General features: G+C 46.0%; 3 protein-coding genes across 4 annotated transcripts; 2 read left to right on the top strand and 1 right to left on the bottom strand.

The window, feature by feature from the left end:
* The first annotated feature begins 68,849 nt into the window (after nt 1-68,849).
* Nucleotides 68,850-121,691, top strand: LOC119940909 (prolyl endopeptidase). Its single transcript, XM_038761301.1, has 15 exons — nt 68,850-68,907; nt 75,382-75,456; nt 78,848-78,981; nt 79,405-79,535; nt 81,494-81,703; nt 82,470-82,591; nt 88,951-89,056; nt 90,145-90,336; nt 92,137-92,334; nt 92,954-93,057; nt 109,546-109,682; nt 112,096-112,190; nt 113,311-113,442; nt 115,876-116,032; nt 120,988-121,691. Exons 1-15 carry the CDS (start codon nt 68,872-68,874, stop codon nt 121,280-121,282), a joined length of 2,124 nt encoding a protein of 707 aa, XP_038617229.1. The 5' UTR covers nt 68,850-68,871; the 3' UTR covers nt 121,283-121,691.
* Nucleotides 121,692-136,663: 14,972 nt separating this feature from the next.
* On the top strand, nt 136,664-182,953 carry BVES (blood vessel epicardial substance). Its single transcript, XM_038760893.1, has 19 exons — nt 136,664-136,702; nt 146,099-146,848; nt 148,323-148,431; nt 150,385-150,653; nt 151,408-151,480; nt 152,253-152,324; nt 155,511-155,649; nt 157,080-157,382; nt 157,476-157,611; nt 158,470-158,634; nt 160,136-160,228; nt 164,854-164,996; nt 173,194-173,415; nt 174,857-174,981; nt 176,715-176,902; nt 177,608-177,716; nt 178,558-178,725; nt 180,639-180,780; nt 182,479-182,953. The coding sequence occupies exons 2-19, from the start codon at nt 146,328-146,330 to the stop codon at nt 182,595-182,597; spliced, it is 3,096 nt and encodes a 1,031-aa protein (XP_038616821.1). The 5' UTR covers nt 136,664-136,702; nt 146,099-146,327; the 3' UTR covers nt 182,598-182,953.
* A 13,364-nt stretch (nt 182,954-196,317) lies between these two features.
* On the bottom strand, nt 196,318-268,146 carry LIN28B (lin-28 homolog B). 2 transcript variants are annotated; one of them, XM_038761318.1, is made up of 5 exons: nt 267,979-268,146; nt 260,097-260,145; nt 249,198-249,430; nt 214,159-214,343; nt 196,318-196,924 (listed from the first exon to the last, which is right to left on the bottom strand). In XM_038761318.1, the coding sequence occupies exons 2-5, from the start codon at nt 260,131-260,133 to the stop codon at nt 196,540-196,542; spliced, it is 840 nt and encodes a 279-aa protein (XP_038617246.1). In that variant the 5' UTR covers nt 260,134-260,145; nt 267,979-268,146; the 3' UTR covers nt 196,318-196,539. The 2 variants fall into 2 exon arrangements, with proteins under 2 accessions (XP_038617246.1, XP_038617247.1); XM_038761319.1 differs by lacking the exon at nt 267,979-268,146 and adding an exon at nt 267,552-267,684.
* Nucleotides 268,147-288,358: the final 20,212 nt, after the last annotated feature.

Genomic DNA, 288,358 nt, shown 5'->3' with positions numbered 1-288,358 from the left:
GGGGGAAGCACGACTTCACACGGCAGTCACAGAGAACCAAACCTGCAAAGAACCACACACTGACCCCGATGTGTGCACAGAGGGGAGAACCAGTGATCCACTACGCTTCCACCTGGGACCAGCAGCAGAGATCACTCATCACAGTTTTCCTTGGAGAATCACTGCTCCTTTGTGCTTCTCCAGTCAGGGACATTTCAAAGGCAGGACTCTTGGTTTTCCTGGTACCTGATAAGCCTGTGGGAAGGGACACTCACATGGTGGTAGTAGGAATAGTTGTAATAGCAGCAGCAGTAGCGGCAGCTAAATTCAATTCAATCGTATTTATTGAGCACTTACTGTGTGCAAAGCACTATATAAGCACTTAGGAGAGTACAGTACAAAAACAAACAAGACTGCCCACAAAGAGCTCACAGTCTAGAGGGGGAGGCAGACATTAATATACATGAATAAATAAATACAGAAATAAATTGCAGATATATACGTATGTGCTGTGGGGCTGGGAGGGAGGATGAATGAAGGAAGCAAGTCAAGGGTGACACAGACAGGTGTGGGAGAAGAGGAAAGGAGGGCTTAGTCAGGAAAGACTTCTTGGAGGAGATTCGCCTTCAATAAGTCTTTGAAGTGGGGGAAAGCAATTATCTGTTATGAGGAGAGAGGGTGTTCCAAGCCAGAGGCAGGATGTGGGTGAGAGGTCAGCGGGGAGATAGAGGAGATCGAGGTTAAGTGAGAAGGTTAGCATTGGAGGAACAAAGAGAGTGGGCTGTGTTGTAATAGGAGGTAGCGAGGTGAGGTAGAAGAGAGCAAAGTGATTGAGTACTTTAAAACAGTAGTAAAAGCAGCAGTAGTATAGGAGTAGAGTGGCTTAGTGGCTAGAGCACAGGCCTGGGAGTCAGAAGGACCTGGGTTCTAATCCCGACTCTGCCATGTGTCTGCTGTGTGACCTTGGGCAAGTCACTTCACTTCCTCTGTGTCTCAGTTAACGCATCTGTAAAATGGGGATTAATAATAATGATGATGGCATTTATTAAGCGCTTACTATGTGCAAAGCACTGTTCTAAGCGCTGGGGAGGTTACAAAGTGATCAGGTTGTCCCATGGGGGGCTCACAGTCTTAATCCCCATTTTGTAGATGAAGTAACTGAGGCCCAGAGAAGTTAAGTGACTTGCCAAAAGTCACACAGCTGACACTTGGTGGAGCTGGGATTTGAACCCATGACCTCTGACTTCAAAGCCTGCGCTCTTTCCACTGAGCCACGCTGCTTCTCTTAAGAGTATGGGACAGGGACTGTGTCCAACCAGATTAACTTGTATCTACCCCAGCGCTTAGAACAGTGTTTGGCATATAATAAGCACACTTAACAAGAACCATAATAATAATAGTAATAATAATCAGTCAAACAGTGGCATTTTATTGGGCACTTACTATGTGCAGAGCACTGTACTAGGCACTAGGAAGAGTACTACACAACAGAATTAGGGAATATGTACCCCGCCCATAATGACATTACAGTCTAGAGGTTAGTAATCATAATCAATCAATCACTTTACTGAGAACACTGTGCTAAGTGCTTGGGAGAGTGCACTAGAAGTAGACATGATCCCTGCTCTCAAGGAGCTTACATGAAAGTAAAGAGAAAGATACTTAAGTAAGCTATAGTTAGAGGAAGCAGTACAGTAACAAGAGAAGCAGCGTGGCTCAGTGGAAAGAGCCCGGGTTTTGGAGTCAGAGGTCATGGGTTCAAATCCCAGCTCCACCAAGTGTCAGCTGTGTGACTTTGGGCAAGTCACTTAACTTCTCTGGGCCTCAGTTACCTCATCTGGAAAATGGGGATAAAGACTGAGCCCCCGTGGGACAACCTGATCACCTTGTAACCTCCCCAGTGCTTAGAACAGTGCTGTGCACATAGTAAGCACTTAATAAGTACCATTATTATTATTATAATAGCTGGTGCCCAAGTGCTGAAGGTGTAGTGGCTGATATAGTAGTCAAACCGGGAGATGACAAATAGCTAGACCAATGTGGAGGCCATTTGGCTGAAGAGGAAGGGATTCTGGAAATATTGTGGGGAAAAGAACTGACATATGAGAGATTTAGTATGGGGGATGAAAGGGAGAAATCAAAGATAATTCTGAGCCAGTGGTCTTGAGAGCTGGGGAGGCTAGTGGTGTTGTCCACTGTGATGGGCAAGCTAGGTCGAGGAGAGGATTTGGGATGTCTGGGTTGAGATGTCCTGGAGGGAGGAAGAAATGCAAGACTGCATGCTCTGCCTCTTGCCTGCTGTGTGACCTTGAACCAGTCTCTTAATATCTCTGGGTCTCAATTTCCTCCTCTGTCAAAGGGTATCTCTGTGAGCCTCATGTTGGACAGGGGCAGTGTCCTTTCTTATTATCCTATGTTTATACAGAGTAGATAGTTAATAAATGCCAACATCACCATCATCATCAGCAGCAGCAGTAGCATTATTACTATATTCAGAGACCTCCAAATTGTGTTCTAGACTCTGTCTCTAATAAGCCTGAAGGCCCTCTTCCCATCCAACCAATTGGAAGTCTGGTCAGATGAGGTGGTGCCCCAGAAAGCATAGAAGCACGTTTGTCTAACAAGAGAGGGCTTCTCTGGTCATTGGTGCAAAATGGACCTGGCATCTCTACCCAGCTTTGGTCTGAAGAAAACCAGTGGAATTCCCAACTGGGAATCTGCCCCCTTGAAGTCTACAAAACTCCTGATGCCCCCATTAGTTCAGCTCTGCAGCACAGGACACAAATCTGCTTCATGAACAATTTAGTAAAGTGCCTGTTATATGTGGTTTCCCTTTAATTGGCCACGATAAGTTGTCCGTGTTCCCAGAAAAATGAATGAAGGGTTAAACAAGCCTATAATGACACGTTGGGCCAGCTTCCCCCCTAGCCCCCATAGCCCTTCCAATTTTCACCATCCTGTCTTCAAGGAAGAAAATCCAGGGAGGTGATGCTTCTTTCCAGGAAAAGTTTTAGATTACTTAGCACTTGGATCAGACCTCCCCAACCGCCAGCTGTGAACGGCTCTCGGGATGCAGGCGAGTATGGAGTCAGTGCCTCTGCCATGCACAGATCAGAGCCTGACAGAGGAGATGAGCCTGCCCCTTGTGATCTAAAAGGTAGGAGGGATTCAACTCTTTCCTGTCGACTCATCACCCCACAGCAATGGTCTGGTTTTGTGAGCCTCGTGACTCCAGTGGCCGGTTCTGTCCTGCTGATCCCGCCAGGGCTGGGCTGACCCGTGGCCGTTTGTAGGAGCCTGGGGTGGGGGAAGACAGGTTTGGCTCTCCCTCCCTGGCCACAGCTTACTATTCCAGATGTGGCATCATGGCCTTTCTCTGGAATCTCTCCAACTCATCATCACTGTAGCATCTACTGAGGACCACTGTGTGCCAAGCTCTGTGCTGAGAGCTGGAGTGAATTTAGATAATCAGATCAGACAGGGCTTCCGTCCCATATGGGGCTAGTGGATTAAGGCAGCTGGAGAGCGAGCAGGCCAGGGCTTTTGGGGGGGATTTGGGTGTCTTTTTCTTCCCAGATGACCTCATTGCCTGCTCATCACCTCAGAACAGTCCCTGGGGAATTTATGAATGGCCAGTTCAGACTAAACAACGTAGTTTTCACACACAAAAAAAGATGCCCTGAAACTGGAAAAACACATAAGAGCAGCAAATAAATGCACCTTTGATCTTTGGAATTAAGACAGGATTTCCAGCTGGCTGCTTTTCCTCCCTGAAACCATTCTGGTTACCATCTTGATTCCAGAGAGGTGTTTCAGCGCACCGATAAAACAGTTCTTTGAAGAGGAAAGAAAAGATGAATTGAGCGGAGCTAGGAAGCAGGGGGGAGGTGAAGAGAAACTATTTATGTTCCAATGCTGTTTTCACTGTTGCTTTCCTAAGAATGTTCAGATTATTGCTCTGAAAAATAAATAGGTTGGAGCAGAGATGAGGCCTTGCCAGACTAAGCAATCCTGCCAGGAAGCCTTCCAGTATTAATTCCCAACACCCCATGGGCCCAAATATTACCCTTAGCACTTGTATATTTACTCCCAAGCCCATCAGCCTTTGTGTATTTGTGGGTATATTCATTGGTACACGCAATGATTCCAGCTATTATTCCATCCTGATATGCTCATACTACTCTACTTGTTTTATACTTGTTCCTCCTCCTTCACCTTCTGTTTGGAAGGAATTTATGTCTGCCTGTTATCTCCAATAGGCTATAGGCTCCTGGAGGGCAGGGATCATCTGTTTCTCTTCTGGTGCTCTCTCCCAAGTGCTTAGTCAAGTGCTCATTACCCAGTGAGGGCACAGTAACTTTCATGAGTGAGTGAAGTATTGAAAACATAAATTCAACCAGTCTCATTACAAAAATGTCATGGATGAACATTAACAAGTGACTCGAGCCAAAGGTAGGGACATCCCACAGCTAATAGCCATAGGCATTCACTCACCCAGCTCAAAGCTCATTTTTGGGGATCCATCTACTGTCCTTAATCTACCAGGAAATCTACTCCCTATGGGGCATTTGCCATCCTGTAAGTAGTAGTAGTAGGAAGAGTATTTATTAAGGACTGACTGTGTGCACAGCACTATAATAAGCACTGGGAAAGAATTAGCAAGTGTGAATTAGTCATGATCCCTATCGCTCAGGGGATACATAATCTGAGAATATAAACGGGAAGAGGGGACTGGTGACAGATATAAAAGGAACAATGAAACAATAAAACACTGAAACAACATCAAAGACAAGGACAAATACCCCAAATGAAAACAAAAATCAGTGCAGGGGGAGCAGGATTTGACTGCACCTTTTAACCGAAGATAATGCTGTCTGCTCTTCTGATTACATTTCCCTCCAAGGACTATGTTCTATCCTCTCCTCAGTCCCATCCCCCACAGCTGTTCCTCTTATTGGAGATACTTTGTCAAAGGTTCTCAGATAGTGAGCAGCATGGCGTAGTGAGAAGAACATGGGCTTGGGAGTCAGAGTTCTCTGGGTTCTAATTTGCATTTCACCACTTTCCCACTCAGTATGACCCCAGGCAAGTCACTTAACGTCTTGGTCTCTCAGTTTCCTCATCTGTAAATTGAGGATTCAAACCTGTTCTCCTTCCCTCTTAGACTGTGAGCTTGAGGTGGGCTAGGGACTGTGTCCCCCCTGATTACCTTGCATCCACCCCAAGCTTAGTACAGTGCTTGGCACACAGTAAGCATTTAATGAATATCATAGTTATTATAGCAACACACTCAGTGCTAGTCTTGGACCGAATCAGGGCGAACACAATGGCTGGGGTGATTATATCCCCATTTTCCCAGCTTTTAGAAGTGGATCAACTTGTTGTTGTGGCATTTTCAAAGGTGAGAAAACAGGAAGAAAAGGGACAGGAGTCATGACAAGAGTCCCAAAAAGCCCACATTCAAGATAGACTGAGCTGCAGGAAGATGAGCTGACTGTGGTCCAATTAGAACATGAGTCACTTGCAGAGCAGGAACGGGAATTAGATAGTGGGGTCTTCCTCCCCGACTCAGTTCTTTTGTCCACATGGCCTCACCGAGATGCCAAGAGTCGGGGGGCAGAGGCACCCCAGACCTCACCAGCCATCCAACTGGAGAAACCAAGAACAAGCCTGTTGGCAGTCTGGCCATTACTGGCTTCCTGAGGGGCCACTTAAATTGGGGACTGAAGCAGTGTTTACCAGTGAGGAAGTGAATAACGTTTTTTTTTCTCCTGTAACTCTCTTTTCATCTTCCCTGCAGAACAGTCATTTGCAAGGAAAGCCCGGCTGGCTTTTAATTGAATTAGAAGTAACCCTAGCCCTCTCTAGGTAAATGATCATGAAAATAAAGATTTTTTGCAATACTTTCTGTTCCGTGAATTTTCAGCCTCTCACCTCTAGGTACTCCCAACAACAATATGTTCTGGCTTTTTCTTCATCTCCACAGCCAGAATTTCCTTGAAAATGAATCAGAAATATGTCGAGGAGGAGGGGCTCATCCCCTTCGAAACAGAAATGATCTCGTGAATGCTCTCACGGGTTAATGGCTAGAGACAGGAAGACAAGAGTGGAGCGAGCTCATTTTAAATATTTTTCAAATCCCCAATACCTTCAAGCATTCTCAAATGACTGAACAGCTTTTCAACTTTTCCTCTTGCTGGAGAAGAAATTTTTCTTGGGAGATTTGTTCATAACTTTTTGATTTTAGCAACAAGCTGCATCACCCTTAGAGATTGCCCACATCTCAGAGGTTGCCCTTTACAACCTCAAGCAAACATCAAAGAGCATCAAACAAAAACTCCTCACCATTGGCTTTACAGCACTCCACCACCTTACCCCCCTCCTACCTCAGCTCGCTTCTCTCCTTCTACACCCAGCCCGCACACTTCGTTTGCTCCTCTAGTGCTAACCTTCTCACTTTGCCTTGATCTCGCCTGCCTTGCCGCCGACTCCTCGCCCACTTCCTGCCTCTGGCCTGGAACGCCCTCCCTCCTCAAATCCGACAGACAATAACTCTCTCTCACTTCAAGGCCTTGTTGAAGATACATCTCCTCCAAGTGGTCTTCCCAGACTATGCCCCACTTTTCCTCATCTCCCGCTCCCTTCTGCATTGCCCTGACTTGTTCCCTTTGCTGTTCCTTCCTCCCAGCCCCAAAGCTCTTATATACATATCTGTAATTTTATTTATTTGTATTGATGTCTGTCTCCCCTGCTCTAGACTGTAAACTCACTGTGGGCAGAGAATGTGACTGTTTATTGTTGCATTGTACTCTCCCAAGCGCTTAGTACAGTGCTCTGCACACAGTAAGCACTCCATAAATACGATTGAATAAATGAATGATCTTAGGTCATGTAATAATGTCCCCCAGGGGGAGGGAAAAGCCTTCCTGTCCCTTGATTTCTGCCTTGGGGACTTGGGCACAAAAGTAGAACTACTGTTTGGATGTCCTACCTTCTGACCCTTTCCTTGGGAGGCAGTGGCCAGGTGGGAAGAGCACAGCACTGGGTGCTTGTGTCCCAGCTCAGCCCACTGACCTGCCTGCTGTGTGACCATGGATGAGCCCCTTAGCCTTTCTGAGCTCCAGTTTCTTCATCTATAAATTGGGGATAAGATAGATTGCAAACCCCACGTGGGCGTGGGGCTGGGGCTGGGACCCATCTGATGATCTCCTACCCACCCCAGCACCTAGCACATAGCGAACATACAATAAATGCCATATTTAGTCCATCTTCCCGCAGACTTTCCTTTCCGTTATTGGTGGCGCTTTCCTTTCTGTTTTTGAGAAGACGTCTCCACTCCGTCCGTAGGATCGAATCCCAGTGGGTTTATTCGTTCAGGATGCCATGTGACAGGACGTGAGTGTTCCCGGCTGACAGAGCGTGTGGATCAAAGCCAGCAGGCCTACGAAAACGCTTCATAAACAGAGCGAGCTGTAAATAACATCTGGGCTGCACAAATATGGGAGAACCCAGTCATTTCTCCTCTTTGTTGTTATTTTGCTCTTTGGTGGACATTTCTCTGCAGAACCAAACAAGTCTTGCAGGCAACCATTATGGCCCCCGGGGATTTTGGGCTCATTCTAGTCACTCAGCAAGTAGGGTGCGTCCCGGACGAGAAAGTCGGACAGCATGGAGTGACAGGGAGTTGGGGAATCCCAGAACCGAAGAAGGAAACCAAAGATTCTACGCAATGGCGAGGAGGAGGGGGAAGTATAGCTTCGGGTATTTTTTGGCTCGGGGAGGACACAGTGAGATGGAGATCGGTCTGTTCTTGCAGACCCCACTCTGTCTAAAGACTTCGATCCACTCATGTGTGCCCTGTCCCCTCGACCTCTCGTAATTGGGGGCATCTTCCTGTTAGAGACTCAAGAAGTCATCTCTCTGCATGGCATTCACTTTTCGTGATCTCATATGAGAATATCCTGCAAATAGCAGAAGCCACTTAGGATGAAAAATGAAGGAGACCATCAGTACTCACGAGTTAAAATGAAAATGTTTTGAGTGGAGAAAGTTTGAAAATCAGAAGATGGGTGTGAGCATCCTTGGGAAGGCATCGAAGGAGGGGCAATTTAGCAGCAGTCTGAAGGACAGAAGGTTCATGGATTAGGGTGGGAAATGGAAGGGGAGAAGGGAAGGCAGCGGGAAGGGGCTATCCACTGGGAAATGGACTGAGAAGGAAGGGATGAGCGTGTAGGAGGGACACACACCCCGGCCCCTCCCCTTGCCTCCACAGGCCCTGCAAGCAGTATCTGCTAAGAGTGACTGATGGGGAGTGAAGGACAGACTTATGGCTCAACTTGCTTCAGGGCCAAAAATTCTCTGAAAGACTCCTCCGGAATGTATCCATCCATCAATCAATAGTATTGAGTGCTTACTCTGAGCAGAGCACTGCACTGACTGCTTGTGAAAGTACAATAGGCCTGTCCTCGAGGAGTTTACAATCTAGCAGGGGGAGGCAGACACAACATAAATTTCAGGGAGGAAGTAACAGAGTGTGAAGACGTGTTCAAAACCACTCTGGGCAGGGGGGAAGGGGTGCTGGGGGGAGGGTATCCCAGTGATCTGGTGACACAGAAGAGATGGGAGCCTAGGGATTCCATGCTGCTCAGGGAGCCCTAGTCCAACCACTAGGACTCTCTGAATCCCGATAATCCCAAATCCCATTCCACAGACCAGTCTGTTCCACAGATGTGAAGTAATTCAAAACTCCACTCATTCATTCAATTGTATTTATTGAGTGCTTACTGTGTGCAGAGCACTGTACTAAGCGCTTGGGAAGTACAAGTTGGCAACATATAGAGATGGTCCCTACCCAACAGTGGGCTCACAGTCTAGAAGGGGAAGACAGAGAACAAAACAAAACATATTAACAAAATAAAATAAATAGAATATGTACAAGTAAAATAAATTAATAGAGTAATAAATACGTACAAACATACATATATACATATATACAGGTGCTGTGGGGAAGGGAAGGAGGTAAGGCGGAGGGGATGGGGAGGGGGAGGAGGGGGAGAGGAAGGAGGGGGCTCAGTCTGGGAAGGTCTCCTGGAGGAGGTGAGCTCTCAGTAGGGCCTTGAAGGGAGGAAGAGAGCTAGCTTGGCGGATGTGCGGAGGGAGGGCATTCCAGGCCAGGGGGATGACGTGGGCTGGGGGTTGATGGCGGGACAGGCGAGAACGAGGCACGTTGAGGAGATTAGCGGCAGAGGAGCGGAGGGTGCGGGGTGGGCTGTAGAAGGAGAGAAGGGAGGTGAGGTAGGAGGGGGCGAGGTGATGGAGATTCTTGAAGCCGAGCAGGGAGCTCCACTCGTGAGCAGGAAGCCCACCTGAGGTTTTGTGAGGTCTATGAGAGCTGACCAATCTTTGCTGGGAATGGGCTGTTTGTGAAAGATGGAGCACATAAACCCCAAATTGTTTTGCCAGTCTGTGGCCCAAATCCTCACTCCCCTTGGCTTTCTTGGGGACAAACCAGGGCAGTCAGGAGCCCTCTGGGGGTCCGATAAATTCTTTAGCAGAGAAGAGGGTGAAAAAGAATTTAGTCCCACTTCAACATCACCCAAGTCTGACTCTTGAAAAGATATTTACCTGCCTTTGTTTTAACCTTTTTCAGATCTTGGGTAGGCAAATATTCCAATTCACAAAAGTCCACTTTTAGAGAAATTCATCTGTAACTGTTTCCTGAACTCTGAGGATTTTACAGTAAGTCATGAAGCCAGATTAATCTGACTTCACATCACGTACCTAAAATAACCAAAATAGCCCAAATGAGGGGTTTTCCCAAGTCCCCTACAAAAAGGAAGCACAAGCAGGACACCAGAAGCACCTGCTGTTTCACTGTGGGAAGATGACAGCGCTACTGGTGTCCTGTTTTCTCTTCCATCTATGCTACCATGTCATCCCAACCCCTCTCTCCCAGCTCCCCCTCTACTAAACTGTTCTGCAAGGCCAGCTTCCCCACTCCACCCCGAACAACAACTCCACTCTCTGCCCTGAATCAATCAATTAATAATATTTGTTGAACACCTGCTATGGGCAGACCATTGGGCTGAATAGCAGTAGTAGTAGAAATAGTATTTATTGAGCATCCATTTGGTGTGGTGAACTAAGCTATACACTTGGGAAGTTTAGAATAATAAAGTGACACCTTCTCTGCCCACAAGGAGCTTATACTCTAATTGGGGATGCAAACATAAAAATATTTACAACGGTTGCATGGGAAAGTACAGTAATGCTAGTAGGCCTAGTACCTGCCCTAGAGGAGTTTAGAGGTTAGCAGAGAAGGCACAGTAAAACAATGGAAGGGAGAGGGAAAGAGGAATGCGTACATGACCTAGTGGTTAGGTAATGGGTAGGGTCAGATGTGTACAGAAAAGTGCTCAGTCGGTAGGGAGGGGGTGGTAGGAGGAAGGGGTTGAGTACACAGATGCCCAGGTGGTGGTGAAGTGCTGAAGTGGCAGTTAGGGGGTGTCATTTGGGGAGAGGAGAAATTAATCGGGGATCTGTCAACCCTGTTTCAGGGGTCCTAAGAACAGATAATAAAAACGTCCCTTTTCAGCTTTCCCCCACCCTCCACCTAGGCCCAGTCTCCATTTGGGGGGAGGTCCATTTCCTCTTCTCCCCTGTGCTAGAATTCCTGACCCCTGACCCTGGATTTTATCCTGCACATGTTTGCATCTGATACCCAGAGAGTGAGCACTCTTTGGGGAGGGTCTTTATGGTTTTCCTGCTCGGACGATGGCCCAAAATGTGTGCTTTTTCAGTTAGATTCCCTGTTGAGGCAGGAGACCACAGGAAACCACATCCCCTAATGCAGATTTCCTGTATTCCTGTAGAATCTCACAGGGCTTCCCTGCAGGGATTTCACTTTTTAATGGTCTGCAGTCTATTTGTGTCCGTCTGTCTGTCCGACAAGTAAGCTGTTATGTCTGCGAGAAGGCTGAGTCATCCCGGCAGCACATGGCACTCATCATTCCCCCGAACCGACTCCTCGTGGAGCTTCCCAGGGCCGGAGCCGCCAACAGAGCTCTCTGGGCCCCCGCCCCTCAAACGAGCAATGGGGAAGGAGTCAACGACCCTGGCCCGTTCCCTCGGAGGATAGCTGAGGCTGGTGTCCAGAGGGCTGGAAACCATCCCAGATCCTTTGGGCATTTGGTATTTACCCCACAGCATTTACATACATATCCATAATTTATTTATTAATGTATGTCTGCCCCTCTAGACTATAAGCTTGTTGTGGGTGGAAAATGTGTCTACCAACTCTGTTGTTCTGTTCTCTCCCAAGTGCTTAGTACAGTGCTCTGCACTCAGGGAGCACTCAATAAATTCCGTTGATGGATTGATTGATCAGCTCTCTCAGGCTCACCTAGCTGCACTGTACTCCAAGCAGTGATCAGGTGTGATTTCACAAAGCCAGGCCTTGTTGAAATGTCCCAGAGTCAAACTCTGCTTCCCGGGTCGAATTTATTTCTCCCTTTTTTCCCTGATTTTCCAGAAGCTTTTGGAACCGCATCTCCTGTTACCAGGTCTGTCGCTCTGCCTGGGCCCCTGGAGGTGGACAAGGGCAGGACCAGGGGTGGCTAGGCAGAGAATGGGAAATTCTCCCCTTGGGGCTTGCTGGCTGGTTGGTCAGCAATTTTATGAGGCAAAGCCTTTCTGTAGTTTTGGGAATTCTGTTTCTCTTGGGAGAAAAGTTGGGGGACCAATAGCAGCCTGGGGACAAAGTCTCCCTTGGATGGATGGACCTGTGCTCAACTCAAGGACCACAGAGGAGAGCGTTTCTAGTAAGCATCATCTTCAGGCCCATTTTTTTCTTCTCTCTTTCCACAGTGGATGAGTTTCATCATCCTGGGCCAGAAAACTCGGAGAACTGCCCAGGGGAGGTTGACAGGAGGCTGGGGTACTCACTTGGTATCAGACCCCATGCCAAGCTGCTGTCTCCCGTGGTTCCTTCAGATATCACCCAAGAAAGGATTAATCTTCCATCTGCTTCTCAGTGGCATTTTTGCCGCCCTGACAGGAAGAATGTAAGGTTAAATCCTCTAATGGCTGCAGGATCCCTCCTTAAGCTGTGAGCCCTCTATGGGGCAGGGACCAACTCAGACCTGATTAACTTGTATCTCTCCCAGAGCTTGGAGCAGTGTTTGACACATAGTAAGCATTTAACAATTATTATTGTTGTTGTTGTTGTTGTTATCATTTCAGTGTCCTCTGATGCAGCTGTCCCTGCTCTGTTTGCTTCCAGGATCTGGAGTTCAGATCAATCAATCAATCAATCAATCAATCAGATGCCACTGCCCCTCTCTGAAGGCCAGGGTCACAGGAAGTCTGAGCCCGTGGGGATGGCTGTGGAGACCAGGCTCTGCTTCGGCCATTGGAGAGTCAGGGTGATTGTGGTGTACCTTTGGCCTGGGTCCCCAGCCCCCATTCTGCCTCCCAGAGCGCTCCAAGGCTTTTTCATGCCATGCAGCAAAGAACCCTCTCAGCTGCACATGCTAGACACAGCCTGTCCCCCTGTTACCTGCCAGCGCCTCGAGATTGATTTACGCCAGAGAAGTCCTGGGTCGAAGAACTCCCGAAAAGAGTGAGGATCAAAGCCATCTAGATTAAAGGGCTGATTTAGGATAAATGTTAAAAGGCATAATGTGAACGCCACAGTTATTACAAACAAGAAATCCCGGTCTTACCTTCTGTTCTATCTCGGACCAGTGATTTCACTTCCTTTAAAAACAACAACAAAAGGAGCAAACGTAATTGCGAGAAGTAAATTGTTACTTTGGCAATTAACATAAAAGTACTATTATTTAGCTACCTTTAATTTACATTGAAAATCCAGCTGAATGGTAACTTGGACATAGACCACCCAGGGGGAAGAGTTCTCCGTGTGTGTGTGTGTGTGTGTGTGTGTGTGTGTACATGTACTTGTGTGTCTGTGCTAATGTGTGGGTTCAGTATGACTTCCTAAACTCCACTGGCTTGGCTATAGTACTTTGAGATGACAATAGTGAGCCTGAGACTCTCCCTCCCTTCCCTCCTCCCTGCCATAGGGGTGAGCAATGGGCTACCCAGTCCATCTCTGGCCTGACCCAGGAGATGAGAGTAGAAACATGCTACAGGGGAGGAAGAATCCCTGGGGGATGGGGGGGAGGGTGGGGAGCGAGGAGGAGCTGGGCACAGAAGGGGTTGGGACTTTGGGGGGGCTATGCATATAACAGAGGTCTTCTGCTATCTGATAGGGTGGCAGGATACAGGTGGTGGGGGCTGGGCTGCTGCTGTACTCCCTTCCCCTCCAAGTGCAGCTCTCTTCATTAGGCCTGAGAAGTAATAATAATAATAATGGCATTTGTTAAGCGCTTACTATGTGCAAAGCACTGTTCTAAGCGCTGGGGGGGGATACAAGGTGATCAGGTTGTCCCACGTGGGGCTCGCAGTTTTTTAATCCCCATTTTACAGATGAGATAACTGAGGCTCAGAGAAGTTAAGTGACTTGCCCAATGTCACACAGCTGACAATTGGCAGAGCCGGGATTTGAACCCATGACCTCTGACTCCAAAGCCCGGGCTCTTTCCACTGAGCCACGCTGCTAGCATGGCCTAGTGGATAGAGCATGAGCCTGGAAGTCAGAAGAACCTGATTCTAGTCCTGGCTCCACCACCTGTTTGCTGTGTGATCTTGGACAAGTCACTTCACTTCTCTCAACCCCAGTTACCTCATTTGTAAAATGGGGGTTAAGACTCTGAGCGCCATGAGGGACAGGGACTCTTGCCAACCTGATGACCTTGTGTCTACCCCAGCACTTAGAACAGTGCCTGGCTCATAGAAAGCTCTTAACAAATACCATAAAAAACAGAGGCCTGGCCCAGTTCAGGGGGCACAGACAAGGCAAGAATCCAGGAAAGGGGAGCCCCTATCTTCAGACTCCTCTGTTCATTCCCTTCTTAGCTTAAATTGTGTCCAGCCAGGTGGCCGGTCCCAGCGTGGTCCCTTCTTTGAGGGCCTGACCACCACCCCCCGGGCCCTGATTAGTCAGCCAGGCACTGATCAAATACCACACTGGACACTCACATCAGTGAGGGGCCATAAGCATGGTGTCAGAAAGGAAATGGCTGGGCTCAAGGAGAGTTGTCTGAGAAGGTGTCATTCTGGGCCCTGAAACCAAGGAGGAGCCTGTGCTGCTGTTGAGGGATTTTGACAATGCATTCAAATGCATTCGTCAAATGCATTTGTTGTGCTGGACCTTCCCACTTCTGAAAGAAGTGGGCTATGCACCCTGGGCTGAGCCAGGCTGGAGAGCAGATTATCTGAGTTCGGAGGCATGCAGGTACACGATGGCCAGGCAACACCCCAGGATTGTCTCCAGAACGTCTCAGACTGGAGAGTGGATTGTCCGAGTCTGAATGCGAATGGGTACCAGTGCTGGACCCTGCAGATGAGGGGTAGGTTCCACACGTGGCTTAGTTTCCATCCATGTTTCAAAGAGGATTGTTTCCGGAGCCAAGTAGCCAAATCTAAACACCATGTTCAGAGGAACCACATTCCAGCCACCACAGACAGCCTTTGCTTTGAACTTTCAGGAAGTGGTTCACGAAAGGACCCAAGTTTTGGCCCGCGCTCCCGATTCCGCTGACAAAGACTCTCCGAAGAGGCGAGGCCCCTAGAACCGGCCCCAGGCAGATCTGGACTCCTCACAACACTCCCTGCGTTTTGCACTAGGCCGTCTTAACGAAGCCGAAATCTGAGAAGAATCCTGTCCCTGTATTTGTCAGGCAGGTAGGCAGCCCCAGCTCAGAGGCTGTTGGGGGCCCCAGGAGAGCAGAAAAGGCCCAGACAAAGCTTTGACTTTGAGTCCTGCCTCAGGCCGGTCACTGCTCACTCAGTGTGGCCATTTACCTGTTTGTGAATGCAGGTTTGGCAACATTCTTGGTCAACACTTTATAAGTGGGCTGACAACCGGATCAGTCAATCAATCAGTAGCATTAGAGTAGTACAGGACACCTAAGCACTTATTATTATTGTATTTGTTAAGCACTTACCATGTGCCAGGCACTGTACTAAGCTCCGGGGTGGACACAGGCAAATCGTGATGGACAAAGTCCCTGCCCCACATGGGACTCATAGTCTTAATCCCCATTTTACAGATGAGGGAACTGAAGCACAGAGAATTGAAGTGACTTGCCCAAGGTCACACAGCAGACAAGTGGTGGAGTCAGGATTAGAACCCAGGTCCTTCTGACTCCCAGGCCCATGCTCTACCCACTAGGCCACTTGGAAGAGTACCATACAGTAGAGTTGGTAGACATGATCCCTACCCTCAAGGAGCTAACATTCTAGCAGAGGATACGGACACTAAAATAAATTGCAGGTAGGAAGAAGAACGAAAAGAGGATATGTACATGGATTAGCACTTAAGCAAGAGGGTGCACATGATATGTACAGAATAATGATAACAATAATAACAACAATAATTGTGGTATTTGTTAAGCACTTACTTTTTGCCAAGCAGTGTTCTAAGCTCTGGGGTAGTTACAGGATAATTAGATAGGACATAGTCCCTGTCCCACGTGGGGCTCCCAGACTAAGGGGGAGGGATAATCCCCATTTTTATGGATTAGAAAAATGAAGCCCTGAGAGGTTAAGTGACCTGGCCATAGTAACACAGCAGGCAGGTGGCAGAGCTGGGTTTAGAACTCAGGTCCTCTGACTTCCACAGCCTGTGTTTTTTCTGCTAAGATTTAAAAGGTTTTAAACACTTACTCTATTTCTGTTGTTCCAGAATGAGATACATAGAGTGTGACCAGATTTGGAAAAATGGACAACAGAGGACTTAATAGTTTTTGTAATTACCACATGCTTACCACATGCCTCTATTGTTCTTCTCCAAGTGCTTAATAATGTATTCTGCTCATATTAGGAGCTCAGGCTGCCCTATTGATCGATTAATTTCTTCTTGCCAGACAAAAATTAAAGCCATTAAATTCCCCCCAAAAATATGTCAAATCCTCCACTTGGGCAACATTTGAGCAGTTACTAAAATGAGACCGTAACTAATTAGCACATCAGTTACTAAGTTATTAGCAAAACATAGCAAACGTAGTGATGCAGTTGAACTACTGAAATATCAAGATGAAACAGAGCTCGAGGAAGCGTGGCCTAGTGGAGAGCACACAGACCTGGGAGTCAGAAGAAACTGGGTTCCTAATCCCAGATCCTTCACTTGTCTGCTGTGTGACCTTGAGCAAGTCCCTTAACTTCTCTGTGCCGTAGTTACCTCATCTGTATAATGGAGATTAAGTCTTTGAGCCCTATTTGGTACAGGGACTGTGTCCAACCTGATTAACTCATATTCATTCATTCACTCATTCATTCAACCATATTTACTGAGCGCTTACTGTGTGCAGAGCACTGTACTAAGAGTTTGGGAGGATACAATGCAACAATACACAGATACATTCCCTGCCTACAATGAGCTCGTATCTATCTCAGTGCTTAGTTCAGTGCCTGGACATAGCAAGTGCTTAACAAGTGCCATTTTTTAAAAAAAGTTTGTGAGGGCTTCATACTGGGGATAGAGAAAAGGGAGAGAAGGAGAGAGAAGGGGCAGAGGTTCCAAGGGTCTGTTCAGGGGTGCTATCTTTGATGTCTGATGAATTGCTAACTTTCTGTGGGTGCCTTTCCCCCATGACTGTGAGCCCCATGTTGGGCAGGGACTGTGTCTGACCTGATTAACTTGTATTTATTCCAATGCTTAGGTTGGTGCTTGACACATAGTAATAGCTTAACAAGTACAATAATAATGATAATGATTCCCTTCTGCCTCCTTAGTGAGCTCCCAAGCAACTAATACGGGGCTCTGATAGAGTAAATGCTCAGTCAGCGAAAGGAATGAAGAAAAAATTGATATTTGCAGTGTCCCAAAGTTAAAACACCTACCCCAACAGCTAGTGGGAGTGATTTGTCCCTCTAGATCTTAAACTTGTGGGCAGGGAGACAACATGGCTCAGTGGAAACAGCACGGACTTTGGAGTCAGAGGCCATGGGTTCAAATCCCGGCTCTGCCAACTGTCAGCTGTGTGGCTTTGGGCAAGTCACTTCACTTTTAGACTGTGAGCCCACTCTTTTAGATTGTGAGCCCACTGTTAGGTAGGGACTGTCTCTATATGTTGCCAACTTGTACTTCCCAAGTGCTTAGTACAGTGCTCTGCACACAGTAAGCACTCAATAAATACAATTGATTGACTTATTGATTCACTTCTCTGGGCCTCAGTTACCTCATCTGTAAAATGGGGATTAAAACTGTGAACCCCCCCATGGGACAACCTGATCACTTTGTAACCTCCCCAGCGCTTAGAACAGTGCTTTGCACATAGTAAATGCTTAACAACTACCATCATTATTATTATTATTATGTCTACCAACTCTGTTCTATTGTACTCTCCCAAGTGCTTAGTACAGTACTTTGCACACAGTAAGCACTTTATAAATACCATTGATTGATTGATTTGTCCAAAGTAAACTAGCTTGGCCAAAGATGGATTTGGAAGCTGGAACATTCAGCAATTTTGTCCAGACTGGAATGAGAACTATTTAATTAATTAATTCATTCATTCAATTGTATTTATTGAGCGCATAATGTGTGCAGAGCACTGTACTAAGTGCTTGGGAAGTACAAGTTGGCAACATATAGAGACGGTCCCTACCCAACAGTGGGCTCACAGTCTAGAAGGGGGAGACAGAGAACAAAGCAAAACATATTAACAAAATAAAATAAATAGAATAAATTTGTACAAATAAAATAGAGTAATAAATACGTACAAACATATATACATATATACAGGTGCTGTGGGGAGGGGAAGGAGGTAAGGTGGGGGGAGGGGGATGGGAGGAGGGAGAGAGGAAGGAGGGGGCTCAGTCTGGGAAGGCTTCCTGGAGGAGGTGAGCTCTCAGTAGGGCCTTGAAGGGAGGAAGAGAGCTAGCTTGGCGGATGGGAAGAGGGAGGGCATTCCAGGCCAGGGGGATGACGTGAGCCGGGGGTCGATGGCGGGACAGGCGAGAACGAGGTACGGTGAGGAGATTAGCGGCGGAGGAGCGGAGGGTGTGGGCTGGGCTGGGCTGGAGAAGGAGAGAAGGGAGGTGAGGTAGGAGGGGGCGAGGTGATGGAGAGCTTTAATAAAATCGGATGTGGCATAAAGCATTTGGTAAAAATTCTACAAACTGGATAGAAATGTCTCCCAGACTTCCAGGCAACTCACTGTTGCTGAAACAATGGTCTCAGCTCGGTTTTGAAGAAAGAACTATTTTACCAGAGTTAGAACTTCCTGGCTGCTTCAGGATATTCCTGTTATCGCCCGAGGTGAAGTGCCTGGGTTAGCACCCACCACATCTCTTCAGAGTTTAGCTTCCTTTAGCTACAGCTATGCTACACCACTCTTCTCCCTCTGCTTCCCATAAATTATACCTTTTCTGCCTGCCTGCCTCCCCAGACGGAGTGTTAGCTCCCTGAGGGCAGGGACTGGGTCTCTTTCTCAGTTGGACTCTTCCAAGAGCTTAGTAGAGTATTCTGCGCAAAGTAAGTGCTCAGTACAGTGCTCTGTACATAGTGAGTGCTCAGTACAGCTCTCTGCATACACTAAGGTACTCAGCAAAGTGTTGTACATGTAGCAAGTGCACAGCACAGGGCTCTATTTACAGTAGGCTTTCAGTAGTGTTCTGCACACAGCTGGTTCCCTATAAAGTTCTGCCCACAGTAGGTGTTCATTACTTGCCAAACATTTTCCATGTATTTGCCAGCCTTTGTACAAATTTGTATTTGTACCTGCCAGCCGTCACCAAAACCTGCCGGTCTCAGCTCCGCAACATTGCCAAGATCCGCCCTTTCCTCTCCATCCAAACCGCTACCCTGCTAATTCAAGCTCTCATCCTATCCCGTCTGGACTACTGCACTAGCCTTCTCTCTGATCTCCCATCCTCGTGTCTCTCTCCACTTCAATCCATACTTCATGCTGCTGCCCGGATTATCTTTGTCCAGAAACGCTCTGGACATATTACTCCCCTCCTCAAAAACCTCCAATGGCTACCGATCAATCTGCGCATCAAGCAGAAACTCCTCACCCTGGGCTTCAAGGCTCTCCATCACCTCACCCCCTCCTACCTCACCTCCCTTCTCTCCTTCTACTGCCCAGCCCGCACCCTCTGCTCCTCCACCACTAATCTCCTCACTGTACCTCGCTCTCGCCTGTCCCGCCATCGACCCCCGGCCCACGTCATCCCCCGGGCCTGGAATGCCCTCCCTCTGCCCATCCGCCAAGCTAGCTCTCTTCCTCCCTTCAAGGCCCTGCTGAGAGCTCACCTCCTCCAGGAGGCCTTCCCAGACTGAGCCCCTTCTTTCCTCTCCCCCTCGTCCCCCTCTCCATCCCCCCGTCTTACCTCCTTCCCTTCCCCACAGCACCTGTATATATGTATATATGGTTGTACATATTTATTACTCTATTTATTTATTTATTTATTTATTTTACTTGTACATTTCTATCCTACTTATTTTATTTTGTTGGTATGTTTGGTTCTGTTCTCTGTCTCCCCCTTTTAGACTGTGAGCCCACTGTTGGGTAGGGACTGTCTCTATGTGATGCCAATTTGTACTTCCCAAGCGCTTAGTACAGTGCTCTGCACATAGTAAGCGCTCAATAAATACGATTGATTGATTGATTGATTGATTTGCCACAATATGAGGTGTCTCCCATCGCCTCTCCCTTTTAATAATAATAATAATAATAATGGCATTTATTAAGCCCTTACTATGTGCAAAGCATAAGTGCTGGGGAGGCTATAAGGTGATCAGGTTGTCCCACGGGGGGCTCACAGTCTTCATCCCCATTTTACAGATGAGGTAACTGAGGCCCAGAGAAGTTGAGTGACTTGCCCAAAATCACACAGCTGACAAGTGGTGGAGCCGGTATTTGAACCCATGACCTCTGACTCCAAAGCCTGTGCTCTTTCCACTGTGCCACGCTGCTTCTTTTGTCCTGAATGGGACATCACATCACCAACCCCTACGCCAGAGTGCCAACTAGAATGTTTATGGTGTTTATTGAGCATCTGCTCTGTGTCAAGCACTGTGCTAAGCACTGGGATAGATAATATTGATGATATTTATTGTGTTGTGCCCTTGGGGGAATACGAAATAATCAGATCAGACAAAGTCTCTGCCCCAACAGGGGGCTTAAAGCCTAAGAGACAGGGTAGATATTTTGACTCCATTTTACAGAGGAGGAATTGGAAGCCCAGAAGGGGTAAGTGACTTGTCCAAGATCACACAGCAGGCAAGTGGCAGAGCAGGGATTAGAATTTGGGTCTCCCGACACCCAGACCTGGGCTCTTTCCACTAGGGTACACTGCTCAGTCCCCAAGAGTGCAGTACGCTTTCAGCCTTGGAAACTCCCAAGCTTCTGGGAGGTGAGGTCCTGGGGGCCCATTCTGGAATGCCCACTGTGCCCTTGCCAAGAGCCAACCTGATTCTGAGCAGCTAAGCACAGACACAAACACAGAACTCACGTTTCCTTGTCAAAGTGTTGACTAGAGCACAGGCCTGGGAGTTAGAAGAACCTGGGTTTTAATCCCGGCTCCACCATGTGTCTACTGTGGGCAAGTCACTTAACTTCTCGGTGCCTGAGTTACCTCGGGACAGCGACTCTATCCAATCTGATTTACTTGTATCCACCCCAGGGTTTAGTACAGTGGCTGTCACATAGTAAGTACTTAACAAATACCATGCAGAAGGAAGTGGGAGAAGAGGAAAGGAAGGTTTAGTCAGGGAAGGCCTCCTGGAGGAGACGTGCCTTCAATAAGGCTCTGAAGGTGGGGAGAATTATCATGATGATGATGGCGGCATTTGTTAAGCGCTTACTATGTGCAAAGCACTGTTCTAAGCGCTGGAGTCTGTCTGATATGAGGAGGGAGGGCATCCCAGGCCAGAGGCAGGATGTGGGTGATAGATTGGCAGCAAAACAGATGAGATTGAAGTACAGCTAGAAGGTTAGCATTGGACTCCTGATATCTCCCTCCCTCTCAGGCCCCAGGGCTCCCCAAGAAAGCGGGCTCGTGTTCTCCAGCTGTGAATGGGTGCAGTTCACCAGGCCCAGCAGGTAGAAGGAGCACGGAGGGGGCCAAAGATCAGCCCCTCAGCACAATCGAGGCAGCCGGAGAGCAGCCTCATAAACAGAGGAAGAAACCCAGTCATCGGCAGGGAAGAAGACCTGAACATCTGCACTTTTTCTCATTTATCACCAGGTCATGAAAACAGGGGAAACAGGGCCCAGGACCCCAACTGGGATTTCCTTTATGTCCCAATTCTGCCTGTGGATTTCCACCAGGAAGAAATTGACCATTTTGATTGTGTTCCGTAGGCATGTAATATACAATTCATTATTGTGTCACGCATCCTATGATTGTGAGTTGCTTTTTATTACTCATTGTTAGGCTAGGGTATGCTTCTTCCCTGCACACATCTGGATTTATGCACTCAGCCGCAGAGGAAAAGGCAGAACACATCTGATCCCTCATCACTTCTGGGCTGTATGGATTCTTGAAAAAAGCCATGCAGGCCCTTTATTAGATGCTCTTCCTGTTTCTCGGCATGACAGTGTTGAGTCAATCGTCCTTCTGCGTTGTGATGATGCCAGTGGGAACAACGGTACCCAAGCCAAATTAGCTCATCAATAACAGCGCCATAGAATCAATCAAGCGATTAGTCATCACGCTTACATATCCACATAGCCTGCTTCCCTTAAAGGGGATTCACATCTGCTTTTCTTGGCAATGCTCATCTGTCTCCAAATTCTCCCCAGTACCACATGCTTGTCTCACTCTTGTCCACCACAACAGTTTCTGTCATTGGGAGCCGAATTAATTGATGCCTTTATCTTTTCATGGGAGGTGCCAGCTCAGATAAGAAGTGACAGAGCGCATGACAGAGCCTGGGCTTTGGGCAAGCAGAGAAGACCGATCTCCTAGAAAAGTGACATATCTCTGGTGCTGCACCCCTAGCCCCTTGGTGGGAGCAAGGAGAGGGACAGTAGAGAGGTAGCTGGGGGCTGGACCCTGGGGCTTCACGACCAGAAAACCTGGCCATCCTCCCTGGGGGAGAACCAGACTCCAGGCAGTCATGAAACTCAGGCCGAGTTACTACTTGAGCACTAACTCATATATCTCATTATTTTCATTTCTTACTTTTTCACCCATTGATTATTTCAGTGTCTGGTTCCCCCACTAGGCTGTAAGCTCCTCAAGGGGAGGGATCATGTCTACTAACTATATGGTCCTCTCCAAAGTGCTTGGTACAATGCTTTGCGCACAATAGACTGAAAGCTCCTTGAGGGAAGGGATCATGTCCACTTACTCTATGGTACTCTCCTAAGTGCTTAGTGCTTGGGAAGTAGCATGGCCCAGTGGATAGAGTAGCATGGGCCTGGGAGTTAAAGGACCTAGGTTCTAATCCCGATTCTGCCACATGTCTGCTGTGTGACATTGAGCAAGTCACTTAACTTCTCCGTGCCTCAGTTACCACATTTGTAAAATGGGGAATAAGAGTGTGAGGCCCATGTGGGACTGTGTCCAACCTGATTACCTTGTATCTAACCCCAGCACTTAGAATAGTGTGTGGCACATGGTAAACTCTTAAAAAATACCATTCTTCTTCTTATTATTATTTCATTATTCTACGTTCTGTGAATGCTATTGATTGATCGACTGATTGATTGATTGATGAGAGACTGTCAAACCCCAGGCATAGCAGCACTTCAAATTTGGGCAGCTTCCATCCTCCAATCAGCAAGATTAGAGAAGAGCATTGAGGAGAAGCATCAGAAAAGCAGCATGACCTAGTGGATAGGGAACAGGCCTAAGAGTCAGAAGGACCTGGGTTCTAATACTGGCTCCACCAATTGTCTGCTGTGTTATCTTGGGCAAGTCACTTAACTTCTCTGTGCCTCAGTTACCACATCTGTAAAATGGGAATTAAGATAGGGAGTTCCATATGGGATATGGATTATGTCCAACCTGATTAGTTTGCATCTACCCTAGCACTTAATACAGTGCCTGGCACATAGTAAGTAGTTAACAAATGCCATTTTTAAAAAAGGAGAGTGAATAGCTGTCTGGGTGGGGAAGGGGGTGTTGGAGATTGGGTATTCTCCAGATGGGAGGGTGAGTTCAGTCCATCGGGGGTGGGGGGGTTGATTGAGCATCCTCTGAATGCAATGCACTCTGTGATAAGTGCTTGGGAAAGCACATCAGAAATAAAACACATATTCCCTGCCCTTAAGGAGTTTCCACTGTACCACCCAGATCTCCATGATCTGTCCCTGACCCTAGCAGAAAGCCAAGAACAATCCTATCTAAAAGAGACTTTCAAGCGAGGATCCTCACGCCCTCTGGGGACAACCAGCCTGGGCTTCAACCCCAAGTAGAAACATGGCTGAGCAAATAACCTATCTCCCCTGAGGTCTGAATGTGAATTCCGCCAGGGCCCTGAGACATCAGAATGCTGAATAAATACCATCAGAGCTATCTAAGATGTGATGGTTATGGTGATGGTGATTATGATGAGGTCGCTATCATCGTGATGTTTTTTAAGTGCTTCCTCTGTGCCAAGCATTATGCGAAGTGCTGGTATATAATGGTTAATCAGTTTATACACTGTCCCTGTGTTCCTTGGGACTCAGAGTCTGAGGGAAGGAGGGAGGGGATCTCATCCCCATTTTACAGGGAGTTATTGTCAGGAATCCTCAGAGCAGACTTTGTTTATGTTAACGAGAAAACCGTTCCTATGAATTCTGTTCCCTTCAAAAGAAAATGTTCCCTTAATGGCTTCCTTTTGTCTATTTTCTTTCCTCTCTTTATTCCTTCTCTCCAGTGCCCTGATTCTGAAGACAGTGTTGATGGTATTTCCCCTTACTCAGGGACAGTTACCCTTAACATCCTAACAGATTGGATTTTGACCCTTCTTTTGCTTTCACAGTATTGGTCAGGGTTAATCTCTTGGCTATGGATTCACTTTCTCTCCTGGGGCCAGAGCATCTGTACCTGGAACCTCGGGGAGCCACTCAGGGAGTCACTCACCCCAGAGCTACTGCCACAGTGAAACCATAGGCCCTGCCCTCCTGGACCACAAGGACCACCTGGGTACTGGAGACATAGAGCAATGCTGCAGTGATTGGACATCCAGCATTACGTGGGAGGGTCAGGTGTTTGGAAACCTCAGAGCCCCCCTTTCACCATTCATTCAGTCAGTCAGTCAGTCATATTCATCGAGTGCTTACTGTATGCAAAGCACTGTACTAAGCGCTGTACTAAGTACTAAGCACTTGGGAGAGCATAACATAATAATAGGCACATTCCCTGGCCACAACAAGAATTCAGACTCTAGACTGTAAGCTTGTTGTGGGCAGGGAACATCTCTGCCAACTCCATTGCCTTGTATTCTTTCATTCATTCAATCGTATTTATTGAGCGCTTACTGTGTGCAGAGCACTGGACTAAGCGCTTGGGAAGTACAAGTTGGCAACATATAGAGACGGTCCCTACCCAACAACGGGCTCACAGTCTAGAAGGGGGAGACAGGCAATAAAACAAAACATGTGGACAGGTGTCGTCATCACAATAAATAGAAATAAAGCTATATTCACATCATTAATAAATAGACTAGTAAAGCTCTTAGTACTACAATCTGCACATAATAGGCACCTAATAAATACCATTGATGGATTGATTGATTGATTCAGGTGGCTCCATCAGGGTAGTGGAGGCTGGACACCAGGGAGACAGGCTTCACAGACAGAACTGGCCAAAAAGCCACCGTTTTGGATCCTTTCAACCCTGAACAGAAACTCTCTGGCCCACCTTGCAGTATGCCCTAGGTGGTTCTTGGGCCAGAAATCTTCCTGGTTGAGGGCCCAGCCCTGGCAGGCATCCCCAATCCTGCCTGTTTTACCACCTGCCCCCACCATTGTGAGCTGTAGGTCTGACACTAGGGTTGGGGAGGGGGACGAGAACCTATTGAAGCAAATGATATATTTTTATATTATATTTGTAAAGTGCTACTGTATATTAAGCACCATGTTAAGCAATGGGGTAGATATAAATTAATCAAGTTGAGTACAGTTCCTGTCCCATATGGAGCTCACAATATCAGTAGAACCAAATCCTGTCAGTTCGACCTTCACAACATAGCTAAAACTGATCCTTTCCTCTTCATCCAAACTGTTACAATGCTAAACCAAGCACTTATCCTATCCCACCTTGATTACAGGATCACCCTCCCTGCCTCCTGTCTCTCCCCATTCCAGTCTATACTTCACTCTGCTGTCCAGATCATTTTTCTACAAAACATTCAGTCTATGTTTCTCCACTCCTCAAAAACCTCTAGTGGTTTCCCATCCACATCCACATCAAACAGATACTTCTTACCATAAGCTCTAAAGCACTCAATCACCTTGCCCCCTCTTACTTTGCCTCACTGCTTTCCCACTACAACCCAGTCCACACCTTTCCCTTCTCAAATGCCAACATATTCACTGTTTCTTGATCTCATCTATCTTGCCACTGACCTCTCGTCCATGTCCTGCTTCTTTCCTGGAACAACCTCTCTCTTCATATCCAACACTCTCCCCACCTACAGAACCTCAGTAAAAGAATATCTCCTCCTAGAGGTCTTCGCTGACTAAGCCCTCTCATTTCCTCTTCTCCCACTCCTTTCTGTATTGCCTGGAGAGCCGGGCCAGGCTGGTCCAGTTTAGGCAGCCCAGGGCTTGGCACAGAGTGTCAGTAAATCCCATAACCGATCTGTTACTATCAAGAAGCAGTGTGGCCTTGTGGAAAGAGCACAGGCTTGGGAGTCAGAGGACCTGGGTTCTAATCCCAGCTCTGCCAAGTGCTTGCTTTGTAACCTTTGGCAAGTCACTTCACTTCTCTGGGCCTCAGTTCTCCTGTCCTCCGACTTGCTTAGACTGTGAGTCCCATGAGGGACAGGGGCTATGACCAGTCTAAATCACTTGTATCTACCCCAGTGCTAGAGCAGTGTTCGACACATAGTAAGCACTTAATACCATTAGAAAATAAAATTAAACCTGAAAGCAAAGTAGGAAGAATGGCCTGAGGAACCTTACAGGCCTCTAAGGCTGATGGCGTAAGAAGAAAGTGTTAGCTGTGACACAGGGCCAGCCCAGGTACTGATCAATCAGTGGTATATACTGAGCACTTACTGTGTGCAGAACACTGTATGAAGTGCGTGGAACAGTTTAGGGAGAGTTGGTAGGCTCACTCCCAGCCCTGGAGGGGCTTACAGTCTAGATGGGGGTGTAGGTGAGGACTCTGCATTCTCTGCAGAAGTGTGCAGTTAGCCTATCACTTGCCACACTTGTCCAAGATAAGCCCAAACTGCTTCAGTCAGTGAAACCTCTCCAGCAATCTCCTCTTCATCAGTCTTTCCCCAGCCAATGGGGATTTGAGGCAGCCTATCTCAGGGTCATGTGAGATCCCAAAGTGCACAGCATAGGAAGAGAGATAGTGGGAATCAAGAGCTGAAACAGAGAAACTCAGGGATTTCGCCACTGTTTTACTTCAGGACAGACTTGCTCTGGCCAGCCTCATTTTCCCCCTTCTAACACCCTTGAGATTGTAAGCCTCCCTCCTAGAATGTAAATTCTTTGAGGGCAGAGATCTTGTCTACTATCTCTAGGGCACTTTCCCAAGGGGTTAATAAAATGGTCTGCACAGTGTAAGCACTCAATAAATACCTTTGATTGATCAACTGATTGATTGGTATTGGAAGAACACATTTGTGTTTGTCAGTAATTCTGAGACCCAGAGATGAAAGGTGTCATTATCAAATCCAAGGAAAGTATTGGCACTAAGGCAAATATAAGTCTTGGGTGCACTTTCATGACATAGTAGAAGTTTGAGGAGTACTCACTCAAGCGCACTTAGATATAGAACTATTTCCTTGATTCATACATTTTTAAAAATGAGACATCCTCTTTTATGGGCCTTGATTGGTGTCAACACCTTGTGAAAACTTAATCTCTTTTAACAGAGAAATCAATCCAACCTTAAAATACATTTTCTTGTCTTCTCCTTAAGGGCTCCTATGGCAGGGCCTGCATCTCACTGTAATCCATAAATCTCCCATTTGTATAGTCGTCCTACTGTTCAAAAATGATGCTGATGGTGAGAGTGTATCCTTAGTGTGCAACACACACACACATTCTTGCACTCTTGCACACTGCATACACAAGAACAGTTGTACACCTTGCCTAGGTTCTGGCCTTTACAGTCAGCAGTGCTCAGACACTGCTGGTGAAGGGGGGAAAGGCATGTCCTATGATCAACAGTGCCTATGCTGGAGATGTGTTGGCAGCAGGAGGGATGGTTTGCACTGAGCCATCCACACTCTCTGGCCTGGCCCCCATGTCCAGTGGCATGCCCTGAGAGGTGGCTGGCACAGGTGCACAGTTGACACAACAAGAAGACCACAGTGACGCTGTGGTAGAGGAAGAGGAGGGACACCACTTCCTGTTGGACCCCCATGTCACCACCCTGGGTCAAGCCAGCCCAAGCATGGCTGTGGGAGAGAAGGGGGAAGTGAGGTGTTCTCCGGCCAGATGTGCCTGCAGCACAACTGCAGCCCTTCTGGAGCGGATGCAGCTTAGGTGATTGGAATGCTCCTTCAGAGCAGAGATTTTTGAGGAATGCGAGGGCTTTTGAGAAATAATTGCATGAAACGTATCAGTGACATTGCCAACTTATGCTTCTTTGAATTCAAATGTTACAGACTTCTCATCACTGCCTCCCTTACGTTTTTCACCATATAGATGCTCTCCAGATTTCTACTTCACACCAGGCATTTGGATTTTCCTCCCCAACCCCATCCCGGTTGTAGTATGTTTGTCCCATCTGTCGGCTGCTCCAACCCCCCTTCCCTGGGATTTTGTTTTTTCACACTACTTTCCCATTTCCTTCACTGCCCAGACTCCCTACAGGGGAAGAAGGGGTTGCTGAGGCAGGGACAGTCGTCAGAACTATCTCCTCTTACTTGGACTCACTTCACTCCTCGTCAAGCACAGCCATCCCCTGTTAAACCACCTTCTTTTTTCCAGAATCTGAAGGAATGACCTGTGCTCATGATACGCTGAAGTCACGACCTCTGTGTGAGCTTGGATATCTTGCAGTGGAGCGGTGGAGTTTGAGTGTGGTGGAGGTAGACAGTAAAATCCTTGAGGGTGGGGGGGTCACATCTACTGATTCTATTACAGTCTCCCAAATGCTCAGTATGTGCATGGCATGCTGAAGGTAATTGATCACTACTATTGATTCAGGTGTGAATGCACAGACACGTGGACCCATCGTGTTTCCCACGTGAGCAAGGGTATCTTGAGTGAGTAGGCGGGCAGGGAGGGGGCAACACATGACATCATGCACCCCAAAGCTTTTACATCTAGGACCCATTGTCGGCTGAAATGACCACAGCCCAGGACCAACACTGCGCCATACTGTCAAGACCTGGCAGGAGATTGTTTCAGTCGCTTGCTACCACCTCAGAAGTCCACATCCTGCCTATTTTTCAGGATTCGCACTAAGCTTGTCCACCTCCCGGAACACCCTTGGCAGTTCTTTCATCAGAAACCTTCCCTATGGCAGCAAGCACTCCCAATTTACAAAGCTGGGCTCTGGGAATGAGAAGACCCTGGTTCTAGTCCCGTTTTTGCAAAGAGAACCCACAAGAAGTCTGTGGGTGAAGTTCTCTGCAGGCAGAGCCTGCAAGCTGACAGTTCCAGCAACATTTGTTAACCACAGACCTCTGACTTTCCACGCTCCATTGTTCCCTAAACAGGGATGGGGGACAGGCCCCAGATGGTCCTTCTGACCGGTGTTCCAAAGCAGATAATAAACAATGCTCAGAGTTTCCCTAACTGCACCCCCACTGCAGCAATTTCAGGAACCGAGGTTGGGGAAAGTGAAATCTGAAGAGCTGGGGGTGGGGAGAGGGGGGAAAGGAGAATGGAGAGAAACCCCCAAACATAAACACTGAAGCTTTCACATCCTGTAGCTTTATTTTGGCTTGGATGACTGGTCCATTTTCTTTTTAAATGATATTTATCAAGTGCTTACTATGTGTCAAATACTGTTCTAAGTACTGGGGTAGGTACAAGCTAATTCAGTTGGACACAGTCCCTCTTCCGCATGGGGTTCAGAGTCTAAACAGGAGGGAGAATAGGAGAACTGAGGCACAGGGAAGTTAAGTGACTTGCCCAAGGTCACACAGCAGCCAATCAGCAAAGTCCTCTGACTTCCAATAGACCATGCTGCTCCTCTGGTCTGCGGGATTTAGAAGATCTGGGCTCATTCTGATTTCTTTCTTGAGCATGGATACCTTGGGAGAATCACAGCTTCTCTTAGAAATGACCCCAGCCTCTGGGAGGAAGGTAGGGAAGGAGGGAGCAGGGAGGGAAAGAGGCAGGGAGGGATGGAGGGAAGGAGACAGGAAGGGATTGGAGTGGCTGGAAAAAGCCAGGATATCATGGTGCATTGAAGCAAAGCCCTGTCACGGTAGTGTTATTATTGAACAGTCTTATCACACATTGACATCTTTCATTCCCTTTCGGGGGCTTCAAGAGACAAAAGAGCCCAGCTGAAGCTTAAACAAAGGAGAATGCAGGGAGAGGGAGAAAATGAGCTAGGTAAGAATAGCTTGGAAAGAACCAAAAGTGGAAGAGGAAGTCTAATTCTGTCCTACTCCGGGGTAAAAAAAAAAAAGTTTTTTGGAGAAATGTAAACAAATCAGGAAATCCTGGCACTTAACTCCAGTTCCGACCAGGGAAAACACGCTGGCTCTGGCAGCCGCTGTTTGTGAATGAAGCCCGGATTCGCTGATCGTCCCTTGTCAGCCCCGGCCAGCTCACTGCGGGCCCACGGCCTCCAGGTTTCCTCTTGCCCGTGGCGCAGGGCTGCAACCTTAAAATAATAATCATAAAAAAACATGTGCATGTTATTAACTCTCCATATTCAAATGGAAATACAATGCTATCATAAATCTCTCTTTTCTAATGTAAATTCCTTTCCTCGGCCTGAAGCTGCAGGAAAGTCATTGTATCAGAGTAATCTAAACTTGAAAGGGAATTTTGGTTAAACCAGTTATGATAGGGGAAACATGTTTTTCACTGAGTCGAAAGATTAAAGTTGGTCGTAAAAAGGGGTGGAGGGTTGGGGAAGGGTTATTGGTTGCTCAACTAATGATTAGATACAGGGCTTCAAGGACAAATTAAGGGGTTCAGAAAAGAAAGAGTCTCTCAGATAAGTGAAAACAGTTCCAATAGAATTAAATAAAAAAAATGCATTGTTTATCTTGGGTTGCAATCTCCCCTCCCCAACCCTCCCCCTCTCACCAGCCCAAATCTCCCACCACTTGTCCTGGGCAGCCCCTCTGACTTGGTGAAAAGGAAGCCTCCGAGCATGCTATGCTCCATCTTGTCTCTGGCTCCCTCCCTTACTCGCTTTCTCTCTGGATAACTTATGTCCTGCTTGGTCTCTGGTCCAAAAGAGATTCCTTCTAACACCTGGGAACTTGTCAGTGGTGCTTCTCCTTCTACTGAAATGGCTCCTCCCCAGCCCGGTGTGTTTTTTTTCCCTCCAGTCTATTATTTTATGGCTTGCTCTTTGGAGCACAGACCTGACTTGGGTACCCAAGTAGCTCTGATGAAATCACTCAGGTAATTCTGACATTCAGGAGATAAGGCCTTCCAGGTATTCTAGCATTCCAAGGATAAAACCTTGATTTCTTGATTTTTTTTCAATAGGCCCTTTATTTCCAAAGTGCTTCCACATGTCTATCTCATTTTTACTCTCCCAACATCCCAGTGAGGTAGGGGGAGAGACAGGAACTATCATCCCCATTTTACAGGTGAAGATACAGGAGATCAGAGGGGTTAAGTGATCACACATAGCAGGCTGAGGCAGAGCCAGTATTAGAACCTAAATCCCTCCATAGTATATCCTTTTGTGATTTGTTATAAAGTTTGCTGCATCTTGTAAGTACTTTTATAAAGCTGTGGGTCAACCATGGCCACCCCTATTTATCAGATTGTTGCTAATTCATCAAATGTGACTAGACTAGTGGAATAATAATAATAATAATAATGGTATTTGTTAAGCACTTACTATGTGCGAAGCAGTGTTCTAAGCACAAGACGATGAGGTTGTCCCACATGGGGCTCACAGTTTTAATCCCCATTTTACAGATGAGGTAACTGGGACACAGAGAAGTTAAGTGGTTTGCCCAAGGTCACACAGCTGACAAGTGGCAGAGCTGGGATTCGAACCCATGGCCTCTGACTCCCAAGCCCGGGCTCTTTCCACTGATCCAAGCTGCTTCTCTAGCTTGCTGCTGATACCCTTGGGTGCAAATACGTTTGTCAGTTTTCTCTAAGAGGGTGTCAGGCTCTTATGGGCAGGGAGAACATCACTATTCATTCTGAACTTCCCAAAGTGTCTAGTACAGAGCACCGCCCCAAGTGGACCACTCCTGCCACTTGGAAGCGCTGCTTTTTTCCCCCCGGGGGCCTCTTCATGCTATCGAGACACGGCTTGCTTCCTACTCAGACAGGCAGACAGGCATGGCTTGGAGGGGGTTTAAAGGTGAGCCTCGGAGGAGGCTCTTACTGAAGCCACATCTCCTCCAAGAGGCCTTCCCTGACTAAGGCCTCATTTACTCTTCATCATCATCATCATCAATCGTATTTATTGAGCGCTTACTGTGTGTAGAGCACTGTACTAAGCGCTTGGGAAGTACAAGTTACTTGAGAAGTTACTTGAGAAGTACTCTTCTCAAACCACCGTCTGTGCTACCCTTGCACTTGGATTTTCACCCTTCATTCATTCCTCCCTAGCCTCACACAGCACTTATGTACGTATCTGCAATTTATTTTTATTAATGTCTGTCTTCCCCTCTAGAATGTAAGCTTCTTGTGGGCAAGGAACATGTCTACCAACTCTGTTGTATTGTAATAATAATAATTATTATTATGGTATTTGTTAAGTGCTTACTATTGTCAGGCAATGTGCTAAGCGCCGGGGTGGTTACAAGCAAATCAGGTTATACTCTCCCAAGTGCTTACTACAGTACAGGGCACTCAGTAAGTGCTCAATGAACACGATTGATTGATGGACTGAATGAGGATGAAGGGACAGACACCCTGGAAGATGGATGGAGGCCTGGCGATGTATTGAGAGAATCCATCTGGTTGGTGGGAGCACCCCCGTTTCAAACCCTTCTGACTTCGGGCTCAAAAAGAGAACTCAGCCCTGCCTGCCGCCTCCAACCCACGGCGTTGGACTCAAAAGACCCTTGGCTTCCATGGGACTGGGAAAGCACAATAACTTCAGTTGGCTTTTAATTGGTGTGGATAAATTGGTCCAACGACAGGCGGATTTAGTTCGCTTTCCTTTGTGTGCAGCCCCAACTAGTGGGAGAATGGGGAATTGCAGCTCCCAGGAGAACCAGGGGACAAACAAAACCAGCTCTGGCCAGGTCTTTTTTTAGTAGTAGTAATAATAATAATAATTGGCATTTGTTAAGCGCTTACTATGTACAAACACTGTTTTAAGCGCTGGGGAGGATACAGGGTAATCAGGTTGTCCCACGTGGGGCGCTCAGTCTTAATCCCCATTTTACAGATGAGGTAACTGAGGCCCAGAGAAGTTAAGTGACTTGCCCAAGATCACACAGCAGACACGTGGCGGAGGCGGGATTCGAACCCATGACCTCTGACTCCAAAGCCCGTCCTCTTTCCACTGAGCCACGCTGCTTCTCTAAGTAGTAGTAATATTAATTTATTGTTTTATCTTATTGTTGATTATATGTGACATAGTGTTAATTATAAAGTATATTAATCTATGCAATACATCAATTATCGGTTATCTGTTATTAAATATCATGATATATTTTATAATAATGGTGATGATGACCATGATAATAATATTTGTTAAGTAATTGTCATGGGCCAAGCACTTTGCTAATCCCAGGGATGGGCCTACCAAATCTATTACACTGTACTCTCCCAAGTGGTTAGTACAATGCTCTGCACACAATAAGCACACAATAAATACAGTTGATTGCCTGACTGATAATCAGACTAAACCCAGTCTCTATCCCACATGGGTCTTATAGTCTAAGAAGGAAAGACAACAGAAATCCCCATTTTATAGATGAGGAAATTGAGGCACAGAGAAGTTGTGACTTGCCGAACGTCAGAGAACAGGCTAGTGGTGGAGCCACGATTAGAACCCAGGCCTCCTGACTCCCTGTCCTGTGCTCTTTCCACTAGGCCACCCTGCTTCTGAGGCCTTGGCTCAGACAGGATTAGAAACGCTCACTCAGAAGAGAAGATAGGTGGGGAGCTGTTCTGTGCGGAGGCTGGTGCACGGGCAAGCACTGAGACCACACGAGCAGGAAGTCGGTATAACCACCGACGGAATGCTACCCAATGGCTTTTAGCTGCTGATTATTCTGAAGAAAAAGACTTTGCAAGCAGAGAGACAAAAAAGCTTGAGTTCCAAGCCATTGCCACTTTTATAAAGATGGAATTTCAGAGGGAGAGGAAGAATTCCCATGATGTGGCCCACCCTGTACCAGAGTGGGGAAGGATCAGTAGCTTTGCGCCATGGTGGGGAGGTGAGGCAGGGAGGTGGCAGTTACAGGAAACATGATGGAGATTGAAAGCTCCTTGAGGTCGGGGATTGTGTATTGTATTGTACTCTACTGTACTTTTATTGCATTGCTCTCTATTTTTAATGGAATTTTTAAAGTGCTAACTATGTGCCAGGCACTGTACTAACTGCTAGGGTAGATACAAGATAGATTGGGTACAGCCAGGTACCTCATGAGGCTCACACTTTTAATCCCCATTTTACAGATGAGGTAACAGGCACAGAGAAGGGAAGTAGTATGCCATAGTCACACAGCAGGCAAGTGGCAAAGCTGGGATTAGGACCCGGGTATTTCTGAGTCCCAGTTGTGTACTTTTTTCACTAGGCCACAGTGCCTCCCATATTGAGGCACATATTGAGCACATACTGGGGGCAAAACCCTGTACTAAATACATGGGAGGGTACAGCAAAATTCACAATCCCTGCCCAAAAGGAGCTTCCAATCTACTGTCATGCATTCTGTAGGACTGGATTGATAGGCTTCACTGCAAGGTGTCCACATGGAGATAAGTTACTTTCACTCTTTGGGTTTTTGTTTCTGTGCTGGAGTCCAGAAGGGTTTATGCTCCAGAGATCTGTGCAGCTGTAGGACAATTTTCCATGAGTTTTTTGGTAGGGGAAATCTTCAAAAATTCTGCAAGAGAAGAACATTTGTCTAGAGGATAGAACACAGGCCTGGGAGTCAGAAGGACCTGGGTTCTAATCCTGACTCTGCCACTTGTCTGCTATATGACCTTGGGTAAGTCACTTAACTTTTCTGTGCCTCAGCAACCTCATCTGTAAAATAGGGATTAAGACTGTGAGCACCATATGGGACATGGTCTGCGTCCAACCTGATTAGATTGTATCTACCCCAGTGCTTAGTACAGTATCTGGCACACAGTAAGTGCTTAACAAATATCACAAAAAATGCAAAATAAACTTTGGAACCTGGAGGATTTACTTAATCCTCCTTAGTGGCTGAAAATGCCAGAAAGCACAGCTTCTCATGACGACCACCTAAAGTTTCCCGGTAATTATTAAATAGGCTGACAGGAGGTGGGCTGGCTGAAAAGCGGCTTGTTTACATACTGTGTATTTGAAGATCATCAAGCCTCTAAGGTTCAAGGATGTCAGGGAGATAATGCCATTGGAATGATATCCCAGCTGTTTTATGACATCGATTCTACCTTGTGTTAGAAATCAACTGGTTCAGGAGAAAGGCTGTCAGAGTCCTCTCTGTCCTGTCCTTCACCTCAGACCAAGACAGTTAAGCTCCAGAAGAAAGCACGTGGAAAGGCCTGGACCTATACAGCATCCGGAAGACACCCCCACCCCCACTGTCGAAATTTTTTCAGAGCAAGATGTCTTGTTGCTGGAAAACAGGAATCACCGACACATAACTTATTTTTTGTTATGCCTCAAAATTGATTCTACCTTTTCTAACCACGGCGATAATACTTGCCTGACAACCTCTGCCCGTCTAATACAAACCTGCCCCCTCCCAGGTTCTTGCAATCCTTTGACTGAGGAATTGTATTGGAGGAAGCCCAACTAGTTTGGCAAGGAGCAGTACCTAATTGTAGGAGGTATTATTCTGAAAAGCCTTGAGAAACCAAGGCTGACATTTTCCATCTTCTTTTTTTCTGTTTTAAAAACAGTATTTTAATGTTTGCTTTAATTATTACAGCCACAGACCGTGAGGAAAATGAAAGTAGGCATTTTGAGGCTTTTGTTTTCACTCGAACTGAAGGGGAGCTCATGACTTCAGCTATTGAATGATTGCTCAGTGTCCAAAGGCACCCTTCTGAAATTAACCTCCTGGTTAGACGAGAAACTCCACAAGGGCAGGGGAGCTCCACAAGGACAGGGATCATTCATTGATTCATTCATTCAATCGTATTTATTGAGCATTTACTGTGTGCAGAGCACTGTACTAAGCACTTGGGAAGTACAAGTCGGCAACATATTGAGATGGTTCCTACCCAACAATGGGCTCACGGTCTAGAAGGGGGAGACAGACAATAAAACAAAACATGTATGTCTATCAACTCTGTCGAGCTCCCTCAAGCACTTATTACAGTGCTCTGTATACAGTAAAATGTGAAGTCCTTGAGAGCAGGAATCATGTGCATTAACTATTGTACTTTCCCAAGTGCTTTGTGCAATGCTTTTTTTTATGGAATTTGTTAAGCACTTACCATGTGCCAGGCACTGTACTAAGTGGTGGGGTAGATGGAAGTTAATCAGGCTTGGATACAGTCCATTTCCCACATGGTACTCACAGTCTTAATTCCCATTTTACAAATGAGGTAACTGAGGCACAGAGAGGTGAAGTGACATGACCTAGGTCACATAGAAGTTAAGTGAAAGAGCCAGGATTAGAACCCAGGTCTTTCTGACTTCCAGTCCTCTGCTCTATCCACTAGGCAATGCTGCTTTGCACACAGTAGACTGTCAACTCCTTAAGGGCAGGGATCAAGTCTACCTACTCTACTGTATTGCACTTACTGTACTGTACTGTATTGTTGTTATAGAGAAGCAGCGTGGCTCAGTGGAAAGAACATGGGCTTGGGAGTCAGAGGTCATGTGTTCTAATCCCAGCTCTGCCACATGTCTGCTGCGTGACCTTGGGCAAGTCACTTAACTTCTCTGAGTCTCAGTTACCTCGTCTGTAAAATGAGGATTAAGACTGTGAGCCCCATGTGGGACAACCTGATCACCTTGTGTCTCCCCAAGGGCTTAGAACAGTGATTTTCACATAGTAAGTGCTTAACAAATGCCATCATTCTTATTATTATTACTCTCCCAAGCACTTAATGTAGTGCTCTGCTCACAGTAGGTGCTAAGTAAATCCCACTGATTGATTGACACGGAAAAGAAAAATGGCACCCGTTATGATTTCAACCTGTATGTCCCATTATCTCTGACAAACACTTTTTGGGATCCAGCCATCTTTTCTCTTTGGGATCTAAATTTACCTTCCGGCTTTCATGGTTATTCAGTTAAAACTTGCTTTGTACCTGGTCCGACAGCTTCTCTGCACCTCGTTGTTCAGAATGGAGGGAATGGTTGAAAACTGACTGTGCAATTGTCCCTGGCTAGTGGGAGCTCAATAAAAGCTATTTACTACCAACACTGCAACTCAGCAAATGGGCCAAGCTTTATAGCTGGAATCAGACACACTTACCCAGGGAGAAAAGCGGGAGAGTTTCCAGATAGACACAAATCAAAGCACAAGTGAATGAAAATGTCTGTCAAAGATTCAGTTGGAAGTCTGTCCAAAAAGACACCTCAGGTAAAAAGCAAGGTGAAAATGGCCAAGTTAAAGAAGACTGAGGAGACTTTAAGATGGGAAAGCTAGTGAAATGTTTGTCCTTCTTCCAAAAGACAACCGTCCCTTAACAAAGAGGATTCTACAAACCTTACTTGCCCTAACAAGTCGGAACTTTGCCAGAAGTGCAAGTATAAGAATAATAAGATGCACATGGGCCTGAGGATCAGAGAACCTGGGTTCTAAACCCAGCTCTACCACTTGTCTGCTGGGTAACCTTGGGCAACTCATTTCACTTCTCTGTGCCTCAGTTACCTCATCTATAAAATGGGTATTAAGACTGTGATACCAATTTGGGCATGGGCTATGTTCAACTGGATTTTCTTGTACCTATCCAGTGCTTAGTACAGTGTCCAGCACATAGCAAGCACTTAACAAATACCATTAAGAAAATACAGTATACCCATTATTACTAATGGAGGTAATAGTGCACCAAAGCACCACAATGGCATTCTTATTTTTATCTGTTGATTCTAATAAACTCCTCCCTCCCCTCTTTTGGGGGTCAGTTAATTTTCTTAGCTGAGATGGAGAAGTCTTAAACTACTTGGTAAAATTCTACCCCAGTAAGTAGCGCTTACTGTGGGCAGAGCACTATACTAAGTGTTAGGGAGAGTACAGTCAATCAATCAGTTGTATTCATTTAGTGCTTACGGAAAAAAAAATATAAAGGGAAACCCCCTGAATTGTGTCCCAGTAGCTGCACCCTGAGAAGGTCTGACTGCCACTGCTGTCTCTGGCAGTCTTCGTCTGGCCATACTGATTGAGAGAGGCTTAGAAAAGCTTAGGAAGCAACATGGCCTAATGGATAGAGTATGGGACTGAGAGCTATAGGATCTGGGTTCTAATCCTGACTCCACCACTTTCCGCTGTGTGTGACCTTGGGCAAGTCGCTTAAGATCTCTGTGCCTCAGTTTCCTCAACTTCAAAATGGGACGGGGGTGTGTCCAACCTGATTCACTTGTATATACCCCAGTGCTTAGAACAGTGCTTGATTCATAGTAAGTGCTTAACAAATGCCGTAAAAAAATGCTTGGCTATGGTATGAGAAAGAAAGCTTAGCTATGGTATCAACTAAATGCTTACTCTGTGCCAGGCATGGGAGTAAATGCAAGAGAATCAGATCGGATACAGATCCGGTCCCTCCTGGGATTCACAGATTAAGAGAGAGCAGGTACCTTATGCTCAATTTACAGATGAGAAAACTGAGGTTCAGAGGGGTTAAGTGACTTGGCCCAGGCCCCACAGCAAGCCAGTGGCAGAGCTGGGATTAGAACCCAGGCCTCCTGACTCTCGGCCCCCACCTGATAACACACTGGGGCCCCTTCTGACCTCACAGCCACATCTTGTTGTACCTGAGGAGGTTGCCTCAGTCACACCTCGTCTGAAGCCAGCCCTCGTCCGAAGCCAGCCATGGTCCCAAACCACATCGTTTTTCAATTTAAGCTTTGAGGGTAGGGAAAGATTCCCAGAATGACAAGCAACATGGCCTAGTGGGTAAAGCACAGCCTGGGAGTCAGAAGGGTCTGGGTTCTAATTCTGGCTCTGCTGTTTGTCTGATCTGTTACCTTAGGCAAGTCACTTCACTTCTCTGTGTTTCAATTACCCTGCAAAATGAAGATTAAGACTGTGGGTCCCATGTGGAACATGAACTGTGTCCAACCTAATTAGCATGAGTCTACCCCAGTGCTGAGTACAAGTACCTGGCACATAGTAAAGCACTCAACAAAAAAAATTTAAAAAATACCAATATTTGCATTTGTCCTTAAGGTTGTAGACATGCTTTCTGGAGAAGAGGGTTAGAAGAGTGGGGAGAGAAGGCTTTCCTGGTCTAAAGCTAAAGGTCCCTAGCCAGTGATTTAGAGCATTGCAGCAGGGAGAGAAAAAGGGAAAGGAGGAAAACACATGTGGAGCCAATCCAACTTATCTCAGAAGACCTGACCAGTGCTCTAGTAAAGCATTCACGCTGTCAGTAACTCAGAATCAGCCCAGAGAGGGTCCAGGCTCCAGCTCCTTATCTGGGGAGCAGATGTGGATTATTTGATGAAAATGAAGTTCATTTGCCATTTCTAAAGTTCCTAATGAACGTTTTCCTTTACTCTCACTTAAACATGTAATGACTGATATGTTTCCTAAAATATAAAAGCAGGATGTTTATACTTGGTCTTCTCTGCAGAGCATTCAAAAGAGATGAGTTGTTTTGGTTATTGAAAAGAGCATTTTGAGGTAAATCATGACTGCTAAATAAAGAACTTGGCTTACTATTTTGAGCCTTACTGAATCATTTCCTTTTTTGACATTTCCTTTTTAAGAAATATGGACACATACTTTATATGAAAAAATTCTACAAGAAGAACTTAAGGTAGAGATAGTAAAAAATATCTCTCCATTCATTAGAAGCTGGCCAATGTATGATTTCCCAATCCATAAAACAGACCAGAGAGAGCATAGAGGAGGAACATATTTGTATATAAAGATAAAAAAGGCTTTGGCAATTTAATATTTAGGAGAAAGTACTAAGAAGAGCAGTAAGAGTGGACAAGACAAGGTCTTTTCTATACAGAGGAAGTTTTATCCAAAAATACTAATTCACACAACAGTACCTCTTGTCTTCACAGACAAAACAAGGTAAGTATTCATCCTTCATTCAAAAGATTTATTAAGCACTTACAGTGTGCAGAGCTCTTTGAAGAGAGTAACACAAAGGTAAGTCCTGGTTTCTGCCTTTGCGGAGTTTACAATCTAGTGGATGCATACAGGCAAGTTCAAATTCTACTCAGGCAGTGAGAGCAGAAAGAAAACAGATACAATTGGGATTGTTTTAATATTATTCATTTACTTAATCATTTTATTTTAATATTAATTTTATTTCAATATCTAGATTGTAAGCTCCTCAAGGCAAGGATATCTACCAACTTTTTTGAATTTTCTCAAGTGAGCAAGTACTCTTCACACAGTACGTACTCACAAATAGCATTAATTAACTGGTTAATTGGGGACCGCCAACTGTGAATGAAAAAAAAGAAGTGAATATAGAAATGATTTAATCAGCTAGTGGCTACCTAAATGCCAAGGATGGATGTTGGGATGGTGGGCCCTGGGGAGGTGGGCATTAGGTGAGGAGGGCATCCTGGGGAAAGTGGGTTTTCAAGAGGCTTTGAAGACGGAGAGGACTGAGGGCTGATGGATTTAAAGAGGAAGGAAGTTTCTGGCAGGTGATTTTCACTATCTGTGGCTTCTTTGAGTACGAAGGACAGCTACATGCAAATATATTGGGTAAGTACATTTCCTGTCCAATTAGTTCCAGGTAGACAACCCAATTTCTTAAATAAAATCCACTGTGCAGTCAGTCTAGCCAGACATACTGTCTGGCCAGAACAAAGCAAGGCAAGGAGCTTCTTGGTTGCTATTGCCTGGTGAATGTTCTACCCTAAATCTGCCCTAATTTGTATTGATTTTAATTTAGGAAAATACTAAGAAGTCCCATGCAGGCTTCCCATAACAAATGAAATCAGCTGAAACATGGAATACTATGATCCTCTGGACTTCTGCGATCTACGTGGGGCCTCTCTGGCTACCCTATGTGAATCAGGCTGAGAAGACTGATATAAGACCTAAGGCAAGTGGCTTTCTAGAAGTCACCCAGCAGGCCCAGGCAGTGTTGGGACTCCAGTGGCTTTTCTCCACTACGTCCTGCTGCCTCCCACCTCAGGATAGATTGTCTGCTTTTGCACAGTCTGGTTACATGCAGCGCTGGGTGCTTGCCATCCAACAACCTGTCAGTGACCTCCGTGTGACTTCATCTCCTAAAGAGAACTTCTAGAGAGACAATGTGGCCTAATGGAAAGAACAGGGGCCTGGGAGTTAGAAGATCCAGGTTCTAGTCTCTGCCACTTGTCTGCTGGGTGACCTTGGGCAAATCACTGACCCACTCTGACTCTCAGTTTCCTCATCTGTCAAATGGGGATAAGATCCCTGCTCTCCCATTGATTACATTGCCAAGATTGCACCTGTTCTGATTATCTATCCCAGCACTCAATAAATTGCACCATCACTGTCCTTATTATTTCTGTGGTTTTCCCTCCATCCCCCCTAACTCGTCTAAATTCTCCAATTGCCTTCCTGGTCCTTCTCCTCCCAGTTGGCCAGCTTCCCTCCCACACTTGCTCCACCCCTTCTCATCCCACTCTCCTGGCAGGCTTTCGTGAGAGCCCAGGGTGAGATGTGTTTACCCTTGGAATTGGGCTCTTTCCACAATTAAGAGCTTTTGGCAGTCCCAGGGCTCAACCCTAAAGTGTCCCGGAGGTATTTTTCTGAAGTAGTTTGAGGAGTGAGTCTGAGTGAGGCCCTGAAAAGGAGAGGAAATCCTCTCGTACAAACAGCCTGAGGTGAAGAAACAACATTTTTTGTTGATGGGTGTGTGTGTGTGTGTGTGTGTGTGTGTGTGTGTGTGTGGCAGTGGGGTGCTGGGGGGAAGGGCGGGGACCCAGGACTGAAGGTTTCCCTCTCCTCCCTCCCTTCCAACTTTGAAGGGAGGCCTGGGTTGCTGTTTAGACACATTATCATCCTTTCATGACAAAATGCACTCCCAGCTTCCTTTCTCCTGGCTTGTTTACCTTTAGGAAAAGGAGGGAGAGCCCCTTCCTCTGGGGCCTTGAGTTGAGATATGAATTGCTGAAAGAGAGAGAGGGAGAGAGGGAGCGACAGAGAAAGAGGGAGACAGATCTTAAGCTCTGTAAGGAGAGGGATCATGCCTACTAACTCTATGGTACAGTTCTTACTACAGTGATGTGTACCCAGCTGACTGTAAGTTCCTTGAGGGCAGGGATCATGTCTATCAAATCTATTGTACTCTCCCAAGTGCTCAATGCAGTGTTCTTCACACAGTAATCACTCAATCAATGGTATTTACTGAGTGCTTACTGTGTGCAGAGCACTGTACCAAGTGCTTGGGAGAGTACAATATAACAAAGTTCTTAGGCATGTTCCCCCTTCCCACGAAGATGCACTTTAAGTGTAGCTTACAGTAGGTGCTGGGTAAGCAGTACTAATTGATTGGTTGACTGGATGGTTCATTCTCTGGGCCTCCATCTGGGAAATAGACAAGGATGTTGAAGTGATCCTGGAATGAATGACTGCATACAGAGTGCTGAGCTCCTTAAATACCACCATATTGGCAGGACAAGAGGCCAAAATGGCATCTAGAGGGCTAAGAAGCAAGACTTCCATAGTAGGCTATGGGATAAGAACAAGAACCAGGGAGGAAGCTTTATTCTCCCACCTCACTCCCCAGGCCCCAGGCACTGCAGGGGAGCTGAGAAGGGCAGCTAGTCACCGAAACGAGCCCAAGACCTACTCCCTACCTCACCCAGTCTCCTATCAGTGACTTTGAGAGCTTCCTTAGAGTGAAAATTCCGTCGCTGACCCAGCCACCAGTTAACACAAATTCCAGGGGAGACCCAACACATCCTTGGAGAAGACACGAGCTTAGTTAAGGGCTGAGGCTGAAGGGTGGAATTCTCCTTCATCCTCTGTGTAGGGTTTGCTATCTGTAGAAAGGTGGCACGTCCTACTGCAGTCCAACAAATCTACATTGTCTTCTCTGGGACTCTGTGGTACCACTCCACCGGTGACCCACTGGACTGCAAGCCTTTGGTTTCACTGATCAAGGACCCAGTCCTATCTTCACTTCATCTGCTCGTTTCATTCTACCGTAATAACACCTTGAAATGGCACATTTGATTTTCCTGATGTCTCCTTTTCTTCCTCACAACGCCCCAGTGAGGTAGGGAGGGGCAGGGATCAACATACCCATTTTACAGAAGAGGAAATGAGGCTCAGAGGAGTCAAGTGACTTGCCTGAGGTCACACAGCAGACCAGAGGCACAGCTGGGCTCAAACCATGTTCTATCCATTAGACCACACTACCTTTCTCTAGTTGAACATTGTAATGACTAAAATTCCTATATTCTAATGGGAAGTTGCCTACCCAGTTTCTTCCAGGACTCTGGTAAACATATATTCCACATTGTGGTTATAGCAGAGGATAACCCAGACAAAACTTTGGTCTTTTTCAATTATTTAAGAATCAGGTGTCCTAGCTTTTCAAGAGCAGGTGGAAAGTAACTGCTTCAGGAAGAAGCCCTCTATCAGATTTTTTTTCCCATTGATGCATGATTTGATAAAAAGTAGATGTTGAGGGGGAAGCTGATGGGAGTATTACAAATCAGCTATGTGTCCATACAAGCCAGGTTTAATCTCAAAGGTGGGCACTTCTTCCTCGCTTCTCAGTTTTCAGTTTCATTCTGTTATCTCACTTCCTAGAAGTGATTCAAGTGATTTACTGTAAACAAAGTTACTTCGTGTGGTGCCCATCCCCCCAAGCCCACCTAAGATACACATATTACACACATACTCACACACACACACACAAACAGACATATACCCACCCACCCACAGACACGTACCCAGACACACACAAAAAAACACACGGAGAGTATTCCTGGGAGAAACTCAATTTCACTTTCATTGCTTGAAGAACTCTAATGATATCTCTTTGAAGAGGAATGTTAAGAGAATGTTCCGTCAACATTAGAAATTTTCTTATTTTTTTCTCGAGGACTGTCTTGTCCCCAAGCTCTCATCCTGATATTTCTTAGCTGCCTTTGTTTGAATTCCCCTGGATTCATCCTCTTCCAACTCATTCTTCCTCCTTATACACTGTGAGACAAGAACAAGAGCCCTGGAGGAAACTTTGGCCTTCAAACTCCACTCCCCAGGCTCCAGATCCTGCAGAGGAGCCAGGCAGGACAGTGAGACACTGAAACAAACTTGAAAGTCTGGGACTCCCCTCCTGGATGACAGAGTGTGCCCACTGAAAGCGCTTAATGAAAGCTAATACTCCAGGGGCCAAGGGGCCAAACGGATGGATTTCATGTCAATCAATCAATTGTATTTATTGAGTGCTTACTGTGTGCAGGGCACTGTACTAAGCACTTGGGAGAGTACAACACAGCAATATAACATAAACATTCCCGGCTCACAACGAGCTTACAGTCTAGAGGGGGAGACAAAAAAAAAATAAATTACAGATATGTACATAAGTGCTGAGGGGCTGGGGGTGTAGGTGGTGAATAAAGGGAGCAAGTCAGAGTGACTCAGAAAGGAGTGGGAAAAAGAAATGAGGGCTTAGCCAGGGAAGGCCTTTGGAGGAGATGGGCCTTCAATAAGACTTTAAAGATGGGGAGAGTAATTGTTGGTGGGTTATGAAAAGGGAACGCATTCCAGACCAGAGGCAGGACTTGGGCATGAGGTTGGAGGCGAGATAGATGAAATTGAGGTACAGTGAGTAGGTTGGCATTAGAGGAGCAAAGTGTGCGGGCTGGGTTGTAATAGGAGAGCAGTGAGATGAGGTAGGAGCGGGCAAGATGATAGAGTGCTTTAAAGCTGATGGTAAGGAGTTTCTGTTTGATGCAGAGGTGGATGGGCAGCCATTGGAGGTTCTTGAGAAATGGTGAAACATGGCCTGAATGATTTTTGTAGAAAAATATTCAGGCAGCAGAGTGAAGTATGAATTGCAGAGGGGAGAGACAGGAGGTAGGGAGGTCAGCAATGAGGCTGATAAAGTAATCAAGGCGGAATAGGATAGGTGCTTGGATTGACCTAGTAGTAGTTTGAGTGAAGAAGAAAGGATGAATTTTAGCAATATTGTGAAGGTTGAACTGACAGTATTTAGTAATCGATTGAATATGTGGGTTGAATGAGAGAGAGGAGTCAAGAATAAGGCTAAGGTTACAGACTTGTGAGACAGAACGGATGGTGGTACTATCTACAGTGATGGGAAAGTAAGGGAAAGGACAGGATTTGGGTGGGGAGACAAGATGGTCTGGTTTGGATATGTTGAATTCACTGATTTATTCACTCAATCAATTGTATTTATTGAGTAATTACTGTGTGCAGAGCACTGTACCAAGTGAGTACAGTACAACAATAAAGAGACACATTCCCTGCCCACAATAAGCTTACAGTCTAGAAGGGGGAAGACAGACATCAATACAAATAAATAAAATTACAGATATGTACATAAGTGCTGTTGGACTTGGAGGCGTGACCGTGGGACATAAAAGTAGAGATGTCTTGAAGGCAGGAGGAGATGTGAGACTGCTGAGAGGTGGGGGGGGGGGTCAGTGATTGATTATGATTACTATCCTCAAGACTGTAAACTCCCGCTAGACTGTAATCTCATTTTGGGTAGGGTACATATTCCCTAATTCTGTTCTGTTTTACTCTCCCTAGCACTTAGTACAGTGCTCTGCACATAGTAAGCACTTAATGCCACTGCTTGATTGATTGATTGTTATTCTTATTATGGTTCTTTTTAAGCACTTACTGCATGCCGAGCATTGTTCTAAGCACTGGGGCAGCTACAAGATAATCAGGTTGGACATAGTCCCTGCCCCACATGGGTCTCACAGTCTTAATCCCGATTTTACAGTTGAGGTAACTGAGGCACAGAGAAGTTTAATGATTTGTCCAAAGTCACACAACAGACATGTGGAGGAGACAGGATTAAAACCCACGTCTTCTGTCTTCCAGGCCGGTGCTCTTTCCATGAGGCCACACTGCTTCTAACCCAACCAAGATTCAGTCAAAAGCCCAAGGGGCAGCAAAGCTGCAGCCACCTCAGGGTCCGAGCGTCCTGGCCACACAGGCCAACCTCACCCCCAACGCAGATGCAGAACAGGTCAAGGGGTTCAGGAGAGGGTGACAGGGTACCAATGGGGCACGTGGGCGGGCAGACCACGGGACTAAAATAAACTATGTTCCAATAACTTTTTATAATTATAAAGGCATGCACACCCATAAAAAGGTTTAAAGAGTGTTTAATAAAAAAGCAGCAATTAGCAATGAGAAAGAATGAACTTGGCAACATACTAGAAATGTCTGAGTCAGGAGATTCAGAGTGGTTGAAAGATGCATTCCATGGGCTTTCCATAAGGCAATTTAACAGGACTTTAGTCACTTTTATGTGTAACTGATGGCAAGTTCACACCTCTCCTCTGAAAGTGAATTCTGCCCAAGGAGCCCGGCCCAGGCAGCTTCCTGGCACCCTAAGAATGGATACCCAGATGAAAAGAAACCAGATTATTACAGGCGGCAAAGGAGGAGGGAAGGGATGCAGTATTTGTGAAAACCTGTGCTGTTAATAGTTTTTGTTAAGTGCTTACTATGCCTGAGGCATTATACTAAGCATTGGGGTGGATACAAGCTAATCGGGTTGGACACATTCCATGTCCCACAGTGGGCTCACAGTCTTAATCCCCATTTTACAGGCGAGGTGACTGAGGCTTAGAGAAGTGAGGTGGTTTGCCTAAAGTCACACAGCAGACAAGTGGCAGAGCTGGGATTAGAACCCAGGTCCTTTCTGGCTTCCAGGCCCATGGTCTATCCACTAGGCCACACAGTGTCAAGTGTGAAGGGCATCGAATGATTTCCAGGTCTGTTTTTTACCTTTTAGAGAAGCAGTGTGGCTCAGTGGAAAGAGCACGGGCTTGGGAGCCAGAGGTCATGGGTTCAAATGTCGGCTCCACTACTTGTCAACTGTGTGACTTTGGGCAAGTCGCTTAACTTCTCTGTGCCTCAGTTACCTCTTCTGTAAAATGGGGATTAAGACTGTGAGCCCCCCGTGGGACAACCTGATCACCTTGTAACCTCCCCAGCGCTTAGAACAGTGCTTTGCACAGAGTAAGCACTTAATAAATTCCATTATTATTATTATTATTATTATTATTATTACCTTGGCACTGCTCTGGGTCAAACAGAAAGATCATTACTCTGGGAGACCTGAGTTCTAGTCCTGGCTCTGCCTGGAGCTGGCTAATATGGCCCAAGACCACTTTGACACGCTGCCCTCCTGCCTGCCTACTTGTCCGCTGCCCTCCATGCCCTAGAGGGACCACGACAGGCAGAGACGAGGAAGTACGAGACAAACTGTGTCAGCTGCTAGAACTAAAATCAACGTTCTGCACAGCCCCTCTGTCAGGGTGGGAGATCCAATCCAGCCATTGAAAGAAGCATCATCATTTTAAAATAATCCTGCAGCATCCTTGAGAAGCCAGTGGCTTCTGGGAAGATAACTCTCCATCACCAACAGATAGAAGGGAATTTAGGGGTGGGCACAAGGTTTCCCAGCTAATCAGTGGCTAAACCACGAACCTGACGCTACCAATGAATAGCGAAAATCTGGCCAACCAGTTGCAGCTTTACAGCTATCCTCAGAGAGATGGATAGGAAGCAGCCTTTTTCTCTCCATCCCAACTGCCGGTTACCTTAGAGAGGGCTGTTTCTGTGGAGTGAGGGGTGTGGAAGCCAGATTGGAGGGGACTGAGAAGAGAATTGGAGGATAGGAAGTAGAGAAAGCATGTGTAAACAACTCTCTCAAGAGGTTTGGAGAAGAATGGTAGGAGGGAGATAGGGCAATAATTGGAGGGAACCGTGGGGTCAAGGGAGAGTAAGGTTCTCTCTCTCTGCTGCATTGTACTTTCCCAGTGCCTAGCACAGTGCCCTATACACAGTAAATGCTCAATAAATGCCACTAATTGATTCATTGAAAACAGTGCAGTCCTAGGTAATTAATCAGTCAATCAATCAATCAAAACATGTATTAAGTGCTTATGAAGTGCAGGTTGCTAGGTTTTCAGGTTCTGCCTAACCCATCTAGGATGCTTGGAGGAACAATGTGATTGGTGGTTGTCTCCTTGGCAACCATCCTCATGTGATTTGGGCTGTGCCTTCTATCATCCCTGTCCTTCCCTCGAGCAATTCATCAAGGACCTAACATGCATCAATGAATCGAAGTCCTTTCTGAGCTCTGTAGACATACTAACTCTGCCCTGTATTAACCCTGTGCACTGAATCATCCAAGCTCCTCCTCGGACTCACGCTATTTTCTGCCTGCAGTGTCAACTATAAACGTATCCCCTGCTGCGTTAAATGGGTTTTTCTTTTTGTTTGTTTGCTCTTCTCTGGCCACTTCAAGCATGGGGCCCTTTTCCTGGAGCTGGGAGACTTGGTGATCACCCAATTCTGTTTTTGCTGTGTCAGCACCTTTCACAATTTTGAAAACCTCCATCCTGCTCTCTTCCCAACTGCCCTCCTTTCAGATGGAAAAGAACCTAACTTTTTTCCAACTATCTTCTTAGGGAAGCTGATCCATCCTCTTATCTTCTCCAGTTCTATTGTGTCCTGATTGAGATGTGGCTTTTGGTTTTTTTTTTTAAAAAAAAAAACAAAGCTTTGATATAGAACCTTGTCAAAGACCTTCTTAAAAAAAAGCCTTCAAGGATGATGTCCACTTCTTCCCTCTACCCACGTGCTTACTGACCCCTTCATAGAACTCCAATGGATTAGTGACATTGATTTCCTCTTTCACAAATCATGTTGTCTTTCCCCCAACAGATTGTATTTTCCTAAGGACTCATTGATGAGAGACTTAATTATAGATCGTCTGAGTCTATAATCTCTAAGGTCATCTCTGGAACCCATCTTGTTGATGGGAGTTGCACTGGCAATGCATAGTGGCCATTTGTGCATTTAGCTGAGCTCTGTTCTCAGATATAATACCCACATAACTTTCCAAATAACTTTCACCAATAGACAGATAAAATTTTAGAAGGGTGTAATCAGGGGATAAAGGGAAGCAGGACAAATTTACCAAGGAACATTTTCCAAAAGGCAAAATGCCCACATTTCCCAGCATCCTCTGGGAATGAGAACTAATCAAGATGTGGGGTGGGCAGGGGGGGCAGATATCTTTAGAATCCTCTCCCCAGATCCCCACTCTTGCTTCATCCTCTAGATAATTTGCTGTGGAACTGAACTGATAGTCTGGTGGAAGATCCTGCTTTATGCTGTTTATAGGTACATCCTTTTAGAAAACAGTCTGACTATTTAAGAAGCTAAATTTGTAAGGGTTTATGTGTTTAGAGAAGCTTGGATATTTAGGAGTGGGTTATATTATGAATTTGGTTTAATTTTCTGTCTTTTTCTCCCTGTTCTTTGAAGTGAAACATCTTTCTGTGCCTCAGGCCTGTGTCTAGGGGAATGCCTAGTGGGTCTGTAGATTTCTCTCAGTCGCTTGTCTGGTAACTCTGGCATGGAGCTCAATCTCTGCAGGCTGAATTGGCACTCATTGAAGATCTATGGCTAGGAATCACAATCTGAGATCCTTAAAATGCAGGGAATTAAGACTAGAGCACTTAGGTGCTTTCTGCATGCCAAAGCACTGTGCTAAGCACTGGGTAAAATAATCAGATCAGACACAGCTCCTTGTCCAGGAGCTCATGGTTTAAAAGGAGTAGGAAGCAGGTGTCTTTTCCCTATTTTATAGGTGGGAACCTCAGGCTCAGAGAGGTTATGCAACTTGCCCCAGGTGACCCAGAAGGAAGATCTTGGATTAGAACCCAGGTCTCTTGACCCCCAGCTCCAGGCTCTTTCCACTAGGCTGTGAGACAGTAAGAAAGAAATAGGGATTAGGGCCTATAATCTCCATCCTTATACAACTATAGCATGCCTGCAAAGCACTTTGAAGATTGACATGTGATCAGGCTAATTGAACTGATTGAATTAAAAATTAGGTGTACAATTGAATTTACCCACATGTGGAAAGATGGTCAGAAATCCATAGGTGTGAAGTGTTGATTTGATATGACTGGGGGTATAGGAATTAAGCAAGGAAGCAAGGCAGGCAAGGGCTGCAGGGAAAAAGGAGTCCAGGACAGGTGCAAAGAACCTGAAGAAACCTCTGTGTGATCTGACTCAGGTTCAGAGGTGACAGATGAATGGAGCAGGTCCTCGTTAGTGAGGAGAATTTGCCAGGCCAAGCTTGGTCACTGCAGCTGGAAATATCCCCAAGAGCAAACACTTCTCTTGCCTGGAAACAGGCAAGAGAAGTACTAAACCATTCAGGAAAAACATTTTCTTTAAGGAAGAGCCTCCAATCAGCCATCATCAAAGACGCAGCATGGCTTTATGACTAGAGCACAGGCCTGGGAGTCAGAAGGACCTGTGTTCTAATCCTGACTCCACTACTTGTCTGCTATGTGACCTTGAACAAGTCACTTGGCTTCTCTGTGCCTCAGTTACCTCATCTGTAAAATGGGGATTAAGACTGTAAGCTTCATGTGGAACATGGATTGTGTACAACCTGGTTAACTTGTACCTACCTCAGAGCTCAGAAAAGTGTCTGGCACGTAGTAAGTGCTTAACAATTCCATTAAAAAAAAGTCAAAGCAGATGTGGTGGGACTGCAAGACAAATCACTATTGGCTTATTACTGATTTATCACTACTGGCTCATCATCATTGGTTTATTACTACAGATTTATCACTACTGGCTTATTTCTACTGATTCATCACTGCTGGTTTATCACTACTGAATTATCATGACTGGTTTAGCACTATTGATTTATCACCACTGAATTCTCACCACAGATTTATTGCTACTATCTTATTACTACTGCTTTCTCACCATTAGTTTATCATAACTGCCATGCCACTGGTTAGTGCTCTGAATCAATTCTAACACAACAGTCTTCAACAAAGTGGTGCTAATTGATGTCTTGTTTCAATCCATCAATCAGTCAACCAATCAATGTTATTGATTACTTTCTGTATGCAGAACACTGTAATAGGCACAATAGAGTTTGTAGACCCGATGCCTGCCCTCAGTGAGCTTACAGCTTAGTTGGGGAGACAGATACTAAAATAAGTTACAGTGTATGGTCCTCCTCTACACTACAAGCTCCTAGTGGGCAGAGAATGTACATACCAGCGCTGTTGTATTTTACTCTTGCAAGTGTCTAGTACAATGTTCTGCACACAGTAAGTGCTCAATTAGATACCTTTGATTGATTAATAGGAGATGCAGCAGAGTATAATAAGGGTATGTACATAAGTGCTGTGGGGGCTGGGCTAGTATCCAAGTGCTTAAGGGGAACAGACTTATGAGTGCATAGGTGTTGCAGAAAGGAGTGAAAATGAGGTGGGGAGATGAGAGGTTAGTTAGGGAAGGCTTTCTGGAGGAGATACAATTTTAAGTGGTCTTTGAAAATAGGGAGAGTGGTGGTCAATCAGATGTAAGGGGGGGAGGGACATTTTCAGCCAGAAAGGAGGATGTGAGCAATGGTCGATTGAGAGAGAAATGAGAATGAGACATACAAAGTAGGTGGGTGTTTCGAGTGAAGTGTGTGGGCTGGTTGGAGAGGTGTGAGATTAGGTAGGAGGGGGGAGAACTGATTGAGTGCCTTAAAGCCAACAGAGGGGAGTTTCTGTTGGATGGACAACCACTGGAGGTATTTATTGAGTGCTTACTGTGTGCAGAGCACTGTACCAAGTGCTTGGGAGAGTACAACAAAACAATATAATTGACACATTCCCTACCCACGACTAGCTTACATGCCCCCTACCCCATCTCTTCCTGACCCATCCCATCCTGCTCCCCACCCAATGTGTGCAGAATCATATTTTAGAAAAATATTCTGGGAACCAGAGTGAAATATGGACTGGGGAAGGGAGAGGTTGGAGTTAGAGTCAGGGAGGTCAATCAGGAGACTGGTGCGGTAGTCGTGGCAGGCTATGACAAGCGCTTGAACCAGGATGGTGGCAGCTTGGATGGAGAGAAAGGAGAGGATCTGGTGACTGACTGAATGTGGGGGTTGAATGAGAGAATTGAGTCTAGGTGAGAAAATGAAGAGTTCTGCTTTGGATACGTTAAGTTTGAGGCATTGGTGGGACATCCAAGTAGAGATGTTCTGTTGGAAGGAGGAAATGCAAGATTGTAGAGAAGGAGAGAGGTCTGGATGGAGAGTTTGAAATTGTCCATGTAGACAAGGTAGTTGGTAATTTCCCATATACTGTAATGTAAAGTGCATTAATGCATTCCCAAGATCTAACCAAGAGATAGAAATATAGTAAGAATGGTGATGAAAAAACACAAACAAAAACAAATAATGAAAGGTGGTGGGTTAGGATGATTTTGTGCACATATGTAAATGAAGTAATTATATTTCAAAGTATTATCTTTCACATCCTTTTCAGCAAAAATGTACCCTGTGCTAACGAATTTACCATTATCTATGATAAACAGACATCACAACAGACGTTCCATGACTGATGCTAAATAGATATCATTGTCTATTGTTGATTTTAATGGGCTTTAATCTTCCCATTCAACTCAGTCAAAATGTTTCACTGGAAGAGGAAGGGAGGTGCTTAAGCCATGGTGAGCTTTTCAGTCACCTCAAAGTGCAAGTGTACTTTAAGTAAATCAGGCATTAACATACAATCGTAAAAAAGACCCCTAAAGTGGAGAATGACTGCAGTCCCCGACTCTCTGCTGATGGACCATGGCAGTGGAGCTGAAGTAGGCTTTATCTTTCTGAGAGGGTGGGGGAAGTGAAATAGGGAAAGGGATGGGGGAGGTGACGGATGGGGAGGACTATGGGACAGGGGTTGGGAAGGTGATAGGGAGGTGGGGGAAGTGGATGAGGAGGCAGATGGGAAGGGGGGTATTCAGGTGTGGGGATAAGGGAAAGTACACCAAAATCATCTCTCCCCCAGGCTAAGGCTCTTGAGGAAAACACTTTTTACCTTTCAGGAAAGAGAAGAAAAAGAAATCATGGGACTGTCAGCTTATTGTAGGCAGGGCACATTTCTACCAACTGTTATATTGTACTCTCCCAAGTGCTTAGTACAGTGCATTGCACACAGTAAGTGCTTTATATATACAATTGATTTATTCATTAACTGGGAGTAGGGAAACCTATGTTTCTGTCGGCTCTGACACTGGCCTTCTAGGACAGTCATTTCACCTCTCAGGGCCTCAGTTTCCTTATCTGTGAAATGGGGATAAAATAACTGCTCTTCCCCCTTTTAGATTCCATCCCAGTGTTTAGTACAGTGCTGTAGAATATGGCAAGTGCATAATTAGTACTGGCTCTCGCTAACTGAAGGAGGGGTTCATTTCCTTAGGGGGTCAGGATTTCTTTCAGGCTGTCAGTGACCACCTCAAACAAGTTCTGGAGGCCGAGATCATTGGAACATAAACCAATCCTGCAGGAGAGCTTGGTATGGAGCCGGCTCTCTGGCTGCTAAAACCTCTTTTCACTCACAGGGCTCTTGGTTGGCAACAAAGGAAGTTTGTTCCCGAGTCTGAAGCTTTTCTTTTAGGTGCCTGAATCCAACCTGCTCTTTTCTTTTCAAAGGGTCATTCTAAAATGATGTTTTTTCCCCCGAAGACACCAATGGCCTTTGACTGGCGGGTGACCGAGGCATGTTTGGGACAGGACATTGAGGGCTTTGTGATCACAGGAAGAACCCAGGACAGAGAGAGAAGCCCGCTGAAGGATACTTGCCAGAGAGCCAGGGGAGGGGGCGGGGAGCGGGAGGCAGAATGAAGAAGATGAAGGAGCCGGGGAAATGACTGTTATTCCAAGAGATGTCCAGATAAGCCCAGCCTGGAGCAGAGAGCGGGGCCAGTGACCTTTCTGGAGACTCACGTTACAGCCTCTGTCAGTCTCTGGACGCCCCTGCTGGGGTCCTCTGAAACTCGTCTGCTCCTACAGGGCTATCCGGCCCCCTCTGTGGCCCCTGGATGGAGGGATTTACTGGGGCACAGATGTTCTCTCCTGCTTTGACATGGTGCCAGCTACTGGGCTAGGCCAGCGGGCAGTAACTACAAGGGCACTTAGAAGGCCACAGACTACAAAGTTGTGGTCAGGGAATGTGTCTGTTTATTGCTATACTGTACTCTCCCAAGTGGTTAGTACAGTGCTCTGCGCACAGTAGGGTTTCAATAAATACAAACTGAATGAATAGAAAAGGAGTCCTGCTGGGCAGGGCAGGGCTCTGTGAGGTCTCTCCTGACCGAAAAAGCTTTCTCTTTCCGTCAGCATAGTTTGCATCAGTCCATCAAGCACTGGGCTAAAAGCTGGAGTAGATGCAATATAATCAGTTTGGACACAAGTCTAAGGAGGACCCGCAGTCTAAGGAGGAGGGAGAACAGGTATTTTCATCCCCATTTTACGGAGGAGGAAACTGCGGTCCATAGAAGCCAAGGGACTTGCTCAACGTCACACAGCAAGAAAGGATCGGAGCTGCCTTAATGTGGGTATGTTTGTATTCATCTGTGCCATGAGCTTCCATGAACAAGAGAACGAGAAGCAGAGGGCCAGGGGGTCAGGTCGATGGTTTTTGTTGTTGTTGTTGCTGTTTTATGGTATTTGTTAGGTGTTTATAATGTGTCACACACTGTTCTAAACACTGGGGTAGATACAAGTTAATCAGACTGGACATGGTCCCTGTCCCAAAGGGGCTCAGGTTCTAAGTAGGATGGAGAACAGATATTCATTCATTCATTCAACTGTATTTATCAATCAATCAATCAATCGTATTTATTGAGCGCTTACTATGTGCAGAGCACTGTACTAAGCGCTTGGGAAGTACAAATTGGCATCACATAGAGACAGTCCCTGCCCAACAGTGGGCTCACAGTCTAAAAGGGGGAGACAGAGAATAGAACCAAACATACCAACAAAATAAAATAAGTAGTAAATATAAATAAGTACAAGTAATAAAATAAATAAAATATTTATTTATTGAGCTCTTACTGTGTGCAGAGCACTGTCAATCAATTAATGGTATTCATTGAGTACTTACTGTGTGCTAAGTACTGGGGAGAGAAATAATAAGCTCTTACTGTGTGCAAGACACTGTGCTAAGCACTGGGTGGATACAAGCAAATCGGGTTGGACACAGCTCCTGTCCCATGTGGCACTCACAGTCGTAATCCCCATTTTACCGATCGGGTAACTGAGGCCCAGAGAAATGAAGTGATTTGCCCAAGATTGCACAGCAAACAAGCAGTGGAGCTGGGATTAGAACCCAGGACCTTCTGACTCCCAGGCCCATGCTCTATCCACTAGACCACGCTGCTTCAGAGTTGGGAGACAGTATCCCTGCCCACAACAAGTGTACAGTCTAGAGGAAAGCCCTGTTTTACAATTGAGGAAACGCAGCCACAGAGACGTTAAGTGACTCGCCCAAGGTAACACAGCAAGAGCTCTAACTCCCTGGCATGTTCTCTTTCCACTAGGCCATGCTGCTTCTCTAAACCAAAAAGAGTTGGAATCAATTTCAAATGTATTATCCCACTCAACTTTACTTTGCCTCCAACCTACATTTCACCTCCGGAGCTATGGACAGTTGGGCAATCAATCAATCGGTTGTATTTACTGAGCACTTACTCTTTGCAGGGCACTGTCTTGAGCCCTCGAGAGAGTACAATAGAATTAGAAGACACGACCTCTGCCCTCAAGGAGTTTGCAGGGCAGCCCAGGAAATGGCTCTGGGCAGGTCAACCAGATGCCCATCGCTATCCTGGACTGCTCTGTTCACGTCTCATTTCCAAAGGAAGGAAGCGGCCCATGGTACAGAAGAAGAATTGTTTTGTAATTAAGAAAATTCCAGTCACCTCTATGCTTTGAGGAAACCAGTCTGTGTTCAACAGAACAGAGGCCATGAAATAGTTTGTGGGAGACTCATAATCCTCCTTCCTCCTCCAAACTACCCCATTCCTGCCTCCGACTCCCTTTTGATGTGGGTGCGCTGCTCTGCCTGACCTGGCCTATAATTATAATAACATCTTGGATCTGCAGAGCACCTTTGATTTCCAAAGCTCTCTTGACTGATCACATTTTTTACTCCCAATGGTCATGAATGGAGAGCCAGGTATTAGTATCCCCATTTTACAGATGAGGAAAAGGAACCCCAGAGAGGTTCAGTGACTTGCCCAAGGTCCTACAGCAGGCTAAAAGCAGGGCCAGGATTAGAATCGGGGTCTCCTGGGATGGTGATGCTTCAATTGATTTACTGATTTCACTGGAGAGATCATCCAGATCTTCCAATCTGCAGTATTTGTAATTTTTTATGGTATATGTTAAGTGCTCACTATGTGACAGGCACTATACTAAGCACAGGGGTAGATACAAGGTAATCGGGGTAGATACAAGATAATCGGGTTGGACACAGTCCCTGTCTAAATCCCTGTTTACTGATCAGGTAACTGAGGCATAGAGAATTAAAGTGACCTGCACAAGATCACACAGCAGACAAGTGTCAGAGTTGGGATTAGAACCCAGGTCCTTTTATTCCCAGACCCATGCTCTTTTCCACCAGACCCCACTGCTTCTGGCTACGTCTGTATCTCCGAGATGGGACACAGTCTCTACAGACTGGATGGAAGAGGTCTGACCGAGCAATGGACGCGACGTTCAGGGTGAACTCCGTCCCTGGTCACTGAAGGTCTCCCGGAGATTTGGGGGTGAGAGCATTAAAAGAGGCAGCTGGTTTACAGGCTCCGGGCTTCCTGAGCATCTGAAAGGTCGACACTGCTCTTCCATCATCACACTGAGCAGGAGCAGTGCACCTGATACCCTTCAAAGGGCTTGGATGCAGGAGGTGGTGTCCCCTCCTCGGGGCCCCGGTCAGGGGGCAAAATGCTTTTCTGCTCCTGATAAAGGGACAGTGTCCACCCCTCATCAGGACAGGTCCGGCCGGTGGCCAAAAGGGTGGAGGGCTGGCGGCTGGTGTGGAGCGGCAGGCCTGCAGACTGTCTGGTGAGCTCCAGCTCTGGGAGACTATGCGCCTCGTTGTCTGGGGGCTTGGAAGCCAATGCTGGAGGCTTCCTGTAGAGATCCCGTCCATGGGCCCGAGTTCTCCTAGTTTGGGGTCATGAAGGTTTAAATAAAAACGGCTCCTCTTAAAAACCGAGATTTGATTTTAATTCTTATTTAATGATTCCTGGACAGCCCCAGGGCCCACCTGGCCACGGCTTCCTGCTAAGGAGAGTCCTTGCGGTCAGTCAGTTAATCATATTTATTGAGTGCTTACTTTGTGCAGAGCACTGGACTAAGTGCTTGGGAAAGCACAGTGGAACAATATAACAGAACACATTCCCTGCCCACAAGGATCTTACAGTCCCGAGGGGGTCTTTCCAATGCTGGCATTCTCATCTGTAAAATGGGGAGGAAGACAACCACCTTCCTTTCCCCTTAGACTCCATAAAGGAGTCATGGAAGAACTGTATCAATCTCACTCACCTGTTTATATGTATATGTGTTTGTACATATTTATTACTCTATTTTATTTGTACATATTTATTCTATTTATTTTATTTGGTTTACATGTTTTGTTGTCTGTCTCCCCATTCTAGACTTTGAGCCCACTGTTGGGTAGGGACCGTCTCTATATGTTGCAAACTTGTACTTCCCAAGCGCTTAGTACAGTGCTCTGCACACAGTAAGCGCTCAATAAATACGATTGAAAGAATGAATGAACAGCCTCCTTCCTATCTGTCCCAATGCTTAGCCTAGAATAAGCACCTTACAGAAACCATTATTATCATATATATCATATATATATATATATATATATATGCAGTCAGTGGTATTTATTGAGTGCTACCTTTGAGCAGGGAACTATACTAAGCACTTGCAAGAGTACCATACAGTTGGTAGACATGATCCTTGCCCTTGAGGAGTTTTTAATCCAGGTTATTATTTTACATTCAAGGACATTAAAGAGGGCCCTCTTGTTGGGGGGCACTGAGGCCTAGAGGAAAGAGTATAGGAGACTTGGGAGTCAGGAAACAGATAGACTTCTCTGGGCCTCAGTTTCCTCATCTGTAAAATGGGGATACAATACTTCATTCATTCATTCATTCATTCAATCATATTTATTGAGCACTTACTGAGTGCAGAGCACTGTACTAAGCGCTTGGGAAGTACACATTGGCAACATATAGAGACGGTCCCTACCCAACAGCAGGCTCACAATCTAGAAGGGGGAGACAGACAACAAAACAAAACATATTAACAAAATAAAATGAATAGTAAATATGTTCAAGTAAAATAAATAGAGTAATAAATCTGTACAAACATATATACAGGTGCTGTGGGGAGGGGAAGGAGGTAGGGCGGGGGGGACAAATACTTGTCCTCTCTCCTACTTAGACAGTGAGCCCAGTGAAGGACAGGGACTGTGTTCGACCTGATTATCTTGTATCTACCCCAGCACTTAATACAGTGCTTGACACACAGTAAGCACTTAACATATTTACTATTATTAATTATGCTGTTTAATAATAATCATAACCTTGGTCTCTGTTAAGTGCTTACTCTGTGTCAAGCACGGTATCGGGTACTGGGGTATATAGATGATCATCATTTCGGAAGTGATTTGCCTCAGAGGAGAAAAATTCCAGGCAAAGCCACACCAGCAAAAGGCTATTTTCTAATAAAGGCCTTGCTGAGATATGTTGGTTATCGGAACTTTGTGTGGTAAGGACGATTATGACTGAGTCATTTCTGCCTTATTAAATATTACCTAATGCAGAGCCCCGACGGGAAGTACTGGCCATGGAGATTCTAGCGCTAGCCTTTGTTTCCTCCAGAAACATTTTGCCGTTTGCAGAATCTTTTGGGTTTCCTGTGGAAGGACAGAGCAGAATCAGGTCTCCTAGAATGTGGGGATTGTGTTCTAGGAGAGCTTTTGTACTTCCCAAGAGCTTAGTACAGTGCTCTGCACACAGTAAGCTCTCAATAAATACGATTGATTGATTGATTGATTGATTGGGAAATTCGCACTGCTGTCTTGACTGACATAGCACATGTGCTACATCAGTGAAGCAGTGTGGGCTAATGGGTAGAACATGGGTCTGAGAGTCAGAGGACCTGGGTTCTAATCCTAGTTCTGCCATTTACCTGCTGTGTGACCTTGGGCAAGTCACTTCAATTCTCCTACCTCAGTTCCATAAAATGGGGATTCAAAACCTGCTCTTTCTCTTAATTAGACTGTGAGTCCCATGTGAGACCTGATTATCTTCTATCTACCCCAGTGCTTAGTACAGTGCTCGGCACGTAGTAAGCACTTAACAAATATCGTCATTACTATTATTGTTATTTTGTTAACAACTGTCTCTCCAGACACTGAATGTGCACAACCAACTCTTCCATCACCACCCATGTGCTCCCAACCATCTCTTCCATTATTGTGCACATGCTCCTGTCTCTGCCATCACTATGCACATTCTCCCAACCATCTCTTCCTTCACCATGTGCACACGGTGACTAACAGTTATGGATCGGTGACTTTGAGCCCCTTGGAGAGGGTACTTCACATTCACCTAACGGTTGACAAGGATAGGTCAATAAATGTCGGTGAGAAATAGGACACACAAAGTTGGAGAGCTATGAGTCATTCCGATCACAAGCTCTTTAGATAAGAATTCTCGTAAACAAGGCAGAAAAGAAAAATATGCTGTATTCATTTCTAAGAAAGATATTTGTTTCATTCTGCATATTCCACTTCTCGCAACCAGCCGCACCCTGGCCTGGTCTCCTATTGAACAATAGAAAGTGCACAGTCAGAGGTTGGTTCTTACATTTTCGGTTGTGCAGTCCTCTCCATTTTTAAGGCCCAAATACCTCAAAGGTTTGGGGTCTCTTTGTCCCATCCAAATGGGCCAATCTTTCGGATCTTTGCGTAGCAGCATGACATAATGAATAGAACGCAGGCCTGGGAGTCAGAAGGTCATGGGTTCTAATCCTGGCTCCGCCACCTGTCTGCTAGGTGACCTTGGACAAGTCACTTCACTTCTCTGTGCCTCAGTTACCTCATCTGTAAAATGTGGATTGAAACTGTGGGCCCCACATGGGACAGGGACTGTGTCCAACTCAATCTGCTTGTATCCACCCCAGCGCTTAGTACAGTGCATTTTTTTCTGGAATTTTTTTAGCATTTTAAATCACTACTTCTATTTCGATTCTGGGCCTACCTCCAGCTCAATTCAAAATGACTAGAGGGAAAACACCAGAATAAAGGGAAATACTAAACAGATTTTACATCAAACACCTAGGAAGGATGTGCTCTTCATTTTCCATAGATGCTTTAAATCTTGATACAATCTCAATTAGCAATTTATAGTCTTTTCGGGACACATTAATTCTGCCTATGTGTTAACTGCAAATCAAAAAAGATAAATTCATCTGTAAAAGGGGGATGGAGACTGTGAGCCCCCCGTGGGACCTGATCGCCTTGTAACCTCCCCAGCGCTTAGAACAGTGCTTTGCACATAGTAAGCGCTTAATAAATGCCATTAAAAGAAAAAAAAAACCCAGATTTGAAAAGGCAGGGTCCCCCGAAGTGCTGCAATCACTAAAATGTTAGAGTTTTGCTGCCACCTGTTGACACTCTTGGGTAATCAGGATCTATTCCCCCGATGAAGAGGAAAAATTCCATCCAGAATTCCAACATCGTCATCATAATAATAGTATTTGTTAAGCACTTACTATGTTCCAGGCAATGAACTAAGCACTGGAGTAGACACGAGGTAATTGGGTTGGACACAATCCCATCAATCAATCAATGGTATTTATGGAGCAACTACAGTGTGTAGAGCACTGTACTAAATGCTTGGGAAAGTACAATACGATCGAGTTAGTAGGCATGATCCCTGACCATAAAGAGCCTACAGTCTATATTCTACCTTTAAAAGAAATGTTAAGCAGAAGGTGGATATCATCTTTCAACTCTATTGTTCACAACCTCACTGCCCCAAGGCAGTTCTAGTCATCTTTACTTCCCTTAGAAAGGGTGGCAATGAAACACTGCTTGGTCGGTGGGGGGCATGGAGAGGGGCTAAGTAAATTGGCTGTTGAGGGACAAACATCATTATCAGGGAAATCAATCAATCAATCAATCGTATTTATTGAGCACTTACTGTGTGCAGAGCACTGTACTAAGCGCTTGGGAAGTACAAGTTGGCAACATATAGAGACAGTCCCTACCCAACAGTGGGCTCACAGTCTAAAAGGGGGAGACAGAGAACAAAACCAAACATACTAACAAAATAAAATAAATAGAATAGATATGTACGAGTAAAATAAATAAATAAATAGAGTAAAAAATATGTACAAATATATATACATATATACAGGTGCTGTGGGGAAGGGAAGGAGGTAAGATGAGGGGGATGGAGAGGGAAAGATCATTTCAAAGTAGGAAAGGATTTTTTATTTAATCTTCCTTCTGTTTTTAAATTAATCTTCCCTCTCTGCACTTCAGAGAACCCTGAAATGCACAGACTTTTGTCATCTTCTACTCTAGCATAAGTGTAATATGAAAGATGTAGAGCACAGTTGAGAAGTAGCGTGGTCTTACAGAAGGAGCACGAGCCTGAGAGCCACTAGGCCACGCTGCCTCCCTTGTAGGACAGTGACCATGTTCGACCTGATTCTCTTGCAGTTACCTCAGGGTTGGCCCAGAGTATGGACTTAACAAAATATTATCATTACTATTATTACATTATAATTGGTAGCCTTTCTGCAATTAGAATAGAATTACCAATCAATCAATCATCATCATCATCATCAATCGTATTTATTGAGCGCTTACTATGTGCAGAGCACTGTACTAAGCACTTGGGAAGTACAAATTGGCAACATATAGAGACAGTCCCTACCCAACAGTGGGCTCACAGTCTAAAAGGGGGAGACAGAGAACAATCAATCATTGGTATTTACTGAGCCCCTACTCTGTGCAGAATAGAAATGCAGCGTGAACTAGTGGATAGAACACGGGCATGGGAGTCAGAAGGACCTGTGCTCTAGTCCTGGCTCTGCCACTTGTCTATTGTGTGGCCTTAGGCAAGTCATTTAACTTCTCTGTACCTCAGTTACCTCATCTGTAAAATGGGGATAAAGACTGTGAGCCCCATGTGGGACATGCACTGTGTCCAGTTGGATTTGCTTGTATCCACCCCAGCGCTTATTACAGTGCCTGACACAGTAAGCGCTTAACAAATATCACAGTTATGATTATTATTACAATGCAACATAATTGGCGGACACATTCCATGCCCATAACGAGTCTAGAGGGGGAGACAGACATTAATATAAATAAATATTCCTTTCTTTCCTCCTGCCTTTCTCACAGGGTTGGCTGTCAGATTGCTAGGCACTGCTCATTCTTGCGGCCACAATATGGACAGTCACAAAGCTCCAGGTCAGCGGGTTCAGGCGAAGGGAAGGAAAGGTAAGAGGCATCGTGTCAGGCAGCAAACCGGGTCCGCGTCACTTCTCCCTGCCGAGCAGTGGCCCTCCCAACCTCTACTGCCCAACAGTCCTCTGGGACAAGTGGCTTGGCACAGCTCCGGTTGTCCAGCCGCCGCCCTGACTAGTTGTCGAGGAGAGGTTCAGCGAAGCAGGGCCGGGGATATGCTCCGTTCGGGTGTCACATCGGGAAGAAATGAAAACCAAAACAATGGAACCTTTGATGTCAGGTTTTCTCAACCCTGTTCAGGGCTAAGCAGAGGTTATGAAAGTCCCCTTGCCAACACCCTCTGGAACCACACCAACCACTCTTTGAAAAACCCCTAAAGAGACATTACTCGGAGGGTGGTTTATTTTGCTTTCCAACCAAGGTTATTCTAACCCTTCTTTACCATTTTAATCCCAGCCCCACTGGAAGGAGAGTGTATTTTGTTCGTTCATTCATTCAATCGTATTTATTGAGCGCTTACTATTGAGCACTGTACTAAGCGCTTGGGAAGTACAAGTTGGCAACATATAGAGACGGTCATCATCATCATCATCAATCGTATTTATTGAGCGCTTACTGTGTGCAGAGCACTGTACTAAGCGCTTGGGAAGTGCAAACTGGCAACATATAGAGACAGTCCCTGCCCAACAGTGGGCTCACAGTCTAAAAGGGGGAGACAGAGAACAAAACCAAACATACTAACAAAATAAAATAGAATAGATATGTACAAGTAAAATAAATAAATAAATAAATAGAGTCATAAATATGTACAAACATATATACATATATACAGGTGCTGTGGGGAAGGGAAGGAGGTAACAATGGGCTCACAATCTAGAAGGGGGAGACAGACAACAAGACAAAACATGTGGACAGGTGTCATCAGAATAAATAGAAATAAAGCTAGATGCACATCATTAACACAATAAATAGAATAGTAAATGTGTACAAGTAAAATAGACTAATAAATCTGTACAAACGTCATCATCATCATCATCAATCGTATTTATTGAGTGCTTACTATGTGCAGAGCACTGTACTAAGCGCTTGGGAAGTACAAATTGGCAACATATAGAGACAGTCCCTGCCCAACAGTGGGCTCACAGTCTGAAAGGGGGAGACAGAGAACAAAACCAAACATACTAACAAAATAAAATAGAATAGATATGTACAAGTAAAATAAATAAATAAATAGAGTCATAAATATGTACAAACATATATACATATATACAGGTGCTGTGGGGAAGGGAAGGAGGTAACAATGGGCTCACAATCTAGAAGGGGGAGACAGACAACAAGACAAAACATGTGGACAGGTGTCATCAGAATAAATAGAAATAAAGCTAGATGCACATCGTTAACACAATAAATAGAATAGTAAATATGTACAAGTGAAATAGAGTAATAAATCTGTACAAACATCATCATCATCAATTGTATTTATTGAGCACTTACTATGTGCAGAGCACTGTACTAAGCGCTTGGGAAGTACAAATTGGCAACATATAGGGACAGTCCCTGCCCAACAGTGGGCTCACAGTCTAAAAGGGGGAGACAGAGAACAAAACCAGACATACTAACAAAATAAAATAGAATAGATATGTACAAGTAAAATAAATAAATAAATAAATAGAGTCATAAATATGTACCAACATATGTACGTATATACAGGTGCTGTGGGGAAGGGAAGGAGGTAACAATGGGCTCACAGTCTAGAAGGGGGAGACAGACAACAAGACAAAACATGCGGACAGGTGTCATCAGAATAAATAGAAATAAAGCTAGATGCACATCATTAACACAATAAATAGAATAGTAAATATGTACAAGTAAAATAGAGTAATAAATCTGTACAAACATATACAGGTGCTGTGGGGAGGGGAAGGAGGTAGGGGTGGGGGGGATGGGGAGGAGGAGAGGAAAACAGGGGCTCAGTCTGGGAAGGCCTCCTGGAGGAAGTGAGCTCTCAGTCCACTAGACGAAGTGGATGGCAGCTTTTGGCTTAGCCATTCCTGGATCTCGATGAGGAGTTAGGCCAAGGGACCCGAGGGTGTCTTCTCCCATGCGTGACAAAATTCCCGTCCTCACCCAGGTGTTTCTGTTCAAGCAACATACAGTACAGAGTGGATGCCCAGGGCTACCTGCTGACTCACCTCATAGCCCTCCCTCTTGCTCCTCAGAGTCTTACCTCATCTCCTGATGCAACAGGCAGGCTACCCCAGGGGTCATGCTCCACATCTACACCGCCTTCTAGAGAAGTGGTGTGGCTTAGTGGAAAGAGCACAGGTTTGGGAGTCAGAAGACGTGGATTCTAATCTCGGCTCCGCCACTTGTCTGCTCTGTGACCTTAGGCAAGCCACTTAATGTCTCTGTGATGATGATGATGATGATGATGGTATTTGTTAAGCGCTTACTATGTGCAAAGCACTGTTCTAAGCGCTGGGGAGGATACAAGGTGATCAGGTTGTCCCATGGGGGGCTCACAGTCTTAATCCCCACTTTGCAGATGAGGCAACTGAGGCACAGAGAAGTAAAGTGACTTGCCCAAAGTCGCCCAGCTGACAATTGGCGGAGCCGGGATTAGAACCCATTACCTCTGACTTCAAAGCCCGGGCTCTTTCCACTGAGCCACGCTGCTTCTCTGTGCCTCAGTTAACTCATCTGTAAAATGGGGATTAAGACTGTGGGACAATTTGACTACCTTGTATGTACCCCAGTGCATAGAACAGTGCTTGGCACATAGTAAGTGCTTAAAAATACCATAATAATTGTTATTATCATTATTATTACACCTCGCCTCTCTGACAGAGTTCAGACCAGTCAAGGCCCAAGGTCACCGGCTGACTCACCTCCTAACCCTTCCTCCTGCTCCTCAGAAGATCACCATTGGTTTAGTGGATAGAGCACGGGCCTGAAAGTCAGAAGGATCTAGGTTCTAATCCCTGTTCTCTTACAGAATAATAACAATAATGGTGGCATTTGTTAAATGCTTACTATGTGCAAAGCAGTGTTCTAAGCGCTCGGGGGGGGGGGGGGGGGGGGGGAATATAAGCCGATCAGGTTGTCCCACGTGGGGCTCACAATCAATCCCCACTTGAGAAGCAGCATGGCTCAGTGGAAAGAGCACGGGCTTTGGAGTCAGAGGTCATGGGTTCGAATTCCGGCTCTGCCCATTGTCAGCTGTGTGACTTTGGGCAAGTCACTTCTCTTCTCTGTGCCTCAGTTCCCTCATCTGTAAAATGGGGATTAAGACTGTGAGCCCCACGTGGGACAACCTGATCACCTTGCAACCTCCCCAGCGCTTAGAACAGTGCTTTGCACATAGTAAGCACTTAATAAATGCCATTATTATTATTATTATTATCATCCCCATTTTACAGATGAGGTCATTGAGGCCCAGAGAAGTTAAGTGACTTGCCCAAGGTCACACAACAGACATGTGGCAGAGCAGGGGTTCGAACCCATGACCTCTGACTCCCAAACCTGGGCTCTTTCCACTGAGCCACGCTGCTTCTCTGGTTACGTGTCTGCTGTGTGACCTTGGGCAAATCACTTAATTTATCTGGGCCTCAGTTCCCTCATTTTTCAAATGGGGATTAAGAATATGAGTCACATGTGGAACAGGGACTGTGTCCAACATAATTAAGTTGTATCTACCCCAGCATTTAGAACAATGCTTGGCACGTAGTAAGTACTTAACAAGTACCATAATTATTGATTATTATCACCTCATCTTCTAATGCACCAAGGCAGGCCACCCCAGGGGACTTGTCCCACATCTACCCCTCAACTCGCTGACAGAGTTCAGAACAGTGAGGCCTAATGAGATCACAGAGTGGGCAGCACCAAGGAACCACGTCAGTGAACTGAATAAAAATGTAATTTAATTTACATTTCTTTGCTTAGTCAATCAATCAATCAATCACATTTATTGAGCTCTTACTGTGTGCAGAACACTGCTAGTACTTCTTGGGAGAGGCCGGCACAACGATTTAACAGACACATTCCCTGCACACTACGAGTTTACAGACTAATCTAATCTAAAATACTTGGATTGTGCGCCTCATGACGTTTCCATTTTTCAGTGATGCAGGGAGCCGGGTCTTTAGGGGCAAGGAGACTGTGAGTCCACTGTTGGGTAGGGACCATCTCTATATGTTGCCAACTTGCACTTCCCAAGCGCTTAGTACAGTGCTCTGCACACAGTAAGCGCTCAATAAATACGATTGAATGAATGAAAGGGATGGCGGAGGCAGGGGGACAGGGGATTTGATGAAGGAGTTAAACGTCTGGAACAGCTGGCAAGGGTGATGGGCATGGGTGGCGAGAAGAATGAAGAAATAATTTTGTAGGGCAGAGTTAAAGCATGCAAGGATGAGCTTGGGGGTGGATGGAGTCGGATTGATGGCTAGATTTCTGCCGACGGCGGAAATCCCTCCAGTCTTTATTCATTCATTCATTCATTCAATCATTCATTCAATCGTATTTATTGAGTGCTTACTGTATGCAGAGCACCGTACTAAGCGCTTGGGAAGTACAAGTTGACAACATATAGAGACGGTCCCTACCCAAAAGCGGGATCACAGTCTAGCACTTAGTACAGAGCAAGCACGTAATCAATCAATCAAGCAAGCAATCGTATTTATTGAGCGCTTACTGTGTGCAGAGCACCGTACTAAGCGCTTGGGAAGAACAAGTTGGCAACATATAGAGACGGGCCCTACCCAAAAGCGGCCTCACAGTCTAGCACTTAGTACATAGCAAGCATGTAATCAATCGATCAATCAATCAATCGTATTTATTGAGTGCTTACTGTGTGCAGAGCACTGTACTAAGCACTTGGGAAGTACAAGTTGGCAACATATAGAGACGGTACAGTGGGCTCCCAGTCTAGAAGGGGGAGACAGTAATTCATGCCACTATTATGCATAACAGTGCATATCATTATGCATAACATTATGCAGTAATGCATGCCACGTTCTCGCCTGTCCCGCCATCGACCCCCGGCCCACGTCATCCCCCTGGCCTGGAATGCCCTCCCTCTGCCCATCCGCCAAGGTAGCTCTCTTCCTCCCTTCAAGGCCCTCCTGAGAGCTCACCTCCTCCAGGAGGCCTTCCCAGACTGAACCCCTTCCTTCCTCTCCCCTTCGTCCCCCTCTCCATCCCCCCATCTTACCTCCTTCCCTTCCCCACGGCACCTGTATATATGTATATATGTTTGTACATATTTATTACTCTATTTATTTTACTTGTACATATCTATTCTATTTATTTTATTTTGTTAGTATGTTTGGTTTTGTTCAGTCTCCCCCTTCTAGACTGGGAGCCCACTGTTGGGTAGGGACTGTCTCTATATGTTGCCAGCTTGCACTTCCCAAGCGCTTAGTACAGTGCTCTGCACACAGTAAGCGCTCAATAAATACGATTGATTGATTGATTGATTGATTGATTGATTGATTTTGACTCCGACCCGATTCCATCGCCCACTCCATGGCACTGCCGCGCGGAGGGCGCTGCGTCCCCGCTGCCCTGCAGAGGGCGCTGTGGTCCCAGTCCCTGCTGGGGGGCGCTGCGCCGCGCTACTCCGAGGCTGCCCTGCAGAGGGCGCTGCAGTCCCGGTCCCGGCGGAGGGGCGCTGCGCCGCGCTACTCCGCGGTTTCCCTGAAGAGGGCGCTGCGGTCCCTGTCCCGGCGGAGGGGCGCTGCGCCGCGCTGTTCCAAAGCTGGCCTGCAGAGGGCGCTGCGGCCCCGGTCCCGGCGTGGGGGCGCGGCGCCGCGCTATTCCGAAGCTGGCCTGCAGAGGGCGCTGCGGTCCCGGTCCCGGCGTGGGGGCGCTGCGCCGCGCCGTTCCGCGGCTGGCCTGCAGAGGGCGCTGCGGTCCCGGTCCCCGCGGCTCCGCGGCAGCCGTGCGGAGGGGCGCTGGGGTCCCGATCCCAGACTGAGCCCCCTCCTTCCTTTCCCCACAGCACCTGTATATATGTTTGTACTTATTTATTACTGTATTTATTTTATCAGTACATATTCTATTTATTTTATTTTGTTAATATGTTTCGTTCTCTGCCTCCCCCTTCTAGACTGTGAGCCCCCTGTTGGGTAGGGGCCGTCTCTAGATGTTGCCAACTTGAACCTAGTAGAGGGCTCTGCACGCAGTAAGCGCTCAATCAATACGATCGAGTGTATGGATAGAGGGGGACGCGCCGCTCGGCGGTTGGAGTGCAGATCCTGCTCGGCGGCCGGCCCGCAGAGGGCGCTGCGCTGCGCTGCAGCACGCTGTTGGGCGGCCGGCCCGCAGAGGGCGCTGTGGTGCCGGTGTCCCGGCGCACGCGCGCCGCCTCCCTCCTTCCGTCTTGTCTGCGTTGGGGTGGGGGGGGGCGGGGTGCCCGTGGGTCCCGCCCCGCCACGCCCCGCCCTCGGGGAGGAGCTGTGGGCTCGGCCCGTCCCGTCCCGTCCCGTCCCGTCCCGTCCCGTCCCGGCCCGGCCCGGCCCGTCCCCTCCCCGCGCTCCCTCCGCCCCCCGGCGGCCGGCACGTTGCTCCTCCTCCTCCTCCTGCTCCTCCCTCCTCCCGCTCCGCCCGGCCATCCGCCCGCCCGCCCGCTCCGCCCGCTCCTCCTCCTCCTCCTCCTCCTCCTCCTCCTCCGCCATGCTGTACCCCGAGGTGTACCGCGATGAGGCTGCGGTGAGTCCCGCCCGGTCCCCCGGCTGCCCGTCCCGTCCCGTCCCGTCCCGTCCCTGCGGGTCCCCGCCGGCCCCGGCCCCGGCCCGCCGAGATAGCCCCTTCCCCCAACCCCGGCCTCCTCCTCCTCCTCGGCCTAAATCCGCGGCCCACCGGAGCCCCCGTCCTCTCCTCCTTCTCTTCCTCGGCCTAAAAGCCCCTGCCCACCCCCCGGCCCTTCTTCTCCTCCTCCTCCTCCTCCTCGGCCTAAATCCCCCGGCCCACCTTCTCCTCCTCCTCTTCCCCTCCTCGGCCTAAATCCCCCGGCCCACCTTCTCCTCCTCCTCTTCCCCTCCTCGGCCTAAAACCCCCTGCTCCCCCCCCCCCCGGCCCTCCTCCTCCTTCTCCTCCTCCTCTCCCTCGGCCTAAACCCCCCCGGCGCACCTTCTCCTCCTCCTCCTCTTCACCTCCTCGGTCTGAAACCCCCGGCCCTTCTTCTCCTCCTCCTCTTCCTCCTCCTCGGCCTAAAGCCCCCCGGCCCACCTCCTCCTTCCCCTCTTCTCCTCCTCCTTCCCCTCTTCTCCTCTTCCTTCCCCTCTTCCCCTCCTCCTTCCCCTCTTCTCCTCCTCCTTCCCCTCTTCTCCTCCTCCTTCCCCTCTCCTCCTCCTCCTTCCCCTCTCCTCCTCCTCCTTCCCCTCTCCTCCTCCTCCTTCCCCCTCTTCTCCTCCTCCTCCCCCTCTTCTCCTCCTCCTTCCCCTCTTCTCCTCCTCCTTCCCCTCTTCTCCTCCTCGGCCTAAAACCCCCTGCCCCCCCCCGGCCCTTCTCCCCTTCGTCCCCCTCTCCATCCCCCTCGTCTTACCTCCTTCCCTTTCCCACAGCACCTGGATATATGTCTATATGTTTGTACGTATTTATTACTCTATTACTTGTACATATCTATTCTATTTATTTTATTTTGTTAATGTGTTTGGTTTTGCTCTGTCTCCACCTTCTAGGCTGTGATCCCACTGTTGGGTAGGGACTGTCTCCATAGGTTGCCAACTTGTACTTCCCGAGCGCTTAGTACAGTGCTCTGCACACAGTGAGCGCTCAATAAATACGATTGACTGATTGATCCTCCTCCTCCTCCTCCTCGGCCTAAAACCCCCGGGTCCACCTTCTCCTCCTCCTCCTCTTCCTCCTCCCCCTTCCTCTTCCTCCTCCTCTTCTCCCCCTCCTCTCCCCCTCCTCCTCCCCCTCTTCTCCTCCTCGGCCTAAAACCCCCTGCCCACCCCTCGGCCCTTCTTCTCCTCCTTCTCCGCCTAAAACCCCCCGGCCCACCTCCTTCCCCTCCCCCTCTTCTCCTCGGCCTAAAACCCCCTCCCCACCCCCTGGCCTTCTCCCCCCTCTTCCTCCTTCCCGGCCCTAATTCATTCATTCAGTCGTATTTAGTGAGCGCTTACTGTGTGCAGAGCACTGTACTAAGCGATTGATAACTCAGTGATAACAATAAAAGTAGTAATAATAATAAATAATAAATCCCCCGACCCGTTCCTGCTTCGTGGCCTGCCATTGCACTTTCTTTTTCAGCCTTGAAGCCAGCAATAATAATATAATAATGATGGCATTTGTTAAGCGCTTACTATGTGCAAAGCACTGTTCTAAGCGCTGGGGAGGATATAAGGTGATCGGGTTGTCCCACGAGGGGCTCACAGTCTTAATCCCCATTTTACAGATGAGGTCACTGAAGCCCAGAGAAGTTAAGTGACTTGCCCAAGGTCACACAGCTGACAAGCGCCAGAGCCGGGATTAGAACCCATGACCTCTGACTCCCAAACCCGTTATCTTTCCACTGAACCACGCTGCTTCTCTTAGCCCCTGCTTCTCAAGCCCTCGGGGGGCAGGGGGAGGGGGGTCGTTTTGGCCCATGCGCTGTGCTGAGCGCTGGGAACACCAACCCGGCCCGCCCACCGGCCCACAAGGAGCTTCCATTCCAGCCCTGGGGACCGGCAGACTGATAAGAGTTGCACGCAGGGGGAGCAGAATAAATAAAATATAATGCACCATCAAGTATTCATTCGATCTCCACATATTCCGAGGATGTACATAAATCAATTCATTCTTGTACTCTACCACGTCCCCTATCCCTTTTCTATTTTAATAATGCTAAGTATGGCATTTGTTGAGCTCTTACTCTGTGCCGAGCACTGTTCTAAATGCTGGGGTAGCTACAAGGTAATCAGGTTGTCCCACGTGGGACTCACAGTCGTCATCCCTATTTTACAGATGAGGTAACTGAGGCATAGAGAAGTGAAGTGGCTTGCCTAAGGTCACGCAGCAGACGAGTGGTGGAGTCGGGATTAGAACCCACGTCCTCTGCCTTCCAAGCCCGGGATCTTTCCATTAAGCCACACTGCTTCTCAATTTTAATGCGTCTCTCTCCTCTTGAAAACTGTAAGATAGTTGTGGGCAGGGATCACGTCTACCAACTCTTGCATCAGGCTTTCCCAAGTGCATAGTATAGGGCTCCACCCACGGTAAGTGCTCAATAAATAGCGTTGGGTAAGTGCAGCAGAATTAATCAAATTCGGGGTTCCGACTGTCATCAGTGTCATCACTCAGTAGTACTTATCGAGCTCCTGTTGGGTACAGAGCACTGAACTGAGTGATTGGGTGAATCCAGTATAGTAAGTGCAGCGGAATTAATCAAATTCGGGGTTCCGATTGTCATCAGTGTCATCACTCAGTGGTACTTATTGAGCGCCTGTTGGGTACAGAGCACTGAACTGAGTGATGATTGGGTGAATCCAGTATAGTTAGTGATCCCTGCCCCCAAGAAGTCCACAATATAGGAGGGGAAGCAGACCTTAAAATAATGTACAGATAGGAGAAATTAATAGATTGTACTTGCACTTAAGTGCAATGGAGTGCCAAAGTGCTGATATGTGAAATTGGGGAGATAAGAATTTGTTGGGGAAAGGGAGGAGGTGGGACTACACAGGAATACACAGCCTCTCTTCTGAATTTCTTGGTTGGGTTCAAAAGTTTTGGCCAGAGAGGTAGAGATGACCCGAAAGCTTTTGCCTCAGGCTGAAAGAGGATTCAAAAGTGAATGGAAATTAAAATTGCTTGTGTGTTTGTTTAATCTCCTTCCAATTGTCCACAGTATCTATGTTTAAAGTTCTGTAAAATTGAATTGTTTAGGTTTCTTTCCCGATAAAAGATTATTTGGGTTTTCCAATTTCTTTGTTTATTTTGAGCCCTTTAGCAATCGAAGTTCTTAGACTTTAAAAGAAGACTGAAGTAAATGGGGCAGAAGCCAAGTGGTGTGATCACAGGATTTTTCAACCCAGGTTTTCGGGTTGCCCCTCATGTTCACAGGGTCGGGTTGGACCGGGACCTTCTGGCATTGATCTTTCTCAGGTCTCGACCCTACTGAGGCTTGATGTTGGCCCAGCCAGAGCTGTGGGCTGTGAATGGGCACCTGCTTGGGTGGTCACCTGCCCGAGACCTGGGCCGTGGGTGGTCACCTGCTTCCGCTGTCATTGGCCAGTGGGTTGCTGGCACCAGATGTCACCTTCCAGGCGTGGGCTCTTTCACAGACCGAGGCATGAGCCCTGATCTTCTTCGTCCTCCTTGCTGTCTGCCCTGTGGATCTTGGGTGCCAGGAGCACAGGCAGTGCCAACCACTTCTGGGTTGAGAATTGTTTGAGGGATGGATCTGCGCGGTGCCAGCTGGAGGTACCCATGTGGCAAGAAAGGGATATTGGGCATAGAGAGCCTCTGTCCGTCTCCCCCCTGCCCGCCACTGCCAGGACGTGTCCCCCAATATAGGGAAGAGGTTCTTCCAAGGTTTCCACTTTGTCGGCTGGCCATTCTCCCAGTTGTTTGACCAGTTGGGTCACTCTCATCCTGTGGGCAGAGCACGGGGCATGGGGTGGGCGGCATTCAGGCGCCAAGCAAAGGGTATCAAGCCAAAGGTCCTGCCCCGCCCCACTCCCCTACCACCCATCCACCGACCCTGTGTCTAGGAGCCCTTGGAAGAGTCACTCCCGCCGCCGGTCCCCCGCCCCCTCCATCCCAGCCGAAGGGCAGGTGGTGTTACAGCCGAGACTCCAGCCCCGGTTGCCACTGGGTGTTAATTACAGGAGGGATGTGAGGCTGGGTGGAAATGACATGGGAGCTCGGCTGGGTGGCTCCGTTTTCCAACAGACGCTAAAGATCAGTCCCTTCCCCTCCACTGAACAGCCCCTTCTGTGATTGAAGTAGCAGGGGTAGTAACTAGTGAGTAGTTGGAAGGTGCAGCGGGCACCCACAGGCGTGGCTCAGGGGCTCTTTCCCACTGTGGCTTGTTGGCGGGGAGGCTTTTTCAGGTGGATGCTGACAAGCAGCGTTGAGAAGCAGTGTGGCTCAGTGGAAAGAGCACAGGCTTTGGAATCAGTGGTCATGGTTCAAATTCCGCTCCACCAATTGTCAGCTGTGTGACTTTGGGCAAGTCACTTAACTTCTCTGTGCCTGTCACCTCATCTATAAAATGGGGATTAAGACTGTGAGCCCCCCGTGGGACAACCTGATCACCTTGTAACCTCCCCAGCGCTTAGAACAGTGCTTTGCATCTAGTAAGCACTTAATAAATGCCATCATTATTATTACTATCACCTTCTAAGATGAGTAGGTACTGTGAGAGGCTCAAAGGGAAAGCAAGCTCCCTGCTTGTGTCTGGAGTGACAACTGGCTAGGACTTTGGGAGGGAGGGGGTGGAGAATGGGGGTTTGAAAATGTCCGCTGGTGCTGTTCGCTGTAAAGACCGAGTTGTTCCCTGCGGATGCATTTCGTCCCCTGCCTCTGTCCCCATAGAGGTCCTGGGCCCCTGCCTCGGTGCTGTAGAGGCCACATGGTGTGGTAGTGAATCTCCCTCCCCTGATGGGTGGTCAGCTCCAAGACTAGAGGGGCAAGAACCACGTGTCTTACCAGGCCTGGGACTCCTGCTCCTGCATGCCACACTTAAAGGCTAAACTCCCTCCCTGAATCCCCATCTGCAAAGACTTTCTCCAAATCCCACTGCCTCCAGGAAGCCTTCCCTGCTGAATTCCCAACACCTCCAATCATGCCATCGCAGTAGCCACCCTTAGCTCTTCAGTGTTTGGTTCCCTCTTCAGCACTGCAGAACACGCAGATTCAACTGAATTCTGTGGGGTTTTTTTTCTGGTCACTCATCTGCCATATTCATATTTGTTCTTCCTCTTTTACTCCTTGTAAATAGCTTTGTTGGAATGTCTCCCTCATTCAGCTGTAAGCCCCCTGGGGGCAAGGGGGCATGTGTCCAACTTCTGTTGTGTTTCCCTATGCGCCCAGTCCTCTGCCTTGTACAGAGTGGGCACTCAATAGAAACCATTGGTGAAGGGAGCTTGTCGGAAAGATGGCTGGGTGTGGGTGAATTTGGAGGGCAGGAGGGGTGGTGATGTGAATGGGCAGCTCAGCACCCCCGTTCTCCACCCCTCCTCACCCATCCCCCTGCAGCTAAGATCATCTACACCAGCTCCCTTCTCTCTCTGGGTGTTGTTTTCTCTGTCCGGCAAAGGCAGCCTGGTCTCTGTTGGCCGTGAATGGAGCCTGGGCAGTAGCTGAGAGCAGGCCGGGTCCTGGTGTCCCTGCCAACCTGGAAAGAGAAGCAGCACCCCAATGGGTGCCAGCAACTGGCCACGGCAGTTGGGCCGTTCACGTGGTTTAGGGCAGGACCAGAGGCACGAGGCAGCTGAGAGAAACGAGTTTCCTTTAGCGGCTTTCATGCTTGTTTCCTTGATGGATGGGTTCTCGAATCATAATCTTCTCTGAGTGCCAAAAGGTTTTAGAGCGTGCCTGGCTCTTTTCTCTCCAGGATTTTCAGTTATTTCCTCTTAAAAAGGGTGCCACCCCGAATGGGCAATGCTGTCTTTGGCAGAGAAGACCCCACCAACCCTTGGTTTTCATCCAGGGAAATTGCAGGTCCTGTTCCCAGCTAGTGGGGGTTTGGGATTCCGCTCCTTACCAACCACCCGTGTGGCCAAGCTCGCATTTCTGGACTTTAAATACACATCTTTGATACCTAATCACAGGGCTGCGTTGGAGCATTAATTATCTCCGAGTCATTAACACTGGAGTCGACGGCGTCGCCTGTCGGGGACGAAGCCTCAGATCAGAGACTTCCGGACTGAGAACCTAAGCGGAGGAGTCGATGACAGTGCTGGTGGCTTGTGGCTTGGTGGCTGTTGGCACTGTCTGCCCCCTGAGCCTGCCTGTTGTGTTTCCCCACACACAGGGGCAAGGAATGCCCCAAAAGACTAGACAGGCAGAGGCTGCACGTGGCAAAGCACCCACAAAGTCCTCACACATGTTAGCCGGCCGGCTTGGGACAGAGCCCGGGACTAGAACCCCTCTATCCTGATTCCCAGAGCCGTGCTCTGACCATTTGACAGGGCTGCATTCGCTTGGGTTTGGATTGTGCTGTGATGATCTCATTCTCTGTTTTCCGCTTGGCAGGTGCAAGATTACCATGGCTGTAAGATCTGTGACCCCTACATCTGGCTCGAAGATCCCGACAGCGAACAGACAAAGGTAACGGCCAAATACGAGACCCAGAACTTGATACTGTTCATGACCCAGAGGCTGATGCTCCTTTTTTCAACCTTCTCCTTCCCAAGCCCCACTTTCTCTAGAGGGGCAGGGGTTAAGTGGGGTTGGTAGTTGCCAGCCTCCTCCCAGAACAGCACCCCCGGGCCAAGGTGGGTTAGGGCCATGCCACGTAATCAGAGGGCGGGGAAGGGGTTTCGACTTCAGCTCACAAATGCCTTTTGCTGTATGTGCTTGAGCACTAAAGTTGGGATGGTGACTGTGGCCCTGAGGGGGTGGAATCCTCTGCCTCTCGTCTTCAGCAAAGGCTGAAGGAAAGTGCAGAAGATTGAGCAGCAGCAGCCTGGGTCAGACCGGCGTCTGGCCAGTCCTGTGTCCCGGGTTCAACGGTGGCCACCGGGTGAGGTTCGAAGAGCCATGGGATGCGTTCCCAACACACAGCACTCTCTTCATAATTTTGGAGGTGCCATTTCGCTTCACCCATTGTCCCACTGAGCATCCATCTATTCACAGTTACCGTACAGGCTGTGAGTACACCAGAGCCTAGGTGATGCATAAGCGCTGAGGTGGTAGTTGGGGGATGTAACCCAGGAAAAACAGCAATAGTGCTTCGTGACCCCTTCAAAGAACTCTACCAGATTCACAGTTTCCCATTACAGGAGCCATATTGCCTCTCTCCTGACAGCAATATTTAAAAATCTTTGGGTGGGGTGGGGTTTGTGTGGGTTTGTGTACGTGCGTGGGTGCTCTGGTTTTCCTTTGCAGTGAATTGTTCTGCAGGTGATCTGACCCTTTTGGGAACATTTTTACTTTGGCAGTTCATTCTTACTCCAAAACCAAATCAGTAGACACCATGCAAAAGTTAATATTAAAAGGCTTCCTGACTAATGAATTTTGACAGCCCCAGAATCCCTTAAAGGTGTTATTTCTAAGATCGTATTTCACTGAGCAATTTTTAAGAAAGGATGAGGGGTATCAAATAAGAGCTGACAAACTAAGCCCCAGATAAATCAGCAGCAGCAGTCTGTTATCTTTTTCATAACTGGGATTCCTACGATTTTCCCAAATGAAGATGGTCAATTAGAAATGTGAGGTCATAAAGTTAAGGTGAGAATGAGTTTCTTCTTCTTCTTCTTCATTATCGTCATTGATGTACAGAAATAAGGAAACATTCAAGAGAAGTAAAAGCCACAGACAGCATCCCTGAACACCTTACAAGCTCACTGGGGAGACAAGACCTCACAGATCGTAGGGAAAAGAACAAAAATACAAGTGATTGAAAAACAGAAGGGTGCAAATAAACAGACATATGAGTACCAGGTTGATGAAATAACGTAACCCGGAACAGGATGATCAATCAGGGAAGGCCTCTGGGAGGAAGTGACTCTTTAGGAAGCTTTTGAAGGGGAAGTGGTGGTTTGGCAGCTTGGATGGAGAAAGGCGAAAGAGATGGCATTTCAAGGGAGGTAATCAGAAGGTGAGCAAATGCGATTAGAGTTGCCTGGAGCAATGCAGATGGCTTTTTTAATAAACGTTTTTCAGCCTGGAGGGGAGGAGGAGAGGTGAGCATGTTTCCTCCTTGGATGCTGAAAGCTGTATGTGAACCATTTATAAGCACAATTTGTCAGGTTTTATTAACTGGGCGGATTGCTGTGGCGTCTTGGTGGTAGGTTCAGAAAATCCTTTGCTGCTTCTTGTCCCGGAGATGGACCGCTGGGGATTCTGCCGTCCAGATAACCCAGTCTGAGCTCCAAGGCGTGTTCCTGCCCGAATCGGCCCAGAATCCCTCCGGGACCCCTGAATCCTTCCCCCACCCCCCAGTTCCAGGAGCTGGAGTCCTGGTGGCGGCCACTTGAGTCACTGACTCTTGCCAATTCCACTGGTAGGGAGAGCTTGTCAAGGAAGCCATGAGGTGCACATAACCTCTCTGGGCCTCAGTTTTCTACTCGGTAAGAGGGTGATATAATGCCCACTCTCCCTAAGAATTGGGAAAGTACAATACAACAGAGTTTGTAAGCATGTTCCCTGCCTACAGGGGCTTACAGTCCAGAAGGGAAGACAGGCATTTAAATGAATTATGGACCCATGTGTAAGTGCTGTGGGCCTGAGGATGAGGTGAATAAAGAGTACAAATCCAAGTGCAAGGGCAACACAGAGGGGAGAGGGAGTAAGAGAAATGAGGGGATAGGGGAAATGAGAGCTTCATTGGGGATGACCTTTTGTGAGAGATGTGATGTTAATATGGTTTTGTGGCTGGGGAGAATGGTGGACTGTCATACAAGAAAGAGGGAATTCCAAGCCTGAAGGAGGACATGGGAAAGGGGTCAGCAACAGGTTCGATAAGGATGAGGTACAGTGAATAGGTCGGCATTAGAGGAGCAAAGTATGCTGGCTAGATTGTAGTAGGAGATCAGCAAGGTAAGACAAGATGGGGAGAACTGCAGGCTTTAAAGTCAGTGGTAAGGAGTTTTTGCTTGATTCAGAGGAGAATGGACAACCACTGGGGGTTTCTGAGGTGTGGGGAAACATGGACTGAATGGTTTGGTAGAAAAATGATCCAGGCAGCAGGGTGAAGAATGGTCTGAAATTGGGAAGAGACAGGAGGCCGGGAAGTCAGCAGGAAGGCTGATGCCGTAATCAAGGTGGGATAGAAGAAGTGCCTGGGTCTGCATAATAGCAGTTTGGGTGGGAAGGAAAGGATGGTCTCTAGTAATATTGTGAAGGTAGAACTGACAGGATTTGGTGACAGATTAAATATGTGGGTGGAATGAGAGAGATGATTTGAGGATAATGCCAGTGGAACTAAATACAGTGGAATAGAATACCCATTCCCCCTCTTTCTTAGACTGTGTGCCCCGTGTGGGACAGAGGTGGCCACCCCTGTGGAGTGCAATGATACTTAATCATAATAATGGTATAGGTTGAGTACTTACCATGTACCAAGGCTTATGGTAATTGCTGGGGTAGAAATGAGAAAATCAGATAAGATACAGCTCGTGGTCCATACAGGGCCCACAGTCCCAGAGGCAGGAAGAGCAGATGCGTTACCCCATTTTACAGATGAAGAAACTGAGGCCAAGAGAAATTAAGTGGCTTTCCCAAAGTGACACAGTAAACAGGTGGCAGAGCCCAGTCCAGCCATCAGCCCCCACATGGTGAGCCAAACTGGGCCCCTTTCCTCCCCTGCCACTGGCAGCCCAAGGTGATATCCAGTGCAGGAAGGCAGGGGCAGGGTCCGGACCCTGGCAGCATCTGCTGTTTTCCCCTTGTACCTGAGATTGGGAGGCTGAAGCCGAAGTCGGTCCTTGGGAGCTGATTGTGGGACTGTGACGGAGCTTGTGTTTGGCCAGCTCTAACCCAGTGCTTCTCTTCCCAGGCGTTCGTGGAGGCCCAAAACAAGATCACCATGCCCTTTCTGGAGCAGAGCCCAGTCCGCGGCTTGTTCAAGGAGAGGATGACCGAGCTGTATGACTACCCCAAGTATAGCTGCCACTTCAAAAAGGGCAAGAGGTGAGTGTCCCGAATCTAGGGATTTGGGAGAGCAAGTTTGCTGTTGAGACCTGTTTTCAGAGTTTGCCAAATGGCGGTGCTAAGAAGGCACTTAAGTTTTATAAAAAGTGTTCATTTGTGAAGGCCTATTTGGTCTCTCAGAAATTGCTGAGACTTTGAGTTCTTCGTTAATCTGAAAGCTCATGTCATAAGGATTTGCCTGCTGTCTGCCTATGTCGTGGTGGGGGGGGGAGAGACAGACAGACAGACAATAACTGACTGACCAACCCCAAGCCATTCTGGATTCTGCCTCTCCTCCAAAGCATCACATCCAGAAAGCAGTGGATCCCGGTTTTGTGTGCAGGGTTTGTGCATCAAACTGCTTTTGTAAGACCACAAGCCTTAAGAAGCCTGCCCTGAGTAACGCTTTCTTCTGTTCTCCAGGTATTTTTATTTCTACAATTCAGGACTACAGAACCAACGGGTGTTGTATGTGCAAGACTCCTTGGATCAGGAGCCCAGGGTATTTCTAGATCCCAACAAACTGTCAGATGATGGCACTGTGGCCCTGAGGGGTGAGTGAATGGACGCCACGACACTTGGGGCTGGGCTTGACCGGTGATAAGCAGGTACTGTCCAGAGGTGGAGAGTCCTGGTCACCTGAGCATCAACAATCTCACAGTGATGGCAATACTTACTATTGGATGCTTCACAATAATAATAATTGTGGTGTTTGTTAATCACTTACTGTGTTCCAGGCACTGTACTAAGAGCTGGGGCGGGGTGGGGGGTGGGGGGGGCGGGGGATACAAGCACATCAGGTTAGACACATTTCCTTTCCCAATCAGGCTCATAGTCTTAACCCCCATTTTACAGATGAGGTAACTGAGGGCCAGAGAAGTGAAGTGACTTGCCCAAGGTCATACAGACAAGTGACAGAGACAGAATTAGAACCCTTGACTTTTTGATTCCCAGGCCCTTTGCTCCATCCATTAGGCCATGGTATTTCTGTATGTATGCCAGCACTTTGCTAAGCACCAGGGTCGATACAAGGTGATCAGATTGGATACAGTCTCTGTTGTACATGGGGTTCGATACCTTCCCTTCTGCATGGATTGTGCAGTTGGATGTGTACCCCTTAAGCACTTTGATAGTCATCCAAGCCTCACAGTACTTAGGTTTTTATTCTCACATTCATTCATTCATTCAATTGTATTTATTGAGTGCTTACTGTGTGCAGAGCACTTTACTAAGCGCTTGTATGTCCCCTATCCCTAATCTATTTTAATGTCTCTCTCCTCTGTATACTGTGCTCCTTGTGGGCAGAGATCGTGCTGTATTGTACTTTCCCGAAGACTTAGTTCAATGCTCTGAACGCAGTAAGTGCTCAGTGAGTACCATTGATTGGGTTAATTGATTATCTATAATTGGTGGGCAGAGCAAGTAATTTTCTTGCCATCTTTCTGAGTAGAAAACTGAGGCCCAGAGTGAGGTTATGTGACTCACCCAAGATCACCCAACAAACTGGGACATAGGTGGGATTAGAACCTGTGTCTCCTGACTCCCAAACCCAAGTTCTTTCCCATCTCTCTCAGCTCTTCTGCCTCCCAAAAGTGTTGGGCATCATCAAAAGTGAGGTTGACTAAAAATAGTCCCTATATCCTCTTAAGTTGATGTGGAAAGTTGTTAGTATAGGGTGAAGTCTTCCTTAATGAAAGTCAGGTCACTCCAAAAATTCTTGAGCAATTCAGCAGGTTTCTAGAATCCCCGGTCCTTTATATCTCTTCCAAATCTACTCATTGGTGGACTCTCATCCAGGAAAGGGCTTCTCTCCAGCCATCATATAGGAGGCATCTTCCGATCGATCCCTAACCCTCTAGACAGTAAACTCATTGTAGGCAGAGAGTGTGCCAGTTAATTGTTGTATTATGCTCTCCCAAACGCTTAGTACAATGCTCTGCACACAGTAAGCACTCAGTAAATACAATTAAATGATCAATCCATCAATTGGACACTCCCTTTGTGCAAAACACTGTAATAAGCACTTGGGAAAAAACAGTAGAGTTAATAGACTTGGTCATCCCTCTTGGAGATTTTAATGTACTGGTTACACAGTCTTCTCAGTGATTACCATTTATTGACCGCTTTATATTGAAAGTAAAGCTGATGAGTCCTCCCCACTACCATAAACACAGGGGCAGGACACATCTTCCCCTCTTCACCCTAGGTGTCTGAGCAGTGCTCACCTGCATGGCACGGGGCTGGCAAATGTGCTGCACAGTAGTTTTATGGACAGAGCCAAATAGCTCCTCTCTGAGACACGCTCAGTGGAGGCGTATTGTATGAGGAGAAATACAGTGTAGGAATAGTAAATAGAAATGATGGGGTCAGTCCGTTGGTCTGCACCTGTTGGTCGCTCAGGACACACTGGAGATTGACTGACTGATCAGTCCATTGCTAAGGGCCAGTGTCTGTTGTCACAAGCTCCCACTGACCAGCTGTGCTTGTGCTTCCTCCCCCTCATGCGCCATAGGCTACGCCTTCAGTGAGGATGGCGAGTATTTTGCCTATGGGCTGAGCTCCAGCGGCTCCGACTGGGTGACCATCAAATTCATGAAGGTGGACGACCTGAAAGAGCTCCCGGACGTCCTAGAGCGGGTCAAGTTCAGCTGCATGTCCTGGACCCACGATGGGAAGGGGATGTTCTACAACAGTTACCCCAAGCAGGATGGGAAGAGCGATGGTGAGCTGAGCCTCCTGTGGAGTAATGTGAAATCAAGGCCACGTCGCTGTGCTGTCTGGCCGGCAGAGTGTTAAGGGGCTGCCCCAGCGACCTGGCCCAGGGGCCTTGGGCAGGTGTCGCACAGGCCGTAGCAGGTCCTCTGCTAGTCTGACTAGTGAATGGCCTCATCCCTCCAAAATAGGGCCCCTGGCCCCTCTCAGAGCCTGTACTTGAGTTTAAGCTCGGGTGAGAGCTTTCTGTAAACCAGCGGCTGACTGTGGGATGTGTGCGGCTCTCACAGGCCCCTGACTGAACCACAATTCTCGGTGTCTCACCTTCTCAGAACACGCAGGCTACCCAAGCTTTCACTGCAGTTAGACTGGGATGCCTGTGGTGGGTTTTTTTGTTGCTGCTGCTGTATTTTTTTTAAATGGTATTTGTTAAGCACTTACTGCTTGCTAGGCACCGTACTAAGCACTGGGGTGGATACAATGTAATCAGGCTGGACACAGTCCATGTATATGGGGCTCACAGTCTACATCTCCATCTGACAGATGAGGTCCCTGAGGTCCAGAGAAGTGAAGTTACTTGCCCAAGGTCACACAGCAGATTAGTGGCAGAGCCGGATTAGAACACAGGTCCTTCTGACTCCTAGGCCTGGGCTCTGTTCAATAGGCTACACTGCTTCTCAGGGTGTTGGGTACGTGAAGGGGTGTTTTTTGAGAGCCTACTGTAGGTGTTCCTCCAATGTGAACTATAGTTTTCAACTTGATTCTTCCTCTTTTAGGCACCGAGACATCCACCAATCTGCACCAGAAGATGTTTTACCATGTGTTGGGCACTGACCAGTCAGAGGACGTTCTGTGTGCGGAGTTCCCCGAAGAGCCGAAGTGGATGGGTGGATGTGAGGTAAAGCGTTTGGATTCTGAAACTCCCACCAGCTAGACCGGGTCATAGGGCAAATGTGGGCAATGGCTTCTTGGGGTTAGCCCAAATGATGCCTCAAGGAGTTCCTGTCTGAGGCGTGAGGTCTTCAGAAAGGCAGGTGAGGGTTCTCTGCAGATTATCAGCATCTGCAAAGTTCCGATGGGAACCGTCCTCTATCTGTGTCCCTAGTGGCTTGTGTGGCTCTCCATATGTTCTTGGGGTAACCTCTATGATCCTCCTGGCTACCGAGTCTGACCCGGGCTACTTGAGTTAATTAAACCCAGTCCCATCCCTGTCTGAAGTAGCCAGACACAGTCTATTTAATTATCCCAGCTTGTGGCTATCTGGATGGTCCTCGGCCCTAGAGTTTGAATACTAGGCTTTCAGTAGAACTGACTTGAGTGACTTATCCCCCAAAATCTCCTGGCAAGGAGTCCTGGGCACCCTGTGGGCCTTTTACTCCTTGTATTTCCTCAATGCAGAGTTCCACCATGCTGGTTCTAGACTCTGGAAGTCTTTCCTAAGACAGTGTTTGTGGTTGAAGCATAGCCTAGTGGAAAGAGAATGGGGCTGGGAGCTAGGGGATCCAGAGTCTAGTCTCAGCTCTGCCACTGGCCTGCTAGGTGACCATTGGCATTTTAGACTGTGAGCCCACTGTTGGGTAGGGACTGTCACTATATGTTGCCAACTTGTACTTCCCAAGCACTTAGTACAGTGCTCTGCACACAGTAAGTGCTCAATAAATACGATTGATTGATTGATTGATTGGCAAGTCACTTACTTTCCCTGGACCTAAGTTTCCTCATCTGTAATAATAATAATAATAATAATAATGGCATTTATTAAGCGCTTACTATGTGCAAAGCACTGTTCTAAGCGCTGGTATAAAATGGAGGTGATAATACCTGTTCTCCCCGCCACCCTCTGAGATTGTGAGCTCTGAGTGGGATGGACTGTATCCAGTCTGAGTTCCTGGACTCTACCCCAGCTAAACTTAGCATGGTGTTTTGCCTCACGGAAAGTGCTTAATAAATTCCGTCACTAACTGAATTACCGAATGGGTGGACGGGCTGGATTTGAAGGCCGCAGACCCCAGGCTAGACTGAAACACACCTGACTTCTAGACTGTAAGCCCGGTGAGGGCAAGGATTGTCTCTATTGCTGAATTGTACTTTTCAAGTGCCTAGTACAGTGTTCTGCACACAGTAAGCGCTAAATACATACGATTGAATTAATTAATTAATGAGCACCCCCTTAACGCCCCTCCTTTGCTTATCTGGAATTGAGCCTGGCACAGCTGAGAGCCGCCCTGGCAGAGTACGGAGCTCCACCGCTAGGGTAAATGGCAGTGTGTCCTCCTGGGAGGGATGCCCGCCTCACGTGGCGTCCCCCTGCCCTCCTTCTGGTCACCTCCTCTTCCCTTTCATCGGGTCCCCTGCTCCTCTCCCTCCTCAGTCTCCCTCCTCCCTTTCCCTGATCCTATTTCAGTTGCGGCCCTTCCTGGCCTTCCTCTTGCAGCCATTGGCCACCTGGGAGCTGTCTTCCAGTCAGTCAGGGAACTTGGCAGTGACCCAGAGACAACTTCTACTCTACTGGACTAATTTAGCCAGGAAGCCGGGAGTGCTCCCTAGCCATTGGCCAGGGGAGAGGGCCCTGCTTTAACTCTTCCATAGGAGGGCATCACCCTGGTGATGAGAGCATCTTTCACAGCCTTCCCCCGCCCCAGCTCAGAAGGGAAAAAGGATCCAAGGGCTGGGAACCGTATTCCCAGCAGAGGGCGATCTGGGATGGAGATTTCTGGATGGGAATCGGCCCTGCGGGGACTAGGGGGAGATTCCTGGCCACTTTGGACTTCGCCATGGCCAGGTCTAATGCAGTAGCTTGGAATGACACCCGGCGACCATTTTAGATTTCAGAATAATTCTGAAACCCCAAATTCCCAACCGGGCTTTTGGCTTTTTGCACGCCAGTGTCCCACACCGTCGGTAAAATGTAATTATAAGATAAAAAAAAGCTCTGAGTTTTAAAAATTGATCTTTAAATTTAACCTTTTTTGTTAAAAGTTTTAAAATAAGCTTATTTAGAGCAATTTAAAACATCAGTGTGTTGCAAATAGAAATAACTTCTCTTAGACTACTCAAGATTCATTCAGTCAGTCAATTGTATTTATTGAGCGCTTACTGGGTGCAGAGCACTGTAATAAGCGCTTGGGAAAGTACAATACAACAATAAACAGTGAGATTCCCTGTCCACAACAAGCTCACGCCTGACATAACAAAAAAGGGTTTTTCACTACCCATTCTCCTCAGACTTAGGCATCCACAATAGTAATGCTAATACAGACTGACTTGGAACTTGGCTTGTTTTGGGATCCTTGTGCCATTTCCCCAGAATCTCCATCTTGCCAGTTAGTACACAGAAGAGACTTTCCTCTGGGTTTGGGAAATTCCTTGACATCCCATTCTGAGGGCTAGAAAACTCTGCTGCCTCAAGAGATTATGTTCTAATTCTGGCTCAGGCCTGGAGTGACCTCGGGAGACTCATTTAACCGTTTCGTGCCTCGGTTTCCCCACCTGGGCTGCCTGGCTCACACAGGGTAGGGGAGAAAAACTAAATAACCGAGAGTATTTTGGGAAAAGTTTTTAAGAAACTAAATTTGCCATGGAGGTAGAAATAATAATATTAAAATTCTTTAAAAGAGCAGAATGTTTTTCGTGATGCCTGGATTTCTCTTCTTTCTGTTTTCTTTATGGTATGTGTTAAGTGCTTGTTATGTCCCAGGCACTGTACTAAGAACTGGAGTAGATACAAGCTAATCAGGTTGGACACAGAACTAGAGCCCGGGTCTCCAGACTCCCAGCCCTGGACTCTTTCCAACTATATAGGATTTTCAGTTCTGCTGTTCAGCAAAATGCATTAATATGCCGATATTTTTCACCTTAATGTGAAATAACAGAGCTTTACCGTTTGGGGGTGAGCAGAGGGCAAGTTTGAAGGTTTCACATGGACAAAGCAGTCCGGTCTCACTAATTAGAGAAGCAGCATGGCGTAGTGAATAGAGCATGGGCCCGGGAGTCAGAAGGACGTGGATTCTAATCCCCGCTCTGCCACTCATCTTCCTCATGACCTTGGGCAAATCACTTCACTTCTCTGGACCTCGGTTACCTCATCTGTAAAATGGGGATTGAGACTGTATGTCCAGTGTGGGACTGGAACTGTGTCCAACCTGATTTGCTTGTATGCCCCCTCCAGCACTTAGTACAGTGCTTGGCACACAGTGTTTAACAGATACCACAATTATTATTGTCATTATTATTATCATTGTTAATTAGGACTTCACTGACCTGGGATTTATGATCATTTGGAAAAGGATTGAGAGGCAGGAAGGATCGCCACATGTCCATCCTGGCACTTTGTCAGAATCCTGGCAGCGTGTAGAAAGGGCAAGGGCTGGCAGTTGGGAGTCTTGGGGCCTAGTCTCCAGCTATGTCCCGAACCTGTTGTTTGAGCTTGGATGTGTCGTTTACCTTCTCTCTGCCACAGTTTCCTCCTTTGTCAAATGGGGATGTTAACACTTGCCTCTCCCTCTCAGAATGGGAACCTTGTGTGGACCAGGGACTATTTCCGATCTGATCGTAGCATCTTTATTTACCCCGGCACTTAGCACGGCGCTTTATAATAAACACTGTCATTTGGAGCATTATCATTACCGGCAGAGCCAGAGTTGTTAGTTCCAGAACGGTGAATTTGGTTTTGTGGCAGTGGAGTCCCTCCAGGGAGCGGATAAAACCCACTGCTGGAAGGACACGGCCGGAATGAAGGAGACGGAGCTAATTGGCATCCTGCCGGCAGTGTGCCCAGGGAATTCCTCTCCCCGATTAAACACCAACTGCTCTCAACGGCTCAGACCGGGCGGGAACACGGAGGAAAGCTCATTAGATGTGCTTGAAATGGCTGTCATCGATCACCTGGCGATCCATTCCAGCCCCTCTTGTTTCTGCTGGTTAAAACCAGGTGGCCCTGGAGCCCCTCTAAAGGCTGGCAGCGAAGGTGACACAGTTCACAGTTAACGACAATTCCCAGTCTCCCTTTGCGTGGCCTAGAGTTGGTCGAGATCTGTCGACAGTGGGAGGAAAAGTGATTTCTGAGCTGGTGAAAGCAAAAGCAATTGCGCTTCTGGGAAAGACTCCAGAGAAATGGGCCCGATCAGAAATTGTCATCAATCGGGGCTGAATGCGTTGTCAGTGGAGTTATCGTTCCTAATGGTTTTCTCAAGATAGTGGCGCTGCAAGCTCAGGCCCAAGATGTCGGGCCAAAATCCCAAAGTGTGGCCCCCCTGGGCTTCTCGGGTGGTCTTTCCGTCTGTGGTCAAAGTAGAGAGGCAGGTGGAGCGATGTCCCTGCTGGACTGCCCCCTGTCAGGAGCACCACATTGGAGTTCTTTGCCAGGAAGTAACACTCTTTACCCTGTGCTGCCTTCTGAGGTTGGACAGGTCCTGGGTAGCTGGCAACCTGGTCCTGCCCTCAGGGGCCTTCCAGTCTAGAAGTGCTAATAATAATAATCAGTAATAATAATAATGATTATTATAATGGTACTTGTTAAGCGCTTACTCTGTGCCAGGCACTGTTCTAAACACTTGGGTAGATACAAGTTAATCAGGTTGGACACAGTCCCCGTCCCACATGGGGCTTGCACTCTTAATCCCCATTTTACTGATGAAGTAACCAAGTCACAGAGAAATGAAGTGACCTGCCCAAGCTCACATAGCAGACAAGCAGTGGAGCTGGGATTAGAACTTCTGACTCCTTCCTTCTGGGACCCCCTCCTCTGTTCACATAAAGATACTCACACAAGAACTCGTCCTTCACGTCGCCCTCACTACCATTGATCGAGCACCTACTGGTTGCAGAACACTGTACTAAGAGCTTGGGAGAGTTCAGCATATTTAGAAGACACAATCTCTGTCCTCCCAGCACAGTTTGTATCTGGAAGATACAGCTCAAGGTTAAGATTGAAAAGTGGCAACAATTGGAAGCTCGTTGGCTGTATCCTCTCCAGTCCTCCCCTCCACCACACACACACACACACACTCTCTCTCTCTCTCTCTCTCTCTCTCTCTCTCTAAAGCTACAGCTAGTAAATATAGCTCCCTCCAGTACATTTTTATTTGTGCATATCTCCAAAGCGGCACAGTTTATGTTTTGGCCTGTGGTGTGTAATGGAAATTTGAATGAAAAATGGCATGTGGAATTTGGCAGATGCCGTGGGCCGCCTTTACTTTCCATTCCTGTTTTCTCTTTCAGTCAGGTGACCTGTCTGAGTAGAGACTTTTACTGCACTTGCAGAGAAGGAAAGTGCTCCTGGTCCCCAGAAAAAGTGAAAGATGAGCAAAACTGACATGTAGCTTGTCAGTCAGTCTGCATCCAAAGAGAAATTAGTGGATAGAGCACAAACCTGGGAGTCAGAAGGTCATGCGTTCTAATCCCAGCTCCACCACTTGTCTGCTTTGTGGCCTTGGGCAAGTCACTTCATTTCTCTATGCCTCAGTTACCTCATCTGTAAAATGAGGGTGGAGGCTCTGAGGCTTATGCAGGACAGGGATTGTGTCCCAACCCAATTTGCTTGTATCCACCCCAGTACTTAATACAGTGCTTGGCACTGTAAGTGCTTACCAAATACCATTATTATTATTATTAAATGAGGTTTCATAAGCCAGTATGCTCAGGCCTAGAGTTCTTGCTGTTTTGAAGTGCAGTTGAGCTGCTGTGATTTAGCTAATGATAATAGTAATTGAGGTAGTTGGCAAGCAATTGCTAGGTGCCAAGCACTGTGCCTGGTGCTAGGGCAGATACAAGAAACTCAGATTGGACCCAGTCCCTGTCCCACTCGAGGCTCACGGTCTAAAGGAGGTGAGAGCAGGGGGATGCATGTGGTAGGCTGTTGGAAGCTCTGTTGTGCTTGTAACCAATTTTTCTCTCTCTGGTTCAGTTTTCCTCCCCTCTCACAGCTCATTTCTGCACAAATTCAACCCTGGGTGTGCTTTTAAAAATTCCCTTTGCCCAGAGGATGGGTCAGACTGGCAGCTTTTCTCCACGAATCAGGAGAATTTGGATGGGTGTGACTTCTGGCTTTAGGTAACTGGGGATAATCAACCAATGGGTGGTGTCTACTGGGTGCCTGTTGTGCTTGGAGCACTGTGCTAAGAGCTTGGGAGAGTGCAGTAGAGGTAGAAGGCACGATTCCTGCACTTAGATATGCCTTTCCTCACTCGTTACCGATTGGCAAGCTCTACCAGAGACTGTGTGAAATGATGTGCCCTGCTTGCCCCCGTCTCCTTGCAGATGTCCAGTGATGGCCGCTACGTCTTACTGTCCATCCGCCAAGGGTGCGACCCGGTGAACAGACTGTGGTACTGCGATCTGCAGCAGGAACCCAATGGGATAACAGGTGAGTTGGAAACAGACATGAGAAAAGGCATCCAGGCTTAGGTGGGTATGAGCCATTCCTGTGGTGAATTAAGTTGTGGCTCCCCAAAGCCCAAAAACAGTTTGGGAAAAGCTCATGACTTTAATCTCACCGAGCCTCCTCGCCCATCTTCCCCTCCCTGCTCCCAATCTTTTATTCCTCCCCACCTTCCCCCATTTCTACAAAGAACCCCTGTCCCACCTGCCTCAGTGATAGTGGTTGTAAGACTGTTGTTTGGATTCAGAGTCTGGTTGCATTTTGTGTGTTTATCCATGCGGGTGTTCTTCCTTTTGTCGGTATTTGTTTAGTGCTTCCTTTGTGCCAAGCGTTGGGGTAGATACAACATCAGCAGACTGGACACAACCCGCTCTCACAAGGGCTCACAGTCAAAGTGGGAGGGAGAATGGTTATTTAATCCCTGTTTTACAAGTGAGGAAACTGAGGCCAAGATCAATTAAAGAGACTTGCCCAAGGTCACCCAGTGACAAGTGGCAGAGCTGGATTAGAACCCGTGTCTTCTGACTCCTAGTCCCGCCTTCTTGCCACTGGACCAGAGTGGCTTATGCCCCTTGTTTTCAGCCACCGTCCTAATCCATCTCAGTGTAAACCAATTTCTGCCTTTTTTCTGCCCCTCCTTGGTAGCGTGTCTCTGTGTTTCCCAGTCATTTAGCTAGTCGGCTGCCCCTAATCTTCACCCTGAAGGACCTCTGTCCTCCAGAGCCTGACTTGTGGTGTGAGTGTGGCTTTTAACAACAGGTGCCTGCTCCCTAGGGATGAAGGGGACGATGGACTGAGCAGGAATTCCCAGCAGCCTCTCCCACCCCAGCTCTCTGACCGAACCTGAGAGTTTCCATCTAGGGCTGAAAAGACCCAAAGTGGCAGCTTTCTAGCTTCTTGGGTTCTTTGAAGCCCTCCCAGGCCCCTTTCTCCTGAAAAGCTCTGCCCTCTGCCTCTTTGCCCCCTACACCCAAAGTAAAAAGTTGGTGCCTCTGGGTTTTGGAGGGTTGGTGGAAGTTTCACTATTGTTGAAAGCTACAAGTCTCCTGAGCATGCTTCCTCTTCCTCCCCAGGCATCCTGAAGTGGGTGAAGCTGATAGACAACTTTGATGGAGAATATAGCTATGTGACAAACGAGGGGACGTTGTTCACGTTCAAGACCAACCTTCATGCTCCCAACTATCGTCTCATCACCATCGACTTTGATGATCCCGACGAATCCAAGTGGAAGGTGCTTGTCCCTGAGCATGAGAAAGATGTTTTGGGTAAGGTTCTGAACCCCTCGGGCAGGGTGAGTCTTCCTGAGAGTCATGTTGGTGGGGGTGGCCTTGGTCCCCATTGGTAGACTGTTGATGTCTTCAATTGAGAAAGAAATCCAGTCTTACCAAAGCAATCCCCAGTTCTATAATCAGGATGACACCGGAGTGCAGCGACCCACGGAAATGAAAAGGCAATGGGCAGGGCTCTGTGAGACAAGCCAAGAGCGTGAGTGTGAGCGGAGACTGGCCGTCTCAGTGTATTGATCACATCGGTCAGAAACTCTGTTGGTTGTCATGGCTAAGGGTTTGGATTGGGCTCTGGGTCCAGAAGGCACATACCCGGAAGGCTTCCCATCCTTTGCCCAACGTTGATTGCATTTGGGTGTGTGGTTGGAGCAGAATCACTAGGCTTTCGGTGGGGATTTGAACTGCAGGTGTTGAGAAGGAGAGTGGGTTTTCCTTTGTCTTTAAAAAACGATTGCAGGTGCAGCTCCTGTCCTTGAAACGGGTGTGGCCAGGGCTCAGTATCGGTAGTGTTGTGCCGAGCGCGGGGTGCTTCTTTGGGGTCTTGGCTTGCTGGGTTTGTATTTTGGTTGGACAGTGGGGAAAGGCAAAAACAGGAAAGGGAGGACCAGGGTTTTCCCAGAAATCCATGTGGCAAGCAGGCATCAGCATCGGTGTTCAGTGGTGGGGTGAATGGGACTCAGGAAAGACTGGGAACTGAGTCTCATACGTGTGGAGCAGAAGGCTGAATCCTTCTCCAGGCTCACCTCGCAGCCCTTCTGCACACTGATCGTGAAGGCACAGGGATGGGGCTGGGGAGCGGAGCCGTCTTCTCGGAGGGCCTGCCGGGTCCGGGTTTGCTGTCCACGGGGGAAGCAGCCAACCATTATGGTGGTTTGTTTTCTCCGGACCAAAAACTCATCTGCCTGCCCCATTCGACTTGCTCCCTTTTGGCGATAATGGTGGAGACCCTTTAAGGGCAACTGGCCTATAGTAAAGGGGGCAGGCAGGTGGGTGGGCGTGCGTGCATGTGTGTGTGCGTGCGTGCATGTGTAAGCACCCCCAGTTCCCCTAAAGGATTTGCCCCCGTCTTTAAATCCCAAGGGTGTTAGTTTCTTAATATTCATCAGCTGACTGTTGAGTTTTCTGTCGAAAACCAAAATGGGAGCGGAGGCGCCAGCTTACAAGTGGCCACTGTATGCATTTCTAAACTGCTGCTTATGTGGGGGTTCACCTTTCTGTTCTCATTCGTGTGGTGCCCCAAGACGTACCCACAACTTCTGTGTGTGGTGTGTGTGACTTCAGGGTTCTCGTCAGTGGCACCCTTTAAGTGACAGGGAGATGTTCTATTTGGACCTTTCTGGGCCTAATAAGAGACAGTGGGAGGAATGGGAAATGGCATGGGGACATGTGAAAGGCTGCTAGGTAGCATTTCTCTTCCAACACTCTCATTCCCCCCCCCCCCCCCCCATCCATGGCTTTTAAATATGTTTTATCCAGTTGGATAACACTGTTTGTGTACAGCACATGTGTTTTGAAAGCCAGTGGAAAGCAATAGAAAACATTTTGGTTGACTGTCCTTGCTGACTGATAATTAAGCCCATGGGAAACACGATTCAGATGGGCGTTTGATGGATGTGAAATGTACAAGCTACAAGCCAGCTTGGAACATTAAGCCCTATTCTCCTAGTGCTCATGGTTACTTCCTTCAATAAGTTGGGCACTTTTAGGGGAACACTAAGTTTTAAGGCATCTGGCCCCCTGCATTTCATTTGGGTTTCATTCTCTGTGGTTTCTTTGCAGAATGGGTAGCTTGCGTCAGGTCCAATTTCCTTGTCTTGTGCTACCTCCACGATGTGAAGAATATCCTGCAGCTGCACGACCTGGCAAGCGGTTCTCTCCTCAAGACCTTCAACCTGGAGGTGGGCAGCATCGTGGGCTACAGTGGCCAGAAAAAGGACACGGAGATCTTTTATCAGTTCACGTCGTTCCTCTCTCCAGGTAGGTGGGGGCAGGAGGATGAGGAGGGCTCTCTGCCCAAGAAAGACTAACTGCGATCATCGCTTAATGGGGGCTGGAGTGCCGGGATGGAAACCAAAGCTGGCCTGCCTCTAGGAAATGGAAATGGTGGGGCTTGGAGGGGTGAAGGGTGGGCAGTGGCCCGGCAGAACCGGGCACTGAGTCTATTTTTCCACAGGGCCGTGGGGCCTGCTTCAGGACTCGAGGAGGACGAGAGTTAAGGTGCAGGTGACTGGAACCTGGCTAAGTGGGGGATGTCTCCCTTGGGGAAAAGTTCCCGGCCAGCAGCACAGGGGTTAAACAACCTGCTGGTCACGGTCCACCACGAGGGCATGTTGGCCAGCCTTCAGTGAGCCTTCCAGCCCTGGTGGAACACAACTAAGACATCAAGTCTAATTCATTCCCAAGGGCCCTGCCTTCCCTTTCTGTAAAATGCTGGGAGAGAAAGGGGCATCCCTGCATCCCTCCACCAAACCACCCCGGCAGGGTGTTGGGAGACTAAAGTGAGGTCACTGGTGGGAAAATAACAGAATTGGACAGAAAGCCTGGTAGTTGTCATCATCGTTGTGATGGTCATGATGATTATTCCCGTTGTCAATAGGCACCATCTACCACTGCGACCTCACCAAGGAAGAGCTGGAGCCGACGGTTTTCCGAGAGGTGACGGTGAAGGGGATCAACGCCTCCGATTTCCAGACAGTGCAGGTAGCCCAGTCGGGGTGTGGGCTGGCCTAGTTCCTGCTGCCCGGGGTCCCCTTCCTGGCCTGTGGCTGTGGGATAGTGGCGAGCCCCAAACCAAGGGGCAAGAGAATGGCTCCATGGGCCAGGCCCTGGGCCTGCTGGGCCTTCCTCTTGGGTTTAAGAACGGGAATTGGAGCCTCTGTGTGCCCAGTCCAGCTCCCGGGCACAGCAGCCTGGGGAGGCCAGCAGCCTGCCATGAGAGCACAAGAGCTATTGAAATACTTCTGTGCAAGAGCCACCACTCAGGGTGAGAAAACTCTCTCAGCTCTCCTTGATCGTGGGTTTTTGCTTCATGCATCAGCCGGAACACGGGCAGCCAGAGAATTGGCGAGGCCTCATCGGGCAGCATGGGGCTGTCTGGGCTTGGCCAGCCGCAAAATCAAAGGAACTGTCTGAGCACATGCATTCTCACCCAGCCGCAGAGCGGGTGAATGTCACTGTGGAGGTTTTCCAATAATAATAACAATGCTTGTAGTATTTGTTAAGCATTTATTATGTGCCAGGCACTGTAGTAAACACTGGGGTAGATACAAGATAATTGGATCTGATACAGTCCCTGTCCAACATAGGACTCACAGTCTTAGTCCCTGTTTTACAGGTGAGGTAACCATAGCCCAGAGAAGTGAAGTGACTTGCACAAGGTCACACAGCAGACAAGTGCTAAAGCTGGGATTAAAACACGGATCTTTCTGATTCCCAGGCCCCTGCTCTGTCCACTTGGCCACTCTGCTTCTCCTGCTTTACACTGCTCCCGGGATACTGTTGCTGCGCTCTTTTAGAGCTGGAGGGTCTCTTTAAGAGGAAATGTGCTTCATTCGATTAGTATGGGAAGGGAGAAAACCTGAAGCCTCTAAAAGAGATGAGTTGGAATAGATTTTCACAGTGGGCTCTTTTTTAATGCCTCATCTCTCGCCCTTAAATTGCATATTCTTTCCCTGAGCATTCTTGCCATTAATTTGCCTGAGATGGAGGCATTCTGTGCATAATTGAGAAAGAGTGTTAAGATGAGGAGACTCTTCAGGATTGTAGAGTGTGCAGCCTGCTTCCTGGCTCAGGATGGTTTGAGGCTCTCGGAGCGTCTACTGGCCCGTGCGGAAGTCAGTCTATCATATTTATTGATCGCTTGCTATGTACAGAGCACTGTACTAAACGGATGGTGTGTTAGTTCCCTGAGCATTGACGGAAGCTCTAACAGCGGGGCCTGGTGGGGTTTTAAGTGGAAGATCCTTGGCCAAGAGACAGGTTTATACTCAACTTCTACAGCAGGTGAAGGTCTTGGTCTGACCCAGTAACTTTGCTTTGTGGCTTCTGCCATTTGTCAGCTCTGTGCTATCTGGTCGTGTGGAGGACAGCTGCGTTATTTTTTTTTTCTGGCTGTTGTTCTTTGTGTTGTTTTGCTTCTCACCTGGTCTTCAACAGAAAATAGGAAAGACCACCTCCCAAATTTCCCACTCTCACTAAGCCACTGTGAGGGTCCTCAGTGACACCTCACCCAGTTTGGGAGAGACCCTTCCACAGCAGAGTCTACTACCATTCTCTTACAGCAGCAGACTGCACCCATCCTCCTGGTGCATGCCGTGGGGCCCGAGAGTGCGGATGGCTCGGTGCAAGCTAGCCCCACTGCCACAGACACAGTTCCAGCGTAGGCCCTGCTGGTGGTAGGACACACCTTTCCCCTCTCATTCCTGGTGTGTGAGCCACACTTACTCAAAAGGCAATGGTGCAAGATGATATTTTCAGGGATGCAGGGTGCAAGGAATTCTCAGTGTCACACTCCCACCATGGATACATTCTCCCTGTCAGCCACAGCGTCTTCAAGCCAAAGAGCAGCTGGGCAGTGTTCACCAGTAGTTTGGGCTTATTAGGAAGGTGATTTTGACAGCGATCTCTCCCCAGCTAGTCATTAGAAATTAGATTTTGGAGCTGATTACTGCAAAAATAGCTCAAACAGCTCCAAAGTGCCACGGTGACTCTTATCATGTTGGCATGTCAGCCAAGCTCACACGTCCTCCCTGATGTCTGCACTTCACAGGGGACACGAACTCGTGGAGAAACAGGTTTCTGCCCTAGCTCACAATTCACTAGGTCGTGCTGGCACCGCCAGATTATGGGGTTGTCTCTGCCATCAGAAATCACATTGTTCAGATCCCCGTGCCATTCTTTAGATACCTGTGGGGCCAGAATAGCTCCAGACGGTCCAAGATAATGGGGGAGGTGTTTGTTGTTTAGTCCCTAACTTTTGGGAAAGTGGATTGTCTGGTGGAGTGGCCCTGGAATTGGCCCGCGATTGGCCGGTCACAGAGAAAGAGGATCTGTTGTCCCATCTGGTGTTGGTTCTGTGGTATTGGTTCTGCCCAGGCATATTCCCTGAGGCAGTGGGAGGAGTGTCAGTGGGGCTGGGCAATGGCAAAATGCCCAGGAGGCCAAGGCTGAGCCCTTTTGCTATGAAGAACCCAAGATGCTGACCCCTGGTGCGCATTAAACAGGGGCAGGACTGAGTCTGGCCTGGCACTAGCCTCGACTTTGGGCAAGCTACTTAACTTCTGGGCCTCAGTTCCCTCATCTGTAATATGGGGTTGAAATGCCTGTTTTCCCTCTCAGGCTGGGAACCAGTGTTGGATGGAAACCATGTCCAACTTCATTCTCTTGTTACCTACCCTAGCACTAAATACGTTTTCCCTGGCCTGGTCTCAAGGACGTCTCTATTTACAGACTAGGAGGAAGGCAGATCCTTTGTGTGCCTGCAAGGGCAGCAGGAGAAATGCAGAATGCAATTGATAAGCATGATGTGAAGCAGCGTGGCTCAGTGGAAAGAGCACGGGCTTTGGAGTCAGAGTTCATGGGTTCAAATCCCGGCTCTGCCAAGTGTCGGCTGTGTGACTTTGGGCAAGTCACTTTACTTCTCTGTGCCTCAGCTACCTCATCTGTAAAATGGGGATTAAGACTGTGAGCCCCCCGTGGGACAACCTGATCACCTTGTAACCTCCCCAGTGCTTAGAACAGTGCTTTGCACATAGTAAGCGCTTAATAAATGCCATCATTATTATTATTATAAGAACAGAAAAACGAATAAGCAAATACATAATCATCCATCCATGGGCAAAGTGACCACAATACAGGGCCGGCGCTGCGCTCTGTGCTGTATCACTGTGACCAGGCAGGCAGTTGCCTCGGGAGCCGACGTGACCATCCCCGCCCATGTAGGCCAGCTATTTCTTAGGAGTCATTTATTCATTCAATTGCATTTACTGAGCACTTACTGTGTGCAGAACACTATTAAGTGCTTGGGAATGTACAACACAACAACAGTGGCATTCCCTTCCCACAGTGAGCTTTCCGCTGGGTATGTGGAAGGTCCTTTGTGGAAGGTCCTAGGTGGTTCTTGGATAGCCCAGCAGTTAGCCCCACTCCTGGCTGTGAGTTTGACACGGTAGAGGGTAGTGAACCCTCGATTCTTCACTGTGGTTTAGGATAGACCTGGGCACCAATAGTCCCAGACCACAAGCAGCTCACCATGGGATGCAAGAGCTCAGAGAATGGGCTCATATTAATTGTGGTACTTGGTTAAGATTTACTTTGTGCCAGGCACTGTACTAAGCGCTGGGGTGGATACAAGGAAATCAGATTGGCCACAGTCCCTGTCCCACATGGGGCTCACAGTTTCTATCCCTGTTTTACAGATGAGGTAACTGAGGCCCAGAGAAGCTAAGTAGTTTGTCCAAAGTCACACAGCAGACAAGTGGTGGAGCAGAATTAGAACCCATGACCTTCTGACTCCCAGGCGTATGCTCTATCCACTATGCCATGCTGCTTCTCTACATTACCATTTCTTGACTAGTAGACTGCTGTCATCGCAGAGAAATCCACAGGATGAGGGTTGAATTTAATATAGGATCTGAGAGAGAGCAGAATAACAAAAATTGGGTTATCAGGGGATTGGGGGTCAGCTGTTCCCAAAATTGAGGCCAGAGGGGTCCCCCTTATACTATTCTTCACCTGCCCCCTAGGCACTGGCCCTCCTGCCTGGATGTAGATTTCAGAAGGTTTTTGGAGGAAGGGTAGAAGAAGAGAATACTACTACAGTAAGTCCAGACAGAAGTTAAGGAGCTAGTTAAAAAGGGCCTGGGCCTTTGCCTGGGTGTTGAAAAGTGCCTGCTTCTCTCTCTCATTATTCTTTTATGATGTTTGTTAAACACTATGTGCCAGGCATTGTACTAAGCACAGAGTTAGATGCAAGCTAATCAGATTGATCACCGTCCATGTCCCTCATGGGACACTCAGTCTTAATCCCCATTTTACAGATGAAGTAACTGAGACTTACCCAAGAGCACACAGCAGACAAGTGGCAGAGCCAGCATTAGAACCAAGGTCCTTCTAATTCCCAGGCCCATGCTCCATCCACTAGGTCACACTGCTTCTCTTGCAAACTCCAGGAACTGAAAGTGGGGGTCAGAAGAGAATGTTAGACAAGGTTCCAGATTTTCCCCAAGGAAGGACCAGGCTAGTGTCAAGCTAGATTATCTTTAATGCAGGACTCTTTTGTTGGTGGGAAAGTCTGAGAAATAGAATCTTGCTAAAATCTTTCTCCAAGTCTGACTAAAGGCTCTTTCCTTGTAAACATATTGCTCAAACGTCTTTAGGGTGTAAGGTGTCATCTATTCTGGGTGGACCGATTTGTGCTGTGTCCTTGCAACATGATCAAACAGAAGTGAAGACAAAATAACTTTGCCAAGGGATCTGTTAGTTAGCAATGCTAAGATCAATGATATCAAATAATGAATGAAATCAATTGCTTTACATTTCTATTTGAGGGGGTTGGTGTACATTTGGGAAAACATATGGTCGCAGTAGATGGCATGTCACTAATGATTGCCATGTGTAGTTGACTGCAAGTTTATCAGTTGGCAGAATGCAGCAGCTGTTGGAGGTAGCTGAAGTCAGCTACTACTTTCTCACCAAACAGCCATATGCCAGGACCTGCAGATATCTAAGTGTCATTCCATCATCATCATCAACAATATCTGTTGCATGCTCCCTGGGTCCGACGCTAAACACCTCCGCACAGACCATTTCTCCCAACCCCGCAATGATCATGTCCTGATCGGCTCGCTTTATCGGTTCCACCTTCTATCCCTAATGATGTTCTGGCAAGAATACGTGGTGGAAACCTGCTTAATAATAATGGTAATAGTAATAGTGGTGATAATAATAACAATAATATGGTACTTGTTAAGCACTTACTATGTGTCACGCACTATTCTACGTGCTGTGCTAGATACAGATTAATCAGGTTGGACATGGTCTCTGTCCCACATGGGGCTCACACTTGTAATCCTTATTTTACAGGTGAGGTAACTGAAGCCCAGAGAAGTTAAGTGATTTGCTCAAGGTCACACAGCAGACACGTGGCAGAGACGGGTTAGAACCTAAGCCTTCCTGATTCCCAAGTCCGTGCTCTGTCCACTAAGCTACACTGCTTCGTGGCAGAGCTGAGTGTAGAATAAAAGTCGCTAACCCTCGAGGTGCTTACCACCCCTGGTGAAAGAGGCATAAATTGAATACATACAATAAGAATAAGTGTATAAACTCAGATGTCCCTGTTAGAAATCAAAGTAAGGCATGAATGAATAGAATAACAATATGACTGTAACCTCCTTGAGGTTAGGAATCATTTCTACTGGCTCTATTGTCCATTCCCTAGTGCTCAGTTCAGTGCTCTGAATGCAGTAAGTGCTCAGTAAAATGCCACTGAGTGGTTAATAAGCACAAATCAGTGCTAATAGTTGTGGTATTTGTTAAGCACTTACTATGTGCCAAGCATTAAACTAAGCGCTGGGGTAGATACATGATAGTCAGGTCCCACATGTGGCTCACCTTCTAATTAGGCTGGAGAAGATGAGGGAACTGAGACACAGAGAAGTTAAGCGACTTGTCCAAGGTCTCACAGCAGACAAATGACAGAGCCGGGATTAGAGCTCAGGTCTTCTGACTCCCAAGCTTGGGCTCTTTCCATTAGGCTGTATTGCTAATGAGACTGGCTGGAAGGAAGACCTGATTAGGGAGTGGATGGGGGTGTGGGTGCTCTTTGGCGGAGCCTTCAAAAGTAGGTTTTTAGGAGGCCTTGAAATTAAGAAGGGATCAGGGCTGGCCATTTATTGGGGAGGAAGCTCCAGCAGAGGGAACGGCATGAGGGATGCCTGGATTGGCATTGGGAATAGTGAGTAAGACGCACCAGGGTAGCTTGGGATTGATTGGGAAGAGCAGAGAAGGCAAACTGGGGCCTGGTTGCAGAGAGTAGGAGAGATTGATGAGGGAAGAGGTTGGAGGCTAGGAGGCCAGTAAGGACAAGTAGGATGCAGTAATCCAGCTGGGAGGTGACAAAGACTTGAGCCAGTCAAGTTGGTGACCACAAGGATGGGGAGAGGAAGGGTAGATCCAGGAAATGTGGTAGAGGAAAAGCTAGCCAGGTTTCCAGACAGAGAATGTCTCTGCACCACCCCTTTTAGGGTTCATCCTCGTTCGTGAAAATCTAGGAGCTGAATATCCAAAAAAAAATTTATTTCCATCTCTGATTTTGCATTCTTGGGAAGGCACATTGCTTAGCCATTTTAATGTCATTAGTTTTGATCGCTTGTTCTCAGACCGGCAACAGCACAAGCTGTAGCATAAATTGTCGTTTGCCTTTTGAACTGGCACTAGTGCCGTTTCTGAGTCACATTGGCATCGGATGGTAGCTGTAGCAGGTTTTGAGTTTTCATGAGCCCTGAGCCGAGTTAGACCAAAGACTGGTAAGGCTGTAAGAGTGCCACCAAAGGATCAGTCCAGTGCCAGTTTCTGTCTTCTTGCCGTTGCTTTCAAGGTCTATATTTTCCACCCGATTTTGGAGACTTGCAGATGTTGAGAACCTGCCAGCGGGATTGGTGATGTTTCTCTCACCCCCTGGCACCTCTCTTTCTAAATGGGTTGCTTGCAGATTGTAGTAGTAGAGCTAGTTGAGTGCCCATTGTGCTGTGCATTGTACTAAGTGGTCGGGAATCAACTAATCGATCAGTGGTGTTTATTGAGCACTTATTTTGGGCAGAACGCTGTGCTAAATGTTCCTAAGAGATCAGTGCAGTAAAGTTGGTAGAAACAATCCCTGCTGTCAAGGAGCTCACCGTCTACAACATAAGCATGAGGCCCGTTCCCTGTCCACAAGGAGCATAGTACTTGATACAGATGCCGACTCTGTGCCAAATGACACTTTCAGTATAATACCATTCTGTGCCTGATTTTCCCATCAGATGTCGCTATTACAGTCAGCTTGCCAGCGTAGCATTTTTCTTTTCTGGCATCTCTTTTCCTAAAGAATGTTTAGGGAATTGTCTCAGTCCAGGCCCTGGGGGGTCGCTAATTGCCATTACAGAGAGGAGTGCATTCAGAAAAGTTAGAAAGGAACGATGTCTCTGGTATTTTATGAAGAGGATGAGTCGTATTAGCTTACCCTGCTGGGCAGCAGCCTAAATCAGAGGGAATTTTTATGCCTCCTTCCCGACGGGACTCCTGAGCCTTCTGCTGTGCCTCCTCAAGGTTTGCTTTCTTTTTCCTCGCTCCCCAGTGTGCATCCTCCCTGGCCCCAGCTGTGTCCCTCGTGGTGGGAAGCTGGAGAAGCACACCGGGTGCTTAAGGCTTCTTCACAAGCACATCTGAGGCCATTTGCCATTATTTACAAAGGGCTTCCTGGCCGACATTCCAAGTCCAAGTTTGAGTCCTTGGGGGCAGTCTGTCTAGCGGGGGAGTTGGGGGTGAGGTGATCATTAGTGGTGAGTAATGTTTAGTCCTAGTGTTTCAGGTATGAGATGTGGTCTTTCAAAACTGGATGGCCTAGATCTGGGGAGTTTTTCTGTGCTGTAATTGCCATTCCCAGCTGTGGGTGTTGGGCGGGAGTTGGGGGTGGGGAGGGAGGTGACTCAGATATCTGCATTCCACACAGCAGCTTTGGTTTAGGCGGCTGTCTTCATCTTGTGCTGAGGAGGGCTGGGAGAGATTGGGGTGGGGTCCTCCTAGGACACCAAAACCATTGGTTCAGAGGTGAATCAGATGGAACAAGCCTGAGAGGAAAAAGATTCTGGTAGTGGGTGGGTATTAAAGCAGGTGTGTAAGCCTGGGTTTCTGTGGGGAACTGCTCCAACTCTTCCCACCTTTAAAAATATCCATCAGACGGTGTTTTTAGAAGATTAATAAGTCACTGATTGCTTCATTTCTTTTGCACCTGGGCCATCCAGAATTTATGACCTAAAACGAATGCATCCTCGAGGGAAATGAATTGGGAAGGATTTATAATTGCTTCGCGTGGAGATTGTCTTGCAGGTGACGTTTTGCTCGTTTGTCTACTAAATTTTGATCCTATTTTGTTGAACAAGACATGTTCCAACTCCCTCCTTTTTTCTTGGTGAGGGGAAAATGCTTTTATTAGTAGGTACCTGTCAGCAGCCATCCCAATGTGTACTGAATGCCTGCAGTGTTCAAAATAGAGCACTGTACCAAGCGTCTGTGGTGTGTGAGAGACCGCACTGAGTGTCTGCCATGTGCAGAGTACTATACTTAGTTTCTGTGGTGTTCTGAGCACTGAACCGGCTGTCCGTGGTATGCTGTGCAGAGCACTGAATTGAACATCTGCAGAGCATAGCACTGTACCAAGCACCTGGGGTTTCTGCCCAGAGTACTGTAAGGAGCACCTGAATTGTGCTGAGCGAAGTGCTGTACCGTCGTGTAGAGCAGGGCACTGAATTGGGTGTCTGTGGTGTGCCAAAGGCCACCTGAGCAGGTATCTTATCCTCTTTTACAGATGAGGAAACTGAGGCCGAGTGGGTGACTTGCCCTTGTCACACAGAGCTGGGTATGGAACACAGGTCTCCTGATTGGCAATTCCGTGGTCTTTCCACTAGATCTCTCTGCCTCCTTGCCCTGCAGGCAATCCCCATCCCCTGTTTATCTCTCGGGGGACAACAGTATCCCCTCAGGAGCTAAGCACAGGGGAAGACCTCCCCTCCACTCGCCTCTGCTGCTTTCTGCCCCGATTTTTCCTGGATTCCATATCAGTCATAAGTGCCTGGTTGCTCGCTCAGGCAGCACATTACAGGTTTCCTGTCATTCTGGGTTTGTGGAAGCGGTGGTAGGAATTGGATTTAGAGAGTGCCTCTCTCCTGGGTGGTGGGTGCTGAACTTTCACTCCTCACCTGGCTGTGCTCATATGAGAGTGGGTTCTGGTCCTGGCTTGTGTCCACTGAAGTTCTTCCCTTCCTGTCCCTCTTCTGTCCATCCCTCCCCCCAAACCCACTGTCTCCCCTACCACATTCTCCTCCTCCTCCCCTCCCCTGTCCATTCCCTTCCCTGCCCTGGCCCAGAAAGACCAGAAAATACTACTCAAATTAGCTTAGCCTCTCTTTCCATTTTTTTCTTCTTGACCTGAACCTTGGTAGAATTTTTAAGATATAGGTTTTTCTCTAATCCCTCTCTAAGTACATTTTCCCGAGCACAGTTTGGGAGGGCTGGCTGTTCACCCAGCTGGGTGTGTGCTCCCAACCAGTGGTCAGGTCAGTACACTAAATCTGTTTCCTACCTTCTTTGCCAAAAAAAAAAAGTATGCCACATTTATAGTCATACTTACTACAATAGCCAAAAGACTACATATCTTAAATTAGATTTTCCTGCTCTCTTCTGGCCCATGAACTCTCTAGACATCCCCCACTCCCTGCCTCCTCAGGAAAGGTGAAGGAATGAGGGATTATTGTCACTAGAAAGCATTTTCAAGATCCAGAGCTATCCAAATACAGCCGTGCCTGTGTTCAGGACTTGACAAGCCTACAATCATGCACATGCTTAGGATATGGCAAGTACACAGCCGTGCACATCAGGTTGGGCTGCTTGTTAAGTGCTGAGCTCAGGCAGGTTTTCCCAAGACACTGGGAAATAGCTAATATGCTGATGCTTGAGAATTATAAATAATTCATATTTTAAAATTTGACCACTCTGAATTTGTCCGGGTGCCATGTCCTTAAAAACTAGTGTTTCGCTATAACTCTCCAGCGAGATATTTTAAGAGTAAGCAAAAGTGTTGTTCAGACTGGAATTTGGCATTCTTATTTTCAGACCAGTTATGGGTTTTCTCTCTCTCTCTCTCTCTCTCTCTCTCTCTCTCTCTCTCTCTGTGTATGTATCCAGAGAACTAGCCACCTGGACCCACACGCTGGCCACAGCCAAGAGAGCTCAACAGCTCGCCATATGGGTTGCAGGACTGGCTCCCTGCAGAAATCGATAGTGGGGTGGGGGTGCAGGCAGGCTGCCTGAACACTCTCCTACTGTGGGCCCATTCTTCGGAGGGTTTGTTTGCTCAGACCCAGGAGGCCCTTGGGCCCCCGGGGCTCCAGAATGTCGCTGGCGCTCTGGGGTTCACTGATCTGTGACTGGTGTTGTCAGCATCAGTGTGGCTCTGTCTGCTCCGATAATGCAAGGAGCGGCAGCACCTTTTATGAACACGGACCGCCAAACCTGTCAGGGGCTAAATTTACCCCGGAGCTGCTATCACCAGACATTCTTTTCTTCTTAGAGCTTCCCCGTCACAGTTTACCTTAATCTCTCAACTTGCAGCATTCCCTGTGGTGAATGGTCAGGAATCTCCAGTCAGACCAAGGTTGGATCTGTTGTTGAAGGCTATCTGTGGAAAGACACTTAGGTAGCTTCACCTATCTCATATCTTAAATAAATGGATTTCATGTCCCGGTTTTCCATCGCAGGTGATTGTTGTTTCAGAAGAGATAGCCAGCATGGAAGGCTCTCTTTTAGATCCACGAAAGCAATGCCACCTTAACGTGGTGTTTGATTTCTCCTCCGACCAGTGAAAGGGAGTGTGCCATCCTCATTGCTTTTAAAGAAATATCAAAGGGAACAGGTTGCCAAACACTTTTTAATGCTAAAGGGCAGGGATCAAATCCCATGATTCTGTTGTACCTTCCTTAGCCTTTATTGGTATTCATCTCATCTTTGGACCCATAGCGCTTATGTCTGTCTCCCCCTTTAGATTCTAAGCTCCTTGTGAGCAGGGATCATGTCTATTGACTCTTTGTATTGGACCAAGGACTTAGTGCAGTGCTCTGCACTCAGTAAATGCTCAGTAAATATGATTGATTGATTAATGGATGGATGAACTGATTGATTTAGTACAGTGTGATTCACTCAGGTGCTCAGTAAATACTGTACTGCTACTACAGATACTTTGGGGGACTAAGAGTGGTGCCAGGTAGCAGTGGATCTTTGTGGTGGTACAGATTCTATTTTCCAAAATACTTTTCCTCTGGAAATTCCCTTGGGAAAGTGGCCTCAGGTTCCCAACCTGTTTGTCACCATGCTGTCACTTTGTCCACCTCTGTGAGTAGATGAGTTTAGAGGAACTGCAATCCCATAGGACTTTAAAGAAGGTCACCTACCACCACCCCATTCACCCTCCCCAGCTGCTCCAGATAAAGTGAAGGGAGGGTCCCTCTCTCCTGAATATCTGGAATGGGTTCTGATAGTTGTAACATTCACAGTGGTATGTCCTGAGCACCCAGTGGGGCCAGTGCATTGTACTAAGTCACCTGATAAGTATCAATAAATCAGTCATATTTATTGAGCATGTACTGTGTTCAGAGCACTATAGTAGGGGCTTGGGAAAGTACAGCAGAGTTGGTAGACAGAGTTCCTAGCCACTGGAAGCTTACAGTGTAGAGGGAGAGATTGGTATTAAGATAAATTTTGGATATGTACATAAAGTGTAATGGGGCTGAGGGGTGGGGTGAATATCAACTACTTAAAGGATACAGACCCAAGAGCAGAGGTGATGCAGAAAGAGGGGAGAGGGAGTTTGGGAAGGGAAGACTTAAGGGCAGGCTTTTTGGAGGAGATGTGATTTTAATAAGGCTGTAAAGGTGGGGAGAGAGTTGGTGGTCTGTTATATATGAAGAGAGAGAGAGAGAGAGAGCTCCAGGCCAGAGGGAGGACGTGGATAAGGGGTCGGTGGTGAGATAGACTAGCTCAAGGTAGAATGAGTAGGTTGGCATTGGAGGAGCAAAGGGTGTGAGCTGGGTTGTAGTAGGAAATCAGAGAGGTAAGATAAGAGGGGGAGAGCTGATTGAGTGCTTTAAAGCCGCTGGCAAGGAGCTCCGGCCTGATGTGTAGGCGGATGGTTCTCGAGGAGTGGGGACACGTAAACCGAATTTTTTTTTAGGAAAATGATCCGTGCAGCAGAATGAAGAAAGAACTAGAGTGGAGAGAAGTGACATATTTCCCGTTAGCACAATTTTCCGTAGCTCTGTAAAGTCCCATTAAGTGATATGCTATTGACTAATGCTTTAATGCCTCCTCTGCTTCCCCTCAGAAACTGCTTTTCCCCTTTTACTAGCCATGTCTGGTACCAGTGTCTGCTGCGTGATTCACGGGGTTCAGTCATGGTCAGTACTAACAAAGTAAATTCCCTTTTACAACTTTCTGTCACTTGGGTGGAGAAGATATGGAATCATGGGACATTGGTCTCTTTGTTCTCTAATACTTGTTTATATATTTCCACGTAATTCCCAAAATGCATCTGGCTACCTCCCTGGCATCTGCGCTACGAATAATGAACAGACTACTGCAGCTACAGAAATATAAAGAAGCCCTTAGAAACCCTGGATGGGTGAACCAGCAGAACTGACTGAAACCTGTGGCGCAAATAAGCCTCAACCAGAGACTTGGAACCCTGCTAAAATCACATTTCCTCCAGGAGGTCTTCCATGATTAATCACTCATCTCCCCATCTAATATTTCCCCAACTCTCACAACTCCCTGTAGTTGTACAGGTCCACTTACTCAAGCACTAACTCATATATACACATCCCTGTCCCTTCTTTCTGTCTATAATTTACTGTAGTGTCTGTCTCCCCTGCTAGATTACAAGCTCCTGGAGAGCCGGTTCTCCCAAGCAGTTAGTGCAGTGCTCTGCATACAGTAAGCCCTGAATGCAGTGGTCTGCATAAGGCAGGCACTGATGAATATTACTGATGAATTGAAAAATGCATGGACCACCATTTTTCCATGACAATTGCCTCAGTCTGAAAATGTAAATCATTCTCCTTGTCATTTATTGCATGCCTCCTATGCAAGAAGTACTATCCCGAGCTCTTGGGAGAGTACAGCAGAAGCAAAGCACCTGATCCCTGCCCTCCAGGAGCTTTCAGTCTAACTGGCTTATTGTAATCTCCTTGAAGGCAGGAATGTGTTTCGATTTACTCAGCTGTACTCTTCCAAACATGTAGTAGAGTGCCCTACACACAGTAGAGCACTCAGTAAATACCATTGATTGTTGGAATGTTCATTTGAAACATACAAAGAGAGTGAGATGTTTGGCGATTTGGAGTGCTGTGATTTTGGATCCACTGTAGCCTTTTCATCTGTGAAGGGTTCCCTTTAGCTCCATGTTGAGCCAGAATCTCATTGAACCATGTTCACAGTAGACTGTCTTGCGGGGATTGGCATTCCAGTTTGGGATCCTTGCTCAGGGTGACGACAACCTCTCACGCCTCAGTTGCTGGGGATGTCGACATTTCCTGTGGCACCCTCAGGTACCTAGAAATATGTCTACTTGGCCTGGCTTTAGAAGGCCGCTGACTCTGCGTCCCAACAAAACGGGCAAACTGGGGAAGATGCAGCTGCCCGGCTAAAATAGCAATTGGGCCGAGTTTTGCGCTTCCCAGTTGGTGTCTGAGTTGCAGGCAGGAGAGTTGCTGAGAGGCGTTGACAGCAAGGCCTCCCTTTAAATGCTGCGATAGCAGCAGAGAGCATTCAGGGCTGGGGCCAGGAGGGGTGGCGGGGAGTGTTGGGAATATCATGGTAGACGCCCACAACTCTCCAAACGGCAGTATCTGCTTGATCGTCACTGAATTGCATCCCACAAAGATATTTTAGGTCCTGACTGCCTGGATGAAAGGTTTTCCTGCCTGGGGATGTTATTGGGTGTGGAACCCACACAACTTCTCCGAGGTAAAGGAGAGGCTCAGGCTGACCTTTGGTGAGAGAGATTGCCACTGGGGGAATGGGGTATTTGTTCATTTGTATGATGAATCTCACAGTGTTGCAAGCGTATTGACTTGGATCTGTGACCAGGCTCATCAGATAAATGTGCTGCTTCTCTCTCTCCCTCTCCCTCTCCCTCCCTCTCTCCCTCACCCCTGCCTCCCCTCACCCCCTCAAACCACATCCTCAATAATTCTAGGGCACACTCTGGCATTATCAACTGAACTGATAGGGGCTTACCCTGTCTCCGGGAATCAGCTCCTCTGAGTTCCTCATCTCATCAAATGCCCTGTGTCTGAGTAGGTGCAGTGTGAACCGCTCTGGGTCAGCTCTAGCCTCCTCCCAGGGTCCAGTGAGCTACTAGAGCCATTTATGTGCTAGTGCTCACCTCACTTCCTTCTCTGCCTCTCATTTCCCAAGCCTCTCCCTGCCACAGGCTGCTTATTGCTGTCCCTAGAGTGCTTCCCAGCCTGTACTTCCCTGAACTCTCTCCTTATCAGGCAGCTGGGTAAATCCACCAGACTCCCTCTACGCCCTGCCCAAGACTCTCTCCTCTGTCATCACCCACTGCCCCCGACCAAAACCACTGGTACAGACAATAAAGCCATTTTCTGGTGCCATACCGATTTTTTTCATCATTGCTCCAGTTCCAGGAAGTTTCCAATGGCTCCCAGAAGCCCAAGCCTCCCTCACACTCACTCAACACTGAATCAGAAGCAGCATTCACTGTTGTGCTTTCAAATGTACCCTTAGCGTTCTGTTGTCTCTTTCTCAGACCTGGTTCGCTTAGAGTACAGACAGAGGAGACTGCTTGTGGTTTGCTTCCTTGAGGCTATAATAGCAATTATTATTTAATGCTCTCAATCCCTGTCTCTGGTTTTTCTTTTTCTGAGATGCAGATACTGCATTTTGAACCATTCCCCCATGATATCTCACTTGTTTCTCTCTGTCTGCATTGTGTCTCCCACCAACCCCAGTGCCCTGTATTAGCGTGCTAAACCATATTAGTTTGGTTCCTAGGATGCTGTCTCTTCATCAGCCCCAACATTGACTTTGCTGTTGTCACGCTCCTCTAGGCTTGGCCATTCAGTTTCAAGGCCCAGAGCATGAATTGTAGAACAGCATGAAAACCAAATAAAGTCCACTTCATACCTTTGTGCCTTAACTAGTGGGGAAACACTCAGTTTCCACTAGGACTTTCAATTTGGTCACTGTGCATTGGCCACCCCGACTAAGGAAATGCATTTCCTCTCTCTCAGAACCCCCACCCTCACCCTGAATTCTGGCCACTTTGACCTTTCTGCGTCATAATGATAATTGTGTCATTTGTCGAGCACTTCTTATTTGCAGAGCACTGTGATAAATGCTGGGTTAAGTACAGGATACTCAGGTTGGACATAGTCCCTATCCTGCAAGGGTCTCTCAGTCTAAGTATGAGGGAGAATAGGCATTGAATTCCCATTTTATGGACAAGGAAACTGAGGGCCAGAGAAGTTAAGGGACTAACCCAGCGTCACACTGCAAGCAAGAGGCAGAGTGGCATTAGAATCCAGATCCTCTGAATCCCAGTCCTGTGCTCTTTCTACGAGACCATGCTGCTTCCCCATCTTAGCATTTGGTCATTCATTCATTCAATCATATTTATTGAGCACTTACTGTGTGCAGAGTACTGTACTTAGCACTCATACCCCCTCTCCCAGTTGCACTTTTGTATACATTCATTCAGTCATATTTATTGAGCACTTACGGTGTGCAGAGCACTGTACTAAGTGCCTGGAAAATACAATTCAGAGACAATCCCTGCCCACAGTGGGCTTACAGTCTAGAAAAGGGGAGACAGACATCAAAACAAGTAAACAGGCATCAATAGCATCAATATAAATAAATATCCTTATACCTTATTACTTCTCAGTTTCCTTAGTTTAATGAATTTTTTCTGCTCGAGTGTAAGGTCCTGAGGGCAGTGATCATGTCTCTATTGTACTCTCCCAAGGGCTTAGCCCAGTAAGCATTCTTGATGGATCGATTGATTGGGAACTGTGGAGATCGGGAAGTGCACTGGATGGTGTGTGGGAAGCTGGGAGCAGGGAAGGGACATTGCATGGGGAAGTGCAGGAAAGGGTTAGTGCCCAGAGGTAGTTGTTTGGGGGGTGTGGGGGTGGTGGGGAGAAGTGCCCATTCCCAACTATCTAGTCAGCTGCCTTCTCGAGAAGGAAATCGAGCATTCCAAAGCCATTGGGGCCGTCATCCCTAGCCATGGCAAATGGCAGTAGTCCCTGAGGGCAAACACTCCCACCACCTTCCGACTCTTATCTTTGGAACGGGATCCCAGCAGAGCTGGAAGTGGTTTCCCCGCTGAGTGAGAGCCTTTCTCTGCCTTCCCAGGTTTTCTACCCGAGCAAAGATGGCACCAAGATCCCAATGTTCCTCGTGCATAAGAAGGGACTCAAGTTGGATGGATCGCACCCTGCGTTCCTCTATGGCTATGGTGGATTCAACATTTCCATTACACCGAGCTACAGGTAAGGATGGCACGCTCTGCACCATCTAGGGGGACTTGGTATAGCCCTGCTGTCGTCCTCTCCCCCGCCATCACAGCGGGGTGGTAGACTCCATTGCCGGCTGAGGCAGCCGATTACCTGCAAGCGTTCAGGGGCCCCTGGGGTATGGCAGGTTTATGCAGGTGGAGGAAACAGCAGCTGGGAATGAAAAGACTCTCTTAGATAATTGCTGCTCTCCGGGCATACTGTCAACCCTTGCTTTTGATTGGAAAGCTCTTTATCATCTTGCCTTCCCCATCCGGTTAATTACTTATGGTCTTTTTGGAGCAGTGTGATGTATGGAGCACTGTGCAAAGGGCTGGGGTGAGCACAAAATGGGCAAATTCAGCCGCAGTCCCCCGATCCACAACCTAGGTGGCTGGGGACCGACGTGCAGAAAGCAGGAAAAAAAATCAAATATGGACAGTGAATTCCTCACGAGTCTGCCAGAGCACTGCCCATGTTGGCTTGAGGAGCATTCCTGGGGTCTTAGAGAGTTCTGGCAGTCTGGATGGGGCAGCAGCGTCTTGGGCTAAAGGACAGGGAGGAAGAGGAAATGGGCAAACAGAGCCTGTGAATGTTGAGCTAGGAGAGAGATGACACAGCTCAGGACAGACCAGTCACCCTTTTTTCTTTTCTGGCGTGGGCCCTTACATTGTGGAATTCTTTGGGCCATCTGTAAATACTCTTGATTGATTGGTAGTGATCTCTGCCATCTTATCTATTTAGTTTTCCTAAGCTGAAGCAAACGGTCTTTAAAGATGTCAGGGAATGGTAGTGATAGACTGCCAGAATATCGAACGGTATCTTCCCTGCTGCCTCCCACTTCACTTGATTTTATTACTTTTTAAAAAATTGAAATTGTGCCCCTTCAGCTGCTCTGAGCGGGAGTAGGAGGCTATTGAATGGAAGAGGGTCCTCTGGGGGCCCTCCAGGTCTGCCTCTTATCTTTTGGAGAACATTCGAAGTTGTAATGAAATTTACTGTATTTAATGAAGTGTGGGGGACATGAATTCACTTTTATGGGGAGCTAGCTATTTGCCTTCAGAGATAACGCACCTTCCTTTAAATCTCAGTAATGTAAAATGAAATCCGAAATGTACATTGCAGTTATGAAAGGATGTACAGGTACAGGTTTGTGTATGTGTATACATACATACGCACACCTCACCCCTCCTTTTCCCCCCCACATTAGGAGATCTGTGGCCCACATGGAAGGAACTTATTCTACTTCTAGTTCCCATAAAGATTCCTAATTGAAGGCTTTCAAGAATCGGGCAGTTTATGCTTTCCACTGAGTACGAGAAACGAATTGATGGCAAGCACAAGTCTAGGCATGAAGCACTGAGGGCTACTCTGTAGATGCAGCTTTCTGCTTGTTTATGGAAGGATCTTTTTGCAAGCCAAGAGTATGTGAAAAGACTCTACTTCATGTGGGAATTAGGGATGGCCTGGGGCCTGGAGAAGCTTGGAATGACGTGAGTGGGGTTTTCAGACATAGTTGGCCTCAAACCCAAGACTGCCCAGGAGAGGCCTCTGTGGGAAGCGGGAAGTAGAGGATCCACAGAAGCCACAAAACAGGTGGATCAGACCTACACGGAATGTCGGGCTGGCGGTGGGCCCGGGACCTAATGGGTTCAATGTGGGGGCTGGGAGTTGTGGCCCATCTTCCATTTGACTATTTGGGAGAATGTGGATGGGGGGCATCTCACTCGCTTAGCTAGCGGGCACATGGACAAGCATAGGAAAACCACTTGAATGGGCCAATTCAGGAACCTCACCCATCAGCTCTGGTGGGGGAGGAAAACACCTCAGGAAAAACAATGTGTTCATTTAGGTGCCATTTAGAAAGACAGTCTTGTCTTCTGCTTCTGACAGAGCCACAGGGTTCTGCTCAGAGTCGGCTTGAGTCGTGTCTGATCTCGAAAAAAAGTTCCGTGCGGGCAGTCTCAGGCTGGACTTTCACTTTGCAGACCAACTTCCACAGCTCTGGGCTTCAGAAAATACTGGATAAACTGTGTTGATGACTTTTTCAAAAATTAGCAGTGCCATCTGTAGGGATAAAGGGATTTCCAAAAAGCCTTTGTTGCAGCATGTTCCAAAGTGAAGCAGCCTACTCTTGCTAGTGTTCCTCCATTTTCCACCCCAGGGACTTATAGAAAACAGTGTTTGAGCTAATGGAGTCTGTATAAATACAGGAAAATGATAGGCTACAGGCTCCCTTAAAAGATAATTGGTGAGGGCTCTTCCCCAGAAACAGGTAGGACTGAGCCGTGAACTGGACTGGGTAGCCCATCCCCCCAGAACATGCAGTGTTGGGGTGAGTGGGGGAAGCGGGGAGGAGACCACACAGAGGCTGCTGGTAAATCAACGAGGGGCTCGTTCTGTTTTCCAGTGTATCCAGGCTGATCTTTGTCAGACATCTGGGAGGTGTCCTGGCTGTGGCTAACATCCGTGGAGGTGGCGAATATGGAGAGACTTGGCACAAAGGTAAGGGATCCACCCTTCGGAAACAACATGTTGGTGCCATGAAAAGTGTTTCTCTTGCTCTTTCCTATCTGCCCTCCTACCCCAATCCCCATCCTGATGGAGCTGAAACGGGCTCTTCTATAATAATGCTGATGGGCCATCAGAATTCCCCTGTGCAGGCATCGAGAATTTCTGACCATCCAGTATCCGTCCTACTGTGTCCCACAGGAAGTCAGCTCACAATTGAGTTGAAAAGGACTGGTCTTTTAAATGTGCCCACGCACGCACACACACACACACCCTGTCAAATTTAAGAGAGAACGGTCTCCTCTAAGACATACACATGCTCACATAATGACATTACTCCTGAAAACTGATTCATCATCAGCAACTGGACTTGGCCCAGGTTTCTTCATTAAATCCTTAATTGCATCGATCTGGATATGAAGAACTTCTCCAGTTCCACCGCTTCGTCTTTAATTTAATGTCTGCATAAGCGGTCAGTCTCCAGGCGGACACGGATCTGCCTTTGTTCCACCGGCTGGCGACTGTTCCAGACATCTGCTCTTTGGAGAGAACTGTGCACTGGGAGATATAGAGCAGTGGATCCTCCACCTCCTGGCTGTGCAGGGCCTACCTGCTCTCATTTTCTCCCTGCATTGAGCTCTGGTCCATTTTGTGTCTTGTACTGAAACTGCCAGCCAACATTCAGAAGTGACCAAATGTCCATCTGTCCTGAGCGGCAGAGTCCTCTTTATTATTTTAGCTCTTTTATTCCCCAAAATGTTTCACATGGCGTGTCACCCTGTTAGTCCTCACAGCATGACTGTGAGGTAAGGAAAGGCAAATATTAGTGTCTTCACTTGCAGATGGGTAAAGGGGGACGTAGAGAAATTAAGCAACTCATCAGAGGTCACACAGCAGGATTAGAACCATGCAGAACCAGGTTTAAAACCCAGGTCCTCTGATTCCCAGACCCGGGCTCCTTCTCCCTCACCATCCTGTTTTTGTTCTGGAGTGGACAAGATCCAATTTGCCTTTTCCTCCCATGACTCTTTAGCTGAAGAGCTCTACGGCACCACTCTTCAGACTGCTCTCGGTATGGATTGAACCAACCCATTTTGCCTTCCTTATTTTGCAGGTGGAATCTTGGCCAATAAGCAGAACTGCTTTGATGACTTCCAGTGTGCGGCTGAATACCTCATAAAGGAAGGTTACACTTCCCCAAAGACCTTGACCATTAATGGTGGTTCCAATGGAGGCCTCTTAGTGGGTAAGACCCACCTTCTCCTTGCTCTTCCAGGCTGGTCATCTGTGGGACTTTTGGAGGATCTTCAGTTTGAAGTTTAGGAAGTTCCCATACTCTGAGGGAACTGATGATGATGATAGGATTTATAAAGTGCCTGCTCTATGCCAAGCATTGAAGTAGATTCAAGATTATCAGCCCCTGTCCCTCAAAGCGCTCACAGTTTAAGGGGAAGGGAAAACTGGCATATTATCCCCGTTTTACAGAAGAGGAAACTTAGGCATGAAAAACTTCTCCAAGGTCACACAACAGGCAATTGGTGGTGCCGGGACTTGAATCCTGGTCTCTCTCCCAGGCTTGTGCTCTTTCCACTCGACTACACTGCCTCCCAAGGAGTTTTATTGTGGTCATTCTGAAGATGGCTATTTTATATAGTGGTATATTCTGGGATACCTTCCTCTGACCTGGAAAGGTTTCCCCCATCCCTGACACTGGCTTCATTCATCTGCTGCAGGAATTAAAAGAGTACTCAGCTGGGGTGTTAAAATTAATTCCATGAAATATTCTTTGTAGGGTCTCCAATCCTAAAGTGCTTCAGAACCTTGATAAAACCATAAATGCTGTCTGAATCAAGGGCCATACTGGGACAGGCCTGACCAGGCTTACTGTAAGCTTCTTGAGAGCAGGCCCATTATCCTCTGCCTTCATTGAAGCAGAAGTGGTATAGTGGATAGAGCACAGGTCGCAGAGTCATGGGTTCTAGTCTCAGCTCCACCACTTGTCTGCTGTGTGACCTTGGGCAAGTCACTTCACTTCTTTGTGCCTCAATTACCTCTTCTGTGAAATGGGGATTGAAACTGTGAGCCCCACATGGGACAGGGGCTGTGTCTAACTTGATTTGCTTCTGTCCACCCAACAGCTTAGTACAGTATGTGCAAACAGCACGTAACAAATACCGCCATCATTATTATTGAACTTTGCAGGTGCATAGTTCAGTGCTCTGCATACAATAGACACTCAATAAATACTATTGATTGGTGCTTGAAAATGTCCCTGTCTTCTTAGGATAACTTGTTCTGGATGTAGTTTCCTTGAGGCTTCTAGCCCACTGGCCTTTCCCTCTGCTAACCCAGTTCAGACCTGTCATCCTTGAATTGCTCAGATCTGTTTTAGCCCTGTCAATATTTTTGACCCCCACATCTCCCTAGTGTAACAATATCATTGATTTGATTGTACTGCATCTACCCAAGTACTTAACACAGTGCTGGGCACCTAGTAAGCACTTAACAAATTCCACAGTTAGCATTATTGATTGAGGCAATCTGTGTTCCACCGACTGTGGCCAGATGATTTCTTCTAGTTGGTTTTGAGGCTTCCCCATATTACCATGTCCTCCTTCTGATCCTCTGAGAGAGCCATTTTCCGGCTCCCGGTGCCTGATTTCGTAAGATGCAGCATCTGCAAGTGACTGTGGAGCTCCAGGTTTCGACAAAGGCTGACTTTGTATTGTGCCAGACAGAACTGTGCCTTCTTAACAATGAATTGGGGACCTCAGAAATAACTGAAGCTTCAGCCTCATTTCCTTCAAGACCTTTATAGGAAAGGCACTGAGTAGCACAAATAAAGAATAAAGTTCTCTGGAATAGAAGTTGCGGGTGGGGGGGGACTCTAAAATTGGCAATCTTCACTCACCTCGGTTCTTTAGGAGTTTGGCGGTCATTGGCTTTGGTTTGAGGTTTGGATTTTTGGGGTAGGCTATAATCTGCTATGTGAGAGACTCTTTGAGGGCAATGATCATGCCTATCGACTCCACTAAAGGAACTGTGGCATTTGTTAAGTGCTGACTATGTTCTAAGCACTGGGATGACACATGGTTGTGAGATTGGACCCCATCCCTGCCCCACTCAAGGCTCACAACGTATTTGCAGATGAGGAGAACAGACCCAGAGGGATGAAGTGAATTGCCCAAGGTCACACATCAGGCTAGTGGCAGAATAATAGCGACAATATATAATAATTGTGGTATTTGTTAACCACTTCCTATGTTTTGAACATTGTACTAAGCGCTGGGGTAGATACAAGATCGTCAGGTCCCACATGGGGGTTTGCAGTTAAAATAGGATGGAGAGTAGGTATTGAATCCCCATTTTGCAGATGGGGATATTGGGGCACAGAGAAATTGAGTGTCTTGCCCAAGGTCACATTGCAGACAAGTGGCAGGGCCGGGATTAGACCCCAGATCCTCTAACTCCCTGGCCCATGTTCTTTCCACTAGGCCACTCTGCTTCTCAGACCTGGGGCTCTAACCCAGGTCTCCTTACTCCCAACCCCGTGCTCCCTCTACAAGGCCACACTCTGCTCTCACAAGCGCTCCAGATCCGCAGGCACTCGGTGAATGCCATTGATTAATGTGTTTGAGCCATCAAATTTATTCCGCTCACTTCCCGCTCTTCTTTCCAGCCGCATGTGCGAATCAGCGCCCCGACCTCTTTGGCTGTGCCATCGCCCAGGTGGGTGTCCTGGACATGCTCAAGTTCCATAAATACACTATCGGCCATGCCTGGACCACGGACTACGGATGCTCCGACAGCAAAGAACACTTCGAATGGCTCAGCAAGTGAGTGATTTTGGGGTCTTCTGACCTCACCGGCCCGGCCCAGCCTGGGACAATGAACTCTTGGTTTGTGCTTGAATTTTCCCTACCTGGAATGGCGCTAGAGCCACACTCATCAGCCTCTGTGTGCAGTCAATGTCTCTTCCCCTCATAGGTGAACCAGTTGATGATTCATTCATTGCAGTAGTTGAGCACCCACTGGCCATTGTGTCAAATGCTGGCTGTGGGGGCCGTTTAAACATCATTCAGAGTTGGGGGCCCCATGAATACCGAATGCCTCTGGACTAAGCTGCAGGGTTGTGCTGTTGTAAAGACCCTGACACCCTGGGGCTCTCTGGGGCTTGGGGATTTCCACCTGCACAAGGGAGGACCCTGGTACTCTATCAGGCCACTGCAGCTGCTTGAGAGTCAGCATTGGTGCTTAAAAATAAATCAAGGGAAAAGCAAAACCACTGATTACCAGGCACTTACAAGCTTATCTTCCCAACACTGTCCAAACTTGGAGTGCAGCCATTCAGGCATTGACAAATTCTGATCCCTAATAGTGTCAGAAGCTCGGGTTTGGGTTCTAGTTGAGAACAGGGTTGATGGACTAGCATGTCGAATTGAGAGTGCTGATGATTTTGTGATGATGGTCAAATGTGCCCATTGTCAGTGCTCGTTGTTTGTTCTGTGAACCGTGACGCGTATAGTGGATACAGTGTGGGCCTTGGAGTCAGAAAGCCCTGGGTTCTAGTCCAGACTACACCACTTGTCTGCTGTGTGATCTTGGAAAAGTCACTTCACTTTTCTGGGCCTGTCACCTCATCTGTAAGACGAGGATTAAGGCTGTTATCCCCTTGTGCGACATAGACTGTGTTTATCCTGATTACCTTGTATCTACCCCAGCACTTAGTACAGTGCCTGGCACATAGTAAGTGCTTAACAAATGCCATTAATGGGAAAAAAAAGAAGAAGAAATAGAAGAGTGTCTTCTGGCATGGTGCCTCTGATGGAGGGAGTTTCTGACCAAAGAACTACTTGAGGTGTTCCGCTAAGGGGAAGCCTGAAAGATGACTGCCTGACCGAGGTGGCAAACACCACAGTGGTTACCACGGCAAACCCCCTGCGAGGACATGGCACTATGGCAGGCATCGGCACTGCGCTGTGATCACTTTGGCTGTCTTTAGGTCCTGCACATAAAAAATCTTGGTGGGCATTGTGCCCTGTGCTGCACTCCTGCCCATCTATTCACTTGTTGCACTCTGTGCCCTAGTGCGAACACTGTGGGCAGAGACGAGGGTGTTCTCAATCCTCTGGCCCCAGAATCGATTATCCCACACAGGATTTTGGTCCCCAGTCCATCAATGGAATTTATTGAGCGCTTACCATGTGCAGAGCATGCTACTGAACATTTGGGTGAGTAGTCATTGGTCTGAGCCTTATCCCTCAGTTACAGCTGGAGACTCCATCTTCCACAAAATCATTAGAGGGTTTCACACTGTTCTTCTGGTGAGATTTGTGTATTTAATGAGCCCATCCTTATCAACGCAGTCGAAACAACTAAAAATTTGTTACGAACCATCAACAGTCAAGCAGCTAATTAAGAAGCTTTGACACAACCACTCGTCCACTGTCAGTTCCCTGCCACACCAAGAATCAAAAGTCATCCAAGCTGATCACTGACCTAGCTTCTAGCCCTAAGTATGAGTTTTTTCAGCGATAGATTTTGCCAAGTGAACTTCCATCTTTGATTTGTTTGATGGCACTTCCTTGGCAATGCTTGACTGTGGATTGCTTGACATAATGACAGTTTCGAGGTCAGTTACCTGAGGGACTTCCCAGTTTCGATTCCTTTCTGGCCAGCCTCAAGGTTTTGCCCGAGGCTGGGGGCAAAGGCCTTGGGTTGTCTGGAGTACCGTTGACGGCATCAGGCAGCTGCCGCCCCTCGGAAAACATGGAACGGTGGGCAGTGGGCCGGGCAGGGGAGGAGCCATGACTGTGCTTGCAGCTGGCCCAGGGCTGGAGGAGCTAAGTGCACTTCCCTTTTTCAAACTCCCTATCCCTTCCCTGTATTTCCACCACACATCTTGGCTCTTCTGATATTGTAAGCCCACACTAGAATGTAATAATAATAATAATAATAATAACAATGGCATTTATTAAGCACTTACTATTTGCAAAGCACTGTTCTAAGCGCTGGGGGGGATACAAGGTGATCAGGATGTCCCACCTGGGGCTCACAGTCTTCATCCCCATTTTACAGATGAGGGAACTGAGGCACAGAGAAGTTAAGTGACTTGCCCAAAGTCACACAGCTGACAAGTGGCGGAGCCGGAATTTGAACCCATGACCTCTGAGGGCAAGGATCACATCTAGAGAAGCAGCGTGGCATAGTGGATAGAGCACGGGCCTGGGAGACAGAAGGACATGGGTTCTAATCCCAGCTCTACCACTTGCCTGCTTTGTGGCTTTGGGCAAGTCACTTCACTTCTGTGCCTCAGTTACCTCATCTATAAAATGGGGATTGAGACTGTGAGCCCCACGTGAGACAGGGACTGTATCCAACCCGATTTGCTTGTAATCACCCCAGTGCTTAGTACAGTGCCTGGCACATAGTAAGCACGTACCAAATCCCACAATTATTATTGTTACGTCTACCAACTCTTTCGTGATGCAGTCTTCCAGATGCTTAGTATAGCACTCTGCACACAGGAAGCACTCAATAAATCATGCTGATAGATTGATTGAACCTACCAGGATACAGCAGGGTCGGGAGAAACGGTCAGCGCATGCGTGTGGTGACCGACATAGCCAATGCCCCAGCAGGACCCTTTTTTGTCCCGGGGTTCCGTGAGGACGCAGCCCCCAGGGTCCTGGAGAGAGCGTGCGCACGGTCTGCAAGTTGTGCTGCGGTGGGTAACACCTCGGGGGGGTCCCAGAGAGAAGAGACCCTTCCTACCACACCATTCCATCTCACTGGAAAATTGTGCCGATTTCACAGACTTTTCCCCAGAAGATGTTAAGTAAATTAAAGGTGACTATTGAGATGGTCCATAATGACAGTTAATTAAAAATAGCTGCCTCTTTTACTAAGATTGCTCGTTGATTAGTCCCGATCCATTTCCCCACTCCCGTTCTCCCTCCGCATCTTTCCTCCTCACAGAGACGCATAGAGAATCCACATCAGAAAATTAAATGTAAACTAGGGCAGAGTTCAAATTCTCAGAAAGCCATCAGTCCTTAGCAATTTGCCTTCTGATAACTCTTGTACTGTGCCTTCGAGATAGAGAAAAGAGTGGGATTTCCCTGCTGATTACAGTGCAGGGACTCGAGAAAATTAACTATGGGAGGCCAGGGCTACGGATTCAGTTTCCAACCCCCTCCTCTGCGGGGGGTCCAGTGGTCGGGGTCACGCACGGGTGAGCCGCTTTGGCCCTCGACCCCAGAAACAGTCAGTGCTGATTAGGCTAAAATGATTCCTTAACCTGGAGGTTAATGCAGCTTGGAGGAGAAACAAAGCCTCCTCTTTGGGCATTTCGGTCCCAGTACTTCTGTGTATTTTGGCTTTAATCGAAGGTTGCCATTGTGTGCTTGAATGTCTAAACTCTAGGGGAAGATGTCCCGCAGATTAGCTTCCTGTGGCCAGTTAGAGTTCGTCCAGTGGTTTACAATAGACAGTCATACCAGTCAACCAGGGGATGAGGATGATGGTGACGGTGCTTAAAAGCGCTGGGATCCATGAAGGATAATCAAAACAGATCCAGCCCTTATCCCACCATGAGGCTCGTGCTCTAAAAGGAGAAGAACGGGCATTTTTCCCCATTTTACAGATGAGGTAACTGAAGCACCCAGAGTTTGTGACTTGCCCAACAGGCCAGTGACAGAGCCGGGACTAGAACCCAGGTCTCCTGACTCCCAGTCCCACTCTCTGTCCACTAGGACACCCTGCCTCTTACGGCTCCCTGCAACCTGGGCCACCATCTTGTTTGGGTCTGTTTTCAGCTGAAATAGACCAGTGTTCCAAAAAGGAGAGCCATTCTAAAAGCACCTTTCAATTGTAAATACGTATGGATACTGATTACTTACCACAAACATGTTCAAAATGGGTGTAAAGAAAGTTTGGTTTTTCTGTGAGTTTCTGAGAAGAGAAAGCCTCATGTGTAGAAACATGAGATGCCTTTCCCAATCAGGTCTAGCCCATTTGAGCCTAACAGGAGGTGGTACTGACCCTCCCTGCTCAGTCTGCGGTCAGCTCTGTGCCTTACACCTCGGCCTCCACCCATGCTTCCACTAGTGGAAAGAGCACAGGCCTGCGACTCAAAAGTACCTTGGTTTTAATCCTGGCCCCACCACTTTCCCTTTGTGTGACCTTGAGCAAAGTACTTAATTTCTCTGTTCCTCAGTTTCTTCATCTGTAAAATGAGGATTCAGTACCTTTTCTCCATCCTACTCTGTTTTGCTCCCCCCACCATTTCCTTCAGACCAGAGTTATGCAGATTTACCCCAGACAGGGGTAAGGCGCTTGATTGAGTGGATTTGTGAAATTTTCATAAGGCATCTCCATAATTAACTGAATTCTGTGGTTTTCAATAATGTGCACCAGCATGCTAAGGGACAGAGCCAGCTGTTTTGTGCCGAGTGTGGTGGGTTTTTCACGTCCATCTTAGGGAAATGTCTTGGAACAGTGATTGTTCAGTCAGCCTTTAAACCTAAGTGCGGGGACTTGGGAGAGATACGGAGTGGGCTACCTAGATCCCAAATCCCCATTGAGAAAACTGCGCGATCCTAGAGTCCAAGCAGATCAGTTGACCGATATTGTGGAGTGAGCAAGGCCCCATTGCATGCAGGGCACTGACCCGAGCAAGGGGGAGGGACGGGAATTCTGGCTGGCTAGGGAGGCTGGAAAGGACCCTGTTGCCCCAGGTCTCCCGGCAGAGCAGTGACCCTGTAAACGTGTCTGTTGATGTCCTCTGCAGGTATTCTCCGCTCCACAACGTCAGGCTCCCGGAAGGAGACGGGATCCAGTACCCGTCCATGCTCCTGCTGACCGCCGACCACGACGACCGTGTAGTCCCCCTCCACTCCCTGAAGTTCATCGCCACGCTGCAGCACACCGTGGGCCGTAGTCAGAAGCAGACCAACCCCCTGCTCATCCACATTGACACGAAGGCCGGCCACGGTGCAGGGAAGCCCACTGCCAAAGTCATCGAGGAGGTCTCTGACATGTTTGCTTTCGTTGCCCGGTGCCTCAATCTCGAGTGGATCGCATGAGGGGGAAGGGGTGGTCACATGCCGCAGGGTCCCGGGGAACTCGAGGGTTTTAATAAAGCTGAAGCGGAGATGCCACCCGGCATCGTATGTGGAAGGACTCGGTTCCTCCCCTTGCAAGCCGCCGTTTGTCATTTTGGTTCAGCCAGGGCCATCGTGGCATCTCCTTGGTGGAGTTCTGTTTGAGCCGTGTTTGGGCAGGGTTTTAAAATAGCATGTTGGCCGGGGAGCCGCACGTTAGGTGGCTCGTGCTGCCAGGGGTCCCCAGGGCCTGGGTGGGGTGATATTCCTCTGAAACGTTTGAGCGTCCATCGCTCCCAGAGCTGCTCTCAGCTCCCCTCTAATCGGTGCAAGGCTGTTGTAGCAAACATTCGTAATTTCTCTACAAATATAATAAATGTTATTTAAGGAAGGGAGGCCTCACTCCTGATTCTTTTCTTCAGAAGCATCAAAGTGGGACACGATTCTGCTTCACGGCAGCTGCCTGTTCCCGGTCAGAATCTGAACCTCGTGCTGCAAGGCGGAGGGGGTGTGGGTGCCCCACTCTGAGTCAGCACTGTTGGGAAGTCCTTCCCAAGCTAAGACAAGGGCAGGCAGGCCATCTGCGGATGGGGAGGACCAGCACAGATGTGAGTGCACCAACATCAGCTTCCCCAACTCCTGCCCACTCTGACTGGGCCAATCACCTGGTGCCACTCCTCTGCCCACACCCCCACCTGCTCTATCCAATGCTGTTGTTCGTTTCTTCACTCGTGACCTTACCACCAGCGGAGAATGGCACCTCTTTCTTTATAAAGTCGCCCTTCCTCCTTCCCTGCTCTAGGCTTGCATCCCAGTCCCACTCACGCTTGGAAATATGGTGCATGTGTTGACCGTGGGTCACGAGAGAAAGCAGGCCCCTCAAGTGACCCCCCAATTTCCAGTGCCCCTTTCCCACCTCGGGAAGTGGTCAAGCCCCCTAGCAGGGAAAGCAGGTGAGCGGGCACTGCTGGGTGAATGCTGGCGGGATGGGCTGGCTGGTGATAGGCCCTTTGGTGAGGGATTATGGACCTGATGGATGGGGAAGAGGTAACAGACACCCCCGGCTGGAACCCAACAGGGATGTGAAAGAGGAGGCTCATTGATTGATTGAGTGATTTAACCTAGGCCAAAAGGAAATGGCACAGAGATGGCCTGGAAGGAAAAAAAAAGAAAAATTCAACTTGGGGGAGTGCAGCGGGGACTCTGAGGTCAAACCTCCATTAACAGCCGCATCGGGACAGCCAAGCTGGTGTGACACAGTGGAGAGGGAAGTTTGTACTGTTACATGAGCTCAGGAAAGGCCACAGCTATTTTGAACTGGGTACTATATTTAGAAATGGCATCATAGACCAGAGAGAGTGCATGTCTACAGCCCACCCTGTCCTTCAGGTGACGTTTTCCTGAATTCCCATCGCGCCCATCTCTAAAAGAGCTTGCCCTTTTATTGTCCCGGCTCCAGCGACAGAGGGAGGAGCAAGCGTCATGACCTGCCTCTGTTCCGAGAAGGCAGTGAGCTTGATGTCAGACATGGGTCTAGCCCTCAGTCTGCTGAATTCAGTCCAGCCTTATTCTGCTGCCGGCCTGGGAGTCCACAGAGGATAGAAATTAACAACAACAGGGACAATAATAACAATAATAATAATATTAAGTGCTTACTATGTGTCAAGTACAGAAGTAGTCACAAGTTTAAAAAAAAATGGATCATTTCTCTACAAAAGCGTTCAGAACATATTACCCCACTCCTCAAAAAACTCCAGTGGTTGCCCATGCACCCCTGCATCAAACCAAAACTCCTCACCATTGGCTTTAAAGCACTCCACCACCTTGCCCCCTCCTATCTCTTCCCACTTCTCTCCTTCTACAACCCAATCTGCACACTTCGCTACTCTAGTGCTAACGCTTTACGTCCTGCCTCTGGCCTGGATTGCCCTCTCCCCTCAAATCTGTCAATTACTCTCCCCCACTTCAAAGCCTTATTGAAGGCACATTTCCTCCAAGAGGCCTTCCCAGACTAAGCTCCCTTTTCCTCATCTCCCACTCCCTTCTGCATTGCCCTGACTTGCTCCCTTTGTTCTTCCACCCTCCCAGTCCCACAGCTCTATTATGCATATCTGTGATTTTATTTATTTATATTGATGTCTGTCTCTCACCACCTCTAGACTGTAAGCTCGTTGTGGTCAGGGAATGTGACTGTTTATTGTATTGTATTCTCCCAGGTGCTCAGTACAGTGTTCTGCATACAGTAAGTGCTCAATCAGTACGGTTGAATGAATGAATGAAATGGGACACAGTCCCTGTCCCACCTGGGATTCACAATTTTAGGTAGGGAGAATGTGTATTTTATCTCCCATTTTACAGAAGGGCAAATTGAGGTTTAGAGAAGTCAAGTGACTTGGTACAGTGCTCTGCACACAGTCGATTGTAAGTTCCTTGAGTGCAGGGATCATGTCTACTAACTACTCTCTCAAGCACTCACTACAGTGTTCTGCACACAACTGTCAATTGTACTAATTGAGCATTTACTGTATGCAGAGCACTGTACTAAGCACTTGCAAGAGTACAATATAGCAATACAATAGAAACATTCTCTGCCCATAAGGAGCATATAGTCTAGAGGGGGGAGACAGACATTAATATAAATAAATTACGGATATGTATGAAAGCGCTGTGGAGCTGATTATGCCCAATACTCTTTGATGGAAGGGAGGTTCTTCACCTACTCAGTAAAAAAGAACATAGGACCCTTTTTTCCCTAATTAGCACTGGTCATCTCTGGATCATCCGTGCTTGGGTGGAAGAAGTGGTGCGTCTAATGCAAAAAAAGTCTGAGAAGAGAAAACAGGGAGGAGGTTGAGACGCTGAGAAATGGGCCTGGGAGACGGCCAGTTTTGTCTGTGGTGGGCACCTCGGTGTGAGAGAGCAAAGAAAAGAGATACTCAAAAAGCTGGGGAGACTTTAAAAATCGGCTGCAGAAAACCCACAAAACGGGTCATCTGCTTGCAGATAAGCCAAGGTTGAACCTGTTTTTCTAAGAGATGTTCCATGATGTCATATCCTTAGCCCAAGAGAGGGAGATAGCTCTTTATGGCTTATGCTCAAGCGCCAGTTTTTTTCCTCTTCCCTTTCTACTTTGAATACTTTCTCTTGGGTGGTTTTTTTGCTACCATGAAGGTTTCACAAAATCATCATCGTAATGCAAAGTTTTATTACATTCCCATGGCTTACTGATTTTGTTTTATGTGCTGCGAGTACATTGGAGCTCCTTTCCTTATTACCCAAGCTATCGCATTATGCACAGATCATTACCTCTAATCCCCTCTGCGTCTCCACAATCCTGTGGGGATTGTCCTTTGGATTTAATAAACGGAGTTCCCATCTTAGACACCCCGGTGGTGTCCAGAGGCCCAGCACATTACTCTTATGATCCTATGCCTTGACTCTAGGGCCGTGGACTCCTGAAAGGTCAGTGCTTCCAATAGTCCATCCATTAGTAGGCAGTGGCAGGAGGACAGCCAGTGGACCACTGGCCACCTTTGGGATGAGATATTGCCAGTCAGTAGAAAGCCAGTTTGCGTACCTGAGTCAAATAGGGTTTGGCGCTCTCATTCAGTTTTGTTAGCCGAGTCTTGGGTGAGTTTTATTGGATTATCCAAGCCAGCTTTGATTTGTCTAATTGGAGATTTCTAGTAAACCGTGGTTAGATCATTGATATTCTGTTTAAATATGTTTTTAATTAGATGTATTCATTTAGGACTTGTCCAGTTAGTTCTGGATGCTGGGATACTAGTCCTCACAAGGGCTGAGACGACACTAACCACTGACTCTTGGCACCGCCGCTGCCAATCTCAAAGGAAGCAGAGGAACTAACAACCATTAACTATGTCTCCTTGTGTGCACTTTTAAATCTCTGCAGGATCTTCAGAATGTGCACTCATCAAAAGGTCAGAGAGTGTGCATTGAGAGAGAGAGAGAGAGAAGAAAGGGAAAATTGACAGAATGAGAAGGAGAGAGGGAGGAGGGAAGAGAGAGTATTCCTGTTCTGTTCATGAACTGCGGTGACTCTCGTTATTCAGGATATTTCACATCACAAACAAATCCTGGCCCTGCGTTAGGAGAAAGCTCTCATTTCCATCAAATCACAGGGGTTATGAGTGGTTTGTTGCTCTGGACTATGATTGTTCTGCTGAATCTCTGGATGCGGTGCTAATAAATGTCAGACTGGTTTTTCTTCTCTCAGAAAGCTTTTTCTTGATCCCATCCATCCCTGCAAAGACAGTCTTCTTGACCCTGCCTGGCAGAGGTGACTGTGCTGAAGCTTCCAGCTTCCCTGCCCTCCTCTGCCTCCTGCATGGGATCAGGCGTGGGGGACTGGGCCTGGGTCATAGAAGCTCACGGCTCCACCCTGGTCCTCCCTTTTGTCACTGAACAGTTGCCACATCCCGCTGCGCTCCCTGAATAATTTAGTGATCCATCCCCCAGTTTAGCACCAATGGAAGCCATCTTTTCAGAACTTCTGGTGGGAATAAATAACAAATGAAGAATGACTTTCCTTGCTTCATTAAACATTTAGACCATTTCCAACCTTGATGTAGCTGCCTGTCACCTTGACAGCAAATGACAGAGTGCAGCGATATGGGAGACATTTTGACTCCTGCAGAAAAGTGACTGGAAGGTTCTACCCTTTCCACGTCCACATAGATGATCTCTCTGTAGCATGACAGTTTACTCCTGGGTAAAAGGGATAGACACCTGCATCTATCTCAGTGCTTAGCAAAATGCTTGGAATATAAAAAAGACACTCAACCAATTACCATCATTAATAAAACCAGAACTCATCATCCCATTTGATGAGTTGTGGTACTAAGTGATTCTTAAAATAGAAATGGTCCTTGTTACTAATGTCCATGCAGCTCAGGAGCAGGTGTTGGCTGTTCCACTGGAGACCAGGGACTCCCAAAAGATGGGGAATAGCAGCAGAAGGTCAAGGGACCCCCCAACTCCAGGATTCCAGGAACACAGGCAACAGGGACTTAGAAAAGCTATGAGAGTGGTCAGCTGAGTAAGGGTTCTTTAAAAATCTGCCCCAGGTTTGAGATGCCACATCGACATTATTTATGAGTGGTTTGTGCTGCTTCAAATGTTCCACTTGGGAAAAGACTTCACTTGACTTCTGCTTCCTATCCCTATCCAGGGTACAAACTTGTGGCTTTAATTGCTCCAGCTCTGTTCAGCAATATGTGTGACACTCCCAGGGAGAATGATTTATCTCCTAGTGCTCCAAGTTCCTTTGTTTTTTTAGATGCTCCATTCTGGGCTAGCTATTGGATAGCACCATGAATATCTCAAGTAATCTCTGACCCCAGTCTTATCATGTCAATCCTCAGGTGAAATGTCATGGCCAGATTTCCACTCAACACTACTCGGTGTTTGACTTTTGTTAGGTTTGACTCCATTGTCTTAATGGTATTTTTTATGGTGTTTGTTAAGTGTTACTATGTGCCAGGCACTGTACTAAGCACTGGGGTAGATACAAGGTAATCAGGTGGACACAGTCACAGAGAAGCAGCGTGGCTCAGTGGAAAGAACACAGGCTTTGGAGTCAGAGGTCATGGGTTCAAATCCAGGCTCCGCCACCTGTCAGCTGTGTGACTTTGGGCAAGTCACTTGACTTCTCTGTGCCTCAGTTCCCTCATCTGTAAAATGGGGATTAAGTCTGTGAGCCCCACGTGGGACAACCTAATCACTTTGTATCCTCTCCAGCGCTTAGAACAGTGCTTCGCACATAGTAAGCGCTTAATAAATGCCATTATTATTATTATTATTATTATTATTATTATGTCCCACATGGGGCTCACAGTCTTAATCCCCGTTTGACTGATGAGGTAGCTGAGACAGAGAGAAGTCAAGTGATTTGCCCAAGGTTACACAGCAGACAAGTGATGGAGCCAGGATTAGAATCCAGGTCCTCCTAACTCCCAAGTCTGCGCTCTATCTACTAGGCCATGAGCACTTACTGTGTGCAGAGCACTGTACTAAGCCCACCCAGACCATCACTTGTTTTGTTGCCATGTCTGAGGTTTGCAGCACCTGGTGCTGTTATTTCTTTTGCCTCCTTGTCTCTTGATTCTGTCAAAGATTCTGCCTCAAGAAATGACACTCCTTTTTCTATAACAGTACGCCATGCTGATCTCTCCATAACAGTCTTCTACCAGTTTTCAGCAGGGATGCAGCTTCTTCTAATGCATTGCTTTCCCACATTGGTAAAACGCTGTGGTAAGTTTCACTGTACTCAGGGTCTCTGACAGGGTGGGAACAGTGACCGGCACCAGCCAATATTCCCGGCATTTGGCTCTGGTTTCATTCTATGCACTCTGATATGAATACACCCCTCTTTCAACCCCCACTCCTCACCCTCGTGCACCAGGTGTCAAAAATTGGGCCAAACAGGGGCAACTCTCCAGGAATCCACCTCATTCCCACCCCCTGGACCTCCATGGTCCTAATTTAGCATGTTGGTCTGAATAGTGCTGGTTTCGGGCCAGTGCTACTCTCACAATTGCCCCCTCACCTCACCACTGATTACTGGATCAGATGCTGCAGTGGGTAGGGGCTCCCACTCTGACTTGGCTTCTCTGTGCCTGCGTGCCACCTGTGGAGTGCGTGTGGCTCCTCTCCAGAAAGAGGAATTGGGAGAAATGGGTCATGGGATTGAAAACGATTCTTTCCAGCCAGAGGAAGCAGTGTGACTCCCTCCCAGGGGGCCACTCAGAATTTGCAAGGCATACTTTGTGATCTGGATGAAAGGGAGCCAAAATGCAAAACCTAGGAGACTGGCCAATTTATGAATGCATTTTTCTCTCACAGCAGGAGCTTCACTGTCATTACCCTAATAGGCTGAGGGCCTGTGCTCTGAGAAGTGAATCTTCTGTTGGAACAGAACAGAGACTTGGTGTTCGTTCATTCACTCAATCAATCAATGGTATTTATTGAGCACTTATGGTGTACAGAGTACTGTTCTAAGCACTTGGGAAAGCCCAGTACAATACAGTAGGTGGACATGATTGCTTTCCACAAGAATTTTATGGACTAAAGGGGGAAACAGACATTAAAATTAATCACAGATGAAATCACGTGGCCTAGTGAAAAGAGCCCAGGCCTGGGAGTTAGAGGACCTGGGTTCTAATCCCGGTCTACCATGTACTTGCTGTGGGACCTTGGACAAGTCACTTCACTTCTCTGTGCCTCAGTTCTCTCATCTGCAAAATGGGGATTCAATGCCTGTTATCCCTCCTCCTCAAAATATGAGCCCCATTTGGGACCTGATTATCTTGTATTTACTGCTTACTCTACTGAGCACTTAAATGCCAAAATTATCATTATTGTTATTATTATTATTATATGTACATAAGTATGGTGGAAGTGGGGTGAAAATGAAAGTGCTTAGGCAAAATCCTCCCTCAGTAAAGGAAGTTATTTAGGAACCTAATGGGAAGGTTGTGTCTATTATTTTCTCTGTGGCCATTCCAGACTTTTAGCAAACAGATTATATCATTTCCAATTTGAGTTCATTCTATTTCATTTACTCCAATGTTGCATTGAGTCTCAGGAAATGACAACGTCCCTCAGTGAGTAAGCTGGCGCTCTTAAATCAGATGAACGCAAATAGAAAGGCCAACTCACTTTGCTTGTGAACAGTTTGTCTTTCGTATGGCATGCTGGAGTTTGGGGACCTGCTGTAGGCCCGGGGGAAGGAGCAATGCTCAGGGAATCAGGAGGCCTCGGCTCTGGTCCCAGCTCTGCTTCAGGAGAATGTCAGCTTCAGGGGCTGGGCCATTGGCAGGGAAGGTTTCTAACAGAAGAATCAAGGAGGACTTTCTGTGAGGTGGATGGGCCCAGCAGGGAACCTGAAATTAGCTGACCAATGTGGGCAGTGAAGACCGGGGCTGCTGTCACAGCCACCCTGATATATCGCGCTATGGTACAACATCGGCATTTTGCTGCGGTCACTTTGGACATACATAGTCTCTCCCCTTGGCCCCTTATATGCCCAGCATGCCTCCCCCACCCCCCAGTTGCTGCAACCCTCCTAGGAGGCAGCCTGACCAGTGGGTAGAGTTTGGGCCTGGGGGTCAGAAGGACCAGGGCTCTAATTCTGGCTCCACTACTTGTCTGCTTGTGTGATCTTGGGCAAGTCACTTAACTTTTCTGTGCCTCAGTTATCTGTAAAGAAGGGATTGATTGTGAGCCACATGTGGGACATGGACTGTATCCAACATGATTTTAACTTCTATCTACCCCCATGCTTAGTTCAGTGCCTGGAACAGAGTAAGGGCTTAACAAATATCATTAAACAAACACACACACACACGCACAAATTCCTAACTGAATGGTAGCAGAGATGGAGAGAGTACAGTCTGCCACAAGCTTACTCCCTCCCCTTCCTCCCCTGCTCCCTCTATGCTTTCCCCTTCTCCACAACCTTCAGGCTCTCTTCCACTGCCTTGGTGGGATTGGAGACCTTCAGGCTCTCTGTAGGGGTGGCCTGGGTCCCATAGTGAGCTCCTTGGCCTATTTAATATAAATCTTCCAAGTGGATGATGCTACAGAGGCATTCCCACCTCACGCTGGACACTTCAACCAAATCCAGGTCTGACTAGTTTGGCCCAGCAACAGGACAACCTCTCCCTGACTTGAGACATTATCTTCCTCAGGAACTCACTTATGCCCTTAAAACTTAATTTCCCAGTGTTTAGATAAGCACCCAAGAATAAGAGATTACAATTTACAAGGAGCGGTTCATTCTTTGGGTATGAAGAAATTCGATACTTGTATTTAACTGAGGGAGAAATATCTTCATCTAAGCCAACATTAGAGCCAAGTGAAGTTTATTGGATATTGTGTTCTGAGGCTGCTTATCAGCATTCATAGCATGTCTTAATTTCCTGTGACTGGGAAGAGCACAGGAGCAGAGACTGGCTTGCCAGAGTATTCTACAGGGGACTAAACGGCCCATCTCTCCCTCTGACTATTTTGGGTCAGATCTCTTGAGGACAAATTCCTTTAAAATGGGCCCCTGAAACAACTTTCCTTTAAACGGGGATTCTCCTCTTCCTCTAGCACTCTTGAATTTTTAATGCCAAAACTCTCTGACTTTGAGGTAATGCTGCAAAATTACATTAGCTTAAAACATCCCCCAGTCCATAAGATTTGAAGTTCCTTATAGGTAGGGAATGATTCATTTTTGTTTTGGATTTCCCAAATTTTTAGTACAGTGCTTTGTACTAGTAAGCATGCCATGAATGCCGGAACTGCTACTACTTGAAGAAAGTGATTCAAGCCACTTTAAATTTAGCATTAGCTAATGACAGATCTCTTTATCATAGATAATGGCAGAGCCCCTAGTGTGTTACCACAGAGTGCCTTTTGGCTGAATAGGAGGTGAAAGTAATACATGAAAATTAAATTAGACAGAGGCACAAGTTTTTAAAAAGTATTCAAAATCTCAGTACATATTTAGTCAATCACCTACTATGTGCTGAACACTCTTCTAAGAGCTTCGAATAGTACGTTAGGGTTAGGAAACCAAATCTCTGCCCTCAAGGAGCTTACAGTCTAGTGAGGGAGACAGACACTAAAATGATTAACAGGCAGTTGGAGGGATGAAAAAGAGGTTATATGCATGAGTTGAATTCTAAAGTAATGGCACATAGGAGATGCACGTACATGCTCCTGGAGGTTGTGAATACACCAGTGAATAGGTGGTGTGGATATATTGAGATGGTAGTTGGGCAGACATAGGATGAGGACAGCTGAGGCCTGTGAGATTTCAAGTGGGAGGGTGTTCCCGTCAGAGGAGAAGAGGAATAAGAAAAGGTTTGGTGGTACGTAACAATCCTTGTTTTTATCACTTTTTTAAAAAAATACATCATTTTGGTCAATTGCTAGGATCTTGGAAACACAGTGAGGCCTAGAATATTATTCCCTGTGGGTCCAGCAATCTTCCACTTAACAGTCTATCGTGGGACCATATAAGAGCTCTAGTGGGGATCAAGCATCGTCCAGAAGCAGCTGGTAGAGTGAAAGCTGGCAGGAGTGGGGTACGATGGTAGCCAACGGAAGGTGTAGTGAATGTACCCGTGACTCAGAAGAGGTCCCTTTAAGGAGGAATGTGACTTTAACATGTTTTGTTTTGTTGTCTGTCTCCCCCTTCTAGACTGTGAGCCTGTTATTGGGTAGGGACCGTATCTATATGTTGCCGACTTGTACTTCCCAAGCGCTTAATACAGTGCCCTGCACACAGTAAGTGCTCAATAAATACGATTGAATGAATGAATGAATAGAACAATCTCTAGACTGTGAGCAGCAGGGACTGCATCTGTTTGTTGTTATACTGTACTCTCTCAAGAGCTTAGCACAGTGCTTTGCACAAAGTGAGCACTCAATAAATGCAATTGAATGAATGAATGATTGAGGAATGCCCTCCCAACCTTTACAGGACTGGAACTCCGCGCAAAACGCAGTCATCAGAGACAGTAAATCTGAACCAGACTAGGAAGGGTTTTCAATAAAAGCCATTAGGAGTCGACAGAATCATTCCAGCATGCTCTATTTCAGGATGAGTTCTCAAGCCAGCGCCTAAGTCAACCAATGTTTTTTTAAAAGGGAAGAAAATTTCTCTACACAAAAACAGCATCTTGGTGGATGCCAGAACAAAGTAAGAAGATTGTGTTAAGATGGATCAGGCTGGCTAAAGGGCAGGGTGGGACAATTTCGGGTCAGTTGAATATTCAAAATGTCTCAGGAATTTTCCCTGTTCCTTAGACCATGCTCGGCTGCAACAGCCTCATTGATGACCCATGCTTTGAGTTGCCCTGCCATTACTAATTCATTCTGTTTCCTTCTCTATCCATGACAAGCAACAGGGCTTCCATCCAGAGGAAGAATTAAAGATCTCAAAAATCAATGAGATGTCCCAAGTGGAAATTAGTCTTTTCCAACTTTTTTCTAGTCACAAAAGTATTTGCGCTACATTGATGTTGACACACTGGAAGAAGACATTTTTCTCATGCAAGATAAATGAAAATATGTGTTATATGTCCCATGAAATGCAGGACCCAGGGAGAAGGCAAAATGTAAGCAAACACCAATTTACCGATTAGTAGTATTTACTGAGCACTTTCTGTGTGCAGAGCACTGTACTAGAGAAGCAGCATGGCTCAGTGGAAAGAGCCCGGGCTTTGGAGTCAGAGGTCATGGGTTCAAATCCTGGCTCTGCCAATTGTAAGCCATGTGACTTTGGGCAAGTCACTTAACTTCTCTGGGCTTCATTTCCCTCATCTGTAAAATGGGGATTAAGACTGTGAGCCCCACGTGGGACAACCTGATCCCCTTGTATCCCCCCAGTGCTTAGAACAGTGCTTTGCACATATTAAATGCTTAACAAATACCATCATTATTATTATTCTCTGGGCCTCAGTTCCCTCATCTGTAAAATGAGGATTAAGACTGTGAACCCCCTGTGGGACAACCTGATCACCTTGTAACCACCCCAGTGCTTAGAACAGTGCTTTGCACATAGTAAGAGCTTAATAAATGCCATTATTATTATTATTATTATTATTATTATTATTATTATTATTACTACTACTAAATGCTTGAGAGAGTACAATAGAGTAACATCACATGATTCCTGCACTGGAGCATGAAGTTTACCTTGCCACCACCCCACGGTGTGTAATTCTGCTTAGGTAAAGTTGATGGAGAAGTTGGCTTGGGTAAGGCCAGCCACAGTGGTCCCTATGGAAAGTTCTGCTTACCACAGTGTACTTCCATTGTGTGAAATTCCCGTTCTCGTGCCTTCGTTGTCATGGTGATTACTGACCAATCTTCCTGTCGTTCTAAGGTTGTTTGCCATTTTACCATTTTTCTCTTTCCTATAATTAAATCATAAAAAATCTTATAAAATAATTTGCTGTTGAGATCACCCAATAGAAATCCAGCTGCAAGAACTCCAACCTGCTGAAAGAGGAAGCTATTTTTTGAAGTAAGTGACATTTGGGCTCCCTTGATTTACTTCTGGTGAAAGCTGAGCATGGCAGTGTCCACCAAAGTCACCCCTCCTGGATTCTCAATTCCGCAAAAAATGGATTAGCCCAACTACACTTTGGTAACAGCTGGTGAATGCTTAATTTGTAAGAAAAGAGGTGCCCGGGCTACAGATTGCCAGGTCTGAACCCTGGCACACCCTGAATTCAGGCTTCAGTTGGTTTCTGAGTTCCTTGGTGCTCAGTGTGAAAGCAGAAAGCTCCTTGTGTCCCATCCACAAGCCCACAATTCCATTGGTGAATAGACCTATGCCTCCATGAGTCTCATAATAATAATTATGGATTCTATTATGCACTTACCATGTGCCAAACACTGTGCTAAGGGTGCTGCAGTGCTGGTCTGCTGTGTGATTCTGTGGCTCAGTTTCCTCAACTGCAAAATGCGGAGAAGATATTTCCCCTTACCTGCCTTCCCTTGGGAAAGTCACTTAGCCTCTGGATGTCAGTTTCCTCCTCTGTAAGTGGGAGAATATGATCTCTGTTCTCCCTCCTCCTTCCTAGACTGTGAGCCACATGTGGGACAAGGACTGTATCCAATCTTAATATCTCGTATCTGCCTCATGCTTAGCACAACGCTTGGGACACAGTAATTGCTTAAAAAACACTGTCAATATTACCCATGTTTAGTTTCCTTTTCCCCCAGGAATGCTGAATATGGTGCAGTGGATACTTTCATCCTTAATGCTCAACGCTGAGGCTAGCACAGGGCACATGCCCCTCTGTCTCTGGAGGAAGAGTTCCAATTGTGCCTGCCAAGAGTTGGTGCCAACGCAGGCATGTGCTGTGTAAACAATTTCCACCGTCCTTTTAAATTTACGACCTCATTTTATCCGTAGATGATCTGTTTTCAGATTGTTTGTCTGATTCCTGCATTTTTCATCTTAGCCTCATTTTCTGCATCGCAGGCTTCCATCGTGTGATGGAGATGAATCAAGCTGTCCCAAACTGTTTGTGGTGCATTAATCACCCAGAACTCTTCAGGGGACTGCTTGCGCTGTGCCTGCCTGCCTTCTCCTACATCTGCTCCCTCCTTCCTTTTCTGGCCCAGATGGAAAGAGCATGGGCCTGAGAGTTAGAGAACTTGGGTTCTGATCCCAGCTCTGCCTCTTGCCTGCTGTATTATTCAATCAATCATATTTATTTAGTGCTTACTATATGCAGAACACTGTATTAAGTGCTTGGGAATGTACAATACAACAAAATTAGCAGACCTGCCCCCTGCTCATTCTGAGCTTCCAGTCTACAGCGTGAGACAGACATTAATATGGATAAATACCTTGGGCAAATCTATTACCCTCTCTGTGCCTGAGTTTCCTCAGGCACAGGAAGCATAGAGAAGCAGCATGGCTCAGTGGAAAGAGCATGGCCTTTGGAGTCAGAGGTCATGGGTTCAAATCCTGGCTCTGCCACTTGTCAGCTGTGTGACTCTGGGCAAGTCACTTAACTTCTCTGGGCCTCAGTTACCTCATCTGTAAAACAGGGATTATGACTGTGAACCCCCTGTGGAACAACCTGATCACCTTGTAATCTCCCCAGCACTTAGAACAGTGCTTGGCACATAGTAAGTGCTTAATAAATGCCATTATAATTATTATTTCCTCATCTGTAAAAGGGGGGTGAAATACCTGTCCTCTGAAATTACTGTCCTCCCTCCCCTTTAGACTGTGAGCCTCATGTGGGACAGGTGCTGTGTCTGACATGATTATCTTGTATCTGCCACATGATTGCCTTGTATTCTACCTGTCTAGTACAGTGCTTGGTACATAGGACATAACAAATATTATTATTGTTGTCGTTGTTGCTATTGTTGTTACTATTATTGTTATTATAATAACAGCCTTGTTTGGATCAGGGAGTGAGATCAGCAGGGTCTTTCTGCAGGAGGACGGTCCCTTCAGGGAGGAGATGAGTGGTTTGGACCAACAGACCACCGGTCAAATGGGTAAGAGAGGGTCTGGAGGATCTTACTGTCTTTGACAGGTTTGGGGGTAGTGAAATGAAGACAGAGGAGGTGGGGCTGAGTGAGCTGAGTGCACCAGGAGGCAAAGTCACTCTTCTGGGCCCGGGGTCCCCTGACCCTAGTCTGCAGGGGTTGGGGGGGGGGGGGGGTCTTTGGTGGGGCCCCAGCTGCTGAATAATAATAATAATGATGATGATGATGGTGGTGTTTGTTAAGCACTTACTTTGCGCTGGGGTACAGACAAGGTAATCAGGTTGTCCCACGTGAGGCTCACAGTCTTCAACCCCATTTTACAGATGAGGGAACTGAGGCACAAAGAAGTGAAGTGGCTTGCCTAAGGTCACACAGCAGATAAATGTAAATAGCATTTACAGAGAAGCAGCGTGGCTCAGTGGAAAGAACACGGGCTTTGGAGTCGGAGGTCATGGGTTCAAATCCCGGCTCTGCCAATTGTCAGCTGTGTGACTTTGGGCAAGTCACTTGACTTCTCTGGGCCTCAGTTCCCTCATCTGTAAAATGGGGATTAAGACTGTGAGCCCCACCGTGGGACAACTTGATCACCTTGTAACCTCCCCAGCGCTTAGAACGGTGCTTTGCACATAGTAAGCACTTAACAAATGCCATTATTATTATTATTATAAGTGGCAGAGGAGGGATTACTGAGAGCTCATCTCCTCGAGGAGGCCTTCCCAGACTGAGCCCCTTCCTTCCTCTCCCCCTCGTCCCCCTCTCCATCCCCCCATCTTACCTCCTTCCCTTCCCCACAGCACCTGTATATATGTATATATGTTTGTACATATTTATTACTCTATTTTACTTGCACCTATCTATTCTATTTATTTTATTTTGTTAGTACGTTTGGTTTTGTTCTCTGTCTCCCCCTTCTAGACTGTGAGCCCACTGTTGGGTAGGGACCGTCTCTCTATGTTGCCAGCTTGTACTTCCCAAGCGCTTAGTACAGGGCTCTGCACACAGTAAGCGCTCAATAAATACGATTGATTGATTGATGAGAACCCACATCCTCTGACTCCCAAGCCCGTGGTCTGGCCACTAAGCCACGCTGCTTCTAGGGGGAGGGAAGGGGCTTTTGCCATGCCACCCCGATGCACCTTCGCCCTTGCTTTCCTCCTCCTCCTCCTCCTTCTGCTCTCCCCCTCCCTCCCCAGCAACTCCTCCCTCTCTTCCCCTTCCCTCTCCCCCCTCCCCATCCGTCCTCCGTCTTCCTCGTCCCTCCTCCGCCCCGTTGTGGTCCGGAGCCGGCCGGACCCAGGAGAGCAGGACTCCAGAGGCCTCCTTCAACTGTCCCGAAACTTTGCCCCGGGAGGAGCCCCAGGGGAGGTAAGAAAAGGACCGGCCTTTTTTTGGTGGAGGGGGGGGGCGGCTGGTGGAGGTCCAGAACTGCCCCTCCAGGCTCGTCCCGAGCCGGGACCCCGTCCCCAGCTGAGCGCAAAAAGCGGGTCTTTGGGATGCAGGGCAGGGGGTCCGGGAGCTGCCGCCCCCTTCCCCGAAGGGGCTGGGATTCCGGACCTCGGGGTCCCTTTCCAGACTCCCCCAGAGACCCTCTCCTTCATTCATTCATTCAACCTCATTTATTGATCGCTTAATGGGTGCAGAGCACTGTACTAAGCGCTTAACGACCCTGTCCCTGCCGGAGGGGCAGATGCCGCCCGGGCGCTGGTCCACCGGGCACTGCTTCGCCGGGCACCGCTTCTCCCGACGGGATTCCCGGCAGGATTCCCCGCAGGGCGCGAGGGATGGGCTGTGCGTCTTTCCCTGCTTGGCTTCTGCGCCCCCGGGCACCAAAACTTCCCTCCCGCTGCCATTAGCACGGTCCCCATCCTGGAAAAGCAGCAGTTCCTTGTCTGTCTGCTCCTCTGCCTGCCGGACTCACGGACGGACAGACAGGCAGGCAGGCAGGAGAGGGGTTCTTTCTTTCCCCTTGCACTTTGCCGTCAGAGACTGGGCCAGAGACAGCTTGTCTCCGTGGGCCGGAGAGGGGGCTTCATGGTTTTCACCCTGCGCTAGTTAAACACATAATTCTCCACTTAGCCATCTTCTCTGTCTCTGTCTCTGTCTCTGTCTCTCTCTCTCTCTTCTTCCTCCCATCTGTAATTATGTTAGTGTCTGCCTCCTCTCCTAGACTCTAAGGTCCTTGAGAGCAGGGATGATGTCTAACTGTATCGTACTCTCAGTCAGTCAAATTTATTGAGTGCTTACAGTGTGCAGAGCACTGTACTAAGCTCTTGGGAGAATATAATGTAACAATGAGCAGACACATTCACTGTCCACAACTAGCATACTCTCCTAAGCGCTCAATACAGCCACCACGGTTACTACCAACAATGCATTCTCCCAGATGCTTAATGCAGTGCACTGTCCACAGCCAATAATCTCACCAGACTAAACTCCATGAAGGCAGAGATCATATTCAGTATGTGCTCTACCAAGTGCCTAATGTCTGCCTGTCTCCCCCTCTAGACTGTAAGATCACTGTGGGCAGGGAATGTGTCTACCAACTCTGTTGCATTGTACTCGCCCAAGCACTTAGTACAGTATTCTGCACACAGTAAGTGCTCAATAAATACTATTTATTGATTGATTGAATACATTGCTCTGCACAATCAAGGCGGTAAGTAAACGTGATTGGTTGATTGACTGATGATTCAAAGACGTTCCAGGTTGCCCTAGGTGGCTGAAGCAGAGGGAAAAGCCTCCTGTTTGAAGTCAGTGAATGGCTGGGTCGATTCATGAACTTTTGTCCTCCACAGTTGGCACAGAATGTCTTGGTGGAGCCTGGGCTTGGGGGCAGTGAGCGGGGAGAGAATGCAAGGTGGCTGCAGATGACAGCTATCCTGAAGGCAGTAAGAGATAATAAAATAATAATAATAATAATAATGGTAACTGAGCACTGAGGTAGATATGGGATAATCAGATGAGCCCACAGTCCTTGTCCAACAGAGGACTCTATCTGGGGGGAGGGAGAACAGGTATTTAATCCCCATTTTACAGATGAGGAAAATGAGGTCCAGAGAAATTAATGAACTTTCTCCAATTCACCTAGGATTAGAACCCAAGTCCTCTGACTTCAAGGCCTGTTCTCTTTCCACTTGGTCATGCTTCTTCTTCAACTTTGAGGTCTTGGAATTGGATTTTTCCCCAGGGTACACTCCCCAAGCTCACGTAGCCCTCTGCATGCAGGGAACAGATGTCTTATTTTTGCTGTGCCCTTCTAAGCATTCACACCCAGGAGGTACTCAATACACACTAGTGATCAATTGACTTATTTCATCTTGCAAAATCGTTCACCTCCTGTCCAGTTGCCACCTCCACCTCCACAGGTGGCTTGGATTCTTTGGTTCCAGTTAGAATGTGCTTTTAACCAGAGAGGGGTATCATCTTAATTCTCCGTGTCATCTTGGGGGAAGAGGAAAAAAGAGGGGGGGGCGGGGAAAGAGGAGGAAGAGCAAACATTCTCCTGTTGAAAAATTTACTTCCATTTTTGTCTGGATCAATTGTTGATATTTACAGATTGCCTTCTAACTTTTGAACGCTGTACGAAAAGCCCAAGTCGAAATCTAAAGCATTTGAGCTACAGAGAAGTTTCTCACTCCATCACAGCCTTTCACTCACAAATCCCTGCTGATGTGGGTGTTGCCCTATTCTCTGCACAATGTGATACTGTAGCCATGGAATAATCAAGGGAAAAAGGATAAGCCAGGTTGATTGACTGGGGAAAATGATTCCTGGATACTCTAAATAGACGGTAAAGTGCTTGAGTTATATGAGTTAAAGTTTCTAAATAAATAAAGTGATGAGAGGGTAATTATCGTTTATTGCCTTATGATTTGAACTCCATTAGGCAGAAGGGAGGGATGATGGATTCATGTGAAATGGAAACAATGAGTAGGGACTACTTTATCTCAACTTCCAGTTTGTGTCTCTCATAAACTGTAACTCACTGAAGATATTTCTATGCTAGAGTATCTGACCCAAGACTGTGCAGTAGACATAAGGCCAGGACTCTTTCCTAAGAGAAGCCAACACTGCAATTTTAAGTAGAGGCAAGCCATAGATTATCTTTCTCTCTCTCTCTCTCTCTCTCTCTCTTACACACACACACACACACACACACACACACACACACACACACACACACGCCCGCTGGTCTGCCACCCTCCCCCTCTATGTCTTGGACAGCTCTGAACTGTTGGTAAGTCACCAATGGCAGTCCTTTAGTCATGCCTATCGCTATCGGCAAAACAGGCAATGGCTGCTAATAGGTGCCCAATGGATAGTCAATGGACAGCCCTTTAGCTTTAGCAATGTCTGGGTCTGTTGGCAAGGCAGTCAATGGAAAAGGCAGTTTATTATGAACAGCTCAAGTACCAATTTTTCAACATGCAAAAAAAGTGACAATCTTTACCAAGAAGAAATTGAGAATTTCAAAAAGTCCATTCGTATATTTGAAAATGTTCACGTAAGCCTGATCTTTATAACTTCAGTCCTTTAAAACACCTCTTTTTTAAAATTTGTAAGTGTTTTTAAAGTAAACCAGCCTGTGTAAAAGCCAAATGCAATACTTTGTTTATTGAAAGAGCTAAAGAATCTAAAGGATGATGTTCGACTATAAAGCATATCCCTGGGAAATTGTACCTCACAATGAAATGAACCTGGCCCTGATCCTGAGACCCTATCCCAAGTAAAACATAGTAGCAAGGTATCCCTCATTAAAAACCATGACAGCAATGATGGCAAACTGCAATAAATATGATACTCATGCCAGTGAAGTGGTTCAGCACAGTTTTTATGGATCTTGGATACATTATCTTGTGTCTATCCCAGCATTTAGTACAGTGCTTGGCCTATTGTAAATACTTTATAAATGCCACAGTCATTATGAGTATTGATTACCATTCTGTGCCTCAGTTTCTTCTTAGACTGTGAGAACATGGGAGAGGGAGTGTGTCCAATTTGATTATCTGTATCAACCCCAGTTTGAGCATCCAGTAAATCTCAGTAAATACCATAATTAATTAATGGAGTTATTCAAAAGTGGTTTTTTTAATTGGGTGAAATAGATCCCAGATATTTTTGGCTGCCAGTAGATTTTGGATAACCCCACTGGGATGCTGAGCAAGTCTGCCTTAGATTACTTTTTCAGTAAATCATTTTGTTGTTAATCAATAGTTTTTATTGAGCATGTACTACTGTGTTCAAAGTACTGTGCTAAGTGCTTGAAAGAATGCAATAGAGTTAGTAGACCTGATTGTGGCCCTCAAGTTCATTAAGTAGTGCAGGAGGCAGACAATAAAAATGAATTCCCGATTCAAAGAAGGAAGGGGGAGAATGTATGTACATGAATTACTGCTTGTGTAATAATTTAAGATGTGTACAGAAGCCCTCCTGGAGGCTGGGAGCACACAAGTACATAGTTGGCTTACAAATGCTCAAGTCAGAGGGATATTAGGGGAAGATTAGAAATTAGTCTCACTGACTGATTCAGGTCCAAAGTCACACAGCAGGCCAGGGGCAGAACAGGGACTAGAACTCAGGTCTCTTGATTTCCAGTCCCATGGTCTTTCCACTAAACCAGTGGTGGAAAGGAGTGAGGCAGGCTGACAGACAGTCCCTCCCTCATTGTTTACAATGGCGGAGAGTGTTGCTTTAATGAGTTTTTCCCACCCTGGCCTATCTCCATTTCCCACTTTACCTTCCTACCACTCACCAGGGCTGGGTTGGCTATCTGCTGCAGAAACAAGCCTGGGGGTTCCAAGATGGTGCCCTTTCTAGTCCAGGCCTGTATAACAAAATGATAATTGGGGTACTTGTTAAGTGCTTACTATGTGCCAAGCACTGTATTAAGCCCTGGGGTGGATACAAGATAACCGGGTTGGAAACAGTCTCTGTCCCACATGGAGCTCACAGTCTAAGTAGGAGGGAATTCCCATTTGATGGATGAGGAAACTGAGGCACAGAAAAGTTAAATGGGTTACTAAGCTCACCCAACAGGCAAATGGCAGGGCCGGGATTAGAACCCAAGTCTTCTGAACCCAAGCTCTTTCCACTAGGCCATGCTGCTTTCTTAACCCTTTATTGGCTTGAGTCTGATCAATAAGTACTAAGTGGAGTTCTCTGCTCAGCAGGACTTGCCTCTAATCCTCTAATTAAGGGAAGCAGCGTGGCTCAGTGGAAAGAGGACGGGCTCTGGAGTCAGAGGTCATGGGTTCAAATCCTGGATCCGCCAATTGTCAGCTGTGTGACTTTGGGCAAGTTACTTCACTTCTCTGGGCCTCAGTTACCTCATCTGTAAAATGGGGATTAAGACTGTGAGCCCCACGTGGGACAACCTGATCACCTTGTAACCTCCCCAGAACTTAGAACAGTGCTTTGCACATAGTAAATGCTTAATAAATGCCATTATTATTATTATAATCCTGGTTCCAATAATTCCTGTTGCACACTCCCTCGCTGGGCAGAGCCTGCACCTCTGTCTGGTCTCAGGGAAATATTATTCAGGGATCGCTCAGCTGTAGACACCTTCCCAGGGGTCAGTGACCCGGTTGCATAGGTCTCAATGGCTGGAGACCTATTAATCAGTCAATGGTATTTACTGAACACTTACTGTGAGCAGAGCACTGCACTAAGAGCACAGGAAAGGATAATACAATAGAGTTGGTAGACACGATCCTTGCCCACAAGGAAACTTACAGTCCAGAGGGGAACCTTGAGGTAAGTCGACTGTGCTGGAGGGAGAATTGACTAGAAGCATCTTGGAGATTTGAGCGGCTTAGGGTGTTTGTCACGAGACAGGCCTGCAGGGCCTGGGGAATCCCACCCCAAAGCAGCTGCTTAAAAGCTCAATGTCAGCATCCTCCCGCCTGCCTGGCCAGCCCTGGCCCTGGCCTGGGCCCACCTGCTCTGCTCAGTCATTCCCGCCTTCAGAAAGCGAGGCTGCTTTGGCGACTCCATGAGTGATGTAGTGAGGGAGTTGCGGGGGGAGGTCTCTGCAAGCTACTGTCATCCAATCTGGGGCAGACAGAGAGAAGGGCAAAGCGCTGTGGGAGGGAGCAGAGGAGGAAAGGCTTCTCAGCAGCACGTCCTGGGATTCCAGCAAGTTGGAGAGCTGGGAGATCAGGGAAAGCCCAGGACTTGTATGGAATAATTATCTCTATCTACCCTCTTGCCTAATAATGATCAATAATGATGGTATTTTTAAGCACTTATTATGTGCCAGGCACTGTATTAAGTGCTGAGTTGGATACAAGCAAATCGAGCTGGACACAGTCCCTGTCGCATGTGGGACTCACAGTCTCAATCCCCATTTTACAGATGAGACACTTTGGCACGTCAGAAGTGCTTAGTAATTACCATTAGTAACTGTATTTGCAAGGGGATGTTTCCAATTGTCTTCTCCCTCGTAGAGGAGCCTGAACTCTCCCCTGCATTTCAGTATTAGAAGCAGCCCCATGTGCCTTTCTTGAGGAAAACAAAAAAATTTCTAAGGAAATTGAACAAAGAAAATATCCAAGCATTTAGGACACTTAAGGAAAGTAACAAATATTTAAAAATTGATTTTTAACCTGATGACTCTCTGAACACAAGAATCTGGACTGCGGACACTCAGAGGGAAGACAGAGAAGGTTTGCCCTTTTGCTGTTGAGGAAGTCACAAACCACGGGCCCTGGGAGTGGAATCAAAAAATGCAGCTCAGTGGGGTTGGCCAGCAGGCTCCCTTGCCAGAATTATCTAATCAGGTGTCTGCTCTAGGGGCAGGGCCAGCCCCTGAGGAGCCCCCCAGGGGAGCTGCAGGCCAAGCAGCTTTGTGGAATCACACAGTTTGAAGGAAGAAGCATGGTGAAGTGGAAAAAGCACCAGCCTGGGAGTCAAGAGACCTGGGTTCTAGTTCTGGCTTTACCACTTACCTGCAATGAAACCTGGGGAAAGTTCCTTAACTTCTCTGTGCTTCAGCAGGGAATTTGTCTATTTATTGTTATATTGTACTCTCCCAAGAGCTCAGTACAGTGCTCCGAACTAGTAAGCACTCAATAAATACGATTGAATGAATGAGTGAATAAAATGGAGATTGCATACCTGTTCTCCCTTGCCCATAGAGTGTAATCCCTATGTGGAACAGGAACTTGGCCTGACCTGATCATCTTATGCCTTCCCTAGCACTTAAGCACTTAAATGCTATTATTATTATTATTAGTCCAGGGCTACGTACAATGAGTAGCACATAGTAAGCAATTAACAAAATAACACACAGTTATTGTTCTTAAGCAGCAAGGCAGTCCTGGCATTCTGGAATGATGTTGATAAGCAAGCCCAGGGTGTTTGCCGTTTATTCGCATCACATTGTGGTTCTGTGGGCTGCTGCATTGTGGTTTGTGTCAGTTGTACCAGCGTTCTGTGATTGTTGTGCCAAGGCTCTGTGGCAGACACCCCCACACTCCTGTGGACCCATGGGAAGCAGAATTGCCCCAGTGGGTAGGGGTTATGCTAACTTCCTGAGGAGTTTGAGTATTTTGAATCTATTTTCAAGTTGAACAGCAGGGAACTGACATTTATATTTCGGGCTTTTTCCTGGCTCTCACTTCTAATTACACCGATTTGTCCACTTCCTCTACCATTAATCACATCTTGAATGACAGTATTTTGTGATAGAAAGGCAAGTTAGTGTCAGATAGCAGTTGGTGCTTTGTATCATGGTGGCACCACCAGGATCACAGCAGGATGGGTGGAATGGTAGAGTCCTCCCACCCAGAATTAGACTGAGCCCCCTTTTTCCTCTCCTCCCCCCACCCTCCCCACCCTACCTCCTTCCCCTCCCCAGAACACTTGTATACATATTTGTACAGATTTATTACTCTATTTATTTTACTTGTACATATTTACTAGTCTATTTTGTTAATGATGTGCATATAGCTTTAATTCTATTTGTTCTGATGATTTTGACACCTGTCTACATGTTTTGTTTTGTTGTCTGTCTCCCCATTCTAGACTGTGAGCCCGTTGTTGGGTAGGGGACCGTCTCTGTTGCCGACTTGTACTTCCCAAGCACTTAGTACAGTGTTCTGCACACAGTAAGCGCTCAATAAATATGATTGAATGAATGAATGAATGAATACTGGCTGACCTAGGTCCGGTCACAAAGGATTCAGAACCGAGACCTAGACTGCCAGTCCAGCCAGTCTCACCTGCCGGTCTCACCTCCGCAACATTGCCAAGATCCGCCCTTTCCTCTCCATCCAAACTGCTACCCTGCTGATTCAATCTCTCATCCTATCCCGACTGGATTTCTGCATCAGCCTCCTCTCTGATTTCCCATCCTCCTGTCTCTCCCCACTTCAATCCATACTTCACGTTGCTGCCTGGATCATCTTTGTGCAGAAACGATCTGGGCATGTTACTCCCCTCCTCAAAAATCTCCAGTGGCTACCAATCAACCTACACATCAGGCAAAAACTCCTCATTCCCGGCTTCAAGGCTCTCCATCACCTCGCCCCCTCCTACCTCACCTCCCTTCTTTCCTTCTACAGCCCAGCCCACACCCTCCGCTCCTCTGCTGCTAACCTTCTCAATGTGCCTCGTTCTTGCCTGTCCCGCCATTGACCCCCGGCCCATGTCCTCCCCCTGATCTGGAATGCCCTCCTTCCGCACATCTGCCAAGCTAGCTCTCTTCCTCCCTTCAAAGCCCTACTGAGAGTTCACCTCCTCCAGGAGGCCTTCCCACACTGAGCCCCCTCCTTCCTCTCCCCCTCCTCCCCCTCCCCATCCCCCCCGCCTTACCTCCTTCCCCTCCCCACAGCACCTGTATATATGTATATATGTTTGTACATATTTATTATTCTATTTTATTTGTACATATTTATTCTATTTATTTTATTTTGTTAATATGTTTTGTTTTGTTGTCTGTCTCCCCCCTTCTAGACTGTGAGCCCGCTGTTGGGTAGGGACTGTCTCTATATGTTGCCAACTTGTACTTCCCAAGTGCTCAGTACAGTGCTCTGCACACAGTAAGCGTTCAATAAATACGATTGATTGAATGAATGAATGAATGACTGAGGATCTGCAGGAAGGAATTGGTTATGAGGTGGTGGTTTGGGCCGTGCTACTTGCCCTCTCTGGTCCCTGTTCCTGCTAGACCGTAAGCTCCTTGAAGGCAGGGACCTTACTCTTACTTACTCTTACCTTGTCTGCTTACTCCATCATATGCTCCCAAGTGCTTAGTAGAGTGCACTGCACAAAGCAAACTGTAAGCTCCTTGAAAGCAGGAACCATGTCTCCTTACTGTATCCCACTCTCCCAAGTGTGTAATACAATGCTCTGCACACAGTAGACTAAGCTCAATTGTGGGCAGGGATCATGACAACTAATTCTGTTGAATTCTCCGAAGTGCCTACAGTGCTCTGCACACGATAGATGCTCAATCTATACTAATGATTGATTATTGATTGATTAATAATAATAATAATGATACTTTTAAGTGCTTACTATGTACCAAGTATTGCACTAAGCACTGGAGTAAATACAAGATAGTCAGGTTGGACATAGTCCCTGTCCCATAAGGGTCTCACAGTCTAAATAGGACTGATTTATATACATGCTTTGACTGCATTCCTTCGTAACCTAATGACTACAATATATTTTATTGATATTAGTGCATTTGTGGGTATGCACATGTGTGTATAAGCATGTCTGTATGTACCTTGTTTTTCCTTTTCCGGTAAACAGGCATCCTGTTTTCTCCTTGGCCAGATCAGGAAGCCCCACAGACCTTCTCTGATCCCAGCAGCTGGCCAGACTTCCATGAGGCAGCCTGGTGCTCTGAAGACCTGCTGGCCCATTCAGCAGTGATTGCCACCGGGCTGTGCCCATGCCCAAGATGTGAGCAGTGCCAGGAGTGCTGAACCCGGGCACTGAGGATGGAAAAGCCCCGGCAGCCCCCCTGGTTGCCTGGGTAATGAGCATCCTGCTCAGTCTGGGAACTGTGGCCACCATGGCAGAGAACACCAGCTTCTGGGCTCATCTGGTGGATGCCCACCCCGTCTGCTTGGCCTGGAGACAGGAGGCCGAAGGGGCCATCTACCACCTGGCCAGCATTTTCTTTGTGGTCGCCTGCATGGGCGGCAGTGGATTCTTCGGGCTTCTGTATGTTTTCGTTTTACTAGGCCTGAGCTTCCTCTGTTCGTCGGTCTGGGCCTGGCTGGACGTGTGTGCAGCTGACATTTTCTCCTGGAACTTTGTCCTGTTTGCGATATGCTTCATCCAGTTCGCCCACGTGGCCTACCAGGTTCGCAGCGTGACTTTTGACCGGGAATTCCAGGAGCTCTATCACTCCCTTTTCCAGCCACTGGGGACCCCTCTTCCCATCTTCCGGAAGATTGCCTCGTGCTGCCAGGCAGTGAGCTTGGAGAAGGAGCACTGTTACGCGATGCAAGGCAAGACGGCCATCGATAAACTCTCCCTGCTGATCTCAGGAAGGTTCGTCCCCAGTTCATCCCCAGGGAAAATAGCTTCCCCGGAAGTTGGCTCAGGGCATTTTATAAACTACGGCTGTACTCTGAGCCTCCTCAATAAGTCAATCAATTGATGGTATTTATTGAGTGCTTACTGTGTGCTGAGAACCACACTAAGCTTGGAAGAGCACAATATAACTGAGTTGGTAGACACTTTCCCTGGCCACAAGGAGCTTACAGTCTAAAGGGGTACTCTAGACTAGTCCTTTTTATTCGTTCATTCATTCAATCATGTTTACTGAGCGCTTTCCCTGACCATTGTCTTGCCCCCTGTGCGAGATTGGAGTGATTGTGATATTTTGTGATGTAAGATGAAGCCTTAGGAGTAGAAAGTTGGCATATTGCAGGGATCATGTTGCTACCATTCCTCCTCCTCCTTCTGACTCTATTGTACTCTTCCAAGTGCTTAGGACGGTGCTCTACAGCGGTAGATACTCCATAGGTACCGTTGCTCGATTGATTGATACACTGAATATGGCAGAGTGGATGTTTCCCCTTCAAAAAGCAATCAAAATGTATGAGTGTGTGTCTGTGTGTCTGTGTATATGCACATGTGCACGCACATATGAGCACACTTCCCCATCATCAGGCTAAGCTTAGGATCAAACCAGTTTATTAGTTGAAAAAAGGAAACTCCGCCTTTGAAATCATATAGAATTTATGTTCAGAACCTTGAGGGAGAGAGGGTTAATGTTGTTTTTTGGGTTTTTTTTTTTAAAGTAATCCACTTTGTATTTGACACTCTTTCTTCTCCTGAGATTTCACACAGGCTTTGGTTGCAAGTACATGCCCCCAAAACAGAACAGCACTTTCCTACTTTGCTGCAACATCCAGTGCCAGAGCCTGAGTTGCTTCAAAGAAATATTCCTTTCCTTCACTTGTCAGATAATTAGCACCATATTGTAGGTAGACTGTAAACTCTTTTGTGGGCAGGCTATCTGTCTACCAACTCTTTTATAAGTAGTATTCTCCCAAGCTCTTAGTACAGTGCTCTGCACACAATAAATGTAATTAATTGAGTGATTGATTGACTGATAGCTGCTAGAAAGTTCCAATATTCCACAGATAGCAGCAACACTGTAGCAGGTAATCTAAACTGTCAGGGCCAGGCAGTAAAGGATGGAGGATGATAGCCTCCCCAAGCCAGAGAAGGGGCTTGGGGACCAAGGGAATGCCTGGATCGCATTTCTACCCCTCACTGGACCAAAGAGGATCCTCTGGGATACAGTTTGGGTTGAAAATGGCATACTTATCCCAAGCCTAAAGCCAAAGGAAAAGTGGCTGTCATTCCAAATCCTTAAGAGAAAATGCGATGCATGTGGGAGTTGACACATTGCAGTCTGTGGACATTTCCCTGAAAACGACATATTTCACTGAAGGACTTGGCTTTGACTCTTTCTCAATGAATACTAATAACCATGCACACTGTATTTTGGTAGGATCAGAGTAACGGTTGATGGCGAGTTTCTGCATCATATTTTCCCCCTTCAATTTCTGGATTCTCCTGAATGGGATTCACTTAGACCCACAGAAGAAGGCATTTTCCAGGTAAAGTGTGAACACCTGGTAGGCTTTGGGGAACCATTTAAGGGGCTTCTTCGAAATGAAATTGCTTCATCTGTTCAGAGAAAATGCTTTCAAGTCTGTATCTGTTGGGAAGAAAGGATTTTTCTCCTTCAGTGGAGATGGCAGTGGGTGAGATCTTAGGTCATCTTAATTTTATGGCATCTCTGATTTTCTCCACCTGGTTTTCAGGAAAGACCGAGATCTTTCAAGTCCCATCTTTTAACTTTATTTCCAGCAATAAATAATGTTCACAGAGTCACATATGAGGCATAATTTGTACTTCCCAAGCGCTTAGTACAGTGCTCTGCACATAGTAAGCGCTCAATAAATACGATTGATGATGATGATAAAGGTGTCATCGGTGGAGTGGGATGGGCAGTACATGACCACTGGGAATGGTGGAAATAAACAGAATCGGCAATAATAATAATAATAATGGTATTTGTTAAGCACTTACTATGTGCCAGGCACTTTTTTAAGCACTGGGGTAGATACAAAATAATCGGGTTGGACACAGTCCCTGTCCCACAAGGGGCTCACAGTTTTAATCCCTCATTTTACAGATGAGGGAACTGAGGCACAGAGAAGTTTAGTGACTTGCCAGAGGTCACAGAGCAGACAAGTGGGGGAGTGTGAATTAGAATCCAGGTCCTTCTGACTCACAGGCCTGTGCTCCATCCACTAGGCCATGCTCCTTCTCAATGGATTGATTGATTGATTGGTTCATTGATTGGGAACATCTCCCAGGGAGACCTTCATTGTCCAAGCCTGGGGCACTAATCCCGAGGAGACGATTGAGCCCTTTTGAGACTGACTCTTCTCCAACAGTAAAGACGCCATCCTAAAGGGCAAGGATCAGGGGAATGAAAGCAATGCGGCTGCCATGATGACTTGCAGGGCCGCTCAGTTGGGGGAGGGCAAGCTGTTCTCTGGGTTCGCAGAAGACACCGGGACCACACAGCTACCCCCACAACTCAGGGGCCCAGGCCCTAACTCTCAAGTCCAGGTATGTCCAAACCCTGGGTTTTCAGGCGTCCCCATCAGGTGTGTAAGTCTGGGAGAACCAGGACATTTCCCAGTCTTGTTCCTTAGCAGCCACCATTAGTTTGAGAACACTGTATTTTTCATTGCGTCATCCCCCCAATGGAACACTTGGCTTTCAGCACTCTCTCACCAACAGGGCTGTTGAATTTTACTGCCAATATTGCTGAAAGCACTCTCTCACTTCGTGTCATTTTGAAGTAACTCTGCAAAGCACACCCTGGCTTAAGCAGGTCCCTTTCTTTCCTACTAGCTTTTTTTAAATAGGGAGATTAAAGCCATTTCAATTTAGCATTGGATAATGACAACAGATCTATCCAGCATAATGGGAGAACTCTAATGTGTCACTGACAAAGGTGCCTTTTAGTTGACTAACGTAAAAGACAGCACTGTCTGAAGAGTAACCATTGTATTTACACATTGACCAAAAAGACATCTAATTCAAGATATTTCACAATCCACTCATTTGGTCATGTAACTAGACTTACTGTGTCTTTTTATCATCGTTATTCAATAAACTTGAGGTGATTTTGGTCAGTTGGATTTTTTTTTATTTTGGCTTTAAGAAATGCAGTTATGCAATTTGCATTATTTCCTCTCGGAAGCTACATTGCATTTAGAGCTCTGATTCTTGACACTGTTTTCTTGAACTGAATTCAGGGTGCTAGCGGGGGAAGGAGCAGTGTTTGTTCTATCATGTTATACACTTGAAAGCTGTTCATATGAAAAAATAGAAAACTGAATTATCCTTAAACCAGCAGAGACCATGAAGGGCCATGGCATTTCCTCTCTAGAGGGCAAAGAAAAAGTTTGACAGTTCTCCACCAAAAAGGAGCATACACATTTTCTATATAGCAGAAGGAATTAATTTATTTACCATCTCATGCCTTCCAGGTAACCCTCACGGCAGAAACCGACTGCCGCTACGTGGCTTGGAGGAGGAAGAAATTATATCTGCTATTTGCTCAGCACCGTTTCATCTCCCGCCTGTTTTCCGTTCTAATCGGCAGCGACATCGCCGACAAGCTGTATGCCTTGAATGACAGAGTGCATGTGGGCCGGGGACATCGCTATGATATCCGACTGCCTAACTTCTATCAAATGACAGTGCCAGAGACAGTCATAACACCACCAGTGGAATCACTTTCAAACAACTCTTCCAGGCAATAGGGAACTGAGACAGATTTTGACTTCTAAAAACAATGAAAAACCCTATCTTCATCATTCCCAAAGTTGAGCGAGAAGAATGCAGAAAATTGAATTTGTTGGTGCTTTTATAAAGTCCAACTGGAATATCATGTGCCACCTGCTAGAATTCAGAAAACTTGGGGATTAGCTATTCTTTCTGCAACAGGCTGCTCCGTTTACAATGCCTGCAGGCGTGAATCATTTTTATCGACTTCTCTTGTGGGTTTTATCATAGTATTTGGAAAATGACATATCCTTGTGTGCTGCCTTGCCTCTTGTATCAGGACCGCCACAGGAATTCTTTTCTGCTCTGGGTTTCCATCATGTGAATTTAAGATTGTTCTCCTAATGACTAGCCTAGCAGGTTTTCCTTAATGAAGACTGTGAACAAAGTCATCTCAAAGTGCATCCCAGACTCCTTTGTTGTGACCATAGTTCCCTTTTCCAAATCTTGCTTTCCAGCCCCATTCTCTTTTACCAAGGGGATAGCATATCCTTGCTTGGGGACAGCTATTGTTGATTTTAGTAGAGGCTGATTAGTCTTCCTTGTAGAATGAACTCAGCAGAGACTGTAAAAATTCCTCTAGCAAGATGGATGGTGATTTTATTTTCCTCTGCAACTTCACCAATTGTTCTCTTGTTCAGGCTATATAGACAGACAACTATGGAGATAAAGAACCAAAATGAAATTGCTGATGTCTAAGAGTGAAGTAATTGCTGTTGTTATAGGCAATATTGTAGGAATAGGGTAGCCTTGTATGTCTGTCGTAATGTAATGCTACATTTGCAAGACTCTGAGTGTGTAAACCCTTAAAGTGGCAAGTGTTCAATAAATGTGCTCAAATGTTATGGACCTGTCAGTCTTAAAGCAGTCCTTTCAGGGAGCTCCATCAGAACCAGTCCCAGGGATATGAGCCACTGCAAACGGTCAAACTTGTTCTGAAGCCATTAGAATCCAGATCTGTGATGGCATCAAACTCACTTGGAGGTTCAGAGGATATAGAATTGAAATCTTGATGTTTCTCTTTGTTCTTCTCTTGTATGCTAAGCAGCACAGGTCATGTAAACTGGGGAACCTTTTGGTCTCAACCCACCCTATGGTTGGGGAAGCCTGTAGCTGATAATGTGGTTCAGAGCTGGCCCAGATGGATCAGTCAATCAATCAACCAATCAGTACTGCATGCAGGGCACTGGACTGAGCACTTGGGAGAGCAAAATACATCCGAGTGTCTACTATCCCTGCCCTCAAGGAGCTTACAGTCTGACAGGGAAGACAGACATTAAAATGCATTCCAGGAAAAGGATGCTGACTGTTATCTGCTCTCCATGGAGAGCAGTGAGATACCGCGGCCACTTCTGATCTGTCTTTGCCCATTCATTCTTACCAGCTTGGTTGTCTTTGAAGTGTGTCATGTGAGGGAAACACTGTCAATGCTTCTTGTTGGAAGATTTTGGTGGAACCATCATGCTTCAGTACGGTGGATAGATTCCCCCAAACTTGAATGACAGTTTCCATCTGCAATGTTAAGAGGTGCTTTCCAAAGGCCATTCAAGTGTTACTGCTGTCTTTGCAGGATTCCAGAATTCTGGTCAGAATCCTGGTAGGCAGTGAGAATAGAGCTACCAAACACTTCAGGCTTACAGCGGTAAGGCAGTTGGTGTGGGCTTGGGCAGAAACCTCAAAGATGTAGAAGTCTTATTTGGCAGACTGCATAACCTTGAATCTCCAAGTTGGCAGGTGAGCTCTTCTAGAGTTCCTCTAGAGCTGAGTGTTAGAGTCGTGACAGGTGAATCCCAAGGTGAACAGTGCAAGCCAGTGAACCTTGGGAAAAATAATCCAAGTTAGAGTTGCTTACAGTGGGCTTGGGCCAGTCCATCATGCTGCAAGAAAGATAGTTCAGAGCCATAATCTGATTTTTCAAAAATCATCAGTCTTTTGTGTGGGTGCAGGTATGGAGGCCTTACCCTGTTCTGGAGTACAAATGGCATCATTCTCCCCTTTCTAGATCATAAGCTCCTTGTGGGCAAGGAACAGGTCTACCAACTCTGTTATATTGTACTCTCCCAAGGGCTTAGTACAGTGCTCTGCATACATTAGGTACTAAATAAATACCATTGATTGATTGATACATTGATTTGATGCACTGATTGCTTTGCCACTCTATAAAGCCAAGTTCTATTCCCTCCCAGGTTATTGTGTGCCGTTGTAGTCGCTATTACTACATGAGTGTTGAGGTAGATGCTATATCAACATTCTAGACTGTGAGCCCGCTGTTGGGTAGGGACCTTCTCTATATGTTGCCAATTTGTACTTCCCAAGCGCTTAGTACAGTGCTCTGAACACAGTAAGTGCTCAATAAATACGATTGAATGAATGAAATACATAAAATTGGCGGAGAAGGTACAGAGAAGGGCAACCAAGATGATCAGTGGGTTGGAAAAGTTTCCTTATGAAAATAACCTGAGAATAGTAGTTTTTTTTTTCAATCATATATATTGAGCGCTTATTGTGTGCAGAGCACTGTACTAAGCACTTGGGAAGTACAAGTTGGCAACATATAGAGACAGTCCCTACCCAACAGTGGGCTCACAGTCTAGAAGGGGGAGACAGAGAACAAAACCAAACATATTAACAAAATAAAATAAATGGAATAGATATGTACAAGTAAAATAAATAAATAGAGTAATAAATATGTACAAACATATATACATATATACAGGTGCTGTGGGGAAGGGAAGGCGGTAAGACGGGGGGATGGAGAGGGGGATGAGTTCTCTTCTGCTTAATACAATAACTTTGTTTCTCTTGAAATTTAACACTTGAGTTTCCTGTGCAGCTTAGATGGCTTGTTTTCTCTTGGCCTTGGCATATCTCACTAGGGAGAGTGTAGGCCTTATTGGGAGATAGTGAGTTCAGTGATTGGTCTCTCACATGCCTGCACTAACCCCACACATTTATCTCCTCTCCGATAAATGATATGCTTTGGGCCAGAGAAATGTTTAATGCTAGTCCATTAGCCCGTTTACCAGCATATTGGCCTCTCCCTGTCCCCTGTCATTTCCAGTCTGATTTCACTGGGGAGAAGAAATACACTGCTTTGTTCTTCTGAACTTGCCACAGACTCAAGTCAATTTTGCACAGTCTTGTTCTTTACTGGTATAAATGACATGCTTCAGTGAACTCACATTATTACAACAATAAATTTGATAGAACTAGCCATGGCTTCCCATAGATAAAAAAAAAAGTTTCAGTGAGGAAATGAAGCCCTGCAACCAGAATAAAACATTTGCTATTAATAGCCTCCCTGCTTATTACACCATTTTTTGTGCTGAATTTTACATTTGCATATATCAGCTAGGTATGTGAACATGGTTTTAAGCTTTATTATTATGCTAAACGTGAATATGGTTAATGTTGGCTGTGAACTGAAGTTCGAGAGAAACTTAGGATGCTGCATGATTACAAACTGTCTGAAATTCATTGCTAGAATATGGACTCAAGAAGGGATGCTGCTTGGCTCTTCTGTTTTTCCTGTCATTATAAACTCTCAGAGCCCGCATTTTAACTAGTGTGTTTAAATTTTTACAACAGTCAAGACAGAACTGTCTGTTTCTTTTACAGAATAACTTTCCAAATGAGCTTCTCTGTAGTTGATAGAGAAGAAGTGAGGGCTAAGGGGAAGTGCACAGGACTGGGAGTCAGGAGACTTGGCTCCTAGTTCCTACTCTGCCACTTGCCTACTGTGTGACCTTGGACAAGTCATGTAACTTATCTGTGCCTCAGTTTCCTGTAAAATGGGAATTCCGTACCCATTTTCTCACCTAATTAGATTGTGAACTATATGGGACCCGGATTATCTCCAATCTGTTGATATGGCATCAACCTCAACACTAAGTACAGTGTTTGGCACATAGCAGGGCTTGACAAATACCACAATTAGCCAGAGTTATTATTATTAGATTCTCCCTCGTTGGATAGAAGGAGAATTCATTTACAAATTCAGGAGAGAAGTCCCATATTTCCTAAATTAAATGCCTGAAGACTCATTGTTGACTGTTACCAAATATCGATATTGGCAATTAGCACTTGGACAAACTCAATAGTTGAATAGTGCTTGAAATTGTGCGAGGATTAAAGAGATAAGGATTACTGACCTCTAGTCAGTAAACTCATCAAGTCATTCATTCAGTCGTATTTATTGAGCACTTACTGTGTGCAGAGCACTATACTAAGCACTTGGAAAGTACAATTTGGCAACAGAGACAATCCCTACCTAACAACAGGCTCACAGTCTAGAAGGGGGAGACAGATAACAAAACAAAACAAGTAGACAGGCATCAACAGCATCTCTGTGGGTAGGGATCATGTCTCCTAACTTTACTGTACTGTACTGACCCAAGCACTTATTACAGTATTCTGCACACAGTAAATGCCAAAAAAAATCCCATTAATATATTGACTGAAGTGACAACAGTTGATTTCATCTGAGGCTGTAACTGGCTAAACATCATTGATGACAGAATATTAAACACTTTACCCACAATTAACCTTAAGGTATCTGGTTTTCTATTGTTCCTATACAGTTTAAGACCTCAAAAGAAACTCCTCTGATGAGTTCAAGATAAGTGCCCTGCTAAACCATAAGTGTTTATAATTTAGTGAATAATTAGAAATTAAGAAACTGGAACAGTTTTATGTTTCCCAGAGTGTTCACTAGCAGTATTCCCAGGAAAGGTTGTTCACCATAAAGGAAAGAGCCCCGACTGCATTCTTGAGGCAATCGGTTTTACAGCAGCTGTTTGAGCTTTGTGATCATTCAAATTCCTGTCAGGCATTCACTGGTCTCACCTGGGATCTCTCAGTCCTAGCAAGAGCTCTAATCATGAGCCTCGAAGCAGGCTTTGGTCTGAAGGAGGAGCAATCTGAGCTTTTGGAAATGATGTTTTCCTTCACTATGGTTGAGAATTGGGGTGGGGCACAAAGAAATTTGACATACAATAAGGCCTTTTAGCTTGAGCTTCCTAGCATCCAAAATGGGATTAGAAGGTCCCTTTCAGCCTAATGGTCTGCCACTTGAAACCCAGCACCTCTGCCTGCCTTACTCTGTGCCTCAAGGGAGTCTTTTCAAAGTAAGGGCATTCCTGCTTGGAATAAGAGAATCATCAGGGTTTGAGTACCTGAAAGCCACAACTCTCTGAAGAGACCACTCTTTCTTTTTTATTATTAATAAGAAAAGTTAGGAAAATGTCTCATTATAGCTTTAAGATTTATAGCTTTAAGATTGTGCAAAATGGGTTCCAATATGTAACTTTCCTCTAAATGGGTTGTCTAATTACTAGGTGACCTGTGGTGTGGCCACAACTAAATAGATTTTCAGTTTCCAGCTAGTTTGGCTGTTTTTCAAGGCTGTAAATTCCTGCTGATGTGGGGAAGGAGATCATGCCAGTGGTGGCTAGGGAAGGTCTCGGCTGGTACTGGGTGGACTTGTCCTCAGCGTGGAAATTTCCTGCTGGCTGGTGGCACTTTGGCAGGGCACACTTCGCTCCTCTATTGTCAAGCTACTCACTGTATCCCAACCTCATCTCTCTTGCTGCCGATCTCCTGCCTCTGGCCTGGAATGTCCTCCCTCTTTAGATCTTCACCTTCAAAGTCTTACTGAAGGCACATCTCCTTCAAGAAGCCTTCCCTGACTAAGCCCTCATTTCCTCTTCTCCCACTTACTTCTGCTTCCCCGGATTTGTTCCCTTTATTCACCCCTCCCCCAGCCCCACAGCACTTAGGTACATATCTATTATTTATTTATAGACTCTGAGTTTATTCTGGGCAAGTTATCTATCTACCAACTCTGTTGTACTCTCCCAAGGGCTCAGTACAGTGCTCTGCACACAGTAAGCCCTCAATAAATATGACTGATTAAGGTGATGAAGGAATGTCAGAGCACCTTGTCGATATTTCCTCTCTCAATTTATACTTTGGAATGTGTGCTTGTACGTACTATTATCAATACGTAAACTATTCCGAGTTCTTCATTTTTATAGGAACACCTTGAATCTTCCATTTAAGGCCAGTCATCTCTGAGGGGTTGTTCTCATCTCTTGGTTGTGTGTTTGATATTGTTTGTTATTAAACACACCCTGTCCAAAGCATTGACTGTGGTGTGTGCTCAGAGAGTGCCAAAGAACACTCTTCAGCTCTTACAAGAGCAGCAAAATCAATCACTGGTATGTCCTGAGCACCTACAACATGTAGAGCATTTGGGAGAGTATAATAGACATGATTCCTGCCCTCAAGGAGTTTACAGTCTCATGGAGGAGACAGACACTAAAATAATTCCACACAGAAAGAAGCAGAGAGAGGAAGAGTAAAAGCTTTAATAGAGTGTGTTGGTCTGTGTATTCAGAAGTGCTACTGGTGGAAGTAGAGGAGGAGCAAGAAAAAGAGAAGGAAAGGACAAGAGGAACAGATTACTTACCTGATGTGCTCCTACAGGAACAGAACAAGGAATGGGGTCTCCACCTGCTCTGCCCTAGGAAGAAAGGTCTTGAGGGCCTCTCTGCCCCCAACTCCCCAACTCTTCAGTTCAGGTTCTCTGGCTGCATGGGAAGGAGCTTGGCCTGGTGGAAGGGGCTCAGAATTGTGAAATGTTGTTCTTTAAAGATCCAGGAGAAGGGCCCGCTGAAGAGTGAATGCATGGAGACTTATGGTTGGAGATTTAAAGCTGTAGTTGTCCATGACAATGCAAGAGGAATAAATCTGTTTGCCTTCATTATGATGGACCCCTAAAAAATGTTTCCAGTTGCTGGGAGCATGGAGAACAATGGAGAAGGGCACAAGGCAGTCGATAGCGATCTGATGGACAACAGCATGTCTGCAAATCAATATGATCTCAAACGGAAAGCCTGGGGCTCATTCTTCTTGGAAGATCGATCCAGGTCGGAAGTCTGAATGCCTGTGACATCGATTCTACCAGGACCGTGTTAGTGCAGAGAAGGGAAGGAGAGTCAGGCAATCTACTCAGAATCAATCATGAAAGATACTGTCATGTCTCCCCCACAATCCAGACTTCAAAGGTCAGGGCTATCTTCAGGTGGCAGAGGAGCCTTATATTTTATTGAGCATCTAGTGTGTGCAGAGCCCTGCACCAAGCATTTGGGAGAGTGCAGTAGAGTTAGTAGCTATACACTCTGTCCTCAAGGAGCTGCAAGCTAATGCAAGCACAACACTGTACTAAACTGGATGAGTATAATAGTTAGACACAAGTCCTGCCCTCAGGGAATTTCCAGTGCAGTGGATGCGGGCCCTTTTCTAGGGGCTGTTAGGACCCAGAGCGACAGACCCTTCCCCCAGCCCCACCTCCAATACCATGCAGGATATCACTGATTCCAGAATAATAACAATTATTATTATTATTATGGTATTTATTCAGGGTATACTATGTGCCAAGCACTGTACCAAGTGCTGAGGTAGATACTGATATTCAGTTTGGACACAGCCCCTGTCCCATATGGGGTTCATGGTCTAAGTATGAGGAAGTAGGAGTTGATTCCCATTATACAGATGAGGAAACTGAGGTTCAGAGGAGTTAAGTGACTTGTCCAAGGTCACACAGCAGACAGGTGGTGGATCCAGGATTAGAACCCAGGCCTCTGGCCTCTGAGTCCCAGCCCCATGTTCTTTCCACTATGTGATAGAAGCATCACTCCTGGATGCAGCAAACCAGGGAAATGTACAACTGGGTGGAAGGGAGTCTCACCCTCTTGTTCCTAAGGATAACTTCAACTCGAGCCCAGGTGTCCAGGTAGAAGGGTCAAACGGGAAGCAGACCCCAGAGCATTGGGTTTCAGTGGGGACCTGGATTCACAGAGAGAAATGGAGGGACAGAGACAAAGATCTGCCACTCTCACTGACAAAGAGTTTACTTTTGTTAACACCATGTATGGTGTTTGCTGCCTGCAGTATTTGGAAAAACAAACCTCCTGATGAGGGCATTGTCAGAGAGCTGACTTATTTTCATGAATTTATAACAACAGAGTAATTATGAGTAGTAATTATAATTTGCATTTAAATAAACCTTTTCCTCCTGGGAATGCCAAGTGCTTAAGTGCATCAGTTAATGGCAGTATAATTATCCTGGTTTTTATTTTATTTTTCCCTCTTTAACTTGTTCTGCTTTGTGTTTTGGTTTTCCAATCTTATTCTAATTACTTGTCTTACTAATATTAGACATCACATTGGTTCCCAAATACAGGCTTTTTGGGGATTTACCAGAAGCAGAAAGAATTATCCCATCATGTAGGTGCCCCACAAAATGAAAGTTGAAAAGGACAGTCTTGCCAGTTGTGAAATAAAAATATGGACCTTCCTGTAAATTCTATCAAGCAGGTTTTCTAAAGTGACAGTTATTTTATTTTCAGTGGTTTACAGATTTGTCATCCATACTCTCCCAAAACAAGTGATTATTTTATCTAGTACTAGAGACATTGTTTTTTTTTTCAATGGCATTTGTAAGTGCTTACCATGTGCCAGGCACTGTGTACTAAGTGCTGGGGTAGACATTAGCTAATCAGGTTGGAGACAGTCCATGTGCCATATGGGGCTCACAGTTTTAATTCCCATTTTATAGACGGGGTAACTGAGGCACAAAGAAGTTAAGTGACTTGCCCAAGGTCATACAGCAGACATGTGGGCAAGTCAGGATTAGAACCCAGATCCTTCTGAGTCAGGCTTGTGTTCTATCCACTAGGCGAGTTAATCATTGAAAATTACTCATTGCCTAACTTTATGCCCAGAGCACTGTACTAAGCAGATAAGAGTCTAGTAGGGTTAGACATGATTCCTGCCTTCAAGAAGCTTATAGTCTATTGTATGCAGAGCATTGTATTCAATGAACTGTATTTATTGAGTGCTTACTTTGTACAGAGCACTGTAATAAGTGCTTGGGTAAGTACAATATAACAATATAATGTGATAATGATTTAAAGTATAATGTGTTAAGTGCGGGGCCTATATAAATTCCAGACTTTGTTTATTTCTTTTTTTACCTTTTCCTGTCCCTGTCTCTGTGTCAGCCTTCTCTCCACATCTAACTTCGCCTTTATTGAACATTGGTCTCCTCTGCGTCAATACTTCTGACAAACTTCTTCCCATCTGCTCTGAAATGCTTTTTCTACATATTTTTAAAGGCCTCCAGCAAACACTGTTTCTCTCTTGTAACCTAACGGACTGTGGTGGGAGGGTGGAGAGGAGGAGGGAGGGAGAAGGCTCCTTTCTTCCCTTTAGGAAAACACTACCAGAGGAAAAACAAACATGGGATAGGGAGGCCAGGTCAGTGATCTTTGATGTTATAAGCACCGTCTGCTCCCTGTTGCCAACTCTAGAAGAATGCATTACAGTAGCTTGACTGCCATCAGCTCTGCTTCCGGGACTACTGCATGTTTCCTCAGTTTTCTTTTGCAGGCGGGACCTAATTCCTGGATTCTTGGGGGAAATTCCATACTGCCTGATTAAGGACTTGCAGCTTGCAAGCCTGTGGTGGAAGGAACAGAGAGGGTCTGTGTTCGCTCTGGGCCACCCCTTTAGCAGAAGCTAATGGGCTGCCTTTCTGCAAAGGAACGACTGACGCCCAAAAACAACATTTCTGTGATGTCTCACCTCCGCCCAGGATATCTCATTGTTTCCTTGCATTTCTGAAGCCAGACGGTTATTTTTCCCTTAGGCAAATAAGAAGCCAAGATCGTTCAGTTTCTAAGCTGTTCCCTGGAGGCAGCTAGAACTCTTCCAGGCTAAGAAGACTTGGGTCTGAAAGAGTCAGTGTAGCTCCCAGAAACTGCAGTAGTCGTGCAGGTTTGCACTGAGTCGTCCATACTCTCTCGCCTCTCCTAGCACCCTGCAATTTACAGGATCTTTAAGATCCAAAATTTTGGTCATTGGATTCAGGGTTCTCCACCTGCCTCTCTCCCTCTTACTTATTCATTCTCTTCTCCCACTGTACCCCAGCTCACACTCTCTGTTCCTCAATACATCGATCAATAATATTTATTGACCATTTGTTCATTCATTCATTCAATTGCATTTATTGAGTGCTTACTGTGTGTAAAGCACTGTACTTAGTGCTTGGAAAGTAGTACTCTATGAAGAGCTCTGTACTAAATGTTTGGGAAAGTATAATAGAGTAAGTTGGCATGACCCCTGTCCTCAAGAAGCTTACAACCTCCTGTGGGAGATGGATACTAAAATTATGGCTAGAAGGAGCAGGGTTTGATGATGTGTATATAAGTGTGGTGAAGGCAGGGGGAGGTGGGGCGCAGGAGGATATCAAAGTGTTCTGGGTTTGTGCTTGTTCAAACAGCCTACACCAGGTTCAATACTTAATCCCTAAGAATACCTGATGGCATTAATAGATGGCAGAGCTTGTCTGGGCTCAGTCAGTCTATCATATTTATTAAGTGCTTAGGGGCATGCAGAGCACTTTACTAAGCACTTGGGAGCGTACAATATGACAATAAACAGACACATTCTCTGCCCACAACTTGTTGAGTCCTGGTACCTCTAAAACTGGTCATTCAGCTTCCCCAGCCCCTCAGTCCCCATAGCCATGGCAATAATATGACCCCATGATTAAAGTCATTTCCTTCCCTTTCCTTCCATTTCCTTCCCTTCCCCACAGCACTGGTATACATGTATATATGTTTGTACATATTTATTATTCTATTTATTTATTTTACTTGTACATATCTATTCTATTTATTTTATTTTGTTAGTATGTTTGGTTTTTTTCTCTGTCTCCCGCTTCTAGACTGTGAGCCCACTGTTGGGTAGGGACTGTCTCTATATGTTGCCAACTTGTACTTCCCAAGCGCTTAGTACAGTGCTCTGCACACAGTAAACACTCAATACGATTGATTGATTAATTGATTTTCTTCCTTCCTTCCATCCATCCATCCATCCATCCATCCATCCATTCATTCATCCATTTTTAGCAGCGCCTAAGGGTTTAGCGGCGGAGGGCAGGAAGAGAGTCCGTCTAATCCAGCTTTCCTCCCCCTTTCTCCAGGTGGTCTCCAGCTGCAGCAGCTGCACTTGAGGAGGGTCCCCCTTCCCCTCCCTCTACCTTTCCCTTTCTCCTTTTCTCCCTCTCTATCTCCCAGGCCCTAAGGCTTGAGCTGCCTGACCTCAGACCCCAGACACCCAGTGGCTCCGGCCAGATGAAAACTTGGTCCCAGAGGAATCCCGGGGCCTGCCTGGAGGAGGGGATGGGGGTCCCTCACCTCCCATCTCCTCCTCCTTCTTCCCCCTTTCATTCAGCCCCAATCAATCGATAATTACAATGGTATTTCTTAAGCGCTTACTATGGGCCAAGCACTGTTCTAAGCGCTAGGGTAAATAAAAGGTAATCAGGTTGTCCCATGTGAGGCTCACAGTCTTAATCCCCATTTTACAGGTGAGATAACTGAGGCCCAGTGAAGTGACTTGGCCAAGGTCACTCAGCAGACAAGTGGCAGAGCTGGGATTAGAACCCATGAGTTTCTGACACCCAGGCCCGAGCTCTATCCACTTAGCCATGCTGCTTCTATCAATCAATCAGTCAATCGATCAAAGAATCGATCAGAGAAGCAGCACGGCCTAATGGCAAGAGCATGAGCTTGGGAGTCAGAGGACGTGGGTTCTAATCCTGACTCCACCCCTTGTCTGCTGTGTGACCTTGGGGAAGTCACTTCACTTTTCTGGACCTCAGTTCCCTCATCTGTCAAATGGGGATGAAGACTGTGAGCCCCAAGTGGGACAAACTGATGACCTTGAATCTACCCCAGCACTTAGAACAGTGCTTGGCCCATAGCAAGTGCTTAACAAATACTATAATTATTATTATCAATCAGTTATCAGTGGTGTTCGCTGAGTGCTTCCCCGGCAGGACTCCTACGTCCTCGAGCCCTGGGCCTGAACTGGGCTCTCTTCTTCTTCCAGAGGAAGCTTCCCTGGGCCTCAGCTCCCTCATCTGTAAAATGGGGATGGAGACTGTGAGCCCCACGAAGGGACAGGGACTGTGTCCAACCCGATTTGCTTGTATTCATTCATCCATTCGTACTCATTGAGTGCTTACTGTGTGCAGAGCACAGTACTAAGCGCTTGGGAAGTACAGTGTCCACTCCAGCGCTTAGTACAGTGGCTGGCACAAATGCCATTATTATTATTATTGAGAAGCAGCGTGGCTCAGTGGAAAGAGCCCGGGCTTGGGAGTCAGAGGTCATGGGTTCAAATCCCGGCTCCGCCACTTGTCAGCTGTGTGACCTTGGGCAAACCCTACTGAGAGCTCACCTCCTCCAGGAGGCCTTCCCAGACTGAGCCCCCTCCTTCCTCTCCCTCTCGTCCCCCTGCCCATCCCCCCCGCCTTACCTCCTTCCCCTCCCCACAGCACCTGTATATATATGTTTGTATGTATTTATTACTCCATTTATTTTATTTGTACATATTTATTCTATTTATTTTATTTTGTTAATATGTTTTGTTATGTTGTCTGTTTCCCCCTTCTAGACTGTGAGCCCACTGTTGGGTAGGGACCGTCTCTATACGTTGTCAACTTGGACTTCCCAAGAGCTTCTTACAGTGCTCTGCACACAGTAAGCGCTCAATAAATACGATTGAATGAATGAATGAATGAAGCCATTTAACTTCTCTGGGCCTCAGTTCCCTCCTCTGTAAAAGGGGGATTAAGACTGACGATTGAATGAAGAGAAGCAGCGTGGCTCAGTGGAAAAGAGCCCGGGCTTTGGAGTCAGAGGTCATGGGTTCAAACCCCGGCTCTGCCAATTGTCAGCTGTGTGACTTTGGGCAAGTCACTTAACTTCTCTGTGCCTCAGTTATCTCATCTGTAAAATGGGGATTGAGACTGTGAGCCCCACGTGGGACAACCTGATCACCTTGTGACATCCCCAGCTCCTAGAACAGTGCTTTGCACATAGTAAGTGCTTAATAAATGCCATCATTATTTTTATTATTATTATTATTATTATGAATGAATGAAGCCATTTAACTTCTCTGGGCCTCAGTTCCCTCCTCTGTAAAAGGGGGATTAAGGCTGGGAGCCCCACGTGGGACAACCTGATTACGCTGTATCCCCTAAGTGCTTAGAACAGTGCTTTGCATATAGTAAGCGCTTAACAAATACCATCATCAACTGTGAGCCCACTGTTGGGTAGGGACTGTCTCTATATGTTGCCAACTTGGACTTCCCAAGCGCTTCGTACAGCGCTCTGAACACAGTAAGTGCTCAATAAATACGATTGAATGAATGAATGAATGAAGCCATTTAACTTCTCTGGGCCTCAGTTCCCTCCTCTGTAAAAGGGGGATTAAGGCTGACGATGGAATGAATGAATGAATGAAGCCATTTAACTTCTCTGGGCCTCAATTCCCTCCTCTGTAAAAGGTGGATTAAGGCTGTGAGCCCCCCGTGGGACAACCTGATTACCCTGTATCCCCCAAGCGCTTAGAACAGTGCTTTGCACATAGTAAGCGCTTAACAAATACTATCATCATGCCCCCTCCTACTCACCTCCCTTCTGTCCTTCTCCAGCCCAGCCCGCACCCTCCGCTCCTCCGCCGCTAATCTCCTCACCGTTAGGCCTCGTTCTCGCCTGTCCCACCATCGACCCCCGGCCCACATCATCCCCCGGGCCCGGAATGCCCTCCCTCTGCCCATCCTCCAAGCTAGCTCTCTTCCACGCCCTACTGAGAGCTCACCTCCTCCAGGAGGCCTTCCCAGACTGAGCCCCTTCCTTCCTCTCCCCCTCGTCCCCCTCTCCATCCCCCCATCTTACCTCCTTCCCTTCCCCACGGCACCTGTACATACGTATATATGTTTGTACATATTTATTACTCTATTTTACTTGTACCTATCTATTCTATTTATTTTATTTTGTTAGTATGTTTGGTTTTGATCTCTGTCTCCCCCTTTTAGACTGACTGTTGGGTAGGGACTGTCTCTATATGGTGCCAACTTGGACTTCCCAAGCGCTTAGTACGGTGCTCTGCACCCAGTGAGCGCTCAATAAATACGATTATCGATTGATTATTATTAGAGAGAAAGTGGGAGGAGGAGCTTGGGAGCAAGCTGAGCCCCCTCTCCCCGCCTCCCCAATAGACCCACCCCCTTCCTCTCCCCTCCGCCCTTGCTCTGGTGTCCGGCCGCTGGTCGGGCTGCTCGGGCTGCTCGGACTCCGGGCTTCCACCTGCCGCTCTCAGACCCCCGGGGGTCTCTCCCGTCGCCGCCCGAGGTCCCGAACCCGCTTGGGTCCCTCCGCCCAAGGTCGCCCCCCAGGTGAGCGAGGGACCCCGGCCCACCCGCCGCCCCGCGGATTTGGGAGGTGGGAAGGCTGCTGGCTCCGTGCGGGGGGTCGGGGGTCCCGGGGGGGGCGGCAGTCCACCGAGTCAGGGATCTTCTTTCCTAATCCCGGCTCCGCCCCGTGTCTGCCGGGTGACCTTGGCTAAGTCATTTCATTCATTGCCAGAGCCTCCATTCAGTGAGGCAACTTGTCTTCATATTGTTTGGATGCTTAATGCTCCAGTTTCCCCGTTGGGAATCCAAGTTTAAATAATTTGGTTGAAATACCAAGAGGTCACTACCATTAATGTACAGGAAACTGCGCAGTATTCCTCTTACAGATCAGTCTCTTCTTGCCCGTTCAGTAGTATTTAATCAATCAATCGTATTTATTGAGCGCTTACTGGGTGCAGAGCACTGTACTAGGCGCTTGGGAAGTCCAAGTCGGCAACAGATAGAGACGGTCCCTACCCAACAATGGGATCACAGTCTAGAAGGGGGAGACAGACCACAAAACATCATAATAATATTAATGGCATTTATTAAGCGCTTACTATGCGCAAAGCACTATTCTAAGCGCTGGGGAGGCCACAAGGTGATCAGGTTGTCCCACGGGGGGCTCACAGTCAATCCCCGTTTTACAGATGAGGTAACTGAGTCACAGAGAAGTGACTTGCCCAAAGCCACACAGCTGGCAATTGGCGGAGGTGGGATTTGAACCCATGACCTCTGACTCCAAAGCCCGGGCTCTTTCCACTGAGCCACGCCGCTGCTTCTTTCCTAACCCTGGCTCCGCCCCTTCTCTGCTGGGTGAGCTTGGGTAAGTCATTTCATTCATTCAATCGTATTTATTGAGCGTTTACTGTGTGCAGAGCACTGTACTAAGCGCTTGGGAAGTACAAGTCGGCAGCAGAGACGGTCCCTACCCAACAATGGGTTCACAGGCTAGAAGGGGGAGACAGACCACAAAACAAAACTTGTCGACAGGTGTCAAAATCGTCAGAACAAATAGAATTAAAGCTATATGCACATCATTAACAAAATAAATAGGATAGTAAATATGTACAAGTAAAATGAATAGAATAATAAATCTGTACAAATATATATACAGGTGCTGTGGGGAGGGGAAGGAGGTAGGGTGGGGGGGCATGGGGAGGAGGAGAGGAAAAAGGGGTTCACTTCTCTGGGCCTCAGTGACCTCATCTGTCAAATGAGGATGAAGACTTTGAGCCCCACGTGGGACAACCTGATGACCTTGTATCTACCGCAGCGCTTAGAACAGTGCTTGGCACATAGTAAGGGCTTAACAAATACCATGATTGTTGTTATCATTATTATCATTATTATTATTTTCTCCAGCCTGGCACCATGTGAGTGGCAGGGTCGGTCCTCCCAGGGAGGGAGGGAAGGACGGGAGACGCTCCTTCCCCTCTGAAGGTAGCCCTCTCGGGATTTGGAATCCGGATGGGAACGTGATCGATTGATCAATTCGTGGTATCAGTGCAGAGCACAGCACCAAAAACTTGGGAGAGTACTGTAATAATAATATTTGTTAAGCACCTACTATGTTCCAGGCACTGTACTAAGCGTTGGGATGGATACAAGCAAATCGGGTTGGACCCAATCCCTTGTCCCACGTGGGGCTCACAATCTCCATCCCCGTTTTACAGATGAGGTAAGCGAGGCACAGAGAAGTGAAGTGATTTGCCCAAGGTCACACAACAGACAAGGGCGGAGTTAGAATTAGAACCCACGACCTTCTGACTCCCAGGCCCGTGCTCTGCTTCTTTTAAGAAGTAGGGTTGGTAGACTGGATCCCTGATGGCTGAAGGCGATCCCTCGGTTACTAATGACAGCTGCTAAACTAGTGTCCACACAACTTCTGTCCTTGCCGGAGGGGACAGCTGACATATCAGTCAGTCTCTAGCATGTGCTGAACATCCACTGTGTGCAGAGCACTGGGCTAGGCGCTTAGGAGAGCCCCATGTTTGGAGGAAGATGGATCCAAGCTGTATCCATAATTTATATTTAATGCCTGTAAGCTTGTTGTGTGCAAGGAACGAGTCTATCAACTCTGTTATAGAGCACTCTCCCAAGCGCTCTGTGCAATGTTCTGCACACAGTAAGCGCTCAATAAATACGATTGATAAATTGTCCAAGCACTCGCCTTAATGCAACCCCTTTAGACTCAAGGTCAACTCCCTGCTCCCCCCACCTCCCCCCGCCACCACACACACCCCGTGTGTGTCCACGACCTGTCTGCTGAATGGGAGTCCGTGGTTCCAGACAATTGTCTCCATCGCCCCGCCTTATCTCCTTCCCTTCCCCACAGCACCTGTGTTTATGTATATATGTTTGTACATATTTATTACTCTATTTTAATTGTACATATTTATTCTACTTATTTTATTTTGTTAATATGTTTTGTTCTCTGTCTCCCCCTTCTAGACTGTGAGCCCACTGCTGGGTAGGGACCGTCTCTATATGCTGCCAACTTGTACTTCCCAAGCGCTTAGTACAGTGCTCTGCACAGAGTAAGCGCTCAATAAATACGATTGAATGAATGAATTGTCTGCCCCGGTTCATAACTGGGGATCAGGTACCGGACCCTTTTAAGAGCATTGAATCATGTCCAGCTTCAGCTCCTTGCCTGTGCTTAGAAAAAACAAAACGCTCCTAATTTGATCTGCAATTGGAATGTATTTTGCAAGCTGTTTGGTAATGCATTCTTGAAGTGTGTAAAAACAGTTGAGAGCTGAACTTTCAAGTGGCAACAGAATCAAGGTTTTCAATATTTACTGACAGATGGGTCCAGGATAGAATGTTCTTGCTAAACTTTGGATCTTATGCTAAATGATTAGTGTGGTCACAGTGGTGGATGGTGCAGGCAATATGGATAACTCAAAGTGTAATTTTTAACTTGATCTTAAATAGTGTTTCCAGAAGCATTCTTTTTTTTATTGTGTTTTGTTAAGCACTTACTGTCTGTAAGCACTGGGTTAGATATAATCTAATCAGGTTGAACACAGTGAGTGCCCCACTTGCAGCTCACAGTAATAATCCCCACTTTACAGACAAGGTAACTGAGGCACAGAGAAGTTGTGAGTTGTCCAAGATCACACATGAGACTAGTGGCAGAGTCAGGATTAGAACCCAGGTCCTTCCACTCCCAGGCCCATGTTCTATGCAATAGGCCATGCTGCTTCTCCGAATAGAGAAATTTCTCATTTTAGCAATGGGTGAAAGATTTTTCCACTCTTACCTTAGGCACTAGCCCGCTTCTTCTGCTGTTCTTTTTCCCATGAACACTTCTCCAGGGGAATGCCAGAGCCTCCATTCAGTGAGGCAACTTGTCTTCATATTGTTTGGATGCTTAATGCTCCAGTTTCCCTGTTGGGAATCCAAGTTTAAAGAATTTGGTTGAAATACCAAGAGGCCATTACCATTAATGTACAGAAAACTGCGCAGCATTCCTCTTACAGATCAGTCTCTTCTTGCCTGTTCAGTAGCATTTAATCAATCAATCAATCGTATTTATTGAGCGCTTACTGTGTGCAGAGCACTGTACTAAGCGCTTGGGAAGTATAAGTTGGCAACACATAGAGACGGTCCCTACCCAACAGTGGGCTCACAGTCTAGAAGAAAACATTTACTGAATGTTTTACACACAGTACATACATGGATGAGAATCAGACATGGTCCCTGGCCTGCAAAGTGTTCTCAATCGGAGAATAGGGCCGAGGGAGGACTGGCAATCGATACATAAGGAAAAATGAAATAATAGATACAAAAAACTTGGCCTAGTGGAAAGAGCACAGGCCAGAGAGTCAGAGGTCCTGGGTTCTAATCCCAGCTCTGCTGCTTGCCTGCTGAGTGACCCTGGACAAGTCCCAAAACTCCTCCGGGCCTCAGTTTTCTCATCTGTAAAATGGGAATGAGATACTTTTTCTCTCTTTCCCTTAGACTGGGAGCCCCATGTGGGGCCACACTGTGTCTGATCTACATATATCGTGTCTGTTTCAGCCCATAATCATAATAATAATAATAACAATGGTATTTGTTAAGCGCTTACTATGTGCCAGGCACTGTACCTAAGCCCTGGGGTGGATACAAGCAAATCGGGTTGGACACAGTCCCTGTCACCTGTGGGGCCCACAGTCTTAATCCCCATTTTACAGAAGAGGTAACTGAGGAACAGAAAAGTGAAGTGACTTGCAGACAAGTGGTGGAGGCAGAATTAGAACCCATGACCTTCTGACTCCCAGGGCCGTGCTTTATCCACTGCACCATGCTGCTTCTCTAGTACAGTTCTTGGCACATAGTTTGCTCTTAAAAAGCACGATTGTTATTATAATTTATTAGAAAAGCACCATAAAAAGACAAGGAAAACAATGATTGCGGCAAGAGCACTGAGGAATGCCTAAAAGGCTTTATAGAGTTAAAACTGCCATAATTTACCACTGTTTTAAAAGTTGAGGCTGGCCTGGATTGTAACTCTCTCTCAAGAATTCTATGAAGAACACTAGATTAGTATACCTAGCATGTAATCCCAGCCTTAAACGGGTGCGCTACCTAAGAAGGGAAGGAATCACCCTTGGTTTCTTTTAGGGTTTCTGCTATTGGCTGACTTTGCCAGCCCTCAGGTTCTGGTGGAAATGTGGCAACAAGGATTAAAGAAGTCCTCAGGCTTTTTTCTTTCCCTGGTTTTTGCACACATCTGTGGATAAGAATGGACGGTTTAGACAGGTGACAGAGGAAGTGGTTTTCTATGAGTTTCTAATTATGTGCTCCCCATTTTGCTGTGCGGATTGAAATTGTAATGCCTGTAGCTGCAGGATTCCAACCGACCTACCTCTTGTTTGAATTTTTTTTTTCACTTCTCTTGTTGGCCTGATTTCTATAATTTATGTGGACTATTCATCTTAAATTCAGATGATCTTGATTTTTAAGTTTGATGACTTTTTTGAATAATTCTTTTTAGCACTTTAAACCACCTCTGCTGAAATATTCTTTATCACTGGAAAGAATAAGGTAGTGTGTGGAGTGGAGAGAGCATGGACCTGAGTGTCAGGAGACCCAGAATCTAGTGCCAGTTCCAACACTGGCCTACCTTGTCACCTTGGGCAAGTCACTCAAACCCTCTGGACCTCAGGTTTCTCATTTGTAAAACAGGGACAAGATTCCTGTTCTCCCTCTCTCTTAGACTATGAACCTCAGGTGGAATAGGAACGGTATCTCAGCTGATTTTTCTTGCATCTGCCCCAGTATATAGCACCTATTTGGCACCTAGTAGTGACTTAATTCCACAGCTATCATTATATTGATTTCAAAGCCCCCTTTCCCAAACACTGGCTTTCTGACTTTGGGAATAGAGAACAGAAAAAACTCTGAAGACTTTGTCTTTTTAATTTAATTTTCTTTTGAGGGCATTACAGCTGTGTTCAGCTCCACAGATATTTTTATTTATACGTACTTTTATGTGCATATACTACACCCAGTTTACATTTCCTCTTGTAAATAATTTATGTGAATAATTTTTATCTGCTCCTACATTTTTTTGATGTTTTTTGTTGAGAGAGGTAACAGGCATTGTGACTTGCTCAAAGTCACACAGCAGACAAATGGCAGAGCCAGGATTATAACCCAGATCTTCTCACTCCCAGGCCTGTGCTCTTTCAACTAGACCTCAGTCGTGGTACGTTCTTTTCAGGTTAGGACAGAGGAAGATGGGGGTTCTCTGGTTGGGAACAGTGGAAGCGTCCCAGCCTTGAGGTTTCAGGGCCGAGAATCTGGGCAAAGGATGGGTTATTGTGTTCCTGGTGATCTGTCATCAGGCATTTTTGATCCAGAATTCCCAGGACATTCAGAACCATAAGGTGGGTTAGCAGTTACTCAGTCCTGAAGTCGGTCCCAGAAACTTGGTCCTGGAATCTTCTTCCCCAAGTAAAAACTGATTCAATTCCTTCAGTTTGCTTTTCTGACCTTTAAAATTCTAGTTATTAGAAATTGACTCAAAAGCTTCCTTTTTTAAAAAAACTCCATTTGTTTTTCATTGAAACATAAAATTTAGGTGTTTAATTCAACAAGTTCTTCTCAGTTCTGACCAATCGGTTGGTCAGCTGCTGGAGCCAGGATGAGAGAACAACATATGGCTTTTGGAGAAGGCTTTCCTTATAATAATAATTGTGGCATTTGTTAAGTGCTTACTCTATGCCAAGCATTGTGCTAAGCACTAGGGTAAATATAGTATAAGCAGATGGGACACAGTCCCTGTTCCACATGAGGCCCCCAGTCTAAGGGAAAGAGAGAACAAGATATAGTATCCCCATTTTTAAAGAGAAGAAAACCATGGCCCAGATCCCAAGGTCACACAGCAGAAAAGTGGCAGAGCTAAGATTAAAACCCAGGTCCTCTGACTCCCAGTTCTTTGTTCATTTCACTAGGCCATGCTAAAATTTGGGTTTCATATATTTTTGAAAGCAGTTTATTTGAGCTTCTTGGGAAACTATGGAGTGTTCTGAAATATCTTCTAGTCCCTGTCAGTCCAGAATCCCAACTATTTTCAGCAAGTGTGTGTGTGTCACACATACACACGCACGCCTGTGCTCTCCCCTGTGTTGTTCTGATCAGTGTCTTTTCATAAATACCGTAGGGTCTCTCTATTGCAGGATCTTGTTTTAAAAACATAGAAGGGTGACTAAAAAAGAACCTTCTCTACCTTAATGTAGTACAACTGGTTTACCCCCTAGAATCTAACTCAGTATGGAAGGATTCAAAGTTCATTAACTTGAGAATAAGTATACGTATTTCAACAATTTTTTTTTACTTTCCATCAGCTGTTTTAAATCATTAATGTCTTCGTTTACTCTCTTTGGTCAAACGTTAAAACGTCCCGTTTGTGGCATGAGGTAAGATTTCTTGCCAAGACTGGCCCCACCTTCGGCAAACATTGCCACTCTGTGTTGGCTCTTGGGAAGCACACTCTGGGATCACTTTCTCCCGCATGGGCAGGAGTTGGGAAGACCCTTCCGTTGAATCAATCAGTCATTGCTATTTACTGAGCACCTACTGTGCTCTGTACTAAGCGTTCGGGAGAGTACAGTGAAACAACAGATTAGGCAGCCGCGATTTTTGCCTACCAGGAGCCTACAGTCTAGAGAAGGAGACAGACATTAAAGTAAATTACAAAAGGGAAATGGCCAAATGTAGGGGGGTAGATATGTAAGTGCATTGGGACCGAAGGTAGGGTGAATATCAAATACTTAATAATAAAGATGATGGCATTTATTAAGCACTTAGTATGTTCAAAGCACTGTTCTTAAGAGGTACAGATCCAACCAACCTTTGTCCTTCAGGGCTGAGCCTAGTACTTCCAATGGATAAATTATTCATTCATTCAATCGCATTTATTGAGTGCTTACTACGTGCAGAGCACTGTACTAAGTGCTTGGAAAGTACAGTTTGGCAACAGAGACAGTCCCTACGCTACAACGGGCTCACAGTCTAGAATTATTAACCTCCCGGTTCTGCCACTTGTCTGCTGTGTGACCTTGGGCAAGTCACTTAAATTCTCTGTGCCTCGGTTCCCTCGTCTGTATAATGGAAATTAAAACTGTGAGCTCTATGTGGGATAGGGACTGTATCCAACTTGATTTCCTTGTATCTCCCCGCCAATGCTTAGTACGGTGCCTGGCACATAGTAAAACACTTAACAAGTACCGTAAAAAAGAATATCCCCAAAAAACCTTCTGAGCCTTCCTGGCATTCAGTGATCAGACCAAAATGAATGTTCCAGGTAGCAGCATCTCCTGACTCCCCTCTGTCCGATGCCTCTGTTCTGGCCGGTTCACCCCCATGGTCTAACTCAGTCCTCCCCATGGTGGGTGAGCGTGAGAGAGTCAGGAGTGGGAGATGCCTACTGGGGTGGACTCTCAATGGGGAGAGTTTTTGACCCGAGAACCACTTAGGGTGTTCTGAGAGATGGACAGGCCTAGCAGGCATCCTGAGAAACAGGCAGCCAGCTTGGACAGTGAGAGGAACTTTGGGCAGGGCAATCTGTGAGGTGGGGGTGATCAGAAGCCTCCTGTAGCTGTTCTTTGATGCAGCTGGTTGGGGGTGTCTTTGCGGAGAAAAGGGGGCTGCCCATCCTGTCTTCATGAACATCTGACACAGTGGCACTCCTCCTGTCTGGCAGGGACTTCCAGGATGAACAGCTCGGATCCCTGGCCCCCAGCAGCCTGGCCAACCACTGGCCTCACCCTGCTTCCGGGGCCTTCCAACGAGACGGTGTGTGAGAACTGGCGGGAACTGCACCACCTGGTCTTCCACGTGGCCAATGTCTGCTTCGCCCTCGGATTAGTCATCCCCACCACACTGCCTCTCCACATGATCTTCCTGAGGGGGATGCTAACTACAGGTGAGTTCTGGGGGCCACACCCTCAACCTGCCCATCTTCCTCCTTCCCTTCTAGAATCGTGTATATTTGGCTACCCATGTACCAAAATCCAGATCTGTCACTGAGTCTCCCAAGTGACTCACTTTCCCTGCCTGATTAGCATCATTATCATTGTTAATAAAAATAAGCACCTACTGTTGTGGTAAGCACTGGGGTAGATACAGATACAGTCTCTTCCCATATGGGGCTCATGATCTAAAAGATGAGGAAAGTGGGAATCCGATCCCCAGTTTCCAGATGAGCAAACTGAAGCCCAGAGAGGTTCAGTGACTTGCCCGAGGACATCCAGCTGGCCAGTGACAGTGCCAGGACAAGAACTCAGGCCTCCTGGCTCCCAGTCCTGTGCTCTGTCTGCTGGACCTTGCTACCTCCCTAGTAGTCCCTTAGTTGGCAGTGGGGGGAAAGGCAGAGAAGCAGAGGGGCCTGGTGAATAGAACACCCTAGGAGTCAGAAGGACCTGGGTTCTAATCCTAGTTCCACCACTATCTGCTGTGTAACCTTGGGCAGGTCACCCAGCTTCTCTGTGCCTCCATTTCCACATCTGTAAAATGGGGATTAAGACTGTGAGCCCTGTGTGGGACAGAAACTGTCCAACCCGATTATCTTGTTTCTACCCCAGTGCTTAGTACCGTGCCTGGCACATAGTAAGTGCTTAGCAGATACCAGAGGAAAAAATATAGCAGTGTTTGGCTGACTGAGGAGAGCTCACTGAGGAAGTGGGGAGGATCTAGATAGGAGAAGGGTAGGGGGGATTTCCTGATAATGGGGTGGAGAGAAAGGGCCTTGGGGGACTCAGTCAGGGTAAATTAATCTCTCACCACTGCCCTTGTCTCTACCACAATGGCTGCCACTTCTTTCTAACTGGCAATAACAGTTCATTTTCCTGATTGGCTCATGCCTTCCTTAGCCCATCTGTGCGTAGTGACACATGGCCTCTACCTACTTCTCCACTTAGTGACGTTTCCATCCATCTGCTGTCCTAGCCCCCATCCATGATCTCCCTCCTGCTCTCTCTAACTGTAAGCAGTGAATGTCCATCTGCTTCTCACACTGTGAGCTTCATGAGGGCAGGAACTGATCCTTCGCTTTTGTGCTCTCCCAGGGGCCCCGCATAATGTTCTGCATCCACTAGGCACTCAGTAAATACCAGTGATGGACTGGATTAAGAGTGATGCTTTTGGAGAGGCTCTGCTGACTCATGTGGGGCAGCGATTGGAACAGCCAAGGCCACGAGGACATAGGACCAGAACCTAGAGTGAAGGGTTGGGGATGGGAAGGCGGCCTCCCACGGCTGTGGAGGAGGGGGCCCCGGTGGACGGCTGCGAGGTGGCTCTGTGGGGGGGTGGAGATGTGTCCGTCCCCTCGCTCACTCTCCCATCAGGGATGTTTGCTTGTGTGGCAGGCTGCGCCCTCTACATTCTCTGGGCCTCTCTGTACCACTGCGCCCTGGACATCGTGATCTGGAATTCTGTGTTCCTGTTGGTCAATCTGCTCCACCTGCTGTACTTGGTGTACAGGAAGAGACCGGTATGTGCGGGTGAGGGGCAGGGATGGGGCAGGGTGGAGCGGGCCTCCGGGCCTGGCATGAGGCAATCACAAAATCGAGCTACTTGGTTGAAACTGCTGGGGCGGCTCCGTGGGGTAGAGGAGGAATGCCAGTTTGGAAGCTGGAGAACTGGACTCTTTCATTTTTTTATTTTTATTTTATTATATTTGCTAATCAATCAATCAGTCATATTTACTGAGCGCTTACTGTGTGCAGAGCACCGCTTACTATGTGCCAGGCACTGTACTAAACCCTGGGAGTAGATACAAATTCATCAGGATGGACACAGTCCATGTCCTATTTGGGTGCTCACAATCTTAATTCCCATTTGACAGATGAGGGAACTGAGGCACCAAGAAGTTAAATGGCTTGCCCAAGATCACCCAGCAGACGAGTGGCAGAAATGGGATTAGAACCCAGGTTTTTCTTACTAGCAGCCCCATGCTCTATCCACTAGACCACATGGCTTCTTGGCCACTTGTGGGGAAAAAAACCCAGCCCCCCAGGCCTAGCAGAACTTGGGGGGGAGGGAGGTCTTGAGGCCATCAGACCAGCTGGAAATCATAATTGTTCTCGGGGAGGAACTTCAGAACAGGAACACCCAAGAAGCATCATGGCCTAGTGGATAGAACACGGGCCTGTGAGTCAGAAGACCTGGGTTCCAATTCCAGCTCCACTATTTGCCTACTGTGTGACTATGGGCAAATCACTAAACTTCTCTGTGCCTCAGTTCAGTCATTTTTTAAATACCTGTTCTCCCGCCTACATAGACTGTGATTTCCCAGGTGGAAGAGGCACTGTGTCTGATCTGACTGTACTGTATCTACCCCAGCTCTAAGCACAGTGGTTGGCACCTAGTAAGTGCTTAACAAAATGTACAACTATTATTATTATTATTAGGAGTCAGGTCTGCTCCCAGTCTTGTAGAGAAGCAGCGTGGCTCAGTGGAAAGAGCCCAGGCTTTGGAGTCAGAGGTCATGGGTTCGAATCCCGGCTCCACCACACGTCTGCTGTGTGACCTTGGGCAAGTCACTTCACTTCTCAGAGCCTCAGTTCCCTCATCTGTAAAATGGGGATGATGACTGTGAGCCCCACGTGGGACAACCTGATCACCTTGTATCCCCCCAGTGCTTAGAACAGTGCTTTGCACATAGTAAGCGCTTAACAAATACCACCATTATTATTATGATTATTTTTATTACTCTCCCAGGTGTCAGGTATCATGCCAGGTTCCACTCTGCCCCAACTTCGATTTTGCAGTGATCCTTGAGGTGGGTTGGAATAACGAGAAGCAGTCCTGCCTAGTGGATAGAACACAGGCCAGGGATTCAGAAGGACCTGGTTTCCAGTCCCAACTCTGCCACTTGTCTGCTGTGTGACCCTGGGCAAGTCACTCCACTTCTCTGTGCCTCAGTTACCTCATCTGTAAAATGGGGATTAAGACTGTGAGCTCCATGTGGAACATGGACTGTGTCCAACCTGATTAGCTTGTATCTACCTCAGTGCTTAGCACAGTGTCTGGCACACAGTAAAAAAAAATAATAATAATTATGGCATTTGTTAAGCACTTAAGTATATGCCAAACATTGTTCTAGTAAGCACTTTACAAATACCATTAAAAAAGGGCCTGCAAAGTGTTCTGAGGCTTCTCAGAGACCCTTTGTGGCTCCATGGAGGGGGCGAGGTGGGGCAGCCCATCTCGGTTTCGTTCCAGATCAAGATAGAGAAGGAGCTGAGTGGGATCTACCGGCGAATGTTTGAGCCGCTGCGGGTGCCTCCAGAAATGTTCCGGAGGCTGACGGGCCAGTTCTGCTCCATCCAGACGCTTCAGAAGGGGCAGGCCTATGCAGCCGAAGATAAGACATCCGTTGATGACCGGCTCAGTATTCTCCTCAAGGGGAAGTAAGTGCTCTCTGTGACCCAGAGGGGGTCACGTTTGGCCTTAGATGATAATAATGATAATAACACCATCATTATTATTAGATAGCAGGCTCAGGGTGTTTGGTGGTCGGGGAGGGGGCTGAGGGAGGGATGTTGGAGTCTGTCCGCAATAATGGGTGACAATATCTGCCAGGACATTTTCTGTACCCTGGCCTCACCTAGAACACTGGATACCAAATAATCAGCTCTGACCCAGGCCGTCCAAATGGGGCTCGGAGTCTCAGAGGCAGGGGGACCAGGGATTTTATCACCAATCAATCATATTTCTTGAGAGCAACTGGGTGCAGAGTACTACACTAAGCACTTGGGAGAGTACAATACAACACAGCTGGTAGACATGTTCCCTGCCCACAGTGAGTTTACAGTCTAGAGGACTGTCTCCTCACTTTGCAAATGAGGAAAACTAAGGCCCGGACAGGTTAAAGTGACTTGCCAAAGATCACGCAGCAGGCCCATGGCAAAGCTGGAACTAGAACCCAAGTCTTCTTACTCCCCACCTCGCACTCTGCCCTCTAGACCACCCTGCCCACCCGCTATGCAACCCTTTAAAACAAACAAGGAAAACTACCCTGAGACGCTTACCTAGTTACCTTCTAGTTAAAATGTCTGCGCCTTTTATAACCGAAATATTATATGTGTATTTTTACCAAATGTTTTTATCATCAGAATGAAGGTCTCCTATCGAGGACATTTTCTGCATAATATTTACCCCTGTGCCTTTGTAGATTCTCCTGAATATCGGTCAACTCAGATGAACCGGGGTGAGAAGTTCCAGGTATGTGTCAGGGCAGCTGAGTCTGGCCGGGGTTGTGAGTTAAGGAGAGGCACCAGGCGAGCTGGGGCTGCCCCCTGAATGATGCATGACGTCGGGGGTCAGAGGGCTGACCGACTGGATTGCCTGCCTGTAAACTAATGCATAGCAAAGTAGTCAACAGAGGATTAGCCTTGGGTGTTTTTGTTTACAGAAGCCCTTAGGGGACTCTTGTTGGGAGCCAGGACAGAGCAACACATACACTCAGGAATTGTTAATTAAATGAAGACTTTATTTATTGTTAAGCACTGGGGAAATAATATTATTTTATTACTGCATGTTAGGTTCTGGGATAGATGGAAGGTATTTAGACCAGACGCCATCTCAGTCTGCACACAGCAGCCACTGTCTGAGGGAGGGAAAGCAGGTTTCTGGTTTTGTTTTTTGTTTTTAATGGTATTTGTTAAGTACTTACTATGTGCCAAGCACTGTATTAAGCTCTGAGGTAGAGGCAAGACAATCAGGTTGGACACAGTTTGGGGAGTGAAGGATCTTTTTTCTTAAGTACTAGAAGTTTTCATGTAATAGTTAAAGGGCACTTATTTATGTCAGACTTGACTTCTGGGTTTTTTCTTTTTAAGAATTTGCTTCTTTCCTACTTACAGAAAGGGATAACAATGTATTGCAGGTAGCAAGAGATCTTTATAAAGCAAAGGGCATAATGAGGCAACTTGGATGAAACATCGTTGGCCCACTTAGCTCTGTTTAGAGCTCTTTCTCACCCTTTCCTGGCTTCCCTGATGTGGGCGAAGCCACCATCTACTCATTAAAGGTCAGAGCCTGCCCGGGCCCCTGTCTTCCACAGGTCACCATTGTAGCCGACGACAACTGCAGGTTCCTGTGCTGGTCTCGGGAACGGTTAATGTTCTTCCTGGAGTCCGAACCCTTCCTGTATGAGATCTTTCGGTACCTGATTGGTAAAGACATCACCAACAAGCTCTACTCCCTGAATGACCCCACGCTCAGCGATAAGGTACGGTTTGCTCTTCCCCGAGGGAGAAGACAATTATTGCACACCATTCGTCACTGACCTGGCCCCAAAGGTGGCCAGCAGACCACATAGAGACCTCTCACGTTTCCCCGTTGTTTTGGGGATTCTGTTCTTTGTACCCTGGCTAAGAGTGGGAGACTAATCTTCCCCACCCGTGCCCAGAATGCTCTTTATATATTTTTTTCTTTTTATGGTATTTGTTAAGTGCTTACTATGTGCAAGGCACTGTACTAAGCGCTGGAGTAGATACAAGCTAGTCAGGTTGAACATAGTCCATGTCCCCCATGAGGCTCATAGTCTTAATCTCCATTTTACAGATGAGGTAACTGAGGCCCAGAGAAGTTAAGTGACTTGCCCAAGGTCACACAGCAGACAAGAGGCAGAGCCAGAATTAGAACCCATGACCTTCTGACTTCTAGGGCCATGCTCTATCCACTAGGCCATGCTGCTGCTTAGATCTGATGAACATGTAGCAGGAACCCCCAGTAGCTCCTCTCTCCTCTCCCAGCTCCCCTCAGCCAATAACACGGTCCGAACACAGAGTGGATCTAAATGACCATTCACCACCCGAAAAAACCTGTTCTGGTTATCTGAGGGAAAGACATCCGTTGTGGGAACAGAGTGGATTTTATTACGTGGGTTCCCTGGGAGACCTCCATACCTGGGCTCACATTTTAGCACCCACGGTTCGGGTTAGTACAGTCCAGAAGGTAGAGCCATCTGGGGCACTTTCTGCCCACACAGTCTTCTGTGCAGGTGTAGCATGCACTTATAATAATAAAATTGTGGTATTTGTTAAATGCTTACTATGTGCCAAGCCCTGGACCAAGCGCTGGGGTAGATACAAGATCATCAGGTCCCACAGGATGCTCACAGTTGAAGTAGGAGGGAGAACAGGGATTGAATCCCCATTTTGCAGAAGAGGAATCTAAGGCATAGTGAAGTGATGTGACTTGCCCAAGATTACATTAGCATGTCATGATGACATTTTTGCAGTAGTGCGTGTTTGCTCATCATGGTGAGGCCATGGTTGCTTCTGTGTTGTCTTGAGGTATCCTTAGCTTTTTGCATCCAATCTGCTTTATTGCCCTTATCTTGGGGAGCTGGTCACCTTGGGAAACCTCCCCATAGGGGCACCTAAACATTAATCCTTTCACTCCCCAACAATACAGTTAAGGGGACGGCATTTTCATCATCCTTTTCAGAGTCTATGTCCCTTATGATCCACCTCCATTGTCATCATCAACTAATAGCCCTTTTGAACCCACCAGGAGTGTATACATCACTGTCCGCCTCCCCCTCTAGACTGTAAACTTGTTGTGCGCAGGAAATCTCAAACTCTATTGTATTGTTCTCTACCAAGTGGTTAGTCCAGTGCTATGCACACAGTGAATATTCAATAAATACCACTGATGATGATGATGACAACGATGATGATGACATCCCACAAGGAGGCCCAACAGAGCCAGTGGGCCAGAGAGATGGAAGGAAGGAGTAAGGGTAGAGCAGGGGAAATAGAAATATAGCTGATGAGGCTATCCGAGGCCCAGGGCTGGGGTAGATAGGTGATAATCCTGCCAGATGCAGCACCTTTTTTTCACAAAGCTGACAGCCTAAAAGGCATGGAGAGCAGGTGTCTTATCCCCATTTTTGCAGGTGAGGAAACTGGGACTCAGAGAGGCTAAGTGACTTGCCCAGAGTCACACAGCAGAGCAGTGGGAGTGTGTATTTAGAACCCAGGTCTCCTGACTCCATGCCCCATGGTCTCTCCACTAGACCATACTGCTGCCCCGTGTATCTTAACTTGCTGACAGAGGTTCAGGTGCTGGAGGGTGAAATGGCCCTCTGTCACCGTGGGCCCCCAGGGAGCCGCAGTAGCCATCCTTGTTTTGCAGAAAGCTAAGAAGCTGGAGAGGGAGCCCAGCATCTGCTCCCAGCTGTCCGTCATGCAGATGAGGAATAGCATGGCCAGCTCCAGCGACAGTGAGGACGGGCTGCAGCACTTCCTACGTGGGACCCCCACAGCCTCCAGTCTCCGTAAGTCTCCCCCCTCCTGACGCTTCCTTTCTCCATCAGTCTTCCCCCACCCAATGCCTCCTGTCTCCGTCAGCCCCCCTGACGCTTCTGTTTCCGTCAGCCCCCCTTCCAAAGTTTCCTGTCTCCATCAGCCCCCCTCCTTTTGTATGGTATCTGTTAAGCGCTTTACTATGTGCACTGCACTCTGAGGTAGAGACAGGTTAATCAGGTTGGTTGCAGTCCCTGTCCCACATGGGGCTCACGGTCTTAATCCCCATTTCCAGATGAAGTAACTGAGGCACAGAGAAGTGAGGTGATTTACCCAAGGTCACCCAGCAGACAAATGGTGGAGCTGGGATTAGAATCAAGGTCCTACTGACTTCCAGGCCTGTGCTCTATTCGCTAGGTAACACTGCCTGTCCTGATACCTCAAGTCTCTCTCATCCTGGCTTTGATAAGCAAGTTGTTAGGTTTGAGCCTCCTGGAGTCAGAAAGCCAGTCAGAGCCCCATGTGGGACTGGGACCGAGTCTACCCTGATTGTTTTGTATCTGTCCTAGCGCTTAGTTGAGTGCTTGGCACTTAGAAATCATTTAAGAAACACCACAGTTGTTATCATTATGAGTCCTTTCCTTCCGTCTTGGGCTAATTGCTGGGCCTCAGCTCATTTTATTTGGTGGGCCTGGCTTTCCGAGGTGGTCTTGGGCCACTTTTCCCTCTGGTGTTAACTGCGTGTGGCTGTGCTTGCGCTCAGCGGCCTGCTGTGCTGTATCAGCTGGACTCCCCCGAGTTGTCCCCTGGCAGCCCGGAGAGGCTGAAGCTTGGTGCCTGAGGCTTCAAGGTTGAAGGTCTGGTGCTCTCCCAAGGGCCCTCAGTAAGAAGAGGGTGCAGGCGGTGGTCCAGGGGCTGCTGGGATGATGGCACAGCCCTGGGGGTTCTGGGGTGGTGGTGAAGGCCCAGGAGCTGCTGGGGCAGCGTTGCAGACCTAGGGACTGCTTGGGTGGCCATGGAGGCCCGGGGTCTGCTGGGGTGACAGAGCGGGTCTGGGGGTTGCTGGGACTTGCTTGGCAGTCCCAGGGACCAGGGCTGCCAGGGTGGCAGCCCCACCATCCTGATGATGTTGGTCTAACCATGGAGCAGGACTCTGGGATGTCCAGGGTTCATGTGGACACAGAAAGAGGGACTGTAAAACATAAAAATTCCTGGTTTTGTTGCTGATTCTAGTCACATTTACACTTGCGTGATTAGATTTCAGGAACCTGGAAGTGCTTTGTCAAGAAGTTGGTATTGGCATTCCCATTTTACCCTGGGGAACTAGGGTGATTCAGTTAACCAAAGGGATCAAGAAAGAACCCAGAATTCCCAGCTCTCGAACCTGCCCCTGATAGTTATCCCTGCCAGCATCTGGACAATGCTCTCCCTCTTCCTCCTTCCTTTAGATTCTCCGTGTCCTGTTGACAAGCAAATGTTGGGCCTCAGAGCCCAGAAAGTTCTGGCTGTTCCAGCAGGCTCTGGGGTTCGGGGCCTTTCAAAGAATTGGGTGGTCCACTCAGGCCAGAAGCGGTTGTCGGTGCCTGTTGCTTCCACTGTCAGGGAAAACTGACTCCATTCCAGGAGTCAGTGCATTTGTTCTGGAAGTTTGTGAACCTCTCTGGAGTCGGGGTATCACAAGTGGCTTGACCTCTGACTCGATCCGTCTTTCTCTCTGTAATCTCGGACAGGTGTGTCCTCACCCTATCTGAGGGCCTCTGCCAAGATGAAGCCGATCGAGGAAGTGGTGGAAGATGACGTCTTCGAACCGCCATCTCCAGCTGCCCCTAGGTTCCTGAGGCTGCCGTGAAGAGACGCGGCCCTCGCTAGGCACAAGGCCATTTGGTGAGGCCGAGACGGGAGCCACTGGCCGCTCACATGGCTTCCTGCATCTGCGGCTGAGGCCAGCTCAGACTGGTGACAACGAGGGTCAAGGAAAAAATGGCAGCCAGGCTTTTACCGGCCAAGCTTTGGAGTGATTTTAGCTTCTGTGTGACACTTAGCTAGGTTTAGTTATACAGATTTGAGCAACTGGTTAGCAGACATTGATGCTTCTGCCTCCGTTTTAGTAGAAGGCCAATGGAAAGTTTTCTCTCATTGTCCACGTTTTGTCTTTGTCAGCCAGCAATAAACAGTTGTGGCTCAAGGAAGCAGGCCGCATTCCCCGTTCGTTTGACACGATCATAGCAAAATGTAGTGCCTCTGACATGAATGAGACACAAAATGGTGGGATGTTCAATGAAACCCCCTTCTAGGGGCAAGTGGTAGTGAAGACCGGTCTTGGAGCCCACGCCACACTCACTGCCTCCCAACAGCAGCTCTAGGTTCTAGTGACTTGGCTTGGCTCATACTTGTGACCCTCCTGGCCCTGGAATTGATGCTCCTGTGGGGCTTGTAGGCAAAACTCCAGGCTAAGGAGCAGGATTGTAAGATCAGGTGGGCTTGGCTTCATCCCATTCACTGTTGACCCAGGCACCGGCATCATAATAATTGTGGTATCTAGTAAGTGCTTACTATGTGCTAAGTGCTAAGGTAGATACAATGCAGTTAGTTTAGAAACAGCCCCTGTCCCACATGGGGCTAACAATTTAAGGGATGAGAGAACTTACATCTTATCCCCATTTTGCAAGTGAGAAAACTGAATATCTGAGCGCTAATTGTGGCTCCACCACTTGCATACTGGGTGAGTTTGGGCAAGCCACTTAACATGCTTCAATTTCTTCATCTGTAAAATAGGGATTAAATACCTGTTTCCTCTTTCCCTTAAACTGTGAGGCCATTCATTCATTCACTCAATCTTATTTATTAAGCGCTTACTGTGTGCAGAGCACTATACTAAGTGCTTGGGAAAGTACAGTACAACAGTAAACGGTGACAATCCCTGCCCACAACAAGCTCACAGTCTAAAAGGACGAGGAGTTTGTCTGACCTAATTTCCTTGTATTTCCTTGAATTTACCCCAGTGCTTAGTACAATGCTTGGCACGTAGCAAGCACTTGACACATATCCACTGGAGGCAAGTGGCAGAGGTAGAATTATTACCCAGGTCTTCTGACTCAGGGTGCTCTACTCTTTCCACTAGCTACAGCCAGTGTTTTCTTAAAGTGAAAGTAAAGTTCACCACAACTAGGTTGTTCTGGCCAAGAGAAAATATTAGTGTCTCAAAGAAACATGAAAACAACTCCTTTCTCTCCAGTTTGCCACTGATGTGTACATTCTTGCACTGTTACTCGACAGCTGCTTGAAGATGACATCATAACAGAAAAGCCTAATTTCCCCGATCATCATCATCATCATCATCATCATCATCATCATCATCATCATCATCATCATCATCATCAATCGTATTTATTGAGCACTTATTGTATGCGATGACATCACAACACAAATGCCTGATTTTCCCCAGGGGCTTTCTCAAGCAGTAGCATGTGGTCTGGTCCATTTTTGCACTGGAAATGGTTTGTGAACTGAAGCAGGGAGGATAGGTGAACTGGCATTTATTTTGAGGTGGTAAATAACACCAGTTCCTGACAGGTCTCTAGAACAGAGAGTGCTTGTCAAGTTTGTAGACAAACAGCATGATAGATGTCACCTCTTCCTGAATGTACTGGGCTAGGATGAAATTGTGTTAGGTAAACTGTGTAATGGAGAGATCGACCTACCTCCTTTTATACTACACTAAGCTCACACCAATCACTTCAGCTGTTTTGTGTCAAACTTGAATGTAGCATAGAATCGGGGGCTCTAGATGGTCATCTAGGTCTTTCACTCTCTGCTCCTGCCTCCAAGCAGGACTCCATCCTAATCAGCCCAAAGAGATGAAATAATGGAAGGCACAGTGGAGCATAGTTTACATCCTGCTTCTGCTGCAGTGGGAGCAAACCTTTGGACAGTGGGGCAGAGTTTGCATCCTGCTTCTGCTGCAGTGGGAGCAAATATTTGGAAAGCAACACACTGCTGTGCTGATCCTATTTCTCCTGAGGGCATCAGCAGTCCTGCAGAGAACAGGGAATCAGGGATAAAATCTGGAGCTGGCTGGCCCTGGTAGGTCCTGAAGAGTGAGAGTCCTGGTGCCGTGGTCCCTCTGGTTCCATCTGAGTAATAGAGGGGTAGCCTTTTCTTTCCACTGCCAGGAGATCATGAGGCACAGGGGAATAGGTGGGCACAGGCGGCAGGAGTCGAAAAGCAAAGCTAGGCAGAGTGTGGAGATGATAGTAATAGTTGTGGCATTTAAGTGATTGTGATGTGCCAAATGCTGGGGGAAGGAACAAGAAGTGTGGCCTAGTGGCTGGAGCATGGGCCTGGGATTTGGAAGGACCTGGTTTGGTTTGGTTTTTTAAATGGTATTTTTTTAAGCACTTACTGTGTGCCAGGCACTGTTCTAAGTGATAAGGTAGATACAACTTAATCAGGTTGGACACAGTCTCTGTTCCACATGGGACTCACAGTCTTAACCCCCATTTTACATATGAGGTAACAGGCACAGAGAAGTGAAGTGTGTTACCCAAGGTCATACAAGGGACTCGTGGCAGAACTGGGGTTAGAACCCAGGTCTTTCTGACTCCTAGGCCTGTGTTCTATCCACTAGGCCATGCTGCTTCCACCTCCACTTGTCTGCTATGTGACCTGGGGCAAATCACTTCACTTCGCTCTGCCTCAGTTACCTCTTCTGTAAAATGGGGATTCAGACTGCATATAAGGCCTATATGGAATACAGACTGTATCTAACCTGATTATCTTGTATCTACCCCAAGGCTTAATACAGTGCCTGACACATAGTAAGTGCTTACAAATACCATACAAAATAAAATAAACAGATTGAATTCAATCCTGTCTCAGATAGGGCTCACAATCTATGGGGGGAGAGAGGACAGGTTTTTAATCCCCATTTTACAGATGAGGAAACTGAGACCCAGGTAAGTTAAGTGACTTTCCTGAGGTCACGCAGCAGGTGAATGGTGAAACTGGGTTGAAATCCAAGTCTCCTGGTCCTGTGCCTTTCTACCAGGTCATGCTGCTTCTTGAAGACACACCCAACCTTCTTCAATCAATCAATTGTATTTTTTGAGCATTTACTGTATGCAGAATACAGTCCTAAGCAATTGGGAGAGTATAAGAGATGGTAGACACATTCCCTGCCCACAGTGAGTGTATCTAAGTGGGGCCCTTTTGCTCAACCATCTTTAGAAATTAATTTTTGGCCCATTAAAGAGAGAGGGTGAAGCAGAGTGTCTCTGTGTGTTTGTGTGGGTGTGTATTTAATCTACATAAATATTTACAAAAGAGACTTCTGGCCTAACACCAGAGCACGGACTTGGGAGTCAGAGGTCTTGGGTTCAAATCCCGACTCCGCCACGTGTCTGCTGTGTGACTTTGGGCAAGTCACTTAACTTCTCTGAGCCTCAGTTACCTCATCTGTAAAATGGGGATGAAGACTGTGAGCCACATGTGGGACAACCTGATCACCTTGTATCCTCTCCAGCACTTAGAACAGTGCTTTGCACATAGTAAGCACTTAACAAATGCCATTATTATCATTATTATTATTATTATCAGGAAGTCAGGAGCCAGGAATTCTCCAAATTTAAATATAAAATGAAGATTACTGTCCTGAGGCCTGTGGGCTGGAGAGGATGGCCAGTGGGAGTCCAGGTTGGGGGTGGGCCTGGGGTTGGGGGTGGGCCTGGGGTTACGGGCCCAGCTAGAGAGCACACCAGGGGTTTGTTTTGGGGACTCTGCAGCAGCTCCAGGGGTTCCCACCTCAGGCTCAGTGCCTCAGAGCGGCCTGGAGGGGCCTGACAATAATAATAGTAATAATGGTATTTGTTAAGTGCTTACTATATATAGACACTGTACTGAGCGTTGGGATTGGATACAAGCAAATTGGGATGGACACAGTACCTGTCCCACGTGGGACTCATAGTCTCAATCCCCATTTTACAGCTGAGGTAACTGAGGCCCAGAGAGAAGACGTCACATGATCACATAGCAGATACGCATTGAAGTTGGGTACTTCTGACTCTATCCACTAGGCCATGCTGCTTCTCATCTCTATGCACACCCTCCACCCCACCCCCCCAACATTAGTCCCCTGTAAACTTTAGCCTTCTAAACAGCAGCAGAAGTTTTTGGGGACCCCAGGGGTTATGTATGCTCTTTGCTAATTATGATATTTATTAAGCACTTAGAGTGTGGATCTAATCCCCATTTTCCAGAGGATGAAACAGAGCCTAGAATGGGTGAGTTTCCCAAAGTCACCCAGCAGGTCTTTGGGAGAACTGGGAACAGAACTTGCATTCCCTGACTCTCAGCCCGAAGTTCTTTCCACTGGGCCACCCAGAATTACCACTGTTGGCCTGCTCTGGGTTGGGGTTGGGACCAGTCCCCTGAGACTGTAAGCTCATTGTGGGAAGGGAATGTACCTGTTTACTGGTGTATTGTACTCTGCCAAATGCTCTACTCAGTAACCGCTCAATAAATGTGATTGAATGAATGAACAGTGCTTGAAAGGATTTGAGTCCTAAAGTGCTCCCTGCTCCCCTCTCCCCAGTGGTGGGGCAATGGGGAAGTGGGGGTGTGGAACCCAACCCATCCAGCTGCACTCTCTTGGATAGGCCAAGAGATAAAATGTTATTCCTCTGGAGCTGAGGGGGCAGAGTTCAGTGAAGCCCTGAAAGGAATGGCTTTAAACAAATGGTCAGCAGATAACCAAGCATCAAAAGGACAGAAGATCAACTCCAGTCATAAAATGCAGACCCCAGCCCGGTATCACTTTAAACTGCCTTTAACTGCCTCCTCTGCTGAACCAGAGGCTTCCCAAGGCCTTCCTCCTTGGAGACAAAGGCCCCACCCTACCTCCCCCAATAAATACAATTGATTGAATGAATACAGCCCCTGTGGCATCCGAGGCCCAGAGAGCTGCTGAAGCCCCCTCCTAGTGTCGCAGCAGTGTGGGCAGGAAGGTGGGCCAGGGCTCGGCCTGCAGTTCGGGCTACAGGAGTCTTCTTGGAATTAGGTTTGTCCCTTGCGGGCAGCAGGAGATTGGAAAAATGGGAAACCTCCAAATGTCCAGCCAGAGCAAGTAAAGGTTTCCCTCTAGTGTTGGCTTGGCTATGCTGGCGATGGAGACAGCCCAGGTAGGTCAGCAGGTCGGTCAATCATATTTATTGAGTGCTTACTGCTGTGGGGATGGGATGGGGGATGAATTAAGGGAGCAAGTCAAGGCTAAGCAGTAGGGAGTTGAAAAAAAGGGAAAAAGGTCTTAGGGAAGGCTTCCTGGAGGAGATGTGCCTTCCGGAAGGCTTTAAGGGGAGGAGGGGTGGTAGTGTAATTTTCCGTCAAATATGAGGAGGGTGTTCCACACCAGAAGCAGGATGTGGGCTGGAGGTTGGTGGCAAGCTGACAAGGTCGAGGTACAGTGAGAAGGTTAGCATTAGAGGAGCAAATTGTATGGCCTGGCTTGTTAGTAGGAAGAGTAGTGAGGTAAGAGGGGGCAAGGTGATTAAATGCTTTAAGCCCATGATGAAAAGTTTCTTTCTGATGCAGACAGAGGTGGATGAGCAACCACTGGAGGTTCTTGAGAAGTGGTTTTTGTAGAAAAATGAAGTACTGATTGGAATGGAGAGAGTCAGGAGGCTGGGAGGTAAGCAAAGAGGCTGTTAAAGTAATCAGGGCATGATAGGATAAATGACTGGATTAACATGGTAGCATTTTGGATGGACAGGAAAGGTCAGATTTTAGTGATGTTGTGAAGGCTGAACCTACAGAATTGAGTGGATTGAATATGTGGGTTGAATGAGAGCTAGGTGTCAAGGATAGCACCGAGATTAAGGGCTTGTGAGACAGGAAGAATGGTGGTGCCATCCACAGTGATAGGAAAGTTAGGGGGAGGAAGGTTTAGGTGGGAAGATAAGGAATTCCATTTTAAACATGTTAAATTTGAGGGGACAGCGGGACAACCAAGGCGAGTAGCTTGGTGGTTAGCTGGGGTTGGGCAAAGATGGTAAGGGAATGGCAGGCAAGAGAGGGTAGAGAAGGGGTGAGGAGAGAACAGGAAGGATTTCTCCCAGGCAGACTGCACTGGCCTCCATTGTCCCTGTCATCATTCCCAGGAGGCTTGTAGGAATTCGCACTTGTCCAGTTCTGGCCCGGGCCCAGGGAGGGGGAGTGGAGAGGTACTTGGCCTGGGAGATGCTATCCTGGAACCCCTGGGTTTAGCGTAGGGAGACTTCAACTAGAGGGAAGCGACCTGTGGGACAGTCAGGAGTGGAGAGGAGAAAATCAGGGGTTTGGGGTGGTTTTTGCTGGGTCGCTGCACTGAGTATCAAGGAAAGAGGAAGGGAAGTTAACCTACTCTCAAGTAGCGTCTCGGACGAAAGAACCTGGGCTTGGGAATCGAATCCTGGCTCCACCACTTGCCTACTGTGACCATGGGCAAGCCGTTTCGTCATATTACCTGTTTCGTCATCTGTAAAGTGGGGATTAGATACCTGTTCTCCCTCCTTAATAATAATAATGTTGGTATTTGATAAGCGCTTAGTATGTGCCAATCACTGTTCTAAGCGCTGGAGGGATACAAGGTAATCAAGGTTGTCCCACGTGGGGCTCAGTCTTAATCCCCATTTTACAGACGAGGGAACTGAGGCCCAGAGAAGTGAAGTGACTTACCCAAAGTCACACAGCTGACAAGTGGCGGAGCCGGGATTAGAACCCATGACTTCTGACTCCCAAACCTGGGCTCTTTCCACTGAGCCACGCTGCTTCTCAAGCAGCGTCCTCTGTCCCCCCTTAGACTGTGAGCCTCATGTGGGACAGAGGGATTATCTATCATCTACCTCAGTGCTTAATATGTTTGGCTTGTGAGTGCTTAACAAATACCACTACTTTAATAATATCTGTTACTGTTGGATGGCTGTTCTGGACATGAGGGAAAGTCAGTGATGGAGACTATAGACTAACCTCTAGAGCAGGGAAGGTGTCTGCCAACTCTGTTGTATCATACTCTCCCAGGCACAAAATACAGTGCTCGGCACACAGTAAGCACTCAATAAATATGACTTATTGGAGAGAGGTGGGAGAATCCATTGTGGGATAGCGGACTGCCTTAGTAGCAGGATTTTGGGACAGCATTGAATTCTGTGTTGACAGTGAAAATCTGGTTGCAGGTAGGGCTTCCTGAGGGCATTCTGAAACAGCCTATGCTTTCCCTAGAATTGCTGCTGGCACGAGCAGTCCAACACCTGGAAGGGTCTACTAATGCGGGACCCGACAACCTAGATTGAATCAGAAATGGTGGAAGAGAGTGTATGTTGTCCCAGAATTCTTTGTACAAATTTCATTGCTTATTAAGTCATCTCATAACTTCCCTTTAATTATTTCCTTTTACACCCGCCCCCCAAAGTGACTGTATGCAGTCAAGAAGCCAAAGTGTAAGTCCCCCACAGGACTCTCCCTCACCTTCAAGACATCATATCACAAATAATGACTGGAAAGGAGCAGAATTCAGACCCTCAAAACTTGTTAAGAAGTTGTTACAATAGGGGACTACAAAGACAAATGGCCATGGGACAAGATTACCAATTAGGGGTTCCTGCATGTATCCCTTTGACACCGGGGTTCTTTACCACCTTGGCTCACTCACCCTACCAATCAATAGTATTTATTGAGTCTCTATTGTGTGTGTACTGGGCCCTGGACCAAGTGCTTGAAAGAGTACAAGGGAGATGGAAGATTTTCCTCTACTAGGATTTTTTTAAGTTTCAGGAAATATGGAAACCAGTCTACATGAGCCAGGAGCTGATGCTTTATGAGTTCTAACCACCCTCATCAAACAAATTGGCAAGTTCCCAAGGGGTTTGGAGCCTGAATGGATAAGAAAGGCATTATGAGGGGGAATACTAATGCTGGATCACAGATGGGTTGCTTAAAGAACCAAAAGGTCATTAAAAGCCTGCTGGTGAGAAGTCCTATATCAGAGTAATTCAGAGTAATATATGGCAAGACATTATGGAGCGGGGTGGGCAGAATCTCTCTTTTGCCTCAGGATTGTATTTGAGCTACCAGGAGCCTATGATACTTTTAAACATTCTTCAAATTCAACTAGCACACAATAGGGTCCTAGGATGAAAGAACTTAAAAACTTGTCTTCTCAAATTCTGCACCTTAATTAAGCTGACTTGAAATACGACAGTGGTGTTCACTTGTGTCTTTCCAAGAAAATGGAAAATCCTCATTAGATTAAAAAAAATTTTAATTGTTAAAAAGGTACATCATGTGACAACGCAAAGCTACTCCTTCAAATAGTAGACCTCAATGAAAACATGATGATAAAAATACTTGTACAATCACCGTTATAGAAACATCCAAGTATACAATCCTTCACATGGTTACTGGAAAAATGACACGATTTAAATAACTGTCCTTTATGGTGGGTGGGATCGACAGATGAACTCAACAGCTGCACTGGTAAGGTTTTAAGAGTCACGTCGTTAATAAATAATAAATACAGTCTTACGTCGTAAAAAAATTATGCTAACTCTACATTCAGCATATCAGGTGGCTGGTACTGATGCACGCTGGCCCTGATCAGTTGTGCTTTTCAAAGAGTTTAAGATTCATCAGAAAGACTGCAAGAGAATTCTAAACCTAGCCCTGCCGAAGGTGTTGGGTCTTTCGCCACTGTGGGTGACCACATGGCTGAGGGGTTTCGACTCCAAAAGTCACCTTCGGCTTCGACGGACGGGGCAGCTGGATTTGATGTTTCATGCGGTGGCTGCGAGGGTTGTTTAGCCTCTTTGGTAAAGTGTGTCTTTCCCAAGACGCACCAGACCCTAAGTGACCTGTCTCCACATGGTGCGTGGGGCTGGAGAGCAAGAGTCTGGGAGAGGGACTGACGTGGGCCCTTCAACTACGCAAACCACAGAAAAATTTCCAATGGCCACTAGAAATGGCAACATTATAGGTTTATTTTTTTTTTAATCGTGATCTTCTTTTACCTCACAATATCCATGATTGACAGAAATAAGACATTAGGCATGAAATGCTAGTAGAAAATACAGGATCTTGCTGAAGGGCGATCAGTGCGTTAGTCTGTGAAGATGCCAGTAAACAGGTGAGACGCCCTTCAAGACATCACAGTCCTTTCTTCCTTTGAAAAACTGTTGATTCAAGTGATTTTTTTTTTGAGCTTGTAAACAATGCGAGTCAAAACGGACAATGAGGTAATCTCTAAACTACATAGGATAAACTGTAAAACACTAGATAAGACACAGTATTAAAGACAAATAGAAATCAGTGTTCACTTTGGTCTCTAGTATGGTTCGAGTTGTTCGATTCAGAAAGCAACTCCTACTAGGTAGAGCCAGTCAAGAGATGAGGGCCAGGGGCTGTTAACTGTCAGTAATTCAAGAGGTAGTCGACACCATTATCTCTTTGATGCTGGTGGCACGGCCATTTGGTAAGTGACACGGCTGTAGTAAATAGCACAGTACATTTTCCTAGTACAACATTTTGTCAGAACAATGGCCCCGTTTTTAGCAGAACATAAACACGTTCCTAGAGGAACTTCTAAAACTACCTTTTCAACAAGTATAGCAGAGTGGATGCAACAACCCCATCTTAAAAGAGGCTGTTGATCTATACGCAAGATAAAACCTGATGCTTTGAACAAGGTGTTTTTCTCTGCAGCTTATAAATCTCATTAAGACAGCTAGAAAATTAAAGTCAGTCCATCTGCACATGTACATATTGTCCCAGTTATTCTAACCAAAGGGGAAATAGATATATATACTCTTAGGATAAACATTTCTTTCAGACAACAGATAAATTAACTTAAATTAATTTTAAGACTTAATGAGATTTCCCAAGTCCTCTCTAATTCATCTTACAGTGAATGTTCCAAAGCTTATTACACTGATGGGTCACTGTTCACAAAGCTAAATTCCACGCCCCGCCACTCGGGCAGATCCCGGGGGCGAAACAAAAGGGAGTGGGAACGAGCAAGAAGACTGGCTGTCTGGCTACCGGTATAACCTGAGCTGCCTTACTCTCAGACTATGGAAGCGGCTCCGCATAGCCTCCTGGGGTGAACACGCTTCCACTAATTCAGGTCTCTTTCCTACTTAACATCCTGCTCTTGGCCCGCTGGGTGACCTTGGGCGAGTCACTTAAGCCTCTCTGTGCCTCAGTTTCTTCATCTGTAAAATGTGGACGTTAACTATCTGTTCTATGTCCCACTTGGACTGTGAACCTCATTTAGGGTGGGGACTGTGTCTGAGCTGATTGTATTTTATCTACCCCAGTGCTTAGCGCAATGCTTGGCACATAGTAAGCACTTCAGGAATACCACTCTTATTATTACTATCATTATTATTATTCTTTTCATATTATTATTATATCCAGTGAGGGCCTGGGAGCAAGGGGCAGCTTTCGCTGGACTTGATTTGAGAGTGCGAAAAATTCCCTGGGGCAAGGGGGGGGGTGGGGGAGGCGGGAAGAGAGATGGGATCTCTCTGTGGCCTGCCACGGTCACGTTGAGGTTCCAGACCCCTCCCCTTGTAGTGTTTCAGGGTCCAGTTTGGCCAACGTCACACCTTGTGATCCTTCTCGGAATCACTGCGGTTTGGTTTATTCCCACAGCTGGACGCACTGCAAACCGTTGAGGTTTGGTGCAGTGGGAACAGGGGGTAACACCAGTGGCCTTAGCTGCCTCAGGCCCTCACCCAGCGTGAGAGTCCCTGGACAAGCGCTAATTCCAAAGCTGCTTTAGTGTTTGATTTGGCTTTTGTGAAGAGTGCCCACAAGACTTTAGACAAAATACATGGCAACTTTTAGAAAATGTCTGGAGACTTCACACAACTGAAAATCTGTCGTGGTTTTTTTTCACAAGTATTGGTCAGTTCTATGCAGTTATGAAACACTATATATATATATATACACACACACACTATATATATATATACGTATATATAATGCAGGTAAAAGGGTGTATACGATAGGCTCAACAACCACCTTTACGGCTTGGCATGTAGCTTAAAGGTGTGCTATCCATTAAGTACGAGGTAGCCTTTTGCTGTAAACAGAATAAAAAAATTTTTACCTGTGTAATACTGTGCCCGGTGTCACAAATATCCACAGAAGCAACCAGTCCAGGAATTACCACTTAATCGGTCTTTTCACACAAACTAAAATACAAGACTTTGATATCTGATTATCAGAAACATAGGTCTATGTCAAACTCAGAGGTAGTTACTAATATCAGCACATAATACTTTATATAAAGGTCTACATTATTTGGTTTGTTTTTGAGAAAGCAGGCTTGTAGACTATTCTGTAAAGGAAAAAAAACCCCAAAATGACATGGTATATTCCCTGAGCAAAGTTCTTTGTCCTGAGTAGGTTATGTAATTAAGTGATAATATTCTCATATAAAAAAATAAACCCTAAGCATTTAAGCATAAGATTGGTTTGATAATGAGGGCTCTTAACAGTTCAGTCTGGGTTGGTGTTGAGTGTTTTCGAATTGCACCAGCAAGGTGCGGGTAAACTGATTGCTGCCTGAATGGTCTCTCCTTCTCATCTCAGCTCTGAACTCGTTCTACGGAAACAGGGAATGTTCAATTTCCAAATCCACTGTTTTCTATTTCTACAATGTCAAAAGAGACTTTGGTTTGCATTTTCAAAGTGACCTGCGTCTTGCATTGTTGCCGTTTTAACCTGGTTGTCGCACCTGCTCTGAGGTGTCGCAATGCCACTTGGTCTACATAATTTAAATTAGCTTACACTCCTTACCTAAGGCAAGGAAGAACTTCTCTCTAGTAGATACATCACATTCAATATCGTCAAAGATAAGCTTTGCATTACAGCGTACTGAGACTCTCAGCATACACCGTGAATATACCCCCCACCCCTCCCCACCCCTCCCCAGGCACAGCCGTGCCCGGGCACCACAGTCCCCTCTGTTGCTGCCTGCAGCGGCTGCGAGAGGGCAAAAAGATCTCCCCTGCGAGGACCGGTGGGAGAGGGGGAGGCCAAATTCACAACAGAACAGGTCTGATTTGATTCATGCTGTTTTTCATTTTCTGATTATCTGAGCGTACACCTACCAGGTTCTTCTAAACCTATGTATATTGCCCGTATTCTCTAGGCTTTTCCAAATCGGGAATTTCCTTCCATAGGATTTTAGAATTTGAGATGAACAACTGAAACATGAAACAGATGGCCCCCATTTCGTCTGTCGGTCAGCGTAAATGTACCAATACCATAAAGTTTACAAGGTAGTCCCCCCACCCCCCACCCCCTCCCACCCCACCCCCGCTTTCGGTCAGCCATAGAGGAGAAGAACCCCGTGAAGACTGCAGATGACGTGGTACCCAGAGAGACACCTTAGATATTTGCCGCAAACAGCATCCGCAGGCCAGAAGCTGTAGTCTTCACAGGTACCTTTGACCCCTCCAGCCGCACCCAGCTCCAGTCGGGTGGCTGGCAAAAATGAGTCCGTTCCCCCAACTCTCAGCCCCTCGGCCTGTTGTCCTTGGGCCTGGGCGCTCTCATCTGCCACTGGAGGGGAGGTCTGCCCCCACGGTGCTCTCCCTCTCGACAGTCATGCCAATGGTGGTGGCTTTTCCTTTTCCAGAGAACCCCACCAGGCTAGTAGAGTTCTTTCCTTGACTCTGAGTAGCAGGCAAGAGATAGGCCCTTGGTGGGCTTCACTTGGTTGCGGCCATTCCCAGCCCTGCACCACAGAACAAAGTCACAGCCGGGCGGCACTCTACTGCTGCTCAAAACGATGCAGTACCAATCACTTTCACAACATGCTCACCCCATGGCTCACAAAAGGCATCTACTTAACAACCAACCCATGTCCATGTAAAACATCTGAGATCCCGACACAGAAAAGAAAACATTCGTGGTCTTTGCTGGAGCCCCTCATTCCAGGACCACCTAGATTAGGGGGACATGGTGGCGGTGGCAGTGGGGGCATTCCGCTGGTGAGGCTACCACCCGCCACCCCATAAACTGTGGAGGAAAAAAAATCTGAATATGGGAGAGTTGGGGCAGGTGGGAGTGGAGAGAGATGCACCCCCAGTACCGGGGCCAGGTAGCTGTGAGACTTGATGTAGCCTTTTGGTTCATGTGAAAAGTAACAGTCATGGTTTTTTTATTTAATACATAAATAAAAAAAGTATTGTAGCATGACAGGTCCAGGGACAAATTCCCGGCCTCACTTCAAACCATGGGAATATTGCTTCAGAGAGGCAATGAATTCTAGCATTTCTGATCATGATGAGGAGAAAGAGTGTGTGTGTGTGTGTGTGTGTGTGTGTGTGTGTGTGTGTGTGCGCACGCACGAGCACACACAGGTATAATAGTGTACCTCCCCTTTCCCCACCGTGTATATGTGGGATACAGAGACAGATTCAGTTCTCAGAGGTGTGTGCTGACACAATCTCTCTCTCACACACACACACACAGACACAGACACACACACAGACGCACATACAATCTCTCCCCCCCACACCCGCCCTCCCTCTTCCTCCCATGGGATCCCCTGAAAGACAGGAAACAGAAGAGACTCTGTTTCTATGTTCCAACGCAACCGGCTTCAAGCGATTTTCTCCGTTTAGAAAATTTCACAGTTCCTCAACAGTAGTCAGATTCTGGGTCGGCGGCCGAGTGCGAAATCACTCCCCTGTCGTTGTGTGAGGTAGACATTCCGAGCGGGTCAAGGAGCTGGACCGCTGGGAGACGGCATCCTAAGTCTTTTTCCGTTTTTGAACGGAAGGCCCCTTCCGGCTCGGTTCTTCGGGTGAGGCTGAGACTTTGCCGGAGGAAGATTCCTGGGGCGACCTACCCGGGCGTTCGGAGCCCTCGGACTTACTACCCTCCGGCGGGTGCAGGGGAGTCGGGTGACCGGCAGCTGTTCCTCCTGCCTCTCTGGGGACGGCGGCGGCTGCGGATGTGGAGGGCTGAGGCTCTGGTTCTGGTCTTCCCTGAGAGCTGGAGGGTGGCTGTGCCCCCGTTTTGTGGGGGCAGGTGGCCACCATGTGCAGGATGCTCTGGCAGCAATGGCACTTCTTGGGCTGAGGAGGTAGGCTGCATTCCTTAGCGTGGTGATCCAGGCCGCCACAGTTGTAGCATCTGCAAAGAGAAGCAGGGCTGCGCGGTTAAAGGAACCGTCAGAAAGAGGGAGGAAACCCAAGGGGAACACGTGAGCCCTGGACTCCTTGGGCACCGCTGGCTGACCCAAGCCTGCACTGACTGTAAGCCCTTTCATCATCATCATCATCAATCGTATTTATTGAGCGCTTACTGTGTGCAGAGCACTGTACTAAGCGCTTGGGAAGTACAAGTTGGCAACATATAGAGACGGTCCCTACCCAACAGTGGGCTCACGGTCTAAAGGGGGGAGACAGAGAACCAAACCAAACATACCAACAAAATAAAATAGATATGTACAAGTAAAATAAATAAATAAAGTAACAAATATGTACAAACATATATACAGGTGCTGTGGGGAAGGGAAGGAGGTAAGATGGGGGGAAATGTGTCTCCCAACTTTGTTATGCTGTACTCTCCCAAGCGCTCATTACAGTGCTCTACATACAGTAATTGCTCAGTAAGTGCCACTGACTGACTGATTGGTTGACTGGCTCTGTTCACGGAGGGCATTAAAAGGCTGGTCTTGAAACCCTGAGACCGCATGCTCAGGAGACCCCTAAACTCGTTTAAAGGCAGGGAAGGGAAAAGTCAGTCACGCTCAAAAAGAAACAGCTCTCTGGTAGCCCCTAGATGGCACCAAACAGTCAAATAAAATACGCAGTCGCTAGGATTGCCAAGAATGGACCAAAACAAACGTTCACAAACATTTGGAAACATTTGGCAAAGCAGCTTTGAGTATGCCCAAGCCTACGACGCTGGACTCATATCAACAGCGCTTCTACATTTGCTCATTTGTTACATCCCCTGAACTGTTTCTCTTTATAAATAACGCAGGGGAGCACACTAGGCCTGAAATTCGGCTGTGGTTTGACAATTTACTATACCTTAGAAGGATGTATTTAAATATCCGAGTTGAAATATCCCACAACGAGTGGAGGGTGACCAGAATTTAGGAGAGATCGCAAAAGGAAGAAGGGATGCTTCTCAGAGAAAGTGGGAGGGAACTCCAAGTTACCTGATCTAAGGAATGTCGACTATTCCACAGCAGCAAACTGTTCCTGGGCTTTTCTTTGCAAAAACATTTCATTTTTCCCTCGGGTTACATTCTTCCTCTACATAACCATTACCAAGCCCTCAGTCATTCATAGAACATTTTTCACGTATTCACTAAAGTGCACAGCATTGTCTCTGGGGCTGATAAATTTCAAAAATTATTTTAAATCTCACAGCTGAGTTAGGAAGGAAACTACAGTGTTACTGAATTTCAAGGCTTTTTTTCCATCTGCTAACAGCCCAACTAAAAGATCAACAAAATTTTGCCAATGTTAGGAAAACTTAGAATTGCTCTCAGATTTAGGCTGCTGGGTCAAATACCTAAAGACAGAAGAAGCTGATGGATATGTTCATTGTGTTGGTAATTTTTTGGCCTTAAACTATTTCCTAAATTGTACATAATGCCCAATTCTTTTCTTTTTTTTTTAAACAAACAGTAGTACCTTTAATATTCAAATACGGTCTCTCTAGGGTTTTCATAACATAACAAAAGAAAGATAAGTGTTTGTGCAGGGCATGATATTGAAAATGGCGACTTTCATTTCCACTTCCTCATTTTTCTGGGGAGCCTATATTTTTATAATCAGCATTATAAATCCCTAAAACTTGTACGCCTATGGGTAAAGAAAAATTAATTATACTTATATTTTTATTGAAATGATACTGCTTAATATCAAAGATTCATTCTCATAAACAACTGGTATTCACAATATCACTTAAGGTCAAGAAATCTCACATTATAGTGTAGTCTCCAAGCACTTAGAACAGTGCTCTGCTCATAGTAAGCATTCAGTAAATACAATTGCTTGGTATTCTTAAGGGGGCAAAGAGAGAAATGAGGACTTGCTTAAGGTCTGGACTACTGCGATTTTATTCAACTCTATATTTATAAACTGAAATTCATGAGACACAAATTTTTCCTTTCTTCCTGCACTAGAATGTGGCCTACAGAACAGGTTGGATTTTAAAACTAAGGTTTCATCCAAAGTTTCCTTCTTTCCTGCTCAAGCCACGACTATACATAGTTTCATGTGGGGAGAAAAACACAGAGCTCAGAAATCACATACCAAGGCAAAATATTGATTTAAAAAAAAAAAAATTCATTCTGCCCTTCAAAGTGTTTCTTTGAAACATTACCAAACTTAATGATCTCACCTTCCGGTTCCACTGTTTCAATGCTGCTAGTATTTAAAGGTGGCTGCTTAGCCATGTTTTCTGAGAAGCTAAGGACAAAGCAACAGACACCAGAAAAAAAGAACAAACCCTGACAACCTTCACCAAACATGCACTGGATTCCCTCAGTCAGTGGTATTGAGTGCTTCCAGAGTGCAGAGCACTGTACTACACTCCCTTTCTCAAATCCAGGACAGGGCAGACCTTGGGTCCAAGATGCTCTTTGAGCTAGACTTAGTGCCCAGATCTAGCTTCTAACTCCACACACTGTCTCATCTCCTGTCCATTGCAGGAGGTGGTGGGGGGAAAGGGAGAGAGGGAGAGGAGGTGGGGGGAAGGGACAGAGAAAGAAGTGGGTGGGAGAGGGAGAGGAGTAGTGAGGGAAGGGAGAGAGGGAGGGGGATGCTGATATGATGACTTGTCAAGCTTCTTCAACAACATATTCCCCTCCTTCAGCCGGGCTAGACGCACCCACTTTTAAATTTGCCATTGCAGAAAGCTGTTTAAGGATTTCTCCATCCCCTCCCGCCTTACCTCCTTCCCCTCCCCACAGCACCTGTATATATGTATATATGCTTGTATGTATTTATTACTCTATTTTATTTGTACATACTTATTCTATTTATTTTATTTTGTTAATATGTTTTGTTTTGTTCTCTGTCTCCCCCTTCCAGACTGCGAGCCCACTGTTGGGTAGGGGCCGTCTCTATATGTTGCCAACTTGTACTTCCCAAGTGCTTAGTCCAGTGCTCTGCACACAGTAAGCGCTCAATAAATACAACTGAATGAATGAATGAATGAATGATGGGGTGGAAATGTTAGGTGGGGGATGGGAGGAAGAGTGTAGCCTTTTCAAAGAATTGATATGTTAACTTTAGGGTTCACTCTGTGTTTCCTTGATGCAACGGGAAGGTGAACAGTGAACCTGGATAAATGTGCAGTCCTAAGATTTCATTCTTCTGAATTCAGTTCCCTTCTTTCTCCTGAGATCACATTCATTCAGAAGCTTGTTTTTGGAGAAGTTTGAAAATACGTTAAAAGGCCTCCGTAATGGAGTAGGCTGCAGCTATGGACAAATCAATTTAATCAGTCACTGTGGTATGCGCTATGTTATCCAATTCAGTGAACCATCTTGCCTCCCCCCAATTGACCAAGAAGCACTATCAAGGTTCACCTTCCACTGACGGGGGGCCCCCACCATCTTCTGCTTCTAAATTCATCTTACATTTTGATTACAGAATGGTTTTCCCTTTCCAAATGCGCTTTTGTTTCACAGACGTCTCTTTGACAGACAGCTTTCAAAGGAAGAGCCGGGCCCCTCGGCCACTGGCTGGAGTGGTTAGCCAAGCTCTTGCCCATAGTGTTGCATTAAATTGTATGGGGGGCTGGGCTTAGGGGTGGAGTGGAGGGGGGCGAGGGGGAGATGGGGCTATTTATCCTGCACTTCAATTGATTTATTTCGTGTCAATCACTCTTCCTGGCAGGAGTGGCCACCCCTATGCTGAAGTGCTCTGTTGGCCAGGGATTTTGCACCAAAGTGGAAATGTCCAGTCACGCATCATCACACGCATCTACCTGCATGCATGTGCGTAAGTGTGCACACACACACACACCCCGCACCCTGGATATAGGACTAACCACATGACTCGTCATTCAAGCACACTTTAACAAAGCAGGCTTTTGCTTTTCCTTGCTGGGCTTGATTTAACACTGTCGGCTTTGAGCGTTTTCCCAGGGGAAGCAAGTCTGGCCTGAGCAGTAGCAGGCAGGGCCTAGCAGTGCTGCTGGTGTTGCTGTGGCCACAGGCCTGAGCAAATTAAGTTATACCCACTGCAAGCCCCAAAGAGAACAAAGGTAACCGAGCACTTCAATCCAGGTACAAGGTGGAGAAGCAGCATGGCTCAGTGGAAAGATCCCGGGCTTTGGAGTCAGAGGTCATGGGTTCAAATCCCGGCTCCACCACTTATCAGGTGTGTGACTTTGGGCACGTCACTTAATTTCTCTGTGCCTCAGTTACCTCATCTGTAAAATGGGGATGAAGACTGTGAGCCCCCCGTGGGACAAATTACTCTATTTATTTTACTTGTACCTATCTATTCTATTTATTTTATTTTGTTAGTATGTTTGGTTTTGTTCTCTGTCTCCCCCTTCTAGACTGTAAGCTCACTGTTGGGTAGGGACTGTCTCTATATGTTGCCAGCTTGTACTTCCCAAGCGCTTACTACAGTGCTCTGCACACAGTAAGCACTCAATAAATACGATTGATTGATTGACAACCGGATCACCTTGTTAACCACCCCAGCACTTAGAACAGTGCTTTGCACATAGTAAGCGCTTAATAAATGCTATCATTATTATTATTATTAGGTACAGACAATCAACTCCTGCGGGCATTTTCCTGGCCTTTTAAAGGTAAATTTAGAGCAAAACCCAACACATTTTGTTTAAACCCCCTGAGGAATGTAGTGACCTTTGTCTAACAAGAGTCTGCTCAAAATCTGAGTGCTTTCATTTTACTAAAGCCTCATATTTCACAAAGATTTCTCCTTGTCCCAGCATGGTTACAATGGGTGACAATGACTCCAAACCTGCACTTGATCTAGTGGCTGAAAAATGAAAGGAAAGGGTTTTTTTTTTAAGAACAGGAAATGAAATTTTAAATGGAAGCCGAGGGTCTACTAACGCCGACACAACAGTCCCAACAAACTTTGAAAGTATTCGCTAGTAGGAGAAGAACAAAACAAGCAAGTAAATACTCAAAGATTCCATGACTTAGAAATCTTTCTTCCTACTTAAGCAGGCAAAATTCCCAAATAACTAGTTAGGTGCTTGAAAATATTACCAGCATCTGCCTGGAAAGAAAATGAAATTATTCCATAAATTTACTATTATTATTTATTCTGTAAATAAAATTGCCCTACAAAGGCTTACAGTCTTTCCTGGAGTTTTAGGGAAAATCTACAATTTCACTTTCATATTAAAGAGTTTTATTAGGTTTCCAAATGATGCCATTAGCCCTAATTCCAATCCAGTGGACCCAAGTGACGAGAACTGTAAGCATAACTGTCTGCTCCTTAGTGTTGGCCAATGATTTCGTTTTAACAATAATCCAAGGTACACAAGTCGAGAAGCCATTTTGGCTCATTCTAGGGTTATCTAATGGCAGGAAAATGAAAAAGTCCTCTATAAATTACTTGCAGGTGACAGCCTGGACATGATCAGGAAAGGGGGAGGGGAGGGAGGAGGAAGAGACGGGGTGGGCTTGCTTGGGAAAATGCTATTTCCCAATCTAGACATTTTCTGTACCCTTGCAGTAGCTTGAAAATAGTCTTGTGGCCAAGTGTACGGCTGGTGCAAACTGGGTTTGGATTAATTAACAGCGAGTGCCGCTAGCTGCAGCGCTGAAAATTACAGGAAAGACGCTCTGTTCTGACACAACTGTACACGAGGGCTTCATGAGTCCCGGAAGTGAAACAGCAAAAAGGCGGCAGAGCAAACACCTGGAAGGGATCTTCCAGGCAGGCAGTTTGAGCGGGAGAAGGCCGGGGCCTTGCCCCAGGCTGAAATCACCCATTTCTGGCTCATTCCCCCTCCCACCCCGGGCCTGTTCACCCTCCCCTTCCCGAACTTTGGGGGCACTCTGTCCTGTCTGGTTCACCCTTCTGGCCTTGCCGAGTCTTCCCCCAAAGGAGCAAACGGGGTTGAACTGCAGACGCAGAGAAACAACCCTCGAGCTGAGTTCAGAAGAGCCGCGTGGCGGTAATCTGATACAGGCCTGCGGGGAGAGGGGACATTTTAGGAACGGACTCTCCTTGAATGAGGCAAACCTATCCATTCTGAATGGAGAGCAGCGAGTGCCACGTCTCCTCCACGTGGCCACTGGAGCTGGGCCAGAGAGGAAAGACAACAAAGCCCCTTGCAGACCGCTCTGGACAAACCTGAGTTTTGGCCTTTCTGGGTGGAGAAGGAGGCTTCCCTAACCTAGCCTGGGCCGGGGGCCGGTGGGCCGGGACAACCAGGAGAGGAGATGAGGGGGTGTTGAGTTGTCGCAGTCTCCTTCTGACCCTGTACAGTATTCTAGGGTCAGGAGAGCCTATGTTTTGCACCTCACAGTGGGGGTGGGGAGCGTGAGGAAGGGTGGTGGGGACAGTGAGGAGGGACTGGAGCAGAGAGCGCTCCCTCCCTCCTCAGCCCCCTTCGCAGACCAGCGGCGGAACCGATGGATGCAACAGTGAGATCTTCCCCTGCTCTGAAGGCACTGCCTCCCCGGAAAACAGCCGGCTACAAAATGCCCCTGTTCTGGTACCGACTGATTGGGAAAAAAATCTGAGATTCACTCTTGAGGTCTCAGATGATTAAATAAATAGGAGCATTGGTAGACGAGCCCACATCCTCTCTCCCACTTGTATTTCCCATGCCTGACTACCCCCATATCGTTGCCTCTCTTGTGCTCCCCAGCTAGGGATGAGCTCTGGGAGGTGATCTGAATGCCGGGAATGAGCAAGAGGATCCACAGTCTCAGCCCGGCCGGGACTGGGAGAGGAATCTCCACTCCAACACTAGGTTCTTGTCTGCAACTCTGGGGCAGAAGTTTGCTAAGTTCACCCTGCAGAGTTCTCTCCTCCAGCCTGGGGGCAGAGCCGCCCACTGCATTTTTCTGTGCTCCAAAATCCAGCTGTTCCTTGGTCTTGCATTTTGCCCAACACGTGAGGCCTTCTGGACAAAGCCAGCTCCCATGCCAGGTGCTGCCTCTCCCTGAAGCTTTAGAGCCTTTCTGAAAAGCTGGGCTGGTTCTTCATCTTCCTCTCATACCTGCTAACAGTTAAACTAACTGCTTAGACTTGTTAGACTAGACTAGTTAGACTAGTTGCTCATCAAACTAACTTTGTGCTGCCTTTGGTTCTGCCCACTCTGCTTAATTAACATGTTTCCTGAGGCTTGTCGGGTGGGATGTGGGACCCACATACTTTGATTCTTGAGGCCCCAAGACTTAGAATATCCAGGGAGTAAGAGATGCTAACAAGTAATGAAGCACCTTGAAGACAGGGGTCCTGTTTACAATGCTCCATAGTACTCTCCCAAGCACTCCGTAAAATGTTCTGAACACGGTGGGCACTCAGTACACATCATTTGATCAACTGATCACCCACAATACCGCTTCCACTGTACACATGCCTCAACGGAAAAGTAAGCACTTTTCATATTTGTTCCATGCAAGATTTAAAATAAACTATCAGGCCACTGCTAGAAAGAATAAATACATTTATTTTTTCACTGTTGGAAACCTGCCAGAACTAGGTGATTTTTGGGGGGTTTATTCTTTTTTACATGATCTAGAACATCAGCTTTTCCTTGTCATCACCAAAGGATACAGAAAAGCCAATAGCGGCAGGCAGTCGGCTGCTGGAGACGACAGTTTGGACGGCAGTGTGAAAACAGAGAATGCCACAACAAAAGTAATACTTGCCAAAAGGAGAGGATAAATCCCCAAATCATTCCCTTTTTACACTGAATGGCCAGGAAGGTCTCCAGGGAGGTCATGTGAAGGGGGATCTTAAATTTAGGGAAAATTGGAGGTAGCAGAGGAAGTTGAGGAAAGAGGAGAAGCAGGGTGAACTCTGCAGGTATGGCAGTCCCAATATCAGACTGGAAGCCAGAGAGACTTCACTGAGGCGTGGAAACAGTGCAGCCACGAAGGAAGAGGCACCTTCGAGGCTAAAGGAAGTTTTTGCCTCCCCAAAATGTGTCTCTCAGGCCCGAGGAAGGACTCTCTCCTCTGTAAAGGTTCTGGTACAAATACTCACCATTTAAGAATGGAGTGCTTGCTTCCCCCTCATCTTGGAAAATTTCTTTTGGTGCACAAGGACAGGGAGAGGGGGAGAGAGTGTGTTTTCACTATCTACGGGGTTTCAAAATCCCTGAGTAGGTGAGTCTCTGCATCTTGTTAAAAGCATCCAGTGGGACTGGGCCCACAGCTCTGTTTTGGACTTAGATGCAAAGCCAATGGTCCCTTTACTTAGGCCTGATGTTGATTATTATCTCAATTATTCCCTAAACCAAACAACACACAGGATGAATTTTGCTGATCTGAAAAGTGAAAATCTCACTTATTTGCATACTCAAACTGTGCTCTAAGTTTGAATTCCTTTATGATCATTTAACATCAGTAAGAATCAAATGTGTAAAACAAAGTGCTCGTATTTTCAGGCTAGATATGTCATTGTAAAATGTACTCCTGTTGACAACTGAGAAATTTTGGTCATTTATTCTGATCAAGTGAAGCCTTACATAGAAATCTGCTCAATTTATACTTTGTCTTATAGGATAAAACGTCATAGCAACTACGACTTAAGATTGAATCCTTAAAGACACTAATCTCAAAAAAACCCCACTCAGGAGTCAAAACCAAAATATCAGAAAAAAAAGTAGGTCTGTGGGTTGCCAATTTTAAAGAGAGAGAGAGAGAGAGAGAGAGAGAGAGAGAGAGAGAGAGAGAGAGAGAGAGAGAGAGAGAGAGTGTGTATGCGCACACACGCGCATGTGCAGGGGAGGGGGGAGCATCTACACAACAGCCTAATTTTAAACCAATCAATTGAAAAGAAGATGGACCTTTTAAAATTGGGGGAAGAGGGGGCGGGAATCAGATGATGGCTTGTGGGGTGATCTGCTTCACAAGGAAAGGGCCTTTGTTTGGCTGGAAATGCAGCAGACCACACAGATACAGCTCCCATGCAGAAACCCCACTGATGGTACCCCCGTTGACTTGCAATCTCATCGGCAGTGCCGGTTCGGGCTCTTTGTTGGACAGGGAGTAAAGAGAATTGCTCTCAGGTCATCACTGTCCAGGGAAGCATGCAATACTTATGGTTCCTGCCAAAAAATAGAAGTCACTGGGTGGACCATCACCTGCTTCTCCAATGGTGCCCAGGCACCACAAGTTTTTCTGAAATTTTAGACTTTAGAAGGGTGAAGAAAATCCCTCAAAACTCACCTCACAAAGCAGGCAGATGAATGTAGAAAACCCAGCCCAACAGGCACTTTGTCAAAAAGTCTGACTACTACCGGTAGGAAGATGAAGCAATGCTGAAAAAGGAGTTCCACACTCCGAGGGGTTTTTGTGCTCTCCCAAATGCTAAGTACAGTGCTCTGCACACAATAAGAGCTTAATACATTTGATTGATTGATTTTTAAGTCGCTCAATTTTAAAGTACGTACGGTACCCGTAGACAGCTGCATTTTAAGTCATGGTAGACAGTTCCTATTGATGTGACAACACCCTGGCCTGCCTGATAGGGAAGACCAAATTCTAAATAACAAAGCAATTGAAGCCATCAACTTTCCTTTTTAATTTGACCCATCAATTATTGTCACCTTAATGAACACTGGCAACAGATTGTCCTGTTGTTACATAACCCATGCTAAGCATCGAAGACCTCGGCCTGGGAAATGTAGACTGTAATCAAGGAGTCAATAGTTGCCCAAAATCAGAATGCAAAACCCGAGAATATTTACCAGTTTTGATTTTATGTTAAGATAAACTACACTTTGATTCTACTGTTTCCTTGGAAAAGAAGCAACCTAACAATAAAGGGTAAAAAAGCCCTATAATAATAATTTAAGTGCTTACTGTGAGCCAAGTCTGGAGATAGATAGATACGGCTTGGACATAGTCTCTTTCCCTCTGCACTGTAAGCTCACTGTGGTCAGAGAACGTGTCTCCCAACTCCGTTACACTGTACTCTCCCAAGCGCTCTGCGCACAGTTAGTGCTGAAATATGATTAACTGATTTCTCACACGGGGCTCACAGTCTAAGCAGAAGGGAGAATAGGTATTTAATTCCCATTTTGCAGATGAGGAAACTGAGGCCCAGAGAAGTTAAGTGACTTGTCATGGATAACACAGCAGGCAAGTGGCAGAGCTGGGATTAGAACTCAGTCTCCTGGCTCCCAAATCTGTGCTCTCTCCAATAGGCCATGTGGCTTCCCCTACTTCACTTGACAGCAGGTCACTCCAGCTACTCGCCCTTATGAGGATGGATGCACTGTTGTTGTAGCAGCATAGGAGAAAAGTGTGAGGCAGGTGGTTCCAAGACTGTAGAACAGGCTGCGCTGGCCCTTGTGGGCTTGGTAAGTGGTCAGCCCCGGGCCTCATACCGCAGCCTCTATCCGCACCTCACACAGCTGGGAGGGGTGAAGCCAAGGCTGGTCCCATATTTACAATGGTAGACTCTCCCCACCACCCTCCTCTTTGGCCCTGCTCCCATGCAAACAGACCATGGGTGTTTCTGCTGGTCTGGTCTAAGTGGCACTGCCCAACGGACCAACTGTTAAGTGCCTGCATGGAAACCATCAACCACTGAACCAAGGTTTCTAAAAGAGTCAGGCCCTGGCATGGCCAGTCCCAAAAGGAGACCGTGCCTCACAGCTCTCAGTGCCAAGGTGCCCAGCCCGGTCTAACCCTTGGAGAGGTGGTGCCCTGGGAAAGGAGTCATCATCGTCCTGGTCTACTCAGAGGGCGGGAGGAGGAAGACAGGGCCCGGGGGGGAGGGGAAACGGCCCTGTTGCTATTGTAGCTGGTTCCCCATCACGTCTCCTCTAGTGCCAGGAGCCATGTGGAGGGCAGGTAGCCCTATGTGGAGCAGTGTGGTCATCGATGGCCTCATGGTGGAGGCAGCATTGGGGAAGAACTCGCTCCTAAGGCACCAAGCGAGTGCCACTCTCTCTATGGCCAGCATAAAAGCAACTTCTTCTGGTAGACTGTGAGACCGCTGTTGGGTAGGGACCGTCTCTATGTGTTGCCAACTTGTACTTCCCAAGCGCTTAGTACAGTGCTCTGCACACAGTAAGAGCTCAGTAAATATGACTGACTGAATGAATGAATGAATGGGTCCCAGTGCCTGTGACCCCTCCACTGATGGTGAGAGCAGAGGGCCAGGCAAGGCCAGGGATTGCCGCTCACCTCTCATTGTGGTGTTAGTACAGCCGAGTTGCATGCCATCAGCTCACTCCCTGCAGGGTGGGACGAGTGAGTTACTTTGCCATGTACAAGGGGAGAAAGAGACTTGGGGGAGCCAAGTATGGTGTGGCCCCGCCCACCGGATTCTTAATTTAGATTACAGCTTTTGCCTGATGATTTTACAGTTTGTGACAAACTCCTGGTTGTGTCATGGGGTGAATTTACATTCTGATAGTGATATCTGTTGACAGTGTGTTGGTGAGGGACAGCGAAAAGGCAAATTCCAAACTGAACATGATTGATTGGAAGAGTAGTGTTAAAAGGAAGTGATTTTATTCTTCCATATGCCAAACATAAAAAGATACTACGTAGTCTTCCCCAAACTGTACATAAAATGCCTAATAGCAGAACTGGAGGAGAGGGAGCAGGAGTGGATGATGAGGGTGCAGTCGGAGAGAGTTCCTGGTCTTGCTCGTTCTCTCTCTGTCTCACACTCACACACCTCCCGCCCTTAATCGAAAAAAAAGGGGGGAGGGGAGGAGAACGAAAGCAGAGATAGCACCAGAGATTTCAAAGGAGAGAAAAAAAGAGAGACGGAGTATTTCTTGGCCGAAGGTCAATTTCCCAGGCCATGACTGATGGATTCTCCACCAGGAGATTTCAATAACCGGCCCAGATTTATGCAGGATGTTTGAAAGCTGGGGATGAAGAGGGACAGATCAGGTATCCTAACTGTGGGCAGAATCATCACTGACAGATTGTTTTTTAAAAAAACAACCATGACATCAACTTTTGGGAAGTTACTGCGGTTCCAAGATATCTTTTCTCCTCTGAAAAGTGACTCCTGTTCAGTTGAGGGAGTTTTAGGAAGGTTCAGCAACTGATCAGTCAATCAACAGTATTTACTGAGTACCTATGGTGTACAGGGCACTAGGTAACCACGCTCCCTAATCTGAAAACCAAAATGCCCTCTTCTGCTCTCATATCTTGTGTCCACCATGGCAACTCAGTCCTAGGAAACAAATGTATCTGCCTTATGTGACCCAGTGGATAGATTGGCTGTTTCCCCACCAATCAATGGCCTAAACATCCTATTGTTAAACAACCATCTCTATAAATTATATACCCTAAATCATTTATTAGTGTCTGTCTCCCCAACTAGACCGTAAGCTCACTGTGAACAGGGCAACGTTTCTACCAACTCTGTTGTACTGACCTGTCCCAAGCACTTAATACAGTGCTCTGCACACAGTAAGTGTTCAATCAATACCACTGATTGATTGAACCATCAGCCAATTGGATCCTCCCTTTATTGCACAAAAACAGGACCCCCGGCTACAGCGTGCCCCACATTCACCTGCTTATTGGACGTTATCTTAATTTGTCTGGAAAATTTATTATTGGGGAGCCAGAAGATGAAGTCTGTGCTTCAAAGCTCCTGCCTTTCCAGGACTGAGGTATCAGAAGGCGCTACTTCTGCTTTGAGGACAGTCAGGGAAGGACACTAATTGATCAATAAGTTTGATCTCATGTTGGAGACTAGATATCCTGAAGAAGAAAAGGCAGGATAAAGTTATGATGAACGCAAATAACCCCTTCCTCCCCAACCCAACCCATCAGTCTTGCTGGGCATGGCTAGTTTTTCCTTTGGCCAGGAAGGGTCAGCTGTGAAATTGTGTAAGATCCAAAATGGAAAAAGAAAATGGTTCTTGTGGAAAGGCCACTTCCTAACTCCGCAGCGCCGAATCTTCCCTTCCTGAAAATAAAACTGGTGTAGGTCGATGGGACAAGAGCTACCTCGGGGCCACCAGGGTGATGGTTGTAGTGGCCCAAGGCTGCCCCTGGCTGCTCCCAGGAATCAGCTCGGCTGTGGCCCTGCACGTGAGGCGACCAGTCTTCATGTCTGAGCCTGGTAAAGCATGAGAGACAGGGAACTGGAGTTCTCTCTTAATTCAACCCACATACTCAATCCGTTCCCAAATCATGTTGGTCCTACCTTCCCAGCATCGTTAAAATCTGTCCTTTCCTCTCCATCCAAACTGCTACCACACTGATCCAATCACTTAGCCTGTTCTGCCTTGACTATGGCTTCAGCCTCCTTGCTGAATCCCCTGCTTCCTGCCTCTAGCGTGGCTTAGTGGAAAGAGCACGGGTTTGGGAGATCATGGGTTCTAATCCTGGTGCTGAGACTTGTCTGCTGTGTGACTTTGGGCCTGTCACTTAACTTCTTTGTGCCTCAGTTACCTCATCTGTAAAATGGGGATTAAGACTGTGAGCCCCACATGGGACAACCTGATTACCTTATATCTGCCCCAGTGCTTAGAACAGTGCTTGACACACAGTAAGAGCTTAACGAATACCATCATCATCATCATTATTATTATTACTAATAATAAAAAGATATTCGGTTCATGTTTCTCAACTCCTCAAAAAAACTCCAATGTTTTCCCATCCACCTCTGCACCACACAGAAACTCCCTATCATTGATTTCAAAGCACTCAATCAATGACATTTATTGAACACTTAATATATGCAAGAGCACTGTACTAAATGCTTGGGAGAGAACAGTATAACAGAGTTGGTAGATACATTCCATGCCCACAACAAGCTTTCATCTAGAGGGTGAGCCTACTGTCACTGATTTCCTGCTACAACTTAATCCACTCTCCTCACTCCTCCAGTGCCAACCTATTTATTGCATACATGATTTTGAAACCTGCCTACATGTTTTGTTTTGTTGTCTGTCTCCCCCTTCTAGACTGTGAGCCTGTTGTTGGGTAGGGACCGTCTCTATATGTTGCCGACTTGTACTTCCCAAGTGCTTAGTACAGTGCTCTGCACACAGTAAGCCCTCAATAAATACGATTGAATGAATGAATGAATGAATTTTGATCTCATCTATCTCGCCGTTGAACCCTTGCCCATGTCCTCCCTTTGGCCTGGAGCTCCTTCTCCCTTCATATATGACAGATCACCACGTTCCTCACCTTCAGAGCCTTATTAAAATTACATCTCTTCCAAAAGATCTCATCTCTTCTAAGCCTTCAATTCCCCTACTCCTTCTCCTTTCTGGGTTGCCTATGGACTTGCATCTGTACCTTGTAAGTACTTGATATTCACCCCACACTCAGCCCTGCAGCACTTATGTACCTACTCATAACTTATTTTAATGTCTGCTCTTCCCTCTAGGCGATAAGGTTCTTGTGGCAGGGAAGGTGTCTACCATCTTGGGTGAATTGTACTCTCCCAGGCACTTAGTACAGTGCTTTGGACACAATAAGCACCCAATACATATCACTGGGCAGATGGAGCTGGGGAGAAGATGGCAGAAGTGTCCCAATACACAGGCAGAACAGCTGCCTCTCACCCTTCATCAGGGGTGAGTAGGCAGTGGCAGGGAGAGAAGAGTTACCCACAGCATTGCACAACACTGTACACCCCTTTACCGACTCCCCTCACCCACAGACATGCTCACACAGACATGTATGCTGGGACAGACCAGCCAAAAACCAGGCCCAAAAGCCACTTTAACAGATTTGGGGCATAGCAAGGGAAACTCTGGAGTCCGCAGGTTCTGGCTCTAGCGCAATTTGGAACACCACACTGACCCGAAAGCCAAATCGGCCCAGTATCTTCTCTGGCACACAAAATGATGACAGTCTTCTAAAGGCGCAAACGTCACAGGGACATCGAGCACTTGAGCGGCTGCCCGGGTTGCACGGAAAAATTCTATTCTCCAAGCAGGACCACATTAAGAGAAGTTTGGGCCCAGGGAAGAACCGTCTAGTGGGGCCCTCTTCAAGCGGCTCCCCATTTCAGGTTGCGGAGGGTTCCCAAAGCTTCAGGCTTCTCCTTCGGCTTTGAGCAGGGCAACATCGACTGACGCTGCTGGTCCTCGTAACAATGATGGTGCATATGGATGAAGGCATGGTCATGCACAAGCTTGCATGGATAGCTAAGGTAATGCAGGTGACTAATATTTTTTTTTTCATTTTACTACCGAAAACAATCCAGCAAAGAATCCCTGTTGGAAGCAAACCTAGCAGGCATCTGCTCAGACTTCAGTGGAACCGGACGAATCTCAGATCTCCACAAAGTCACCCAGGGAGGGTGAGAAAGGTGCACTGTCTGCCCGGTCCACTAAGGGGTCACTCGGAGAAAGTGTCTGCTAAGATCCTGCGAAAGGAGGAAGACTACTAAAATTATCCCATTAAGGTGTCGCGGGCCAAAGAATCCTGAGAAAGAGAATTCAACCATCAGCTTTGGGTTGGGCCTCCCTACCTTCCAAGTTATGCCAGTCATTAAAACGAGACAGATCCACAGAGGTAGCTCAAGCTGGCAGCAGAAGAGGAAGAAAAAAAGCATGCGAGACGGAGAGTGGCCGGCAAATTGGGTGCTATTCTCACCAGACCACAGCAAAGAGGGTTGGATGGTCAAGGTAAGGAAGAGCAAGGTTATGAGGAAACGGGAAAGGGAAAGCTGAAAGAAAAAGGAAGGAAAAGGGAGTCCCAGGAGGACCACAGGGATAAGAGAGATAAAAGAAAGGTTAGGCCCCTTTCACCCCACCCTCTTTTTTAGATCCTTCTCCCATCTTCACTTGTTCCTGCATCAAAGCATGAAAGACAGGGTACTCTCCCCCGAGTGAACAACTGAATTTCAAAGGTCCAGAAATACAATACATGTACATCTGCATGCACAACCATCAAAAACTCCAAAAGCTTTGACGACAGAAAAATGACACTAAATGTTTTAAAGGAAAAGAAAGTCATTTAAATATAGCAAGAGCAGGAAGGATGAGGAGATCCTATGGGGGCTTTATGGCTCTTTGCATCTCACAATTTTTGGTGCTGAAGTGTGAAAGCCTAATTCGCATCCAATTTACTACTATAACAAAAATGATCCCTTTCCAGTTAATTATAGTTCATATGCATTCCTCAGTCCTACGGACAGCTCCACAATTAACTTTTCCACTCGTATGTAAACCAGGTCTAAAACAAGCAAATTGTTGGATGACTTTGATGTTTTTCACCCAAAATGGGCTGGCTAATTTTTCCATTCCAGTTACCATTCCAGTCTTTAAACTGCCTTAATCTCCTGCCCTCAGATGTCGACCTTGTGCGAACAGGGGTCACAGGTCAGAACAGGCAGACCTCAAAAGATCTGGACTATCAATTCATGCCTGAAAGATTTCTCCTCCACAAAAGAAACCAACTAAAAAGCAAATTCCAAAAATCTAACCACACAAGCCTAGGATGGAACAATTATTCATTGGAAAATGTGGACGTGCAGCTACGGAAAAGCTTCACTGAAGATGGCACTTAACGACTTCAGAGCCATTTTCTCCCCCATCTGGGTACTTAGGAATGCAATCAGAAAAATAAAACTCAAAAGGACGGAATTAGCAACTTGTATGAATAAACTCCTTGACTTGGAAATACTACTCCCCACAATAACAAAGGCTTAGTTGGTTGGGGTGGGGGAACTGATTTTCAAATTAACACTGATTTTCAAATTAACACAACTCCATTTAAGTTAAAATAAAAATGCATTTTGCCTAAACTACGATGAGTGAACAGCGCTCATACTGTATTATTTTTATAACGCTAGCTGGAGGGGGGCTGAGGTGGGTTCTCTATAACGTGGAGCAGGTAAGTACAATCAGGTGAGAGAATGTGGATGGTTTGATGCAGGACATCTCCACTGTGGGAAGGACAAGTGAAGCGCAAGGTCAGCCAATGGTGGAGAACCCTCATCCCTGACCCAACAAGAGTCTATCCTAGCCAGCAACAGCAGCACTGCAGTACTACTGGCTCCATTTTACAGAGTAAGATTAAGTTGTGAGAGCACAAGACACCTTTCAAGAACTCGGAAGAACACATTACATAGACCGTCCTTGGGGCTGGTGGGGGTGGGAGTGGTGGGGGGAAGGGGAAGCCGTCTGCACAGGCACTGAAGAGATGAAAAGAGATCGCAGAAACATTTCATGACATGGGAAAGCATCTTAGGGAAAGAGAAGAAACAATTGATTACCTGTCTCCCTTTGGTTTTCTTTTCTGTAACATCTTCCCTTTGGGTCGCCTTTCACTTCCCAAGCAGGGGCTCCCACCTGGGCCCGTTACCCGTATCGATTCAAGGCCTTTGGAAGATTTCTTAAATGTGAATTCCACTGGTTCACCCTCTTTAAGGCTTCGAAACCCTTCCATGTGTAACTTGCTCTGTAAATGGAAGAAAAGACTCTCGGTTACCACAGCCTCTTCGTGCCACACAAAAAGCATATCACCACTTCTGAGCCCTGTAAAAACATTTGCCCCTATTTATATATTACGCCAGACAATCTTGTTAAAAACTATTTTCTAGATTCTACATTTTTCCCATCCAACTACAAGTGGGGGTAAAAAAACATTAAGACCCCATTGAGGGATTATGTCCCCATGACTTCCAGACTCTGCCCAAGGACAGATGGTTTACGGATAAGTCGCAAAACCCTGGTGGGCAGGGAATGGGTTTACTAATTCTGTTGTATTGTACTAAGCACTCTCCCAAGTGCTTAGTACAATGCCCTGGCCACAGTAAGCGCTCAATACCACTGACTGATTGAGCTCCTGGCAATTCAGGCATACAAGCCTCCCGGGGCTGCCCAGTGATAACTTGCCCATGACAACTGGACTTCTTGGGTCAGCCCTGGGGACAACTCATTTGCAACCACCTCCTGCTCCATCGCCTACTGCACTAAGAGCTTGGGGAGAATACACTTTCAATTCGGACTGTTTACTGAACGCCTGTTTTTGAGCAGAGTGTCATGTTAAGTGCTTGAGAGAGTACACTGGAGGTTGAAGACACGATCCTGTCCCTCAAGAAGCTTACAATCTACTGGGCAGGACATACACAAAACAATAAATATACAGAGAGGAGGAAGAAGTGCTTAAATTGTAGACTGTGAAAATCAAAATGTACGAAAATGCTACCGGAGGTGATGAGTGCCTAACCCTAGAAACCGATGGTTGGAAGAATGGGACCTGAGGAGGACAAAGAGTCACTGAGGAACACCTCCTGGAAGAGGTGGGGTTTCAGCAGGTTTTGAAGGTGGAGAGACTTGAGATGAGAGTACCAGGAGGAAGGAAAGGCTTGGAAGCCAGGGGTCAGAAACGTAAGAGTCAAGAATGAAGAGAGTGAGGTGGGTCTGGGTGGAACAGAGATTGTGGAGCTGGGCTGCAGCTTTCTCATTTGCAGAATGAGCTACTTTAAACCATTTACTCTTAACTGTTGAACAAACTGCTCTGTTGGAAACAATCTCTTGTATTTATCCATACCTTTTGAGGGTTTTTCCTGACCAGCCTCTGGCCCCCAAATCCCCTCTTTATGTCGGAAAGGGGCAGAGTGTTAGAACAGAATCATTTTTCTGCAAAAACGTTCAGGACATTTTTCCCCACTCCTCAAAAAACTCCAACGGTTGCCCATTCACTTCTGCATCAAACAAAAACTCCTCACCATTAGCTTTAAAGCACTCAATCACCTTACCCCTTCCTACCTCACTTCACTACTCTCCTACCAAGACCCAGCCTGCACACTTCACTCCTCCTATGCTAAACCTTCTCACTGTGCCTTGATCTCAACTACCTCAGCGCTGGCTCCTAGCTCACAACCTGCCTCTGGCCTGAAACACTCTTCCTTCTCAAATCCGACAATTACTCTCTACTGCACTTTCCCAGGGCATAATGCGCTGGGGAGGTATGCAATAAAGGCCATATCACTAAACCTACTCTTCTCACCTTATCCTGGATACAAAGCCCCATCTTAGGAAAACGCTCCAGGATAGGGGGAGGAAGACTCCAACTTCACTTCTCCCTGAAGCTCTCAAGTGCTGATTTCTGGACCCCACCACAGGAGAGGAGATGAAAGAACTCACACAGTATTTTGGAGATGGAAAGATGCTTAACAGACTCCACAACCCCTTTCCAGACTGTGAGCCCGTTGTTGGGTAGGAACCGTCTCAATATGTTGCCGACTTGTACTTCCCAAGCACTTAGTACAGTAAGCACTCAACAAAATACGATTGAATGAATGAATGAATGAATGAATGAATGAATAGTATTATTCCCAGTTTTTCCTGTCCCTCGCCAACAGAAAGCTCAATGGTAACATGGTAGCATATACTGGTGGGCAGAGGCTGGGCAGTGTGTCCGAAGGATCCCCTAGTCACCGAGACCCTCTGATGCCAACCTGCCTCACCGCTTTGCGTGTTCAGGGGGTGTGATCTCCCTCACAGGAGAGTGCGGGGTGGGGGGCTAGGTACCGCCAGGCCCCTCCAAACAAGGCAGCCATACATCCAGCGGGCAGTGGCCAGCCTGGCCCCAGGAAACAGTCCCAACAGCAGGGTTGCTGCCACGCCCACAGGACGGTGATTTATTCACGTTCCATGGGCAGGGCCCTTCTGGCAGACTCCTGGGTGTCTGCGGCTCCACAGGCAGACGGACGGACCAACGAACGGACAGCAAATGAGCCTGCTGGCTCTGAAGAGAGACCAGCCACAAGAACCTGGCCTCACATCCTCTACCACTTTCTCGCCCCAGAGAGAGGGGGGAAGAAAGATGACTAGAAACAAGCAATAAAAGCATTTTTTGCTTCCAGTCTTCCAAATGAGTATGTTTACTTTAAAACACACACACACACACACACACCTTCCCCCCTTCCAAAAAAAAAAAAAACACCCCACTTTTCAGCCCCCAAACAAACCTCTGCATAGTTCTTAAATGGTTGATAAAACAGAAGAACTTTCTTATTCTGTGAATGGAACTAGATTCCCTCTTGATATTTTTCTTTAAAATAAAAAAGCATCACCTCATTTTGATTAACTGAACAGATGGAGGTTTGGAAGTTGGTGTGTTAATCCTTCACAAACTCTTACATACAATTAATAACATAAAGAATAAGGCACTGACTAGTTAGATTAGCGTGGGAGGATGGCAGAGAGGGAAGGGGACTAATTCTGAACAGAACCCCGACCTCAACCCTTCGGCATCAATGACACAGTTAGGATATCACACTCAGCCGTAGAACTTCTGCCCATATGGACTTACACACCCTACTATTTAAGCACTAATGGAGGTGCACATCCATTTTTTCCTTTTCTTTCTTCTATCTGTAATTATTTTATGCCTGATTCCCTCTCCCCACCTCAGTCTGTAAACTCTGGGGTGGGGGTGTTGGGTGTGGTCTGGTTGAGCTCCTTGGGGGCAGGGAACTTGTCTATCAACTCTCTTGTATTGTACTCTCCAAAGCGATTAGTACAGTGCTCTGCAAACAGTAAGCACTCAATAAAAACATTGATCGATTACTTACTGTCATTCATTCAATCGTATTTATTGAGTGCTTACCGTGTGCAGAGCACTGTACTAAGCGCTTGGAAAGTACAAGTTGGCAACATATAGAGACGGTCCCTACCCAACAGCAGGCTCACAGTCTAGAAGGGGAGGACAGACAACAAAACATATTAACAAAGTAAAATAAATATGTACAAGTAAAATAAATAAATAGAGTAATAAATACGTACAAACATATATACATATATACAGGTGCTGTGGGGAGGGGAAGGAGGTAAGGCGGGGAAGATGGGGAGGCGGAGGAGGGGGAACATTCATTCATTCAATCGTATTTATTGAGCGCTTACTGTGTGCAAAACACTGTACTAAGCGCTTGGGAAGTACAAGTTGCCAACAAATAGAGACGGTCCCTACTCAACAGCAGGCTCATAGTCTAGAAGGGGAGGACAGACAACAAAACATATTAACAAAATAAAATAAATAGACTAAATGTGTACAAGTAAAATGAATAGAGTAATAAATACGTATAAACATATATACAGGTGCTGTGGGGAGGGGAAGGAGGTAAGGCGGGGGGGTGGGGATGGAGAAGGGGAGGAGGGGGAACACATAAAGCCGATCCCTACCCAACAGCGGGCTCACAGTCTGGAAGGGGGAGACAGACAACAAAACAAAACATATTATCAAAATAAAATAAATAGAATAGTAAATATGTAATATACGATTGAATGAGTAAGTGAATCCTGCACTCTTCAAACTCTACTGTACTCTCCCAAGCTGCTAGAGTTCCTGCATATAACAAGCGCTTACAAAACACTATGACGACTTAGTACAGTGCTCTGCACAGAGTAGGTGCTCAATCAGTACTGCTGATGGATTAGCTGACAGCAGAACACGCAAGTGAGGGAACAAGAAGAGCTGCAGCTGCGGACAATTAGCAAAGAAAGAGTCTTCAGGCAGTGAAAGCTGGAGGCATGTGTCACCAACTCAGCGGGACACACATGGGTCACTTCAGAAAAGCAAATTGGTAGCTGACAAGGGCCTTATGAACCCCTCAGGCCCTCGGAACAAAGGGAGCTAGAAAGATGAGGAGTATCAGTTAGTATCTTCATAATAATGGTATTTGTTAAGTGCTTGGGTAGATACAAGATGATCAGGTAGGACACAGTCCCTATTTCACACAGGGCTTGCAGTTTGAGTCGGAGGGAGAAAAGAAATCGAATCCCCACTTTACAGATGAGGAAATTGAGGCCCAGAGAAATTGGGATTTGCCCAAGTCCACACAGCAGGCAAGCGGCAGAGCTGGGACTATTACCCCGGTCCTCTGGCTCCCATGGCTCTTTCCAAGGGGCCATGCTGCTTCATAAATTCACAATGATGAATGCCAAGCATGAGCAAAACTGTTTTCTTTCCCATCAAATCAGGTCCAGAACCAAGGGGCACAGTGTACCCTAAAAATAATAAACAGTCCAAGGTCTTATCCTAATGTCTTCGGAGTTCTACCCTACCCACTGACTTACACTTTACAAATGCTTCATTTATAAACAAAACGTACCAATATTTTATGTTAAAAAAAATCCTTCCCCAAAGCCTACAAATGTATTGACTTAGTCTTTCAGAAGTTCAAATAAATTGATGCTAAAGAAAAATACTTCTTGAAAAAGGAACAAAGTCATTGTACTCTTTAAATAAAACATTTACTGTTGCTTTTACAGATGTGACAGATTATGTAAATATGTAATGTGCCTCAGATACCAGAGTCAGTGAATGACTGACCGTTCTGACTCAGAACAGGAAATGAGTGAGTGAGAAAGAATTACAGCTTTATATATGGAACTGAAACATGGATAGCGGTGATGATTTTAGCAAATGAATGTACAGGTATTTCTATGTAATCCCACAGAATTGGAATTTTACAAATAAAAGCCATATTCATGTTGCAATGGCATTTTGATGATAAATTTTAGTTTTTTATTGGGTATATATTGGTTCATTTTAATTACAACCAATACATGTCTAAATGAGTTATAGGACGTACTTGTTGCAAGCTGTCCGTGAATGGAACTAGATTCCCTTTTGATATTTCAGTTGTTTTTTGGTTGTTTTTTTTTTAAAAAAAAATCCACGTTCTAGAATCCTATGCAGCATGCCTCCTCCAAGTGGCAAGGCCTGGGCCCCCGTCCTTGACTCACGCTTCCAAGGCCCGGTGATGGCATACCCAAGCCTACCTAAGCCCACCCATCTCCTACTACAACCCAATTGTACCTAGCTCTCACCTATCCCACAGCAGACCCCCTTGATCATCTCCTCCCTCTGGCCTGGAATTCCCTCTCCCATCACATCCGACAGTCCACCACTCTCCCACCTTCAAAACCATCCTAAAATCATATACCCTCCAAAAGGCCTTCCCTGCCAGCCTTCATTTCCCTTAACTGCCCCTCTCTCTGCACCACTTTGCACTTGGTCATGTACCCCTTAAGTACTTTGATATTCACTTCAGATCCACAGCACTTCTGTACATAACCTTACACTCTATCTCCCCTATCTGAAATTTATTTAAATGTCTGTTTCCCTCTGTAGACAAGAAGCTTAGGCCGGCAAGTTCCCCTAGTGCTGAGTACAGCTGGTCTGCCACAATAAGCACTCAAAGAATACTACTGGTTGATTGATCGCCTGGAGCCAAGTCGAAGACCATGACCATGCAGGGCTCTACCTCCACTAAAGTCAAGCAAGTCATGGGTAATGATGACAATAATAATAATAATAATAATAATAATAATAATAATAATAATAATGGCATTTATTAAGCTGGATCTGACTGCAATGCTGTCTTCTCTATTAATAAAAACAATACCAATCAATCAGTGGTATTTATTAAGGGCTTACTGAGTGCCAAGCACAGAATTTAGCACTTGGGAGTGTATAATACAATAGCATTGGAAGACAATTTCCCCGCCCACAAGAAGTTTATAGTCTAGAGGAGGAGACAATAATAACAACAGTGATAATTGTGGTGTTTGTTAAGTGCTTATTATATGCCAAGCACTGTGCTAAAGTCTGGGGTGCATACAACATAATCAGGCTGGGCAGAGTCCCTATCCCTCATGGGCTCACAGTCTAGATAAGAGGGAGAACAGGTATTTAATCCATATTTTACTTGCCCAAGGTCACAGAGCAGGCAAGCAGTGGAACTCTCGGCTTCAAGGCTCTCCATCCCCTCGCCCCCTCCTACCTCACCTCCCTTCTTTCCTTCTCCAGCCCAGCCCACACCCTCCGCTCCTCTGCTGCCGCTAACCTCCTCACTGTGCCTCATTCTCGCCTGTCCCGCCGTCGACCCCCGGTCCACGTCCTCCCCCTGGCCCGGAATGCCCTCCCTCCGCACATCCGCCAAGCTAGCTCTCTTCCTCCCTTCAAGGCCCTATTGAGAGCTCACCTCCTCCAGGAGGCCTTCCCAGACTGAGCCCCCTCCTTCCTCTCCCCCTCCCCCCCACCCTACCTCCTTCCCCTCCCCACAGCACCTGCATATATGTTTGTACAGATTTATTACTCTATTTTACTTGTACATATTTACTATTCTTTTTATTTTATTTTGTTAATGTGTTTTGCTTTGTTGTCTGTCTCCCCCTTCTAGACTGTGAGCCCGTTGTTGGGTAGGGACCGTCTCTATGCATTGCCAACTTGTACTTCCCAAGCGCTTAGTCCAGTGCTCTGCACACAGTAAGTGCTCAATAAATACAAATGAATGAATGAATGAATGAATGAATGAATGAATGAATGAATGAACTGGGAAAAGAACCCAAGTCTTCTAACTCCCAGGCCCCTGCTCTTTCTGCTAGGCCATGCTGCTTCAATCAATCACAAGTATTTACTCTCTTCCATTTCCCTGCCCCTTCACCCCTCAAGGAACCCTTTCAAGCATTGCTTACTGTAGGAAATGATCCTGTTTGGCCCTTCAGGCACGGCAGCTCCCCATTTTGAACCCACCCTTCTCTAACTCACTGTGATGGAGGCTACTATCATTATTATTATTAAAATGGGGATGAAGACTGTGAGCCCCATGTGGGATAGGGACTGTGTCCAACCTGATTAATTTGTATCTACCCCAATACTTAGAACAGTGCCTGGCACATAGTAAGCGCTTAATAAGTACCATTATTATTATTAATAGTAATTATAATAATAAGTGCTTACTATGTGCCAAGTACTTTTGACCTCATCTATCTTGCCACCGACCCCTCACCCACTTTCTGCCCCTGACCCGGAACACCCTCCCTCTTCGTATCTGAAAGAAAATTATTTCTCTCCCCTGACTTCAAAGCCTTACTGAAGGCACACCTCCTCCAAAAGGCCTTCTCTGACTATGCCCTCTTTGCCTCTTCTTCCACTCCCTTCTGTGTCACCCTGACTTGCTCCCTTTCTTCATCCCCTCTCCCTTCCCCACAGCCCGTACGTACATAGCTGTGAGCCTGTGAGACTGTGAGCCCGTTGCTGGGTAGGGACTGTCTCTATATGTTGCCAACTTGTACTTCCCAAGCGCTTAGTACAGTGTGCTGCACACAGTAAGCACTCAATAAATACGACAATGAATAGCTGTAATTTTTAAATTTATATTAATGTCTTTCTCCCGGTCTAGAACTAAGCTCATTGTGAGCAGGGAAAGTGTCTATTATATTGTTATAATGTACTCTCCTAAATGCTTAGTACACTGCTCTGCATACAGTAAGTACTCAATAAATAAGACTGACTGACTGACTGACAGACAACTATGCACTGGGAAAAATACAACCCAATTGGATCGGACACAGTCGCTGACCCACATTGAGGCTCACAGTCTATGGGGACGGGAGAATAGGTATTCCAACCCCATTTTACAGATGGGCCAATGGAGGCCCAGAGAAGGTAAGCAACTTGTATACTTATGCTAGTGTAAGTAGCCCCATTTTTAAAAATCTGAATATTTGAAATGTTGAAATTAAAAACCTGCAGGAACATACTCTAGAGTGTTCTGTCCCTCAAAAATTCCAGAGAACAATAACCACACCACTCTAGGTACAATCGAGGTTCCATCCAGCTCGGAATTCTCCATTTGCAGGTGGCAAGAACTTACTCGCACAGTTAGGGATGGATCATCTAGCTAGATTGTGAGCCAGACTACCCATTCCTAGTCCCTCTCCCCCTTCACTGAGGGGGATTACCCTTGTATCCTCTCCCAGTGCTTGGTACAATGCTCTGAACACAGTAAAACTCTGGATGAATGCTATTACTATTACTGTTAGCTAGACTTTAATGTTAATCACTCAATCATTAGAGGCAATTTTTATTTTCCAATTTAAATGTATCTTTTTTCCCTCATTAAATTTCTGCATCATTTTGTCCATTTGCTAGTTTGGGATCTTGATAAATACCACTGATTAAGAGTAACAGTATACAAATAAAAAGCTTTACTCAAGAATGCAGTTCATTCTGCAGGACACCTGGCTTTAGAAGCAGCAGCCAGTCAATTACGGTTCACAAATCTATCTTGGGATGCCAATTTGCACCTCATATCCATCTGTACAAAGCAGCGCCTACAGACCGCCCTTCTGGGCTCCACGTTTGCATAGGCCATACTTTATCTCTTCTGAAGAGATCTTATAACATCATGTTAAGCCATACCTTGCTGCCCAAACTTGCCCCAGACCCAAGGGCAAATTCTTTTAATTCTATTCAAGAGGAAAACATCGGGAAAATGATTTCAAACCATTAAGAGAGACATCCTAACCCTAAGATAACTACACATGCACATATACGCATTGGAGTACACACACACACACACCCAGTGATTTTTAGGACCTCTTGGGCCTTCAATTAGGTGGCTGAACATCTTGCTTTGAAGCCCTCTAGGGTAGGGCTGACATGGTTTATGCTCCCCCAGTGAAGTGCATTACAAGGGAATTATGCTAATTTACTATGCTAGTCACTGCCTTTTAATTGAGCTCTTTAATTCATTCTAGAAGTAGGAGGAGCTCAGAATGGAGGAGTAACCTCCGGCAAGTCGAGCCACATTCCCAGAACAGTCAGAGATGGGGAGGGAAGAGAGATCCTGTGTGAGCGCCTCACATTCCTGGCTAAAGTGGGAGAGAGCCAGGGGGGTCACAGCGAGCAGAAAAAAGGTGAAAAAGGGAGAGGAGAGGGCTGAGGTGTCAAGGCAATACCAGCTTCCCTTTGGAGGACACTGCTTCTCTAGCAATAAGAAACTGATTCATCGGGAATCCCTGTCGATTTCCTTTAGCAGCGGCTCCACGTGTTAAAGAATTCAAAGCAGGAAGGAGCTGGCTATCAATTTCCCACGGATGCTTCTGTGCACAAGGATCATAAAAAAGGAGAAAAGAAAAACAGCCCTAATTAAGGTACAAACTGTAGGTGAAGAAGACAGGAATGAGATAATTGGAGGGGCAGGAAAAAAGAAAGAGCAGTGGAAATATTGGCATGCCCATCTCTCACTCTCTGATTCTCAAGAGTTCAAAAATGAAGGTATAAAAGCAGTGATGGAGCAGGGGAGGAATACGAGTCATTCAATCAATCAATCATATCTACAGAGTGCTCACCATGTGCAGAGCACTGTACTAAGTGCTTAGGAGAGTCACGGGAAGAAGCATCATTTCCCGCATCCTTCTTGCAGTTGCAAATGTCAACACACAAATTTCAATCCTATTCGAATTAGGAGTGTCAGTGCCTCAAGGTGGTGGGGGGGAACGACAGCCAAGGAAGGCACATCTCCTCCAAGAGACCTTCCCTGGCTAAGTCCTCTTTGCCTCTTCTTCCACTCCCTTCTGCGTCATCCTGACTTGCTCCCTTATTTGTCCCCAGCCCCAGCCACAGCACTTAGATACATATCTGTAATTTTATTTATTTATATTAATATCTGACTCCCCTTCTAGACTGTAAGCTCTTTGTGGGCAGGAAATGTGTCTGTTATGTTATACTCTCCCAAGTGCTTAGTACAGTGCTCTGCATTCAGTAAGCGCTCTTTGATAGCAATGAGAAGGAAAATATTCGTATTTATAATATTTATTAATATGAGACCTAAATGAGAGCACATATGAATGTCTAGTTGTGTGAGGACCATCACAATAGAGAACGAGATGCCATGTAAAGAGATGCCTTTGCCTCCTCCTCCAAATCGAAATTTGAAATTAAAAAATCTTATTTGAAGGGGATCTTCATTGATGTTCCTTTTTTTCTAGTGCTGGAGCAAGTGAGATCAGAAGGACTGAACACACACTGACCCCCTGCTGAACCTGCCTCAGCAAAATGACTTTTTTGGGCCAGCAAAAGCAGTGTGGCCAAGTGGAAGGAGCCCAAGTCTGGGGAGTCAGGGGATGGTGAGTCTTAATCCCAGCTCTGCCAATTGCTGCTTGCTGTGTGATCTTGGGGAAGTCACTTAACTTTTCTGTGCCTCAGTTTCCTCAGCTGTAAAATGGGGATTAAATACCTGTTCTCTCTCCTATTTAAACTCTGTGAGCCTCATGTGGCTCAGACTGTCTGACCTAATTAACTTGTACCTACCCCAATGCTAAAAACAGTGTGTGATATATAGCAAGTGCTTAAATACCATTTAAAAAAGGGCAAGTTACAAAGCATCTCTGCAGCTTTTAGCATTCCACTGTTGATGAAATGTAGAGGGGGCTATTGCTGGGAACTTAGTAAGCACGTAACAAATACCAGCAGTGTGGCTCAGTGGAAACAGCCCAGGCTTTGGAGTCAGGGGTCATGGGTTCGAATTCCGGCTCTGCCATCTGTCAGCTGGGTGACTTTGGGCAAGTCATTTCATGTCTCTGTGCCTCAGTTCCCTCATCTGTAAAATGGGGATTAAGACTGTGAGCCCCCCACCCTGTGGGACAACCTGATCTCCTTTGTAACCTCCCCAGTGCTTAGAACAGTGCTTTGCACATAGTAAGCGCTTAATAAATGCCATCATTACTAAATACCATTGTTATTATTATTTCCCATCCAAATACAATTATCAGATTAGGAGGGCTATTTTGGAAATGAAAGAATCATAAAGTGTAGGAGATCTCAAATGGAAAATAGCGTGGCTCAGTGGAAAGAGCCTGGGCTTTGGAGTCAGAGGTGGTGGGTTCAAATCCCGGATCCACCAACTGTCAGCTGTGTGACTTTGGGCAAGTCACTTAACTTCTCTGGGCCTCAGTTACCTCATCTGTAAAATGGGGATGAAGACTGTGAGCCCCCCATGGGACAACCTGATCACCTTGTAACTTCCCCAGCACTTAGAACAGTGCTTTGCACATAGTAAGTGTTTAATAAACGCCATATAAAATGGCTGAGCCATCTTTTGAATGGTTTCCCTTTCTATCACTCAGCACCTGCATTTTTTCATGAGTGGCTTAGGGGAAGGAGGTGAGGATCAATCAAGGGTATTTATTGAGCGCTAACTCTGTGTACAACACTGTACTAAGCATTTAGGAAAGTACTATACAATAGAGTTGGTGCATGATCTCTGCCCATAAGAAGCTTACAGTATAGAGGGGGAAGGCAGGCATTAAAACACATTACGGATAGGGGAAAGGGCAGAGTATAAGGCTATCTACATAAGTGTCATGGCAAGAGATGTGCATGTGGCGTAAACTCCCCAATAGATTGTAAATTCTTGGAGGGAAAGAATTGTGTCAATTTATTCTATTGTACTCTCCCAGGTCCTCAGTACAGTGCTCTACACGGTATAAAACACCAATGCTAGACTGACTGATGTGCTGAGGGCTCTTCCTTGATACAAATATCAATTCAAAACCAAGGATCAAAGCAGGTCTAGAGGACAGTGACAAATTACAGTGACACTTGCATCGTTTAAAAGGTCCTTCTGTAGAGCCCTGGAAGGTCATTAAAATCCGTCCAAGTTCCACGTTTCCTTGCATATCTTGCCATCAAAGTCCCAGCTAAAAGCCATACAATGTAGGTTCTTGAAGAATGTTACCAAGCATCAACTATTAATGGGGTGCTTTACGACTAAGTGTATGTGTGTTGGGAGGGGGGATGGAGGGAGGGTTTCAAATGGAAATCTAACCTTAGCTATGCCTAGAAAACAAATAAACAAATATTTAAGCGAATATTGAACCCAATTGAACCCAGGACTTAAAGTGGATTCCGGAGTGCAAATTTGGCTCTCTGGGAGGAAACGTTTTAGACCAGGAAAGGACCTGTGGATGGATTTTTGCAGTGAATGGACAATGTATAAAAAACACCACTACAAAGGTAGTATGAAAGAGTTAATTCTCCTTCCAAAGGGCCTAACTTGCTCTCAGGGAGTAACATGAGGCCCCAGGAGGTTAGACTTGGTGCCATTTGTAATAGCTGGGTGACTATAATTTGCAGGCTTTAATGATAATCCAGTAATTATAGTTAACTTCTGCTCTATGTCTAGAAACTAATGAGTAATGCCAGGAGAAACGGTCATTTCTCACTAACACCAAGTGAAGTTGGCCAAATAACTACCATTTGTATAAAATGACAAGCTTTTCTGTTCTGCCCATATCTATATCACATCAATGACTCATTATTTCAGATGTGTAATAGATTTGGGGATAATCTCTCAGATGTCCACATTGAACTAAAAGTGCTGCTAAAATTTAGAGCTGGTGCAGCATTTCCTGTTGCTCTTCCTAGCCAATATTTCAAACTTCTGGTATTTTCTACCTTGCTCTACCTTTTCCAATCGCCAATGTCCAATGACAAAGGGAATGACTAGGCTTTATAGGGACATATTAATGTCTGTCTCCCCCTCTAAACCGGAAACTCGCTGTGGGCAGGGAATGTGTTCTGTTTATTGTTGCATTGTACTCTCCCAAGTGCTTAGTACAGTGCTCTGTGCTCAGTAAGTGCTCAGTAAATATGACTGAATGAACTGAATGAATGAATGTAAAGACCTGTAAAACTACTCTACTTCTGTGGTTTTTCCATCAGTCAGGGTTAGTTAATTAACGTAAAAGTTGGAAGGGTTGAATTTTGAGAACAGCACGTGCTGAAATTGTAGTCACATTTTCATACAGAAGCATAAATTCAGAGAATCCTCAAGTGGTATCAATAAGATCACCATCAAAAGCATCTTTTAAAGACTTCATTGTAAAAAAGTATTTCAAAATAATTCCAGACCTAGAGAGATCAAATAAGTAGCTTCTACTCAAGCAAATGAGTAAAATATAATCAAGTAAGGAAAATTCATACAAATTACTGCAATAAAATGCAATTAAGACATGTTAACAAATTAGTAAATTAGAAACTTTTCAGAATGATTCATTCTTTTAGGATCATTGAGGCTTCATTTATAGCTGCGTGAAATTTTTACTATGAAACTTGAAACCATAAAAGAAAACTAGGCCCAGTTTTAGAACTTTGTCCCGGTAAACTCCTTGTGGTCTGGGATTATGTCTACCAGCTCTACTGTATTATATTGTCCCAAATGAAATGCTTAATGCAGTGTGCTGCATCCAATAAGGGCTCGTTGAAATACCACTGACTGATTGATAATACCGTGCTAAGCACTGGAACCCACCATTCAATGAATGGTATTTAACCGAGCTCTTATTTGGTGAACAGCACTGTACTAAGCGCTTGGGAGAGTACAATACAACAGAGTTGGTACACACAATCCTCTTCCACAAAGAGGGATACGGTCTAAAGAGATACAAGAGAATGAGATCAGGTACAGAACTTCTCCTACTAGGGGCTTTCAAGGGTAAGAGTGGATAATTTATGAATCTGTGCACCCTGCTAGAGATTACCACCATGGAGCAGGTAGGGATTTTTGTGGGTGAGCGGGGGCACCGCAGCTTGGAGTTTTCCAAACCTTTAGTACCCCAGGCACCTGGGCCTGCCCTGAGGAAAAGGGAAGCTCCTTATGGGCAGGAATGTGACACTTCGTTATTCTGTACTTCCTTAGTACAGCGAATGACACTAAGAGGGTCCTTAGTAAATACTAGTATTACTACTACTAGTTCCTCAAAGAGGCGTGGAGCTGAGTTGGGCTGCATGTCTGCAATGCTGATGACTGGTATTTAAAGAATGCACTGGCTAAACTGGACATCCTGGGAACGAGGTCAGAGGTCGACCAACATTGGGGAAGTGGAACAGTCCAGGTGTGGGGGCCTGACAAACTTTGAAATTTAATTCTCTGCCTAAAGGACCTTTCGTTTTGACATTTGGGAAATATCGCCGATGCCCCTCTGGGACGGAGAGAAAGGGAGGGAGCAGTAAAGGAGGTGGGTGAGGGGAAGGGAAGTAGGAGGAACAGAGGTGAGGGGAGAAGAGGTGCTCCACAGAATTGCCTGCCTTTGCCAAGCAGATAGCTTTTCGGCCAAGCCATTCATTATCTTTTTGGTCCAGGCACAGTATCACTACGGGGATGTGGGCTGATGTGCACCCTAAAATTGTAAAAGACTGATCATATGCAGTGCCCACACTGTGAAATCCCCAACAAAAAGTGCTAGTTTGATTTTTAAGGGAGCTCATTCCAAGGGCACACACCAAAACATCTCGAATAGCTTGACTGTTCACAACTGGCTGTGGATGCTCTAGGACTTTATCTTACTATTTAAACTTATAGCCGGCTTGTATTCAGGATAGGCAAACAAAAAGTAAGTCTTCAGTGCCTTTGTTTTTTTGCCCAAGGGAGAGAGGCTGATTAGAACCTAACATCTTCTGGCACCCAGCACCCCGCCTCCCTTGGAAAGGGAGGTTCTTGGAAAAACCACTACTGTCAGAGCTAGCATGGCTTACTAGGGGCACAGCACTATACTAAGGGCTTGGACGTGACAGTAGGCAGGAGTCAGAGGCAAAGGAGAAGGGTGTGTGCATGTGTGTGTGTGTAAATTTGCCGCCACAAGCCTTGGTCTTGTTAACTCGGGTTTAAATCCAACAGACACAGTGGAGGAAGCAAGCCACATACATGCTTCTGAAATGCTACAAGCAAGTAAGATGTTTGATTAGCATAAGAAGATACTGTAAATTCCCTAGATGACCTTTTTCTTGGACAATGTCCAAACCTATGAAAATTAAATCAAAGAAGCCCACAGTTCCCAGGCTCCAAGAGAGTGGAGGAGCTGAAGCTTGTCCTAGTCAAAAACAAGCGCCTCCTCCCATCACCTACAGATTCGGACAATAATTAAGCCACGGGGTAAGTGTTACAATGAATTTCCCCTTCCCAGAACACCAGCCCAGAGCAGAAGCCACACCTATGATTTGAAGATGAGCAGCTCTGCATCCCCCAACTCTGATGGAGAGCTGTAGCAAGAATACAGGGGTACTCACTGCGTGTTCTCCTCTTCTCCTCCAGCAGTAAAGCTTATTCTAAAACAAAGGGGCAGAACTTTGCTATGTAAAAGTCTGGATGAGCTAGTTAGAGGCATACTTCAGGACCAAATGAGGGCTCTTAAAAAAAGGAAAGACTGGCAAATTACTTTCAACCTGGGATGCTCTGAGAAAAGACCCAAAGGGAAAGATGATGAAGCAGGAGTTACAGGCAAGCTGCTGGTGAAGAGCCTATTTGGGACCTCTAAGAAAGGGCATAAAAACCAAAGTTAGCATCACATAAAATGTTCGCAGTTTTCTTTTTGGGGAGTCTGAGGGAAAGAAATGGGGATGGAGACCACCATGTTCTTTTGAAGTCACACTGAAAATGTGAGGGCACTGAGTTAGAATTTATGAGAACTAATAAACTCTCCATTTGCACTGCCCTTTGGCTAAAAAGGGTCACCTGTCCCAAAATCTTTCACAGCTATCCACAAATGAATGTTTCAGTTAGGAACAAAAGACCACAGGCCAAACATTACCACGGTGAGAACATTCCTGAATCCAATATATGGGAGCTCTCAAAATGTGTAAATAGTTTTAAGAAAGCATGATTCATCATCAAGAAATCAGTATGAACATGTAAATTGTATTACAAAAATGTTTTCAGATCCAAAAACACAGATTGTATTTATGCAGAGAAAACTCTAGCTCTAGACTGCAAGCTCCTCCTTTAGACTGTAAGTTCCTTGTGGGCAAGGAATGTGTCTACTGACTGTTTTATTGCACTGTTCTATGAACACAGTAAGCGCTCAATAAATACCACTGACTGATTGATTATTGCTCTGCAGAGGGGAATTGCTAGTACTCAAATTTCGTAAGTGGAGCTCACAGCAAATAATCTGTTTCTCTTAACTGGATTAGCCCTGTCCCCAACAACCAATTCCCAATTGAGATGCTCCAAAGAGAAGGGTGTCAACTCGAATCCAGTTCTGTGTACAGGAGGATTTCTTGAACAATGCTCAACTCCGGGAAAAGGTTGTCTGTTAACCCCAAGAGTCGCTTGCCCCAAATGCCAGAACATTCTAATAGAGGCAGTTTCACAAAGTAGCCCAACCCTTAATGAAACACTCTCCCAAAGAAGGGATTTCTGGATTCCGGTGTCCAAGCCTACCAAGGGCAATTAATGACCCCTCCTCACCACCACCCTCTCCCTGGGAAATACAAGATGATTGCCTCTGGCACCTCTGAATGCCAGAAACTGGCCTGCAGTGGTTGGGGCCAAACCCAACCCCAACCCCAAGTAGATTTGCTCTGTGAAATCAGAGAAGTTTGGAAGCTGTTATGAACATGAAGGATCCCTAAACTCTCAGACCCCAGGTTCAGAATCTGGGGCTTTGACGCCTGGTGTCACCTCCTTGTCCCTCATTCTCACTGTTGGGAGGCCGGATGCCCCACACTGTTCCATCTCAGAATGCTCTTAATAATAATACTAATGATAATGATAAGTGTTCAGCACTTACTAGATGCCAAACACTGGGCTAAGCTCTGAGGTACATACAAGATAAGCAGGCCAGACCTGGTCCTGTCCACATAGGGCTTAAGGTCCTCCCCTCCTCAGATTGGAAGTCCCACACGGGACAGGGACTGTGTCCAACCTGATTAAACCTGTACTTTCCCCAGTGCTTAAAACAGTACTTGATGCATAGTAAGGGCTTAACACTATTTTTTTCGTTTTTTTTTTCCATTAATAGTATTTGTTAAGCACTTACTATGAGCCAGGCACTATACTAAGTACTGGGGTAGATGCAAGCTAATCAGGATAGACACAGTCCTGTTCCACATGGGGCTCACAGTCTTAATCCCCATTTTACAGATAACTGAGGCACAGAAAAGTGACGTGATTTGCCCAAGGTCACACGGACGACAAGTGGCGGAGATGGGATTAGAACCCAGTTCCTTCTGACTCCCTGGGCTATGCTCTATCCACTAGATCATGCTGCTTAGTCCTTTTCACCTAAAGGACTCTGGGAAAAGAGAGGAGGTTAGACCATTTTCCAAGTGCAGTCTCAAAGCTTTTGTGCCAATTTTTTTTAATGGTATTTGTTATGTGCACATTGTCAGGTTGTCATGTCATGCTCACTACTTTTTCTTTGTATTTTTACTGGTATTTATTATGTGCTTACTATGTGCCAGGCACTATATAACTGCTGGGATAGATACAAGCTAATTAGGTTGGACACAGTCCATGTCCCACATGGGGTTCACAGTCTTACTCCCCATTTTACAGATGAGGTAACTGAGGTCCAGAGAAATTAAATGACTTGCCCGAGGTCACACAGCAGGCAAGTGGCAGAGCCAGAATTAGAACTCAGGTCCTCTGACTCGCAAGTCTGTGCTTTATTCCCTAGTCCACACTGTTTCTTCTGGTGTGCAAAAGAGGAATATGCTCAGTGTGACACCCGGCCTAGACTGACAGTTTATTGGAAGAAGCCTGAGCATTCGATAACTTCAAGTTAGAAAGTAGACCAGAATCAAACAGCCTGAAATTCAACAGAGAAGAGTGCAAAATAATATCTTACAGTAAAAGACTGAGAAAGACTGACTTAACTAAGAGTACAGAAAATAGGATTTAGCTTTCCTAATGAATTATCCATCACTATCACCAACAGTATTGAGCACCTAACTGGGTGCCAAGCACTGTCAAGAATATGAGGTAGAAGGCAGCATCTCTGCAGAAACTAAAGGGAGCTGTACGACTAAGGATTTTTGTAGTACAAGAGAGACTTGAACAGAGGGAGAGTGGTGCTAAGAGAAGGGAGAAGAGAAAGAGGAGAGAGGGTCCAAAGTCCAGAGCCCAGATAGAAGGGATAGATTTAAGAACAGATGGGAGAAAGGTGGGAAAGAGGAGAACATGGTCATGGAGCAAGAGACCACTGAAGAGGTGAGAGGGATCCTTGGGGAAGTTCATGCCTGATGGTGCCTCTATTTTTCCCACAGAGCAGTTAGCTAGGGCATCAAGAGTTCGAGGGGGAAGAACACTGGAGGCTCTTTGTACATGTGCTCACTGCCTTTCCTTCCTCTCCAGCAACCCTCTTTTTGACCCAATGCTATCTGGTTTTCATCTCCTTAACTCCACTGACACATGCTCACCAAGGGTCTCCGATGATCTCCTCTTATACCCAAATCTAATGCCCTAAGCCTTCTTGATCTCGAGGTCACTTTTGCTACTGGACTTCTATAAGCACTACCAGACTTTTGTTTTTTCAACCTAACTGCCCCTACCTCGATTCTCTTCCTACCTCTTCGACTGCTCTTCCTGAAACTCCTTTGCTGGCTCTTTTCTACCTTTAATTGGCGGTTGGGGGGGATGTCTCCTAAGGTTCTTTTCTGGATTCCCTACTCTTCTCTTTCTATACACAAGCCTAAGGGGCTCATCCATGGCTTCAGGTACCACTTCTAGGCAGGTGACTCCTACACTATCTCCCCAGCCCTGACTGCTCTTACCTACTGTGTATTTCATGTTGCCTCTTGCCTCCAGAACATCTCCACTTGGAGGTCTCACTGGCACCTTAAATTCATTGTGGTTAAAACTGAAGTCCTCACCTTTCCTCCAAAATTCATTTCTCCTCCGCCTCTTGCCTTTCCAGTCACAGCCAAAAACACTACCATTTTTCCTGCCCCAGAAGTTTATAACCCTGGTGTCATCTTGGACAACTGTTCTTTTTTTTTACTTCTCACCTTCAGAAGGCAATGGAGAACCACTTCCATATCTTTACCAAGAAAACTCTATGTATACACAAACCAGAACAACCTTATGACAGAAGACGGGACATTATGAAGAGGGTGTGTTCATGCGGTCACCTTGAAGAAGATTTAGCCTCAGTTTTTCCTTCAGAATAGTTTCTGAATCTGTCCCTCTTTCTTCCTCCTTTCAGCTGATTTGAACTCTTGCCATCTCTCAACTAGACTACTACATCTGCCACCGCATGTGTTTCCCTGCTTCTTGCCTCGCTCCTCTTCAGCATGTCCTACACTCTGCTGCCCAGAACATCTTCCCAAAATATCATTCAGAACACATCACAAAAACTCTTCTGACACCCTGATCCCCACCACCACTCCCCCGCCCCCCACATTAAATGAGAACTTCTGATTACTGGCTTCAGGGCTCTCTACCAACTCTCTCCTTGGTCCTTCCTCTGACCCCTTGCTAGGAGTGTCCATACACTCCCCCACCTTCCACTCCCCTCACATACACTCCTTCGAAAATCTGCCAGATAACATCCCTCATCTTCAAAGCATTTCCTTATAATTTCTGAAAAACACCTCAGATTCTTGGTGATAGATCTGATAACAGAATCTAGGGTTATTCTTATTTCTATTATTATTACTACAGATTTTCAAAAATGGGGTGGGCAGCTGGAACTCTGATTGTTCTCCTTGTTAAAAAATAACTTTTTAGTTAGCTGGCAAATAATTAGTCAACAAACTGTCTGATACGGGGATACAAGCACATAAAATCCACGGACAGGAAGATGAATGGCCCTGGAAAACAGGTCTAATGGGGAGATATCGGTGTGGGCTTTTGACCAATTCTTATTAGCAGAGATTCAAAGAGCTGCATACAATTGTAAAATACATTTTAGTTACAATTTCAGGGTGTGCTTAAACTTTCCATTTCAAATTTTTGAACGGTCTTACATTAGAAGAGTCCCAATAGGTAATTAACTTTATTTTTCAATCTTGATTGTACCATAATGCTATCTTTAGTACCTGCCATAAAACATGATTAAATTTTCATTTGGAAGAAGCTCAGGCCTTGAACTCCTTCCTGCTTTAATCTGGTGGTGATATTCTTGGGCTACGTGATGCCTTAGATGGTTAAAGTTTCCTCCACAGGGTCAAGAGAGAGCATGAGCAGGAGAGTAAATAAGAACAAAAACAAAATGGAGGGAAGGGGAGGGGAGGAGAAGAGCACTCCCTGAGAAGATGAAGGAAAGAGCAGAAATACCTACCATACATTTCACTCAACTCCACTAAAGTAACCATCCCTTGTGATTAAACTAAAGAACAAAAAAAAAGCGCATTTCATGAAACCTTCCTAAATCACCTCGAAATTGTTTCAAGAGGTAAAGCTCTCAAAACATTTACTCATAAATTACAGTCTATCCCATCGTAAACTAAGATATTGCAGGGGTGATTTACACCATAAATACATTGGTAATTTTGAGTAGCCTCTTTTTCAACTACCTAGGTTTGCCGAGTAGAATATTTTGCTAAAGACGGATATCACCCAATCGGTAGTATTTACTGATACCATACTAAGAGATAGGGTATACTCTGAACCTACTAATAATCCAATTTCAAAAAACAATGTTCTCATCCCATCTGTAAAATCGGGTTTTATCAAGATTATTAATGCTGCCTGTCTAAAGTATTATATATTTATATTTCTGACCAAAGTTACTCCTTGGGGATTATTAGCTGTTTAAAGAGTTGCTAAGTCAATACAAAAATTAAATCAAGCAGGGTTGCAGGAATGATCCAAACAACCAGATTTTGAAAACTTAAATTCACCAATATTTGCATTCACATTTGCATTTGCATTTTGGATATCACCTCAAAATCAATACACCAGACACTAGGAATAGATCATCCATCTTATCAAGAGTCCATCCACGTTGATTAGAGTAAAATTTCAAATTCCAGTGACCGTTCACACATTTCATTTGTTTCCACAATGAATTCCCACTTTTTAAATTTTTCCCTATTATTAATCAATTCTCCATAATCCCAAGCATGACTAAAACTCAGAAAGGAGTCCAGTCTATGCTACCACCACCCAAACTTTGCCTTTGGGACATATTTAGGAAAAGAAAGGCAAAGGAGGAGCAATCACAAGAACAAAATGTAAGAGAAACATAAACAGATACAGAAAGAAAGTTAAAGATAGGCATAAACAGACTTATGTCACAAAATATAAAAGTCAAAATTGAAAACTGTTTCAAAGCCATTTTGCTATCCAAAATTATGAAACAAATACACCAACTTACGTAAGTTTAAAAATGTGTTTCCCTATATAGTTTTCAGACCCTTTGAAACCGGGTGGAATGTTTCAACAATAAATGTCAGTGACAAAGTTCAGACGTTTAGCCTGGTATATTGATAGGTGTTTTAGAAATATCCATCCAGATGAAAGATAGATTAATGAATGCAGGATTTAATAGTCTCAGTAATCTAAAATTACTGAAAAGCATCATTTCATTTTGAAATGTCAATTTCACATTAAAATTTAAATGTGTAATTAAACAGATTAAGTTAAATGTAAAGACCACAGGTACTTCACATATTGAGCTCTGCCACAAATGAATTACATACCAAAAAATCTCATCAGCACGAAAAAATTTAAAAGTTCCTAATGCCTCGTTTGAAATTTGATAGATATTACTAGAGAATTAACTTGAAATGTTTATGTGAACTTTCTGATAATATGAACGGTCTTTCCTAAACATTTCTCCTGAGTGCACTTTTGACCACTAACAACCTAACATCACAACAGTGAGAATTAACCACCATTAGCCATCACTTTACAGTCACCTTTGAATAGATTAAGGAACAAGGGCATGTTTCTGTGCCACTTCTCCCTTCCTTTTTTCTCCCTCTCCTCCACACCCAAAGAGAGAAATTGTATTTACATTTTCAGAATAACCAATTTCAGTTAGAATGTTATCAGGGATCCGATAAGGGAACACAATGTTAAATATCATTGCCCTTTGAGACCTAACTGAAGAGATGAAAATGTAAAACCAGTACTATTCCTATTCTAATATTTTTAAAGTATTTTAATAAGGTGAGTATAAATATACTTGGAAAAGTCATCTGCTGATAGTTTTCCTATAAAACGAACATGAAATATTTGAAACAGAAAAGCTACTCTTTGTGCAACGGAAGATTTCCCATAATTCTTCGGGAACTGCACATTCAAATAATATGAATGGGAAATCAGTCAGTGAAGAGCAGATGCCCAAACACTTGAACATTTCAACACCTACAGGAGAAAAGTATCTCTGTGCTCATAACACCTCTCATTTTAAAATTCTCATTATCATACTAGGTTTTTACAGACTGAATGACAGCATGAAACAAAAACACCACCGGTATAAACACCAGTATAAACAAACCCAAAATGTACCTTCTGGTTCATATCCAATTAAAATACGAACCAGTCTTAGCCATACCTCCAGGAAGTATCTAATTTGAAAATTAAGTATAAATTTAGCTATTTTAAATCCCATGTAAACTATGCGGTATTTCCTCCTCTCATAGGTTCCTCTAGAAAAGCACAAATTGGTTAAAAGGTAATGAAAAGCAAACAACGGTCTAATAATTGAGCCAAATACAGGTCAACTACATTGACTTGAGAGTTGCTTTTTTTATTCCCTTGCAACGTGTTCATCATCAGAGTTCTGTGACATAAAAAAGCAAATTCCAACCCCCTCACCCAAACCCAATTCACACCCAACAACTATGTAGGTGGGTACATGGTCCCCTCCCCCACTTTATTTGCCATGTGAGTTCTAAGAAAATTACAGTTAACGTTCAGCAAACCTCAAAGGTAGCTAGAACGGCTGGTGGGTTGGGGGAGACATTTGTCTCTACACCACTAAACATAAGCCTCCCAAATATTGGAAATGCAAATGATACATACTGTTTTAAGAAACAGTACTTGTTGAAAACATTTCAAATGGGGAACAAGATTTTTCTTCCCAGGATAAACATCCGTTTGTTTGAGTGTGCTTGTTCTGGGCTGAATGGCATAGGGACCACTTAGAATTTTTTTTTCTATAAACTAAAATGTGAATTTCTTATTCATTCTGTGAGACACCTTCAACCCTATCTGGAACCCGCTAAAAGGGAAGTCACGTGACTGACGGTGAAAGAGAATGAACTGTTTTCTTTCTTTCCTGAAAACCTTTCTGCAGAAGAAACAAAAGCTTGGTATTAGCTCTCCGGGCCATTCATGGGTGGGGCCTGCATACCAAAAACCTGTAATGGGCTGAGGTTAATCTTAATGGGGGCCCACTTTAACCTCCTGAATACATCAAAAACCTGCAAACTGCCTCCCACCCCCACTGCCCCAGCAGTGCTTGGTGAAAATTGGTGGAACCGTTCTTTGGGGCATCATTCACAACTCTGACGCCAGGATGCCTCTATTTTGAAGAATCACCTCTCAAGGCTTCCACCTTTCTCCTTTCTTTTCTTCTTCTTCTTGTTTTTTACATCTACCCCTCCCAACTCGGCACTACACAGGCTTCCGAAGCTTCTCGCATAAATAGGAGGATCCCACCAGGGTGATGGGTGGTCTTGGGGCCTTGAACCCGGATGGCTGTATACTTTATTTGGGATGCAGAGATAAGAACAAAGTGTTGGCTGTTTGTTTTAACCTGGAGCCAGATTAAAAGTGTTTACATCTTTAATAGTCCTTCACGTAAACACACGGCTACTATTGATTCCAGCTCAGAAATGTGGGATGCCACCTCTCTGAGAGTTAAGTCACGCTCCCTCTCTAAAAAATCCGAATTTCTAGGCCCACTGCACAGCCTAGAGCCAACCGGCGGTGCACCAGAAAGGGGAAGAGATCATTGCACAATCGGCCTCCGCCATTTTATTCCCCTTTCCCGACTATTTTGTTATCTTTCACTATCTAGGGTAGAGAGAGAGAGAGAGAGGGAACCAGGCGACAAAGGGGGTCACGGAAAACCTGGCTCCCATCAGCTGCGCATCATCAACGCACCTCCTGGGCTTGTGAGGGGCCAGGCGTGACCTTCACATGATCTTACATCTCCTATGATGGCGGAACGATGGTCTTGCCGCCTTTTTTTTAAAAAAAAAAAAACAACCCACGAGGCTAGATTCCCCGGGAAACCGTTGCCTTTTTTTACATCCGTTACTAAAACGACTAACTTCAAGGAGGGCATTAGGGTTAGGTGATCGGGCGACACTCCTCTCCATTCACAACCCTTCAATGGGGGCGGGGAGGTGGGCTTGTCTCCCGGGTAGCCCCACCTGCACCACGGGCTCGTTTTCCAAGTCACTTCTCATTTATGGAGTTTTTGAACACGGATGGTGGCGGACCGGCCTGGATCCCATGGGCCTTTTGGGGGGCCTGGCTCTTTGTGAAAGTAGGCTTACGGTTATCTGGCCAAAATGGAAGCGCATTGTGCCTATCTTGCCTTTAGAAATGCACAAACTTTTACAGAGAAAAATCGGGCTGGGCCGCTGAACCAGCATCGTTTAACCGACGCATAACAAAAACCTCAATTATGCTGATTACCACCGAGTGACGATTAAGTCAGAAAAATGGCAATGAAAATACATGCGAATCTAGGGGCAACTGTTATGCGTAGAATTCAGGACGCCCTTCCATAAAGGCAGTGGAACTACCAAATAAGGTGGGATTCAGTCCGCCTTATCACACAAACACGCTTTAGAGCATGAATGCAAGCATTGCATTTAAGATAAGGAAATGCCAGGAACGGAAAAACAACCAAACAAAACCACTCACAAAACAGTAAATGGCCAACGGGCGATTGTGGCGCTGCGGCTATGTAATGGTTGGGAAGGGCCACGGGCCAACATGAAATCGATTTCAAATGTATTTGGTACTGTCAATTACTTAACGCCATGCTCAGAACTGTGATCAACACATTCTCCAGGCCGCAGATTGATTAAACGGAATAATCTGGAGAGGATTATTTTCAGGCAATTTTAAACCCTTTACCCCCCCCCAAATTGGGATTACCAATAAATATATAATAGCTAGGTATGCTAAGTGATTTAAGATTTGTATAAAGATTTAACTATTATAAAAATTTAATTTGGGACAGGTAAGACGTATTTGAAGATGTGCAAATCCTAAAACTCTGAATCTGGAATTATCCAAGAATTCAACAGATCTTTTTTACTTAATTCTGAATGTGGATGATTGTATAGGTCAAGAAAAAATGACCAACATATGCATTACATATGAACTAGGTTCTATGTCAATAAATCACTTTCAAGAATATTTATTTGGCACCCACATGTGTCTACAAGGATACATCTCACTACAGACTGTTTTAATAAAAATATACAGCCCATTTGCCCCCAACAAAAATTTTAACAATGAAAATACATATCAAAACATAAGAAGAGGCAAACTATCTCATATTTGCATTTTTTTGTTTTAGAAAAATGGGAGACTTCATTTAGTCCTACAGGTGCAAGGGTGGTTTTCTTCCTGGGCATAAAACTTTTAAGGCCATTAATCCTCCAAAAAGATTATACATATCCTTTTGAAGGACTAATGGAGGATTAATATATTATGTATTGATATATATTATAGATTATGTAGAGAGAACGTGAAAGAGACATATTTTTAAAACCTGGTAAAAGGGAAAATGAAGAGAACCAGAACCAGTAGGAAAATGTCTGACCCCTAAACCATACAAAAATACAGTACAAAGAAATAAGAGTAAAGAAAACTTTACAAAGAAAAGTATCTGCATGGAAGACCTTCCCTTTCTTTTTAGTCAAAACTTACTAAAATAGTAGGGACATAAATGAAAAGAAACAAGAAGCAATGCTTCCTGTATAGGAAAATAAATGTTTAGTTGATACGGTGCACGTGTGACTTTAAAGTTAACTAAAAGGAATGAAATGAACTATTTAATTAGGAAAGAAACCGGAGAGGCTGTTCCGGACCTGTTCAAAACTGGCCACTGCTTTATGGTTGAAATGGGCTTACCGCTCTGCAGCAAATGGATACCGTATCTCCTCAGTACATCAGTACATCAACTGTGGCATTAGGATGTAAACGTTGACTTTGTTTCTCACAATTGACCTATTTACAACTCAGGTGTAGGATGAATGCGCATTAGTCATATGATGTATATGTACCTTATATCTCCTGACCCTCCATACCTCGAGGAAGTGCAAGACTCCCATGGGCTTCAGTAGGGTTCTCTGAACCCAGTAGGTGCTCAATAAATGCTACTGAACGACTGATGACTAAACGATAGGGAAGAGATGGGATGAAATGAAATATGAATAAAGGAGTCCTATTAAGATTATTGTTTTCCTTTGGAAATCAAAATTGCCTCTACTGATACTTAAATGTCAATGCTATCAGGAAAATGCACTTGGATGTTATAATTCTGTTTATTTAACACCAATTTACTCTCTCCTGGACCTAATACATTTTTTGAAATGTTTTCTGTACTGCCATTCAGTGTGATAAAATATTTATTCTGTACTACAAAATAATCAGCCAGCTTTGTGTTACATTTATTTTTTATTCTTGGAAATAAGATTCCTGGTGGAATGGGCTCTAAAAATTCATTCAATACCCCAGGTCCTCACTTAATGGCAGAATTTACCCACCAACAATTACTAATATGTTCTTTATTGATACAATCTGTGGCCCGCTGATTGGTTCTTAAATTCCGAAAGTAATTATCCTTCAAATGCTTTCTTATTTCATATTTACTGCTCAATAATTGCATTAGGAAAAAAATGGCTCAAGTACTAAGGATAGTATTTGCTTGTCATCTCCCAAAACATACAGAACCTTCCCATTTGGTAAAATTCATACACACATGGGCTGAAGACCCAAGAACACAATGATGTTTAAAGGTATTATATTATTTTAACTATTTTTCAATTGCAAAAGGTTATTCCTAAGGTCTCTGCATAACAGTTCAATTATTCACAAAGTAGAAATTGATTCAGAAGGTTAATTATTTCAAATGAAATCTGCAGCCCTATCTTCAATTTGTTTTGCTGCTTGTTAGCATAAAAACGACCTCCTAAAATAACTACTTAGTAACATTACATAATGAATGGTTTACAAATCTTGGCTAAATTACATGCAAATATTTGGGTAATGTTACAGCAGGAAGGCATGGAATTTCCTCAGCAGCCTGAATGCTTGGCATATCTTAATGCATCCAAGGTTTGGCAATTCATTGGATGTTCACTGGAGATATAGAAACACAGGATGTTTTAAAACGATTTACCCTAAGAAACTGCATTCACTTTGACCTAATACAACTTATTACAATGCTATTTACAGAGGAGGTGTTCTTTAGGTCCCTACTTAAAAGCCATAAACTGCTAGACCCAATAAAAGAGATTTAAATTAGTTCAACAAATGGAATACATTTCAGAAAGAAAAATTACATAAGCACTCCAATCACCTATTAGGTGCTATGCAGCAAGAGAGCCCACAGTGAATGCTCACTGACTAAATGACTGCTTTCATTCTCATGCAACTACCATAGTGAGTCTAAGCTTTCTCAATGGCTGGTCGAGTCTCCTAGGCCCTTGTGTCAGTCCCCTGGGCCATCAGTACAGGGCTACACAACGCTGATGCTAAATAAACTTGGAAGCGGAAGTGACGAAGAGGGAAGAGGAAGAAATGGGTGAGAGGGTAGACTATGAGAGAAACACGGATCAAGGAGGTTTCCCCCAGCTTCAGCTGATCTCAGGCAATGCAGAGGACTCCAATATATTGAAATAAGTATTCCTGGAATGGTGAAGTCTCATCTCTAAATATCGGGAAGTGAAGCCTAAGAGACTGGTGTAGCCTATTCAGTTATCTTTTGTTTACAGCAGCATCAAAAGGCACACAGTATTGAAGGGGGGAAATGCGTAGAATTACATAGCTGGTTCCTTCAAAAGGTATTTGGAAACAATGAACCAGAAGACACACAAAAAGAAAATGGGGTGTATGTCAGAGGGTCTCTCTGTTTCTCAGGTAATCTCTCAACAAGCTATCTATTCCATTCCCTAAGAGTGTACTATGGCAGTGACTTGAAACACAGACTGTCAAATATGGACCACTTTTTCCTGGGTACATAAAAATAAGGGCTAGGAGGGTTAAGGGAGAGTGGGATCAAGTGCTGTTGCTCACAGTATGCATTTTTACCAACCAAACTATATTTACTGAGTACTTACTATGTGCAGAGCACTGTTCTAAGCGTTTTGTTACATTATGCTTCAAACTAGAATCTGAAATGTGTATCTGTGAGTAAACAGTATCAAATGTTTATAAAAATGCATCAGGATGAAAACAAAGCAAGGTTCTAGAAAGTCTCGGGTGCTACACTAGAAAGCAACTAAATGGCATAGTCTAGCTACATTACAAAGACCATCTAGACAATGTCATTTTGAAACCAAATTGCACTGTTGGAGGCACAGATTGCACTAGTTTACGAAGCTTATGGGAAAAGCCACCAGCTTAATTACTTTGTTACTTAAGCACAAAGTAACCAGATAATTTACGACTCACCATCACCAGTCATGACAACTTTGCTCATGGGAGAAAATAGAGCAAACCCTTTGGGTACTCAATTGTAGGAACAAAGGAAAAAAAAGAACTTTTAAGAACGAGGCAATGAAAGTGAGGAAGTGCTGCAGCATTAATACTGAAACCAACATCAAATGAACATCTTCATTAACTGTTCCAACTAATTTGGTAAAGATTCTCACAAAGGAGGGACTGTATGTGCCGCATTCAAATGATTTAGTAGCCACTTTTAAGTGCAGTGATTCTTACTGGTTTATAAGGGTTGAAGTATTCAACGTTTCATACTTTGGCAAATCCCATACTTAGAATAATGACCGTTCTTGTTTTCCAGAGACAGTTTCATACACAACTGGCTTCAGTTTCTTGTGTTTCAACTACTAGTTGTATTGCTAAGTAAAATAACTTAACAGTTCCAAAATGTCTACAAATCCTGAAAGGAGAGCCATTTATTTTGCCTATAATGTTCAAGATGACATTGCCCCTACAATCAAGGACACAGTAAGGAAACTCCTATAACTTGATGTGGAAAAAAAAAATTGAACAACTAATTTCTTGACTGAGGTCCAAGACTCTTCAAACAAATGGTTTCTACATTTTTAACACATTTTACTCATAAAGCAGGTCTCCTTTGTCTAGAAATGATAGTTAATTTGATAATGAGAGTGGGTTAATTCCTTCGAAAGGTCTCCAAATATAGAACAAAATGAACAAAGCATATAATACTTTTAGATCCCATCCACAAATATATATAGTATTCTATAAAGTACACTATGTGCATATAGATAGATATATAGATAGATAGATGTAGATATCCTGAGCAATCAAAATATATATTTGAGTTTTTGAGACATTTGAAAGGAAACAATTCTCCTGCAGAAACAAGAGCATGAATACAGAAGACAAACCAAACACCAAGGATTTTGGCAGAAGAGTGGACATACTAACAGAACTAAATAGAAACTGTAGCTTTCCTCCTACAAGCTGAAACAATGTACTTAGAAAGAAAAGGTGTTGAAGTCTAAGTATGATTGTGAGGCAACACTGTCATCTGGTAACAGTAAGAATCTTTTCCAAACCACTACTAGTAAAATGCAATTGCCATAGCAATTCCCTTAAGTATTAACAACCATTTAAGTATCACAGTGACATAAACAATCCTGATGCGAAAATCTCAAAAGTGTATGGCAGTGAGGTTGCCTGGTTCCACATAATTGACAAAAAACCATCATTAGTAATGACTTCATTTAATAGAAAGCAAAAAATAAATCCCTTCCATCAAAAACCTGGAAACAACAAATTACTTATTAACTCAAAGGATACTTTCCCAGTATTTTTAACTTAAGGTAATTCAAAATATATCTATGAATCTACTTTGTTTCATTTTCCTTGTCTATTTAGTGATGTGGATTTAGTCAAAGCTCCTAATCAATTTTTAAGCACTCTGATCACTTCCTGGATATAACTCTGCAATACCAGTGAAGGGGCCTTAGCAGCCACCAGATTATTTAATAGACCGCATGTCATGTATTGAAAATTTCAACCTATAAAGATACATTTTTTAAAAAATGTGGAATTAGTAATTCCAACTCAAGTCTTTAAATGTTATACCTAAATCACAGATGAAGTCATCTTGAGTGTAGCATTCTTTGTAAATACATCTATTGACATTTAAACATTTCTAAACATTTCTCACCTTCACAGGTTGAAAATGTGAGGAATGTATACAGGATATCTCCCTCCCTCCCTCTCTACCTCCCTCCTTCCTTCCCTTCCTTCCCTCCTATTTAGTGAGCACCTATTGTCAGCAGAGCACCAGACTAGGCTTCTGGGAGTGCACAATAATAAGTAAAAGAGCTGGTTCTTGCCCTCATGAAGCTTATAATCCAATGGGAGAAAGAAAGTTCCCTCATCCTTTTCTTTAAAAAAGATCGTTAAATCCAAGTCAAATGTTTACACAAGGAACATCATCACATCGGCTTGTTACAGGCCTGAAGGCATACACTGTTATCCCTATGCAGTATATATTAAACTGCAGCAGCAATTCGGCATACATACATACATATACTGGACAGCATCCGGGCATGCGCGGACTGTTGACATCACAGACACCTGAGGCAATACTATACAGTGAATTCAATGCAATTGCTATTGGCTGCTAACCATTTTTGCAAAGAAATATATAACTGAATTGATGACTCTGGGAAAGATGAGTATTTTCTTAAAATTACCAATTTGTTCTTTGTACAGTTGATCCTTTGAAGGATCTTCACCTTTTGCTAATTATCAAACACTGTTTCAGTTCATCAGGTAAAATCCATAAATGTTTAGCAGAATTCTTGGCATGAATTCCTGAATTTAGACCTAACATACTGTTGAGCAGAAGCACAACCAATCTGGGCATGTAATATTAATCTCTTTCTATTATCCAAAACCACGGCAAATTTTCAAGAATACGTATTGTAATATCCCCTTAATAATGATCTACTCTTCAACAAATCTGTAATTATTATTAATGCAGGGCCTGCCTGGTGTTGAATTGTCAGAGACAATTAATCCAATTAATCCAATGCTATTCATTCATTCATTCAATCGTATTTATTGAGCGCTTACTGCATGCACAGCACTGTACTAAGCGCTTGGGAAGTACAAATCAGCAACATATGAGTTGTTATGAGTGTGATCTTTAAAATTAATTTGAGCAGACCCTGGTACAGGTGAATAGTCAGTGTTCTCAAGTCTTCCTCCTAGTACATTTTTCATTTCCCTTAATATTAAAAGTCTAAAAGGAAACAACGGATGTTGAAATAATGAAATAAAAGAAGAGAAGTGTTGCTTTATTGCACTTTCAAGAATGTTCAAGAAGCAAGAAGGAGAGCAGCTGAAAACAGTTCCTGCAAAATAGGATTACTTTCAGAATTCTAAGACACTTATCCAGGGGAAAATGGCATTATGTCCTTCTACAGGTTGTCTGAACAATATCTTAGTATCGTAATCAGCCATCGCTTTGGTAAATAAAGCAGCTGATGTTTTTCAGGGTGACTATTTAAATCAGTGAGAGACTCTGACAACCCCCCAAAACAGTTACCCCCACAATTCAAAACCTAGAATTATGTGGAATGCCAAAAATGCATCTGCCAACACATGCTGAGGAAATAGCCGATGCCTTTATAAAGCCATGATTTTCTATCGCTTTTATTCCCAAACTGATTTTATGTTACTTATTCCCAGGCCAGGAATAGACGGAACTATTTTGAGCATTCCAACAGAATTGAAAATACATGAGAAATATTAAATTCAAAGCCAACTTCACATTTTAAAACCAAAATGAAAGAAACCCCTCTTCTGCGGTAAATCAGCTACAGCTACAGTCTGCGGTAGAAACATTGATAGATGGGAGATACATAAATAAATGCCCTTATATGCAGACTTAAGAATAATCCTGTCAGTAAAACACCAATGTGAAATGAAAGGTAAACAACTCATAACAACAAAAACAAATAACAACAAATGGAAGGTTTAACAAATGGTAAACAATCACAACGCCTTATTTTGCAATCTTCCCTGCGGTGTTTTGTTTTCTACCCAGGTGTTGTTTACATTGTAAATATTTGCCCAAATTAGAAACACAAAATAGACTGTTCTTTGAGATCCACTTGCTTAAGAGCTAGGGAGCTACAATTTACTTGCCTTAAAAAGAGGGGCAATCAGAACAGACAATGATTAAACAAAGAGGGACATTTTTTTCGTTCATCTATAAAGCAAATTTATGAGATCGTAAAGAATAATTTAACAGCCTAAAGAAGGCTCAAAGGGAAAGAAGTAAGACTGATAGTCAGACCTGTCATTCACTGATTTCATAACAATCTTGGAAAACGTTGCCACAAAAGGTAGCCTTACATCCAAGTATAAGCAGGAAGCATAAAACCAAGTAGCTTGTATATAGCCTCGTAATATATAAATCCTGTTTCATTTCACAGTTTATGCTTATTCTTCCATATATAAACAGACAATAATGATGGCCAGGCCTTTAGGGAAGTGGGGAAAAAATATCACCACCAGTTTAGGTCAAAAAGCTACGAGCCACGACCACAAGCCGACACTCCAGAAAGACATTGTTTCTTCGGATCCTAATGCTTTCTACCGGCTAGGTAAGTGCATATTCCCTGAGAAGAGGAAGATGAACGTTACCCAAAAGTTACAGCACGATATGGCATTTTTAAATGTTAAGATTTGACCCGAAGGACATGGTAAACCCGAAGGATATGGTAAATGGTAAATAGACGCTAAACCTCCCCGGCTTAATTGTAAAAATGTCACATTCACGGGTCACCAATTGGAATATTACAAATGAATTTTCAGTTCCTTTGTAGGGGAAACCAGGCCCTCACCTACCCCTCTTGCGAGAGAGAGACAGAGACAGAGAGACAGAGAGAGGCAGAGAGAGAACGCAAGTTTCAAATCCTTTTACATTGGTTGCTCTTCTGAACCCTTTAACGGCAGTTTGAAATGTTTTTTACCCCTACGGGTAAAACTCACTCATCCTTGTGAAACGTTGTTATTGTCACTGTTTAAACATAGGAATTCCTGATGATGATGATGATGATGATTCTGGGTTTGTAGTATCTTTCTTTTGAATAATTAAACAAAAGGTATTTCTGGTCTTTTGATCCCCATCTGGGATTCCTTGGGTCACAAATTTACACTTCCTAAGGTCTACATTTACATAGAGGCTTCTCTAACGACGCTGCCACATTTAAAAAAATATAAACAACCGCCTCTAGCCACATGCTTTTTGAGTGTAGTCCCTTAAAGAGACAGCATCCTTGGCCTAATTCCAGCTTTTCAAAATTGCTGAATATCAAACCTAGGCAGCCCCCATTATATTGATATCATTAGGGTATTTCTTAAGCGCTGGGTATATGTGAAGCACTGTTCTAAGCGCTGGGGTGGATGCAAGTTAATCGGGTCAGGCAGTCTTGGCACAGAAAGCGCATGTTGATCTGTCGTCACGACATACTGTTACTTCACTGGATTAGAGATGGACCCCGGGCTCACTTTTAAAAACCATGTGGAAGTGCGTTTCCTCTGCAACAGCAGGATGCCTAGGGGAGAATCGGGAGGGCCGAATCCGGTTCCCCAACTGAACCGGCTTCGAATTTTTCTGGCGGAGCGCTGGCTCCAGTGCTTCGGACATAACAGCCGCTTCTCAAATCCCACAATTTACCATCGTCTCCGATGGGGTGCACGTCGGATATTCGGTGCCCTATGACTTCTGCCCAGAAGGGCCGGGGTTTAGTGGCTACCACCGGGAGGCTCGGTCCCAAACGAACGAGTGATTTTGGACCTGGGGCCCAAGGCGATTAACTTAGACGATTCGCCGGGGTTTGGGGGAGTGGACGGCGTGGTCGGTCAGGGCGTTTGGGGGGTGGGGGGGAGGCAGGGCCTCTGGTCGGATCTTCTAGACTGTGACCTCACCTTCTAGATTGTGAGCCCACCGTTGGGTAGGGACTGTCTCTACATGTTGCCAGCTTGTACTTCCCAGGCGCTTGGTACAGCGCTCCGCACACAGTAAGCGCTCAAGAAATACAACTGATTGATTGACTGATTGATCCCCTTCTATTCGGTAAACACACACACACACAGGCAGTCAGATCAATCAATCAATCAATCGTATTTATTGAGCGCTTACTACATGCAGAGCACTGTGCTAAGCGCTTGGGAAGTACAAATTGGCAACATCTAGAGACAGTCCCTACCCACCAGTGGGCTCACGGTCTAAAAGGGGGAGACAGAGAAGAAAACCAAACACACTAACGAAATAAAATAAATAGGATAGATATGTACAAGTAAAATAGAGTAATAAATATGTACAAACATATATACAGGTGGTGTGGGGAAGGGAAGGAGGTAAGATGGGGGGAAGGAAGGGGCACAACCCTGCAAACTTCCAGGACCGGCAACTGGGCCTGCCCCCGTCCGCCTGCCTGGCAGTCTGTGTGTCTGTCGGGGGGCTCGCCGGCTATCCAGGGGTCGCAAGGGCAGAGGACGGTCTTTCTCTCTCTCTAGCGCGCGCGCTTGGTTGGTGCGGGGGGTGTGGGCCTAAGCAAAGGGGCGCTTACTTGGTGTACGAAGACATCGACCGCGGGGTCGAGGGGACTCCCCTCCCGGCTGATCATGGAGATGAACCCGAAGCCCATCCGCACGTTGAACCACTTGCAGTGGCCCGTTCCGTGCGAGACCTGGGATTCCTCCTGCTCCTCCTCGTCGTCGTCGTCGTCGTCGTCCTCCTCCTCCTCCTCCTCCTGCTCCGGCAGCTTCCCGGGCTCGTCCCCGCCGCCTTTCCGCGGCCCTCCTGCGAAAAGAGCCAGGGACACGGCGGCGTTAGCGGCGATGAGCATGGTCCGCCCGGGGCACAATGGGCCGGCTTCGAGGGGGGCCCGCCGGGTGGGTGCGGGGGGCCCGGCCGTCGGGGCGGAGACCACGACGACGACACGCGGGAGGGAGAGGTCGGAGGTGGACGGGGGGGGGGGCGGAGGGGGGAGAGGAGACCCGGGAAACCGGGAAGGGCGGGACGGCGGGGGGGAAAAAGTTGGGAACGGGGACTCGGGGGGAGGGAGACGAAATGGGCCCGTTTCCTCGTTTCGCCCGGCCAAGTCATCAAGGGGTGGGGGAGGAGTGTGTGTGAGTGTGGGGGGGGGGGGGGGGGGGGGGGGGGGAAGAGAAGAAAATGAACCAATATATCCTATTCTTCATCGGTACCGCACCTATGTGTGATTTCTCATCTCACGGCCCCATTAACACCGGGCTTGACTCTCGGGCCTCTCGTTACCGAACGGAAATTTCCCCGGCGAAACCACCCTTCTCCCGCAAGGAGACCCGGGAGGGTCGGGGGGTGGCGACTGCACAACTTGCCGGTGCCCGTGCAGCCTTGCCCCGGGCCCGGGGTTTGATTTTCCTGCAACGGGCCTCCCGCCCCGAAAGTGCCTCTCGGTTAAAGTTGGGGGGAAATGGGGGGCAGGTGAAGAAGGCCGAAACTGCGCTTAATCACACCCGAACAATTCGAACAATAGCCCCCTGAAAGCTTTTCAGGTTGTGAATCGGGGTGGGCGGTGCGAAACATTTTTGGAGATCTGTAACAATGGGTTTTAAGAAAGCCCCCCTTGCGCGATCGGGGGTGTTGGGGGGTGGGGGGGGAGCAATGCATAGAGTGGGGTAAAAGGAAAGAGGGGAGCAGGCGAGTGGGGGGCGAGGGACTGGAGAGGGTTGGGGTGGAGGTGGGGGGGGGGGAAGGAAGGCAGAGAGAAAAATAATAGTAAAACAATAGAAAAGAAAATTAACCTTCGGCCATGTTGCCCCACGGACCCTCTGCTCCAAACTCGTAAGACGAAAACTTTCCCTTTGGAACGAAGTGATCTTCTGCATCAGTCTAACATCTTGATTTTGAGCGATCACAAATTTAGCTCGCATGGTCTAATGTGCTTTCCCTCTTTTGATTTTTTTTTTCCTCCCCCCCTTCTCTCTCCCTCAGTTTCTGGCCCCCTGCGCACACGTGACTTTGTCAATTACATGCCTTCTTGCTACTAATTTCACATCGGATCCTTAAGGGGTTGGCAAGAGGAAGAGATAACCAATCGCCATTTCATCTCTGCTGACATCAAAATAATTTATGAATGAACAAGAAAAACTCGAACACGTTATCTTTCAGATAATTTGCACAGTTCTTTACGGTAAATCAGGACGCTGATATTATGTGCTAATTCAAACACAAAAGAGGTTCCTGGAGATTTATCGATTTAGCCGATTTATAGATTCATACATGTGCACACGTATGCACTACATAAGCAGGCCATAGTACATAAGAACCTGTTTTTAAAACAAGTAACCACAGGCGTTTTATACAATTGATATTCCCCGTATTTCCTAAGGAATAAATCCCGGGCTAACTAACAATAAACGCGCCCGGTACAAACCCGTTTCACATTATTTCAAGAAGATTTTTCAGGAGGAAAAAAAAACCAACACCCTGATGATTCTTAAATTCTGGCTAATTAAATCGCTCTGCGTGTCCGGGCCAATATTACGTTTCGAATACGGATACGATTCCTCTCCAACAATAGCGTACCCCCTTTTGCTGCTTCTGCACAATTTTCAAATCCAAATTAAAAACCGTACCGGAAAGGCGAAATCACCTTAGTGTGGCTCAAAAATGTGTTGAGGTTTAGCGTGTCGTAACATTTTTTGGAGGGGGATGGGAGGGTTGTACTTCACAGGTTTCTCCGCCATCTCTTTCCGGGGGAGGAGATGTGATTAATGACCTTCCTAAATAAGAGTCCAGTTTTGGAGCCTCGAATCGGAGTGACCCTCAATCAGCGGCGATTGTTCCCCGGGAGCAGGGGGTGGGGAGGGAGAGACAGAGGGACAGAGACAGGCGGACAGAGAGACGGGGCGGAGGGAGGAGGGGTGCAGGGAGAAGGAGGAGTGGAGGGAAAGGGGAGGAGGAGGAGGAGGAGGAGGAGGGGATGGGGAGCGAAGAGAAGGAGGGAGGGGGGAGGGGAGAGAAAGAGGGAGAAGAAAGAGGACGGAGAGAGGCGGGGGAGGGGAAAGGAAGAGAGAAGGGGGAGGGGAAAGGAGAAAGGAGGGGAGAAAAGGGGAGGAGATGAGAGGGCAGAGGAGGGAAAGGGGAGGAGGAAGAGTGAGGTGGAGAAAGGGGAGCACAAGGAGGAGGGAGGGCGGCAGGAGGGAGTAGAGGCAGAAAAAGAAATTGGGGGAAAAAAATGGCAGGGAAGGAGACTTGGAAACCACAGTTACAAAGCAGCATTTCTAATGGGTGTTGGAGTCGAAAAGGCTAAAAAAAAAAAATCTAACGGATTGTTGCCTCCAGCTTCAACACGCTTCCCTCTTAAACACTGGATCTTTCAAGTGCTTCAGCTGTACAAACGCAGCGGGGTTGCAGGATTCCCAAGTCCTTTCCATTACATTCCCGGTTATCTTTAAATCAAGTTTTTTTCCCCCCTAAAAAAAGCGAGTTTAGGACAGAGCCCGACTAGAAATGCTTTGTCCACATTTTGTTTCCTCGAACAGATAAAATGCTTCCCGCCAGGCTACATTCATATCTTCAAAACCCTCCAATTTCTTTTTCTAATCCCAGCAGTTTCCTCAGGAACTCTGTAGACACCACTTCCCTTCGGCAAGCCCCCGGGGGCACCCCTCCCCCAACACACACACACACACACACACACACTCACTCTTCTCTTCCCCTTTAGACCCCCGTTCCCAACGCCACGCGGGCTCCTAGCTCTCAAACCTCAATTTAACACATGCTAAATCGTAGGCATGTTCAATCTCAATGCCACTGAAAAACAACTTCATTACTTTATCTACTACTGCACCCCCGTACCCCATAAAAGACCCCAAAGAAAAGTGTCAAGGTTGGTCCACAGTTGAAGGAAACAAGAGTTTTATGCAATTCCAGGTTACTTGTAGCTATTTTCGGGGTGGCGTCAATCAGTCTGACCAATTTGAAAAGTCTCTTTTACTCCTAAGGCCCTGTTAATTCCTTTTGTTTCGTCTCAAGAAAGCACTCTCCTTATTTTATTTATTTTTGAGGGGGGATAACAATGGGCCAGTTGGGGGTGGAGGAGGAGAGGGGGCAGGGCAAAAGTGTAAAAAATACAAGCAATCTGGCAAGTGAGGCAGAAGCTCTAAATCCTGAAATTCCTTTGCAGTCTCCAACCGTAAATTTCCTATTGGTTATTTTAACAGGGGAGGTCGGCTTCCTGCACCGCCCTACACACCGTGCAGCCTAGAGTTCTCCCTTTCGGTTGAAAAAAAAAAAAAAACCAACGAAATTTGCTTCCACATTAAACATTTACTAAAGCAGAGGGTTAAAAACTAACTTAAAATCGAACCTCTGGGAATGTCACGGGTATTTGCTAAGTGCAATACTGAATTAGTATATTCGGGAACTTTGAAAATGAAGATATGTCCAAAACGTTAAAGCTATTTAATGTGTTTATCTACGTGTGTCTCATATACGTGTACATATGTGTATACGTAGGTATAACACAGCCCTGAAAATTAAACTGCTCTGTGCCATCACACACTGACGTCGTTCACTCCCACTTTCCTGCCACGAAACCGTAAGGGATTTTTAAATAGGCACTTGATCGAAACGTGTTCGAAACTGGAATATCGGTGGCCTGATTCTAATCGTTCTGATCTAATCGGAAGCCCACGGGTATTGCATTAGGGCTCTGGTTACGCGTACTAAGGCTTTTGTTTGCGGTCAAGTTTGATGAAATTAGCCAAGCAAAGGCGGCAAACACCACAGCGCGCCCAACCACGTTTAATGCTCTATTACGAGGGGCGCGGAGAGGTTTATCCGCGGCGTTGCCCGATTTGGGGGCCTCCGTATTAGTAGAATTAAGGTAAGGTTCACTGGACTGGTCACTGGTGTCAGATGTTATCGACTCATTCATTTCCTGAGAGGGACATCGGCCTTTCAAGTTGGGTGGGAGATGGAGCCCTTTCCAGCTGGGAACTCTCAGGGACCTTCTAAAATGCGCTGGCGGGGAATCGAATCAATCAATCAATCGTATTTATTGAGCGCTTACTGTGTGCAGAGCACTGTACTAACCGCTGGGGAAGTACAACTTGGCAACATATAGAGACAGTCCCTACCCAACAGTGGGCTCACAGTCTAAAAGGGGGAGACGGAGAACAAAACCAAACATACTAACAAAATAAAACAGAATAGATATGTAGAGTAGTACAGTGCTCTGCACACAGTAAGCGCTCAATAAATACGATTGATTGATTCATTGATGTACAAATGTATATACATATATACAGGTGGCAAGGCAAATGAGGTTATGCCTGGTTTGGGAAATACCATTTTTTAAAAAGTGAAAACGCGGCTGTTCGAGGGTGTGGGGCTCTCCGCCGTCCCCAAGTCCGACGCGCTCCTGTCCCCAAAGCTCCGGGTTTGGCCGTCCGTGGGCCGGACACGCGCCCCCGGGCTCGGAGGGGGCGGCCCGGACGTCGAGGATATTTATTTATTTTACTTGTGCATATCATCATCATCAATCGTATTTATTGAGCGCTTACTATGTGCAGAGCACTGTACTAAGCGCTTGGGAAGTACAAATTGGCAACATCTAGAGGCAGTCCCTACCCAACAGTGGGCTCACAGTCTAAAAGGGGGAGACGGAGAACCAAACCAAACATACTAACAAAATAAAATAAATAGGATAGATAGGTACAAGTAAAATAAATAAATAAATGAATAGAGTAATAAATATGTACAAACATATATACAGGTAATATCTATTCTATTTATTTCATTTTGTTAGCATGTCTGGTTCCCTTTTAGACTGTGAGCCCACTGTTGGGTAGGGACTGTGTATATGTTGCCAACTTGTACTTCCCAAGCGCTTGTACAGTGCACACAGAAAGCGCTCCATAAATACGACTGATTGATTGCCTCCTCTCCCGCCCTGGCTCTCTCTCCAATTTGTCACCTCTCCCGAGTCCTCGAGTAATAAACATGTACAAACATATATACATATGTACAGGTAATATCTATTCTATTTATTTTATTTTGTTAGCATGTTTGGTTTTGTTCCCTTTTAGACTGTGAGCCCACTGTTGGGTAGGGACTGTGTATATGTTGCCACCTTGTACTTCCCAAGCGCTTGTACAGTGCACACAGGAAGCGCTCCATAAATACGACTGATTGATTGATTGCCTCCTCTCCCGCCCTGGCTCTCTCTCCAATTTGTCACCTCTCCCGAGTCCTCTGGTTTCAATCTTTTTCTCATTTCCGATCTCCCCCCCCCCCCCCCCACGCCTCACGCCGTTCGGGCGTTTGACTGGAAACGCCTGTTTCGAACGGTTGAGGCCAACGGCTTTGTTCGTTCGACTTCCGTCTGGTGGGGGGGCGGGATGGCGCACGCCTTCCCGGCAGGCCGCGTGAGCTTTTCCCGCCCAAGTGACGTCACGTCGGGGACGGACCAATCACGCTTCCCCGTCCCTCAGCGGGCCAACGGTTGTTGGGGGGGGGGGGGGCCGCCGGCCTTTCCCTTTGACCCGAAAGCCTCAGGGGCAAAATGGCCTGAGGGCCGAGCCCCCCGACGCCTCAGGCAGGCCTCCCTTGCCCCCCTCCCAAGATGGTCCCCTGAAGTTATATATATATATATATATATATATATATATATATATATATATATATATATATATAAGTAATACATATATACAGGTATATATATATATTACTTATATATATAATATTATATATATATAAGTAATACATATATACAGGTATATATATTACTTATATATATAATATATATAAGTAATACATATATACAGGTATATATATATTATATATATAAGTAATACATATATACAGGTATATATATATTACTTATATATGTGTAATATTATATATATAAGTAATACATATATACAGGTATATATATTATATATATAATATATATAAGTAATACATATATACAGGTATATATATTACATATATAAGTAATGCATATATACAGGTATATATATATTACTTATATATATAATACATATAAGTAATACATATATACAGGTATATATATTACATATATAAGTAATACATATATACAGGCATACATATATATTACTTATATATGTAAGTAATAAGTAATAATAAGTAAGTATATAAGTAATATATATATGCCTGTATATATGTATATATGCTTGTACCTATTTATTACTCTATTTACTTATTTATTTTACTTGTACATATCTATCCTATTTATTTTATTTTGTTAGTAGCTTTGGTTTTGTTCTCTGTCTCCCCCTCTTAGACCGTGAGCCCACTGTTGGGTAGGGACTGCCTCTAGGTGTTGCCAATTTGTACTTCCCGAGCGCTTAATAACAGTGCTCTGCACATAGTAAGCGCTCAATAAATACGATTGATGATGATGATGATGATATATATATACCTGTATATATGTATATATGTTTGTACCTATTTATTACTCTATTTATTTATTTTACTTGTACATATCTATCCTATTTATTTTATTTTGTTAGTATGTTTGGTTTTGTTCTCTGTCTCCCCCTCTTAGACTGTGAACTCACTGTTGGGTAGGGACTGCCTCTAGATATTGCCAATTTGTACTTCCCGAGCACTTAGTAACAGTGCTCTGCACATAGTAAGCACTCAATAAATACGATTGATGATGATGATGATATATATATATACCTGTATATATGTATATACGTTTGTACCTATTTATTACTCTATTTATTTATTTATTTTACTTGTACATATCTATCCTATTTATTTTATTTTGTTAGTAGGTTTGGTTTTGTTCTCTGTCTCCCCCTTTTAGACTGTGAGCCCACTGTTGGGTAGGGACTGCCTCTAGATGTTGCCAATTTGTACTTACCAAGCGCTTAGTAACAGTGCTCTGCACATAGTAAGCGCTCAATAAATACGATTGATGATGATGATGATATATATACCTGCATATATTTATATATGTTTGTACATATTTATTACTCTACTTATTTATTTTTACTTGTACATATCTATTCTATTTATTTTATTTTGTTAGTATGTTTGGTTTTGTTCTCTGTCTCCCCCTTTTAGACTGTGAGCCCACTGTTGGGTAGGGACTGCCTCTAGATGTTGCCAATTTGCACTTCCCGAGCGCTTAGTAACAGTGCTCTGCACATAGTAAGCGCTCAATAAATACGATTGATGATGGTGATGATATATATATACCTGTATATATGTTTGTACCTATTTATTACTCTATTTACTTATTTTACTTGTACATATCTATTCTATTTATTTTATTTTGTTAGTAGGTTTGGTTTTGTTCTCTGTCTCCCCCTTTTTGACTGTGAGCCCACTGTTGGGTAGGGACTGCCTCTAGATGTTGCCAATTTGTACTTCCCAAGCGCCTAGTACAGTGCTCTGCACATACTAAGCGCTCAATAAATACGATTGATGATGATGATGATATATATATATATACCTGTATATATGTATATATGTTTGTACATATTTATTACTCTATTTATTTATTTTACTTGTACATATCTATCCTATTTATTTTATTTTGTTAGTATGTTTGGTTTTGTTCTCTGTCTCCCCCTCTTAGACTGTGAGCCCACTGTTGGGTAGGGACTGCCTCTAGATGTTGCCAATTTGCACTTCCCGAGCGCTTAGTAACAGTGCTCTGCACATAGTAAGCGCTCAATAAATACGATTGATGATGATGATGAAGTAATTCGTCGCGCGGTTTTCGAAACTAACGAAAAGCTCCACGAGGCAGCCCTTCTCGAAAGACTTCCCCACTTTTTAACTGCGCCAACGTTTGATGAAACTAGCCAACCAAACGCCTGCCCCCCCCCCCCCCCCCAACCTATCCTCACCGTTTTTACATTTCAAGGAACCGGGCCAACCGATGTGCAAACATTTGCATCTTGGTGCTACACCAAGCGTTTTGTAGTCCTTCCCCCCTTTCTTCCGTTTTAAGGAGTTGTTTCAGAAAAAAATTGCTCAGGAACTTCACCCGAAAAGATCATTTTTAGTCGGGGGCGATGCCAAATGGGCGTAAAATAAGCCCCGTTCGATTAATTTGATTTGTGCCCTCCGACTGACTTCGGGGGAAAAAAATGTGCATTTCATAAAGGTTACTTTTCCTAAATTCTAATCCTTGATTTGTGGTCACAGGTGAGGTGGATTTATATACACATTTGTGATTTTAATAGTTTATGCTAGCAGTCATTTCAACGCAGTTTTAGCTGAGTAAAAAGATAATTACTCGCTTGTTCTCCTGAATACTTTCCACAGGCTGCGGATATGCAAAACGAATTAAGCAGGCACAGGAAGAGTCACAGACCTTGGCTAGTAAAGATAGACGGAGAAATGATGCACTACCATTTCTTCCTTGTACAAAATACCATAATTTATTAAAAAGTCTCCCTAGTCTACACAATCAACCCTGGATTTTTCTAGTTCGTGGGATGGGAGCAAAATAACTTCATCTTCCTAGCCAAGATGCTGTACTTGATCGTTTTTATCAGTTCAATTTTTCTCTTTCAATGAAAACATTTAACTGTTTTTAGGAATCGAAACCTGGGAGTGACATTTACGTTAACAGACAACTCGGTTTTTATTTTCCTACTCCAAAGTAATTTTGGAGGGTGTTGGAAGGGAAGGAAAGGACGAACCTATGTGTGTTGGAAGGCAAAGGAGACACTGTGCAGTTCTATGTCTTAAGCACACCAACATCAGCCCCTCAGCTCCATACAACACATCAAATAAAGCACATTTTTAGCTGTGAATTTACAATACATACTATTGACCCATAAAACGGAAACTGCTCGGGTACCTGGCCAATTTCAAGGAGGCTCTAAATCATTTATCTTGGTAAAATTTTGGTCACTTTTTCCAGTGCCACAGACACTCTGGTATAGACACAGCCCTTTTGAATGCATCAGTGTTACCACCACATTTCACAACAAAAAAAGGAAACAGTCTCAGGACATGTCTTCAGTCTGGTGTCTAAGACAGTGGGTGGGGTAAAGGAACCTGGCATTAAATCATGCAACTGAGTCCCTATAAGTCCATTTCATGCTGATTGAGAAGGCCATTTTCCCAGCTAAGGATACAAACTAAAAACTCGATCAACTAATTCACCTCCTTTTTTTGGAAGTAAAAATACGGTCCTTTCAACCACCAAATTACAAGCCAGTTTCAAAACAGCCCATATTCTGCATCTGCAACAATCCTCAAGATTCCTGTACTGTTTTACTCTTTTTCTCTGTACCTACTCCATACACTAGAAAGGTAGGAATCAAGGAGAGGTGAGGAGAAAGAGTAATTTCCTCACTGTGGCCGTAGATGAGGAGTGTACACCCTGCCAGCCTGCATCACTTATTCACATTTGGAAGTTTGTTACTGAGAACCAGAACATTAGGTCATTACTCCAAAAGCCACACTCACATATATAGAGCACCTTGACTGTACCCTGAAATTCCTTAGACAGATACCGTTCTGTACTAACTGAGCAACAAATCTTCCCTTCCCCGCCCCATACATATCTATGTTAGCATTTGTAGCACAAAAAAAAATCAAGGGACCATTATGGGGAAGTTTCAGGTTGCCAAAGGGTACGTTTTTCTGCATTTTTTTAGAAGGCAACGATTTGAATATCTTTTTCCAAAATTCTCTCTTCAGCATTATCTGCTTATCGTGTTTTCTAACAAAGTCAGTCCAGGATTGAAGACAATGATGATTAACTTATTCTTCCAGATAGATGTTTTCCACGAATAACTTTCATGCTACTACCCCTATAAAGATGCTGTTTAAAAGACTCTAAATGGTAGGCGTAGTACATAATTGGTAGGCATGAAATGTAGTGCTTCAAAACCCTTCTGAAATCCCACCTCCTCCAGGAGACTTCCCCTGATTAATTTTTCTTCTCCCCAGTACAGATCCTCCCCCAGTACTTTTGCCCTCACTACCTCTCACTGCATTTCAGCACATATTTTACATACTCTACCACTTGAGGACTTCTTCCATCTATAAATTATTTTATATCTGCCTCCCCAGCTAGATTGTAAAATCCTAGTGGGCAGTGGTCATGTCTTCTCCTGCACTCTCTCAAGTACTTAACATGCAAAGAATAGTGCTCAATAAATACTACTGATTGATTGGAATCCTCATTTGACATAGAGGCAGGAGCCAGTGGTTTACAAAGTTCATGAGAGGAAACGAAAAAATTGACTCCAGTGAAGTTTAGTCTTCTCCCGCTCCTCCCACAACAAAAAAAAAAAAAAAGAAAAGAAAAAAGAAGAGACCTTAAAGAGCAGAAAAGAGAAAATGGTGGCCATTGCTGCAGAGCAGCAGGACATTTGGAGAGGCAAGAGAGATTTTGGACAGTGAGGTTGTCTCATACTTAGACTCTTTCTGAGAAAGGGAGACTACGAAAAGAAGTTTTTAGAAACCAACTGACCTGGGTTTGAAGGGCCCTTCCCGAATGGCATCATCATCTTCTGAGCAACCTAAAATCAGAAAACTCAGGTCAGTACGGTGTTCATTCTGCTAGAGGACCCTGTTTAATTGCCTCTTCTCCAGCTTAACTGCTCATTAGAAGGCCATAAAATGTCAGGACTCTGACTCTGTGAAGTGACCTGTAAACTTTTTAACTATTGGAGACTTACCTAGCCCATCACGTCCTGCCTCTGGCCTGGAACTCCCTCCCTCCCTCTTCACATCCGACAGAGGATTTACTCTCCCCACCTTCAAAGCCTTACTAAAAGCACATCTCCTCCAAGAGGCCTTCCCGACTAAGCCCTCATTTCCTCTTCTCCCAATCCCTTCTGCTCTCCTTTGCACTTAGATTTACACCCTTTACTCGCCCCACCCTCAGCCCCACAGCACGAATGTACATATCTGGAATTTCTTTATTTATATTAATGTGTGTCTCCTCTTCTGGTCAGTAAGCTCCATGTGGTCAGGGAGCGTGTCTACCAACTCTGTTATACCGTACTCTTCCAAGTGCTTAGCACAGTGCTCTCTCTGTACAGAGTAACCTCTCAGTAAGGATGACTGATTGATTACTTGATCATCAGCTCCCCAAACAGATAACCAGTATTTACACCAAGCAATCTAGGTTTGAGAACAGGGGCATAAGCCTGCTCCCTCTAATTTGTCTTTAATATTCATCCCTTTGTGACCTACGCAAAAGAGACCTCCTGCACTAAATACTTTTTCTTATTTTACTGGAAATGGTTATTTAGAGATCCAGTCACTGCTGTCTCATGACCAAACTGTGCATAGCATGCCACCTCAACACCACCTGGCTTTCTTGCCATCCTTTTAAAGATCCTTACTGCCAAAGCTTCTACCCTCAATTATTGACATGAATAAATCACTGCACTGAGCAGAGTCTAGTAGGGACCGTATCCCAATAGAACCCGCCACCCGACAATCAAGTATACAAACGGAGAAGAAGGCCAGTGGGTCATCGTCTTCCAGGGTGCGTGAGTTACCGAAGGCGCCAAAGAGGAATTGTCTTAACTGTGCAAATCTTGTACAATTTCTACAATTTCAACCTATCAGAACAAATAAAAACACCGACTGTTCCTTCTTTTAGTGCATATCTAATTCTCTTCTCAAAATAAAATGGATAATCTTCCAAAGACAGAGGTCTGCTCAGGACTGACCCAGGGCTCTTCCTACAGAGAATGACAATTCCACTCAGGAAGGATGTGGAATGAACAAAAGGCACGTGAGAATCAGACCTCTACACATTACATCCTTTAGTTTTTCTGAGACCCTAGAAGCGGTAAAAGATGAAAGAGATGATGACACTGTAAGTGTCCTTTCTCTGAATGTGGGTATTCCAAATTTTCAAGTACTAGTTCTCTTCTGTACCAAAATCATTCATTCAAATGTTGAAAGTCTAACAGTGGGAAGTTTAGATTAAACACTGAAGCTCAGTTTCCCCTTCAGGCCAACCCTGCTTTTCTTTTTCACCACCCACTTGTGGCTTGCTGTCCTTCTGTTTCTTGAGGATTTATGTACATTCCATACATCAATGTAGGTAACATTTTGAAATTTGCCAATCTAGAATAGGAGACCCTTCCCTGGCTTCAAGATGTAACGTGCTAGAATTTATCAAAGATTTCATAAGAAAGTTGTTCAGTGAAAATCTCAAACATTATACTTCATAGTAACCACAAAAGCAAATTATAAGGGTGTTTAAATATACATTTTTTAAAGTCCTAATTTTTTAGCCTGGAGCATAAAACCAAGCCAACAAAGTGGGGGGAGGGTGCATAGGAGGGGAAGGAAGGTAAAATATTAAGAACAATGTACTTTAAATTATGCATAGATAAGTGTGTAAATTACCTCTGTAAGATATAAAAGAGGAAGATTTTAATAATTAAGATACCAGAATTGCTAACAACAGAATCATTTGCTATTTCTAGTTGTTTTAAAGCTTTGAGAGCTTAGGTTTAAATACTGCATACCAGTGACAAGTCTTGATCTTTGAAAAGCCATTTTTGTCATTTAAGGATGGAAATCAACTTCACCTCAAATTCTTCAGTGGATAAAAATAATAGAAGTAGAAACAAGTTCTAAATTACTGAGCCAAATGAACCAATGAGCAGGGAATGAACTAACAGCAATTAGAAACCGGAGAGTTTATTGCAATTGGTCTTTTCTTCCATTAGGGATGAATCAGACTAGGGTGTGATATAGAGGAAGAGCTTCTCCACAGAACATTGCACCATGACATACTAGGTTCTGAAAATGTCTCTAGAAAAAAAATGATTTTCTGGAAGCTATGATGTTCAATTTGAATATGGATTTTAACATTTTTACCTAGCTGACTATATACTTTTACATTATTTACTAATACTCAATTTCATTTTGAAATTTCTTGTTGATCCAAAAGTTATCCTCTACACTGAAAGCTCGTCCACTACACTGTAAGCTTGTTGTGGGCAGGGAATGTGTCTACCAACTGTTATACTGTACTGTCCACTTAGTACAGAGTTCTGCACACTGTAAGTGCTCAATAAATAGGATTGATTGATTGATATGTTTAATGCTGGTTCTGAGGACTCAAATAAAAATTTATATTGGGCTTGGATTAAAAACACTTCAGGAATATATATATATATATATATTCATGAATAGATATATACATATATATTCAGCAAACACAAGATTAGAGCAGCCAGAAAACAAACTATTCTCAGATGATGAAACCAATATTTCTTCAAATAGCTTTCAGGATTTTTCTTGGGCTCTTATTAAATCACACCTTTCAAAATAACACAACGTCAAATAAAATGATAACTTGGAACATGGTTTGATTTTTTTCCTGTGTATTTGCAGGGGAGAAAACAAAACAAAACACCTGAAACATTAGTGATGAGTATCTGATGCCAATTTTCCCTTTCAAATAATAGGTTCATTAAATCCTTCAAAAAAATCAATACTATTTCTTTTAATTGACCGGAATAGAAAAGTTCCACACTTTTGATTAGGGATGGTAAAACTAAGGGAAGAATTCATTCAATGCAAATATAAAAAACATAGAGATGTGTGATTAATCTCAAACTATGAATGTTAATATTCACTCAGATTAGAGACAACAATGAAAAAATCTGGTGACTCACTGATCTTCTTGAGAAGGTCCATTTGGCATTAAATGAAGAATGGTTTTACACACATTGCATTTTTAAGGGGAAATTCTCACTACTTCAGTGATATCACTATATTTGTTTTTATCTTCAGGTTTAATATAAACAAATTCAGTGCAGTGAATCAATGCAATAGATCAGGTGTCTACTCCCCAATGAAAAGGCTGAATGCACTTAAAGTTTACATGTGCTATATCCCAAGCATAAATGGCACAATAAATGTGAATAACAATATTTTTTAAGGAAGAAAGTGGAAGGGCATTGTTTTAATGTTTCTAGTGAAAATCGTTTTTTTAAAAAATCTCAGAATAGCTAAGTTTAAAAATATGACTTTGACTCCATAATCTTTAATACTTTATTAAAACATACTACATACACATCCAGCAGTACTTCATCCAGAAAGAGGTTTTCTTGGTGAATTGGTAAGAAATATTAAAAACACTTGCCAAAGTTTTTATCTTTTGCATTTTCCCCCCTTCATGGTATACGTGTCCCCTACTCTCGAAAACATCCTCTGAGATGCAAATTGGCAACTGTTTTAAAATTTTGCAGAATTGCCAGGTACAAGTTACAATTCTTGAACTGCTTTAGAAACTCATTTTGAATTGCTCACACATAAAAACCGGAATGTGCCATACTTCTTAAATATTAGCAGGAGAAATAATTTCCTGAACAGGAGGAGCACCGGCAATCTATTGATCTAATCGTATCAGGACAGTCGAAAAGCATTGCCTAGGGCACAAATGCTAATTTGGAAGTCCCAATTTCCAATAATTTAAGTGTGGATATTGCAACACACGGATTGTAGCACGGTTGATTTTGCTGATTCAAACAGTTTGCATTTCTTCAGAAGAAACAATGGTTTTACATGATAAAGCTCCCAGCTGAGTCATTGTTCAAATCACACTGAATAGAGGAAAAGGAAGACAAAGCAATAGTATTGGTTTGAAAAATTCCTTTCTTGAAAGACAGCTAAGCACATACAATTAGCTGCAAGATTACATTCTGTCTTAAGGTAGTCTGTTAGTCTTGCAGGTTACCAAGTAAATTGCTTCTAGCTAAAACTATATTTGCTTCCTTTTCATTATAGTTAGAAAATAGAATTCTATCATTTATAGAAAATGCAAAACACATGTACAACCATCATAACAATTAAGGTTACATAAAGCATGCAGTATAAATGACGTGGGAACAATTTCAAATGTACATGATTACTTAAGTAAAATGCTTTTGTAGTTGGCTCGTCTGAACATCGCTGCCAAGAAACAACTATTGCAACAAATGATTCTGCAAGTAGCTAACAAGTTTCACTGAAACTGGCTGGCAAGGTGAATATATCGTACTATTTTACAAAATGTGGATTTTACAGAATTGTTTGTTTCTAGTAAATAAAAAAAGGAATATACAAAATGCCCTACAAATTTTAAGAATTAGTCTGGTTGCATTTCTAATTTGGTTAAAATAGAAATTATGATTATAAACAATACATAGGGGCCATTGTATTCAAGCACATTATTCCTCCTAAAAATCAGGAAGTTGTAAGATTTGATGAATCAACACTACTGCTTACACCCTAGCCATACACAAAGACATTTCAAGATCATGAGGATAAAGACAGTTCCCTTTTTTAGGAGTCAGAGTTTAAAGATAGTCTTAAGAAAATATTGTAAAATATCTGTGGCTGCCCTTAAAATCGATCATCTAACACTACGAGTCTCTTTTCTATATAATTAACCTTTTGTTCAGCCAAGAAAAAAACCCAGGAACTGATTGCTTGGAAATGAGCTCCATGACCTCTGTCCTGGTTTGCCACCTTTGACCTTTAATTTGATGATCCTGCATATCAATCCATTCTATTTTTAGAAGCAGGATGTCAATAAAGTTCTGTGTTTAAATTTTTACCTCTTATCTATTGGGCAAGATGTGGCAAATTGATCATTTGCTTTTGGTGTGGCTCCAAATATTACTGCACTGCTGTGCAGATGACATATTTTAATCTGTACACTAATGCGTTGGTCACCGAATCAAACCATGGAAATTATCCTCAAAGTACCAGGCTACAGAATAGACGATGACACGTATTTCTTCCTCTTTAAAAAAAACCCATCCCACGACATTCATTATTATCGTGTGTTACAACTAATGGATGCAGTGTCTCTCAAAGAGCAGGCCTGAAGTGATTAATTGTGACACTCGTCACAATTTGATGTAGGCTTTAAAGGTGCCTTTTAAAAATGTAACCTTGTAAAAAAAAAAAACCACCCCACACAAAAGGAATCCCTACCCAGCTCATGTTCAAGGTAACAGCTGTCTTAACCAAACTTGTACTCTTTTTTTGGTGTGGGATAATTAACTGTTTAAATTGGTTTAGAAACCACATCTTCGTAGATGTGCCAGTTTTCCAAAAAGGAGAGAGCCCCGGTATTGATCCAATTGATCGTACTGACACTATCCAGTACTAAAATGACACAGCAAACTGCATTTACTTTTCTTGGGAAAGTCTGTGGCACTCGCCCTTAATGAATGATTCAAACGCTCAAGAATGCGGTAAATAATAGAATGTTAAACTTATTACGGTTATCTTGGTACTGGTACACACTCCCCATCCTCCCCTCAACCTCAGGGTATGTATTCAGTTGGATTTAGTAATGATCAATATGGCTGTCTCGATTCAGCACTCCGGTCAGCGACATTATGTAGCGTCATTATATCCTAGGAGGGGCTCTTCCTCAACGCGGGTTTGTGGGCACATTCCTCGTAAATTTTCAAAGCAGAGCTGTCTTCATCAAGTACACCCCATTCTCTATGTGTAATCCGCGTTTCAAGAATCAAATGCTTTTGGCATCGTCTTCCCCCTCGGCGAGGCAAACCTATTCTTTCAACCTCTTCAGCGGGAGCCTCACAACCAAAGAAAAGCATCCTTTTTGTTGTTGTTTCCCCAGGAATTGACGACATAAATGCCAGTAACAATACGTTTGCTTTTTTTCTTTCCACGATATATCCTTTTTTTTTTTTTAAAGATAATGATGTGACTAAGGAAATTAAATCCTATTATAAAATGGAAAAAATAATGAGCAAAACGTTCTCTGAATGCTTATAGCTTCCAATTTTCCCTTTCGCTTAGAGGCAGTCTGAAACACTGATTATGATTCATCACTGCATCCTCACTATACTTTACTCAATTAAAAACTGGGCCTGGAAAAACGGCGATTGATCATTTCCTGCTGAGTTTTCTAATTCATTATATATGTAAAATGTGTATATACAGATATACACACATATTGCTTTAAAATTAATTATTTTCTTGTATTTACAGGTTGTCAGTGCTTTGCTTAGCAAATTATTCTCTTCTGTTGAACTGATTTTTAAAGCACCAAAGTAATATCTCCTATGCACTCTAGTTATATCGGCATTAATCATTACAATGTTAGTAAGTACAGTGACATTTAATGACATCATTAGGAAAGAAAACTCTTGTACCAGTCCTGTTTACTGATATAGGTTCAAGCAGCATTTTAAATAATTCACATGCCAAGCATTTGCCCCGTGTCATGAAGATAAAAATCAATTCTTTGAAGCCTAACTTTGATCACCGAATGCTCACACTTTAACACTCATTCCATGTGCTTCCAACTTGTACTTCCCAAGCGCTCAGTACAGTGCTCTGCACACAGTAAGGCTCAATAAATACGATCGATTGATTGATTTTGCTTCACTTCCAAAGGGGTACAGTCGAACCCATTTTCTCTCCACAAATTAAGTATATTTCACAGCAAATCTGTTATTTTCAAAACAGCGTCTACACTGTTTCCTATATGACTGCACCGCAGCCTGCCAACCGGTACCGGACCAATCTTACTGAAAAAAAATATTAATTGGTTGTAAATTACCAGAACACTGTGTTCCAGCTCTACCAGTTTAGCACGCTTCCGCGAACAGCTCAGCCAGCAGGATGCAATGAGCGATCTTAATCATCTTTTTTTTAAAAAAAAAAAACACCTGACGGTCTACCGGTAAACAACGATGGCTGTATTTTATCTCAAGAAAAATAATGCGCATTTCAAAATGGATCATTTTCCTGCTTCTCAAGGCATCGTTGCCCTTTCGGGGGAAGTGTCAAAGGCCATGTGTCGGTTGAATTCTATTAGCTCTCGACAACATTTCGGTACAATGGGCTACCTTAGTTCACGCCAGCTGAAATGAGGCTACCCTCGTGCTGGGAAGATGAATTCCCACCCCCCTCGCCTCACCCAAAAGGCGCTTTAACTGGAATCTGGCTTTCAACAGACTGGCATTTTAGGGTGTTTCCGACCTAATCCTGCTTCCGACCGGGACATAAGGCACTCTCCCAGGAAGCTCGGGGACGTCTCCGAAAGTTGGCCGGCATCAAGTTTGGCACTGGGGGCTTTGGTTCTTTTTTTAATTCGCCACGCTGCCTGGAGTGGTCCAGGTTGCCCCGGCAACGCGCTTTGTCCCCGCACCTCCGTCCGGTCCGCAACACGCTTCCCCGCGCCCGGGGCGGGAGCATCATCATCATCATCATCATCATCATCAATCGTATTTATTGAGCGCTTACTATGTGCAGAGCACCGTACTAAGCGCTTGGGAAGTACAAATTGGCAACCTATAGAGACAGTCCCTACCCAACAGTGGGCTCACAGACGGCCCCATCCCAACCTGGTCCTAGGAAGACGGCATTCCCTGCATCCCATCCGAGTCCGGATCCTTGGCGCCCGGAACGCCCGCTTCCATTGCGACGGAGGGCGGATAACGAGGACCGACTCGGTCCCCCAGACTGTACCGGTCCTTCCCGGGAGGGTGGCAGAAGGCATCATCACCCCCACCACCATCATCACCATGGCAACGGAAGGCCGTCCATCCCCGCCGAGCCCCCCGCACACGTCTAGGCTGGCTTCGGCCGGCCTCTCCCGCGGGGCGGGGGGGGGAAAGGGGAGGGAAATCCACGGCAACGCATCCGGTGTGGCGTGAAACGGGTGAAAATGGCGGACTCGCCGGTACTTACGGTTGTCACATTCCGCAGCGAAGACAGCGGGGGAGCATCCCGCGAGACGCCCACCGAGAGCGCCTAACGGTGCCCCGCCCCGCCCCGCGTGCGGCGGGCGAGGAGCGGTCGGGGGCAGGCCGCCCGCCCCGGGGGGCCGCCGTCCGGCCGCGGCGGAGCCCGGCGCCGGGGCGGCCATCCCCGGCCGCGGGAGGCGGGCGCGGGAGCTGCGCGGGGCTGCGCGGAGGCGGCGGCCGCCGTTGGCAGGTCCCGGGAGACCCCTGGCGGCCGCGCGCGGGAACGCCCCGTCCGTCCGTCCGTCCGGCCGGCCGTCCGTCCGTCCGTCCGTCGGATGTCGGGGTCGGGGCCGGGCCGGTCCCGGGCTGGCAGGGGTGTGTGCGCCCGGCAGTCCGGCCCCCCCGCCCGGCATCCCGGACCACGGCGCCCAGCCCGGCGGGCCGGCGGGCCGGCGGGCCGGCGGGCCTGCGGGGCGGGGCGGGGAGGGGAGGGGAGGGGGTCACACTGCTGCGGGGACCCCCCCCCCCCCCCGCCCGCGTCCCCGAGCCCCGGACCCGGCCCGGGGACGAACTCAGCCATTCCCCTGACAGCCGCACTGACCGGACTTGATCCTCGTCCTCCCCCGGCTCCTTCCTCCTCCTAACCCTAACCATCTTCCCCTCCCCTCCTCCTCCTTCTCTCCTTCTCTTCCTCCTCCTCTCCTCCTCTCCTTCTCTTCCTCCTCCTCTTCCCCTCCCCTCCTCTTCCTCCTCCTCCTCTCCTCTCCTTCCTCCTCCTCCCCTCCTCTTCCTCCTCCTCCTCTCCTCTCCTTCCTCCTCCTCTCCTTCTCTTCCTCCTCCTCTTCCCCTCCCCTTCTCTTCCTCCTCCTCCTCTCCTCTTCTTCCTCCTCCTCTTCTTCCCTTCTTCCTCCTCCTCTCCTTCCCTTCTTCCTCCTCCTCTCCTTCTCTTCTTCCTCCTCCTCTCCTTCTCTTCTTCCTCCTCTTTTTCCTCCTTCTCCTCTCCTCTCTTCCTCCTCTCCTCTTCTTCCTCCTCCTCTCCTCTCTTCCTCCTCTCCTCTTCTTCCTCCTCCCCTCCTCTCTTCCTCCTCTCCTTCTCTTCTTCCTCCTCCTCTCCTCTTCTTCCTCCTCCTCTCCTTCTGCCTTCCTCCTCTCCTTCTGTCTTCCTCCTCTCCTTCTCTTCTTCTTCCTCCTCCTCCTTCTCTTCCTCTTCCCCCTCCTCCTGCTCCTCCCTCCCCTTGCTCCCTTCCTTCCCTTCCTCTTCCTCCTCCTCCTCTTCCATCCCCTCTTCCCCCTTCTCTTCCTCTTCCCCCTCCTCCTGCTTCCCCCTCCCCTTGCTCCCCTCCCTCCCTTCCTCTTCCTCCTCCTCCTTTTCCATCCCCTCTTCTTCCTCCTCCTCTCCCTCCTCCCCCTCCCCGTCCTCCTGCTGCCGCCGCCGCCCCCCCCCCCCCCCCCGCACCCCCCGCGGCAACGCCGCTCACCTGGCGGGCCTCCTGATCGCGCTGCGGAATGGGGAGGGGGGAGGGGACAAGGGCTGGGGGGCCGGAGAGGGAGGGATGGAGGGAGGGAGGAAGAGATGGAGGGAGGGATGGAAGGAGAGAGGGAGGGAGGGAGGGAGAGAGGGAGGGAAGGAGAGAGGGAGGGAGGAAGAGAGGGAGGGATGGAGGGAAGGAGAGGGAGAGATGGAGGGAAGGAGAGAGGGAGGGAGGAAGAGAGGGAGGGATGGATGGAAGGAGAGAGGGAGGGAGGGAGAGAGGGAGGGAGGGAGAGATGGAGGGAGGGAGAGATGGAGGGAAGGAGGGAGGGAGGAAGAGAGGGAGGGAGGGAGGGAGGGAGGGGGGAAGGAGGGAGGTAAGGGCTTCCTTTCCCCAAGAGGGTGGGGCGGCCCCGTGGCCCAGACAGAGGTAGAGGTTGGGGGCGGCACAGGAGGGCCCGCTCTAGGCCACCACAGCCCAGAAGGGGGACAGCCAGACAGATGGACGGAGGGATGGAGGGATGGTTGGGCGGATGATGGGTGAATGGAAGGACAGATGAATGGATGGAGGGATAGACGAATGGATGGACAGATGGAGGGATGGATGGATGGATAGATGGAGGGATGGATGGATGGATGGGAGGATGGATGGTTGGATGAACTGTCGGATGGAAGGGTGGATGGATGGGCAGACAGAAGGACAGGCAGTGACTCCGGGCAGAGGCATGCAACCACAGCTGTTCAGCGCTTGGACGTCAGAAAAACACAAGAGCCAAGTTCCCATCCAACCTTGGGGACGGCTCAACTGGGCTGCTCCGTCCCACCCCTCACCTCAAGCCCATCCAGATCCTCATCCCCGCCCCGTGCATACACCCTTCTGTTTCCGTGCAGGCCTGGGGAGACCTGACCACTGGGGTTCGTGCAGCATGGAGGGCCCCCCAGGCAGGCAGGAAGACAGGAAGCCAGCAGGAAAGAACCGGTCCTGGGTGCAGGCAGCATAAGGGTAGGGGAGTGTGGGCACTGCAAATCAGGCAATCTAGCGGTGGTATTTATTGAGCGCTTATTGGGTGTAAAGCACTGAACTGAAAACTTGGGACAGTACATCAGCGCAGGAAGATATGATTCCTACCCTCAAGTAGTTTAATTAATCGATCAATCAGTGGTATTTATTGGACGCTTACTATGTGTAGAGAACTGTTCTAAGCACTTGGGAGAGTACAGTGCCACAGAAATAGCAGACTCGTTCCCTGACCATAACGAGCTTACATCGAGACAACCTTTAACATACACTACAGACAATAGAAGTAACAGAGTGCAAGGGTATATAGCCAAGTGTTTTGGGTGATGCAGAAGGGAGAGAGAATAGGGTGGGGAGAGAAGAGGGTAGTTAAGAAAGGCTTCCTGGAGGAGATAATATTTTACTAGGGCTTTGAAGATGGAGAGGGTGGTGGTCTGCTCCATTTGAAGGGGGAAGGAGTTCCTGACAGGAGGAAGGGTGTGACCAAGGGGTTGAGGGTGCCATAAATTTGATTGAGGCACAGTAAGGAGGCTGGTGTTGAGAGGAATGAAGTGTGCAGGCTGAGGTGTAAAGGGAGAAGAATGAGGAGGTGTTAGCCGATGGAATGCCTTAAGACCCATGATGAGGAGTTTCTACTTGATGCGGAGATGGAAAGGCAACTGCTGGAGGCTTTTGAGGAGTGGGAAGGCCTGTGTGGAATTATTGTTTAGAAAAATGATCCAGGCAGCAGAGCAAAGTACAGACTGGAGAGTGGAGAGGCTGGAGGCAAAGTGGTTGAGGGGTTTGGCTGTCTTGTACCCTTTGGGAGAGCTTAATAAGTTAAAATACTTGATCCCATCCCTTGAGGGACTCTCTTGTGGGGTAGACAATCAACCAATCACTCGGTCAACCTTATCGAACACTTACTAGGTGCAGAACAATGTACTAAGCCATTGGTAGAATACAGCAGTTGGTAGACATGTTCCCTGCCCAGATATTAACCTAATTTACGAATAAGAGGCAGAAGGGAAGTGGATGAGTAGGTTAATTAGCTGTAATACTGACCAAGCGTTTACTATGTGCCAAGCACTGAACAGATACAAACATAACAGATTGGGTACAGTCTCTGTTCCACAAGGGGTTCATAGTATGAATGAAGGTAGACAGAGAAAACCCAGCAGGAACAATGGCTTTGCCAGCAACCACAAATAACAGATTCAACAAACCAAAACAATGATGTCAAGACAAATAAAGGAGTAGAGGGAGGATTTAAGAAATAGGGTATGTACCAACGTGAATACGTCAATACGCAATGGTCCTCTCTCCCATGACCATGGAGGGAATTACCAGTCTAGTATTCTGGTATTCTTTCAGTGACTAGTCATTGGAGAAAAAAAGAATTGGGCTCAAATTTGAGAATAATAATATTAATAGTGGTATTTGCTGAGTTCTGGGGTAGATACATGATAATAATAATAATTATTATTATATTTGTTAAGAGCTCACTAGGTGTCAAGCACCATACTAAATGTTGGATTCAATACTAGATAATTGGTCAGACACAGTCCCTGTCCCACAAGGGAGTCACAGTCTTAGGTGGAGGGAGAAGACGTATTGGATCCCCATTTTACAGATGAAGAAAATACTGAGGCACAGAGACGTAAAGTGACTTGCCCAAGTCACAAAACAGGCAAGTGGCAGAGCTCCTCAGCCCGGGCTCTTTCCACTAGACCACAGTGCTTTTAGTTGCCAGCACTGTTCCGTTCTGCCCTGCCCAGAGACGTGGCCCCTGGCTTTCAGTCCCTAGGTTCACCCTTAAACAGAACTTCCTCTTTCTGGACAGTTGCTATTCTCATCATCACGTAACACACAAATATTCCATGAAGTGAAAGTCATTTTCTTTTTACCAGGCCATTTGCTATTAGGTTTCACCGTAGGAGAAACTTTGGCATAAGCATACGAGGTCTTAAGAAGTTGTTTCATTGAGTCCATGGCTCCCTCCAGCTATCGCCCCATCTCCCTCCTAACCATTCCTTTTCAGACTTCTTGAGCGAGTTGTCTACACCTGCTGCCTCCACTTTCACTCGCTGATTCATTCAATTGTATTTATTGAGCGCTTACTGTTGTCACTGCTCTCCTCCAATACTCTCCTTGACACCCTCTAATCTGGCTTTTACCCCCTTCACTCCGTGGAAACTGCCCTCTTTAAGGTCACCAATGACCTCCTTCTGGACAAATCCAATGGCCTCTACTTCATCCTAATCCTCCTTAACCTCTCAGCTGCCTTTGACCCCATGGAACACCCCCCCTTCCTGGAGACATGATACAACCTTGGCTTCACTGACACTGTCCTATCCTTGTTCTCCTCCTGTCTTTCTAGCTCCTCCTTCTCAATATCTTTCGCAGACTCTGCCTCTGCCTCCCACCCACTAACTGAGAGAGTCCTTCAAGGGAGTCCTTCTAGGTTCAGTTCTGGATACTCCTGTGCTTTCAATCTACACTCACTCCTTGAAGAACTCATTCAATCCCACAGCCTCAACTACAATCTCTACATGGCCGATTCCCAGATCTACCTTTCCAGCTCTGACCTCTCTCTCCTTCTCTGCAGTCTCTCATTTCCCTCTTACCTTCAGGACTTCTCTACTTGGTTGTTCCACTGACACCTTAAACTTAACATGTAAAAAACAGAACTCCTTATCTTCCCACCCAAACCGTATCCTCCCCTTTTCCTGACACGGGAGACAACATCACTATCCTCCTTGTCTCACAAATCCATAACCTTGGTATTATCCTCAACACAGCTCTCTCATTCAATCCACATATTCCATCTGTCTTCAAATCCTGTCAGTTTAACTTCACAACATCGCTAAAATCTGCCCTTTCCTCTCCATCCAAACTGCTACTACGTTGATCCAAGCACTAAGCATATTCTGCCTTGACTACTGCATCAGCCTCCTTGCTGACCTCCTTGCATCCTGTCTCTCCCCACTCCAGTCCTTACTTTCCTCTGCTACCTGAATCATTTCTCTAAAAAAGCATTCAGTGCACAACTCCCGCCTCCTCAAAAATCTCCAGTGGTTGCCTATCCACCTTGACATCAAACAGAAACTTCTTACAGTGAGCTTTAAAGCACCCAATCAGCTTCCCTCCTCCTATCTTATCTCCATAATTTCCTACTTACAACTCAGCCCACACTCTTTGCTCCTCCAAGTACTACCTCCTCCCTATACTTCCATCTCACGGCCAGACTCCTCTGTCCTGGAACTCTCTCCCCCTTCTTATACGACAGACCACCACTCTCCCCACCTTCTAAATCTAATTAAAATCACACCTCCTTCCAGAGGACTTCCCCATCTAATTCCTCATTTCCCTTACTCGCTTTCCCTTCTGTGTCACCTATGCACTTGAATCTGTACCCTCTAAACACTTTGGTATTCTCTGCACTGCACTTGTGTGCATATTCATAATCTATTTTAATGTCTGTCTCTCCTGCTAGACCACTGGCTCCTGGTGGGCAGAAAATGGGTCTATCAGCTCTGTTGTACTCTCCCAAGCACTTAGTACAGTGCCGTGCACACAGTAAGGATTCAGTAAATAAGCATTAGTTGATTAGCTAATGCCCACCATCTCAAATCCTGCACTCTGCTTTGATCACTGCCAGGGCTAATGCTTCAGCAGATCTGAGCTCAGATCTGAATCCATTGCCGTTGCCCCTGCTGATTTATGCATTGTGCCAACTTTCTGGCTCTCCTCCTTACCTTTGGATTGCAAAGATGGATGTTTATTGCTGTTAAGGATAAAGGATGCAGGCCTGAGTACTGCAGAAGAAAAGCAGAGTAATTAATTATCAATCACATGGTCAGAAATATGATAGGCTTTGAGTAAAACTCCTGCAAGCGTTACAGTTATTTTTTTATTTATGACCTGAGTTTACAAATGATGCATTTCCAAGGGAGTTATTTTGTCTCTGTCTTTCTCTCCCTCTCCTGTGTCACCAAGTGTGTAGATGGGGGTCTCAGAGGTGAGTTCTTTTTTTTTTTTCTTATGCACACGGGAACTCACCTAAAAAGTAGGCGGGAGAAAGTGATCTAGAAAAGTTTTTTTGTTAAATAATAAAGTCTTGCCCTTATCAAGTTTTGCAGAGCTCTCCATCACCTTGCCCCCTTTTACCTCACCTCCCTTATCTCCTCCATCACAGCCCGCACACTCTGCTCCTCTGGTACTAACCTTCTCAATGTGCCTTGTTCTCGCCTGTCCCACCGTCGACTCCTAGCCCATGTCAATCAATCAATCAATCGATCGTATTTATTGAGCGCTTACTGTGTGCAGAGCACTGTACTAAGCTCTTGGGAAGTACAAGTCGGTAACATATAGAGACGGTCCCTACCCAACAGTGGGCTCACAGTCTAGAAGGGGGAGACAGAGAACAAAACAAAACATATTAACAAAATAAAATAAATAGAATAGATATGTACAAGTAAAATAAATAAATAGAATAATAAATACGTACAAACATATATACATATATACAGGTGCTGTGGGGAAGGGAAGGAGGTAAGGCGGCGGGTGGGGGGGGGGTCCTACCTCTGGTCTGGAAGGCCCTCCTTCCTCAAATCTGCCAAACAGTCACACTTCCCCTTTCAAAACCCTACTGAAAGCTCACCTCCTCCAAGAGGCGTTCCCAGACTAAGCCCCACTTTTCCTCAGCTCCCCTTCCTCTCCACTTCACCCTGACTTGCTCCCTTTGCTCTACCCCTCCTCTCCCTGCCCCACAGCACTTGGGTATGTATGTACATATCTATGAGTCTATTTATAGTAATACCTGTTTACTTGTTTCATGTGTATATATCTATAATTCTATTTATTTATATTGATGCCTGCTTACTTGTTTTGATGTCTGTCTCCCCCTTCTAGATTGTAAGCCTGGTGTGGGCAGGGATTGTCTCTCTTTATTGCTGCATTCTACTTTCCAAGCGCTTAATACAGTGCTCTGCCCACAGTAAGCACTCAGTAAATATGAATGAATAATGCTAATGCTAATAACGATAATAATTGTGTAATTTGTTAACCACTCCTGTGCCACATACACCAATTTCTCAGGTGACTGACTATCTGGAGGGAGAAGGAACACTGTCTTGCATAAGCATATACATTTCCTGTATCAGTTTTATTTCCCATTATACATAAATCCAAATGATGATCCTCTACTTTCCATATTCAGGGGTGGAAACAGTTAGAACAGAGAGTTGTTTTCCCAAACATTTCAACCAGTCAAGCAATGCCAAGTGCTTGGGAGAGTAAGATGGAATTAGTAGACCTGATCCTTGCCCCCTAAGAGATTAGGATCTAATAGGGGAGACAGACACTAAGGGGAAATACAGATTGCAGGAAGTAATAGAGTATACAAGGTAAGTACAGAAGTGTTATGGGATAGGCAAGGGTAAGAGTGCTAAAGTACTTAGGTGATGTGACAGTGCTGATGGGGAAGTTGAGGGGGATATAAGGTGGGGGAGATGAGAGGCCGGTCTTGCATCTGGAGTGACCATAGCTTGGAGTTCCCGATCCGGTCCTGGATCATGGCAACTCCTCGTCCTGACCTGGATTCATTGCTGCTTCTCAATGCTGAAGAGAGTTGGAAGACAGGCCCTGGGTCCTACAGACCCTTTGCGCTGTCATTTGTGGCCCCGAGACTGCAGAATGTCCGTTTCTGCTGAGCTGATGCCGCTTGTGGCGTGGTCTGCTGGAAACAACACGGGCCTGGGGGAGGTGGGGGGGTGGGGCAGGGGACCTCTGGACTCTACTCCCTGTTCTGTCATTTGTCTGCTGTGTAACCTTGGGCAAGTCACTTCACTCCCCTGTGGCTCAGTTTCCTCATCTGTAAAACAGGGGTTCAAAGCCTGCTCTACTTTATATTTAGACTGTGAGCTCCACGTAGGACAGGGACTGTGTCCGACCTGATTAACTTGGATCTACACCAGTGTGAAGTACAGTGCTTGGCACATTGGAAGCACTTAACAAATGCCACCATTATTTTCCTGCCTCCACAAAAATAAATACCGTCGGCCCTCTGCACATGTGGATGTTTATATGTGAATTCTCGTATTCACGGCCAGCTGTGCCCCTATTCACTGCAGCGGCAGCGGACCAGCGCCTGCCGTCTGCTGCTGCTTTGGTCGCCAGCGGCCATAGCCCTACCTTTCCTGGGGCTCCTCATCCACCCCCACCCCCCACCCCCGAAAGCCTGGGGGCCATAGATGGTATTTGAGGTTTCACCTCATTTGCAGGGGGGGTGGGGTGGGGTACTCTAGCCAAACCCCCTTGAACACTGAGGGGCGATTGTAATGTGAAGCCATAATCCTGAATTTATTACTTCCCGTCAGGGGAAAGGGGAAAAGACAGGCTTTGAAGGAGGAAGTCCTTTCTCCTTGAAAAATATGTTTGCATCAGTGAGTGAGATTACAAGAATTCAAATGAAAATCTAAAGGTGATAGATCTGGGGCCCGGCATTGGACAGGTTCTCTCTGAAAATGAGCATTCACATTCTCCACGAACTCCTTAATGGTGTTTCTTCTTATAGAATTGTTTATGGCAATCCCAATAGGTTGGTAATAGTCATGTGAACTCTCAGTGCACAGAATAATATTTTCAGTAGCAGTAGTAGTGGTATTTATTCAATGCCCATTAGGTACACTGCACTATACTGAGCGTTGAGAAGTACAAAATGAAAAAGTGACATATTCCCTGCTTCTGCCCTAACTCTGTGTTCCTCTCAGGTCGCGCTTGGGCATTTAGCTTGGTGCAGTTTGATCATCATCATCATCAATCGTATTTATTGAGCGCTTACTGTGTGCGGAGCACTGTACTAAGCGCTTGGGAAGTACAAGTTGGCAACATCTAGAGGCAGTCCCTACCCAACAGTGGGCTCACAGTCTAAAAGGGGGAGACAGAGAACAAAACCAAACATACTAACAAAATAAAATAAATAGAATAGATATGTACAAATAAAATAAATAAATAGAGTAATAAATATGTACAAACATATATACATATGTATAGGTTTGATATGATGCTACCTCCTCTTAGCCCAAGCTCTAGGGGTTGGGGGAAGGGGAACAGAGTGGGAGGTGTTGGCGCTCAATAATGCGATTGAATGAATGAATAACTGTCTTTCCTCCCTCCCTTTTCGGCTGTGAGCCTTATTTGGAACCGGGACTGGGTACAATCTGACTATCTTGCATTTACTCTAGTGCTTAATAAAAATTATTACTAAATAAGTATTTTAATACTGATCTAAAAATATGCTGGTAACTGGATTTCTGCCTTCCGTGTGCGTATGTGTGTGTGTATTTTTAAATATTTGACAAAGAGAGGCAATGTGGTTCAGTGGAAAGAGCATGAGGCTGGAAGTCAGGAGTATCAGATCACAGCTCCAGATCTGCCACTGGTCTGTTTAGCATGTCACTCACCTTCCCTGGACCTCAGTTTCTTCTTTCATGAAATCTGGATAAGATCCCTGCTCTCCCTCCCTTTTAGATTGTGAGCCACGGGTAGGAGAGGGACCATACCTTAGCATGGTCAGTCAGTCAATTGTACTTATTGAGTGCTTACTGTGTACTAAGCCCTTGGAAGAGTACAATATAACAATAAACAGACACTTTCCTTTCCCCCAACAAGCTTTTAGTCTCTGTTTTCACACCCAATAAGTATTTAATAAATATTCTGGGCAGAGAATGTGGCTGTTATATTGTTGTGCTGTACTCTCCCAAGAGCTTAGTGCAGTACTCTGCTCGCACTAAGTACGATTGATTAATTGATCAATTAAAAATAAGGCTAGACCCAAGAAATGTAGCCTGTTGGGTACAGGCTACACATCATCAGTGCTTACACCTACTGCTTGTTTCTATCATTTGCAATCGAGTCCTCTTCCAGGAACAGTAATCTCTCACTATTCCTGTTACAGTAGGTACTTACGCATACCTATCCTCAACATGTATATATGTTTATTTAATTGTGCATCCAGTTATTTTCTTTGAGGACTCTGTTTGCAAATATATATTACGTCTGTCTCTGCCATGAGTGCGAAGAGCCTTATTGCCGAAGAAAGTGCCACTTCTCCGTGTTGTACTTTCCCAAGTGCTTAGCTCAGTGCAGGGTACCCAGCGGGTGTGCAATGAATACTGTTCCGAGTACTAATACTACGAAATTTACATCAGAGGAGTGGTTGTTGATGAGCTGAGAGCCCAGTCATCCTGGACAGAGCAGACAGAAAAAAGACACAATGTAGAGAAATAATAATGATGATGATGATAATAATAATAGTAATAATAATAATTAAGTGCTTACCATATGCCAAGCACTATATTAAGTGCTGGGGTGGATATATGGTAAAAGAAGCAGCATGGTGTAGTGAGAAGCAGCATAAGTAGTGAGAAGCGGCATGGGTAATAATAATAAGGGCATTTATTAAGTGCTTACTATGTGCAAAGCACTGCTCTAAGCGCTGGGAAGGTTACAAGGTGATCAGGTTGTCCCACGGAGGGCTCACAGTCTTCATCCCCATTTTACAGATGAGGGAACTGAGGCCCAGAGAAGTTAAGTGACTTGCCCAAAGTCACACAGCTGACAAGTGGCAGAGCCGGGATTTGAACCCATGACCTCTGACTCCAAAGCCCGGGCTCTTTCCACTGAGCCATGCTGCTTCCTCCTACCACTTCACTGGTAGTGACAGTGGATGGAGCATGGACTTGGGAGTCCAAAGAATATGGGTTCTAATCCTGGCTCTGCCACTTGTCTGCTGGGTGACTTTGGGCAAGTCACTTCACTTCTCTGGGCCTCAGTTCCCTCATCTGTAAAATGGGGATTAAGACTGCGAGCCCCAAGTGGGATAGGGACTGTGTTCAACATGATTTGTTTGCATTCACCCCAGCGCTTAGTACAGTGCCTGGCACATAGTAAGCAATTAACAAATACCCTAATAATAAGAATTATTATTATTTATTGTGCTCTCCCAGATGCTTAGTTTAGTGCTCTGCACACAGTGAGAGCTCTATAAATACCATGGATTGATCTTTCATATTTTTGTTTTCCTAGAGCAGAAACTGCCCAGGTCACAGAAGTTCCGGAATGAGGAATCAGGAAGTTGAGAAATTCTGACAGTCCAGAATTAGAGAAACAGCTTGGCCTAGTGGATACAGCACACATCTGGTAGTCAGAAGGACCTGGGTTCTAATCCCGCTCCTCCATTTGTCTGCTATGTGACCTTGGGCAAGTTACTTAATTTACTTGTGCCTTAGTTATCTCATCTGTAAAATGGAGATTAACACTGTGAGTCCCATGTGGAACATGAACGGCATCCAAACTTACTAGCTTATATCTACCCAAGTGCTTAGCACAGTGTCCGCATAGTAAGAGCTTAACAAATTCCACAAAACAAATCAGTGAGCTGACTCACTTTGAGATGATATTTTCAATGATCTAGTTGGCATCAGCTGGAAACTGATCAGTTCATTCCTCCAAATGATTATCCTACTCTCTACTGGACTTCCACATATTCCAGTAATTAGCCCATAAGGGATGTGTTTTGCTGTAGAGAAATTCCCTGGTGGAGTTTGCTTAATTAACTTACCCATCATTTTTATGATAATTATCTCCAAGGAGTTCAAAGGGCATGGCTAATTTTTTTCTCAATCAAATTACTCCAGAGGGCATCTCAGCTAGGCAGGTGAAGCCTAAAGCAGACATTAGCATCTCCGTTTTACAAAGGAGAACATTGTAATTAATCGAATAACCACTAGATTGTAGGTTCCTCGAAGGAAGGGGTTACGACTACCAACTCTATTGTAATGTCTCCCCCTTTTAGACTGTGAGCCCACTGTTGGGTAGGGACTGTCTCTATATGTTGCCAATTTGTACTTCCCAAGCGCTTAGCACAGTGCTCTGCACATAGTAAGCGCTCAATAAATACGATTGATGATGATGATGCTAATGTGTGCAGAGAACTGTACTAAGCGCTAGACTGTAAGCTCACTGTGGGCAGGAATCGTGTCTGCCGACCCTGTCATATTGGGCTCGCCCAGAAGCTCAGTACAGTGCTCTGTACACAGTAAGCAGTCCATAAATACCACTGATTGATCTACTGACTCCTTTGTACTCTCTCTGGTGCTTGGTACCATGCTTGGCACACAGGGGATACTCAATCAATACTATTGATAGATTAATTGATTGAATTTAAAGCTACAGTCTACACCTTTACCCAGTTCCCTTCCCCCCCACCGACAGCCGAATCCTGTTTGCTCCTCCATGGGCAGTGCTCTGGGTGCGTTCCTGCCTACGGATGGAGTCTAAAATTGTGCAACTCTTCATCATGGAGTGAGCTGAGGCAAGTTGATTCTGCCTCGGTTTTGCCATCTGCAAAGCGAGGCTGTGGGTAATACCTATCCCAGATTAATCTTCCCGGCATTCATTGAGAACTTATTACATGATGCCAGGGACTTGCTGTGGGTCAAAGAACGCGTGTTAATTAGGTGGATCAGTATGCAAATTGTTTTATTGATTAATGACTTGCAATAAATTAATGGCAGGAGTAAAGAGTATGAGTCGGGGAACAACGGGAGAAGACAAATACAGAAATGAAACAGTTCAATAGCAAAGATAACCCTTTCCCTCCCCTCGCCCACCCCCAGTCCTATAACAAAAAAGTCCTCTCCTTTCCTAATATTTACAGCACAGCTTGGCATAGTGGAAAGAGCACGGGCCTGGGAGTTCTAGTCCCAGCTCCATTGCTTGTCTGCTGTGTGACCTGGGCGTGCCACTTAACTTTTCTGTGCCTCAGTTTCTTCAGTTGTAAAATGGGGTTTTAAATACCTGTTCCCCCAACCACTTAGACTGGGAGTCCCATCTGGGACAGGGACTGTGTCTAATCTACATCTGCTGTATCTACCTCAGTGCTTAGCACATAGTAAGTCGTTAACGAATTCCACTACAACTTTTTCACCCTTCCTCTGACGTAGTGGTGGAGTGGGACTTGGCCCTGTGATGATGGGTTGTGCTCCTGGGCAGGCAGGGGGAACGACAAAGCCAGAACCCCTAAATAGACCAGCCCCCGCTCACACGACACTTCCTACTCTCTCCAGCTCCCTTCCCTCCAGAAAAAACAGTATGCTTTCAGGGAATGGATGCCCCAGGGAAAGTCAAACCTCAGTATTGTGAGGGCTGCCCAGAGGCCTGTTTCCCATCTAACTCCTCTCCCTTTGGAACAGATCCAACAGATAGCTCCCAGGGAGAGCTTCAAAGGGAGCTCAGCCCAGATCAAGTCCAAAAGGGGCAGAGCAAGACAATTGATGGACCATAAATAAACACGTTTTAGGAGATTCCTATTAAGATCAATAAAAACTTTTCTATTGAAAAAGCATGTAGTAGCTGAGGTTGGAACAGTCAAGCCTTTGTGTGACGTTTTCTGGGTTAACGGACGATGCGGGGTAGGGTCTGAAAGCGTCTCCCCAAGGAAGTTCACCTTCCAGTGTGGTAGCACATCTGCAGATGGGGTTAAAGTTTAGCTTCCAACTACTGGTGGAGGGAATATGTCAACAGGGGTCACAGGTCTACGCAGATTTATACCATCCTTCTTTCTGGGGTCGCTATGGAATGGGACCAATAGAGGTTGCTGCTTTTACATCATTGCCAGAGGACATGAAGCGTGACAGTAATCGCTACAACATAGGCAGACCAGGGGAGGAAAATGATCTGTGGGACACAAAGGAACTAGGAAAAAATGCTTCTTTCCAATATTTTATAAAAATAAGAGTAACATATTTTTGTAATAATAATTATGGTATTTATTAAGCCTTTACTCTGCTCCAAGCATTGGCATAGAGACAAGATTATCAGATTATCAGATTATCGGATCAGATGCAGTCCCTGTCCCACACGGGGTCACAGAGGGAGGAGAGCAGGGATCTTCTTCCCATTTTTCAGATGAGGAAATGGGGGCCCAGAGAGATTAGGTGACTTGTCCCAAATCAGTGGCAAACTGGAATTAGAATCCAGATCTCCTGACTTCTAGTTTTGTACTCTTTCCTCTAGGGGTCTTGGGGTTGCTCATTGAAAGATGTTGGCTGTTGCCATTGGTGTCATAGTTTCATTCCTTATTCATCTTCCCTGTTGTCCGGCTCTTCTTCATTCAATCGTATTTATTTACAATTTTCTCGGGGTCATCAGTCCACATCGTAGCAGTAATAGCATCTATTGAGTGCCCGTTTGGTGTAGTGCACTGGATTAGAGCTTGGGAAGTATAAAATAAGAAGGATTTCTGTGCATCTGACATCCTACAAGGAAACAAGATGGGACTCTGAGCATCAGAGAGGTATGCTGAGCTCACATGGCGTGACAGGAGATTTGCACCACCTTTGTCCAAATAAGGAAATAGATAATTATGATAAAATAAATAGATATTTTACTGTAGAATGTTAGAGCCATATTATAAGATTTCTAGTTGGTTGCACACTGCATGACTAATAATATATCCTATCGATTGATTGATCAACTGCTGTACAGTGCTGGGGTGGATACAAGATAATCAGATTAGACATAGTCCCTATACCACATAGTGCTCGCAGCCTTAATCCCCATTTTTACAGATGAGGTAACTGAGGCACAAAGAAGTTAAGCGACTTGCCCAACATCACACAGCAGACAGGTGGCAGAGCTTGGATTAGAACCCAGGTCCTTCTGACTCCAGGCCCGTGCTCTATCCACTAGGCCAGGCTGCTTTTCCACTGTGCATCCTATCACATTATATAATAGTCTATGTTACTTCTCTACAATATTACAGCACATATCACATTATATTATAGTCTGCGTTATAGTAAGTATACTATTTAAGAGAGCTCTGCTTCCAGCTTATTTGTCAAATGCAGTTGTCTGAACTGGGACAGCCCCTGATTTAAACCTGAATGACTATTTCAGTGATCAGTGTCTCAGAATGAGTGATCAGTGGTCAGTGTCTCAAATTCAATCCTCTCTAGAGAGAACCTCAAAAACCCACTTAGGGTACCTCACAAGGTGGATAAGCCTTGCTGGAATCCTGAAAAATAGCTGGGCTGTGTGGGTGGTTGAGTCTACAGTGGCTACCAAGGTCACCAGCCTCTGGGTCATGGAACTACTGCATAGGTCAGCACTAGGCTGTGGTCACTTCGGGCATCTATGGATCTTGCGTGTAAACATCCTTGGCTTGCATGTTGTGGTCTGCCGCAACCCTGTCCACCATCTCACTTGTAACCCTCCGTGCACCAGAGGGAACATGACGGGCTGGAACATGAGTGAACGAGTTGTCCCGTAGAAGCCTCTAATGCTAGAATCAATTCCTCTGCTCAGCTCCTGCCCCTGATATTTTTGAGAGGGGACTAATGCTCATTCATGGTTGAAGCCGGGAGACTCCATCATTTCTTGCCAAGTAGCCCACTCTTTTTTTTTTTTTTGCTGTCTCTGGGGACACTTAAGGCCCTTGCCAGTGAGTTTATTATAAAATCCAGGAACTCTCCCTCAGAGGACTAATAACTGACTCCATTTCATTTATTATGAAAGCCAAAGATGGCCACAAACGCTTTAATGATTGGGTATGACAACCTAAGATATCCTCCGTCAGAGTTGCAGTCAGGATGTTGTCTAGGTCTACTGACATCCTCTTTCCTCAGTTCGGAAGCAACGGAACACTAATGACCTTAATACCACATTAGCACTGAGGAGCCTTAATAGTTTGACAAACAGAAATCTTTTATTATCACCGACGTCTTTCACAGATTGCTTGAAATTCTGAAATGCTGGAAATGATTTTATTAAGGAATGTGCTTGTCAACTGTGTACAGAAACACAGATTCAGTGAATTTTTCATGAAAAAAAATGTCGATCTCCTACCCTCATCTATGGCTGCTTCTCTCAGGTGACTGCTGACCAACTCTGGATCTGCATTATATCTAGCAAAAAGTGGACATGAAATAAGATATTGAAGTTTAGTATTTTCTTCTTCTGCTAAAAACCTGAGCAAGATCCTTGGGTTTCCATTGAGCTAATTGGAAAAAGACAATTTTTTTTTTCTGGACTCATTTTTATTGTCTATCTGGGTGAAGGAAATCAGAGTCATGAAAACACACTGAAGACTTGGAGGTAGAAGGAGAGGAGGAAGCGACGAGAGTGTACGTGGGTGGATAGGCTACCTGTTTCCACATAAGGGATGAACATTGACAAGAACCCACCTTCTCCAGGGAAGTCAGATTAATCATTCATTCAATCAGTCATATTTATTAAACACTTACTGTGAGCAGAGCACTGCACTAAGAGCTTGGGAAAGTACAATACAATAGAATTGGTGAATTCAAGTTCGAAATAGATAGAACCTGGTCTTTAAGACCTTGAGGAATGCCGAAAACTGGGTCAGACCAATGATCCAACCCAGTCCAGGACTCTGTTTTTCATCTTCATCATCATCATCATCATCATCATTTGTGTTTATTGAGCACTCACTATATGCAGAGCACTGTACACAGTGCCTGGAAGAGTATAATAGAACGGAGTTGGTAGATATTTTCCCTGCTCACAAAGCGCTTGCAATCTAGGGTGGGAAACAGACTTTCACATGAATAAATAATTTTAAATGTATAGCATATAGTCATGTCTTTGACAGCAGCAACCAGACGCTTGGAGGAACTGGGCGATGACTGTACCCTTGGACATCTCTCCCAGTGGCTAGGGACAGGCCACCTAATAACCCTAAACAGTTTCTCTTATACCTCTAACTTCTCCTCTACTAATTCACTGTGGAGCGCTCACTCATAAATCTACCCAACGCACAATCTTAAACTGTGAGCCCCGCAGGGAGCAGGAACTGACAGATCTGTTTCTCTTGTATTTTCCCAACTGCTTGGCACATAGAAAGTGCTCAGTAGATACCATAATAAAGCCACCTCTTGAAATTGATTGATTTTCAGTCTGCACAACTTCCTTGCTGTGTGAAGAAGTGTTTCCTTTTGTTTCTTTTGAACCTCCTCCTGATCTCTTAAGCTGTCCCCTCTCCTGCTTTTGAGAGATTCCGGGGGTGGAGGGGGGCAGCGATTTGATAGTCTGACTGGAATCATGCCCCCTCTCATTCTCCCTCTTGCCAGACCAAAGAGTCTTCATCTTTTAAGCTCTCCTCTTTTTCTTAATGGTATTTGTTAAGCTCTTATTTTGTGCCAGGCACTGCACTAAGCACTAAGCACTGCACTGATACACAATAATCAGTTTGGACACAGTCCATGTCCCATTCGGGGCTCCCAGTCTTAATCCCCATTTTACAGATAAGGTAGCTGAGGCACAGAGAACTGAAGTAATTTGCCCAAGCTCCCATAGCAGACAAGTGCAGAGCTGGGATTAGAGCCTAGGGCATACTGAACCTGCTACTTTGGCCGCTGTTCTCTGACTTTCCTGAATTCTTTAATGCCCTTCTTAGGTAAGCAGAACTGCGTTGTTCCACTTAGTTTTCATGGTCAGACTCACTATGGTTAAGCAGCCTCCCTAAACTTGTTACCCTTCTCGAACTAACTACGACATGCTCCTTTGATCACTGGTCTTGCAGCTTGTGTGTTTTCTAGCCTGCAGGACCTAAATGCACAGGTGTGCACTTTTGAACCACCAGCTTGGAAAAGTACTCCCCAAAGTAGAAAAATGTCCTAATTTGAGGGCTTTCCTTCCTCTCTCTCTGTCTCTCTGTCTCTCTCTCTCTGTCTCTCTCTCTCTCTCTCCCTGCCCTCACAGCAAAAGAGGAAGGACACAATCAATTTATGGAACAATTCTGAGAGGCATAAATAATGCATAAATAATTCTATTGAGAGCATAACAAAAGCTCCGTTGGATCCCTGCTGAGCAATAGCTGCGTCAGCAGCAGGAAACGTAAAGGGTTTTTAAAAAAAACTCTGATCTGCAACTTCAGGGTCTGAGGCTTCCCAAGGGGCAACAGTGGGTTTTAGGCATCCACGATGGCCAGACGTTAAAAGAAGAGCTCTGGTAAGGCTTTCCCCCAGAGAATTCATTCCAAAACTTCCTGTTTGGGCTTGTTGAGGGCTTCCAGTAATTACGGTAAGTGACTGTACTGCCGTCTGGCATTTGATTGGGCAGGGCTACTCAACTGTGATTTGGGACTTGGTGACTGGGTCCTGGTACTGATGCTGCTGCAGCCTGGTGTTTGGGCGTCACCTCTCAAGCAGTGGCCCAAGGATCGCTGCTGGTAGCCCCCAGAGATGACCAGACCCACCCCTGGAGGCTCTCATCTCTGAGGCTGAGTCGGGGTGAGGAGCAGAGAGGAATTGCTGTCCACCCCTGTACCTTGGCTTGCGGCCTATTTCATCTACTTCCAGTCATTCAATCCAGTTAATTAGTGTTTTATGAGCACCGGCTCAGTACTGAGTGCTAAGGAAGGGTATGGTGAAGGATCAACAAGATTCAGGTCCTGGCCCTCAAGGGGCCATAGGAGAGGGGCTCAGTGACAGGTACATGAGGAAAGACTGATCCCATAAAGATGAAGCAACGTAACAGCCCAAGACCCCAACAGCCACGATCAGAGTTCCAGAACCCTGTGCTAAGAAGTTCTCACTCCTCAATGCTCAGACCAGACCGTGCTGGCCAGAGTCCAGTGGTCACCACAGCCAAGCATTCTAGGATTGAGCATGAATTCCTGCTGCAGCAGTTGCTGCTTGAGTCCTTCCTTTCCCTGCTCTGGCAAGAGAGAGATCAACGGATGAAGACCTTCCTCCCTCCCTCCCTTCCTCCATGTTTTTCCACCTCCCTAATCCATGTTCTTTCATCTCCCTGGTCCCTGTTCTTCCCAGCTGCCTCCCAAGAGATCTACCTCTTTAAAGCTAGCCCTTTTTCTTGCACCTTTGGACCCATCATCTGTTACCTCCTGGAGACACTCACTCCTCTCCTGCTCCTCTGTTTTACTGGCACCTTCAACTTCTCAGCCTCCCCTGGCCCTGCCCCCTCTGCCTTCGAACAGGCACACGTGTCCCACAACTTGCTATGGGTCAGCATGGTCTAGAGGAAAGAGCACAAGCCTGGAAGTCAGGAGATCTGGATCCTAGTCCTGAACTTTGCCACTTACCTACTAGGTGACAAGTCACTCAGTTTATCTGGGCTGCAGTTTCCCCGTCTGGAAAATGGGGATAACTCTTTCCTCTTAGCCTGGGAGCCCTTCTTCTGATCTGATTAATTTGGATACACCCAGCACCTGGTACATAGTATTGCTTAATAAATGCCTTCATAAATAAATGCCTTGGGTAGGGACTGCCACCGCTCCTCCACCGCTCCTCCACCACTAATCTCCTCACTGTACCTCGTTCTCGCCTGTCCTGCCGTCGACCCCCGGCCCACGTCATCCCCCGGGCCTGGAATGCCCTCCCTCTGCCCCTCCGCCAAGCTAGCTCTCTTCCTCCCTTCAAGGCCCTGCTGAGAGCTCACCTCCTCCAGGAGGCCTTCCCAGACTGAGCCCCTTCCTTCCTCTCCCCCTCGTCCCCCTCTCCATCCCCCCATCTTACCTCCTTCCC

The sequence above is a fragment of the Tachyglossus aculeatus genome, chromosome 19 (assembly GCF_015852505.1).
Source record: "Tachyglossus aculeatus isolate mTacAcu1 chromosome 19, mTacAcu1.pri, whole genome shotgun sequence".
Lineage (NCBI taxonomy): Eukaryota > Metazoa > Chordata > Mammalia > Monotremata > Tachyglossidae > Tachyglossus > Tachyglossus aculeatus.
This window is presented reverse-complemented; position numbering and strand designations above follow the sequence as displayed.

Coding starts and splice junctions, on each gene's coding strand:
- LOC119940909 (XM_038761301.1), top strand. CDS start 68,872: ATGCTGTACCCCGAGGTGTACCGCGATGAGGCTGCG. Junction 75,457..78,847: donor CCGACAGCGAACAGACAAAG/GTAACGGCCAAA, acceptor TTCTCTTCCCAG/GCGTTCGTGGAGGCCCAAAA. Junction 90,337..92,136: donor GCATGAGAAAGATGTTTTGG/GTAAGGTTCTGA, acceptor GTTTCTTTGCAG/AATGGGTAGCTTGCGTCAGG.
- BVES (XM_038760893.1), top strand. CDS start 146,328: ATGAGCATCCTGCTCAGTCTGGGAACTGTGGCCACCATGGCAGAGAAC. Junction 148,432..150,384: donor CAGAAGAAGGCATTTTCCAG/GTAAAGTGTGAA, acceptor CATGCCTTCCAG/GTAACCCTCACGGCAGAAAC. Junction 178,726..180,638: donor ACCCCACGCTCAGCGATAAG/GTACGGTTTGCT, acceptor CTTGTTTTGCAG/AAAGCTAAGAAGCTGGAGAG.
- LIN28B (XM_038761318.1), bottom strand. CDS start 260,133: ATGATGATGCCATTCGGGAAGGGCCCTTCAAACCCAG. Junction 249,431..260,096: donor GAAGGGCCCTTCAAACCCAG/GTCAGTTGGTTT, acceptor CTCTTTTCGCAG/GAGGGCCGCGGAAAGGCGGC. Junction 196,925..214,158: donor AGAAAACCAAAGGGAGACAG/GTAATCAATTGT, acceptor TTCTCTTTGCAG/ATGCTACAACTGTGGCGGCC.